Source organism: Globicephala melas, chromosome 12 (genome assembly GCF_963455315.2).
Source record: "Globicephala melas chromosome 12, mGloMel1.2, whole genome shotgun sequence".
In the NCBI taxonomy this organism is placed as follows: Eukaryota; Metazoa; Chordata; class Mammalia; order Artiodactyla; family Delphinidae; genus Globicephala; species Globicephala melas.
This window is the reverse complement of record NC_083325.1, coordinates 2,946,130-3,232,800: the sequence shown is the minus strand read 5'-3', so window position 1 is coordinate 3,232,800 and position 286,671 is coordinate 2,946,130. Positions and strand designations below refer to the sequence as shown.

The window sequence follows — 286,671 nt, the reverse complement described above, 5'->3', positions numbered from 1 at the left end:
ATTGTCTTTGCTGCGTGTTCTACAGACCGTTACCGAATGTTTGCGGGTCCGGCGCGGAGCAACTTCACACCCAACGAGAGGGTAACGTGTCTTCGTTGTTTACAAAAATGACAGCCCCTAATGGGCCCTATCAGCTTTAACACAAACTATTAAATCCCCTTCGTTAACCGTTGCTGTTTTCTGTTTCAGCATCTCGGCGGCCCGGGGAAGTAGGTGCAAACTCCGAGGACCCCTGAGTGCACATTGAGACGATTACAGATGCTGGTTATTAGATAAGCCTCGGAAGGATGTTTTCCTTGGGCTGCTCACAGGCATTTGGAAAGAGTCGCGCTCCAGGTCTGAGGGCCGATGTTTCTTCCTCTTAAACTACGAGCAGCTGTAGCACATGACCTACTTCTGTAGGGCCCTGTAATGATTTCCTTCCTTCGGAGGCTTCAGGAGTCCTCCTTCTGCCCTGTGAAAAAAGGGACAAATATTTTAATCCAAGCAAAATGCTGAAGCAGGTCTTGTTGGTTTCAGGGAAGAAACTCAATCCAGTCCCAGCACTGAGTGGAGGCCTCAAATTGGAACCATCTGGGCTGCAGAAGGGCTCTCCGAGACCTTTGGGGAAGGCGGGGACAGCCTTGCCTAGGGCTGCGGCCCATACACCTGCAGAGACCACCGGCGTCAGGGCAGGAGGCTGGACTCTGCCCGGAATCCGGCCTTTCACGCAGCACAGCGGCCATGCCACCAGCTCAGAACAGCAAGGAAGGCAGGGTGACAGCTTGTCCAGTAAACGGTCCTCATAATAACGGGAACGCCTCATTTTTCTTTTGGAACAGATTTGACACAAATCTGACAGAAACCCACATTTCCTAACTTTCTTTCTGGAGGTCAAGGGAGAGAGACTTCAGGAAACTGTAGGTTGGGACACATGGTATTCTTGGAGTTCTCCGTAAAGCTGGGGAGATAAAAGGTGTTGGAAAAGCCATGCACGTCTTTAATATTCTCTGCATTCTTCCTTTCTTTGTTTTTTTGTTTGTTGACAGTGTCGATTGGCTACTTTGACGCTCCAACGAAGTACAAGTTCTTTTCAAATGTGCTGTAATATCTAAACCAGAAGACTCAGGCCAGCTCCTGGGAGGTTTTTTTTTTCTTATTTTATTTATTGATTGATTTTTAAAAATTTTTATTGGAGTACAGTTGATTTACAATGTTGTGTTAGTTGCAGGCGTACAGCAAAGTGAGTCAGTTATACATATACATATATCCACTTGTTTTTAGATCCTGGGAGGTTATTTTAAATAAACTATTTTTGAAATTTTTGTATTGCACACTCTCCGTGGGTGTTTCCTGTGTCCACCCATTTTTAAACAAAAAGGACGAGGATCTTTGCTTAGTCAAAGACCAGAAATATTATCACTTACTTTGAAACCCAGCTCATAATATATTTTCCAGAAAGAAAATGGGACACAAAGATCGAAATGCGACACAAGTTGTTCATTTAATACATATATTTTCCAAATATTGGTTGATGAGGAATATGTCATTTTTAATCTGGGTTTTAAATTATTTACTGTGCTTAGAAGCATAGTGACTACGATGTGGCCATTACACGATCCTAAATAATACGACCAAACAGGACACCGTGGGGGTGGGAGCCCCCGAATCCACCACAGCACAGAGGTCAGAAGTCAGAGGGTGTTACAGTGAGAGCGGGTCAGTCATTGGAAAAGGGGGCGATTCAGGGAAAATATAGGAGAGCTTGCTGAAATTTTGAGTTCAGTTAAATTTGTGGAGGTGTACATCTATCTGGCTTTTTCTAAGTAACCTTTCCAAAGGAACCAATGATCACACTCTTTTGCATGTAATTGTAATTAAATGTATGGGTTTATTGTAGTTAAATGTATTGACTGATGGAAAGTATACAGTCAGGATGTAGACAATATACTTGTGGAAAACATTTTATATATTTAAAAGAATAAAGAAAGGTCAGCAAGAATCCTTTTTTGTTTAATCCCTAAAGGGAAATGAAACATTTCAAAATAATAATTGGCTAGCAAGGCTCACAGGACATTTTTCATTTTGACAAAGTTCTGAGACTATAAAGGATATGCACAGCGCAAGTTTCCCGGACACGTCGTGAGGGAGTTTGGCCGTGCAGGGTTCACGTCCTGGCATTCGCCCAGGCAGCCCTGACCCAAGGTTCCTGGGAGGGCTGCAGGAGTGTGTGTTGGGCTCACTGCTTTTAACCCTGTTCCAAATGTATAGGCATGAACATTGAGATTTTTAACCAAATCTTTATTCCGTTTCCTCCCAAGGATGCTTCATACTCCTGCCTATGCACCCAGCTGCACCTAGAGACAGACCTGCTCCCCTGACCCTGCAGCCTGCACTGCTGTCCGCCCGGCCACGGAGCCAAGCTCAGTGGAGCCGAGCATACTTCCTATGAGGCTTCCTGCGGAAAGCCAGTCGTCTGAGACTGGGAAAGGCCCCGTGGAAAGAAATGGGGAGCCCGGCATGAGGGCAGCTGGCCCTTTCAGGCGATTACATTGATCCTTTGATATGAGCTTGGGTTTCTCTGGGAAACACTGCCACCGTCTCATTCCTGTAGCTCCGCGAGGACGCCCATGCCGGCACCGGGGCCAAGCAGGCCAGCCGCGCAGACGAGTTGTGAGTTTCTGAAAAGTATCAATGCCTAGACTCAGGAAATTGAGAAATTCTGCAGGTGTCTTTATTATTATTTTTAAATACAGGGTGTGAGACCATCAACTTACCCCTAAATTAAAGCAATGATTATAACAATCACGTGGCAACAAAGTTAGTGTTTTGATGGTTTTTGTTTGAAAAGCACATTCTCTACAAATAGGAACTAATATAAACACATCTTATATATGTAGATGTATGTATAGCAGAACGTATATCTATACACACACACACACACACGCATCTCGAGAAAAAGCCCACCCTGTTCTCAGGAAAGGTGAACAGTTGGGAGTGGGCGATTTCAGATTGATTTCCAAACTGGGAAAGTGCTTCTGATTTAAAAAGAAAGAAAATTGTTTTGGCCAAAATGCTCAGAAGGTGGTGAGGACTGACCCCTCCCCAGCCCTTGGCTGCCAGATCTTAACCGCCTGAAAACTTACAGAAATGCTTGATTAAAACTAGAACAAAAATCGCCAGTCGCCCTCAGCAAACCACAGCATAAGGGTGGGGAAGAGCTGTGCCAGGTTGCAGTAGAGTTAGTTGGCGTCCGCTGAAAGCACTGCTCCCTTCCTGTTTAATAATTAATTCAACTCTAAAGCCCCAAGGATCTGGACTCAGCACCGGCTTCACAAAGCAGCACAGAAACAAAACGCTTCCAGAACTGGAGGGGGGGGACAGAGGAAGAAAGAATCTAGCATTTCAAGAAATCACCGCATGGGGCCGGTGAGCAGGGGTGGGCGGTGGGTGTCTGTGGGTGGAGAAATTCAAAATAAAATAAATACACACAAAAGCAAGGTTATTCACGGCCACTGGCACCAGTGCTGGGAGGGCACAGTGAGCCAGAAGTCATCCACTCGGGACGCAGGCTGGGTGCCCGTGGGCCGGTGGGGACCCAGGGACCGATGGGCTCCATCTCTGGAGAAGGGGAGACCCAGTCTCTCTTCATTAGTCAGAGCGCCACGCTGGAAAGGGCATCAAAGGTAGGCCTGTGCCCCCTCGGCCTCTACCCGGCCCCCAGCCCCACGATTCTCTACCAGGGGATGGTCAGGGAGGAAACACACACACACACACACACACACACACACACACACACACACACACACACACACACAGCTGAAGGAAGAGAGGAAGGCCCTAGTGAGTGTAGCTGGTCGGTGCATTGAAAACAACACGGAAGCCCAAGCAAGTTACTAGGCTTCAATATTCAGTTGCAGAAATGAACCCCCAACACAGCGGCAAACTGCAGAACACATCCAGCCGCGCACCCGAACCTTGCGCTGTGCTGTGTGATTTTTATAAATCGTTTGCTTTCTCTAAGCCGGTGAATCCAGCACAGAGAGAAATACACCAGGGATGCTTAGAAGAGGCAGAGGCCACTCACAGCTCACCAAATCTCTTATCACACCCAGGAGTGAGGAAGAATGTGTCCAGAAAGACTGCACCTCAGCCTCAGGCTCCAGTGTCCAGTGTCACACGGACTGCGCCTTTGCACGTGGGACATCTCCAGCATCCCAAAGCATCACGGAGAGCGGGGATGCCGCAGCAGCGAACAGAGTAATTAAATGAAGTGAAGGCCCGGATGGCCGAGGAAAAGAGGAGAGCTATTTAAGCACCAAATTGTGTTTACTTTTCACTTATTATTATTATACAGAAGTCATGGCACAGAGCACTCACACGTATCCGCTGAGACCCTAGTAGGATGTTTTGAAAAAGACATTCACGTAATTAAATGGTTGAGTTGAACAAACACTGGCCTGAATATTTTTCCTCATCCTTGAAAAGGGGGTAATACTCTACAATGATCAAAATGATGTGGATTCTCTTGCTATTTTACTTTCTACACAAATTAGTTATAAGATGTTTAAAGACACCTCCTTCACATCTCTTCCCTCCCACGTCAGACTGATGGCGCTGCCTTGAAAACACCTCGAGTGCCTTTTAAAAATAAGCCTGTCTTCCTCCAAACTCTGCCAAGTCAAGTCTGAAACCAGCTTCCCGTTACTAAACAATTTCAAAAGCAGAAGGTCAATGTGTTCTCTATTTTTGAGTCAGTGAACGTCTAGCTGCCGGTTTTTTATTTTTTTAATTCCAAGTTCAGAGTTAAACTAATGTCCCTGTTTTCTTCTGAAGCTCATAGTGCTTTGGGTCCGTGAGGAACCCGACCCCACGCCAGTTACCTATTCTTTCTGTGCCTCAGTTTCCCAACCTGTGAATTGGAGACAGTCTTCGTTCTCAGCTCCCCAGGCTGGGGTAAGATTTGCGGCGTGATGCACCTGGGGCGCTCAGCACAGCTCCCCTCAAATTCAGGAGCCGTGGAGCACAGCCCTTCCCCAGGTGCCCGTGACCCCTCCCTCAGCTACCCTCTCGGGGGTGATTATTGAACCCACTTGGTGTGTGCTGAGTCCCTGGGTGCCCCTGTCGATTTACAAAATAGGTGCGTTATAAAGGCTTGTACACTGAATTTCTGTAAAACTAATCTATTTCCAGAACCAAGGGAGCTTCCTATTTAAAGGAGCCTCCACGGTGAATCCCTTCTTAGGCAGCAAATTCCTCCATGGTGAGAGCAATTACTTATCAGCTTATCTTTCTTTTCTTTTTAAAAATAAATCCGGATATTTGCACGAGGCACTGACCACGAGACAAGCCAGCCTCTGGACTGGTCCAGCCACTCGCTGTGCAAACCCAGGCAAGTTACAGGCCCAGCTTCCACGCAGCTGAAGGAGGGGCTCACGGCCCTTCCGGGGGCACTAAGAATCTGCCGTGTAGACGGAGCCCAAGGGCCCAGCGGGGAAGCTTGTGTCTGGGGAGGTGGAGGCCTTAACAGCACCCAGAGTCCACGCTGTAACAGAGCCATGAATTCAATTAAAGGGACCCGAGGGCTTATGGGGCCCATCGGGCTCCACAACGCTCTGATTCCACGTGAATCCTGGATTCGCCAGCATCTGAGTCTGCGCCCCAGGGTCCGACCCCACTCACTAAACGTCACCTGTGCCCCGTCACTCCTGTCAGCCTGGCCTTTCAGTGCAATTCACGGGAACTGGTGGGGTTAGGTAATTTGGAAGGTACCACCTGTGGATGTGAGTGTGCCCTAAAAGGGGACGAAGGTGACTCTGTGATTAAAAGAATGGGCATCCAGCTTGACTCTGGGTAACCCACGCACTCCCTGGGGCAGGTGTATCCTATTCAAAACTCCCCACACAAGGTTAAAATGGTCTGTGGGAAATTCGTGGATCAAAGACAGGACTATGAAGAAAACACCACAACCTCCCTACTCCCAAGCCCCCTTTCTGGGACCCTTCCTCCCCATGCTTTGCAAGCTGGAGCTCCTTTTGTAGAGGTGGTGTGTGGGCCCCGGAGCCCCACGGGGCAGGACTCCTCACCTCAGTGTTCTCATCTGAAAAGTGGGGATGACAGCCTCCGACGGCTGCCGTGGTGATTACACGATTGACGCGTGTAATCCCTTTGGTAAACCACCCAGCACTCACCAAGTTCTCAGCTGGTGTGGGCCATTGTGATTCCGGTAGCAGCTGCGTTTAACTGAAGACACTGTGATCAGAATCACACAACTAATGTTGCCAAGCTGAGATATTTTAGCCCCTGTACTGGTTTGCTACAGCTGCCATGACAAATGACCACAGACTAGGGTGGATTAAACCACAGAAATGCATGTCCTCACAGATCTGGAGGCTGGGAGTCCGAGACCAGGTGTAGGCAGAGCTGTTTCTCCTGTCTTCTCCCTGTGTCTTCACGGGGTCTTCTCCCTGTGCCTGTCTACGTCCTAACTTCTCCTTGTAAGCACACCAGCCCTATTGGACTAGGGCCCACCTAGTGACCTCATCCTAACCTAATTACGTCCCAAAAGACCCCGTCTCCAAACACAGTCACAGTCTGCAGCCCTGGGAGTTAGAAATTGAACGTATGAATTTGGGAGCAGGGCGGGCAGGGGGACACACTCCGCCCATAGCAGCCTCCGTGCCAATAAAAGCATTGCCTGCATTAAGTTTTCACAAATCACAGCAGTTCGGATCTGTACACACGGGTGCACAAGTGAAAGACTGGGAGACACACTCCATCCAGACTCCTGATGGACCAACCCTAGGATGAAGTGGTGTGGGTTTTCTGACCGCTTCTCCGAAAAGAACAGACCCCCTAAGACTGTAGGCGGTTACAATCAAACAACGGTGAGGATGACGCCCGTGAAACCAGCGAGGATGATACACTTGTTGACTCAACTCAGTGAAGCTTTATAACATAAACCAATAGGAATCTTCTTGAACCAGGGTCCTTCCCGCCAGGAAGGAAGCTGAGGAGGTGCCTTGGTCTCCTGCTGGCTTGACTCCTCCCATCCCATCACCTGTATGTCTTCCGTAGAGTCCCTCACTTTGCTTTCTCGTTTTCAGTGACCGATGGACCCTGGGTCTCCCGCTGTGTTCACCTCTCAGCTAACACCGTGTCCATAACTGCCCCTGGCACCAGAGCTGTGTCCCTCCTGCCTCAGTGCAAGAGAGGATCGGGTTCATTATTTAACTAATTTCCATGTTGAAATTTCTTCCCTTGGTAAGTTTAGATTCTATTCATGTTCCTTTTGAATTTTTTCTCTTCCGGGTTCTTTTGGACCTTTCTTTGGGGATTTGCTAAACATTCCAGTCCAAGGAAGGTATCTGAGCAACACAGAATTCCATTAGCTACTGGCCACCACATTGCTTGAGCAGGAAGCTTTCAAAGAAAATTAAAGTGAGGGGGGGAAAAAAAGATCTGGTATTGGTTATTAACTCCACCTCAGGGTGACTTCTCTTCAGGGACAATTAAATAGCAGCTCTGGGCTGTTAAGTTTACTGGTTTACTAGTAGGCGGCACGTCTTCTTCAAGGACAGGCGAGGTTCAGATTGGCTTTGATTTCACGTGATGAAGCCAAGGCTGCCTCTGCAGACCCAGATTTTATTTGAAATTGTAGGTGTGACCACACGTGTGTGCTCTGACCTTTCTTCTTTAAGAAACAAGTTTTGCATTACCAGGTAAATGCCCTTTCGGTGGAATTTTCATGGAACACTGGTGACATCCTGTGGTCACTTGGGTTTAAGGCAGCCAGTCTTTCTCAGCAACTATCTTGGGGAATAAAGAAGAAAATGCCCCACATACATCCTAGCGTGTTCTGCAAAACCAAAAAGAAAAAGAAAGAACTACACGCTGAACTCATAGTCATTTTTACAACACGGACATCTCCTTTTTTGAGCAACGCAATTTTTTGGTGAATGCGGACAAAAGCAAGTTTCTGGTAAGCAGTATTTGGGGTAAGAATAGATATCACACGGACACAAAATACAGCTTCATCCAAACAGAGGATGAGTGCCATGATGTCAGGTGTCGCCCCGCCACCGTACCTGGTTCCCACCATCTGCTACTTAAGTTCTCTCTGTGCCTTGGCCCCAAATCCAGAACTTGCAGGAGACAGCCTTCTGCAAAAGAGCGCACAGCGTGGCTTAAAGGGAAAACAGTGGGCATTTTGGCATTTTTACACCGGTGACAATGAATTGAAGCCATTTAGTTGTAAATGTGATATTACACTTGACGGTTTCCCCTGGCCAAGCACTGAGAGGCCCGTATTGAAGAGAGGCAGAGAAGTGGGTCTGGGGGAGCAGAGCCAGTCACCAGAGTAGCTGACCAAAGGGGCTCGTAAAAACATTTGTCAGTTGTTCAGAATCACAACTCAGCCCAACGCTCATGGTGCCAGGAGCAGCCCGCTCGGTGGAAGCCGTGCAGAGCAGGCAATGGAGTTTATGTTGTTCTGTTTATTAAAAACGGATGGGAGCACATGACAGAAAAATCAAACTTCTGGTCACGGCTCATTAATCCCTGTTGTATCTGTCAGGGGTGTGTGTGCGGCTCCAACAAGCCTCTGGAAGGGGTTCACAGCTGAGCTTTGATTTTCTCTCTCATTTGGAATGGGAAGGGGTGCCAATCACCTTGAAGGGGAGAGAACAAGAGGCTATTTTTAACCCACCCACTTTGGTGGACATTAAGTATAAGCGAGTGGGTTTAAGATGGAAAGGATTATGGTGGAGAGTGTCATTGACAGTATTTCGCACAGAGGGGCAGAAAGGTAAAAATGAATGTGGCATAAAGTCTACTGTTATGGCTCTTTTATGAAACTCATGGCTCTTGGAGATAGATCCTCGGATGAACTCTGCAGACTCCTGACATCTGCATATAGGGGAAGGGACCGGTGGCATTCCAGTCTTCCCGTCGAAAACAATGACCATGTTTAAGAAAATGTATGTTCAAAGCCTTGCCTCTGTGCCCAATGCAGCCTTACTGGTGAGAAGGACCACGGGACCAGGAGAAACACTGTTTTTCCTGCTGGTTTGGGGCTTGGGGTCTGAAATCACACTTCTGATTCTCCCAGATTCCTTGTGTGTACGAGGCATAAAGACAATAATTTAGCTCCTGCCCCACAGGATGTCAGAAGGGTTAAATGAGATAATGCGTGTCAATCACTTAAGCACAGCACCTGGCCCATAGGAAGCCCTCAGTAAAAGTTATTCTCAAAGTTGTTGCTAGTAAACTGTAATTCGAAAAGACACATGCACGCTTATGTTCATAACAGCACTATTCACAATAGCTAACACATGGAAGCAACCTACATGTCCCTCAACAGATGAATGGACAAAGAAGGTGTGGTACATATATACACAATGGAATACTACTCAGCCATAAAAAGAAATGAAATAATGCCATTTGAAGCAACATGGATGCAACTAGAGATTATCATACTAAGTGAAGTAAGTCAGACAGAGAAAAGTAAAGATCACATGGTATCACTTACATGTGGAATCTAAAATACGACAAAAATGAACTTATAACAAAACTGAAATAGACCCTCAGACATAGAAAATAAATTTATGGTTACCAAAGGGGAACCAAAGGGGAAGGGGGGGGGATAAATTAGGAGTTTGGGATTAACATATACACACTACTACGTACATAAATAGATAACCAACAAGGACCTACTGCATAGCACAGGGAACTATAGTCAATATCTTATCATAACCTATAGTGGAAAAGAATCTGAGGAAGAATAAATACATATGCATATGTATAACAGAATCACTGTGCTGTACACCTGAAACTAACACAACATTGTAAGTCAACTAGATTTCAATTTAAAAAAATTGTTACTAGTGACGTCATCCTCATCTTTACGGACAGCACTGTTCACTCCAAGCTGTGCTCTCTCCACGCTGCATTCTCCAGCGACAGGTCATGGGCATGTGAGGTGAAGTAAGGGAGAGAAGGTGGAGAGACTTATTCCACCGGTTGGGGCAATTCTTCAACTAATCATTTTGAGCTCCATTCTGGGCTGGGTGCTGTGAATGATACAGAGAAGTTTTAAGTGTAGTGTCTGTGTTCAATAAGCTTAAACCTACTTCATGTTCCTGGACACAGGAAGTGTTCTGTGAAGGCAGCCTTAGGTCAACAGCTTTAAAGCAAAGTAGGTGAACCCTGGAGCGAGGCCGGTGCTGAGCAGGGTGAGGACTCAGGAGGGAGCAGGGGTCACACCTTGCACCTGCTGCGTGTGGAGTTCACCCCCTGGAGACTGGGATTAGCAGGAATCATGCCTCCGAGGGTCTCCGGGGGGGACCAGAGCCTCCTTGTGCATATCTGGTTCTTTTTAAATTTGGTGTGTGGACTTCCCTGGTGGCGCCGTGGTTAAGAATCCGCCTGCCAATGCAGGGGACATGGGTTTGAGCCCTGGTTCAGGAAGATGCCACATGCCGCGGAGCAACTAAGCCTGTGCACCACAACTACTGAAGCCCGCAAGCCTAGAGCCCGCGGGCCACAACTACTGAAGCCTGCGAGCCTAGAGCCCGTGCTCTGCCACAAGAGAAGCCACCGCCATGAGAAGCCCGTGCACTGCAATGAAGAGTAGCCTCTGCTCCCCACAACTAGAGAAAGCCTACATGGGGCAATGAAGACCCAACGCAGCCAAAAATAAATAAATAAAATAAATAAATTACTAAAAAAAAAATTAGCGTTTTTTTTTTTTTTTTTTTGTCTGCACTACGCGGCTTGCGGGATCCTATTTTCCCGACCAGGGATCAAACCCGGCCCCTGCAGTGAGAGCCTGGAGCCCTAACCACTGGACCGCCAGGGAATTCCCTGGTTTTTGTTTAGAAGCAAACACAGTGGGTCCCTTTCTTTGCCTAATGTTCTCTGCCTGGGGAGAATTGAAACCAAATCATGTGAGCAGAATAGGATGAGGGACTCTATCGGCCTCCACTACTGTGGTCCTTTCTTCATCCACCACCTAAACTCCCAGTAAATCCTCTAAGAATAGTTGCTGACCACCCACAAGGGTGAGGATAAGCTGTGACGGTAGATCTGCAGGAGATACCTTGACGGCACAGCTCCATCAGGAAACCTGCATTTCAGGCAGAAGGGAGCTTCGTGCGCACAAAAGCATAAGATGTAAGACAGTAAATGTCGGTAACCCAGCAGAACAGGGCAGAGCTCAGGGCAGGGAGGAAGCCCTTCTCTTGAAAGCCATCAGGAAAGCTTTCTGAATTAAGAGATTTTGTTTTAACTGGGCCTTCAAAGGCCATTAGGGTCTGGACAAGTGTTATTGATAGAGGACCCTCCAAATAGAGAGACCAGGGCCCTGGGGCCAAGACATCATGGTGTTCATACAGGAAGGAACCCGAGGAAACCTACACAGCATCCCCTGGAAATCTCCGCTTGCTAAGGACAAACAAAAATATTCCAAGGAATGCTTTCCATGGGAAACTTTATCCTGCTAATCTTGTTGGAAGCAGTCCATTCCACCAAAAGAGGTGAAATCAAGATTTGGGAGTCTAATTAGCCCTGTGGTTCTTATTTATGTTAGAGCTCAAACCTGCTTACGGCTCCCAAACCCTGCTCGGCCTGAGCACAGGCATCTAAGGACCGCGGGCTGCAGGGTCACAAAGGAGCATCCCGCTCTGAGCCGTATTTTCAAGTGTTTATTAGCATTTCTTATTTGCCCACAGCCCGATTTCTTTTAGGCTTGACATCATTTGCATGATTGAGTTAATCCAAGTGTGAAATGCAGTAGGAACCCGATTCAATGGGTGGCCGGAAAGGCGGCATTATTAGGACATAAAAGAGATGGGGCAGGCACTGCCCCGGCAACTCCAGGTGCAAACGGGTTACATGAGGACACCCTGATCCGGGGCTGGGAACGTTCCCCCACCGCCCCCCGAAGAGTAAGCTGCGTGCGCCCCGCATCCGAGCGCGGTTTTCAAGGTGCTTCCACCCTAAATGTTTCAGGCAAGGCGCTGGATTTGAGCTGGGCAAACACTCTCCCTGCGGCATCCAAATCTCTAGCACTCCTTGTAAAAGGGATATTTTCAGCACTTTATTTTATAACCTTTTATTTTAAAATATTATTTTAATTAATTAATTTATTTTTGGCTGCGTTGGGTCTTTGTTGCTGCGCGCGGGATTTCTCTATTTGCGGCGAGCGGGGGCTACTCTTCTTTGCGGTGTGCGGGCTTCTCATTGCGGTGGCTTCTCTTGTTGCGGAGCATGCTCTAGGTGCGCGGGCTTCAGTAGTTGCGGCACGCGGGCTCAGTAGTTGTGGCTTGCGGGCTCTAGATCGCAGGCTCAGTAGTTGCAGCGCACGGGCTTAGTTGCTCCGCGACATGTGGGATCTTCCCGGACCAGAGAGCGAACCCGTGTCCCCTGCACTGGCAGGCGGATTCTTAACCACTGCGCCACCAGGAAGTCCCTAAGATGTTTTTAAACCTACAGAAAGGGCATCCAGAGAACCCTCACCTACCCTTCACCTGCCTGCCCCTAAAGCTGCTGACTCACGGTACTGTGGCACGAAACTAAGAAAGTAAAACCGGTCCAGTCCTGTTGACTAAATACAGCTGTCTCGGTTCTTTCACTAAGGTCACTTTACTCATTTTGAAAGCGATATGTCTCCCCTACTCATTTTGCGAGTTATTTTTCATCAACAGAGAAAGTCATTCTTGATTCCGTTTTGCAGCCTGATGGCCCTGCCTGACCTCCGAGGTGCAAAGCCCACTCCCCACAAGCCGAGCAGAGCCTCCGCGTCCCACGTGTACCCTGCGTCCTTCCCAGGATCTCTCAGGAGGACAGGTTTTCTGCTCAGCCACGCCTGGAGCACCGAGAGGGCCCGAAAGCCAGCTCCAAGCAGCAGCGGCTAAGCCACCCCTGGTGATCAATCAATTGTGGCGTGCCCGATGCCCTGAGATCTTCAGACCCCCAGGAAAGACCTGGAGGAGGGGCACTCAGGGGGGATCGTACCAAGCAGAGGCCTTTTTCTTTTTTATTGCAAACTCCTGTGATCGTGATAAATAACCCCTGGTGTGCTCTTAGTCGTTTCTGCAAATAATTTCACTGCTTTGTGATTTTTAAGTAAAAATTATTTTATATCACTGTTTTGAAAACCGTATCTTATGGTTCATATTTTACAATCTTTAATGATTACCTATAAAACATCACATCTTCATCTTACCAAGATATAGATGACATAGGATATTTCATTCACTTTAAATTAACAATTTTAGAATTGATTGGTGAATTAATTTTAAAAGGGTATATTTTCTCATCCTTGGAGACTGAATGGATATTAAAATGCAGGTTGAAATTTAACCACACATTACTGTGTCATTTATATTAAAAATTCATTTCATGGCCCGATATTTAGAAATCTTGCATATTGCTCTTAAAAAATTAATTGACTTGGGGCTTCCCTGGTGGCGCAGTGGTTGAGAGTCCGCCTGCCGATGCAGGGGACACGGGTTCGTGCCCCGGTCCGGGAGGATCCCACATGCCGCGGAGCGGCTGGGCCCGTGAGCCACGGCCGCTGAGCCTGCGCGTCCGGAGCCTGTGCTCCGCAACGGGAGAGGCCACAACAGTGAGAGGCCCGCGTACCGCAAAAAAAAAAAAAAAAATTAATTGACTTGTTTTTATAATCTTTGCTTTTTTTTTTCCTCAATGACAAATAAGGGAGAACATTTCACACTAATATTTGTAAAAACTTTGCAAATAACTCGTTGACTGTAGAAATAGTTTTATGTGTTTAATTCCTGGTGAAGTAAAAGCTAAATTTCATATGTTTTTAACATTAAATATTGAAGTACTAGTAACACAGTCAGGTGCAATAGGAAGTATCTGCAGATCAGTGCAGATACTACTGAGAGGAATTTGCAGACTCATTGCCATTTTGTGCTTCTTATTAATAATTATTTTGCAATATCAATGTCCCCGATACTCCTCTTTCTAGACGAATGGCCAAATACAAGTTTTCTCTACACAGTATGTAACTACGAATAAAAGTGATTTAAACCTGCTCAGTGGTGCAAACCTTCCTGGAGGGGGACGTGGCCAGGTGGGTGACAATCTGTTGTCATTTGCACGCCTGTGCCATCCAGGTTATCCCCAGGCACGCTCCCTAGACGCCCACCCGAGGGCTCATGAACTGTTTAGACAGAAAAGTATTTTTAAAGTTATTTTCTCTATTGACTCCACTGAACAACATGAAGCCCTGGGACACACATATATCTCAAACCTCAGGGTGCAGATGAGCCCATGAACGGACACTCCAGGCTTTGGACATTTGATGTCTGGGAAGGGCGGAGGGTGGAAGGAAAAAGGAACAGGTTGGACGTTTGCTCTCTTGTTGTTGATGAGCTCCCTTCAATTTCATCACCCCCACCCCTTCTCTCCTGTGGTTTCTGTATCTGAAGACCCTTGTCTTCCAAACTCACAAGGGTTTCCTACCAAAACTTCCTGACAGATGGCTCTGCATGGGGAGAGATGGCCGGGTGGGGAGAAGAAGAGAGCAGAGAGAAAGTTATGTACTCAAGAAAAAAACTTGAAGTCTCCAGTCTAGAGGGAAGAAAAGGTACTTAATCTGGCAGTAAAGGCTTGAATATGTGTGTGACACTGGACACAGAACCTTAATGAAAGTATCCATTGTCATAAGCATAAAGGTTGTAGAGTCTGGCATTTTATAAAACTTTATTATATTGGAGTACAGTTGTTAACAATGTTGTGTTAGTTTCAGGTGTACAGCAAAGTGATTCAGTTCTACACATACATGTATCTATTCTTTTTCAAATTCTTTTCCCATTTAGGTTGCCCCAGAATATTGAGAGAGTTCCCTGTGCTCTACAGTAGGTCCCTGCTGGTTATCCACTTTAAATATAGAAGGCATTTTGATTTTGCCTGTATTTTGTTTCTCTTTCCACAGGATGCAAGCTGGTCCTTGAATTTCCAGGTCTTGCTGTGATCAGATTGTTAAACCTACCTGGCACATTAGCATGTGATACAACTTTGAGCAAAAGATACAACTTCTCTTATGTGATAGGAGTTAACCTTCTGCGTCTGGTGAGGGGAAATGAACGGGAAAATACCTGTTTCAGGATGAACAGTAAAAGGACGTTTTTATATTCTCCCGTCTGATCGTCATTGGAGATGTGACTTGGGCAAGCTCAGATCTGACGGTCCATTTCTACCTGGCAATTGAGTCGAGATTGAGTTCTGGATAGGAAGAGACATCATGGACCTATTTCAGGAGAGTGATGGAGCCTGAACTTCCCAGCACCACCCTGGACCCTGCGGTGCCCCCCTCACTCGAGGGCTATAGATTTTAAGAGGGCTCAGCCCTTGCCTGTTGCCTCACTCCTGTGTTCCCAGGGGTAAGTACTTCACTGGAACATAGGAGAGGCTCAATAGCTATTTATTTAACAAATGAATGAATCTATGGAAAAAGGGAGGGGGAAAATGATGAAATCTACACAACAATCAAGTAATTCCTACAAAGAAAGTACTATTAGATGGACTGCACCTTTTTCAGGCCAGCCAATTCATAAATTCAGACCTGCAGATGCTATTAAGAAAAAAAAAACATTTGCAATGCCTCTGCCCTGCTGACAGGGGATGGAAGAATATTTGTAGGAGAACATTTCTTTTTTCTAAGTATAAGTTTTTACCATGGAAATAGTCAAATATATACAAAAGTAGAAAAAGAAATGTGATGAGCCCCCCTGTACCCGTCACCCAGCGTCAGTGATTATCTACACAAGGCCAAAAATCTGTACCCCACTCACTCATCAGCCCTCAACCCGCACCAGAGTATTTGAAAGCAAATGCTGGACATTACATAATTTTGTCCATAAGTATTTCAAAGTATGTCCCTAAAAGATAATAACAATAAATGCATGCAGCGAAGTTAACAAAAATTCCTTTACACTATCAAATTCCCAAGCGCCATTAAAATTCTCCACACGGTCTCATAATTTTTATTAAAACTTACTTTGTTTCGATCAGGATGGAAACAGGTCCAATTGGCAACTAGCTGATATGTCTCTTTAGTGTTTTTGAATCTATGAGTCCCCCACTCTTTTTTTCCCTTGCCCGCTTCCCAGAGGACTGCCTTTGCAGGCACAGACCTCAACCCTATGGGTGCCTTTCTGTCACGAGGTCCTGGGCCTTGAGAAGAGCAGGTAGTGTTTTTGACCCCAAGTCTTTATGGTAAAAACACACATGGGATCGGCCTGTGAAAATCCTGCAGAGGTGACAGAATCCGGTGTGGTCTGGGCTGGGAAATTTCCATTCGTCCCTCCAGAGCCTCAGCCTTCAACTTGCCCGGTGATCAGGGAGGCTGACCTCTGACTCCCGTGGGCTCAGCCAGTAGAGGACCACGGCTGGACGGCAGAGGGAGGACAGAGGGTGAAGGAACATCTTCCTGGCTAAGCCAGTGTCTCCCGCAAATGACCACAACTCCCATCAGATAGCTCACTCCATTCAGCCACTCACACTCATACTTTCCACGAGCCCATCTGCCCCATCACACACACACACACACACACACACACACACAGCAGTGGCTCCCCCTTCACTTGCAGGTGTGAAAAGCAGCAGCTGCTGTAGCCACCATCCCTCATTGCTTTTCCTAAACCACACCTACATCTTTGTAAAGAATCACTTTATGAAGCTCTGCTCACTTTCCCAGCCCTAAATCTGCCATCAGACAGGATCTGACTGGCACGTGGACTAAACTCACCACTGTCATTGTCTCCTCCTCTGTACAGTCTCCAATATCGGCGACCTCACCCTTGGTCCCGAGGTCTCTCTCATCCTCGGCCACGTGCTCTCTTCTGTGAGCACCGTGCTCTCACATGGTTGCGTCTCTGTGCTATCATCTCCAGAACTGTCCTCCGTGCTCCAGGCTCACGTATCCAACCGCGGACTTGACATTTCCGTTCGGAGGTTGGTAGGCATTTTAAGATGATCTCACCTGAACTGGCTCTTGTGAAGGACCCCCCCAGTTCTGAAGAAATCTGAACGTCTTCCTCAGCCCTCTCTCGCCCTCCCTCACCCCACACATCTCTCAGTCGGTCCTGTTGGTCCTGCTGCCAGAATGCGCCTCCCAGACATCCGCTCCAGTCCATCCCCATTGCCACCTTCGTGTCTAAGCTGCCTTCCTATCTATCCTCTCAAGACCCCGCGGTAGTCTGATGGTTCTGTACTCCATGTGGCATCCAGGCAGATGTTCCTAAAGCATAATTATTTTACTCCCCAGTTTAAACCCCTTTAGTGTACAACCACTATGGAGAACAGTATGGAAGTTCCTTAAAATACTAAAAAGAGAACTACCATGTGATCCAGCAATTCCACTCCTGGGCATATATCTGGAGAAAACTCTACTTAGAAAAGATACATGCACCCCAATGTTCATAGCAGCACTATTTACAATAGCCAAGACATGGAAGCACCCTAAATGTCCATCGGCAGAGGAATGGATAAAGAAGATGTGGTGTATATATATATATATATATATATATATATATATATATATACACATATATATATATATGCACAATGAAATATTACTCAGCCATAAAAAAGAATGAAACAACGCCATTTGCAGCAACACGGATGGACCTAGAGATTATCACACTAAGTGAAGTAAGTCAGACAGAGGACAAATACCATATGATATCACTCATATGTGGAATCTAATTTTTAAAAAATGACACAAATGAACTTATTAGCAAAACAGAAACAGACTTACAGATATCAAAAACAAACTTATGGTCACCAAAGGAGAAACGTGGGGGGAGGGATAAGTCAGGAGCTTGGGATGAACATACACACACTACTATGTATAAGATAGATAACTAACAAGGACCTATTATATAGCACAGGAAATATTCTGTGATAACCGCTATGCGAAAAGAATCTGAAAAAGAATGAATCTATGTATGTGTATAACTGAATCACTGTGCTGTACACCTGAAACTAATACAACATTGTAAGTCAACTCTAGTCCAATAAAATTAAAAAAAAAACAAAACCCTTTAGTGATTTCCCATGACACTTAAAATGAAACCCCACATTCTCCAGCCTGGCTCACAAGGGCTGCAGGGTGTGGCCCTGGAAACCACGGGGTTCCTGCAGCTTGCGGGCCTGCAGGCTGCGTCTCCCCCATCTCACGAGGTCCCTCCTCAGGAGGGTTTTCCTCGACCACCTTGCCTAAAACACTGCCCCATCCACTTAGCTCCCTGAGAGCTCTGTTGGGTTTCCTCTGCAGAACTCACCACAACGCAAGCAGTGTGTGGGTTTTAACTAAAACCCTCATCAAGTGCCCCTCACTGCTAGGCAAGTTCTCCAGGCATGGGAAGCCTGGCTGTCTTTGCTCCATCCCCTTCCTGAGCCTGGCACGCAGTGGGCTGCACATAAATACCTGTTCGTAAGAGAATGAATGAATGAACGGTTTTCTCCCTTGACTCTCCCTGGGTCCTCATCGCTGGACCCTTGCCTCCCTGCAGGAGCCATCTCCTGGAACACCACCCTGTACCAGGTCCCGCCTGGACGGATTGAGGTGGGATGCCCCCTCCAGGTTATAAATGTGAGGCTGGCATCACAACATCCAGGCTTCAAAACTCCCTGCTGAGTCCCCTTTGCTGCCAGTTTAGGAAAGACCCAGTGCCATGGGATGTGTCCCGGGTTGTGTCTTGCTTTGTTTACTCTAAATCAAAGTTTCCCCCTCCTTCTACTCCCCATATCCCTTCCCTCCCCCTTGTCCGTGATGGTTGAGGACCAGGACTGACCTTCTGCCTTGGTTTGCACCTCCTACGTGTGAGGTCAAAGTACTCAATTTTTTATTTTTTACTGAAGTATAGTTGATTTACAATGTGTGTCAGGTGTACAGCAAAGTGATTCAGTTATGTGTGTGTGTGTGTGTGTGTGTGTGTGTGTGTGTGTGTATACATTTTTTTTTTTTTTTTTTAGTAATTTTCTTTTGGCCTCACCGTGTGGCATGTGGAGCTTCCCTGACCAGGGATCGAACCCTCACCCCTGGCAGGGAAAGTGTGGAGTCTTAACCGCTGGACTGCCAGGGAATTCCTATATATTCGTTTTCATATTCTTTTCCACTACAGGTTATTACAAAACATTGAGTAGAGTTCCCTGTGCTCTACAGTAGGTCCTTGTTGTTTATCTATTTTATATATACTAGTGTGTTACCCCCAAATCTGTACTTCTGATGAGGGATGAAGAGTGAGGTAGAAGCTGGTGGTAAGGTCATACCAGGGGGTGGGCCTTTCTGACTCTTGCCATCACCCTGGCCCAGCTCAGTAGAAAAGGGAGGCAAAAATAAAGACGAAACATGAGCAGGTGGGACAAGATAATGAATATTAATATAATTATTTGCTCACCTAGCAAGACTTAAGCCTTCTGCTAGCTCCATTTCTACTTCCAAATTTTTTCAGACTTATTTTTAATTTTCAAGACGATCATAATGAATTGGAAAGAGGGAGAGATCTGGGAAATATGTAATTAAATACAGTATTTAATCCAACCGTTAGCTGATATTCTCCTTTCTAAATTTATGTTGGTTACAATCCATGTACTGTACGTGTCTACAGTGTAATTTACAGTGGTTCAGCCCTTACTGGATATATGTTATACGCTGGGTCATAAGCCTATCAGCCATGAGGGTTCCATGAGACACCCTGTCTCTGCTGAAGGAAGTTCAGAAGGCAGGCATACAAGTAAACAATTAATTACAAGGGTGTGATGCCTGCCATGGTAGGAGTGTGTGCAAAGGGGAGCAGCGAGTGTATTTTGCACCTGAGAGAACAGAAGTAACATGTGGCCAGCTACCAGACTATAGCAGCTTATAAACGTGGCCCCTGAATCCTTGGAGATGCCTCCTATCAAGAGAGGAGACCTGTGTCCCCAACCCTGGAGCCTGGGCTCTGGGACAGCTTGGCCAATAGAATACGGCAGAAGTGACCCTGTGCCCGCTTCCAAGCCTTCAGGAACGGGCAGGTTCACTTCTGGTCTCTTAGGTGGCTTGCTCTCGCATGCTGACTCCATGTTTGGAGGAAGCCCAAGGCAGCCCACCTGGAGAGCAGGTGATGCAGCCCTCAGACGTCACAGAGAGAGAGATGCTGCACAGCATGGCTGCTCCAGCTTCACGGGTTTCTCCTCTTCTCCCCGGGTCCCTCGTGCATGGCAGTCAGTAGGCAGCAGGGGCTGGAGACCCCTGAAGGCCTGACGGGATCACGGGGTGGTCTCTTTTCCTCTCCTTATGGCCTCAGGGCCCTGCCATGCGGCTACCTCTGCCATCCGCACAGGACGGTGGCGTCGGGTAGCTGGACTTCTCACGTGGCAGCTGTCTTCTGCCGGAGTGGGTGTCCCAAGGGAACAAGACCAAAGTTGCAAAGACTCTCATGTGTGAGGCTTGAAAGGCTTGCTGTCAGCTCAGGGTCAGCGACACAAGGCCACGGCTGCCAGAGATGCAACTGGTGGTGGAGACACCTCTGAAGATTAGACAGAAGCTTAACTACTATCTTACAGACAGTGGGAGCCATTGAAGGCTTTAAGCAGGAGAGGGAGTTGATCTGAGTTTTCTTTAAAACACTGGTTCAGGGACTCTGTGGACCAGAGCAGGAGGGAATGACCTGTTTCCAGGTGACAGCAAGGATGCACGGGAGGCGTGGAGACCTCTGAAATGCCCAGAGAAGGTGCCATGGTCCCAAAGCACAGAGTCTCAGCCCACATGAAGAGGGCGGTCAGGGCTGCCTGGAGGGGGAAGCTCGGGCTGATTAAATTCTCTGCCGCGCTGCCCTGTAGCCTTCTCACGTCTCAGGGGAAGCAGAGAAATGCGTAAGTGTCCCAAGCCAGGTGGGACGTGAAACTCGCTCTGTAAGATGTGACACGAAGGTCTTGGTTCTGTCCGTTACAGGACCGTGTGCACGTGTGACTGGGGAAGGGTGCTCAGCTACACCCTGCACGCCGAGGACCACCGGGGATCCTCTCACACGGCGAGTCGGCATCCCTCCTCAGCCCCGCCCGCTGGCCTTGTCTTGAGGAGGGGTCAGCCCAGTGAGGGCTTAGGGGAAGGGAGTGGATGCTGGCCGGAGACCGCCACTTATGGGGTGCAAGCCCTGGCCCACCTCTTTACAAATGTGATCTCGTTTGATTCTCAAAACCGCCATCCGGGTCAGGAGTCACCTTTGTGTGCTTTGAGATGAGGAATCTGGGACACGCCTGGCCCATGATCACCCAGCATATAAACAGCAGAGCCAGAAACAGAAATCATGGCTTTCTGACGCCACCTCCTTGCTGCGGGTCAGGTGTTTTTTTTTTTGTTGTTGCTGTTGTTGTTTTAACCCACATCTCTTTATTTAGACTAATCGCTTATTTAAGAAGTTGTCACTGATTATATTTTATATTGAAGTCTAGTGGATTTACAATGTCGTGTTAGCTTCAGGTATGCAGCAAAGTGATTCAGTTATACGGATACACCTATCCATTCTTTCTCAGATTCTTTTCCTCAGGTGTTTTTTTTATAAGCTCCTCTTCTCACTCTGCTGTCAGAGTGTTTACAGATGAAGAAGGAGAAGACTTCACAGCTGAGCGGAGTCCCAGGGTGCAACTCTGGCTACAAGGAGCACAACAGCTTCTAAAAGCATCTTAGGGCTTTGAGCCACAGTCCCTCAGACCCAGGGCTTAAATTTCTTTTCTGTTAGCAGCTCCCTTTAGGAAAAGAAATCTCTTTATTCTCCTATGTAAGAATTCTCAGCAGCGTCCAGCTGGAAAAATTGGCAAATGCTACTTGTATAGCTTCTATTTCTATCACGCTCCCAATGCTTCTATTGCATGGACTTTGGCAGCCTGTTCAGTGTAAAGCAAAGTCGGACAGAACCAGAGGGCCCCCGCGGGTGAGTGCACCTCCAACTCATGGGACCGTGGTGCTTACATCCCAGCTACCCCGAGTCTGATCAACACAGCCTGGAACTCAGAAAGAGGCTGAGATCTGGAAGCCCTACAGAGGTCAGTCCCTCGCAGTGGCCACACCGCCAGGACACCGAAACCACATCGGCTATTTAACGGAGATAATTCGACCCTTACCTAGATACTGAGCAACTGAAAAGGCAAAAAGGGACACTAAGATATCATGAAGGGAACAACTGCAGGACTGGAGGTTGAGATGATGTAAATGTGGGAGCTTAAAGAAGAGACTCCGCTGAGCTGGAACCCAGCTGCATCTCTGATGGGGTGAGATAAAGCAGGTTCTGTGAGCGCTGGACAAACCACATTCAACTGCCACTACTTGGATGAACCCTAGCTACCTGAATGAAGAGGCAGGCCGGGCTGGGGAGGGGAGCCATCCCCCTTCTGCCTCCACAGCACCCCCTGCTGGCAGCGTCTATCAGGGAAGCAGCCGGCAAAGCTCAATTCTGCTTTGCAGAGTCCTAGCCCTGGGATCATAAAACAACACACATACAAGTAGGTTGAGAGACAATAGCTTAGTCATTGGCACATATACAGAGACTTTAAAGTTGACACCAGAAACCCTCCCAAAATTTCAAAATCATAGCACTAAAAGACACTCCTTTGGGAAAATGTTTTGAATTTAACCACTTACTTTTTATATGAAGCCATTCCCTTCGTACCGGAAGAAAAGAAGTGTTACGTTATTATTGGAAACCCTGCATTCAAGTAATGCAAATCTGTCTTCAAGTTCATTTAACAAAGTGACATTTAAATTACTAAGAAGAATGGAATAAACTCTATGTTATTTGCACTCTCCCAGTACACGGGGATGAAATCGTCCTGGGATCAGCAACTGATTAGGCTGATTATATACCTCATACGTGTACGATGTGGTTTTCAACCGGCCACAATCAAAATACAATTGACTTCTGTTAGTGTAATAACGTAGGTGCTATAAAAGGCATCTCCTGGTAAGTGTTTTTCATTGACATTTCTCCTACTATTAGAGGGTATTTTCACAGCCCTGCTCTGTCTTCTCCCTGCCTTGAACTCCAAGTTCTTACTGTGGAATTTGGGTCAATACTGTATGGGAACCCTGGTGGAAGGAGGGGCCAAACTGTGGACACTGGGAAACCACACACACACCCGCTAGCCTGCAAAATGGTCTGAAAGGTGGGTGGTTCCTGGAAAGGTGATGGGTAAAAAGGTGTAATAAGCCCAGAAGCAGCTGAAGCAGTGCCCAGTGGAAAGGATCCACCATCCAAAGGCATTCTCTGTGTGCGTCTGTTCCAGAAGGAATGTGGGCGAGAGGGCAGTGATCCCCATGGGCAATGGCTCAGCACAAAGGAAGGAAACTCTGTACTCACTGGCCACCCAGATGATGGACCAGGGCCTGGCGTCTCTCCTCTACTCAGCATGTGGGTGGTTGGCCTATTGCATCCTCCAGATCCTGTTAAAGGAGTAGTGACTTTATCCAGAAAGCCAGCAGACTGAGAAGCTGGTGGACTCACGCCCCAAAGAACCATCTTGCTGAGTCAGCATTCAGGCTCCTTTTATACTAAAAGGGGCGGGACTAAAGCCAAGCACTTCCTGGTTCCCGGCAGCCTCCGGAGGGGAGGTGTTAATTTCTCCCTCCTGCTGTCATTCACAGGTGGGCCTGCTCAGGAGGTTTCCTGGGAGCTAAACACAGGTAATTTAGCTGAATGCTCATTACCTTAATCTCTCGGAGGCAGGGATCGGAGAGATGGGCCATTGTGTAGAATTTAAGCTTATGGGCAACATCCCTTTAGTGATTAACTCATAAGAGAGTAAAAAAGTTCTTCCCTATTGCAATCCCAGAGCAGAGGTGCTGCAGGAAGTTAAATCAAGGTGGGGGCAGACGTGCAGGAGCACGTGTGTAGCCCTAAGCCGTCACCCTGTCTCCTGAGCTCCACCCCCGTCCTTTTAGCATCATCTCCACCTGTCACCCTGTCCTATTCTTGTCCCTTCCAAGCATTCTCCTTAGAGAGCAGAGGAAGCTTTTAGAAACTCAAGCTGGATCATGCCCCTCCCTTCTTAAAAAGCTTTTGGAAGTTTCCATTTCACGTAGACTGAAATCATAGAATTTTAGCAGAACTTACAAGCCCCATGTGACCTCATCCCCACACAACCTGAGGACCCTACCTGGCATCCTCCCTGCCCCCTTGCTGTGCTCCAGCAGCTCACCTGATGCTCTTCCCCACACCCATCTCTCTGAAGAGTTCCTTCTTCCATGACTTGCACAAGGTGGTCTTACTCATCCTTCAGGCCTGAGCTCAGACGTCACTTCCTCAGGAAAGCTTCCTTTGTTTTACTCTTTTCCCCAATTCAGAGAAGCTCCCCGTGTTCATTTCCTTCCTGATTCTAATCAAAACTCACAACCCAAGTGCATGTATTTAGTCAATGTCCTGCTCCCCACTACAAGGTAAGTCCTAGGAAGGTAAGGTTCTTATCTTGGTGCCTAACGTAGAGCCTGGCACGCAGTAGGTGCTGAATTAGTGTCCGCTGGTTGAATTAGTGGGGCCATAACACCCACTGACAAAGCTGTCCTCAAAGGTGTGTCATCCCCTGACATGGAGAAGGCCAAATTCATCCCTTTGGACCCAACTCGTTGGTACCTTTTCAATCCACCTTCCCTCTCAGGCACTTTCCCTCTCCTCACTGGCTGCTGGTTGCTGACACTAGAGTCATCCTAACTGATTCTCTGCCTCAGGTGAGCTTTGCTCCCACGTGGACCCCAGACGAAGCACCAGACCTGCTTTTCCACCTCCCAAATTTTATTACGGGGGTCTCTGCCCAATCATCAGCTCACGCTTCAGGCCTCTACCCTTTAACACCACCTGGAAAACCCCTCAACTGAGTGTTTGCCCTTAGCCAGGGTTCCTCGAACACTAGTTTCTGTAAATAAAGGGGAAATGGGTCTGTTTTTTTAAAGTTCTTTTCCTTGTTCGATCTCCAGAGCAACCTCTTGGAGTCATGAAAAATTTTCCTTCCCATCACACGTGTGGTCCATGGGCAGTGCCTGAACCCAGGCAGCCAGACACTGGTCAGAGGACCAGAATTTTACCCCTGAATTGGGGTCTATGTTCACTTATTCAAAAAGCCAGCACGATTCTGGGACACCAAACAGACCTGGCCGTTGCCACGTGCACCATGCGTTCCAGTGGGTGATGGAATAAAGGGAGGGTTTCCTTTCTGATTTTCAGCAAGAAATTCTGATTTTCAGCAAGAAATTGATCTCATTGTGAGACTCCGCTAAAATATGCCACAATATTTTAAAATTAAGGGCTGTGGGCCTTACATAGACGCAATGGAAAATATTTTACACTAGATGAGGAAGGATTACATTTACACACACACACATAACAAAAAAATACTGCATAGGGCTTCCCTGGTGGCGCAGTGGTTAAGAATCCGCCTACCAATGCAGGGGACGCGGGTTCGAGCCCTGGTCCGGGAAGATCCCACGTGCCGCGGAGCAACTAAGCCCGGTGAGCCACAACTACTGAGCCCACATGCTGCAACTACTGAGCCCGCGCACCTAGAGCCCGTGGTCTGCAACAAGAGAAGCATCGCAATGAGAAGCCCACACACCGCAACGAAGAGTAGCCCCTGCTCGCCGCAACTAGAGAAAGCCTGCGCGCAGCAATGAAGACCCAACATAGCCCCCAAAAAACAAAAAAAAATACCGCATATACCCAAGAGAGCCTTCTTTACCTTAACAACGACAATTTCTCCGATTCTCTGGGTGGCAAGATGACTATACGTCCGAAAAAAAGAGTTCAAGGAGTACAAGTTTAAGGTTTTATAGATTAATAGCCTAGGAAGGGCTCACACTTCACTATTAACTAGTATTAAGCTAATAACAGTCCCCCCAACGAGAATCAAATGTGCTTTTCTCTTCTGACCACAGTCAGACTCTAAGTCTTAAACGGAGCACAGTCCCATGCTCACGGTGATGGGAGGAAGGTCCCCTGTGAGAAATCTGCTGTGATCCCCATCCTGCAGGCAGCAAAGACGGCAGCGGAATTTGTCAACCCTAGAAACAGGGAAAGACGGCAGCGGAATTCGTCAACCCTAGAAACAGGGAAAAGACGGCAGCGGAATTCGTCAACCCTAGAAACAGGGAAAGATTACACCACCGTTAAACCACCAGGAAATGGAAATGTTTGGCGGGGCCGCATCAGAAAGGCTGGGGCTCTTCACTCTGGCCAGTGGTAGGCAGTTGGGCTTTCTTTTCTAGGAAATATACTCCACGTGGGGCATCACACTTGGAACTTCCGTAAGCACCTCAGTTTCAAAGCTATTTGCTCTCGTTGCGCTCTGGTGAACTCCATGCAAGAAACAGGAGCAAAGAGGAGGGCCTTCCCAGGTCATCTGGTTCTACACTGCGTTGAAGGCAGAGTCCATGGCTTCTCACCTTTGAGCAAATGCCTTGGCCACATCCATGCACCTGCGTCCCCAGTTCTGTGCATCTGGCGGGGAGAAAGGCGGTGTTTCAGAGCTGAGCCCAGGATAGGCCTGAGCGGTACAGAGGCTGGCTAATTCCCCATTCTGCAATTGAAAAGAATTTTTAAAGGATGTTTTATAAGGAGGAGTCTTGATTTAAAGAGGGACTTCTGAAGTTATCAATTGTTTACTGTCGAAATGAGATCAGTGCTACTTCTCCGCCTATGTAAACTGGAATAATACCCCTATCCCGGCCTAAGCGCAGGAGAATGCAGCATTTTAGAACAAACTGATGGGAAAAGGGTTTTTGCAGCAAAAACCCCACAAGGCTCACTGATCAGGACAGAACACATACTGATCAATCAGATGAGATAGAGGAAAATTTTTATCGACATCAGTTTTTCTTATTACTCGGTAAATGAGAAGGAGAAAAGGAGAGAAAGAGAGAGAGAAAAAAGGAACGGGGAGGTAGAAACAGCCTGCTGCTGTCAGTGCAAAGCAGGCCTTGGGCTTCCCTGGTGGCGCAGTGGTTGAGAGTCCGCCTGCCGATGCAGGGGACGCGGGTTCGTGCCCCGGTCCGGGAAGATCCCACATGCCGCGGAGCGGCTGGGCCCGTGAGCCATGGCCGCTGAGCCTGCGCGTCCGGAGCCTGTGCTCCGCAACGGGAGTGGCCGCAACGGTGAGAGGCCCGCGTACCGCAAAAAAAACAAACAAACAGACCTCCACGGTTCAGAATCCTCTTGTTCATTCCCTTTACTGATGAGTTAAATTTCCTCCCCATTTCTAAAATATGTCAGAATATTGAGACCCAGAAGTTTTGCTCTGATGTTGTTTAGTCATCATTTAAAACTGGCCCTTTAAAAAACAAAAAACAACGGCCCTTAAGGGTGGAGCCAGACACCCAGTGAGCCCAGGGGACCACGATAAACTAGCCACCATGTCCACCACTGATCCTTGGGCCAAGTCAAAGTGAAAGCAAAACAAGATTTCCTTTGTCGTTTTTTTAAATTTTGTTGAAGTATAGTTGACTTACAATGTTGTGTTAATTTCCGCTGTATGTCAAAGTGACTCAGGTATACATATGTATATCCTCCTCAGATTCTTTTCCATTACAGTTTATTCAAAAGCCATTTAGGTTTGTTTCCTCTGGGAAGGACATAGTTTCCAGGCAAATGAGCAGAAGGACCCAGAACCAAGTCCTACGACAGGTTGTGTGACAAGTGCTGAGGTAGAAGGCAACGCGATGGGCAGGAGGGTTTCCAGAACTAGTCACGCTGCCTATAAAAGGGTTATAACCCCAAATAAGCAGCGGCCAATATGTAGCCTGAATGAAGTCAAGTCTTCTGGCCCAGTAGGGTCACCCTGTCCTTTAATAAGTGAAGAAAACGACTATCACCCCCATCTCATATACGGTGAGACACCCAGGGCTCTCTCCTAAGTGCTAGCATTCTGGAGCAAGGAAGGATATAATTCCCCACTTCTCCTTCTCACTTGTTGTGGAGCCACGAGAGTGCATATCTCGTGGCCCCACAACGCCCTCGGGACCTCTTCCCTCAGAGATGCAGTCCCCTCCTCCTTTACTCTCCAAAACTGCTCTGTGTAATATTCTCTACTGAAGGTTTGGGGATGCCGAAAGTGGGTGTTGCTTGCAGGATAGAACAGGAAACAAGAACAGGACAGTGGTCCTGCCCTCAAGGAGGGAAGGCGAGATACACACCTACGTGAAGATAACTAACAATATAGGCGAATGCACTGAACCCATACATCTGTGCTAATAACGAATACAGAGACACTGCATTTGTACCTTCAAAGACAGTGATTGAGTGTCTGTGATCTGTCAGCAATGCGGGATTTGAAGCTACACAGTGACAGAGCATTGACAGTATAATCATGCTTTCTATTAACAATCACAAGGTGCTTTTAAAACATTTGAGTTGGAATTTGTACCTTTGTAAAATAAAATCTAGGTTCATTTCTCTTGAAGGGTTTGAAGAGGTGGTTTTTCAAGAACACCCATGAGTGAACCTTAAGTCCACTGGGTTTCCTTTCTTGAAATATTTAATTGCTGATGAGAAAAAACCCCAATGGAATAATATTAATCGGGGCGACTAGAACTGTAAATATGTCCCATGGCCAGCCACCTGGACCATCTGTGCAGTGAGTAATGGCAACAGAATGGGACGGAGTCAAGACATCTAATTTGGAATTGTTGCCAGAATCTTGGCTCTCTGTGCACCAGTGCCAAACAGAAATACGGAGACAGAGTTATGGAGGAGAAAGGAAGAATGGCTTTATTTCTTTGCCAGGCAAAGAGGGAACACAGTAGGCTAGCGCCTCAAGAACTGCGGCCCCCTCCCTGGGGAATAGGGAGAAGTTATATAGTCAAGACTCATGGTCAGAGGTACGTGATAAGGATCACGGCTGTAACAGTCTCACATTCTTCTTTCTTCTGCAAAGTTTCCGAAGGGTGGGGCTGCTGACAAGACTGGGGTGTGTGCAGGGTCTCAGGTGGTCCATCTCCTAATCTTGATGGGCTTCTCTGGTCCCTGTCATCTTGTCTCAGGTGGTTTCCTGGTTGCTCCTCCCTTGACTAGCAGCTGTTCGAATCTGCCCTTTGGAACTCAGGGAAGGTCATGGAGGCTGGAGTCTTGCCTTCAAGAAACGGGGGGCAAAGAGGCCTCCATGCCCGGGAGCCCCACAGGGCCCTGCTCAGCATCAGAATCTCCTTTCTGTCAACTACCAGCTATGTGACCTTGGGCAAATCCCAATCTTGTAGATTCTTGTGTAAAACATGGAAATGGAAATACCACTGTGGTCTCGGGTGGCCTCAGCCTACGGCGGCTTGAAGCAGGATTTTTTTTTTTTTTGCGGTACGCGGGCCTCTCACTGTTGTGGCCTCTCCCATTGCGGAGCACAGGCTCCGGACGCGCAGGCTCAGCGGCCATGGCTCACGGGCCCAGCCGCTCCGCGGCATGTGGGATCTTCCCGGACCGGGGCACGAACCCGTGTCCCCTGCATCGGCAGGCAGACTCTCAACCACTGCGCCACCAGGGAAGCCCCGAAGCAGGATTTTGATTCCAGCCAGAGACTGAGGTCAGGCCGGGGCAGTGAGAGCACAGAATCCTAGCTACTAGACCCGTGGTCAGCGAGAAGGCCCTGACACTTTGGCTTTGCAGAAAAGAATTCCCACAAAGACAGAAAGTAGTGAAACAAGTAAAGTGTTTATTAGGAGGAAAAAGAGTACAGTACGTGTGAATAGACTCACAGAGTCGTGCTCAGAAGAGAGTCCATGCCTTCGTGGTAATTTGAATCACTTACATGGGGCATTTTTTCCGGGTTTCCTTTGGCCAGTCATCTTGCTTTGCCTGGTTCTGAGTCCATATTTGGTTTATCTCAGGCTCCTCCCCTGTGTGTACGTGCATCCTTCAGCCAGGATGGATTCCAGCGAAGAGGCCTATGGGTAGGTTGGCGTCACCTACTATGAGGTGGTACCCTCTCCTTTTTGACCTCCGAGGAGCTTTCCTGCGCATGTGTAGTTGGGAAGGTCTCCTTGACCTCGAGAAGGAGACATATGTGGTCTTCTATCTCTTATCTGCGCAGGGCTCAGCTTCTTCTCCTTCCTGCTATTTTGGAGTGTCTGTCCACAGGGGATGAACTTCAGCTGCTCAGCCTGGAGCCACCTATCTCCTGCCTCAATTGCATTAGAAAAACATCCAGCGCATGTGCAAATTTCATAGTTAAAAATGCTGACATATAATTCAGACCAGTAGAGTCATTAAAACCCTTGATCCTCTCAAGCACAGATTAACATATTAGAAAGTGCTTTGTAAACTTTCAGGTCCATCAGACTAGCAAGGAGTTCTTCTAAAGTAAAAAGAATACCTAACTTAGTAACAATGTAGTACCTTGCATTTGTATAACAAAGTTTTTAGAGTGTGCAAGTACAGAGGTGGATCTGGCCTTCAAGGCGGACAAGGGTTGTACCTGGTGGAGCAATTCCCTGGGGAAATCTTTAATCACCGAGTTCACACAATTAGTCCTAAACACTACCTCTCTGCTCACATATTGAATACATAATAGCACTTTACACGAACTTGTAAATTTCTTCCTCACATTTTAAAGTATTTTTACCTTTCCCAACATTTGTTTATAAAACATGACAACACTGTTATAAAAGGGAAGCAATTTCTCTCCTTCCTGTTTTGCAGCCTGAAAACAGAAACATGATGGGAGTTTGTTGAAACTTCGGAGACAATTACTGACAAAGACAGAAGGGGAAAAAAACAAAGCAAACAAACAAAAATTCCTTTTCACCAGAACACATTGCCTGCAACCCTCATGGCATCGTTGAAATTCCATTCTGAGCTCAAGTTAACATAAAAATTAAGAACTCCCCACTATGCAGAGCTTTGAAAAATGAAGACACATTTCTTTCTACATTTTAAAACTTCTTCAATGCAAGGAATTGTAAAAAATGTTTCAGTTCATTCTTCATTTGGTGAGCAGTGGAGAAGAATGACAAATCCATACCATCAAGCCATAGACTCAAAAATCCGACTTCTTGCCTTTCAAGCTCCACAGACACACTGGATGTGCCTTGTTAATTACCCTTCAACACCTAGGTGAGCAAGGCCTTCACACAAATAACCAGCTTTCTTTCTGATGAAAATAATATTTACTTTACATTTTAAGCTGTAGTGTAATATTTACAGCAATAATCATTGTAGAGATTCTGACTTAAATTTTTTTAACATTGGAAACGTTTTCAAGGGCCCAGTTACATACTTATCCCTTGTCTGCATGAGGAAGAGCTGTCACTCTAGTCAATGGAAATGTAGCCTTCCATTCACGGATCCATCCATTCATATATTCATGGAGGGTCTTAGTTCTAGGCACTAAGGATACAGCAGTGGGGAGAAAGTCATGTACAATTACAAGTCTCCTGCTCTACATGAGACAGGCCATGAACAAAACAGATGAGTACAGAATTGATAAGAAGGGGATAAGTCTTTGGAGAAGAAAGAAGTGGAGAAGGAGGATAAAGTTGGGGGCTGCAATTGAAACAATGTGGTCGAGGGAAGTCTCAGTGAGAAGGGACATCTGCAAATGTTTTGAGGAGGGAAGGGGGCCACAGAAAGAGGGAGGAGAAAGGGGGAAGGCCCTACGTGGGAGCGTATTTGCAATATTGGAGAAAAAGCAAAAAAGAGTGAATGTGGCTGGAGCAGAGTGAACAGGGGGACCTAGCAGGAGGTGAGGTGAGAGGGAGGTAAGTGAACTGGGGGGTGGGGAAGGGGGACAGATCCTGCAGGGCCTGTGCAGATCACTGTAGACTTTCCTTTTACTCTGAGCGAGATGGGAGCCATCAGTGGTTTTGGGTAGAATGACGCAAGCCAGCTGGAACTTCAAGGCAGCAAGAGTGGAAACAATCCAGGTGAGATAAGAGAGTGGCTTGAACCAGGCTGGGAGGTGGTGAGAAGTGGGTACATCCCAGGTGTATGTGTAAGGTAGACTCAGTGGGATTTCCTGATGGGTTGGATATGGGGTGTGAGACGAGAAGGTAAGGATGACTCCGTTTTTCTGTCTGAGCTCTGGAAAGGCAGGGAAGAGGGGAACTGGAGCAGCGCTGGGGGAGGGGCAGGGATCACAGTTCGAGCTGGTGAAACTGTACGTTAAGTATTGGGGAAGATGTGGAGAAATTGGAACCTTGTACACTGTTGGTAGGAGTGTAAAATGCTGCAGCTGCCATGGAAAATAGTATGGGGGGGTTCTCAAAAAGTTAAAAAGAAAATTTTCATATAATCCAGCAATCCCATTTCTGGGTATTTATCCCCCAAATATGGAAATCAGGATCTCAAAGAGATTGTTAGCACTCCCCTGTTCATTGCAGCACTATTCCTAAAAATCAATATTTAGGCTGTGTAGATACAACCTAAATATTGCCTGATGGATGAATAGATAAAGAAAATGTGACCTCTACACACAGTGGAATGCTATCAGCCTTGAAATGAAGGGACTCCTGCTACAGGTGACAATGCAGGTGAACGTTGAGGACATTATGCTAAATGAAATAAGCCAGTTACAAAAAGACAAGTGCTGCATGATTCCACTTATATGAAGTGTTTAAAATAATACTATTGTAAAGTATCATTTTTAAATTCTTAAAAACGGCATTTTAAAACTAATTTAAGATCACCTTTTAAGTCATAACATTTTAAAAAGTGGTCATAGTTTATCATATACTACTGTGTGGGCTGGTCAAGGTAAATATTATCAACTAGAGTTTATCATTTTAAGAACAAGAGTACAAGTGTCCTCCCTGGAAGGCAGTGCTTTGCCCACGACACAGCACAGGGAGCAGACCAGCTGTGCCTCAGAGCTCAGTCCCCCTGGAATCCACTTCGTGCCCAATTGATGTAAACACTGCTGGTTAAGCTGTTATCAGGAATAGTAATAAAATGTGCCTGAAAGAATATGGGAACCAGGTCGATGTATAAACTAAACGTTTTATATAATAAAAGAACATTTCAACATGCATAACTAAAAGATGAACCACAGACATAAATACAGACATGTCCTGACTATGCAAAGTACAATGATAATTTTGACTACTTATAACATACCTACAATCTGCTCAGAAATTTACATACCATGCTGCTCATTATCGCTAACCACCTGCATAGCTGGGGCTATTGCCCTGATTATGCAGACCTTGAAACTGAGGTTCAAGGAGGTTTGTAACTAACTAGCTAGAAAGTGGTCGTGGTGGATTACTGCATCTGACAGCAAAGCACGTGTTTTTTCCCTTTGCACCTTGATACTTTACAAAGAAGAAAAACAAAGAAAGAAAGAAAAGACAAAAAGAAAGAAAGGGGGAAAAAGAAAAGAAAAAAAAGAATAAGTGACTTTCTATTCACTACTCACAAAAATCTTCCCGGGAAAATAAGAATTGCTCACCTAAAGAATATTGTGCTGCTTAAAGGAAAATGGATAAAGGTGGTTCAGCATCTGCAGTGTTGAAAGCATTCTGTTCATTCTGGAGAGTATGAGACAGCCCAAAAGAAGTCGGAGAAACAGTGGTCGACAAGAGGTATGTTCAAACACTTTATGAACTCAGCAAGTAACAGTGTAGCTATTTGAACAGTTCTCTTCAAAAATCACTACCAAGTGTTACTATATAGTAGCCGAAAGAGTAAAGCTTGGCCTTGCTGTATTTTTTTTTTAACAATTTGCACAATTCTGTCATCTACCCAGAGAAGTTAGCGTAGGCAATATTCAGTCAGCAGGGTACCAAAATCTAGGCGGAAAGGGTCAAGTTTCCATCATGACATTATACCACATTATATGGCTCTTTCAGCCATAATGTCAGTGATTATATATTGGCTACATGCCTAAATGCTGGTTTGCATCTATAATGTAAGCACATATCATACTAAATAGTGTCTTTGTGCCAAAGCCAAGAGGTATTCAGTACTTGATGCTTTTCCCTTCCTGAGACACAAAGAGCCTGATTCTGTTCTCCAGTCCACAGGTGTAACATTGGAAAATGCCTTGAAAATGCCACCCGTGTATTTGCCTGGGAAAATAACTGATTTTTTGAGCTATAAAAATATACTGGCTTTTCCATATGAGTGGGTGGATGGAAATGTATCTTTTCCAGCTGATATGTTTATGTTCTTGAAACCTTGAAAACATTTCAAAATAAACAGCCCTAAATACTTAGGCTAATAGGCTGAAATGTTTGTCATACTGATTGTTTTGCATTGAACCTTCACTGGTACACATGAAGGTTAGATTAATCCATTTCAGTACATTTTTCAAAATGTCACTCGCTGTGGATGCAAGGCCAGGGAAAACTCAAATATATTCTTAAACGCAAGCGCAATGATTTCGTGGCAACGAATTTCAAAAATTTCAAAAAACATGGATGGGAGATGGTAATCATGCTACACACGCCCCCTCTACCCGCTTGGAGCGTCACACAACTGTGAAGCATTACAGCACCTGGCATTCACTATGTGTAGTTGAACTTGGACTTAAACTTTATCACAAAAAAATGTCCTTGGTAACAGCTTGGGTTTACAGAAAGCTTATTTCACTTCTCCGGAGCTCAAATGAAACAGTTTTAGAACACTGTACTTATGAAAGGAAACAGAAGGCCTATTTATTATTTGATACTGTGAACCGAAAAGAAAAGATATAAGCGGCATTTAATCGCCCATCTTTCTTTTCTCACTCTCCTCCACCAAAGCAGCAGTGTCATTATCTTGGCATTCTTGGTTGTAAGTGGTCAAAGAGGTGATGTCGATGACCTCTCATATGGACTGGTTTGGCTGTGACTGATCCTCTGTCTTCTGTTACGTGGCTTGTTCTCTTAGGAAATTGACAGAAAGGCATTTACATCCTAAAGCACTGTGGTAACTTACTAACTGTAGCCACATGTTATTTGTAACTCCACTCACCAAGAGGTGGAGCCTACTTCTCCTCCTCTTAAATTTGGGATGCTTGTGACTTGCTTTGCAGAATAGAAGGCAGTGGAAACGCGTTGTGTGTGTTCCGAGCCCAGTGTCAAGGTGCCTTACTGCTTGTTCTCCTGCCGCTAGGAACAATTTTGCCACCATGTGGACAAGCCCAGGCTGGCTTGCTGGACGATGAAACACCACATGGAGAGAGGCCCAGCTGTCTCAGCCTTCCCAGCCGAGGCCCCAGACATGTGAACGAGCCTTGCCAAGAAAAGCCAGACTGGGAACGGCCCAGAGGGTCCTCCAATGAGCTCTGCCCAAATTGCCTAAGTTTGGGGTAGCTTAGTACCTGGCAGTAGATAACTGTTACAAGCACCATCAGAAAAAGCAGGGATGCCCCAGCCCAGCTCTCTTACGGTGATTCCCTCTCCTCAGTCATCCTTTCCATTGGAGGGAGACTGTTTGTAACAGGTTCGTATCTGCCACAGGTGATTATACCGGCAACTGCTTTGTCTCCCTTAAGGAGACAAGATTAATTGTGATAATCCAAAGGTTTCTCTAGATAAGGTGTGCTGGCCAACAAAAGATTAACTCTAGTCTGTTCTACAGATTAAACCAAAAGGGAAGCATTCTCCTGGGTTGAAAGAACTACAGATTAAGGGTCCCCAGTAATAAGAATCTCCAAAGAATCAACAGAAATACCTCACAAAATAAAGACTAAGTGTTAAAACTTCCAGGACTAGAGAGCACAAGGCTCTCCTAGGAAAGGACCAGGAAGACTTTGCTCCCCCCCTCCCGCCAAACACTGACTCACCACACTCTGCTTCCTGCTCTGTCCGATTTCGGATGCAATGGGGAGCAGAGCTCAGAGGAGAGGAAAGGCTGGCGCTCCATTTCCTTAGCTTCCGTGCAGAAGACTCCGGTTTTCAATTAACTCAGATTTTAAAAGGTGGCTATTGTAGCGAGGATGTGGCATATTTGAGGAATCTGGTCCTCAGCCTGAAGGTGTTCCTCTGCTTTCAGGCAGAGCTCCTGAGTTAGAGCGTGAGGCAGTGGCTGGGGGCGGTTTAGGTATTGCATCCAAATGGGATGAACTGGTGTGCTACCCACTTTGGCTCAACGTTTGCTTTTGGTGTCCTAAAACTGCAATTTAAAAAGAATCAAAGAATCACCTGACTCTCAGAGACGGTGAATTCTTTCTGAGCTTACTCATCTTGAAAATATTCCTAGGAGCTATAGGTTTTCCGACATCACATCAGTCCTATATGTCAGAGAACCAGGCAGTAAGAGGAAGAAGACATTATAGGATGACACCCAATACGTTCTATTCGCAGGACTGGTGGTGGCCTGGGCTTCACTCAACATCAGTGCTACTTACCTTTAGAAAGAGATACAAATAAATCACAGATTTAAATGTGAAAAGTAAAACCATAAAACTTTGAGAAAAAAGATGACATAGGACAAAAATCTTCAAATTTTTATACTTGACACCAAAACTGTGATCTGCGAAAGGCAAATTTAATATATTAGACCTCAACAAAATTAGAAACATTTGCTCTAAGGACCCCATTAAGAAGATAAAAAGACAAGCTATGTAATAGGAGTAAAGATTTGAAAACCACGTAGCCAACTTTACCTGGAATATATAAATAAGTCTCAAAATTCATCATGAAAAAATATCCTATTTGAAAATAGGTGAAACACATGAACGTTTGACAGAGATGACAAATAAACACACGGAATACTGTTCAAATCTGTCAGTCATCAGGGAAATGCAAATTAAAATCACAGTGAAATACTATTACACACCTATCAGAAGGGCTAAAATAGACAATAGTGTTAATGCCAAATGCTGGTGAGGATACAGAGAGACTGAATCACTCATATATGGCTGGTGAGGATGTGAGACGGTCCAGGTGCTCTGGAAAACAATTTGGTAGTTTCCCATAAAACTACACCTGCAACTACCATACAACCAGTAATCACACTCCTGAGAAATGAAAACTCATATCCACACAAAAATATGTACACAGATGTTCATAGCATAATAGCTGAAAACTGGAAACAACCCAGATGACCATCCGTGGTGAGAGAGAAACTTCCGTCCACAGAGTACTACGCAGCAGTCACAAGGAACAAACAGATCAAAAGAATCTCCAGGGAATTGTGCTGAGTAAAAAAAAAAAAAACAAACTCAAAATGTTACATATGGCATCATTCCTTTTATATAATACTGCCACTGTGGACTTTAATAAGCCTTTGTATCCCAAGTAGAGTCCAGATTTTACTATCCAGCCAGCATCCCTTTTATCTACCCCTCCTTCTCAAATCTTTACTTCCCTCCTCCTGGATTGCAGCCACCCAGTATCAGTTGACCTGAAGACTGCGGTCAACCACATGGGTAGTCAATCAGCCACGCCTTGTGATGAAGACCTAATAAAGACTCTGGACACTGAAGCTCTGTCGATACCTCTGGTTGGCAAAGCTGTGCACATACTGTTTCTCATGGATGCTGGAAACCAGTGCCCCCTGACCCATGGGGAGAAGACAACAGAAGCTCTGCGTTTGGTACTTTTCCCGGACTCTGCCCTACATGCTGCTTTTTCCCTTGGTTGACTTTAATCTGTAGTAAATTAACTGTGAGTATAAGCTTTGGGTGAGGTCTGTGAATCTTTTCAGTGAATTATCAAACCTGAGGATGGTTTCGGAAACTCCCACACTTGCAGCTGGTATCAAAAGTAAGGGCAATCTTGTGTGGAGGCCTAAACTTTTTTGTGTTCAATGCCACTTATATTTCTTTTAGACCCGTTCAAAAGGAATTTGTCCAAATTTCTTCAGAAGAGGGCACACAAAATAATAAGAGGGTTACAGTTAGAAACTGGGGTGAGGTCTGAGGGGAGATCTCTAACTTCCCTAGCCCCCTAACTTCAGAAATAGCATCATCACTTGCCATGCAATCACCCTGTTCAATGCAAAGTGTAACCAGTACCTAACCCAGAGGCCAAAGAGAGCTCTTAGATTAAATTGATAAGTCTTTAGCCAGACTGATCAGGACAAAAAGACAGAAGACAAATGTAAATAAATAAACAATACCAAGGATGATTTCTTTCTCTACTAAAGAAATTACATTTGTAGTTAAAAACTCCAGGCCCAGATGACTTAAATTTTGGCAAAAATTTCCAAACATTTAGGGACAAAATAACACCAATTTAAAATGACTTCTTCCAGAAACTACAGAGGAAGGAATACTTATCAACTCATTCTGTGAGGCCGGGATTACCCTGATACCAAAGCCAGACAAAGACATCACAAGAAAATTACAGATCAATATCCTTCATGATCATAGAGTCACAACTTCTTCACAATTTTTTAGAAAATCGAATACAATTTCCTATCTATCTCTTGACCAACTGGCCTTTATCCCAGGAAAACAAGAATGGTTGAAAAGTCAAAAGTCAATGTAATTTACTGTACTATCCAACGAGAATGGAAAGTTATATGAACATTTCCATATAGGCAGTAAAAGGATTTGAAAGAATCCAACACCCATTCCTGATAAACTCTCTGCAAACTAGAGGTAGAAGGGAACTCCTTCAACCTGATACAACACATCTGTGAATAGCCTACAGCTAACATTGTGAACGATGAAATGCTTCCCCCCAATATCAGAAACTGTGCAAGAATGTCCACTATCAACTCGTCTATTCAGTATCATACGTGAGGTTCTAATCAATGAAGTAACTCAAGAAAAAGAAATGAAAGACATTCAGATTTCCAAGGGGGGGGAAAAAGATTTTAAAGCCTGTGCACTTAGAGAACTCAAAGAATACCTAAATTAAGGAGAAAATATATTTTGTTCATAGATCAAAATAGTTAATATTATTAAGATATAAATGAAAACTTCAAATTGATCTATAGAATCAATGAAATGGTCAACATTTCTACTGGTTGTAGAAATTGAAAAAGTTCATTTAAAAAAAAAAAGAAAGAAAAAGTTCATTTTAAAATTTATATGGAATTGCATGGGCCCTAGAATGTGATAATGTGATAAAGATGATGGACTTAAACTGTTTTAGCTTTATGATAATTAAGCCACAGTAATCAAAATAGTGTGGTATTGATGTTAGACAAACAGATCAATGGAATAGATTCTAGGAACAGACGTACACATACATGGTAAATTTATTTTCAGCACAAGTGTCAAGGTAATTCATCAGGGAAAGGATAATCTTTTCTCCAAACAGTGCTAGAACAACTGGATAGTGATATGCAAAAAATAACCTCAAGCTTTACTTCACACCACATGAAAATGACTTTAAATGGATCGTATATGTACATAAAAGCACAAAACCCAAAAACACCCAGAGCAAAGAATAAGAGAAAACTTCGTGACCTTGGATTCAACAAAGAGTCCTTAAACGTGACACTGAAAGCATGAACTATAAAAAGAAAAATCAAAACAATTGGACCTCATCCAAGTTTAAAACTTTTGCTCTTCAAAAGACAATGTTAAGAAAATGAAAAGGCAAGCCACAGGCTAGAAGAAATTATTTGCAAATTATTCTTGTATGTATAAAGAACTTGTATGTATGTATAAAGACCTGTAAGTATAAAGAACTCTTACAACTCAGGCATAAGAAGATAAACCAATTATTTAAACAGGCAAGAGATTGAACAGATACTTAGGCAAAGAAGATATACAGATGGCAAATAAGCACATAAAAAGATGCTCAACATCATTAGTTACTGGGGAATTGCAAATTAAAACCATGAGGCACCCCTACATACCCACTAGAACGGCTAAAACTAAAAGGATGGACCATACCAAGTGTTGGCAAAGTTCCACAGCAAATCTCACGCACTGCTGGTAAAGGTATAAAATGTCACCACTACTTTGGAAAACAGTTTGACTGTTTCTTAAACAGTTAAACATACATCTACCATACAACCAGCATTCCACTCTTAGGTGTTTATCTAATGAGGGGAAATGAAAGCACATGTCTGCCCAAGAACTTGCACATGTGTTCATAGCAGCTTTATTCCTAATAACCAAAAACTGGAAACAACCCAAGTGCCCATTAACTAGAGAATGGATAAATCAATTATGATTAACCTACACCAAGAAATGTTACTCAGAAATAAAAACAAATGAACTATTGATATAAAAGTGTATGGATGAATTTTTAGATAATTGTCTGGATTAAAGCAACCAGGACCTTGCCTTGGAAAAAAAGGGTACATACAACATAATTCCATCTATACAAAATTCTAGAAAATTCAAACTCATCCATCAGGACAGAAAACAGCTCCGTGGTTGCCTGGGGCCAGGACTAGATGGAGGGATGACAAAAGAGCACAAGGAAACTTTTGGTCATTATAAAACTGTTCATTATTGTGATAGTGGTGATGGTTTCACAGATGGACATATGTGTTAAATTTTATCAAATGCACGCTTTAAATATATGCAGTTTATGTATATCAATTATACCTCAACAAAACTGTAGAAAAAGAGAATTATTAGTCACTATCCTTGGGTAAAAAATTAAAATAAATACATGCATCACGCATGAAAATTTTGAAAAGATTATACCACATTGTGGTGGGTGATGAAGGTGGCTGATTTTGCCTGTGAAAACTCTCCCTTGAGAACGGACTCAGCGAGAGGTACACTCCCAGTCCAGAAGACAGCTGAAGCCAGAGGCCAGTCAGTGTGGTAGAGAAGGTCAAAGAGCAGAGGTAGGGTCAAGGAGGAGAATGCAGACCTCTTCGTGGAATGAGGGGCGAGGTCAGGGAAGAAGCAACATTCGAAATGAACCCTGGAAGACTGAAGTAGATCAGGAACGAATACCTGATAGACTGACCATATGAACAAACGCACAGGTGTGGACGTGCTTTCAAGAAAGGGTTTAAAAGCAGTATCTGTCCTCTAGGTAGCATAAGCTTTGCTCTAGGGATATTTAGATCTGTAGTCATATTACTAATCAAATATTTATTTTTGATTTATTTTTTAACATGAGCCTATGTGTCCTCATTCTTTGTAGGTTGCTGGTCCTTTTATAGGCACTGCTATGTATATGTTGCAAACATTGTAGTATGTTCCTATAGCTATAAGAACATAGTCCCTGGGGAAGTTCTTTCTAAATCCAGGTCCTTTCAAAATAGTTAAGTAAGACTAGTGTTCCCTTTGGCTGTGAAGGTACCCTTGTAGCTTCCTTTAAGTACTCAAAGCATTTTAATATAAAGTTCATTTTTTCAATTATATAAGAGTTGCTTGTCCAAATAAAATATTTGCAATATACAGGAAGAAGGAAAAATCTCTCACAGGCAGGCCGCACTAAACGTCCACTGTTGCTATTTTGGTGTTTACTTCAAGGACTTTAATGCACTCCTTAACACAGTGGTGACTACAATACACATCCATGTTGTTTCTTGCAAAGAATATTTGTATGTCCATAAGGGTAATTAATTAGGTGACTGGGTTTATCTCCACTTTAAATCTAGGAATTACATCCGCCCCAGTACAACGGACTAATCAGTGCATTATATTGTTAAGAGACGATTCTCACATGGATGTTTGCTGGCTAAAGGACAAAAATTAAAGCAGTATTAGTTACAAATAGCGTTCAATATTCACTTATTCAATAGTAACTATGTAAAATCAGCTAATGGAGAGTTAAGCATTAGCAAGACCTGTTCTGAACTTGACAAGAATCAGCAGCTTCCTGATAGTCAACTTTGGGCTGAAGAGGTTTTTCAAAGGAAATGTGCACATTTGACGAATGCTAATTACATGGTTCCAGATCTTCTTTAGCCAATCTACTGGCAGCTGTTACCCAAGTTATTTCATAAACATCGGAAGCAGCTGTCAACATTCTGAGGGGGAAGCTCTTCAATCAATGAATTGACAGAAATGCAATACTTAGATTTTTCTGAGCAGAAGGCAAGAGAACATAATATACATCTATTTAGTGATGTAGCCAGCAATGAAAGGGAAGGATTGATACTGCCATTGTGTTTTCAAGTGTTATAGAACATTTTCATGTTCGTGGGTGTGGAAAAGACATTATGAGATCACACAATTTGGGGGAGACCCGCAAAGTCAAATGTGATGTTTGAATGTCCTAAGGACACAAAGCAGTGCAATCTTACTTCCCATCAATAAGAATGCTTCTAGTGGTATAAAGCAACACAGTAAATCATATTTTAATTAAAATTTTAGTACTTGTTGATGTTATTTGTTTATTGTCTCAATAAAACATTTTTAACAGATGACATCTGGACATTTTGCTTAATTTCTCTCTCTTTTTTTTTTTCCCTATAAAATTCTTTAGTAAATCTCATTGTCAAAAAAGGCATCAGAGTGACAGCTCTGGAAAATGAAGCCTTTTTTTCAGCCTCAGAGTCCGTGTGTTCAGAAAGGAGCTGCTTTCATGCTGCTCTGGCCTCAATTCCAGGCTAGAAAAACGACTGCTTAAGAGAAGTTTCGGGTCACTTTTGGCCTTGATCTAGCATTTGCTTCTTTGTCAAGTTTGCAGCCTTAAGAGCAAAAATGAGTGTCTGTTATAGCAGTGCTTTCTGGAGCCTCATGTGTCTGAAATTGGATTGAATCCACTTTGTCTTTCCATTCTCAAGTGGTCCAAAAATGATTCTTGAACCACCATGACTTACTTAAAAGTAACCCAGTATTTTCTTTCCAAGAATGGAAGAAAAACCCTGTCTGCTTGCATGGGCATGTCATAATTTGTCCCATGCCAGTAGCCAAAGGATCTAATCAGGGTGTGTCAGTTTGCACAAGTCTGCCTGGTTAAGTCATCCTGGCAGAATACATATACCCACCCATCTCTGCAAATTTGATACTGATGATCAAATATATGAAACTGTTTTGCTGTTGGTGCTGTCCCTTAATAGATGGAAATATCACTCATGGCATGATATCTCTGGGTAGTTTTTATGTATTTATTTATTTTGGGCTGTGTTGGGTCTTCGTTTCTGTGCGAGGGCTTTCTCTAGTTGTGGCGAGCGGGGGCCACTCTTCATCGCGGTGCGCGGGCCTCTCACGATCGCAGCCTCTCTTGTTGCGGAGCACAGGCTCCAGACGTGCAGGCTCAGTAGTTGTGGCTCACGGGCCCAGTTGCTCCGCAGCATGTGGGATCCTCCCAGACCAGGGCTCAAACCCATGTCCCCTACATTGGCAGGCAGATTCTCAACCACTGTGCCACCAGGGAAGCCCCTCTGGGTAGTTTTTAAAAACACACAGAATAATCTTTTAACTTTCAAATGAAGATTAAAAGTAGAAAGTCCTCTTTGGTGACTCTGTGCCTTCTTCAAGCATTGCTGAATAAGTTTATTTGTTTTCTTCCAATTAATGTTTCACTGTGTTATTTTCTCTTTCATTTCTTATCTCACATTCTTGTACCGATAGTTACTCTATGGGGCCACCAAGGAGCTGTGACCTCATTGGGTTCCTAGAAGCAGATCCTGAGACAAGAATGTATGTGCAAATGATTTTTTCAGGAAGTGCTCCCAGGGGGAACAAACCAGGGATGAGGTAGGGGTGGGGAGAAAGACAGAAGGGGCAAAAGGAAGCAAGAGTGTGATCTCAGGCTAAGTTTGCTGGAGAGAAGAACCAGCCTGACCTGGCAGGAGAACTGGACTGTAAGTTTTACTTCAGTTTATCCCAAATGGAGGCAAGAGAGCTGGGCTCTCATTGGCCCCACCAGTTAGCCGTTGGTTAAGTCTCCCCTGAGGAGAAGTGAACTCCCAGGCTTTTCCTGCCTTCTGTACTTGTGGCCACAGTGGCTTCCCCAGACCTGGGGCAGACCTCCAAAGAAAGGCACAGATGTGAAGAGGTGGAAGCAAAAGCATACAGAAGCCAGGGGATGGGGGCAGAAAAATAAAAGAGATCCAGTGAATCTGGCCAAGCCCCAACAGGTACAATACAGGTAGGAATGTTAGACAATATGCGGGGGATTGTAAAGTGAGGGTAAATGTTCATTCCGAGATCATGAGCTGGTCTTTGAAGAATATTAAAGTGTCTCAGCAGTCTTTTTTTTTTTTTTTTTGGTTGCTGTACGCAGGCCTCTCACCGTTGTGGCCTCTCCCGTTGCGGAGCACAGTCTCCGGACGCGCAGGCTCAATGGCCATGGCTCACGGGACCAGCCGCTCCGCGGCTTGTGGGATCTTCCCGGACCGGGGCACAAACCCGCGTCCCCTGCCTCGGCAGGCGGACTCCCCACCACTGCGCCACCAGGGAAGCCCTCAGCAGTCATATTTTGAGTAGCACGTTCATTGCCATGAGAGGACGAAGCCATAGAGCAGAGATTCCCATGCTCGTGAGAATCACCCGGGGGGCGTTTACAAATCTCAAAGTCCAGGTCACACCCCAGACCATTCAATCAGACTCTCTGGGCCTGGGACTAGACACCAGAGCTTTTTCCACATCCAGCCAACGTTAAGAGCCTTTGGGATAGAGCGTGATCTCCGTGCTGACGACACTTGCAAAAGAATGTAGTTGCCTTTTTCTTTCTTCTTTTTTTTTTCTTTTGGCTTGTGTGGTACAGCAGGCAGGATCTTAGTTCCCCAGCCAGGGATCAAACCCGCACCCCCTGCAGTGGAAGCGTGGACTCTCAACCACTGGAGTGCCAGGGAAGTCCCTGTAGTTGCCTTTCTTAAAGTGGTTTTTGTTTGTAATCTGTAAAACAAAACATTCTGTACCTCAATACGACAACATGTTACTGGGAAAATGCCTTGCTTTTGGCAAAAACGTCAGCCTTTTCCCCCATTAATATACTATTTGGTATTTATTTAAACATTTTTAAACAGGTGCAAGCTATTAACAGTTTTGCAGAAATCGACAGGGAAATTTCTATTGTTTTAAAAATACAAAACAGGACTTCCCTGGTGGCACAGTGCTTGAGAATCCCCACAGATACACCAGAAATACATCTACACGTGGACCAACTCCTACAGAACACCTACTGATCGCTGGCAGAAGACCTCAGACCTCCCAAAACGCAAGAAACTCCCCACGTACCTGGGTAGGGCAAAAGAAAAAAGAATAAACAGAGACAAAGAATAGGGATGGGACCTGCACCAGTGGGAGGCAGCTGTGAAGGAGGAAAGGTTTCCACACACTAGAAGCCCCTTCTCGGGCAGAGACGGCAGGTGGCGGAGGGGGGAGCTTCGGAGCCGCGGAGGAGAGCACAGGCACAGGGTGCGAGGGCAAAGCGGAGAGATTCCCGCACAGAGGATCGGTGCCGACTGGCACTCACCAGCCCGAGAGGCTTGTCTGCTCACCCATCAGGCCAGGTCGGGCTTCAGTCGGAGCACAGGGAGAGGACTAGGGCTGGAGGCGTGAACACAGCCTGAAGGGGGCTAGTGCGCCACAGCTAGCCGGGAGGGAGTCTGGGGAAAAGTCTAGACCTGTCGGAGAGGTAAGAGACCATTGTTTTGGGGTGCGCGAGGAGAGGGGATTCAGAGCACCGCCTAAGCGAGCTCCAGAGATGGGTGCGAGCTGCGGCTATCAGCGCGGACCCCAGAGACAGGCGTGGACCGCTAACACTGCCACCAAGAATCCTGTGTGTGAGTGCAGGTCACTACCCACACCCCTCCAGGAGCCTGTGCGGCCCGCCACTGCCAGGGTCCCATGATCCAGGGCCAACTTCCCTGGGAGAACACACGGCGCACCTCAGGCTGTTGCAATGTCACCATGGCCTCTGCCGCCGCAGGCTTGCCCGGTATTCCAATTATAACTACTCTACCCCTCCCTCCCCACTGCCTGAGTGAGCAAGAGCCCCCTAATCAGCTGCTGCTTTAACCCCCTCCTGTCTGGGTGGGAACAGATGCCTGAGGGCGGCCTACATGCAGAGAAGTGGCCAAAACCAAAGCTGAACCCCAGGAGCTGTGAGAACAAAGAAGAGAAAGGGAAATTTCTCCATACCGCCTCAGGAGCAGCGGATTAAATCCCCACAATCAACTGATGTACCCTGCATCTGTGGAATACCTGAATAGACAATGAATTGAGGTGGTGGACTTGGGGAGCAACTGGAGACTTGGGGTTTACTTTCTGGGTCTGATTGGTGTTGGTTTTATGTTTATCTTAGTTTAGTTTTTAGTGCTTCTTATCACTGGTGGATTTGTTTGTTGGTTTGGTTGCTCTCTTCTTTTTTAATTTTTAAAATGTTATTATTTTTATTTTTTAATTTTTTTCATTTTTTCTCTTTTTGTGTGTATGTGTATGTTTCTTTGTGTGATTTTGTCTGTGTAGGTTTTCTTTTACCATTTGACCTAGGATTCTGTCTGTTCTTTTTTTTTTTTCTTCCTTTTCTTCTGAGCCGTGTGGCTGACAGGGCCTTGGTGCTCTCACCGGGTGTCAAGCCTGAGCCTCCGAGGTGGGAGAGCCGAGTCCAGGACATTGGACCACCAGAGACCTCCCAGGCCCACGTAATATCAATCGGTGAGAGCTCTCCCAGAGATCTCCATCTCAACACTAAGACCCAGCTCCACCCAACGGCCAGCAAGCCCCAGTGCTGGACACCCCATGCCAATCAACTAGCAAGACAGGAACACAACCCCACCCATCAGCAGAGAGGCGGCCTAAAGTCATACTAAGTTCACAGACTCCCCAAAACACACCACCAGACGTGGCTCTGCCCACCAGACGGACAAGATCCAGCCCCACCCACCAGAGGACAGGCACCAGTCCCCTTGACCAGGAAGCCTACACAAGCCACTGAACCAACCTCAACCACTGGGGGCAGACACCAAAAACAATGGGAACTACGAACCTGCAGCCTGCGGAAAGGAGACCCCCAAACACAGTAAGTTAAACAAAATGAGAAGACAGAGAAATACACAGTAGATGAAGGAGCGAGGTAAAAACCCACCAGACCAAACAAATGAAGAGGAAATAGGCAGTCTGCCTGAAAAAGAATTCAGAGTAATGATAGTAAAGGTGATCCAAAATCTCGGAAATAGAATGGAGAAAATACAAGAAAAGTTTAACAAGGAACTAGAAGAACTAAAGAGCAAACAAACAATGATGAACAACACAATAAATGAAATTAAAAATACTCTAGAAGGAATCAATAGCAGAATAACTGAGGCAGGAGAACAGATAAGTGACCTGGAAGATAAAATAGTAGAAATAACTGCTGCAGAGCAGAAAAAAGAAAAAAGAATGAAAAGAATTGAGGACAGTCTCAGAGACCTCTGGGACAACATTAAATGCACCAACATTCGAATTATAGGGGTCCCAGAAGAAGAAGAGAAAAAGAAAGGGTCTGAGAAAATATTTGAAGAGATTATAGTTGAAAACTTCCCTAACATGGGAAAGGAAATAGTCACCCAAGTACAGGAAGCACAGAGAGTCCCATACAGGATAAACCCAAGGAGAAACACACCAAGACACATATTAATCAAACTATCAAAATTTAAATACAAAGAAGAAACATTAAAAGCAGCAAGGGAAAAGCAACAAATAATATACAAAGGAAATCAAATGAAAACATTATCAAATATAATATCTACATGATAGCAAACAAAAACCAGAGAATAGTCAATATGTGGATCTAGATACCTGAAGAATAATGGAGACAGGAGAAAGTGACAACTTACATTTCACATCATCAGTCATTCAACCAACAAGAATTTATTGATTGCCTAGTATTGTACCAGGCACAGTGGAGCTGGGGTACCATGTGAACAAAACAGACATGGACTCTGTCCTCAAGGGTTTTGAAAAAGACTTGAAATTCATCTCATCCAGGTATCTGTAGATGCTTAAGCCGCCTTTGCAACATCTCCACTGAGTGGTTGTGTCGAAAACCATGGATTAACTGCCAATTTCCTTCCTCAACAGACATTTATGTTCCAGGTTCTAGGTACTGGGGACTGTTTGGAAAACTGTTAGGAATAGAGCAGCAAGCAAAACTGTGAAACAAATTACATCCCTCCTGTACTGCTCCAGTTGGAGATGTAAAGACTCCTTGCATCTAGCGTTCCAGATATGATTTAGCTTCTGCCAATCTGACGCCCCCATGTGAGGCTTCGATTGGTAACTGGATTAAGTGCTCTAGATGGGCTCTAGACGGGCAGGGCGTGAGGCGTCCACTTGGCGGGTGCCCGGCATTGCATCAGCATCATCAGGGTAGTTCCAGGGGAGGCGGCGCTTCCATGATTTTGTAAGTTAGTGAACACCAGGTAATAAATCCCTGCCACAGCGGAGCACAGACTGATACAATGTTAATAACCCAGTGCCTGTGCCCGTGGTTTAGCAGGAATCCCTCTCCACTGCTGTTCCCAGTGGGATTCTACAATATTGATTGTGCAAGTACAAAAAACAGAAGATGAAAACCCAAATCCTATTTCTTCCCTTCTGCTTTCTCTTTCCAACAATAGATCAGATGTATAACATATAAAATCTGGAAGTCACGCAGACTTGTACTGTCAATTTTATCTTCCCTGTTGTAAACTTCACGAGTGGTTGAATTATTAAATTGAAGTCTTGAATTCTGACTGCATAAAGAGACACATTGCTGTGATTAGATACGAAGTCATAAAGAACATGAATATTTGACATGTGTGTACCCTGAGGTCAGTAACCTATATCTAAAGAGTGTCGGGCACATAAATAAAACAAGAAATCGGATTTACCGTATAAGCAGAGCTATTTCTAAGCTTCAAGGTTATTAAGAATGGAACTCTAATAGCTTCATTTGAAAATTGACATGCTTATTTCAGGTATCTACATTTCCCAGGATAAAATGTTCTTTTGAGTCTAAAGTTAAAATAACAACATGCAGGTGTTTACAATCTAATCACAGCAAACTTTCTTCATCAAGAGATGTGATGGTTTAGTCATTCACTAGGCTGTGATCTGCTCAGTGAAATTGGACACAATTGCAGATTTCAGATATGATACTTATTTCCGAAAACACTTGGAAAATGGGCCAGGAATGTTTCTTCAGTGGAAATAAGAAAGGTGGCATGCAAATGCTTGAGAGTCATTTAGGGATATTGAAGAATAATTTTTAATCACCTGATCTGATAAATTGAGAAAGAAAATTCCACTTTGTCGGATTTATAAAAAGGGGTAGTTTGCTTTCAGAGAGAGTTTAGAAGTTGTTCTGCATAATGGTAAAGAAATGAGTTTGATGGTTTCCTTAATTTGACTTGCAGCTCCATAAAACATTTAGGAAATAAAACCGTCTTGATCCATTTGACAGGCAGTAATGTTTTCTTTCTCAGACTCCCAAATTACTTTGCGATTCTTTCATGACTATATCACAGTCTCTTTAGAATGATCAAATTGGTGTAAATATCTTTTTCTCCCTGTACGTTTATAAGCTCCTGAAAGACAGGTATCATCTTAATACCCAGATAGTTCTATCACAGAGCCTTGCAAAGTATGTATCAATAAATAATGGGTGTTAAAGATAAAATAGTCTTTGTGTAGATTAATTTCATACATTAATTCCTAAAGTACCGAGACTCCACTTTCCAGCTGGATGGCAGAGTCAGCAGAGATGCTGGGCAGGTTTATCCAATGTCTCCAAATAGTAAAGTATTCAATGTCCAGAAAGGTTGGCCCTTCTGGAAAAATCCTTTGGATCCTAGAGCCTGAACATTCCTAGCTATCTTTGAGTAGACAAAACCTGAATAGTTTGGGGGTTCATGTTTATATGGGGAAGCATTTATCAGGGCGTGTGTGTAGCGTTCACAGTGCACTCTGTAGAAGGCAGGGTTGTAACGCGAACATGGGAACAGCCCGAAGCAGGCCGCCAAGAGTGGTGGGGACATAAAGGAGGGTGTGTATCAACCTAAGGCATCCGCATTTAAATTTCACACACACGCACACATCACTGTGCAGGCCAAAGAAAACCTGTCTGAAGGGCAGCCAGTTTTTGACCGGCGAAGAGCAACCTAGCAGCTGTAGCCTTGTGTCCTTACGTAGATGGTGGGGTGGGTGAGGGGACCATAAGAGCAGCAGACGGAGTTAAGTGGGTTGGTGCTAAAGCAGGCGGACAAGTGGACTGGGTTCCGGAAGAGAATGGTACCAGGAAGCAGGTACAATGGAGAAAGGTGAGACTGAGGTTCTCAAGACACCCTTGGTAAAGACACCAGTCCTGCCCAGGACGGGGCGTGATACAGAGAAGCACGTGCTCCAGTGCACGTTGTCCGGCTCCCTCCCTTCCTGGTTGTGGGGCCGGATCAAGGCATCGAACACGTCCAAACGGCACCTTCCTTATGTCTCACAAGAGGGTAGCAACAGCGTCTCCCTCATAGGGGTGTTATGATTCAATGAGAAAAAACTTAGAACAGAGCTCAACTCATGCCATGTTATATAATTCTCTTTACACTTTGTAATGTCTTACATGTGCGTGTGTGTGTTCATGTGTACATGCGTGTATAATTTATACAATTCTTTTTATATTTCTTAGAACCGTACCCCGCGGTCCGCCTAAATCGATACTTTCTCTGACACAGCCTCTAGAGATTCGTTGTTAGCTTTACTTCTGCAAAGGAGTGAGATCACACTTCGGTACGTTTTTGAATGAGAACACTCTCATTTTTCAGGTCTGGGTCACAATCTGCTACTTATTTACATTTTCAGACTGCATCCACCTCTGAGGAGAAATGCACTTTTTAAGTTGCCTCCCTGCTGTGTAAAGTGGTACTTCTTCTATCGGTCCTAAAATAGTCTCTTTTATGCCTCAAGACGTTCACTTTAGTTCTAGTTTTCTGGAATTTGATTATTAAGCCTGTTTATTTTAACCATGCCCTTAGTGATTTTATTGATTCCAATTTCATTTCATTCTGCAAGTCCTAGACCCTTGACTATATCCAGGCTAAAATCTTGTTCATTTAGTTCCTTGTTTCTAGGTCTGCTATACCTTCACTCAGCACCCATCAAAGGAGTCCTGGATTGAGCCCAAATTCATGCCTCGGACATGGGTGAAAGAGACACCCATAATGTCACAGAACATTTTCTACACACTATTATTTCAAGCAGGGAAACCACTTATAATTCTACCATCCTATCCGGATAACTACCTTTACTGTCTAAATTCACTTTAAAAATGACTTAATCTATGCAAAGTAATTGCAAACACGGTCAAGGAGACACTGGCCCAAACATATTGCCGCGTGAACTTGTGTGCTTTTGAAGTCATTTTCAATGCACAGCAAATCGTGCGATTAATCCACATTTATGTTCCATGTAAATTTGTTTTATTTTTGATAATGAAGCCTAGAGGAATGATTCTTGAAGTATCATAACAGCATTGACTGACAGCTCCCTAAGTGCCGTCTCTCTTATAGCAGACATAAATGACAGCTCGTAGGTAAAGAGCATATGCAAATGGATGGGGTTCACACTGAACACAGTGGGGTAAAAAGCCAAAGAAGATACATGTTCTATTTCTTATTTATTAAAATTCAATCAATATGATAAAAATATATGAACTTTGGGAGAATAGATTTACTTGTGGGCTGAGACAGATTCAGTTCTTAAACTGTTAGAGAAGCTTGATATATAGTAATTATGTACTAAAACTACCTCATATAAGTATTTTTAAACGCCAGTGAAATTTACATTACTCATTTTCCTACCCCATGTATACTGTTTGTTTAGCTGGGAGTGGTCTATATAACTAGAGCCTTTTTATGTTGTAGATTTAAATTATCAGGTTATCTTTTGTGGGCAACCACCTGTGTAGATTAAGTTAAAAATCTGGCCACATTAGAAACAAGAATCCTGCAATGCCACTTCTAGGTATACACCCCAAAGGATTAAAAGCAGTGACCTGAACAGATAGTGTACACTCATGTTCATAGCACCATTATTCACAAGCCCAAAGGTGAAAGCAACTCAAGTGTCCCTTGACAGATGGATAAACAAAATGTGGTCTATGCATACAATGGGATATTACATCGCTTTAAAAAAGAAGGAAATTCTGATGCATGCTACAACATGGATGAACCTTAAAAACATGCTAAGTAAAATAAGCCAGTCATAAAAGGGAAAATGTATGATTCCACTTAGATGAGGTAAATATAATAGCCTAATTCACGGAGACAGAAAGTAGAATTGCGGTTACCAGGGGCCGGGGGAGAGGGAAGATAGGAATTGTCTCATAGGTTCAGAGTTTCAGCTGGAGAAGATGAAGAAGTTCTGGAGGGCTCCCCTGGTGGCGCAGTGGTTGGGAGTCCGCCTGCGGATGCAGGGGACACAGGTTCGTGCCCAGGTCCGGGAAGATCCCACATGCTGCGGAGCAGCTGGGCCCGTGAACCATGGCCGCTGGGCCTGCGCGTCCGGAGCCTGTGCTCCGCAACGGGAGAGGCCACAACAGTGAGAGGCCCGTGTAACGCAAAAAAATAAATAAATAAATAAAAAGGAAGCTACTGGATTTTTTAAAGACCTTTAGAAATCAAAATAATTTATTCACGTAATTTTTTTAACTGAAGCATAGTAAACTAAAGTCAAAGTAATAAATCTTCCGTGGTAATGGTTTAAGGGCAAGCGATGCTGGCTTTCTTCACATCCCGTCCTTCACTCAGAGGAAAGGCAGATCACCTGTTCTGGAACAAGCCGGTGCAGCTCTGCGGGCGGGAGACTGTAGAGTCTCACAATCTGCAGGCAGGAGGTCCGAGATCAAGGTCAGCAGGGTTAGTTTCTTCCCTGTGAGGGAGAATCTGTTCCAGATCCTCCTTCCTTGTCTCTGGTGGCCTCGGGGGTTCCATGGCTTGTAGACAGCCATCCTCTCCTTGTATCTTTATGTTGTATTTCCCCTGTACATGTCTGTTTCTGTGTCTAAATTTACTTTTTTTTAGTAAGTAGTGCTGAAGTTCCTGCTCTGGGGGCTGCACTGCTGAGGATCACTGGTCTAATACACCCTTGTTACGCTGATTAGAAATGCAGGTTTTCCATAAGCGAAATGACCACCAAGGGTCAAGAGTGAGTCCGTGGCAGGGCTCAGAGGGGAACTCTGATTTCTTGATCCACATTTTATGCACTTTCCCTGAAGCATACGGTTTTTGGTCATCTTTTTTTTTTTTTTTTTCTTGTGCTGTACAGTAGGACCTTGTTGTTATCCATTCTGTATATAATCGTTCGCATCTGTTAACCCCAAACTCCCACTCCATCCTGCCCCCACCCACATTTGGCAACCACAAGTCTGTTCTCTATGTCTGTGAATCCGTTTCTGTTTGGTGGATAAGTTCATCTCCGTTATACTTTAGATTCCACGTGTAAGTGATATCATGTGGTATTTGTCCTTCTCCTTCTGACTTACTTCACTGAGTAGGATCATCTCTAATTCCATCCATGTTGCTGCAAATGGCATTATTTCGTTCTTTGGTCATCTTTGATTCAAAATTCTCTGAAGATCTCCATCGTCTGTGGACCTATCAAGCCTTCGTGTTTTTTCTAGACTGAAGTTTTCCATATTGATCGACAAAGCTCTGCAGTTCCAGGGACGCTTTCTAGGAATCCTTTAAAAATGTGTGTAGGTTTTTTTGTGTTGTTACAAAAGAATTTGATTCTATGAACATTTTTATACATGTATCCTGATATACTGTGCAAGAATTTCTGCAGGGTATATATACCTAGGAATGTAATCAATAGATTGTACGGTGTGCTCATCTTAACTTTAGATCATTGATTCATGGATTTCAGGAAAACTATATCAGTTTACACCCTCACCACCAGCATCTAACATTTCCTGCATTCTCACAACTCGGCAACACTGGGTGTTGTTTGTCCAACATTTCGACTTTCCTGATATTTACCTTAGAAGCTGCTCTAGCACCGAATCCTCACATTCACATGACTCCACCATGTCGGACTGTTGGTATTTTATGATCCTGATGTGGGACCGAGGATGCCTGTTGCCTCTGACATAACAGGTGCTCAGTAAACGAGAGAAAAATTAAATGAATCTAAGATGTAGCTGTTTGGTAAAAATGACATTTTTTTCATATTTTAAATGTTTATCAGTACATTCCTGATTCCAATCTTTCCTTCTGTCTCCAAATTATGCAGCCAGTGTCAACCTACAGTTACATGTTTCTTCCCAAACTCAAAGGCTACACAGGAAGTTCAAAGCAGCAGTCCAAGGGTTGCCCCTAGAGGTGGGAGATGTATTACATTTGCGTTACTGTAATCTAGTAAAAGATCATAACATGAATCTTAGAGAAAAAAACTTCCACAATTCCTAATCTTAATTTCAGTACTTAATGTATTTTTCATATGCTCCAACATGTCATTTAAAAAAAAATGATATAAATTCTGCTTCTACATACTTATTTGATTGTCTTGGTGAAATTTCCACAATTAAGTTAAAAAACTTATTTTTTACAATGTGTAGGAACTGCTGTTTAAAGACATCTATTTTAATAAGTTATAAAGTCTTGGTTCCCGAATACTAGCTCATGGGTCTCTGCCAACTTTGTTCGTTTGTTTATTTGTTTTGCGGTACTCGGGCCTCTCACTGCTGTGGCCTCTCCCGTTGCGGAGCACAGGCTCCGGACGCGCAGACTCAGCGGCCATGGCTCACGGGCCCAGCCGCTCCGCGGCATGTGGGATCTTCCCAGACCGGGGCACGAACCCGTGTCCCCTGCATCGGCAGGCGGACTCTCAACCATTGCGCCACCAGGGAAGCCCCTCTGCCAACTTCTGATGAAAGTCTCGCTAGCCTAAAAGGTAACACCAAAAAGAACGAGTGAGAGCTTTGCGTACACATAAATGCACTCCATTTGAAGGACCACACTTCATTCCAAGATTATGTCACTTTTACCTTCTTAATGTTAACATGTTCTGTGTTTTACGAAATAGTGATGATAGTAGATGACATTTATTTGCTTGACAACTTGGCCTCAGATTTTCCATATGCATGTGTGTATTTGCGTATTAATTTTACTGATCCTTCTAATCTAATTGTTTGGAAACCCTTTAAGAGCGGCTTACTACATCGTGTAATATGTATTTCGTAGAAAGCGCCCTTGGAGTTACTGTCTGGAGCAAACAGTAAAAAAGCCCCAGAAGGCAAGCCATGCTCATCTATATTTATACCCATTTATTTAGTTCTGATTGAGTTTCCAGGGAGGTTTAGTACTAACAGTAAGGGGGTGACAAGCAAAGACAAGTGTCTGTCCTCGCAGGGTTAAGGGTTAGCCTGCGCTTCATACACTTAGGAAACAACCAGTTTCCGGAGGAGGGTGGAGACACTGGACCCCGATACACGTGGGAAGGGAGGAGGAGGTAAAACCCATGCCAGGAAGGGGTCTGCTGGGAGCAGAGGCACGGAGCTCGGTCCTACTGAGCGGAGCGAGGAGCTGGGTGATGATGGAGCGTGAAGACAGGGCTAAGCAGGGGAGCCAGCGCTAGGGCAGGCTGGACGTGGGGCGGAAGGGCTGGCGAGACAGCCACGTGGCAGTCGTTCCAAGGAGACTCGGGTAGCGACCGACTACAAGACGCGCAGAAGATGCGCGAGGCCAGGATGCAGACCCACTACCTTTCGCACGGTCAACACCTGCCCCGGACCGGGGTCGGACACGCCCCTCGGGCTCCCGCACCCAATCAGCGACGAGCCGCCTCTGGCCGCGGGACACGCCCCCTGCTCCAGCGCCTCTTCCCGGCAGCCTCGAGAACCCGGAGCCCATCAGCGCCTGCGCAGTCCGCAAGCCCCGCCTTTTCGTCCTACTGCCGGCGCCTCCCGCAGCCAACATGGCGGCTCTACGTGTGACCTGCGGCGCAGCTGCTTCATACGGGCTCTTTCTTGGGGGTAGGGTTAGCTTTGCTCGCGGACAGGGCCTCTGGAAAGCCGCGGCTGCTAAGCTGCAGAGAAGTCCCGGATGCCAGGTAAGGCCTGAGAGAGGTGGGAGTGCTGGTCCCTGGAGCACGCGGATGTGGAGCCGGCTCCGTCGCGGTCCTCTGGCGTCTCCACGCCCTCAGACGGGGCCCTGGGGTCTTAGGTGCTCAGCAGCGGTCTGAGGTAGAGAGAGGAGTGGGATTGCCTTCTGGTTCCCACCCTGGACGTTGTTGCTGGTTTTCTCAGGGTACAGTGAGGGGGAAGTTACCTGAGACGGAACTAGAGCGACTCCTGCCTTGACCCGCCGCCCGGGTGGGTGATGGGTCCCGCCCTGCCCACGAGCCCCGCGGTCCAGAGGGCGGAGGTGGATGAGAACTGGACCCCTGCAGGGACCCGAAGACTGAATGCAGAAAGTCGCACAGTGGAGAGGAGAGAGAGTGACAGTTTTAAAGTGTCTTGCATCTGTGCAGTTTTGGTTTTCTTGATTTTCACGGTACTTTGTCTCTGATAGATGGAGATCACAACTTCTAAATTAAATTTAATCCTGAGGGCAGTGGGAAGCCGGGATTCTAGCTTCACAGCTGATTGGATGATGATGCGATTTACTGACATGGGATCTGAGTAGGAGGAACGAGATTTGAGAGGGAAGGAAACAAGCTTAGTTTTGGATATAATTGTGTTTATTAAATAGTTATATTTGGGATGTCCCAGTGTAGGTTTCCAGTAAACCCATAGATAAACAAGTTAAAGAAGAAAGCTGATTTACAAGTCCTCTGTTACCTTGTAGATGGTAATTGAGGTCTTGGAAATGAATTAGATCATCTAGGGGAGGTTGTAGTGAATGAGGAATAAGCAGAGGGATCGGACCCTGAAGGACAAACAGCAGAGGAAGAAGAGCCACCCAAGAGGTTGAGAATGACCTGCCAAAGAAGTAGGGGAAAACCCAGGCAGTGTGGAGGCATAGAAAACAGGAGAGTGTTCCAAGGAGGGAGAGTGCCTGATAGTACCAGACACTGTAAAGAAGTCAAGTACTGTGATCAAAAACTGTTGAAAAAGGAGTGCCACCTTTTTTAAAAATCTTCTTTCTTTTATGTTTTAACTCAGATCAACCAATCCATCCACTTATCCATCAAACATTTGTTTTTACTATTTTTTAGCTGGAAAATAGGTTGGAAGTTTTTATTTTTCTCATGCATCTCTTTTGAGTGTATCCTTTCTGTAGACGCATAATTTCCTATAAAAGGGACTGTAGCATACAGAATGTCCTTATTGTTGACACAAAGTGGGGGAGGTGACAGAGAGTTGTTAACTTCTGCTCCATCCCTGGAACTCCCAAACCTTTGAACGTCTGTATCCTTCTGTGTCTTTCTCGATGTTCTTTTAATCATAGACATGCATTCATATGCATACTTTCAAAAGAGGGATCTTGTTCTACTTTTTGCTTCTTTAACTTAACACATATAGCAGAAATCTGCTGCATAATATTCTGTGGTATGAATGTATCAAAGTTAATTTAACAGTTGATGGGCATTTGCTTTGTTTCCTTTTTCTTCCCACTAATAAAGTGTTCAGTAAACATCCTGGTGTAATTCTTACTACATCAAATATCTTGTATCTGATGCTTTTATTTCTGTAGGAGAGAGTCCCAGTTGTGAGGTGATTGCTGCAAATGTCAGTAGACATTTAATAGATGTTTCCACATAGTTCTCCAGAAAGGCTGTAGCAATTCACAGCCCATGGTTGACGTAAAAGCATGCCCTTCTTTCCACGTGCATTAGGTATTATTATTTTTTTCAGTAAGGTGGGTGAAAAATGATTTTCCTTTGTTGCTTTAATTTCACCTCCCTGACCACTCCTGAAATAAATAAAGCTTTTCTTTTTTCCCACCCCTATGGCAGGTGTTTACTGAGCAGCTCACTTGAGCCAGGCACTGCGAAGTAAACAAATCATTGAAGTCAACCAATCCCTAGATGGTGTCCACCCTTAGCACTCTCAAGGGATGGTCCTGAGATGCTGAATCCCCAAGTTCCTGAATACCTCCACAGCACACGTGTTAGCACATGCAGTACAGCTTAGATACAACTGAAAGACTTAACTGACCCCATCAGACCCTTAATGGTTCCTTCTATATGGCTAAAGACATTTATAAAGCTTTTTTCCTGGCCCAGAGCTTATCTGTCTTAAATATTAGCATTTCTTCACTTCCGTCTCCAATATTAATCATTATATTTCTTTTAGGGGCCATGTTTCATAAAACAACAAAGTTTTTAATCACTTTATGAGTTGCTGAAACACTACACCTGTTTTTGTTTAGTTTGGGTCATAACCCATTAGTTATGAAATCTCATAAGAGGTTAAAGAAGGGAGTGGAGAGAATAGAATAATTATAATAATCAAAGTCCATCTTATACAGGGTATTTTTGCCTTTTGTTTATGTATATATATGTGTGTCCTGGGGGTGATATAATCAGTAGCTATTACTGTGGGTCACAGTCAAAAATGTTTGACACTGATGCAAAAGGAAAAAGAAACAAGTTCTGTTAAGCTGTGGCTCCTGGCTACTCAGTTGGGAAGCTCTCCAGGTTTTCTCCTGCATACCAGAATTGTGGCATACACGTTTCATGTTAATGGCTCAGTACAAGTGCAGATATCTGAGTGTCCCAAATTTGGGGTGGAGGAGGGAATATTACTTGGGAATGGCCAGATTTTTCTGGTTTTAAACCCATGAATATCAAGGATCTACACACAGTGTACTGTGAGATTTACAAAGTAAATACAGAAAAGCACAGAAGTGCAGTGCCTAATACAAATGAGTTGTGATGGGTAGAGTGGTGGGCAGCTTCTCAGAGGAGGTGTTGGGAGAGTCAGTTAGGAGTTATGTGAGAAAAGAGAGGTATTCTGTTCTAGGAACATGTAATAGGTCCACAAGGGACAGAGATGTACAGAGTCAGTGGATTCTGGCAACAACAAATAATTGGTTATAGCAATTATAATTGGTATAATAATTGGTGAGAGAGCGGTGGGACAGGATTAGAAAGTGTATGGCTATGTGAAGATACTTGAAATTTTTTTTTTTAAACTGTCACAAATGAAAGTAGTTTCGGCTTTATTATAAGCAGTTTGACAGTCATGGTGTGATACAAAGGTTACCCATGAATTCTTTTTTTTTAATTCTTTTTAAGGGAGTGGCGTTTTACTCTTCATTCGTTGTGTGTCAAATATCACAGCAGCCGACATTGACCAGTCGGTATCAAATGTGGATGTTTGTAGCAGACACGGAGGTAGCATATCACTCACAGTTACTTTTTTTATTATTATTTGTAATGTGTTGAAATGCTAGTAGTTTCAACTTTGTAAGCAGAAGCTTTTAAAAGCAAGCTTTCTAGCAGGGAACAGTTGTCTTAACAAGCCTTTACCTTGTCTCCAGACTCCTGCCAGTTGAGTACCATAATAAAAAGAGAGTTATTTGAATGTCTCGTTTTATTTAGAGACAGTGGCCTGTAAGATCATTGTTTAATTTAAAATCTTTTCTTTCCATTTGTATTTTCTCCTAGATATTAAGGTTAAGACACACCACAGTTGTAACAACAAGGAAAAATGTTGCAGTCTTAAGACGTGAAACTTACACAGTGGATTTTATTAAAAAGCAGATTGAAGAATTCAACATAGGAAAGAGACACTTAGCCAACATGATGGGAGAAGATCCAGAAACTTTTACCCAAGAGGATATTGATGTAAGTACAGTTACTCTGTTGGAAAAGTAACTGTTGTAGAGTTTTAAATACCGAAAGCTGTCAGACTGTCAGAATAAGGAAAAATGCCACTCTGCTATTTTGCAAGTTGGAACTGTGGTTTCAGAGAGTTGCTACTCTGTATTTGAAGTATTATAAAGTATAGTGAGGTTTAGATTTTAACCAGAAATGGATACTTTTCCTTGATTCCAGGTCACAGGAGCCACAATGAATGTTTATACACAACTTAGAAACATTTATTCTGTTATGTAGTCTTAAACTCAGCTTTCTTACAAAATGATAAAAGTAAGTTTATAGGAAAAATCCCATAAGTAAACCCAAGCCCAGAGTTTTTATCAACCTAACTATATATTTGAATTTTCAAAGTGAGGGCATGTTCTGAGTGATTTGAGAGTAGGGCTAAAATTCTGTTCCCGTTCCACCTAGTGCTAGTACTCTTACTTTGTTCTTCTTTTTCAAGGTCATTTTGTCTGTTCTCTGCCCTTTGAATTTCCATATGAATTTTAGAATGAGCTAATCAGTTTCTTCAGCGAGCCAGCTAGGATTTTGATAGGGATTATGTTGAATCTCTAGATAAATTTTGGGAGTATTGCCATCTTAAGTCTTCTGATCTGTGATCATGGGATGTCCTTCTGTTTATTTAGATCTTCTTTAATTTCTTATTGTGATGTTTTCCAGTTTTCAGAGTTTGTTTGGCATTTCTTTTAAGTTTATTTCTGAGCATTAATTGCTTTTTGAAGTTATTCTATTGTAAATAGAATTGTTTTGTAGTTTTTTGGTGGATTTCTTAGGATTTTCTACATATAAAATGTTGCCACTGACAAATAGAAATAGTTTTAGTTCTTTCTTTCCAATCTGAATGCCTTTTATTTCCTTTTCTTGCCTAATTGCCCTGGCTAGGACCTCCAGCAAAGCTGAATAGAAATAGTGAGTGGACATTCTCACCTTGTTCCTGATCTTAGGGAAAAGCCTTCGTCTTTCACCATCGGGAATGATGTTAGCTATGGGTTTTTATAGATGCTCTTTATCAGGTACTGGAGATTCCTTTCCATACCTAGTTTGCTGAGCATTATTATCATAAAGGGGTTTTGGATATTGTCAACTTTTTTTTTTTTTTTTTTTTGCTTTTACTGAGATGATATCTTTTATTGGTGTGGTATATCACATTACTTGATTTTTTTTTTTCATTTTCTTTATCTACTTTATCTTTTTTTTCTTTATTTATTTACTAAATTAAAATAGGGATGATGATCTCCACGTTGTTCTTAGGACTAAGGAGACAAATACAAACCCCCAAAAAGTTTATGACATAACAAATCACAAAGTCAATCATAAAGGACAAACTTGTTTTACCTGTAATTTGTTCTGGGAATCATGGAAGCAAATGAAGATTTTTTTTTTTTTTAACATTATTCAATGAAACATTACTTCTTAACAGCCAACCCCCCCCTTTTTTTTTTTTTTTTTTTGCGGTGTGCGGGCCTCTCACCGTTGTGGCCTCTCCCGTTGCGGAGCACAGGCTCCGGACGCGCAGGCTCAGCGGCCATGGCTCATGGGTCTAGCTGCTCCGCGGCATGTGTGATCTTCCCGGACCGGGGCACGAACCCGTGTCCCCTGCATCAGCAGGCGGACTCCCAACCACTGTGCCACCAGGGAAGCCCCAGCCAACCCTTTTAAACAAAGTGTTAGATGTCAGTTAAGACTCACAAGAATCAGAGATTTTAACTATATTTTAAAGGATATGGGTTATTTATTTATTATTTTTTGCATCAATTGACTTAGATGTTAAACCAACCTTGTGTTCCTGGAATAAATCCCACTTTGTCAGGGTGGGTCATCTTTCTTATATGTTTCTGGAATTAGTTTGCTAGTGTTTTGCTGAGGATTTTTGCATCTAATTAATACTTATCTGTATTTTTCTTTTCTTGTAATGTCTGTGATTTTGATATCAGGGTAATACTGGTCTCACAGAATGAGTTGGGAAATTCTCTTTTATTTTTGGAATTGTTCGTGAAGAATTGGTATTAATTCTTCTTTAAATGTTTGGTTGAATTCATCAGTGAAGGCCTCTGGGCCTGGGATTTGTGTGTGTATTTCTGTTTTTGATTTTTGATAATTACTGTCTGCTTTTAACAATGGTCCTCCCCTCTCTCCTTGTGGTCTGTGTGTCCCTGAGTAACTGTTCTCAGGAAGAGGATCCCACTACCTAACTGACTTGACCACTAAGGCATTTTGGAGCATCTCTTCACTACCTTTTTAGGTGTACATGGAATATATTTAGCTCAGTGAGAGAAACAGAATCATTCAGCAGTTTTGTAAATCTATCTGAAGGGATGAGCATTTTCACAACATAAGTATTACGTATGAATTATGTTGTTTAGAGTGGTGTGAGTTCATTGTTTGGCTGTTTAATCAGAATGCTAGTTTGAGATGTTAAATCCTCATGAAAACAGTTTTAATTTTTACAGAGTAGACATGACCTATAATTTAATTCAATTACCTAGTTAAAAGTCTAGGCTTGCTGTATAATTTTCACATAGGTAAATTAAGTGCCATTGTATTCAGATTAAACCATTCGTTATTATATGAATTTTAGAAACTGGTTTTTCCTTGCTACTAACCAATTGCTAAAATAATGATTGCTGCAGTCATCTGTGAAATGCATTTAGGCAAAAATATTGAAGATCTAAAACAGTTTTTTTCATATATTAAAATACTTAAAAATTTTTTTCTCTAAGGGGTTTAAAACAGACAGACATTGGTGTCTTCATCTAAAGGATCCTTTTTGTATTATTTAGAGAAATCTAAAAGATTCTGTCATTCAGTCAGGTAGAAACAATATTTTTAGTTCTGCTTCTTAAAATATTGAGTTGTTTCCAGAGAAGGTATGTTTAACATCACACAGTAAATGTGAGGGGTGGCAGCTTTTCTTTAAAACTCTGTGTGTGTGTGTGTGTGTGTGTGTGTGTGTAGTGAAAGTAAGTTGATGTTATTTTGTGTCATTGTGCTAATAGAACATAATAAAAATCTTCCTTAGATTTAGACAATAAAGTAATGAAATCATGAATTGTTATGAAAAAAGTCCAATCACTTCTTTAAAACATGTAAAATGTTTTAAAATGAAGCTGGATTTCTTGTGAGGAATGTAGATGCAGAACATGTAGAACTTTGTGGTTAAATTAACATTCTTTTAAAAGATAAATTTGTTGTAGTTGAAGTGACGTTGTAGAAAGGTGCAGAACCTGGCATTAGGAGAGTCCTCGCAGCATCACTAACTCGCATTGTAACGTCTGACAGATCACAGCACGGTCACTAGGTTTCCTCATCTCTAAAATAATAATACCTGCGCGCCTACCTCAGGATATAACTAAGGAGCGTGAGATTAATGCGTTATGTTATTGTTCTTATGGCAGATTTTATTGTAATAAATAAAATCTACCATGACTTGAATCAGTCACTAGTTTTCTGATTGCCTTGGTCATACAAGTCTTCCATGAGACAGAATGTTGGGGAGGAGAATCTGCAGTCCTCTTGGGAACATTGATTTATCAGGAGCCACTTCAGCCAGAGTTTGTATCGTACTGCAGGGTGGTGTGTGGTCTCACCTCGCTCATGTCTGAAAGCCCTGTGGAAGTGGGATCCCTTTTCCTTGACGTGGGCCACTTGGTTCTGCTGTGCTCGACTTTCCTACAAATGATTGATGTGCTTCACTCAGTCTCACGTTTTATGTCAATTACCTCTTCTGGCATTTTATTAAATTAAGAGGACCTTCTTTGACATCTGAGTAGACGTAAAAGCAAAAGAGGACGATGACAGCCACTGTTTCCAAAGCACTGAAAATATATGGGAATTTATCATTTTATAGTTCCTGTTTTCATTTATTTATTTGAAACTATTATTTTTGTAACAGGTTTGGCTGTGTATATAACCCGAAAGAGAGACAGTGTAGCTAAGTCCTCTTTAACATTTCCATACTGACAGAATGCTTGGTTATTTCTAAAGACAAAAATAAATAATTTGATATCCAAAATCAGGAAAATATTTTAAGCTTCCAGATAATCTTCAGAAGAACATTATGGTTGCTATTACGTATTTAGATATCGTGAATGCTTTTTATAATGTTGACTTTTACTATATAAATTAAAACTAGGTATTGTAATTTGTCTCTTAATAATATGATCAGGAAATTAGATAGTCTACAAAAGGGAATTTCCTAGATGAGAGAAACTTATTTTTAATTGTTATTTGAAAAGAAAAATACCACCACTTACTGAAAACCTCGTATGTATGTGCAAGATGCTGTCTGGGAGCCTGATATACATTCGCACGTTTAATCTTCATAAAAACCTACAGAGTAGGTATTTATTGTTGAGGAAGTCAAAGCTGTACACGGCGTTTCTGTATCCAAAGTCTGTTTTTTCCACACTTTCAAAGATTAAATTTTTTGGTAGCATTTTCTAAAATAAATTGCAGTCTCCCCAGCCTTACTTAGTAGAATATAGAGAGTATAATTTAACCTCAGGATGTTCCTGTTGAGAGTGGTTGTTAAACTGCGGAGCCCCGTAGTGTGTTTGTCGCCGTACTGAGTGGCCTGGCTCTGCCGTCTCCTTCCCTATCAAGGTGTCTGTCTTTGCCTCTTGCCGCTCCCTTTGCCTGCTGGCCTTCTGGCATAGCTAAGGTTGTTAGGCGTGTGGATTAAAACTAGGAGCCACTGGACTCAGCATGAGGAAATCATGAGTTTATAGTAGTAGCTACTTCAGCTCTTCATAGGCCTTTTCCATTGATTTCTAGGTTTACAACTTTATTCCAGAAGGTTGAGCTTGAATAGAAATATGGCCTCTGGCCTCACTGAGTGAAGCGTATACAACTTATGTGTGAAAATTACACCTGGGTAATCTTTTATGCTAGTGCACCCTTAATTTAATAAGCCTTTAAACAAGAGTACTGTTGTGGATTAGTGAAAGAAAAAGAAATATGACAGGTAAACTTTACGGATAAAAATAATTCTGCTTGTCACTGCGGATATTTAAAGGTACATTATTTAGAAGGTTTTTTTATTAAAGCTACAGCGTTGTGTATCTGCTAGAAATTTTGTTTTGCAAAATGTTTAATGCTCATTGATGGCATTAAATTTATATGAAAAATATCCTTTTTAGTTGGTGAAATAGCAAATTAACTAAAAAGAAATTAGGTATAGATTTTCTCCATTTCAAAATAGTTTAATTTTTGCCTAATTTCTTAAGTTACATTGAAAAGAAAGGAACCCCCTGCTGCTCTTTCTCTGTGAATCACTGGTGCTGCTGGTAACCCCCAGAAGATCTGATCCGAGGACAAACAGGTCCCTCTGACAAGCAGTGTAGTGTATGTGTGTTTGGTGTCTTGCTGAAAGTACTCAGATGCATGCTAAATATTTTGAAAATAGATCTTAATGCCGTGTTTCTCAACTCCTGTGCCATAAATCTTTCCCAGGTGATTTCCAGATGTTGATCAGTGTGTGAAAAGGACTCTTGTCTGAGACAGTGTATGTTACTCCATGGAGGAGTCTGTCCCATGAACATTGAGCTGAACGGAGTTTGTAATTCAGTGTAAAGCAGTTATAGTTTGGTCAAAAGAAGAGTCTGTGTGTATGGGAACTGTAAGAAATAGCCCCATAGTGTGTAACAGAGGTGGGCAGAAATGTTTTCCTCAAATCTTGACCAAAGGCTCAAGACTGGCCAGTGGTCAGGGCCTTGGAATTCCATAGGCGTTGTCACACACCGCTGTGCTGGAGTAGACGATCTGTGTAGTGTTGCTCACCCTTTTCATCCTCTCACGTGTACCATCAAAATTCTTTTTCTCAGAATCATGCTGTAAACACAGAAAGGTTGAGGACCACTGATATTTGCATTTTCCTTTTTGAATTAAGCTTATAAATTTTAAGTTGGAGACATTTCGGTTATATTAAATATTATGGATATAGAATTGCACTTGCATTTACTAATGTCTTTATTTGGGAATTAAAAGTTAAGTTCTGCATTACTCTAGAATTTCAGGAGAAAAGCCAGCAAATTGATATATAATACTGCTGAAGTCTACCAATTACTTTTTTTTTTTTTTTTTGCGGTACGCGGGCCTCTCACCGTTGTGGCCTGTCCTGTTGCAGAGCACAGGCTCCGGATGTGCAGGCTCAGCAGCCATGGCTCACGGGCCCAGCCGCTCTGCGGCATGTGGGATCCTCCCGGACCAGGGCACGAACCCGCGTCCACTGCATCAGCAGGCGGACTCTCAACCACTGCGCCACCAGGGAAGCCCTACCAATAGCTTTTTAATTGGTATTATAGACCTCCTTCCGAAACCTGAATGTTTTGTTCTCCAGAGTGTGAATATGCTGTGTGAAGTTTCTCTAATTGATTTGCTGTGCCCATTCCATTTGATGTATCATTTTTCACAATATTTCATAATTTGTGCTCACTTCTAATGAACAGAGTCGTTAGGACAGGCATGTCTAAGTACAACTGACAGCTAACATTAGGTGCCAGATGCAGTTTATAAAGCTGTGTAGAACTGTAGAGAACAGTTTAAATAAATTAGCACCTGTACATTAGTCTCACTTGCTGGTAATTTATAAGCGAATCAGTAGAGATGACATTTAGGTAAGTCATTGATCAAGTTAACAGCTGCAGACCCACTGCCCAGCTGGGATACCTAATTAATAGAGATTGCATTCCTGACCCAGTGCTTCCTTCTCCTGGATTGAGTTTGCAATCCTTTTATACTTTGACATAAGCCTAAGAATATAGTTAAATACTTTGCCTTCATTTTAGGGAACACTTGAATTACCAGTATTCTGGTGAAAATCCAAAGATGTAAACAACATGTTTACAAATGAGAATTACTTTATTCGGTGACTTACTTGGATTAATTTTTTTCTTTAGTTTACATTCTTTTTTTTTAATCAGTACTTTTTTTGTTTTGGATTCAGGTAAACCATGCCATAGTCTAATAAATTTCTGTCTGGGAGCAGACAGATCTAGTGTAACAGTTACAAATTTTTTTCTTTTGGGGAATGTATATGTGGTAATTTTATTATCCCATTTAGAAGATTACAAGGTGAGATAATGTATGTGAAACTCTTGGTTCGATATCTGGCACATGGTAAGCACTCAGTTACTATTAGTCATAACGTGAACTTGTTTTTATAACAATTGTTAATTAACCTTTGTGTGTATTTTCAGAGAGCGATTGCTTACCTTTTTCCCAGTGGTTTGTTTGAGAAGCGAGCCCGGCCAGTAATGAAGGTAGTTATCTTCATTAATATTTTCACAAATTTCACTTAGGTTTATATCTTACAGCAATAACCTAATGCATTTTTAATTTATTTTACAGCATCCTGAAGAGATTTTTCCTAAACAAAGAGGTAAGTTTGTTCAAGTATAAAACAGTTCTTTCTTTCCTACAGTGCTGTGTTATATATCAGCAGCCACTCAGGTGTTATGGAGATGCCCTCCTATGTCATGGTAGTCGTGAAATAAGTCAGGAGTACTTTATAACTAATAATGAATGGAGTTTACAAACTGTTTCTTTTTAATTAAATAATATTAAAATTAGATCAGGTTAGAGTTTATGCCTATACTAATGTCAGTTTATTTGCATTCTAATATGCCTTTTTGAAGAAGAGCTGGGTACCGATCTGCTGGAGACAAATTCAACTTTTTTTAATATGAAAATTTAAAAATTTTCTTCAATTTGTAAGCATATTTTCACTGAATATAGATTCCCTCCCCTCTTTTTTGACTTTTATTACTTTATTGATGTGACTCTGTTGTCTCTTGCCTTGCATTGTTCCTGATGAGCAGTTAGCCAACATTCTTAGCTGGCCCCCTGTTTTCTCTGGTTTCTTTTAAGATTTTTCTCTTTACCTTTTAAATGTGTAAACTAAAATCTTGAAAACGTAGGACAAGCTTTAAGGTCACCAGAAAATAACATATTTACTATTTTCTAATTTACATTAGAAGCTTCTTGGATAAGTTTTCGGGGGGGCATTGTCAGTTACTTTAAAAAGTATTAAAGCCAGAAATCATTTCTTTAAAACACCCAAATATAAATTTATATTCATCAGTCTTTTGCTATAGCCCTAGAGGGTTTTTCTTTGAGGATGTATCTGTTCCTCCTCATTTCTTTTGCGTGCCTCTGCCCTTGAGATACATCATCAGAGGTTTTTAGTTTTGATTTCCTTACAGTGGAGTGAAGAACTTAAACTTCCTAAGGAATCTGAGTGCAGAATATTTTTATATTTCTACCAATTTTCCCCTGACTACACAGAAGTTGAACAGACTTTTTTTTTTAGTAACTTGCCTTTGAATCTTTCTAAAGCATTCAACTTCGTTTTGATAGAAGCATCAACTGTCTTTTCTGTTTCCACCCATGTTTCATCTGTTATGAAATACTTGATTCATGTAATTACAGAAATAAGTACAATTCTAATAAACAGGTTTTGGGAATAAACACAGTTGACTCTTAGTAGGTGTGTAACTCAACAGCGAAAATGTGTGGATACATTGGAGGGTCACTTGCTGGCCACAGATGCTCAGTTTACAGGCAGCATTAGGGTGTTGCAGAGCTGATAAATAGAGATTGGTGAGAGAGCAGATATTTTTATTAAAAATGTATTTGTTTTGCATTGGTTTTTGCTGAGTCACCTTTGTTCAAAGCTAGGCTTCTGTCATTTTTCTCTTCTTCTCTTTACATGATAATTTTTATTTTGAATCTTGTTATAAGTATTTTGAATCTTTTAATAAATATTCTGTCTTTTGTATTTTCTGAATTCTTAGATGTGGTTGATAATAAACTGTGACATCAATTCAATTAATAGCTTCTGGGAAGATAATAGATGAAGGCTATATTAAAAGTACACATCAAATTTAAAGATGCAGTTCAGTTTTCTAGAAATAAAACTATGCACAAGGCCCAGTAACTTACACTTAGTGACTTTTCTGTAAATGTTTGTAATGATAGTGATTTTTTTCCCCTTATTTTAGTGGGGAAAAAAATTACTTTTTTTCCCCCCATTTTTCAACCTCTCAGTCTCCTCACTTATGTCTCTTCCTCTCTTTGTTCTGTATATCTCTGCTAGTTGCATCTGTTCTTGTATATCTGCCCCTCTGAGACTGGTTCTTTCTTTCAGATCATACCAGCTTCTGAATATTAGAAAGTTGTTACTACTATCAGCTGGAATGTAAAAACTGAAATGTCCGTGTGTCCCTGCAAAATGCCTGTGTGTTATTTTGGAAATATGTCAGTGTTGATAGGATTTTCTTACAATTCAGTGAAGTATATTTAACTGTGTTTAAACAGTATGCCTTTAGAATCAGCAGAGTACTTTTTGCCATCTACCTACCAATTTTGCTGTACTTTGTAAATAGGACAAATTGATTTTTTATGTTAAAAAAATCAGTGAACTTTAGATTTGAATAGATTATGGCACTTGTAATGTGCTGCCACTTCCCATATTAAAAGATGGAAGCTTCCAGATTGAGTTAACATAAAAAAGCTGCTCTACTTTTTAAAGTAAGTGATAAAAATATTGGGAAAAACAAAGATATGTACCCGGTTGATGACAGAAGCAAGGAGTAGCACCTAATGCCAGACAGAATGGAATTCAGGGAGGTTCGGGAATGGTTCAGTGAGACAAGAATGTTAATCTATATCGATAAAACCTAATATCCATTAAGTGGATTTGACGACCATGAACCTTTTTGCACCAAGCATTTAGCGTTGAAATGTTTAAAGCAAAAGCTGTTAACTAAGGCTGTAAAGAATTTGAATAACACAGCATGATTTTATAGTTACAGATACAAGTACAAAGAATACATTTTCTATGCGGATGCCAATGGAATATTAATAGAATATGATGTAATAGGTTGTAGAGAAAACCTAACAAATTATAGAAATTTTGTAGATTAGATATTCTGAATTAAAATTGTAGAACCATAAAACTTTTGGGTTAAAGAGAAATCAAAATTGAGATTTTAGACTATTTAGAAGTATATGACAGTTCATATTAAGCCCTATGGGATACGGACAGTGTTTTATGCAGAGGCAAACATATATTTATTAGTTATTAAGAAAGACTAGAAATAAATGAACTGTTCAGTATTCAGTTCAAGAAGGCAGAAAAGGGCTTCCCTGGTGGCGCAGTGGTTGAGAGTCCACCTGCCGATGCAGGGGATGTGGGTTCGTGCCCCGGTCCGGGAAGATCCCACATGCCGCAGAGCGGCTGGGCCTGTGAGCCATGGCCGCTGAGCCTGCGCGTCCGGAGCCTGTGCTCCGCAACGGGAGAGGCCACAACAGTGAGAGGCCTGCGTACCGAAAAAAAAAAAAAAAAAAAAGGCAGAAAAAGAATGAAATGGCTGAAAGAAGTAAAGATTTTTAAAAGAAGGGGTAGGACAATAAAACCAACTAACTCTTTGAAAAAGCCAGTGGAATTGATCAAATTCTAGCAAGTCTGGTTAATGGAAAAAGAGAGAAAACATAAGAGGACAACGTTAATAATTTTACATAATAATATTCAGAGGATATTTAAAAGTGTACGATTGTTATGGGTAACTTGATTCTTACTAATCTGAAAAATATCCTAAATGATATAGTAACTAGTATTTATTAAAACTTAGAGCAGGCCAGGCACAGTTCTCAGTGCTTTGCATGCATTAACTCATAATCTTCCCAGCAGTTTTCATAAGTCTATAATATTGTTTTCCCCATTTTTCAGATGTGTTGGGTAAACTTACCCAGGGCACATAGCTGGGAAGTGGCCGAGGCAGCGGACGTAGGTGGGCCCAGGCAGTTGTGGATCCAGAGTGTAGCTCAAACCCCACTCACACAGTTTAAAGAAAAACAGCGTTCCCAAAATTGTCTTAATTAGGAAATGCTAGTTAGACTAAAAGCTGGAGAAGTCAAAGGTAATCAAAGACCTAACCAAAGAGGCACACAGCCCAGAAAGTTTTGTTGGTGAGGTCTGTCATACCTTGAAAAAGTTTCTAACTTTTATGTTATGTGAACTGCTGCAGAGCAGAAAAAGGATAACATAAACTTCTAAGCTCACCTTAAAGAAACCTACACTGTATTCTTACTAAATTAAATGATAGCAAACGAAATACAGCATTATAGAGAATAGGATCTCTCCCCCCCACACCCCAGGAATACAAGGGTGGTTTAACATTAGGAATTTATTAATGTAGTCTTCTGTGTTAACTGAGTCAGGGAAAAAATATTTCCAAAGATGAATAAAAAGTTATTTAACAAAATTCAGCATTTATTTTTTGGTTAAAAACTCTTAAACTAGAAATAGAAAGAAATTTTCTTAGTTTGAGAAAGAGTATCATGAGAAACAGAAACACATCAGATTAAAAAACATATCATTGGATTCCTTTACATTAAGTTCAGGAATAAGACAAGTATGCCTACACTTGCCTCTGGTACTCATTTTTATTTTAAAAGTCTTAACCAGTATGATTAAAAAAGGCAAGAAATTAGGAATAAATCACTTAATATGCACAGGTGTTATGAGTGCCCACTTAGAAAATACAAAACTAAAAACTATATAAGCATTACAGTAGAATATCATTATTTGGATATCTGAATACAGGAAACATTCAAACTGAATTGTTCTGAAATTAGTTAAAATGATACTCTTTTATAAAAACATGCCAGAGTATAGGTGAAGCTGAAATGCTAGTCATGGAGAGATCCTGTGAGCCTCCTGCCAGCTGATGACAGCATGGTGGCCAAATCCACACAAAGAAATCAGTGTGGCATGGAGTGTACTGATGACCTCAGTAACGTGATGGTCTCCTCGGTTACAAACAAATTGTGATCTTTCTCTGCCTTTATGTATTTTGGTGGACAAGAACTATTTTAAAAACATTGAATTTCAACTATACAAATATATACCTACATACACGCATACATACTTGTGGTTTTTTAACATTTTCTTCTGTGCACTTCTTGCTCGTCTTTGTTTTAGTTTTAAGTCTACAATTAGCTTATTAAATGCTGTCCATAACTCCTTCTGCTAAGGTCTCCCTGGTCATCTCTTGGTTGAATGGAGTTCATTTTCTAGTAGATTCTTCAAAAAGGGCTCATAGATACAAATTCCCTGAGTTCTTATGTTTTTAAAATTGTTCTTTTATAACCTTGATACTTGAAGGACAGCTTGGCTAGAAGGGGAAAATCTTTGGTTCATACTTTCTTTTCTTGAGTTTCTTGAAAATGCTGCTCCATCATTGCCTTGCCTTGTCTGTAGTTTTTGAGAAGTTTCGTGCTAGTCTGGTTATCTTTCCCCCTGGTGATCCTGAGGATTCTTAATCTAAACCTATCTAGTAGCTTTATGAAAATATGGCATCAAGTTGATTGTTGAGGGTTAGATTACAGTGGTGACAGTGAGCTCTTTAAATAGGTAGGTTCAAGTCTTTACTTCCAGAAATAGTTTTTTTTAAGTTATGAATATTAGTTCTGTTCCACTGTTTGTTTTTGTTCCTTGGGACTCCAATTATATAAATGTTATTCCTTCCTTGATTGTCTTCCAAGTCAATCACCATCTCTCTGACTCTTAACTTCTTTATGTCATTTTCATTTTTTTGGTTGTTTCCCTACTTTATTTTTAAATGTCCTTTATTATGTTTTTAGGCTGTTCTTTTTTTGGTTACTTATAAGTTAGTCTACATTTCTGATTCTTCCAACTTTTTCTCTTTCTCCCCTGAATTTAATCAAGTTGTTTCATTTCTTTGAGCTTTTGTCCATTTGTTCTTAGTTTTGAACTTTTGATTCAGAGTGTTCTCCAAAAACTCCAAATGGTTGTTTGAGGATATTTAATTCAGTTTGGAGTGTTGTATTTCAGTTTCCTTCTGTTCTGCCATTGGTTTTGGTGAGGATGAATTTTCATCAGCGGTACATTTGGATTATTCTCATTTTCTGTTTTAAATTTGTGGCAACCTTAAAGAAAAATTGGTGGAAACATGCTTCTGCATTTCTGTGGACAGAAATCTCCTATTTCTTAATCCACTTAATGGAATATTAAAAAATAGATTGTATCCAGAAGATGACAGAGTTGGGTCACGACTTAAAAGTACGTTATGATTTTGGAATTAAGAGATTGAAACTCTAGAATGGAATCAGATAAAGTGGCCAGTTGAAAGATAATCATACAACTATCAATATTTTTAAGTAACAAATATTATGCCCTTAAGTCACAAAGAGGACAAAAATCAATAAATTTTCTATTTCAAAATGTGAAACTCCTCCCTGAAGAAAAAAGACAGTAAATTTAAAAAACAAGCAACATACTGGAGAAAATTTGAAACACAATAGAGGTCTAATGTCTGGAATAAATTATTGTTAAAATTAACAAGGAAAACAGCCTCATAGAAAAATGGGCAAAAGGGAAAGAAGGTAATTCATAAATGAAGAAAATAAAAGTAGCCAGTAAACATTGGAAAATATCAGATCAGAAATAATGTCTGTCAATTAAGGATAAGAGATCATAATCACTCATCAGACTGGAAATTGCGAATAGCCTGTGTCAGCAAAAAATTAGAAACAATTTAAACGTTCATCAGTAGTGTAGCTAGATGAACTGTTGGAGAATCATACTATGGAATAGTATGATACTTACACAAGTAGACAATGTGAATAGGCCTGTACCTATTAAAGAAACTGAATCAGTAATTAATAACCTAGAAGGCTTGGGTTTCACCATAGCTTTTTAGATAAAACACCAAAGTCATGATCCATGAAAGAAAGAGTTGAAAGGCTGGATTTCATTAAAATTAAAATTTTCTGCTCTGTGAAAGATGTGGTCAAGAAAATGAAAAGACAAGCCACAGGATGGTAGAAAAATACTTGGAAAAGACATATCTGATAAAGGACTGTTATCCAAAATACACAAAGAACTCTTAGAAGTCAACAATAAGAAAACAAGCACCCGATTTAAAAATGAGCCAAAGACTTTAACAGACACATCACCAGAGAACATACGCAGATGAAAAATAAGCCTTTGAAAAGATGCTCCATGGAAATAGAAATTAAAGCAACAATGAGATACCACTACACACCCATTAGAATGGCCAGAATCCAGAACCCTGGCAACAACTAGTGCCGGTGGGTGTGGAGCAGCAGGAGCCCCTGTTCCTTACCGATAGGGGCTCGGGGGGTGGCACCGCTGCTCTGGGGCTGGCTGGCTGGTTTCTTACAAAACGAAACCTACTCTTTCCGAATGATCCCGCAGTTTGGTATTTGCTTCTTGGCATTTACCCAGGTAAGTTGAAAACTTACGTCCACGCAGAAACCTGCACGCAGTTGTTTATAGCAGCTTTATTCAGAATTGCCAAAAGGAAAGTAACCAAGATGTCCTTCAGTTGGTGAATGGATAATTAAGCTGTGGTCCATCCGGATAATGGAGTATTGTTGAGCACTAAAAAGAAGGGTGCTGTCACACCCTGAAAAGGCACAGAGGAAACTTAAATGCATATTACTAAGTGAAGGAAGCCAACCTGAAAAGGCTACACACTGCATGATCCCAATTCTGTGACATTCTGGAAAAGGCAGAACTATGGAACTGGTGAAAAGGTCAGTGCTTGCCAGGGGTTGTGGGGGAGGGAGGAAGGAATAGGCAGAGCTCAGGCTTTTTAGAGCAGTGGATAAATGTTATTATACATCTCTGCAAGCACATACAGTGCCCACAGGAGTGAGCCCTAATGTAAACTATGGACTTTGGGTGATTATGATGTGTCAGTGCAGGTTCGTCTGGTGGGGATGTTGATAATGGGGGTGGTAGAGGTATGCGGGAAATCTCTGCACCTTCCTCTCAGTTTTGCTGTGAACCTAAAACTGCTCTAAAAATAAAGTCTTTTTTTTTTTAAAAAGTGTGTTGTGTAATTAAAGTTGATTTTACAGATAACTGAGGGGACAGTATCAAGAGCAACAGAAACTAAAATGCAAATGAAGCTCCAAAAGCATGTAAGGGATTTATATAGAAAATTGTAAAACTTAAAAGATCATAAGTGTTAATCTGGATAGCTGGAAAAAAGATTTCACTTTCATGTAAGGAAAGATAATATTGCAGAGTTGCTACTTTAAAAATTATTAATAAATTTAATATAATTTCAAAGTCCTGATAGGACTTTTGGAAAAAACTTTAAAAGTTTATTTTGAAAGAGTAAATGTACAAGAAGCAGCGAGAAATTTGTAAAAGAAATAAGAGTAATGAAAGAAGTTACCCTACCAAGTATCAAAATGCAGCAAAAACTGATTTTAATTAAATGGTGGTAGTGGTGCAAACAGACAGACCAGTGGACCAGATTATTCACTATCAGCATATGTTTGTTTTTGCCATATTTTGTGAATTCTAAGGCACAATTTTTCAGATTTTAACACCTTTACCAAACAGGATTCATTTTACAATTGATGTAAACTATATTGCATACCATTTGCTTTTTTTCTTTCTGTCTTTGTATAAGATACGTGATGGAGTATCTTAAAATCCGTGACATCTTAGATTGAATGAAATTATATATACACACACGTATACACAGACACACACACACACACGTAAATGCATATTATAAAATCATGTACACACATATTCACACACATGGAATGAGACCCAACTCCAAAATCCCTCCAAGCTTTTCAGTAGAGTCTTATCTGCAACCATGATATTTGTCTTTCTTGATCACTCTCTGACTACTTTCACAATATACTGAAAATTGCATAGTAGAGTTATAAATACTGGAAAATATACAAGATTTCATGAAGTCTTTGAAAGTGGTGTTGGGAGAATCGTTTAATTCATCAGTAAGCCATTGGCGAATAAGAACGTGTTTTTATTTTTCAAGCCAAGCACTGTATCTAGACATTTTTCACCATTTGTTATGAAATTCGGTCTTCATTTTAAATGTATGCACTTTAAAGTGTTCTGTGTGTAATCCAGTTACCCCAGAAGAGGAGGATACCCTACATATTGTACAGGTAATGTTTTAAAAGAAAAAAGGGTATTATTCAAAAAACTGTAATGGAGTAATGACTCTCTTTGTTGGACAGAATAATGCGTGTTTGGATTTCTGCCTCACAGACATTAACTTCAGATTGATTAAATTTCTGATCATGAAAACATACAAAAATTCCAGAAGCAAATATGGGAAAATAGTTTTTAGAAAGCCCAAAGTCTTAAAGCAGGTTTTCTCAATGGGGGTGATATTGCCCCCAAGGGGGTGTAAATTGGTTCACAGGAGGTGAAAAAATCTTAGCTATTACAATGTTTGTGGCCCTCCAGAGGGCCACAGTATATACATCAGTGGATATGCAGTGTATCTGCGGTAGTAAGATTTCATGGGGAGGCAGGCAATTAGGGAGAAAAGTGTCTGAAAAGGTGCCTTAGTAGGAATGATAATGAAAAAACAGTTGAGAAGCACTGCCATAGAGGAAAAGTGGCAGAGTCTACTGTACACATACACTTTAAACGTCTTTGAGTATGAAAGACACCACAAACAAAATTTAAAGGCAAGTGACAGACTGGGAGAAAAGAGTTTACAACTCATGTAATAGAGGAGTGTAGCCTTCGTGTTTGGAGTTCTCACACATTGTTGACAGAGAAACAGCTCAGTACAGATACAGGAAGAGGACGTGGAGTTGGTGTTTGCTTTATTAGATGTGAACGACCATCTGTTTTTCAAAAGGAATTACACAAAACATCTTCGTGGGGCCCCTTCTGTTTTAAACGTTTCAAACTCTCGGAGGTGTCTCACCACAGAGTTGAAACATAACTGGGCACGGAAAAATCCATTTTGTTTTTTTCTTTCTTATAGTATTCCGGTCTCTAATTTCCTAACTATATTACATAATTGACTTTATCAGTTTTGCTTTTTAAGAATATGGGAGTGCGTTGTATTTACAGCCAAACATAAATTTTTTTGTTCTAGCAAGATGACTTCGGTATTTTGTGTGTTTATTTAAAACATTACAGAAATTCTCATGGTGAAATATTTAGGAATGTTTTATCAAATATAAACGTTGCTTTGTATTAATGGGTATGAAATATTAAATATCCTAAATATTTACATGCTAAACCTGCCAAACTAAATTCTATATATTAATGCTATTTTGTTATTTTAAAAGTTAATCAGAATTAAAAATGTGTCTTATTGCAGAATTATGAATTGCAATTAAATACAAGCTATTTGATCTCTGTATATTTTTATTTTTGTTTATTTGTTTTCATTTGGTTTTTATTAGCAATCCAGTGGGGAGAAGATGGCCGCCCATTTCATTTTCTCTTTTATACTGGCAAACAGTCATATTATTCATTAATGCATGTAAGTATATTACATTTATGGTAAGTAATATGAACTGTAAGCTAAGTAACTAATGATAGCAGAGATTTCCCTCAGCTTCAGAATTTACCTAGTGTGTTTCATAATGGACAAAAAATAAGACTTCCAGAGACAAGACAGTATGTTGAAAGGCTTTATATTTTATTAATTCATTTTTGCTAAAGGTAAGCATTAGAGAATTTATGTCAGAATGGTTTGTCCTTAAAATGCTTTTACTTCCAAACTGAGGTCATATTGGGAAATAGATGCTCAGCTCAGTATCAATGCGTGGGTGTGCGTCAAGGCGGGCCCTGAATCAGGAAAGGGGCTGTCGGGGCGATGGGGCGCTCACCTTGGGGGAGAGGCAAGTCCTTCTCTCTACCCTTTAGTTACTCCTATACGATTTTTGCTTTTCATAGGTCAGTGTAGTGTATGAGTCTAGAATTTGGGCTCAAAAGGCCTAGGAAGTGATTTTATTACTTGTTGCCTTCCAGCTGCGTTTGTGTGTACTGGGAACAGGTTTTATTTTCTTTCAGAGCCGTAAGTTGGTTGATGGTGTGTGCGCACTGGGGAGTTCCCTACAGTTACCATGACAAGAGGCTGGATGCTGATGCCCAGTTTTAAACAACAGAACCCACTTTATTTTTAGAACACGGTGTCGTTTTATTTTATTCATATATGAGTTCTACAAGTTACAGACATTGTCCCTGGGCCTTCCCATCCCCAGTCAGCTCTCGGGTGGCTTGGCTCGCGTGCACACGTGTACTCTGTCGAGCTGGCTGGTGTGTATTTGTGCTCCGCAAACCCAAAGGACAAAATCCCCACTTGTCAGGTACATTTATTTCTTGGGGAAAAAAAGAAAACCTTCTTTTCACTTTTTGTTGACCTTGGGCAAATGAGCTTCTTGCCCTGGCAGAAATGAAATGAATGATGGATGCGGAGAGTGTCTTTGCTGAGTAATGGAGCTGGGCTTCTGCTCTCCGCCCAGGCTCTGCGTACAGCCGGAGGCTGCCCAGGGACCCCTGCTGCTCATTTAAATAGGTATGTCAAATCTGCCTCACGACGCCGCTGGTTTGATCTGTGGTAATATTTGTGAAGGTTCCATATGGACTCGAGCCCCCTGCAGTGCTGAGAAATAATGTACAACGCTTCATGGTGCAGGCGCAAATTTCCCCTGAAAAGGGATGCAGCGCTGCGTTTTAGCTGTCGGAGGGGATGATGGAGCTGGCACGCTAGGCCTGTCAACTTGTTACACGGATGGGTTGCACGCAGCGAAGCTGTGGAAAATCTGTGCCTTTTAACTTTTCTACTTAATCACGGTTGTAGCATTGCCTTTAGACTGTATGCTACATTAATTCTCTTCCTGCCTTCTGCCTTTCATCCCAAGTTTCACGGAAAAAAGGAAAGCATGCGGGTCTTGTAGAGGAGCCTTATCAAACAGCTGTCATCTGACAAGCCATTTGCATTTGTTTTGGCTGAAACTGAGCAACCCAAGGGCAAGATATTTTGTTGCATTCCATCATAACGAAGAAATTACACATTGTATGAGAGGCCTAACTTTATTTATGAGTTTTAAAAGGGATTGCTCAAGAAATTGGTCAGTTTCTCAGTGGATAAAATACTACCCCACTCTCGACTAGAATGTCAAATTACATCCAGTTTATAAAGTCTTCCTTTTGCGTCATATAGTTGCTTTGCATATAGGAGAGTTCTTTGGGCTTCTGTGTGTTAGTTAAATTCAGTAATTTAGGTCTGTCCATTTGTTGCGTAGTTTGACCCCCAAACACTGTGGGTTTGGTATTTGTTTTATTGTTCATCAGAACAGTTTATACATGTAAATTACAGATATTTTGGTTTAACTTGAGCGTGTTAATTCAGGTAATTAATAAATCCTTGTATTTTCAAAAATGCATCTTTCGGAACTTTAAAGTAATTACATGTATGGAAAAAGGATAAATGTTTTCCTAACTATATACCAATCACTTGAGCCTCACGTACGGCAGATGTTATTACTCACAGCTGTGGTCATTGCCTGGCTGATGCGGGTCAGCGTCATGCTAGGTGCTGTTTGTTACTCTGAAATAGCATGTGACTAAAGAGTCACTGTTCAGCTCACAAGGGTGGTTTCGCAGTGAATCAGGGATCGCATATAAAATAAGACGGTAAAACCTGAAACTGCTGCACATGTTGGCTCCCTCCTTTGTCTGCCCTCTCGGTGCGCGGAGGGGTCCGTTCCATTCTGTGGGAGGGTGATCCCCCCGCCGCCATCCCACTGTAGCAAGGGAGCCAGCCCCGCAAAGACTGTGGCAGGTGGGCGGGAAGTGAATCATTATTGCTACCGTTTCGTTTTGTTGATGCAGTTTCTTCCCATGTGACAGGGTGAAAGACACTAAGGCAAACTCTGTTTTCCATGTCCTGGACCGGCTGTGACTGTGTGAGCTGTGGCCGTCACGGCCATGTTTTTTGTCAGAAAAGCACAGCTCTAAGCATCTTTGCAGTTCTGCCCGGAGGTCTTTGTGATGTCCCTTAACCTTTTTTATCTTCGGTAATAACATCAAAGCTGCTTTTAGTATTTGCTCACTGCTTGCATGTTAAAGTTGTATATTACATTAGAGCAGCGAATAAAAGATGGGCCTGATGCAGCTTCCAGTTAAGGGTAATGTGTGATGCTTAAGTGAACACTGTTTCCAGTTAACCCGTAGTTAGTCCATGCAGTTGTTTTTATGGGGAAGTAGGAGGATTTTGAGGGAAGAGGCGGGTGAGAAGAAAGAAGCGGCTCATTGTTCCCGCCCAGAAGTGAAGCTGTTGGGAAAGCACAAGGTGAAGGGAAACTTGCTGATCCATGGGGGCTGGGGTCACAGACTTTGTGAGTGTGTTACCTTCTAAGGGCTCATCATCAGGTTGGCTGGAATTCCCACCTTCCTGTGGCCACAACCATACACCTGTCTTCAGGTTCCTGGGAAGGTCCATAAAAACCATTTATTTTACAAAATAGCGAATAGGGTGTACATACGTAATGAATGAAGTATGAAACAGTACTAATAAGTAAATTCTTAAACAGTGAGAGGTAGTTTAAGAAGATATAAGGGCTGTACGGAGTTTCTCAAAGGATCGTTGAGGACTGAGGGGGCTCCAGGCTGGATGGCCCTGCTCATCCATCTTTTTTACCCCAAATGGATGACTTTCCATCTCCTTAATGGCCACATAACCAGTGGAACCTGTGTACTTCTCAGACGTGAGTTAGAGTTTCAGCGTAGCGTTTTGGGAGCAGAAAGAAGAAGGAGAGAGTAAAAGGAGTTTCCAGAAACAACTGAACCGAAATGTAAAGGAGAGGGAAGACTTTTTAGAGGATGTGTGCGTCTGAAGTGGAGCAGGTGCTGCACCAGAGAATAGCTGAGCAGCGTGTCCGGGGGTGGGGGAGGAAGCCTGCCTGCGCAGCTAAGGATAGGGCGATGGCTGTGCCCTTGGGTCCCAGCTGCCCCAGGCACCCCTGCCCGCCACAGCTGGAGCTGCCCAGTCGACCGGGTGGGGCGGGCAGGCAAAGGGGCTGCATTCATGAACGGGGCGGTCACAACCTGGGCAGTTGTGCAGGTCCTTTAATCCTAAGACAAATGTTAATTCCTGTTCACTCCTATCAACACCTAGGTTTCTGAATATCTTGAAACTCACTAAAAGTGAGTTGAAAATTATTTTAAACTCATTGTGGGAGGTGATTATTTGACTCTGAAGTGGGAATCCTTTTGTAAAATATGATTCATTAAGACAGGGCATGGCTGTAATATAGCCTTTCCCAAAGTGCTTTCTGAGGAACCCTGGTTATGAAAGCGTCAAGAAAGGGTCTCTGAAATTAAGCTCGTTTGGGAATGCTGCATATTATATACAGCACTAGGAAACTAATAAGGAGACACTTAGCGTGATAAAAACTCCCTGACGCCCTTCAGTAGAGAAACACTGCTGCTCAAATATGTTGGATCACGGAACTGTTTCTACCCAAAACATCTTTTAACATCCCGTGAAACCAGAGCTTGGGAAAAGGTGTATAAAACATTGGAAACACTGTGAGTTGTCAGAAACATTAAGCATCTATTGACATTTTACGTCAGCTCACCTACCCCAACGTTTAAGATAAGGCTCTGCATGTCTAAAAACTATACTGGGAATTTAGCATCTTACAGAAACCTCATTTATATTTTAGGACTAGTTTTACAGTAAACATTGGAGTATTTTCAGAGTGTTTCTATAAATTGAAGGAATTATATGGCCTTGGATGAAAGTTTTACCCCAAAAAGTATAAAATTAAGGCATAAGTAGATCATTATGCACTTAAACTACTCTGCTGAATTGGGGGAAAAGTTTAAAATATTAAAAAGTACGAAGTAATTCTAATCCTAATAATGTGTGTATAAACAGGATTCATTTGCCTGGCTTATTTAGAAATTCTCCAGTTTATTTTAAGCGACTTAAACCTTCTGTGTTCACACAGTAGCCCAGGGAGGGGTCTGAGGCCTCAGTATATGGAGGTTCCAGAGTCAACAAGCAGAAGTTCCGGAGGCTCAGTATCACAGTTCTGTGCATCCTCCTTGCCACCGGGGGGTGAATATTGAAAACTTTTGAAGCAGTGCTGTTGAAAAATGGAATTAAAGTAGTGACCCTTCTCACAGTGAGGTACCAAATAACTACTTTATGACTGTGTAAAGTGCTTCTTTCTAGAAAGCTACAGACCAGTGCTGACATGTGTCTGTGTGCTGTTTTAAGTTCTTTCTTGACAGCAGGAGTTAATTCAGTAACTAATTCAGCAACAAACTGCTGTTCTAGAAGTATCTTTAATATACATTTTCTCATATTGATATATGAATAATTACCATTGTGTATCTTGTATGTTCCAGGTGTAACAATTGGGAAAATTAATTTTTAAAAACTGATTCAACTTATTGCCTCTGTTGATTTTAATCAGATTACTTCTTTTATAATGGTAAAATTATTTTTATAATATATGGTAGAGCTTTCAGTAGTAAAAATATATGGTATCTGAGTCACAAGCACTTCTATGTAATTACTCCCAGGTGCGTACTTTCCCAGAGTACTTGTCTAACATGACCTATATGTGAGATTATTTCCTTTTTTAATGCCGGGTAGCATGACACGAAGTATACGCTGTATAGCATAATGTATTTACAAAGTGATAGCTAGGATCTACCGTAGAGGTATGTCACTTGGAGCGTCAGATAAATTGCATGATAAAAACCATGATAAATGTATTATATGCATATTTACTCCAGTTGGTTTTGTATATGCCAGTAGCCAAAACATTGAGAAGATTGTTATTTAGGAAATTTATTTTCTGTGATTTTTTTTTCCAACAAACACATATTTTAAGTCGCTTACTTTTCTGTATTGAACTAGTATCTAAGATGATAATTACTGTTAGTTATTATATATTTTGTATATCAAAATACAGTTGACTTTTTCTATACCACCCTCCTAAGAAATGTTGTTTGTTTACCCTTCCTAAAATTGGAATTTCAACATGGTTAATACAACCAAAACAGAATTTGGTAGACTAAAGATGACATTGCTCATGCTCTTGGAAGAGTTTAGTTGAAGCATTTCTTTTCTGTACCCTGAGCATCTGGTATTTCCAAATTAGGCACCTTCTAAATTCGATTCATACATTATGGAAATCTGATGACATGAGGGGTAGATAGACTTGCTTTGATTTTATGAAATATTAATCATAGCTGTGATGAATGATTCAGCATTTCACATCTGGGTTATTCCTGTCATATTTGAAAATTATACTGTTAAATACAGTATATAAACTTAGTGTAGGTGGGGTCATGCTAATTCTCTAGGGTCCCTTAAAAATTAAGTGGAAATTTAACAATATACCAGAAGCTAGCACTGATAATCTGTGATGTTGACAGTTCCTGGCATATTTTATACCCTCAAGGAGTTTTTGATGTAAATTAGCGCACCTCTCTTCAGGGAGTTGAAGCTATAGAATGTACTTTCCAGAGGACTGTTGTCTCTGACTAACCAAGATAGAACCTTTAGAATCTCAGGAGTGGTTTTATTATCTAGAAAAGAAAGAAAAATAGAAATGATGCACCAGTAAAACTTTTTCGACTCTTTGACTCCTGAACGCCATACCTCACCGCTGTGTCATTTCTTGACCACTACTGTAGGCCAGGCAGTATGCCAAGTACTTTACATATATTTTCCTATTTAAAGAAGTGTATGAGGGGGCTTAAAGAGCATGATATAACTTGATGAATTACAGCCATCAAAGCATGTGCCGTAAACGAATAGAACTTACCATGTTCTAAATTTGACGTGCACTCTTCATGGGTGGTTTTCTCATATTCCACATTTTTTCTGGTGATTTTACTTACACTATTTATACATTATTATGGAGCTAAATATAACACTGGAAGGTAGGAGCAGAGTGCAAGAAAGTTTTAAGAAAAATATGGACTTAAAAATTGCTCAGAATCACTGGAGAATGATGACACATTTAGCACCCCAAATTTTGACTTGAAACTTGACCTATGAAGCAGATCGGTTATTTTTGTTTTAGTTGCCTTGGTTATTCTAGAAAATTAAATAGACCCTTATAACCAGGTAGGGTGTCTTACTACCGTTGTTGGTATTCTCTTGAATTCATATTTTTAAGATAGATTTGAAAGATACATCTCTGACTCAGGACTCTCAGAATCTCAGGGCTCTGGAGCAGCCCAGCGTGGAGACGTGGAGACTGATGCCATCCTGCTCCCACAGACCCCCAGCTGGAGCAGGGCGCATGGTGCAGGTGCACAGCGAGATGCTGCTTGCACACGTCTGTCCCCTTCGTACAAGGCGGGGAGGATTCATTTTGTGGGGTTTTATTTTCCCTATATTTTACCTGTTCAGAGCACTTCAGAATTGCTTTCTAGAAATAGGTACATAGAGATTTTTCTGATACACTATTCAGTTGGGCTTACAACTCACTATCTTAGCCTTTAAATATGAATTTCAGGTACCCGAACTACAGTCAAATGCGGCTTACCAATTCTCGGGAGACAAATTGTATGGTTTTAAGTTGCATAGCAGGGACACGTTCTGTATGTGGATGGCTTCTATTCTTGCTTTCTTTAGAGTGGACAGTTTGTTTTGAATTGTCAGGTACATTTTTCTGCTGCTACAGGTGACGGATTTATACTTTGAGTATAGTTGTAGAGATAGTTAATCTGTACCCTAAAATTGAATTAAGCTCATTTGTCCCCAGAGTTCCAGTGTTTAGATCCAAACTTCAGGGTGCGTTACTTGGGGGCATCATTCAAACAGATTACTTGGCCCCCCCTTCCAACAGGTTCCTCTTGGGAAAGTCTGGGTTGGGGCCTGAGAATTTACATTTCTAACCTAGTGCTTGGCCTAGATGCTGCTGCTGTCTGCTTCTGCTGGGAACTTAGCTTTAGAATCACTCAACTATTGATAGTGATAGTTTCACTCTGTCGGAGATGCTCGGCCCAGTGTTACTGTTTCTAAGTGCTGCTGCTTTTCTTATTCTTTTCTAAGGTATCAATCCTACTACCCTTACTGAAAACAAACAAAACAAAACAAAACACACTCTTACGAGTCTCCCTACTACAGGAAATGAACTTACCCTTTTCTCACCAAGAAGTCCTGGCCCATGGAGCATAATCTCGGCTTTTCTCATCTATGTTTATGAAACTCAGAGGCTCAGTCTTTACATCCTTTTTCCTCCCTCCCTCCCTCCCTCCCTCCCTTCCTTCCTACATTCTTTTTCCCCTTGAGGGAAATGGATTCCTGAAAAGAGGTTGCAGAATGAAGATAATAAAATGCAAGCATTGGTAAATACAAAGGGAGTAACAGAGGGGCACGTGTATTCTTAGAGCAGACTCTACCAGCAACATTTGATATAATATGATGCTCTAATCAGCACCCACAAGAGGTCGTCCCCAAAACTGGAAATTATGAAGACTGTTTTAAATATGGATAGACATCTCTACGAGCAGCAAGTTGTGTCTTCTGAGGTTAGCTGATGGTATTGGACGGTGTCATGATTAAGCAAGAAAAAATGTTTATATCACCTCTAGCTCATCCTTTGAAAACATCTGTTCCTTAGGTATTAGTGTGGTAGGTTATGTGTACATTATAAATGAATACACATAGATTGGATTTGAGTCCTCAAGTTTGCTCAGTCAAAAAAATTGGGAGACAGTTGCATTATTCTGCTTATTGTAAACTCATTTCCTGGAAATCGTATTTCATTGATAACCTTTATTGCCAGATTAGTGCTTACAAAATGGTAAATTTTCTCCTACTTGCATTATGATTTAACAGGTGACATACATTCACAGACTTTGTTAGAAAGTAAACTAATAGAAATCAAATAATGAAAAATAAATATTAATAGAAAACTTTTTAAGATACAAACTACATGGTAAAGAGAAATCTTATATAAATGTTAAAATTTTTTACTGGTAACTGTAAGTTTAAATGCATATTGCTGTATAAATTATGATTTTTTTAAGGAAAAGTTTTGGTTCTCTGTGGAACTCTTAAGGAAAATAAATAGCTTGTATCTTTTTTTCGTTTTTACGAACCTCACTGAGTTGTAAACCTTCTATAGAGTTTTTTAAAAATCATTTGAAGTTAAGTGTGTTACTATGTATGATACTAAATTCTCATTGAAATTACTCCACCATTCTTTAGTTTGAATGAGAAATAGCGTTGTTAAAGAGCATTTTCAGTAATCCTTGCTGTGCAGCTGTGACTTGAGGAGGGCGCTTCTGAGATGAGGTGCTCATGGGAGACATAAAGGGAGGTAATGGTTCGCCGTAGCTCTTGGTTTAGTGTATGTGTGTGTTATTTGCCACAGGAAGCATACGGAAAGCTACTAGATGTAGAAAACCGTCAAGACCAGCTGCGAGCCAAAGGTCTGTTTTCAGAAAAAACTAAAGCCAAGTAAGTTCTTTTTTGCATTAAAATATATGAGAAAATTAACTAAAAACATACCACTTATCATTGGTGTATTTTAGGCATACCGAAAGCCTAAAAATGTGTTCATTATTTCAGCATTAATCATTAAAATTCCAAATAATAGGTGATTTTTTTTTTGTTTGGGAGGATGTAAGTATTAAGGTTATTATTTTTATATTACTTCATTCTAGATTTGTATGTTAAGTGGCACTTACTGTATTTGAATATTATTTCTTTAGAATTTTTGTGTATGTAACTGTGCATTTATATGCCCGTAGATATACGTGTGTGTGTGTGTGTGTGTGTGTGTGTGTGTATTTTGTATTTGAAGGTTTGTGCTTCCATTTAGCAAACAATGATAGATTAGATCCATCGACCTGACCAACCAGTTTTAAATTTGGGGCTGTTTATTCACATATTTCTTCCTATGCAAAAGACACAAGTTTTTGAATATACCTAGTTTTAGTTGTAAATACTACCCGTAGCCTTTTATTTGGATTTCATTACTACTTTAGTCCATGGACAGATTAACTCTGTGTCTGTAACATACCCTTTAAAGTAAATTATGAAAAGCAAGCACAGTTTTAATTTTTGAGAAATCTAGTGACTTGGATATCGTCAGATGGGTTCCCCAATACCATGTCTAACTCTGCGAATGGAACACTTGCTAGACTGGGCATCTTTTCTAACGTAGATTGAGGAGATGAAATAATGTGTCTCAAACATCATTTACTTGGATGAAATTTTACAGCTATGTAATACAAAATGTGTTTCCCAATCGAGAATCGCTACTACTTGTGGGATCTTTTGTGATATAACTCATTGTATGGTTAATTTAAAAGAGAACATAATGTGATATTTTAACAGAGACCCGATTGGCAGCAGATGGCTGATTAAGGAGGAACTGGAAGAAATGCTAGTGGAAAAACTGTCAGATCAAGACGTGAGTAATTAATCTTTTTAATTTAAGGGGACCTGTGCCGTAAGATTGTAGACATTTGCTGTATTTAGGATCCTAATAGTAATGTTCCTCAGAGGCAGGTGTTCATAAGACGGTTTTCCTTTTAAAACATGTGGAGCTGATTTCTGCCCTGGGAGGGTCAGGAAGGTGCCTGGTCCCCAGACCCTCCTCCACAAGTGCGCTTGCATCCTCTGCCCCTTGTTCAGGGGCGCATGGCAGGTGTCATTTTTCACCCCCTTCAGTAAAGTGGGTGCTAATTTTACAGGCTAATGATAAGTGTAAGGGGCTGTTACAGGTTAAGTAGAAGAGAAATGAAGCGCATGGTTACCTTCCTGACTTACCAAATGCAGTATCCACACGGCCAGTATGTTTCATCTAGGAATCGGCAAAACTGCCTGTATCAGGATCACCTGGAATGCTGGTTACAAAATGCAGTTCCCAAGGTTCAGACCTCACGCAGAATTTCCATGGGTGTCACCCAGGAATCCACAGTTTCAGCAGGCTCCCCCAGTGAATGTTAAAGCCTAGGAAGGTGGTGACCCCTGCTTTAGGTCTTAGTCTGATTCTTTTTTTGCTCAATGTTCTAATATATGCCAGTATTATCACAGGAAATTTGATGTTTTAAATGTGTTGGTGTTCTAAATTTAGATTATTTCTGGAAGATTGGAGTATAGAAAAATTTCACAAATTGTTCCAAGAAAGGTTTTTTCCTTCCATGGCAGTGGGTAACATTGTTAGTACCTTGCTGCCGTGTAGATTTCAAGTCATATGCTTAAATTGCTCTTTTCCTCATTTAACATATTGAAGAAATTAATGTTTTGGAAAAGTTGCAGTTTGCTTAACTAAGGTGTCGGGCATTTGGTGAGTTAAAGATCTGAAATTAATTTCTAATATCCTAACTGCCAAGTCAGTATCACTGCACGTGGATCCAACTGAAAAACCTCTCTTTTCTCCTTCATTGAATGAATCATTTCAGTGTTCCCTGTTTTCTGGCTGCTTTTATTTTTATAATACAGGTTTGTTTGTTTTCATTTTGAAAACATCCCAAGGGCTTTGTTATAGGTGTGCAGCTAAGAACACAAAACAACCAAAAATAGGTATCTTTGTACCTTGGGCAGCTGGCTGTTGGAAGAAATCCTGAAGCTGATGGCTGGTGTCAAGATGAGGAAGGCAGGGGTAGTCAGTGATGTCTTGAGCCATGATCCCAGTTCACAAGCAAGGCTGGGTCATACCTGTAGTTGCCTCCTTGTGTGTTCAAGGGTATTACAGCCGGTGCAGAGGAACTGAGAGCAGCTGAGGAAGGACAGGCCTGTGAATGAAGGTGATGGAGCTTTACCAGGCTGGGTACCGCAGGTGGCTAGCAGTTCACTCTTCCTCAGACAGTTGCCTTCTCCAGTATTGTAACATCACAGGAAGCAATAATTGAAGCGGCCCTTTTAATCTTACTTGTGAGATTTTTATACATTTCAAATTATTAATGGTAGATTTTCACTGTAAAGGCAGTGGTAACAAAGATGAGTATGATTTTTAGGGTTGGCAAAACATAAATAAGGTTATCAAAAACTGGGTTTCACACTCCATGCTAAGGATCTCAAGTATCAGTTGTTTCCTTCTGCATAAACACTTTAGAGTGATTACTCTGGCTTCTAATTTTAAGGGGTTAATACCAAGTTGTTTACTTTCTAATCACATGTTCAAGAACTATTAAAAAAAAATGCACTGAGTAGCAAGGGTAATTTATTTCAAGAGGTTGCCCTTTAAGTCAAGTATCTCTTGAATTTTTAAATAGCTTGATTGTTCGGTTTTAAAGGAAATCATAAACATTAAAGTAACACAGCTTGAACAGCTAAAGATACGTTTGCCAAATGTATTATGAAATGTAGTTTAAGAGGTACGTTTTCTCAAAATCAGACTCTTCCCATTTTACTGTACGAAACTTGCTGGAAATTATTTATGAAGCGCCTCTTGATACAGTTCTAATAAAAGAGTAGAAATTATACTTAAAGATCATCTTAAGTATTTTTTTGAAAGTGAATTTAAATTTCACCTTCATGTAATCCTGATACAGAGAAATGGATTTTTCTTTGAATGATAGAGCTCTTTGTTTCTCGAAAGAAAAGATTGAGCACTAAAGGTACACAGGGGAAGTGCTGCATCTGCACGCTGTTTTAAAAGCAGCATGAAGTTGCGGAAGTGTCATCCTGTCAAAATTCATCAGGAAAAGCAACATTGGAAAGATCAAGTATATAAAAATAGAAAAAATTTAGCAAATGCAATTACACTTGCATCTCCTAATGAATTTTTATTGTCTGCAGTACGCACAGTTCATTCGGCTGCTGGAAAGGTTATCGGCGTTGCCGTGTGACGCGGCTGAAGAAGAATTTGTGGGCAGGTTCCGCAGGAGTGTAACCATTCAATCGAAAAAACAGCTGATTGAGCCTTTGCAGTATGACGAGAAGGGCATGGCCTTCAGCACAGGCCAAGGTAACGCACCCATGGAGAGACCACCCCGTCCCGCTGAGGACTGGGAAATAGCCGGATGTTGGTTTGCTCTTGCCCTTTGGTGTTCATTTTGTTTGTTTATTTTTGCTGCTGCTCTGCTGGATTTCCAAATATTAAGGTTCTGTTGACGTTTTTAAAGACTGAACTTTATAATGTTGCAAGAAAAAATGTGGACACATACCTACACAGTCATATTAACACTTTGTATTTTCATATTTTCAACTGGTAGAAACAACAAAATATAGGTTTCTTATAAAGGTTTAGGTTTCTAAATAAAGGTTTCTTATATTAAATGAAAATTTTCGGTGAATCTGCACGTCAGATGCTAAAACTACAGAACGTTAAAACTTTAGGTCCTCGACTCACATCTTCCTTGTAGGAGTACAGAGACATTTGACATGATGTAACTTTAAAGAATTGAGTTATTAAATGATATATCTGCAACTTAAAAAAATTTTACATCATTTCATTTTCAGTTAATATTTTCAAAGAAGTGTGACCTTTCCTAAGGATTCCTTTTATTTCTACCAATTATACTTTATTATACTGTTCATATATTTTAAAAATTATACGATTAAGATATACTCTTATTAATTTAAAAAGAACACTATGTAAATTGATTTTTTAAATAATATAAATAAATATGAATTACTTTGTTGAAACTAAAATCATTGTAGTGTTTCTAAAATGGGATTAAGGAATAAAATCACCCCATAGTAAGCTTTATTACGTCAGTTATGGTGTAGTTTGCCTGTTCTATTTTTGTTTGACTTGTATTAATTATAGAACTTTCCTATATAGAGTGTTACACATTGTTATTCTGGGGGAAAAAATTTAACGTAGTTTTGCCTCTGTCAAAGCATTGGGCCTCAAGATGTTCACTAATAGATGTCTTGTATTTTTAAAGGTAACAGAAAGACTGCAAAGGCAAAAGTGACTGTTTATGACCATGGAAGTGGGAGGATAGAAGTAAATGGGGTCGACTACCTGCTCTACTTTCCGGTGACTCAGGACAGGTGAGGTCTTTGTTTTGGTTTTGTTTTTAAAGAAAATGTATTTTATAATATGTCACGATCAACTAAGGCTTATGATTTTCTGATTATATTTGTCTGCATGATGATTTCTTTTTACTAATAGAATATAACAAACTAGCTAGAGGGATGCGGTCACTATTTTTTATGTTGTTTTCCAGATCTTTAAAAAGCATCTCTAGAATTCCTCATTAATTGAGTCTTCCTCCCCTTTTCATCAGATCATACCGGAAGTTGAGTGTCTCGGGGTCTTGTGTTCTGAAATGCAGGCTATGCCACCTCTGCTTCCTGGGTTTGGGGATGGGCAGCCACAAAACAACGAAGACCAACCTTGTTTGGCACTTACCGTCGTAAATATTAGAAAAAGTTCGCTTTATCACTTTGGATGTTTTTCTATTCACAGAAAATTTTATATATATATTTTGAGCAAGCAAAGAAATCTGACATTTATATATTAAAATAAGAGCTCATCAGGCTTTGCTTAGTTCCCATGGCTACATATGGCCGTTTTATTCTTTGAAATTTGTATCCCGTGGAGGAACAGACATTAATTATAAGTAGGTGTTACAGCCCAACTCCACTAAATGTGCCCATCGGAGATACGTTCCTTAGTCACTGTATAAGGCCTCTTCTTGAGAGGGTTATGATTTTCCCAGTCGTTACTGTCATTATCCACAAGTCACAGCAGTTCTGCACGGTTAGTTCCTCTCTTCCTAATCTTCTCCTGGTTCCTGTAGTGGTGTTGAGGGTCAGAAGGGTTAAGGCTCTTATGATCCCAATGCTTAATGTCAGGAAAGAGGACCATGCCAGTGTAGTGTAAGCTTCTGGACGGAATAATTACTTCAGGAAATGTATGTTTATTTTATTTGTGTGTGTGTGTGTGTGTCAAGAAGTAGCCCGCTCTAACTCTGTTTAGTAGGAATTAAACTAATTCTGCCATCACCCTCTCAGGGAAGGCGATGGAGGAAGCTATTATTTGTCGTACCAAAAGCCAGAGAGACCCGTAACTTCAGCATTACGACTGCTGTAAGGAATGGCATTTGACCAATAACTGTCTGTTAATTTGTTTTCAGATATAACTCCTGATGATTTAATAGCAAGTCTCGATTTTGGCTTTATCTCACAATTAAGTTGCCCCCTTAGAACTTACTCTTCAGTCTGATTCAGTAGGCGTTTGCTAAGGGTTGTCTGTGTGCCCGGTCTTGTTCTTGGCATTGCGAAGATACAAGAGCTATGTGAGATACGGCTTCTGTTGTCAAGAAACTCCCTATCTGATTGGGAAGCCTGAGGCCAGTCTTGGCGGGATAGGCGCCCAAACCGCCTCACTGTCTTTCAGTAGTTGTCGGGATTTACGGCAGCCGTGCTACTCGGGGACTGGCCTTTCCTCCTGCACGAGTGGCTCACGAGCTTACAGATGAGCAGGGAGGTGACCACTGACCAGTAGTAGGGAGACGGCCGAGCCAGGAATGGGTGATCTTGATTCTAGGTCTGTTTCCAGCTGTGTGAACTCAGCCGAGATGTTTAAAGGTCACCTCCCTAAATGGTAGGAGGGAGTTGGACTTGATGATCTCTGAGGTGATTGCCTGAAGGTCAGTTTGAACTGCTTGCTTTTCTTTCCAGGGTCCTTTCTTTAGGCTGTTTTTACACAGACATAGCAAACAGGTCATTGGGAGTGTCGACTGTGTTCCTTCCTCGAGCTGTCAGAAATTCTGTGTTTATTCGTTCACTTAGCAGACATTTACCACGATGTGCCTGGCGCTGTGTGGGGTACGCAGAGCAATGCTTTCTGATTTGGAAAGGCCTTTGCCCTGTCACTCAGCCAGGGAAGCAACTCTTAGTTGATCACCTGTACAAAGGGAGTACATTCCTCACATGGCACTAACCGTGTGATAGAGGAGACAAGTTAGCATCTTAAGCAGTCACAGAAAAATAAGAGTATGTGATTTTATATATGTACCAGGTTATGGGCTGTACGATTGGTGCCGTCGGAGTGGCATTCAGAGAAGATTGAAAGGAGGAAATTTTTTGTTCAAAATAACTTTGATTATATAACAAAGAGCAAAATAAAATTGATTCTTTAGCTCAGGATTTCATCTGAGATCACTGAGAGGAGGGATTTGTGAAGTATTTTCATGCCGTGTAACTGTTTTTGCATGTACTAGTGTGAGTCCAGATTAATTAAAACCAATAGGTGTGTAATGGTTTTCAGCTGTACCCTTTGGGTGTTGCTGTCTCTCTTTATAGACTTAGCGTCGTGCTCAGTGTGCACCAGCTTCCTGACTGTGCAGACTTCTTCCTCAGGTCCTTTCTTGCCTTGACCACCCTGACTCAAGTGCTCTCATAGAGCCTGAATTTTTTCCCCAAATTTTAGTCTCAGTTTTTTAATCTATATAAGCATTTGTTAGGGAATCTTAAAGTTTTAGGAATTAAAACAGATAAATGTTTAAGCTCCCAAACGAGTAGGTGAGCAGGGCTTCTCTTAGTAACATCATCACTCACGTCACTCACCTGCGCAGTCGTGTCAGGCAGCGTGGGCCTGTGATGTGCCAAAGACAGTTCCTTAGGTTCCATACTGACCTCGGTGTCCTTGCTGGAGATGGCGGGGTTAGATTATCAGCCTCTAAATTTTCTTTAGCTCTTATAATATAGCTATTATTTATAACATCGTTGACTCTTGAACAATGTGGAGGTTGGGATTTTCCCAGCACAGTGGAAAATCTGAGTACAACCTTACCGATGGCTCTTTGTATCGAGTTTCCTCATCGAGGGGTCCGACCACTGTGGATGGTGTAGGTCTGTAGTATTTACTGTTGAAAAAAATCCACGTGTCAGCAGGCCTGCACAGCTCAAACCCATGTTGTTCAAAGGTCAGCTGTAGTACTACTTTTGTAGCATCCCTGTTTTTTATTTGGTTCCTTTGGAACATGTGTTCAAAGAAAACAATATTAGATTTAGGTCGTTTCATACCTGTTTTTATCGTAGGACTTGTTTCATTCCTGTTGGAACAGCATCCCTGTTGAAGCAGTATTGTTACAAATTCCAGTTAACTCTGCCCTTCCGAGCTCTTGTTGTGTCCGTCCACACCAGCCTGGGCTCTCCGCTAGTGTGCAGTCCAAGGGGTAACATCCGCCTCTCAGCGTCACTGTGTGACGCTAACCTTTACTTGGGGGGTCCAGAAAGCTGCAGTGTCAGACCAAACAAGCAAACGCGATATTCAATATTCATCAGCTTTTCTAAGTAAAATTCATAAGAGCTATGAAGGCAAAAGCAGTCCCTTGTTTGTGAGTGAGAAGAAGGTCCAGGGCAGTCTGCCTGCTCCAGCCTCTGGTTCTGGCCCTGCCCGGACCGCATGGGTGCTCACTGGCTGTGGAGGGAAGCGGGCTTGACTGGTCTGTGGGGTGTCACCTGGCAGGACCCTGCAGCCGAGGGAAGTGCAGGCAGAGTGCGTGTCTCAGTGGGAAAATGTCGAGTGTGGTTTCAGTGACTTTAAAACTCACGGCGTCAGGACAAGCACAAACCTCATACAGATACAGCATCGTACACTTTGCCTAGTGACCCCAGCGGCACTTGATAGTTGCTTGGGAAGACCTGTTAATATTGCATCTGATCATTGAATCCGGAGAGGTGGATTCAGTGGGTTAAAGGAGTTCTCCCAGCTTTGACTTCGTTATGAGGTTATGGTCAAGCCTCACAAAATTCTCGGGAGACGAGCAGGGTCAGCACACAGCTGGGGTGTGCTGTTGTGCCCGAGCAGAAGAGGCCTGACCCTGCTCTCACAGCATCTGAGTGGCGGAGACGCTAGCGTTTCTGCGTCTGGTGTGGGTCTCACACACGCCCAGAATGTGAGCAGCCTGTAACGTTGTGTATCTTCGCAGTGAACCTAACTCCACCTCTCGTGCTGTGCCTTAGAGAACAGCTGATGTTCCCTTTCCACTTCCTCGACCGGCTTGGAGAACACGACGTGACCTGCACGGTGTCGGGGGGCGGGCGGGCGGCGCAGGCGGGGGCCATCCGCTTGGCGACGGCGAGAGCCTTGTGCAGCTTTGTCACCGAGGACGAGGTCGAGTGGATGCGCCAAGGTGCGAGTTCGGGTCGGGGGGCGGGGGGACGGGGGACCCTCGAGTCTGCATCCGTCTCCGTTTCGTGTCGGGCACGTGAGCGGTGGCTTTTGTTTTATTACAGAAATTTGTAATCGTTATTCGATTTAATGATGGAACCCCTAAGGTGTCTCTCTCCAAAGTTATTGGAGATTCCTTTTCCACTGTGATACTAGTTCGCATCTCATCTCCCTTACTCTCTGTGTGGCCCTGTCGCCTAGCCGTGACTTCCGGAGTCTGCACAGGGGAGAAGGGTTCTACGGTCAGTATGTGCGTTAGGGCCCCGCGTCCGCATTCCACAGTCAGTCGGGGCAGCCCTAGCTGAGGGGTGTCTTCCCACCATTCGTGAAGGAGGAAAGCACTGCGGGCACTGCCGACCGGCTGTGTGGCCTCAGCAAGGCCCCCGGCGCCTCTGGGTCCGGGAGCCCCTCTGGGCAAGTGACGCGGGCCCTGCCCCTGCCCTCCCACTGCGCCGCTGGGGTTCTGATCCCACGCTGCAGATAGGGCCACCCGCAGCTTAGGCAAGTGAATTGTTTTAAACCTCTAAGAATCCATTTGCTTATAAACAGTTCACCATTTTGTAGGACTCATATCTAGTCATTAAAATCATTTGATAGGACCTCACTTAACAATCCTGCTAGTTTTGAGTTTCTGTGCATATTGAAAAGTAATAAAGCATCATTACTTATCACTTAAACTAGAATGTAGACAGGTCTTGTTTGCCTTCCACACAAAACGTTGTGTTATTCCACACCCCCTAAGTACAAGTAAATGCGAGAGCTGTGGGTACATGACAAGCGTAAAATGTGAATTTTGCCTATGCCGTGTGGCCATTGAAAGTACCTTAATTAAGGACAGAAGCCTCGCATACAGTGACGAGAAGCGCTAGTGCTGGAAAGGTGAAAAAGACAAACTCCGGTCTGTTTACGTATTTATAAACAGTTAAAGAGTTTTCTCGTCGCTGGTGTTCTTGTGGTCGTTACCAACACCCCACACGGGCCACCACTGGGCACTCCCATCGGGGCCGTACGCTGAGAGTGACTTGTTTATTGCTCAGAAGTTGTAATTACTCCTGATGGTGGGAGACCGGGAGCTTCCAGTCTAAACTGACTTTACTCTTCTGGAACCAACGCCTTGTGCTGAGAACACAACTCTAAAACCTTTTTTAGATTCTGAAACAAAGTACCAAGAAATATTATTATCACACAAATTAGAAAAATAAGTTTCTTTTCTCAGATATGTTTGATAAGTCATATGCTATGTGTCGGTATATTCACGGGCACTGTTACTGTGTGGTGTCCGTATACTTCCACACACTTCGCCACCCAGGAAGTTTTGCTTTTCTCCCTCTTAAAACTTTCACATCTGTAATAGTAAGTGTGCCGGGCAAGTTCCCTGGCAGTGAGTAGCGACTGGCACAGCAGAGCAGCTTTGTCTTAAGTTGAACAAGTTTAAAAACCAAAAGGGAGTCGTATCTCTCATAGGAGAAGAAAAGCAGACTCAAGCAATGTACCTGGTGTTTGTCTCGGAAGCTGGGAAGATAGCTTAGGAGAGTGAAAGCGGACTGCTGTCCTGAGTTGTACACGAGGCTGGGAACTGCTTGTGGGCCTGGGCGCTCTTCCTCTGACGGCAGGAGCTGCCGGTTCAGGCGCTTCTCCTGCCTTCCTGCGATTTCCATGGTTCATAAAGGCATCTCTTTTTATGCTGCAGCGGGACTGCTTACTGCCGATCCCCGTGTCAGAGAGCGGAAGAAGCCGGGCCAGGAGGGAGCCCGCAGGAAGTTCACCTGGAAGAAGCGCTGAGTGTCTGGGCGGGAAAGGAGGGGGCCTGTGCACCTGGCACGCGGCGGACGCGCAGGAGGCAGGCGCTGGCCGGGTGAAGCAGCACCGTCACACGTTGGAGTTGGGAGCTGATTTATGCTAAATGCAATGTCGTAAAGGTTACCTTCTCAAAATCATTATTTAAAACTGTTTAGCTTTGTTCTGCTGCTTTACTTTTAAAACTTTTTCAGAAGAGAGCTTTAGAAGCATAACTCAGAATCTTGGCACATTCGACCTGAAAGGAGCATTCAGCAAAATCCAATCAAGAGACCGCCTTTTGCGGACGGAAAGGCCCAGCCCCACACATCTGACCCAGCAGAGCCGCGCTGCTAACTTAATGACAGGACGGACTTGGACTCACTCGTTTTCCCAGAGAGCAGTTGTTACAACATATCTTCCAAAACTGAGGGCTGAGGGTCCTTGTTGAGAAGAGTGAAGCCCCTGGAGCGTCTTTGTCAGGAGTCCAGCTGAGCCTCTGCGGAGGACAACAGGCCAGTCCCCCCTCCAAGCCCCCGGCAACCACCATTCCACTCTCTGTTTCTGAGTGTGACTTTTTTTTTTTTTTTAAAGATTCTACGTATAAGTGATACCACGCCTGAGTTTGCCTTTCTCTTTCTGGCTTATTTCACTTAGCATAGTACCTTCCAAGCTGGGTACAGACTTGCGGTTACAGTATGAATTAGTTCTGAGGATCTGGCTTTAGCGTGTCTGTGAAACCTTGAAGTAGTTCCAGGGTTCTATACATGCGTCACTTTTTCTGGGCTACATAGTTCCATTGCTCTCACAAGATGCCCAGAGGGGTCCCTCCCTATGATACTGAGAACCACGGGCATGAGGAGGGTTTGGGGGGGGGTTTAAGGACAATAAGTCCGCCCTTTGTGTGCAGCCCTAGATCCAGCAGGCGAAGCAGACACCATGGTGAGATCTTGGGCCTGAGCTGGTGGGAGCAGGGGTCAAGGGTATTGGTCATAATCTTTGTCTGGCTAGGAGGAGGGTTACATGAGTGTCCACTTTACTGTACCTTTCGAATGTGATACGTGTGATTTTTATTATGAACCATTTTACGATAAAAGTGAATGAAAGACTACCGTGAGTTGGGGTGTAGGGATGTAGTTGGAAGCCCTCGAGAACAGTCTCCGGGGCTTATGTGTGACCTCGGGCAGCTGACCTCCTCACAGCTGGGTGGTCGCTTGTGAGGAGGGGAGCACAGCAGCCCCTGTCCCAGGGTTAGAGGGTTCAGTAAACTCCACAGGAGCCGCGGAGCCCAGAGCAGGTCCCCTATCAGTGTGGGTTGTGATTTTCCTCAAGAAACCCCTCCTTAACCACTGTCATTTGCTTAAACCCAAGTGCACAGGACCTCAGTTGGACAAGGGAAGGAGTGGGGGTCATGGTGTAAGCAGGCAGTTTCCTTGAAAATGAATGACAGTTCACTACCTTGACTCCTCAGAAGAAACAGAAACACGATGCTGTACGTGGGGTAGCTGCGTGCTGTAGACCGAGTGTTTCCATTATCTGTTAAGACGTCCAGGCTACACTCGATCCAGCAGCCCCACTGACACAGATGCTCAGCCCTCACACCACGGGAGGCGGCAGCCGCGAGGAGCTCTCAGTGTTTGTAAGGGAGGGCCAGCACCTCGTGTTTGCACGAGTGTTGATGTCAAGCGCCTCTACCAGGAAGCCTGTGACCCATTCCTCCAAATTAACAGTCAAGGGGCCATAAAAATCATCATCATCTCACGGAAATACTGCCACCTTCTTTGGTGACCAACTTTGTGAGCTACAGAAGACGTTCTTCTTATTGTAAGCCTTTGGTTAAGACACCAGGAACGCATTACTGAAAACTGAAAGTAATCTTTGAGCACTAAGCTATAAAAACTGCTGAGCTTCAACACTGAGCAAAATATTGTCAGAATTTTTTTCTGTCATTTCTCGGAAAATATAAATTACTATAGAGGTGCAAAATGTGGGGAAAAAACAATTCAAGTCATATCAGTGTATTCCTTCCTTCAGCACAGGACATTAGCTTTTTAAACTAAATAATAACATTTATAATATATATTTCAAAAAAGGAACCATAAGGTAGAATTAGGTATTTCATTAGAATCAGAAGGTATTTAAAGGCCATGATTTTTGGAGTGAAGGCCTGCTTTAACCATGTGTTTCCAGACGTCTTGGGGCCTTGCTGCCTGGAGGGAGGGCCCCTCCCAGGGTTAGCGGGTCCCTGGCCACAGTAAACCACGTGCCTGCCGCGTGCCTTTCAGGCAGTCACTTGCTGGCCTGTTGGCCTCCTCTACCTGATCCTGATAAAACCTGGGTTTTACGCAGGGCCTCAGCCTTTCAGGCACTGTTCCTGCAGTAGCAGAATACGGGGTCCTAGTCTTGCTGTGTTAGTGCTTTTTCTTACTTAATTTTTATTCATCAGACATTTATTTAACAAGTTATAAATACAAACCAGACAGGTTCCTTCTAGGAAATTTTCTTTAACGGATGGGAGGAGACCCCTTTAATAAAGTAGTAAATTCCTGTTACTTTTCATGAAATCACTGCTACTTTAGCTTTAACAAAAGTTAGGACCACTTTTGGATCTTCTATGAAAACTGTTCATGAGAACTCCAAATTTATTCCTTTTTCATTTTCCCAAGACTTGATGGTACTTCTCTTAAAAATGATTGAAACCTCCGCGGGGGAGCCAGCCTCACGGTGTGAGGTCCTTCTCTCCAAGTCGAGAATGCAAGGTTCACACAAACTCTCCTGATGGCATTCGAACCCTGTAGACTTCTCCGCCGAGGACACCGTCGTCCCTGTTCCCGCTCGGGGTCCCCCACTATTACACTGAATTTTGTATTGCCTTGAAGTGAGGGGAGGGTGGTAGAGGAGAGGCGTGTTTCACGGCGATTTGCAGATAAAGGAAAGGGAGCTGGACACTGCACATCGGTAGGTGGTTGTGTTTGGCTATGTGAGGACCTGTCGGTGGCAGGTGGCAAGAACCCCAGACCTGGGCTGTCTTTACACTGAAAAGGGGGACTTATTGGGAGCCTCTCAGGATTTCTGGCCTGGGCGGACATCCTGCAGGATGGGGGCCGTGTCCCAGGTCTCCCGGGCGCTCGGCTCCCAACCTGGCCTCTCACTTCTCGGGGTTCTTCCGACAGACTAGGGAGCTGGGGCCACTTCGGACCAAGGGCAGCTCCCACGGCAGCAGTGGTGGAGCGGGCGCAGGGGCAGTCCTAGCAGACAGCAGGTCCCGTCCCTGAAGGTGGGACTTGTGCCCCAGGGTCAGGCCTGGGTCGCTGCAGAGCTGTGCAGAGTGGTCGCCGCCGCAGCTGTCGGGGCCCCTCACCGCTAAGGAACGCTGGCCTCCACCCGCCTCCTCAGGCTCAGCCCTGCCTGCAGAGCCCCCCAGCCGCGCCGCCCCTCCGCTGCCTGGTGCCCGTGAGCGGCCCGGCCACTGTCCCCAGCACCCTTTCCTACCTGCCGTCTGTTCCTCCCCAGCCCGAGCTCGCGGGCGGTGCGGGTCTGTGCGTGTTTCTCCCCGCAACAGAGGCAGCGGGAGGATTCTGCTGTCTGTGCCCAGCGCCCCCTCACGCCAGGTTCGGGAGTCAGCATTCCCCCTGGGGGAAGGACGCCACTACCAACCCCTCGCTCAGACGTTCCGATAGCTTGGGAGGTGGGCTCTGCCTGCTCATCTGCCTTGCACGTCCGGATTCTTCCACCAGTCCCTGGCGTCTTTACTGCTGGCTCCTCTGGTTCCCCCAGGAAGGGGGTTACAAAAAGTAGTCAACAGAGTTTTTGTCCTCAAAGCTTAGAATTTGCGTCTCTAATTAGAAAAACAACAAACACAGGGAAAACAATTAGAAGGCAATTAGGTCCTGCTGAGAAGTGTTGACAGCAGTAATGACACGGAGCTGAGGACGGGACCTCACCTGGCAGGTCGGCCGGGAGCTTCTGCGAGGCCTGGGGTGACACGTGCTCTGGAGACCACCGCCCTCCACCCACACCGAGCCTCCGCCCTCTGGTCTGAAAGGTGGGGGCAGGATCCCTGCTTTCCAGGGCTCCGCGGACCACTCAGAACTGGGGTGAGACACCTGGCAGTTTCCGAGACAGCAGGTCCTGGTGACTCTCCGTTGCCAGCGTCGACCAAAAACGTCAAAACTGTCTCGAGGAGGACGTGGGCCCTGCCCGGTGGGCAGCATTCAGAGATTGCGCCCCAGTTACTCTTGGTAGCCGCCCCCCTGCACATCCCCCGGGGCCTTGTCTTCCTGAGGGAAGAAGTGACAGGAAGGCAGTACCAGCTGCGTGACGGTCTGAGCTGCGCCGTGGGCATCCCTGCATCCCTGAGACGGGCTGGCTTAGCCGGCCTGGCTGGAACTCCTGTGGACGTTCCCTCTTCCAAGGGCCCTCCTGGACCTGGCTTCTCTTCTCCCCAGCCGGCTGCCCACGGGTGGTGACAGGAGCGTCAGCCAGCTGCAGCCTGACACCCGGGTGCTGGAGGCTTTCTAGAAACATCTCTGCACACGAATACCGCTCAAGCTAGAGGGCCTCCCATACATCATCAGCGCTGGTTCTCTTTCAAGATGATGCGAATGTAAACTATGTAAAAATTCTCATCCATGTTGGAGCAATGGAATTAGGTGAAAACAAAGGCTCCTCACCCTGGAAAGGCAGCGTATACGAGAGTACCATCCTGTAATGCTGAGGGGTTCACGGAACCCCGGAAGTCCGTTCCTGGCCTGAGGGTCTCCACAGCGCCTCGTTGAGAATGCCCATTCAGTTCATGACAAGGATGGGACGAATTCAAAACTTTACGGTCATCTCAATTTTAGTTTCTGGGTTTCTTGTTCCTACCTTGAAATTACTTGTTTAAAGAGCATAGTGGGCTCGTTTTGGTCTTTATATATAGGCTTCCTAAACATAAGCTCCAGTATCATCGTGTGGGATGGGATGGGCGTTTCTGACTGCCTGTGCGGCATCGCCCTCTGAGGTCTCCCCTGCCAACCACCCTCCTGCCCTCCCTGCCCCTCCTCTCCCTGTCCACCCCCTGCATTGGGATCTGCGGGGTCCATAGGGCAAGGGGCCAGCCCGCCACCGTCATCTTGCCCTCATGTCCACATACTGCCTCAGAGACTCCCCGGCATGTTGGGAGAAATCACTTTGGATCTCAGAGGGTTTGCAGGGAGAATCTGGAGACCTACAATAAGCCACCCAAACTCCGAAGCGGATCTTTAAGTTACAAACTTAGCTGTCCCCACAGAGTGGAACCCACTCGTGGGTCACACAGATGAGAATTGAGATGTGCTGCTGGGCAGAGTGCATGACAGGGCGGTTCGAGAGGTGACAGACAGGAGTGGCTCGGAGGGAATGGATGGGTATTTCTAAAACATCTAGTGTGTGGCTGTTACTACTCATTTCATCGTAGTACCAGGTCTTTCAGAATATTCTTCAATGCTTTACTTAACTTCAGAGCTCAATAAATAGAGTAACAATAACTTGCTTGTGGTGTAGGAAATCTGTTTCCTTTCAATTAGAAAAATTAAAAAATGTGAACATTGAATAGTCTATACTTTTAGTCTAATCAGGCGAGTGAACCCTAGCCTTAATGTTAAGGCGCTGCGGGCCGCCAGAAAGGAATGCTGCCTGCCCGTACCCTGGTTTTAACCCAGTGAGGTAAGCCCTCGGGGTTGGACCTCTAACCCACGGAACTGTAAGGCAGTAAATTCGTGCTGTTTTCAGCCATTATGCTTGTGGTTGGTTACAGCAGCCATAGAAAAGTAATGCAGGGGACTTCCCTGGCGGCCCAGTGGTTAGGACTGCACTTCCAATGCAGGGGGCATGGATCCCTGGTTGGTTGGGGAACTAAGATCCCACGTGCCGCGTGGCACAGCCGAAAGAAAGAAAGTAATAATAGGTGTGAGCATAGGTTATTGTCGGAGATGAGGCTGGCGCAGGAACTCAGAGGTCCCCGAGCCAGTCAGGAGGCAGGGCTTCTGGAAGAGATCTGCGCACTGAATCCCCGATGGAGCTCAGGGGACAGCCTTCCCTTAGGACGTTTCTGTAGCCAGTGCCCGAGGGAAGGCTCGTTGGGGCAATTTTACACCGTCTAATGGCTCTGCCTGCGAAGACTTGCTTATTTGGGGAAACATATTCTGGGATGTGCGAATTCTAAACCAAAAAATGAAAGTTTATTTTCCCACACACGTTACTCTGTGCACCTCTCTCCTGGACCGCTGGACTGGGCGTGGCTGCCTGGAGCCGGCTGGGTTTCAGGATGTGCCCTGCCTGGGGCCTTGGTAGCACTTCCAGCCTAGCTCCCGGGCGCAAAGCGGGCTGACGCCTTCCAGAGCGAAGGCGCGGGGTCCCTCGCAGAGCCCTGCGCTCTTCCATTTACCCAACAGATGCTGATAGACGCAGCCCCACGGTGAGGGCTGAGGAGGTTTAGGGACCAGAAACAAAAGCTTGCATGCCGGCTGGGGAGACGATGAAGTGTTACGTGGCTGGCCTTGCGCGTGGTGGAGGGTGCCCTGGAGCAGGGAAGGGGGGTTGGGACTGGCACAGCGGGGGGGGGGGCAGCTGTTGCAGGGAGCCGTGAAGGCAGCAAGGAGTAAGCATCTTACACTTGGCACCGGAGGGCCCCGGTCGAGGGGCTGGCCTAATGCCAAACCCCGGGAGCTGGCAGGTGTGGGCGGAGCAGAGGGAGGAGGATAGTGAGAGGACAGGGCAGAGCCGGGCGGGGTGACGGGGAGGGCTGGAAGGCCATGGTTTCCCTGGCAGCAGACGGGAATCACTGCACGTTCTGAGCGGAGGCTGGCGCGCCCTGTGTGTGCATCCGACCATCCTCGTGTTCAGGGGGCCTCGGGTGGAGCAGGGAATTCAGGCAGGAGGCAGTGCACCGAGTCAGGTGACGTAGCTGATGGCTGGGACCAGAATGCAAGAAGCAGAGCTGGAGAGAGGGCTCAGACCCTGGGTTTTGAAAGCTTAAGTCCAAGATCAAGTCCCTCGTGATGTATGTGAAGTGTGTGTCATCCCATCCCGTTACTTTGTCAGGGTGACCCGTAACTACCAGGCCAGTGAATGGTGTAACCCCTATGGCGGTCAGCTGAAGCGTAGTAACCCAATCCCGTGTGGAGGGAACATTTTGAAGGTTAATAATGAGGTGAGAGACAAGTGAATAAGAAAGAAGGGGATGTTTCATCAGTGTTCTAGATCGTGGTTCTCAGACAGGCGTCAGAGTCGTCTGGAGGACTTAAGACACGTTCCGGGCCCGCCCCCGCCCCCCCCCCCCGAGTTTCGGCAGGAGGCCTAGAGCAGGCATTTCTAGCTGAGTTTGCATGTCCAGCTAGTTCCAGGCGATGCGGCTGCAGCCGGTCCAGGGATCACACACAGGGAAACCCTGCTCCAGGTGTGAAGTGTCCTCCGGAAGGGGCAGCAGAGGGGAGCTTAGGGCTCTTTCCGTCCAGCTGTCACCAGCCAGAGGCTTCCCCAGGGAGGCCACGTGCGCGTGCTGGACAGTGAGAGACCACGGGCCCCAGGGGTCAGGGGCCGGACTCAGGGTCCCATTGGTGTGCAACCTCTGACACACACACCCCTTAACAGAGGTCCACAGAGGTTACCCTAATTGCTGGGTGAAAGGATTCCGAGTTTTTATTCATGCTAACGTGATCAGATACGGACTAGCTCTCATTCCTGAATTGTGTTGAGACGTTGATTCATTTGAAGTGAAAAAAGCAAGTGGTAACTATTTCTCTTCTATCAAAGAATATTCATGTATTACATGCCTGTGTTTGACTTATAAAATGTATTTGTGTCTAGATATCTTTATGCCCGTATTTGACTTATAAAATCTGTTTGTGTCCAGATATCTTTATGCAGTGAAATTATTGATTATTTTTTACTTTCTTCTTTCATGTGTGGTTTGAACTTTTTAAAGCTCATTCATAACTTTTATAACAGAAAATAGTGAATTTCGCCTTGAAGTGTCCAGATTTCTAGCGACTAGTACCCTGGTTTAACCACCAGGTGGAGTAGTTTACAACCGAATAGGCTACTCGGTGCAGAAAAGGCGAAGGGGGTGAGATTCCCGCCCTCTTCCCTAATTTCATCCAGGTGATTCCTGTACGCTGTAATGCCCCTTGGAAACATCAGGCATACTAATTATATTTTTAAATCTGTCTATTGCAGATGAATCTCTAAATTCTGATTTATGTTTCACATGCTTACATTTGAATTTATAATGATCTTACTTATTAAGTTGATTCCCTTTTATTATATTAATTTCAGGTGCACAACATAATGATTTGGTATTTGTACACAGGCACACCTCCTTTTATTGTGCTTCCCAGATATTGCATTTTTATATATGTATACAAATTGAAGGTTTGTGGCAACGCTGCATGGAGCAAGGCTGTTGGTGCCCTTTTCCCAAAGCATTTCCTCTCTGTGTATTTCTGTCACATTTTAGTAATTGTCGCAATATTTCAAACTTTTTCATTATTACCATATTTGTTAGGGTGATCTGTGATTAGTGATCTTTGACGTTACTATATTGTAATTGTTTGGGGGGCCCACGAGTCACACCCATGTAAGATGGTGAATTTAATGGATAAATGTGTGTGTGTTCTGACTGTCCACCGACCAGCTGTTCCCCGTCTCTCTCCCTCTGCCCGGGCCTCCCTGCTCCCTGACACACAACAGTATTGAAATTCGGCCAATTAATACCCTACCGTGGCTTCTAGTGTTCAGGTGAGAGGAGGTTCACGCATCTCTCACTTTAAATCAAAAACTTGAAATGATGAAGTTTAATGAAGAAGGCATGTCGGAAGCCAAGGCAGGCTGAAAGCTAGGGTTCTTGTGCCAGACGGTTAGCCAAGTTGTGTATGCAGAGGAAAAGTCCTTGAAGGAAATTAAAAGTGCTGCCCCAGTGAACACGCACAGACATAAGAAAGCAAACAGTGCTATTGCTGACGTGGCGAAAGTTGTAGTGTCTGGATAGAAAATCCTAACAGTCACAACAGTCCCTTAAGCCAAAGCCTACTCCAGAGCAAGGCCCTAACTCTTTAACTCTGTGAAGGCTGGGAGAGGTGAAGAAGCTGCAGAAGAGAAGTTTGAAGTGAGCAGGTATTAGTTCATGAGGTTTGAGGAAGGAAGCCGCCTCCGTAACATAAAAGTACAAGGTGGGGACTTCCCTGGCGGCCCAGTGGTTACGACTCCACGCTTCCGGTTCAGGGGGCGCGGTTTGATTCCTGGTCGGGGAAATAAGATCCCACATGCCACGCAGCGAGGCCAAAAGATCTTAAAAAATAATAAAAAATAAAAAGTGCAAGGGGAAGCAGCAAGTGCTGATGTAGAAGCTGCAGCGAGTCATCCAGAAGATCCAGCTGAATAACTAATGAAGGTGGCTACAGTAAGCAACAGATGCTGAGTGCAGGTGAAACAGCCTTCTACTGGGAAAGGATGCCATCTAGGACTTGCATAGCTCAAGAAGAGAGCTCAGTTCCTGAATTCAGAGCCTCGAAGGACAGGCTGACTGTCTTGTTAGCGGCTAGTGCAGCTGGTGACCTTAAGTTGAAGCCAGTGCTCACTCACCATTCTGAACATCCTCGGGCCTTTAAGAATTATGCCTGTGCTCTGTAAGTGGAACATGACAACACATCTGTTTACAACATGCTTTACTGGATACTTTAAGCCTGCTGTTGAGAACTACTGCTCAGGAAAAAAAGGTTCCCTTCAAAATACTACTGCTCGCTGACAACGCACCTGGTCACCCCAGAGCTCTGATGGACGTGGAAAATGAGATTAATGTTGTTTTCATGGCTGCTAACACAGCATCCGTTCTGCAGCCCATGAATTACTCAGGGAGGAATTTTAACTTTCGAGTCTTACCATTTAAGAAGTACATTTATAAGCCTGTAGATGCCACAGACAGGGATTCCTCTGATGCATCTGGCCAAGTCAACTGAAAACCTTCTGGAAAGGATTCATCATTCCAGACGCCATTAAGAACGTTCCTGATTCATGGGAAGAGGTCAAAATATCAACATTAGCAGGAGTTTGGAAGAAGTTGATTCCAACCCTCATGGATGACTTTGAGGGGTTCGAGACCTCAGTGAAGAAAGTAACTGCACATGTGGTGGAAACAGCAAGAGAACTAGAATTAGAAGTGGAGCCTGCAGATGTGACTGAATTGCTGCCATCTCATGAGAAAACTAACGGATGAGGGGTTGCTTCGTACGGATGAACAGAGAAAGTGGTTTCCTGAGTTGGAATCTACTCCTGATGAAGATGCTGTGAAGATTGTTGAAGTGACAATAAAGGATTTAGAATATTCCATAAACTCAGTTGATGAGGCAGCAGCAGGGTTTGAGAGGATTGACTCCAATTTTGAAAGAAGTTCTACTGAGGGGAAGATGCTATCAAACAGCATTGAAGGCTGCAGAGAAATCGTTCAGGAAAGGAAGAGTCGTCAGTCGATGTGGCAGACTTACTGCTGCCACCCCCCAGACCAGTCAGCAGCCATCAGCACCGAGGCCAGACCCTCCAGCAGCAAAACGATCAGGCTCGCTGAAGGCTCAGGTGATGGTTAGCGATTTTTAGCAATACAGTATTTTCTAATTAAGGCATGTGCATTTATTAGACATAATGCTACACTTAGTAAAGTATAGCATAAACATAACTTCTGTATGCACTGGAAAACCAAAAATTTTGTGTGACTCGCTTTACTGCAATATTCGCTGCACTGCGGTGGTCTGGAACCGAACCCACAGTATCTCCGAGGTCTGCCTGTATATTGCAGAATGGTCACCATAGTAAGTCTGGTTCACATCTGTCACCATGCATAGTTACCAGGAAAATTATTCTTCTTGTGATGAGGATAACTTGAGTCCTCTTATGAAAGGTGGATTGCTGGAAAAGACCAGAAGCCGAGTCACAGGATTTGGCAGCAGTGTCTTGCAGGGAGGGAAGGAAGATTCCTGCAGACAGGAGGCCGGACACCCCTGCTTCCTCCTCCAGCCGCTGCCCCTGGGATAGACTGGCTCCCGTTTGACTGCGAGTTGCTATTTCAAAACATACATTTACATCAGTGTTTTGAGTATTAATAAACTCTCTAAATGCTAGTTTACAAAAAAAGGAAAAAAGTGGAGAGAATTTAACTCAAAATAGTGGAAGACCACTATTAAGAGACTGAGAAGCAAAACCAACGCGTTTGGGACGGGGCGTTCCATCCTGAGACTGAGGTGCCGGGGGTGGGAGTGGATGAGAGCGTGTGGGTGGCCCCCAGGGACCTGCCCGGTGGCGCAGGCACTGTGTGGGCCACGTGCTGGCTACGGGCTTGGCCAGGACGGCCCTCTCTCCCCTTCCCCGCCTTCCCCACCCTGGCAGGACATGCAGGCTGAGTTTAGCCAGCACGTTCCTGTCAACAGCATCCAGGTGCGCTGTGGCCTGCGGGGTGACCCAGGCTGCCACGGGACCAGGGGGACCACCCTGGTCGTAAACACTCACCCTCCACGCCGTGGAGTGCAAGGGTTCCAGTGGAATCGCTGTATCACGTGGAATTGCTGTATCACATAAACTCCATCTTCTTTTCTTTTTTTTTTTATAAATTTATTTATTTTTGGCTGCGTTGGGTCTTCATTGCTGTGCCCGGGCTCTCTCTAGTTGCAGTGCACGGGCTTCTGATTGCGGGGGCTTCTCTTGTTGTGGAGCATGGGCTCTAGGTGCGCAGGCTTCAGTAGTTGTGGCACGCGGGCTCCGTAATTGTGTCTCGCGGGCTCTAGAGCACAGGCTCAGTAGTTGTGGCTCACGGGCTTAGTTGCTCCGCGGCATGTGGGATCGTCCTGGACCAGGGATCAAACCCGTGTCCCCTCCATTGGCAGGCGGATTCTCAACCACTGCGCCACCGGGGACGTCCCAACTCCATCTTCGTAGACCTCCGTACCGTCAGAGGATGGAGGGGAAATACGCAGCTGTGTTCTCTTTTCCATAGGCTGATAACTAAGAAGATTCAAGGCTGCTTTTCTGTTGTTCTAACTAGCGCTGTAGCATTCAAAGTGAGTTTACCAAATGCAGAAAGAAAACAACCCACCCGTAATCTTACCATTATCCACAACCAACAGCTAGTAGCGTTTTTTAGGAATTCTGTTATGTATATTTTCACGTGAAAGCACATTTTACATCATGGTAATTAGAACATACATACCATTTCAAAACTGATTTCCATTTACTATCATATGACCACTTTGAGCTTCATAATCATCATTTTAATGACCTCAGAATATTCCATCCATCGAGCATATGTTTCCCAATTTACTTAACTGGTTTCCATACCGTTAGCCACGTGAGCTTTTAAAAAATAATACCGTAAATACTGTACGACCAGCATACTTGCTTTTTCTTTCATTTGTCCTTAGGGTCAATTCCCAGAACTAACTTTATCAAGTCAGTGGCACGAACTGACTTTATACTGGTAGCCAGTGACTCCGTAGAGCCTCTGCCGTTTCCGGGGCGCGTGTGCCAGCCCCACGGCCAAGATCAGCGCCGAGCATTCCCTTTTCAAGAGCTCCAGCTTTTCCAGGGTCTCTGCCCAGTGGATGCCCAGCCGTTCCTACTGCCCCTGTCTGTTCTCAGGTGGCCCCCTCTGCTGGGGGTGAGTCTTGTCTGGTCACCCCGTCCTCCGGCCTCCCAGGCCTGGGATGTCTGCACAGTTCCTTTCCTCGGTGGGGATGTGCCTGCTGTCCCCAGGGCCCCTCAGCAGCCCCTGCCCTCTCCCCCTCATCCCGGCACCTGTCCACACCTTTCCGTACCCCACATCCACTCCACTCCGCCAGGCTCAGCCCAGGGCGGTTCCACCACATTGACCGATCGGCTCTTGCCAAGGTCACCAGTAATGTTAACTGCAGAAGTCAGGGACATCTTTCAGGCCCCTTTCATTTGGTCTCTGTGAAGCACTGGACCCCATCCCTCTGGAAACTTTCTCACCGCCTTGGATCCCACATCCTCCTACCCTTCTGACGCTTCTCTGTAAGTGTCCTCTCTCTCCTCTTTGTTGACCCAGCTCCTAACCTTTGGCGTCCCCCGAATAGAACAGACGGCTCACGGGGCAACGCAATGGTGCCTCACCCCCTCTCTCTGTGCTGTCGTGTCGGTTCTAAAATTTACAAACCCAAGTGTGCCCTCTACCCGGCTTTGAGGCTCCCCAGTCCCTGGGTTTCAGTCTCTCCCTTTTATTCTAGACACACAACCCATGAACAAGCCCATCTGCTTCTAAGATTCTAACCCTCCCCACACTAACAAGTGCCCAGTCTGTGCCCCCAACGAGGTCTTCCCTTTGAGTGTGTCTCTAATATAACTGCCTCTATCTGAATGCCCCATAACATCTCAGATTCAGCAGGTACCGAAGAGAATTATTGTCCATTGTCCCCTGCCCTCCCTTCAGGTTTACGCGTGTTCTCTTAGTGATGACACCTCTCTCCAGTATGCAGTCAAGTTCAAAAGCTGTCCACCACTTCAGCCCCTTTCCCCTTCCTCACATCCATGGTCACTCACTCACGGGGAGCTTGTCCGTCGCACCCCGAGACTCTCAAATCTCTCCCCTCTCGACCATCCTTCTCTGCTCCCTGAGTTCACAGCCCTTGTCAGCTCCTGCCTGGATAATTCCAAACGCCCCGCAAAGGGCCGCCATCCTGCAGCCCTCCCCTCCCCGCACATCCCGAGTGGTGCTGGGTTCGGTGTGAGCAGGCAGGCTTCCCGGGTTCAGTTACAGACTCTGTCTCTTGCTATCTGCATAACTTTGGACAGAGTTTTCAACTTCTCTCCACTTGCCCACATGTACGGTGAGACAGAGCACCTTCCTCGCAGGAGCAGGTGTGAGGGTGGAATGAGGGTTACGTGAGTGAGTGCACGTCCAGTACTTGGGACGGTACCTGGCGCATAGAAAGCACCCATTAAATGTCACCGCTGTCATCATCATCGTCGTCTCTGCACCACCAGGGAGACCTTTCCAAAGGAAAACTCTGGTCCAACCAGTAACCTACTCAGAACGCTTCCGTTCAGACAGATTGAGAACACCCACATTCGTAGCAGCACTATTCTCAGTAGCTAGAAGGTGGTCACAGCCCAAGTGTCCGTCGACAGATGAATGGATAGGCAAAATGCCATCCATACCTGCAATGGAGTTTAGCCTCTAAAAGGAAGGAAATCTGACACATGACACACATATGTGCACCTGACAGATGTTATGCTCAGTGAAATAAGCCTGTCACAAAGAGACAAATGCTCTGAGGCCCTGGAGTCATCAAATCCATAGGGACCAAAGTAGGTGTGGGAGGCCAGGGACCGGGGGAGGGGGAGTGAGTGTTTAACGGACGGAGTTTCAGGTTGGGAAGATGAGAAAGTTCTGGAGACGGATGGTGGGGATGGTTGCATAGCAATGTGAATGTCCTCAATGCCACTGAGCTGTGCATGTAAAAATGAGCAGAAGGGTAGAATTGTATGTACCACAATCAAAATAAATCAGTAAAAGCCCTCAGTGTCTCCCCGTTGCCTGCAGAGTTGCAGCATCACAGTCGGTGCCACAAGCTCTTGAGGCTCCGTCTCAGCTCTTCTTCTCTGGCCTCATCTCCTGCCTCTCCCTGAGCCGCAGCTACGTAGCACTGCGGCCGTCTCTTGGGCCAGGAGCTTGGACCACACTCAGCCTCTGCCGGGTGCTCCAGTGTCTTGATTCATGCCCACTTCCTGACCTTCTGGTCTTGCCAGTGGACTTTCACTTGGACAAATCACAACATAGACTTGTTAAATATTAGAAATTACTCTAGTTGAACCCTCTCATTGACAGATGGGGAAACAGGTCCCCAGTGTACCTGAGAGCGCACAGGTTGGTGTTGCAGCCAACATAAGGTTTCCCGCCTCCCAGCTCTGCGTTCCTGACATTACACTTTGGCAATCACAGTGTTCATGAAAAAGCAAGTCCTAAGTTGGGATTGAGGCTAGATGCTGCCATGCGGAGGCCACAGACAGGCCCTAAGAACCAGGGAGCTCCCAGGTCAATGCGGATCCCATTTGCACCGTATGGCCACACAGGACAAACTTTTTCATTAGTTCATTCAGTCATTTGTATATCCATCTGTCCATCCATCCCTCCATCCATCCATCCAATCCTCCATCCGTCACTCCGTCCATTCCTCCATCCCTCCATCCATCCATCCATTCTTTATTAGTATTAAATTTTTTAATAAATTTATTTTATTTATCTTTGGATGTATTGGGTCTTTGTCACTGCATGCAGGCTTTCTCCAGTTGTGGCAAGTGGGGGCACTCTTCATTGCGGTGCGCGGGCTTCTCATTGCGGTGGCTTCTCTTGTTGCAGAGTACGGTCTCTAGGTGCACCGGCTGAGTAGTTGTGGCTCACGGGCTCAGTAGTTGTGGCACAAGGGCTTAGTTGCTCCGCGGCCTGTGGGACCTTCCCGGACCAGGGCTTGAGCCCGTGTCCCCTGCATTGGCAGGCAGATTCTTAACCACTGCGCCACCAGGGAAGCCCCATCCATCCATTCTTTTTGGGAGGTGGCCTAGCTAAGGGCCCAGGTCTGAACTGCTTAGTCTGAGTCCTGTCTCTGCCACCTATTTGTGTGATATGAACAGGTTCTTTGCCTCCCGGGGCCTCACGTTCCTTATCTGTAAAATGGGATAACCATACTACTTCATAAGGTGGTTATAAGGAGTAAATTAATTAACGTGTAAATGCTTACGAAGGTGCCTGGCACATGGTAAGTTACACGAGTCTTCGATTCAGCACTAAATTGAGGGAGGAGTGTCTCTAATTCTGGAAGAAGTAATGCACAGGCTGGCCTTTGGAGACCCTTCTGCCACCATCGTTGGCATCATGAGCAGTAATGATGGTGTGCAAGTGCGGGGCAGAGAGGCCCAGGCTTCACGGGGTGGAGGAGTGTGGGGTCCCGGGAGGCTTCAGCTCATCTTTGTGCTCATGTGTCCCTGAGCTTGAAATTAACTAAGACGAATGAATGTAAGATTTCAAACAATATTTTGATATTATGCAAATAAGATAACAAAGTTTGTTTAGAAACATTAGCATAAGTAAAATGTGGAGTTTATGAGCTTTTCTGATGAGAAAGGCAAGAAGTAAAGCTGAGTGGTGATTTCTGATGATTCATCTGTATGATAAGAGGCATTAGGATGGTGTCAAGGAGGAAGCGTGAGGATCTTGGCGCGCCTGGCAGAGCCTCTGCATTTAAACCGGAGGGATTTCTCTCTACTTCTGTGTCTCAAAAGTCATTTCAGGGGTTAGAAAGTCTTGGAATATTAATAATTTAAATTGAAAACTTCCCCTTTTAACATACAAGAACTCCTGATTATCCACTGATTTGCATCAACTACAAAACAGGAAAGAATTTCGTAAAAGGCATTTTAAGCTGCTCACTTTATTTTGTTAAGTAGCTGGCGGGGGTGAGGCAGTGTTTCCGCAAGCACTGATGAATATGGCTAAGTTTTCTCTAACTTAAGATATATTTACTCCAGTTTGAGATCAAATAAAACTGCTACGAGCATCTGTGTACATGTTTTCGTGTGAACCTAAGTCTTCATTTCTCTAGACAGAGGTCCAAGCCTCAGGTCGCGTGGTCGTTGCCTGTCTGGTTTTATAAGAAACTGCGGAACCGTTTGCTCGGGTGCTGAACCGTTTTACATCCCCTCCAGCCGTGTGTAAGTGGCCCAGCGTCTCTGCATCCTTGAGAGCATGTGGTGTTTCACCATTTTTTATTGTAGCCATTCTGACAGGTATGTAGTGTTATTTCAGTGTGGATTTAATTTGCGTTTCTCTGATAGCAAACGACAGTGACCCTCTTTCCATGTGCTTATCTGCCAACTGTGTACCTGCTTCCGTGAAGACGTGTCCTGTCTCCATTCATGTTTTTTGCCCACTTCCTAACTGGATTGTTTGCTTTCACTGTTGAGTGTTCAGAGTTCTTTGTACGTCCCACTTGCAAGCCCTTTATCAGATATGTGGTTTGTTAACATTTCCTCACACTTGGTATCTTGTGTTTTCATCCTGTTAAAAGGATATTTCACTAAGCAAAGGTTTTTCATTTAGAGGAGGTTGTTTTCCTTTTATGGACGCTGCTTTTAGTGTCGAGTCTAAGAACTCTTCTCTGAGCCCTAGATCCCAAAGACCTTCTTTTTCCCTAAATGTTTTATAATTTTACATTTTTTACATTTATGTGTTTTTAAGTCTGTGATTCATTTTGATATAATTTTCATTGAATAAGGTGTGGTGTTGGGTCGAGGGTGTTGGATGTTTTGCCTGGGGGTGTCCAGTTGCTCCAGCATCATTTGTTGAAAAGACTGTCTTCCTCCGCTGAATTGCTGTGGTACTTTTTCAAAAATAGTTTCATCTTTTGATAACAGATCCACAGCGGTATTTGTTTCTGAGGAGGAATGTAAGGTTAGATGAACCAAATGTTGTAATTTTCCTTCTGTTTTCTCCGTGTATCAACACAGAGTTTCCCACGAGATGCTGGGCTGGCAGTGGAGGGGGTTTATGTGCTAGGGGAGCCTGTGGTGTTAGAAATGCAGTAGGTCAGGTCTGTTCTATTACAATTTTAACAGACCTGGGGCTAACACTTCCAAATGCATGCGGAGCCCTTCCAGACAGTCACCCCAGGACCATTTCTCAAACCCTGGACCACTTCTGTGCACTTCCTGCCAGAGCCAGGACAAATGAAGAAAACCAATCTCACCATTGGCAAGGGAGAGGGGAATCTACACTGTGCAGAGATGTCAGGTGAAAGCCGAAGGGTGTCCTCTGGATTTGGCGCAAATGAGGTCATTGGTGACCTTAGTAAAGCGGGTGTGGTAGGGTGGTGGGAACAGAACCCACAGTGCAGTGGGGTGAGGATGTGGGTGGGGCCAGGCAGAGAGGACCAAAGTGGTGTAGATGAAGGAGGGCCTGGGCCCCGAAGGCTTGGTTTTGTTCTGAGATAAGGAGGCTGGAGTGTGTACAAATTCCAATGGAATGGGGGAGGAAGTGAAGATGGGGGAGGAAGTGAAGATGGGGGGAAGTGAAGATGGGGGAGGAAGTGAAGATGGGTGGAAGTGAAGATGGGGGAGGAAGTGAAGATGAGAAGTGAAGATGGGGAGGAAGTGAAGGTGGGGAGGAGGTGAAGGTAGGAGGAAGTGAAGATGGGGGGGAAGTGAAGATGGGGAGGAAGTGAAGGTGGGGAGGAGGTGAAGGTAGGAGGAAGTGAAGATGGGGAGGAAGTGAAGATGGGGGGAAGTGAAGATGGGGAAGTGAAGATGGGGGAAGTGAAGATGGGGAGGAAGTGAAGGTGGTGGGAAGTGAAAGTGGGGGAAGTGAAAGTGGAGGAGGAAGTGAAGGTGGGGGAGGAAGTGAAGATGGGGAGGAATTGCACATGGGGGAGAAGTGAAAGTGGAGGAGGAGATGAAGATGTTAGGGAAGGAGGCGAAAGTGGGTGAGAGAAGCCCTGTGAATGCCAGGGAAGTGAGGATAGGCGAGGAAATAACCCAGACAGGAGAAACTTCCCTTTTTCCATTGAAACAGCAGAGAACCAAGAGCACATTGGTGTAGATGCAGATCGCAGATGCATTTGATGGCGGAAAGCTGTGTGGACTAGTGGGTCTTTCCAGGATGGAAAATGTGTGGTTGCTTTAGGGGTGTGTATGTGTTTGTCAACGATTGAGGGGTGACACCGGTATTTGCTGCACAGAGGCCAGGATGCTGGGTGCCCTGCAGTGCTGGGACAGGGATTCACCTTTTCCGAAAATGACCCACCGGAAGCAGTGCTTACTGACACGGCCACTGCCTGCAGCCGTGAGCATGACCATACCCAGCCCTGATTTCTAAGTCCTGTTTTGTACTAAAAAGGAATCAGTGCTTGTTGGAGAAGTGACTGCTTTGACCAAGGCAGGGAATGTGCGAGGCGACCTTGGTGGCGTCGTGCAGTGTCTTATAAAGTTAACCATCCATTTACCATAAGGCCAAGCGGTACCAGCCTGAGTTATTACCCAAGAGAAATGAAAACTACGTCCACACAAAGACTTGTATGTGGGCAACTTTTGTATCAGCTTTGCTCTCACTGGCTCCATACTGGCAACAGCCTAAATGTCCACCAGCAGGTGAACAGATGTACAGGTTGTGGTCGAGCCCGCAGGGCAGGGCTGCCCAGAAGTAACAAAGGGTCACAGACGCTCCTGGCAACATGGGTAAACCTCAGACACATCATGCTGAGTGAAAGACTAACAGACATAAAAGAGCGCACGCTGTCTGACTCCATTGATATGAAACCGGAGAAAGCTGAGACTGATGGGGGCTGCTGCGGGGGAGAGCTGACTGAAGCGGCAGGGGAAACCTTTGCGGGATGATGGAGATCCTGCACGAGTGGCGGTGGTCACGCAGGTGTGCACCTGTGTGAAACTTCCCACCCTCCACAGTTACTGGGGGTGTATTTTATTTTCTGTAAATAATATTGCAATGAAATTGAGTTTTAAAGACTGAAGGTATGGTGGGAGGGGGTCCCCGAGAACCCAGAAGCCACGTTGATGGACTTCCTCTGGTCCCAGTCGGGACAATGTAAGCATCAAACAGAACAATGACTGTAAAATAAGGAAGACATAAAAAGCTAGGGGCCATAAGGAGAGAGAGGGGGGAGCTTGTCCGTATCTGGGGATCCTTAAGCAGGAAGTACACACATAAAGAAAAGCCAGTGAAGGACTATTGGCTAAGTCAGAGTGGGTGGGGAGCCAGCCCGGCGTGGGCTTTGGGTGCTGATAAAGTTCTCTTTCTTGGTCTCGGTGGCGATTACACCCAGTGTAATCTAGAACTGTCCCGTTCATCCGCACATGCCTGTACGGATGTATCTCACAATAAAAAGTGCCCCTCCCATGTTCAGAGAAGGATCAAAAATGCGAGTAGCCCATGTCGAAATGCTATTTCAATCCACTGATTCCATTTCGCTAATCAAAGCGCCTACTGTATTTGACCAGGGGAAATGCCTATGTAATTTAAAATAGAACTAATTCTTACATAAATGTTATCCAGAAAACCATTTTTGAAAATAACAGATAGGGCTTCTTAGATAAGCCAAGATGAGAAATACCAAATTGTCAGAAGGGAAACAGTTTTCTAATAATTTAATTTTTGTCTCCTCAATTTAGAAGGCTTCAAATATTCCTTGAGCTAGAAAATGTCTACTCCTTTCTAAAAATGGAAAGAGGAAAGGAATTGCAGAATCTCCTTCATTTGAATTAACATCCAGCTAACTCAGGGTGTTAAGTGGGTGGCATTCTCAGGCTTCCTTTGAAAATATTAATGTTATCAAACGAAGTTTGATTTTCATAAAAAGGAATTTGATTAGGACCTTGAGGAGAACTGATTACCGGCTCATGTTTTCTGAGGTTCGCGTCCAGGGCTCTGGGCTCACTGGCGGCTGCTGTTTTGGCCTTGGTTCTCCCTCAGGGATGTTCCGTGCTGCCCCATTATTACGTTGATGACAAAAGGCTGGATGATTGAAATGGAAAGTAACAGGCAGATTCCATCTCTCCCACATCCAGCTTGGGTGAAAACCTTTTCATCTTCAGAGGGGTTTTTTTCCCCTTCATTTTAACACATTTATTCCTCTTTGCCCAGAAAATTATTTTGGTCTCAGACAACTCTTACTTATTCATTCCCGTGGATGAAGGCAGAAGCCTGGATAATGCAAAATGATACAAATTCAGAAACTCTTTATATTTGACTTTCAAATGTGGGCTTGTACTTACATTTGATTATGCGTATATTTAATATTCTGAGGATTCAGTTCAGACAAGATAACCGAGTCGCAGGATAAGCATCTAACCGGAGAAGTGTGAGCCGCTCCCCCAGGTCCGACCACACTCCCGAGCTCACTGACAGCCGGGGGACAGGAAACAGGGCTCCAGACAGAAGACAGACAGGCCCTCTAAGCCCACCCTCTCCTCGCCCTCTTCCTGGAAGCGAGGGAAGCCAGCGCTTCCGGGCATCCTGGATGCTCCTCCCCCAGCGCCGCTCCCACCTTAGCGCACGTGCAGTACGTGCTGCTGAGATCTGCGGTGGGGGCTCGGCCGCTGAGATGCTTGCTTTGCACGTGTCCAGAGAATGCTCATCCAGTCTTTCCTTCCTGCCCCACCCACACGCGGGAGCAAATTCCACCCGAGGGGCGGGCATCCCAGGGGCCACCCTGGAGTCTCTCCTCCCTCCATTTTTTATATATATATATATATATATAATTATATATTTTTTATTGAAGTATAGTTGATTTACAGTGTTGTGCCAGTGTCTGCTGTGCAGCTGAGTGACTCAGTTATACCCATATAGACATTCTTTTTCATATTCTTTTCCGTTGTGGTTTACCACAGGATATTAAGTATAGTTCCCTGTGCTATACGGTAGGACCTTGTTGTTTATCCATTCTAAATGTAATAGTTTGCATCTACCAACCCCAAACTCCCACTCTATCCCTCTCCCACCCCTCCTCCCTCTTGGCAACCACAAGTCTGTTCTCTATGTCTGTGGGTCTGTTTCTGTTTTGTAGATAGGTTCATTTGTGCCATATTTTAGATTCCACATACGATATCATATGATATTTGTCTTTCTCTGTCTGACTTACTTCACTTAGTATGATCATCTCTAGTTGCATCCATGTTGCTGCAAATGGCATTATTTCGTTCTTCTTATGGCTGAGTAATATTCCATTGTATGTGTGTACCACATCTTCTTTATCCATTCCTCTGTCAGTGGACCTTTAGGTTGCTTCCATGTCCTGGCTATTGTGAATAGAGCTGCTGTGAACGCTGGGGTGCGTGTATCTTTTTGGATTATAGCTTTGTCCATGTGTATCCTCAGGAGTGGGATGGCTGGATCATACGGTGGTCCTAGTTTTCGTTTTCTGAGGGACCTCCGTACTGTTTTGCATCACAATTATTATGTTTATAAGCAGTCCGTCCACCAGAGTGGGCTCATGAGGTAGAACAGGCGCCCACAGGTGTGACAGGTGCACACAGTCCAGCTGTGAGGATGGCTCCGCGTGGGCCCTCCGTCTCCCGCACGCTACCTGGAGCCTAACCACGCTGGGACCCTCGTCCTGACGGTAACCCAGCATCTCCGTGCCAGAGACCACAGTCCTTCCCAGCCTCCTTCTGCCCCGCGCGCCTCCCCTTCTAGAAACTGCAAAGGTTTATTTGTGACAAAGGTTTGTGCTGGGCTTTTACTGCCAGGAGAGAACTGGAGAGTCGTGGCAGGCAGGTGACATCATCGGATGTGTATCAGAGACAAGTCAAGTTTCACAAACGAAAATTATTGGGGAGGGGGGTGGGGAAGGAAAGACAAGAAGGAAAAAGAAGGGAGAGAGAGACACAGGGAGAAGAAAAGAGAGAGAGGGGGAGGGAAAGGGGGCACGGGAGGCGTTTCTGGGAACTGACCCCTTCATCGTCTTCTCCCCCGACAGAGTGGCTGTGAGGCAGGGAAGGAACAGGGAGCACCTGCCCACGTTGCAGACGCCCTTCTAGCGGTTTCTCTCCTCTCAGGGCTCCCCCCTTACCCCTTCTCCTCCGAGAGGGGTCTGGGCACAGCAGAAGCTCAACCCGCCGTGGCAGGGAGGAGGGGCCTGGGTTCCCGCACGCCCCTCTGAGTCTCCACCAGCCCCTCACTCCTCTGGCCCCGGGCGGCCCAGGCTGCGGTCACCCGGCTGAGACCGGCCTCTCTGCCCTGCGCTCTGGGCGTCAGGTGGCAGCAGCCGCCCAAGTTCACAGCCTGGCTCGGCCTCCCCGTGAGGTCCTCACTCTGGAGACCTTCTCACCCGAGCCCAGGCTCTTCCAGGTCTCGGTCCTCTCAGCCCTCTCCTCCCCCGCGTGCCATGGACAGGACACAGGAGCCGCCCTTGCCATCAGAGTGCCCCTGATCACCAGGCTGTGTGCCCCAGGGACTCAGAAAGAGCCCTCCCACCCCGCGGGCTACAAGTTCATTTGGGGGTGTGGGTGGGATTAACCGGGGTCCCCACGCCTGAGCCTGCCCCTCCCCCTCTCCTGCAGGCCCCTCCCATCCAGGAGGGCTCCCCTGGGTCCCCCCAGCAGGGAATCTTACCTTCCAGCCTCATAGCCTGCTACTCTGTTCTAAGCCAACTCTGGGCTCGGGACTCAACTTGGCTCCTGGTGTGCAAGGAAATAATTTTGAAACATAAAATGAAATAAAAAATAACGTGGGCTTCCCTGGTGGTGCAGTGGTTGAGAATCCGCCTGCCAATGCAGGGGACACGGGTTCGTGCCCCGGTCCGGGAAGATCCCACATGCCGCAGTGCGGCTGGGCCCGTGAGCCATGGCCGCTGAGCCTGCACGTCCGGAGCCTGTGCTCCGCAGCGAGAGAGGCCACAACAGTGAGAGGACCGCATACCGCAAAAAAACAACCACCACCAAAAAAAACAAATAACGCTTTTCTTTCTCGCTCCAGCCAGGTTTATACGAATAAATTCCTTCCATGGACTTAAAAATATCTCATGTATCGTGCAGAGCTGAGCAGATGTCCCTTTTCTAGGTTTTTTTCAGCCTCCTTCCGAAGCTCTGAATGCCAGTGATTCAGTGGAAGGGGAGCCTGCATCACCTACAAGAAAGGAAAACCACATCAGCTAATATCACACAAACGCTGCGCCTGCAGGAAATGAATTAAACATGGATGAGACAGGAGACAGCGGGGCCACTTACGATGCTGTTGCAAAAACCCAGGGGCAGGGGACAATGGATTTAACTAAGGCGGTGGTGGTGGAAGGGGAGAGACACATTAAAGACGTATTAAGACATTAGTGTTGGGGCTTCCCTGCTGGCGCAGTGGTTAAGCATCCACCTGCCAATGCAGGGGGCACGGGTTCGATCCCTGGTCCAGGAAGATCCCACATGTCGCGGAGTAACTAAGCCCACAAACCACAACTACCGAGCCCACGAGCCACAACTACTAAAGCCCGTGCACCTAGAGCCCGTGCTCCACAAAAAGAGAAGCCACTGCAGTGAGAAGCCCGTGCACTGCAACGAAGAGTAGCCCCCGTTTGCCGCAACTAGAGAAAAGCCCACGCACAGCAACCAAGACCCAATGCAGCCAAAAAAAAAAAAAAGACATTAGTGTTAAGGTCCAGATGGTACGGCTTCACCTGTGGTCGTTTGCTCCAGGAGGATGTGGCCTTTACACTGAAAGTGAAAGGGCGTGTGCAGAGGCGTGGCCGGTGCATCGTCAGGGTAGTGGACCAAAGGGAAGACAGGGAAGACTCCATCAGGCTGAACCTGTGGACACTGGGCACCAGGGCGTAGTGTGCTGGCTTGGTGTCCAGGCTGCATCCTCCAGAAGCAGATGCTGCTGTGGAGCTCGGGGTACGAGCTGTTCATTAGAGATTTTTATGGGCTGAATTGTGTCCTCCCGAAATTCATAGGGTGAAGCTCTAACTCACCCTCAGAATGTAGCTGAATTTGGAGACAGGCGCTTTAAAGACGTGATTAAGTTCAAATGAGTTGGTGCGGGGGAAGGGGGGTGATGAATTGGGAGAGTGGGATTGACATATACACTGCTATGTATAGGATAGATAACTAGTGAGAACCTGCTGTAGAGCACAGGGAACTCTACTCAGTGCTCTGTGGTGACCTACAAGGGAAGGAAATCCAAAAAAGAGGGGATACGTGTATACATAGAGCTGATTCACTTTGCTGCACAGCAGAAACTAACACAGCATTGTAAAGCAACTGTACTCCAATAAAAATTAATTTTAAAAAAAAGTTAGGGCTTCCCTGGTGGCGCAGTGGTTGAGAGTCCGCCTGCCGATGCAGGGGAAGTGGGTTCCTGCCCCGGTCCGGGAAGATCCCACATACCGCGGAGCGGCTGGGCCCGTGAGCCATGGCCGCTGAGCCTGCGCGTCCGGAGCCTGTGCTCCGCAACGGGAGAGGCCACAACAGTGAGAGGCCCGCGTACCGCAAAAAAAAAAAAGTTAAAATGAGGCTATTAGGGTAGAACCTAATCCAATAGAACTCAGTGTCCTTGTAAGAAAAGGGGATGAGGACACAGAGGGAGAACACCACGAAGGCACAGGAGGAAGATGGGCATCAGTGAGCCGAGAAGAGATGCCACGGAAGAAACCCACCCTGCTGACACCTCGCGCTTGGACTTCAGCCTCCAGGACTGTGAGAGAATACGTTTCTGCTGTTTAAGCACCCCTGGTCCGTGGCTCCCAGTCCGTGGCACGTTGTCATGACAGCTCAAGCCGACTCCTGCAGAGATGAGCACCCATGACGGGAGGAGAAAGGACGGGCCAGAGAAAGAGGCTGAAACACGGTGTGAGCCGCACAGAGCCTCAGCTCCCCCGGACAGCAGCCCGGAGCCTGCCCTCAAGCTCTGCCTTGCTCCACGGAGCGGGGCTGCCCTGCCTCGTAGGGTGACCTCACCAGGTGGCTCTCACAGCCGATGTGGGCCCGTGAGCAGCTGGCTTACAGAGCTTGTCTGCGCCCCAGGCTCCCACCCCGGGCACAGGCGCTGCCGAGAAGCAGGCGGCTCATCTCCACGCCCGTCACAGGCTACCCCTTGCCCCGCTCGGCTGCGTGCTGCGTGTGTGTTCAGGTCCCAGTGGACCTCCATCCCTGAGGGGAACTTACGGGAAGGACGTCAGGGAGAAACCTCCCTGCTGCGTTTGGTCCCAGGGCCACAGCTGAGACCCACCACCATCTCCCTCCATCATGAGCTATCTGGGGGCAGGGTGTTCTGGCCGCTGTGACAAAAAACACCAAAGACTGAGTGGTTCAAACAACAAATACTTCTATCTCACAGTCTGGAGGCTGGAAGTCTGAGATCAAGATGCCAGCAGATCCACTGGCTTGTAGACAACTAGCTGCCTTCTCACTGTGTCCTCATGTGGTGGGGAGAGACAGACATAGGGACAGAGACAGAGAGACTGAAAGAGACAAAGACGCAGACAGGAAGCAAGTTCTCATGTCTCTTTTCATAAGGGCACTAATCCCATGGTGAGGGCTCCACCTTCATGACCTAATTACCTCCTGACTTGGAAAAATCCAGTTTTCCTTCTCAGTAGAGAAGAACCCCATCCTCCCTCCTGTGCTTTTCCCCTGCATGTCTCTCCTACTTTCACACCATCACACACACAACACTTCACTTCTGGTCACCCCACATTAGCCGACTTCTGTGTCTGTCCTCACACCTCCTTCTCTGACTCTGACCCTCTGGCCCCCCTTTTTTAAGGACCCTTGTGGTTACACAAGGCCCCCTGGATAATCCAGGATCGTCTCCCCATCTCAAGACCCTTGACTTAATCACATCTGCGAAGTCCCTTTTGCCATGGAACATGAACGTATTCACAATTCCAGGGATTAGAACCATAGATATCTTTATGGAGCCATTGTTCTGTCTGCTACACCCACTAAACAGACTTTTTGGTAATCATTTCTTTGGATAAAGCTATTTTAAAAGTTAATTGATCGGGCCTGTTGCTCACTCTCTAGTGACCTTCTAGTTAGGCCGAGGCATCTCTGGCCCACCTGCAGGGGCTGCTTTTGGCTCAGCCATCGGTCCTTGGCCCCTCCCACGTTGGTCCGGAAGGCAGGACGCCACGGCACAAGACACGTGTCACCCGCATGAACAAGGAGTGGCTCCTGACCCCGTGGTGTGCATGGACCTTTGTCTAACACCATGACCCTGAGACGTATATTATTATCCTCATTTTACAGATGAGGTCATTGAAGCCCAAAAAGCTGAAGCTCCTGGGTTCCAGTCGCTCAGGTGATGCATGCTGGAGCTGTGATTCAGCACCCTCGTCTGTGGGCCACCAAAGGCCACCCCTTTTTACTCCATCACATGACTCCCCGTGAAGAGAAGGTAATTCCCTCTGTCTGCAGATACAGTGGAATTAAGGTGTGTCACCTGTGCAAATACGCTCTCATTGTGCCGACACAGCAGCCCAAGAGTGGACAAAAATATTTTGCACTGTGAGCTAACTGTAGATGCCCCTGAAGGATCTGTGGCTCCAATTCACGTTTCTCTGAAATTTCCACTGGCTCATTATATTGCCTTTCGTGAGGTTCTGCAGAAGAAAAAAGCAAAACAAGATAGAAAACAACAAAACTTAGCAGGACAGTGCGTTGGGGGAATGACTATAGTAGCAGAACGCGTGCCAGGGTCATTGTCTATGACGGGCAGTGACCAGAAGCGGTCACCAGCTGGTCTGCAGCACCAGGCGGTGTAAAGTTTTACCTGCGAGGCACTTTCTGGAGTTTGATTTTCCATGTCCTGTGGTTATGAAGCGACAGCAGCTTTATGGCATTGTGACCGGGGTGAAGACTAAGAACTGTGTGCGTGTTGGTGTAGGACACCCGGGAAAGGGGTGCTGGCCAGGTCTCTTCTCCCTGGCATATCGCATCCTCTCACCAAATAGCGACCTCAAGTTATAAATCATCTGAGAACCAGCGAAGTGCTTAGCACACATAAAACGTGAGCAGAATAATAAAGTTAGTATCCCTGTTCTAAGACCAATTCAAAACTCCTTGCTGATACCCGCTACGTGCCAGCACGCTGCCAGGACCTGCGGGGCAGCACACAGCACGAGGTCTGGCGTCACCAGGTTGGACAGACCCCTGGCTCCGCCAGAAGCCAGCAGAGCCAGTCAGGATGGGGGCCAGTGGATGGGCGTCCTGAAGGGGGGCCACTTCCAGAAGGTGGAGCGTGAGTTAGATGAACAACGGAAAACACAGTGAAATATTTAGGGCAAGGAAACTATAAAAATGATTATTTAAGACGCTGCTTTTCAGATGGTAAATTTCAACGCATTTAGCAGGTCACAAAATCAGTTTAGTGGATTTTGTAAAATTAAAGAGAACAGAATACGGAATATCAGAGTGCATTGCACAGAGTAAGGGCAAGTATTGTTTCATGAACATCTTGATGTGGTTTTTTTAATATTGTTTCTAATATTCTCCAATTTTCTTTTTTTAAAAATAATTATTTATTCATTTACTTTTGGCTGCGTTGGGTTTTCGTTGCTGCGTGCGGCCCCTTCTAGTTGTGTCGAGTTGGGGCTACTCCTCATTGAGGGCTCAGTAGTTGTGGCTCACACGTTCCAGAGCGCAGGCTCAGTAGTTGTGGTGCACGGGCTTAGTTGCTCTGTGGCATGTAGGATCCTCCCAGACCAGGACTTGAACCCGTGTCCCCTGCATTGGCAGGTGGACTCGTAACCAGTGCGCCACCAGGGAAGCCCCTTAATGTGGTCTTTATAGCAGTGGATGCTTGTGTGTATTAGGTCACAATAGCAAATGTATTTTTTTACTGTGGGTCACAGTCCAAAAAAGATTGTAAAACTCTGATTTCAAGGAAGCCATTGTGAACTCATTATAAAACCATAGAGCCTACTGATCAAATCCATGCTAGGAATCCGCTTCCCTTGACACAGAGATCACCTGACGCTACGTCTGGGGCTCAGGAGCCTGTCTCCTGCTGGTGTCACAGGTACGTGTGCCTGGGGCGTGACAACATTATGCCCCAAGGCAGCGTTCACTGCGCTCTACGTGGTTCAGGGATGTTCTCTCTCCACAGCTCGCCTGTGAAGCAGGTACTATCGTTACCTTTATTTTACAGACGAAGACAGGGAGCACAGAGACAGTCACTCCCCAGGGCCACGCAGCCAGAGGGGCAGCGTCCAGCTCAGAAGCCCCCAAGCTTCTTGCTCAGCTCATACCACCGCCGTCCCTGCTAAGACTGTGAGCTCTTTGGAGGCAAAGTCTGCCTCAGGCATCTGGCAGATTGTTTGATATTCCTGTTATCTGCTGCTACACAGCAACTACCCAAACTCTGTGGCGTTAAACACCTTTTTATTATGTCCAAATTCTTTGTGTCAGGAATTCGGACAGAGCACAGAGGGGATGACTAATCTCTTCTCCATGACATCTGAGGTCTGGGATGGAAAACTGCAGGGAACTTGAAGGCTGGGCCCTGGAATCACAGGGAGGCATCTTCATTCATATGTCTGGTACATGGGCTGGGGGCACTCAAAGGCTGGGACCACTGACCTGGGCACCTCTCCGTAACCTCTCCGTGTGGCTTGGACCTCTCCCAGCCTGGTGGGCTTATCCCAAGAGGAGGCACTGGAGGGTGAGCGTTTGTTCGATGCAGATGGAAGCTACATGCCTCTGATGATCTAGTCCCAGGAGACCACAGATGGCCCCTCCCTCCCTTATCTGTTGGTGGAAGCAGCCCCAAGCCCATCCAGGTTCAACAGGAGGCCACGTTGACCACACCTCACCCCCTACGATCTCCTCAGTTTTCTTAGTTTCCAACTAGGCTGTGAGTTTCCTTGTTAGGACAGCCGATTTCCTTTGATGTGGGAGAGTTAGCTGCGGCTCACATGTCATGAGGCACAGAGCACTTGGTGGATCTGTAGTCTCTCACAGATACGTTTACTGCCTGCATTTAGTTGCTAGCATTAGGCTCATTTTCAAGTATTTTTGCCTCCATTTGAACTGAAGGTCTTTTATCTAAGCTTATCTTTGGTGTCAGTAAGTTTAGGTTTCTCAACAGCTGGACGCCCAGATAAGATACAGCTCTCCTTCTATTAAAGTCTTCTGTAAGTTGATTGTTAGGGCCTCGAAATCCATGCATCACCAAGAGCTGTCCTTTCACGTTCATAGGGTCTTCCTTTAGCTAAACCAAACCCTGTTTCTTTACCATGACTAAAGTTCGTTGTCATTGTAATAGTTCTTTCTTGGAGCTGGCCCAGAGTGTCAGATTGTCCCCAAAGAACAAGTAGATGCCAGTAACACTCTCTGTTATGCTTTCTCTTAACTTCAGGGCCCTTTGGTAAATTTATTCCCAAGAAGACCCATAAAGCCTGAGTATCCCTCAAATATTCTCCCTTCTGTTTGAAGACCTACAGTCGGGTCGTTCTCCCCTGAGTAGAAGTAGACGCTGTTTGTCATTTGTACATCTCACTCTACAAAAGCTTTAGCCTTGATTTTATTCACCTACATCATCCTTCATTGATACAAACAAATTCCATCAAACGGTTTTAAAAATCATATAATCCATATTGTGAGATAGGAAAGGAAAACAGAGAGTCGGGAGTGAGGGAAGGGAAGTGGGAGAGAAAGGGGAAGTACAGGGCAGAGAGAGAGGTGGGCGCTCGTCAGAAGGTCCCAGGAGCCCAGCGCCACGCGGGGGAAGTGACCGTGCTTCCCACTTCAGGGATGCGGTTACCGAGCAACCAGGAGGTGAAGAGGCAGAACCAGGGGGTCATAATCAGGGAGAGTCCCTTCCCCCTAGGTACCTAGCTTAGGGAGCGTTGTTGAGAGGTGGCAGAGACAGCCAGGGTGCAGGCTCTGACTCGGACTGCCTGGCTTTGAACCCTACGTGCCTTGCTAGCCTAGTGGCCTTGGACCACTTACTTGACGTCTCTGTGCACACCTCTTGCACCAATGCTGGGTGGACGATGGACAGATGTTTGAGGGATGCTGAGACTCTGCGTTAACGATCGCAGCTCTCTGCACATTTACAGCCTAGATGGGCCGACACATCACGCACAGCGACCCACAGCCCTAGTCACTAAAGCAGGCCGGTGGCCAGGAGCTCAGACTGGGGACACTGCCCACTGCCCGAGGCTGTCAGGGGCCACCTCGGAGAGGAGGTGAGGCTTCGAGGACCGTCTCGGTCCATTAACTGAGGCCAGTTTGGCTGGCGTGGGTGATAGAGAATGACTGCATCCTTTCAGCATCTCAAAGATCATTTCCTGGAGCCATGTCGGTACACGTGACCCGCACAGTTCTAAGAACTCCACGTTGGCCATCAGGCAAACATCCATACCGCCCTCCACTTCCCACCCCCGTCAAAGAGAGAAGGGCCGCTTTGTCTTTGTCATATGTATGTGTGTACGCTGCTTCTACTGCAGCAGAAAGCAGGCGTGGGCCCTTTCCCTCTGCTTCAAGTAAGGCTGCGAATCCTTTGGGGCCGTGGTCCTTCTGGGTTTAACCACTCAGGGGGTACGAGCAGCGAGAATGCTCTGAGCGTCTCCCCATGCTTCCGGTGCTAGGCACTGTCCATGCATAACAGCGCCCTGGCAGCCCGACTAGACAACCTCGAATGACAGCCCCATCTTTTCCCAATGAGGAAGCAGGCACAGAGGTGTCAAGTAAGTGGTCCAAGGCCAGTAGGCTAGCAAGACACGTAGGGTTCAAATCCAGGCAGTCTGAGTCACAGCCTGCCACCTCCCAGCAGTGCTCCCTAAGCCGGGGGCGAGGGGCATGCCTCGGCTGCACCATTCTCAGACACACTGTGAGAACTGGATCGAAACTCCTGGAATTTAAATCCAAATTCTATGTGTGCGCTATTCTGGAAGGATGGCCTTCAATCAAGATTCTCAAGGGGTTTGGGCACACTAAGGAGCGTCTGGGCCTTGGAGGGGGTCAGTGCTCACCAATTCCTGCTCCAGCAGCGACTGCGGGCCGGCAACTACCAGCTCACCTCCCCTCTACCACGAGCTTCAGTGGAAGTCAGGGCCCACCTAGGCTGAGCGGCACAGGTAAAGCACTAAACACAAAGCAGGCAACACAGACCAGGCTGTGAATAAATCATAGTCACAAGATATCAAGGAATTATTCTTAATTTTGTAACATGGGATCATGATATTGTGATCATGTGTTTGTTTGTTGGTTTTGTTTTTCTGCCGCGTGGCATGTGGGATCTTAGTTCCGCCACCAGGGATCCAGCCGGTGTGGAGTCTTAACCACTGGACCACCAGGGAAGTCCCCCATGTTTTTTTTGTTTTGTTTGTTTGTTTTTAAGTCCTTAGCGTCCAGGGATAGGAAAGTGCGGAGCAGATGAAAGGAAAAAAGAGAAAATGTTGACAGTCTTTCAGGCTGGAGCTGAGCACTTGTGGGTTCATGATACTATTATCTCTACTTTTGATTCTTTTAAATGCCATAATTAAAAAGTTTTAAAAATAAAAATAAATGAAACCTACTCTTCATAACAAGATGTAAATCTCGGAGCCAAACGGCAGTGTTATTCTCCCAGAGAGGGAGTGTGCAGTCCCCACCCTACAACCTTGCCGGTCTGCCAGGTGCCAGGCTTTGGGGAGGAAAACAGGGAAGGGGTGGGTCTGGCACCCGGGGCCTTCTTCCCGCAGCAGCCCCTCCTGGCCCCGCGTCTTGGCGCACTTGACCTCCCAGGCCTCGGCTTTGCTCTCCATTTAATGGTCTGATGTCCATCCTTGGGAGAGCTGCGCGCGGTGGAAGGAGGCGGGTGGGTGGGAGCGTCTCCAGGGTTGCCCAGGTGAGGCAGAGTCTGGCCTTTCCCGAAGCTTGCTGGGGACGCGGGGGTGGATGGAGAGGATTGTGACTAGGAAGGAGGAACACTCACTCCCTCCCTCTCTCTTTCTCTCTCTCTCTCTCCCTCCCTCCCTCCCTCTCCCTCCCTCTCTCCGTCTCCCTCCATCCTCTTCCTCTCACTCGCTCCCCGAGGACCCGGGAGGGCGGCGGGCGGGGGAGGAGGGCTGGGGTCTGGGCTGCTCCGGCGGGTGAACCGCGGCGCGCCGGCCCCTCCCACACGGTCCCCTCCCACACGGTCCCCTCCGCCCCATCCTCCTCCCGGTCCCCGGCAGCCGAAGCTCCGGGAGCAGCCGGCGGCGCAGCGGCCGCGCAGCCTTTGTCTCGGGGCCGCCGGGCGGCGGGCCCAGCGCAGGCGTAAGTGACTGGTGGCCGGGCCGGGGGGCTCGGCGGCGAGCGGGCCGGGGTCGCGGGCGCTCCCCGCGGGTGGGCGGGCCGGCCCGGTAGTCCGGGGCTCGGGCTGCGCGCGCCACGCGAGGCGGTGCCGGCGCGCGGGGGGCGCGGAGGGGCCGCAGCCGAGAGGGCGCCGAGCAGGGCGCGGGCCAGCCGAGCGGTGCCGCTTCGCTGGGCACAGCAGCCTTGCGCCCGTGGACGTGCGGCTTGGGTGCAAATCCTGTCGGCTGTGTTTCTCCGGGCAGAGGCCGCGCGGGGAGGCGGGAGGCAGAGAAGACAGGCGGTGATGAAGAAACGGGAGAGGACCGGGCCGGCGTCACCATCACGATCAGTCACCGCCGTCACCACCATCACCATATCCACCACCATCACCAGCGCTGACCGTCGCTCATACCCCCTCCCCTCCCCTGTGTAACGCCAACTTTATCAGATTATTTCCTTTTCATGGGTAATACTTTGAGAAAGCAACAGAGTACCTCAGATTAGTGATAAGCACATCTGCGGGGGGCAGGCTATCCGTTGTCTGTCCGTTAGCTACCTCCGTCTTCCCATCAGGAAAAGGGGCAGTCAGGCTGGGATGCTTTCAGTTTTTCTATTTCTGGTACTGGAACGGTTTGGTAAATTAAAAAAAAAAAAAAACCTCCCTCACTTGGTGATGATGATGATGATAAAGTAATATCCTCACTAAATTAGATAATCAGGAGTTTAAAATTTTTCTCTCCTTTAATATTTGAGTGTGAAAATACCAGCAGTAAATGGAGACATAAGGAAACTGAAACTGTCACTAAAACAATACCAAGAATAGGAGCAAAAGATTCCTTTGTAGAAAAATCACCCAAGTGGGCAGAGGGCAATGAGTCCCATCTGAAGTGTCGAAAGTGCCCCTTTAGTGGTTAGTGGCTCTCAGTCTCATTACTTTGGAGGCAGGTAGTATCCCTTGGGTGTTTTTCACCCTACCTGAAGAATGTTTTCATTGATGTTTCAACACTGGCTTTTACCTGGTCCAAGGGACCGTGGAGCAGCTGGAACAAACACACATCGCCAGAGCCATGGGGACTGTTAGGGAGCCCAGCGTGAGAAGCGCAGGGACCACCTCCTCATGAAAAGTAACTTCCAGAAAACAAGCGCCTAAGTCCCCTCCATTTTCTACTGCTTAGAGACAAACCTTGGATGTCCGTGTTTTGTGTTCTAGTCCAAGACAGACAACCAGACAATTCTACATTTCTTGAGATGCTTGGAAAATTCTCTTGGTCAAAAGTCAGGATAGCAGGGCTCCTTTTTAATAGGGCAGTAGTGGTTCACGCTGTGTCCTGTTCCTACGGTTCAAGAAGGAAATGATAATATCAAGCACACCGTGGACCCCACTGAGCAGCTGTTGTCATGACCGTAAAGATTTCTCGAACATTGAAATGTAACTATACTTCACTAACTCAATTTGGAAATGGGGTTTTTAAATAATCTGTGTGATTCTGTAGAGAATGACTTTGAAATAATTTCTTTCCTTGAAAATATTTCAGGGCCTCAACTTTGAGTAAAAGGCATAGTCACTGCAAAACAATCTCAATTCCAGAACAAAGACTTAAGGAATTACTTCACCATGTTTTTAGTTCTGGACCTTTGGGAAATAATTAGCTCCTTAAGGGACCTTTATGCCTTTGGTTGTTAGTAAATTCTATTGTTATATCCTGCATGAGTTGTTTAACATAGGAGTATTTCTGTCCCCATATGGGTTATGCTATAAGTTTAAAATAACTTACTTCTTTTTACTGATGTATGATTTACACACTTAAAACCCACAGCTCTTCAGTGTACACCTTGATGGATCTTTACCTACGTCCACACCCATGTAGCCTCCACCAGAGCAAGATACAGAAAACCTCCATGGTCCCAAGTGTCCCTTTGTGCCCCTTCCCAGATAGAACCGCTCCATTGGCTGTTCTCAACATAGAAAAATAATTTCATTTAAAATCATTTCTTTTAAATTTCCCCCCATTGAATCTGGTTGGCTATTCCTTTAGCAAATGCAGCTGGGTCCAGCCCTGGGCCCAGCACTGCATAGACGGGAGCCTTCCCCTGGAGATGCAGATACGGCAGATAACTAAGCAGAGGGAACACCGTGTGTGCAGATACAGAGGGTTATTGGAATGCAAGGGAGGCCGTATCCCCGTTTTGGGGATGTTCTGTTTCGTTTTTTTGCGGGGGAAAGGGAAGGCTTCTTGGAGGATGTGAATTTTTAAGTTGGGAACTGAAAAATGGGCAGGAGGTAGTCAGTAAAATGTAGTCGGAGGAAAAGGAAAGTCTATTCCAAGTGGGAGGAGTATCACGAGTGGTGGCTCAGAAAGAAGAGAGCGTGGAGTGTTCAAGGAGCAAGAATAAGTCAAGGCCAACTGGAGCGCAGGCTGGGGAACGAGGGGGTGAAGGACAGCCGGAGAAGCAGCGGGGGCCCATCAGGAGACTCTGAGGCCGCAGTGACGCCCTGCGCTGCAGGCAGGGGGCATCCCTGGTCCCAGGCAGGATGAGACCTGCTTTGTCAGCCGTCTGCCGTGCTGGGGCGATTACAGGAGGCACACGGGGGGCGGGGGCAGGCGCTGTGGCATCCGGGTGAGAGACTGAGGTGGCCTAGCCAGGCAGTGGCAATGGGAAGAAACAGATGGACTTGCAAGGGATTTAGAAGGTAAAGCCAACACAACTTGGCGTTTGACAGGCCAGGATTCCAGGAGGACCGTTAGCTTTCTTAGATCTTACAAAACTGGTGGATGATGGTACCATTGGAAATATTGGGTGGGGTGGGCGGAGAATCTAGTTTATATAATATCCTTTTTTTGATGTATGTCTTTCCGAATACATTTGATCTCGGTTGCCAGTTAGCTTGTGGAACAGTTAGGTAGAAATATCTACCAGGAAGTTGTAACAGATATTTACGGAGCACATTCCATGTGCCAGGCATGCTCTGGTCACCTGGGATGCAGCTGTGAACGCGACGTGGAACCATGGCCTTGTGAAGCTCACATGTAACAGGCCAGAGCTGCAGCCTCGGGGCTGCCGGCTGTAGGTGGTGACGAAGGCTTCAGAGTGAATGAATTTGCTCGGTAGGATTTCAGTGAAAGAGCAGAGGCCTAGGGTAAATCTCAAGGGATACCGGGAGACTAAAAAGGAGACAAGGAGGGATGGCAGAGAAAGCAAGAGAAGTGTACTGTTCGGGGGTCTAGGGAGTGGTCCCCAGTGCCACCCGCAGCTGAGAAGTTATGTAAGATGACTAGGGATGGTCTCTTCCCTTGCTTCTCAAAGTGGGGTCTCCAGACCAGCAGCAGCAGCCTAGGATTTAGAAATGCAAATTCTTGCGCTAACTCTGGACCTCCTGAATCTGAAACTGAATCTGAATCAGAAACTCTGAGTGGGACCCAGTACTCTGTGTGTTAACCAGCCTTCCAGGTGATACAGATGCTCCCCAGAGTTTGAGAACCACTGCTTTACTGCATTAATCGTAAGAAAGTCAGTCAGTGGTGCTTGGGAGACTTGGTGAAAGTGATTTCATTGGAGGTACAGCCTGTTTAGGGCAGACTTTAAAAATGTTTAACAGGAGTGTTAGTTTTGTTGTATTTTTTTTTTTATTTAGAAATTTCAAATGTTTTTTATTCTTTTGCACGTCTGAGTTTTTTCCTTTCATCTGTTAGTTGATAATGGATTCATATTTTGTTTCACTCTAGTTCAGTATGATTGTGGGCATTTTGTTTTCATCTACTTTGAAACACTTCCATTTATCTGTAAGGCCACCTACATCATTGATAATTGGTTCACTGCCCTCAACTCTGAAATGGAGGAATTAAAATGGCAAAACAGAGTGCAGTAGTGAAGATAAGTGAATCTCAACTATGAAGGGCAGCCTGAGAAAACACCTAGATGCTTAAATTAGCTCCTCCAAAAAGTTCCAAGACTCTGTTAAGGGAAGGTTTTCTAATTATTTGAACTCGTTATCATGTGAAGTAATTGGATGTGCGCCCTTTTCATCTAAAGGGGTCCAACAACATAACCCTAATGACTGTACTTCTCGTGCACTTACGAGGAAGAAGGCTCTTAGTAACTAGGTCTTTTCCTGGCTCTTTTGTTGTCAGACTCCCGAGTATTTTATTTCACTTGACAGGAAGAATTAGAGCACATTACTATGTTTTGCTGTCTTCAGGGAAAATCAATGGTCAATTTTCAAATGAGAAGACACCGGTGCAGATACAGGCACACCTCCAAGATGCCGTGGGTTCGGGTCCAGGCCATCGCAGTAAAGCGAGTCACAAATTTTTTTGGTTTTCCAGTGCATATAAAAATTACATTTACACTATCCTGTAGTCTATTCAGTGTGCATTAGCGTCGTGTCTAAAAAGACAATGTGGGTACCTTAATTTAAAAATACTTTATTGCTAAAAAATGCTAACCATCACCTGAGCCTGCAACGAGGCATAATCTTTCTGTTGGCGGGGCTGGGGGGGGGTCTTGCCTTGATTTGACAGCTGCTGACTGATCAGGGTGGTGGTGCCTGAAGGCTGGGGTGGCCGTGACAATTGCTTGAAATAAGACGACAATGTTCGTGGCACCCCGACCCAAAGCAATCACACAAGTAATGTCAAGGATTACCGATCACAGATAACCGTAACAAATATAATAGTAAAGGAAAAGCTTGAAATACTGCAAGAATGACCAAAATGGGACACAGAGACGTGAAGTGAGCCAATGCTGTTGGAAAAAATGGCTCAGATAGACTTGTTCAATGCAGAGCTGTCACAGACCTTCAGTTTGTGCCAAGCACAATGAAGGGAAGTGCAGTACCAGGAGGTGTGCCTGAATTACCTTTATTGCCATCACTTTTTCAAAATGAAAACTTTTTATAAGAATAAAAACTGGTGGGTAGTTCCGGTGCTCTGTAGAGTGACAAGCACAAAGAAGGTCCTCAAACGTTGCGTGGAAGGATGGATGGATGGATGGGTGGGTGGGTGCATGGCTGGATGGGTGCATGGATGGGGGAGGGGATACATGGTTGGATGGATCAATGGAGGGATGTGGAGACGTGTTTGGAAGGGCAGATAGAAGAATGGGTGGATGGATGAGTGGGTAGATGGGTAGCTGGATGGATAAATGGATGGGAAGGTAGAAGAGTGGATGGGTAAAAAGATGGCAGGAGAGAGTTGATCTGCCTAAAAAGAGAAAAGCAGTCTTTTAAAGAAAGATTGTTCCCCCTGTGGAGTGTACAGTGAAATGAGCTGAAGGTGTAGAGGTTTATTTCTAATGTGATCTTGCAAAATCCTCTAACATGTCTGAGCCCCTTGTGTGCAAGGGACTGTCAGCTGCCCCACCTGCTGTCAGTGTTGTGCTCAGAACCAGACTGTATATGACCATGAATGTGGTGTTAACGCTGTAACGTGTAAATTGTAAGTAATTCCTGTTACGTGTGGTCAGATAATGGATTTTAAATATGTTAGGACTGCGCTTTGCTCAGCCTTGGGGACACGCGGCCCACACAGGTTTCCGCAGGCTCCCTTTTATTCCTATCGGGATCAAGCAATAGAACGGTCTTCAGCTTAATACACTGGTTCACGGAGCATGCTACGCAACATAGAAGCACGTGGTACCAGCATGTCAAACCTGGGATTTATTGATTACAACAAGATGAAAACATACAGAACTTTGATGTAAGGGGAAACATAGACAAATTATAACAGCGGTGGTGTTCCGCTATATGTAGCAGAAATTGGGAAGGTGCCAGGTGCATGAACGGACGATTCGGGGGTGCCTGTAGTTTAACCTGAGAGTGGGGTGCATGTGATCATCTGAAGTTACCGGCTGCTGAGAACATGTCATGAGCCAAGGACCCTCCGGTGGCCATGGCGAGCTCTCCTCCTGCCCCTACGTTTGCGGGCGTGATCCTTTGAGTCAGGCCAGCTTGTCTCTTCACTGAGTCCGAGTCTTTTCTGTGCCCACCATTTGTTTAATGAGTGTTGCCAGGGCCGTGTCACAGGTCGGGAAGGAGGAGGAATATTCCGTGGTTCCTTGATGAGACCCCAGAGCCAAGACTCAGGCTCAGGTGTTCTGACCAGCCCAGGTCCCTCTGACCCAAGAGCGTGTCCTAACGTAGCTCCCAGCAAAGCCTGTGTCGTGTCTCAACGGCGTCAGCCTGCTGATCTCGTCTGCGTGTTTGTTCTTTTCAAGAATCATCAAATGGGTGGAAATGGGATCAGAACTGCCCAGCCCCCAGCAAAGGGCACAGAATGAACACGACGCCCAGAGGAAGGTGTGCTCCCCGCCTGAGCTGCGGGTCCCCGCGTAAGTGTGGACACCTCCTAGGCTCTCGCGTTCAAGCTCAGGTTGAATGCTTACCAAGCAGGCATGAGCCTCTGGCGGTACCCGTGGGGGACATCCGTGCCACAGGGGGCATCTAAGATGTAGAGACAGTGGGCTTTTCAGCAAAGCAAAGGACACTTGAGAGCTCTCAGGATGCAGGTTTTAGCCAGTCTCTGTAGAACCGGCCTTTGCGCCAACTCACAAGAAGAAAATAGCTGCATTCGTTCATGTAATCCATTTATTCCTACATTCTGCAAGCATCTATGGAATGCCTACCGCGCACTAAGCCTTAGGAATTAGGAAGGTTTTCTCTAATGATCTTTCTCTTTACATCCACTTAACCTTCTACAAAAAAAAAAAAAAATAACAGAGATGGAAATATGTCATAAAGAAAAAGGATTTTTGAAATTGTAGGAACACTGATGAGAACATCCTATTGGCTTTCATGTTCATTACTGGCCTCAGACGCTAAACTCTGCTACAGAACCTCTTGGAGCTCCAGGGGCTCCGATGAGAGCTTCTTTGCTGATGTCATCAAAGTCATCATGGAACGTGGTGCTCGGATTTTTGTCCGGATGGCGGCGCGTTGTTGTGTATTTTCTGAGGCAGAAGGCTTGGGTGTGGTGGTCAAGCCAGGTCACGACACTTTCTGTAGGAAGCTGTCTCAAGTCAGGGTGCAAGTGCCGGAACTTGGAAGCAGGCAGCCTGAGCTCTGAAATCGCCCTGTTCTCGAGTGGAAAGAGGGCAGGTTTTGCAGTCACGCGGGTCTGCATCTTGAGGCCTAACAAGGCCATGTACCGTGCTGGTGAGTCATTTTCCTTTCTGTGCCCCAGTCTCCTTATCTGTAAGACAGAGACATTTGTAAGGACATTGGAGGGTCAGCTGACGCTTAAACTGAAGGCTCCCCTAGCCCAAGCACCACGGGAAACCCGTCTCCTGCGTTATTTCATTTAATCCTTACAACATCCTCTGGAGTTATCAGCCCCATTTTACAGATGAGATAACCAAGGCAGTGCAGCACTGCCAGGGTCTGGAGCAGAGCCGTCCTGCAGTAACTTCAGCGCACATCTCGTCTTTCCTCCCTCTGGCTGTGTGCTAGCTGCCCTGGCTTCGCTTTCCTCCCCAGCCAATGGAGATGCCGGTCCCCACCCTACCGCTCCCGGGGCAGCTGACTCCTGGGGATGTTCACATAGAACTTCGGCTGAGGAAGTACTTTGTGGTGGGAAGGTGGGCCATGGGTGTCACGTCGGTGGAGCCACAGACAGCACGCACCTCCCAGGCTGGGCTGCGTGCCCACTGATGGCCGAGGTGCCCGCGGGAAGGGGTCTTCCCACGTCACACCACTGGTGTCAGCTGCTGTCTCCACACTCCTCATCCCATCTTGCAGTCTGACTGTGAGCGTCTCTGTCCAGCAAGACGTCTGGGCCCCGGATGCGTTTCGAGGCTGGGGGAGGGTTGAGTGGGAGCAAGAAAGAAATGGGGAGAAGTAGTGGCGTTGGCATCTCTCTGTGGATGTGATGGTGTGAACCGAACTTCCAAAGCGAGTATTTCCAGCTGCTCGGCTGCTTCCCGCCAAGTGGCCCGTGACCACCCGTGACGGCGGCTTTTGCCCAAGTGGCCCCTGTTCCCGTCACAGACAGAATCGGATTGTCCCGTCCACCCCATCCAAGCCGGGCTTAGCTCCCAGCGGTGGCAGGTGCGTGTTTTGTTGGGTGGTCACTGGACAGAGTGGAAGGAGGAAGCCCCCTGGCCCCAGCCCTCGGGTGGCTTTCCTGGGATTGCGGAGCAGAGGACAGAGGCCGCGGGCATTGGTGGGGAACCGGCTCCCTCTGGCCGCCAGGGGCATCTTTCCTACGACTTCCCAGCCTCTCCTTTTCTACAGGAAGGAGGAGAGTGGAGGGCGGTCATGTGGATGACTGGCTCTGATTGTGTCTACACACTAGGCAGAGATGGTGCACAGTTGTGTCAGTGTGAACCTGTTACCCGTCTGCCGGCTGGCCTCTGTCCCCTGGTTGCCCCATGATGACTCTTAGCTTGCTTCCTTAGGAAACCTGTGCCGTCATGACTAAAAGCATTGACTATCCAAGTCCCTTACATGCAGTGCAGGACTAAGAAATGTACCTATTCTTATGGGAAAGTATGTTTTTTATCTGATGCTCTCAATGTAATAACAGAAATAAAATCTAAGTGAAAATAAACAATCGGCCTCCTCGACTGTAAGTTGAACAAAATGTTAATGGGTGCACTTGCTCATTTTTCCTGTCTGCTATGTCAGAGGAACAAAATGGACAAAACAAAACACGTTTCACACCTTTACTGCTATTGCTGTTGACGTTCAGTGGGCATGACTTTCAGCCACAGACAATGGAAGAACGTTGTTTTCTACCTCTGCAGATTTCGTTAACAAAGACTACTCACCCTACAGAAAGCTTTCTAGAATATTCTGCCTTATGTGGTTTCCCAGAGACACGTGGGCAGAAAAGAATTTTTTATTTCTTTATTTTTGGCTGCGTTGGGTCTTCGTTGCTGCGCGCGGGCTTTCTCTAGTTGCGGCGAGCGGGGGCTACTCTTCGTTGTGGTGCGCGGGCTTCTCATTGCGGTGGCTTCTCTTGTTGCGGAGCACGGGCTCTAGGCATGCGGGCTGCAGCAGCTGTGGCACGTAGGCTCAGTAGTTGTGGTGCACGGGCTTAGTTGCTCCGCGGCACGTGGGATCTTCCCAGACCAGGGCTCGAACCCGTGTCCCCTGCACTGGCAGGCAGATTCTTAACCACTGTGCCACCAGGGAAGCCCCAGCAGAAAAGAATTGGAACAGGAGAGAGAGGCATGGGTTTTGGTTCTGACTCCACCTCTGTCTAAGCATCTGACATTTGCAGGTCATTCACCCCCGCCCTAACCTCCCGCCCCCCATCTTGAGTCTCCGTCTCTTCTTCTGTGGGATGGAAGGTACGCAATCACCAGGATTCTTCCCAACCCTGCAGTGCTGTGATTCTGTGGTTCTCTTCCTTCGTGTGCCTTTCCGCGTCCTTTTTCTCTTACATTCTGAACTCAACACGTGTTAACTGGATGTGCTGTTACCATAATTACCCGATCACTGAACACCCCACGATGGAGAATAAAGTCACTACTATTTATGCTAGACTGTTTCATTATTCTGGAGGGAGGGCGTGCGGGAGCCCCATGCGTGGAGCTCTAATTACAGTAATATAGTACATTAGATTATAGCTCTCTTTTGCCCTGTGTTATTGATGATCATAGCTCAGGAAGTCCAAGCCAAGGTTTTTATTTCCGTGCCCACATTCCCCATGTCCCACGCGTCCAGCCAGAGGCCAGCTCTCCGGAATGAGAAGAGGTGGACTGAGGTTGTGACTCTGTTTCGGGAGGAGCAGTGAATGGGATGGCGGGGCTGCATGGGTCCCGCACAGCACTCACCAGTGAGACACACCTTCCGGTGCCGGCCTGGGCGCCAGACCTCTGCATCTTTGGCTCAAGGCCCACTGGCTGAGCCCCTCACACTGGGAAGCCCCAGCCTGTGCCGAGGGGAAAACACAGAGGCGTCCTTCTAGAATGTATGCTTTCTTAAGTACATTTGCAGAAGAAATGTTAGCCAGATATTAAAACAAACTCAACCTTATAATAGAGTAGAATGCAAAACTTGCATAAATATTTAACGTGAAATAGAATGCTTAAAAGAAACGTCAAGCAAATAGAGGCTAACTTGGGCTGTCCCTGCAGATCCTCACTCATATTCTTCTACTGTCCAGGGCACTTCGGTGGAAAACACTGAAAATGGTAACTGCTAGCATTTATGCAGCGCCGTCAGATGTTCTGAGCATTTGAATGGGATTCTCTGCAGGTTCTATAATTATCCCCATTTTGCAGATGAGGAATCTGAGGTACAAAAAGAAGTTAGATAATTTGTCCAGAGTTTACAGAGCTCGTAAGTGGCAGAGCTAAGACTCAAATCCCAGCAACTTCTCCGTTCCGTCACTCCTCACGCTGCCAGCAGCCCCCTAAGAGAAAGCAGCCACACCCCAAAGGGTGGACTGTCCACATCACAGACAGAATAGGTGGATGTAATGCAGGGCGAGGGGCCTTGCCCTAGAGGGTCTCCACCACTGACTTCAAGACACGTGTGGTGAATGTATCTCTAAAGTGTTCTTCCTGGACCTTCAGAGGAGCCCAGGGCAGAGCAGAATCTTCTGAAACTGGCACATATTCTAGAAGTAAGCGTAGGCTTTTCTGCCACACCTCCTGCCTCCGGGTGAAGCCAGCTCTGGTCGTCCATCCGCTGATGGGCCTGCTGTCCTCCCTGGACTGCTGAGCCAAGAAGGCCTGGTTTTAGACAAGAGGAGACCCTGCAAGGAGCATATATTCTGCCTTGTCACTATGACATGGATTGAAAATACGCTCAAAGACAGATGTGAGCAAAAGGCTATGAGAAGCTGTCAGTCTGCCTTGGGTGATCAAGGAATGGTTCCTCGAGGCAGTGGGCAAGGAGGGGCATTCCAAGTGGAGGAAAAGCATGAGTGAAGAAGGCCCAGGACCAACTGCACAGCACGTGTCTGGACTCTGGAAGTGAGGCATTTTAGCTGCGGTATGAGATTGTACGTGAGAGCAGAGGAAGGGAAGGCTGTCAGCGGGAAGTGCAGCCATCGGATGGATGGCTTTGAACCCCAGGCTAAGGAGTTTGAGTTTTACGATGAAGCTAGGGATGAGCTGTCTGAAGTTAAGGAGGCACAGAAAGGAAGGATAGAGATTTGTGCCTCAAAATCAACCTGCCCACCATCTGCAGAACAGAGGAGACTGGAAGAAAGGGAGAGGCTGTCAGTTTGGAGACTAATTAGGGAGCCATTTAAATAATTCGAGCGAGGGATAAGGAGTGTGTGAGCAGGGGCAAGGCATGGAGTATGGAAAGGGGCATACTCCTAACTCAGGGGTCATTAAGGAGGGAGTATCTTCACATATTGTCCTGGTATTAGGAGTAAGAAGGAGCGAGACGTGACTCCTAAGACAGAAGAAAGGTGGTTCGAGTCAAAGAAATATGGGTTTCTGCTCCCAGAAAGATGGTGTAGAAGTGATTGTTCTTACCCTTCCTTCCAAGTAGAGCTCAAAATCCCTGGACGTTATGCATAAAATAAACATAAGAAGACTCTGAAAAGTGGAGAAAAGGAGGCAAATCCACCAGGGACCTTAGAACTTGAAGGATAACACAGCAGTGAGTTCCCTGTGTTTTGTTTCGCCTCTTACAACCTGGAGTCTCATAACACAATACCCAACTCATCTAGGCTTCAACCCGAAATCACGTATCATACAAAGAATCAGGAAAATCTCAACTCAATGAAAAAACTCAACCAACAGATGCCAACACCAAGATAATATATATGTTAGAATTACCAACAAGGATTTTACACGAGTCATCATAAAAATGCTCTGAGCAATTATCAACACACTTTACACAAATGAAAAAGTAGAAAATCTCAGTGATGAAATAAAACATATAAATAGGAATGAAATTGAAATTTTAGAACTGAAAAGTGCAATAAATAAAAAACCTCAGTGGATGAAGTTAACAGCAGAGTGGAGGAGAGAGAGGAAAGAAATCAGTGAACTTGAAGATAAATAGAAATTACCGAAAGTGACTAACAGAAAAAATAGACAAAAGGAGAAAGGAAGGGAGGGAGGGAGGGAGGGAGGGAGGTGACTTAGAGGCCTGTGAGACTATAAAAGATTTAGCATTCATGTCATTGGAGTTCTAGGAGGAGAGATACAAGGCAGGACTGAAAAAGTGCTCAAGGCAATAATGGTCGTTATTATTCAAACTAGAAACCAACAACAGAAAGATAAAAGGAAATCCAAACACCTTGAAACTAACACACTTCTAAATAATTCATGAGTCAAAGAGTAAATTTCAATGGAAATTTAAAAACACATTTAACTTAATCAAAATGAAAATACAACATATCAGAATTCGTGGGATGCAGCTAAGTCAATGCGGAGAGGGAAATTTACATCATTAAATGCTTACATTAGAAAAGCAGAGAAGTCTCATATCAATAATCTAAGCCTGCATCTCAGGAAACTAAAAACAAGAAGAGCAAAACAAACCCAAAGCAAGTAGAAGGAAGAAAATGATATTCAATCAGAAGTCTACGGATTTGAGGGGATTAAGAGGTACAAACTATTATGTATAAAATAAGTAAGCTACAAGGATATATTGTACAGCAACAGGGAATGTAGCCAATACTTTATCATAACTATAAATAGAGGATAACCTTTAAAAACTGTGAATCACTGTGTTGTACACCTGAAACTTATATGATATCGTACATCAACTATACCTCAAGAAAGACAGAAAGAAAAAAGAAAGAAAGAAAGAAGGAGGAAGAAATCTGTGAATTTAGAAAAAGAAAATCAATTAAACAATTAAACAAAAAACTGGCCCTTCGAAAAGGTAAAGAAATTGACAAATTTCTAGCAAGACTGACAAAGAAAGAAAGAGAGAAGATGCCTAATCTAATACCAGAAAGGAAGTGGCATATCACTATAGATTCTGCAGACGTCAAAAAAGTAATAAGAGGGCTTCCCTGGTGGCGCATGGTTGAGAGTCCGCCTGCCGATGCAGGGGACGTGGGTTCGTGCCCCGGTCCAGGAAGATCCCACATGCCGCGGAGCGGCTGGGCCCGTGAGCCATGGCCGCTGAGCCTGCGCGTCCAGAGCCTGTGCTCCGCAACGGGAGAGGCCACAACAGTGAGAGGCCCACGTACCGCAAAAAAAAAAAAAAAAAAGTAGTAAGAGAATAGTCCAAGCAACTCTATACACATAAATCTGACAACTTAGATGAAATGGACCAATTCCTTAAAAAGTACAAACTACCACAGCTAGCTACTCCAATATGACATGGATAATTGTAATAGCCCTATAACTATTAAGGAAATTAAATTCCTAATTTTTTAAAATTTATTAATTTATTTATTTTTGGCTGTGTTGGGTCTTTGTTGCTGTGCGCGGGCTTTTCTCTAGTTGTGGCGAGCAGGGGCTACTCTGCACTGCAGTGCGCAGGCTTCTCATTGCAGTGGCTTCTCTTCTTGCGGAGCACGGGCTTCAGCAGTTGTGGAACGTGGGCTCAGTAGTTGTGGCTCACGGGCTCTAGAGTGCAGGCTCAGTAGTTGTGGTGCATGGGCTTAGTTGCTCCGCGGCATGTGGGATCTTCCCGGACCAGGGCTCGAACCCGTGTCCCCTGCATTGGCAGGCAGATTCTTAACCACTGCCCCACCAGGGAAGCCCTAAATTCCTAATTTAAAATCTCCAGGCCAGATAGTTTCACTGGAAAATTATACCTAACATTTAAAGAAAAACATCAATTCTACCCAATGTCTTCTGGAAAATAGAAGATGAAGGAAAACTTCTCAGTCCTTTTTATGAAGTTATTATTACTCTGATATCAAAACCAGAAAACAACAGTACAAAAAAAAGGAAAACTGAACACTCTGAAAATAGGTGTATCTTCTTCAGAGAAATGTCTTTTCAAGTCCTTTGCACATGTTCGAATCAGGCTGGTTTTTTTTTTTTTTTTTGCATTACGTGGACCTCTCACTGTTGCGGCCTCTCCCATTGCAGAGCACAGGCTCCGGACGCGCAGGCTCAGCGGCCATGGCTCAGGGCATGTGGGATCCTCCCGAACCGGGGCACGAACCCATGTCCCCTGCATCAGCAGGCGGATGCTCAACCACTGCGCCACCAGGGAAGCCCCAGGCTGTTTGTTTTTATTGTTGAGCTGTAGGGGTTCTTCATCTATTCTGGGTATTAATTCCTTGTTGAGTGTATGCTTTGCAAACATTTTCCGTAGATGGCCTTTTCACTCTGTTGATAGTGTCCTTTGCTGCACAAAAGTTTTTAATTTTGATGAAATCCAATCTATTTTTTTCTGTTGATGTTTCCGCCAAATCTGGAGATGCCTTGGGGCATCATCACAACATGGAAACACAACATCCTTTGTCCTTGATGCCTACAATCCTCTGTGGTCCCCACCCGGCACCCTTCCCCACCCAGCAGAGCCTGCGGGGCGCAGTGTTGTATGAATTCTCTCCACCACTCTTGTCTCGCACCAGATGGATGGCAGGACGTTCGTATGCATCCTGGGGCTTTGCAAAGAACTACACAGCACAGAGTGGGGCTGAAAAAATGTTGGAGAAATAAATAAAGAGGTGACTGAATAAATGGCTCCTGGAAGGAAGAAATTGGCCTGTCAGCAGGCTGTAGAGCCTCAGACCTGACCGCTTGCAAAAGCTCTTTTCTTTCTTTCTTTCCTTATTGTCCTGGAAGGTTGCCTCTCAGTGGGACCTGGCTTTTATATAGTTGTTTGTAGTGTAACAATACTGTTCTGTGGCTCTAAGGCAGTGGTCTAATTTCCCTCCTTCTTTAATGAAAAGGACAAGTCTTCTGTGGGAAATCGGTGATTTACTGAGTGACCAAAGACTGTTTCTGTGCCTAATAGAAGCCAGTAGAGATAAGCTGCTTCCTGGAAGGAACAGGACCAGGTACCTCTGAATAGGAAATTGCTTTCATCGCCCCTGGTGTGTCCTTGCTAATGTGGAGTTGGGGTCATCCTGCTGTTCTCCCTCAAATGAACAGCCCTCCTCAGGACATCCAGTCCAAACACCTTTTTCAATGAGCTTCATGTGTGTAACTCTCCTGTGAGCTCCAGGGCTCTTAGAACACAGATTCAATCTAAAATCAAAACTGAGAGCGCTCATTCCATAATAAAAAAAAATCTGGCTGAAGCATGAGTCGTTGTTAATGATCCTTGCCTCATTTTTCATTCCTTTTAGGACCACTGCTGTCACTGTCAGATAAGGGGTAGCAGGCGCCAAAGCCTTAGGAAAAAAAATAATAGGAGAAAAAACATGAAATTAAGAGAACTCAATTAACTTTTCGTGCAAATTGGGAAAAAGCTGTCGTTATAAATTGTTATTTGATTTTAGCAGTGAAAGCCCCCCAAGTAAGTCTTCCTTGTTCATCTGGAGTAAGTTTGAAAAGTCATGATATTCCAGGAAGAGCAGGACATGGAACTCAGACAGACCTGGATTTGCATCTGCACAGTGACTCCCTTCTCTCTGTATGATCTTGTACACGTTATGTAACCAGTTTTAACTTCTATTTGTTCCTCTGTAAAAGAGGGATATAATGAAAAATGCCTCACAGAGCTGACATAAGATTAAACAGGGCTTCCCTGGTGGCGCAGTGGTTGAGAGTCCACCTGCCGATGCAGGGCACACGGGTTCGTGCCCCGGTCCGGGAAGATCCCACATCCCACGGAGCAGCTGGGCCCATGAGCCATGGCCGCTGAGCCTGCGCGTCCGGAGCCTGTGCTCCGCAACGGGAGAGGCCACAACAGTGAGAGGCCCGCATACCGCAAAAAGAAAAAAAAAAAAGATTAAACAAAACAGCATTTGTAAAGCATGTAGCATATGCTCAATAAATAATCCCTCCCCTCCCTCTGTATGTGGCATTTGTTGTGAGTATAGCCATTGGGGGGTGGAGTTACTTGCTAGGTGATTACTAATTTAAAAAGTGGTAGTCTAGTGGTAGACCAGATGACCAAGGCCATGAGGACCAAAAAATGATTTTTTTTTTAACTGAGTTGTCATCTCTTTTATCCACTCATTCTTTCATCAAACATTTGTTTCTGCCTTGAGAAAGGCGCCGATGGTGGTGAAGGATTAAAAACTGGGCTTGTCCTTGGAAGCTTGGCCTGATTTGCAGTTTGCTTTTTCTTCCATGACTTATTTCCAAATTGTCCCCAGATATTTAGGTTGGTTTGGGTGAGCTGCTGTGAGCACAGTGGTCGATGTCTGAGCCCCCCGCTTTACTGTGCGCTCCAAGGATGGGCTCCATGGGTGTTATTCACGGCTGCATCCTGGCGCCCAGAATGCCACCAAGGGAACCGTCAGCATCACCACTGACCTCTGACCTGCATCCAGTAAATCACATTTTTGGTCTCATGTAATTCAGTATAATTTCCACTTTCTCAGGTCCCAGCTCCGAGAAGAGGCTGAGCAGGATGTGGAATGCTTGGTAGCTTGGTGGTTTCTCTTTCATTCACTGGGGCAGGAAGTGAATGGTGTGCCTTCCTCTAGGTGCTATTTCCACCTTGGTGAAAGAGCAAAGAGAAATGGCAGTGTATTCGGGAAGAACTTTGCAGAGTTAAAGGGTTTATTAGGGGCTTCCCTGGTGGCGCAGTGGTTGAGTCCGCCTGCCGATGCAGGGGACGCGGGTTCATGCCCCCGTCCAGGAAGATCCCACATGCCGCGGAGCGGCTGGGCCCGTGAGCCATGGCCGCTGAGCCTGCGCGTCCGGAGCCTGTGCTCCGCAACGGGAGAGGCCACAGCAGTGAGAGGCCCGTGTACCGCAAAAAAAAGGGTTTATTAGAAACTGTAAACAGACAACACCGTGGAGCGCAAAAGCAAGTGAGGATAATTGGAATCCTGTTCACCAAAGAATTACAAGATTCTGCCTTATTTTTTTCTTACAAATGTCTCCATTCTTATTCCCTATGGAGAAATCTGTTTCCAGAGACAGTTATAGTTCAATCTCCTGGAGGGTGGAAGCCTCCCACCTTGCCACTCAGACGGTGACAGAACAGAATAGAGGTGCTGACCAGTCCAGGAGCTCCGGTTAAGGAGGGTGGACGGAGGCGCCAGAGGCTTCCAGGAAGAGGCAGTGTTTCCAGTCTTCACCTTGGAGAAGCAGATTCTCAGCAGAGGCGTTTTCATGGTCTGTCCTCACTTTTAAAGAAGTTCAGCAGGCAAGATTAGTGTCTCTCTTAAAAAAAAAAAATGTCCCTAGCATTAAAAAACAAACTTCAACGAAGTAAATTTCAAAGATCTTGTTGGCTTTATTCAAAGATTTATGAATCAAGAAGCATCTCGTTCAGCAGATAGAAAAGAGCTGTCAGGAGCTGGACCAAATGAAACACTCTTATAGGCCGAAGGCAACGGCAGCAAGAAGGTTATACTTGGCAAAAAAGCAGGTTGGTTATGGCAAGATCACTTTCCTGTAGGGGACGGACGGCAGGGGTCTACAGGCAGGTGACCAGTGCCGGTCAGGCGACTCTAGCGGAAACTGTCGTTAAGTTGAATCTCGGCTTGGTGACTTAGCATGAACGACTCCATTTGAGGCCTGTCGTCTTGCTGGAACCCCTCCCCCTCTTTGTAATGACCAGAGGTGACCACGTACAACCAGAAAGCCCTCCTCCACCTGGTGGTCCCACGTTTCTTCAGAGAAGTGACGGCATGCTGGCATCTCATCCGTGGTGGAAGAGACCGTTTCCTTGTCTCAGCAGTTTTCTCCTGCACTCATTCTGTTCCTGTATTAAACATCCCCTGCCGTGGACCTAGGCAGCCCTAGTCCTCTGGGGACAGATCCAGGGGTCATAACTGCCACCTCCCAGGAGTGCAGGCTCTAGAGGGGGAGACAGAAGGAAGCAAATGGGCTCAGCGCCGTTTGGAGGGGTTGTCCCTGAGGTGCGTTGGGACATCCTGGGGGGAGAGGATGGAGCCCCAAACCCTGTAGGGGGACGGGGTGGGGACGGGCCAGGGAGAGGCACACAGAGCCCAGCAGAGCCAGCGGGCAGGCTGCAGGACAGCAGGCAGGGAGACAGCACTTCCAGCAGGTCTGAGAGTGTTTGCAGGACTTCAGGACTGTGGAGGCACAGGCTTGGGGACAGCAGGGGCCTGGGCAGAGCTGGAGACCCAGAGGGGTAGGGCGGACAGGAGTTCAGAGGGCAGAGGTCAGGGGGTCTCTAGGATGCCTGACCATGAAGGCAATAGGGCTTAGCCAGGGCTCTCTGCACGCTTGTTCGTTGTTAGCTTGTTTGTTTTAAACTCTTGACTACGAAAATGTTAAAACGTGCACAAAAATAGAATAGTATCATTAACCTCCTCGCACCTGCTTATCCAGGTTCCATAATTGTCAATATGGAGCCAATCTTGTCTTGTTTCTATTTTCCACTACCCCTCCTGCACCCCCTGGATTATTATTTTTTTAATTTTTATTGAAGTATAGTGGATTTACAATGTTGTGTTAGTTTCAGGTGTACAGCAAAGTGAATCGGTTATACATATACATATACCTACTCTTTTTTTAGGTTCTTTTCCCGTATAGGTCATTACAGAGTACTGAGTAGAGTTCCTTGTGCCATACAGTAGGTCCTTATTAGTTCCCCTGGATTATTTTAAACCAAACCCCTCACATCATATCATGTTAGTTCAGCTTGTATCTCTAAGAGGAAAAGACTCATCTTAAACACACCATAATATCATTATTACAATTTAAAACTTAGCAATATCTCCAAATATCGTCTGATATTCAGGCAGTTCTCACATTTCCCCAGTCGGCTCGGAGACGTCTTTTAACAGTGGCGTTTGGGTCCAGGTGAGATGCACACTTTGCACTTGGTCGGTAAGTCCTGTAAGTGTTACTAAATCAGTAACTGTCGCTCCCGCCTTGCGCTGACCCTGGCACTTGTTGAAGAGAGGTGGCGATTTGCCCTGCGTTCGGGTGCTGGTTGTTGAGAGCTTTTGAGCCGAGGCAGGTCTCGGCGGCGGGGGGGGGGGGGGGGGACTTGGTGAGAACGGTGGCAGCCCAGGGGACGTGGACTGCGGAGGCACCCACCCGAGCCCGGGCAGGTGCACTCTGTCTGGGAAGGGAGGCTGGGCTAGGGCCGCGGCCGGAAAGAGGGGAAAGAGGGGCAGGTCTGAGAACTACTTAGACGTGCAATTGGAGGGGACGGTGAGGGAGAGGAAGGGTCAGCTAGTGGCTTCCAGGTTTCTGGTTTAAGCAGCTTGCTTGGGGTACAGGGTGTCATTAACCAGAGGGAGGGATTTGTTTGGTGGAGGGGAAGGGAAAATGCATTACTAGGATACAGATTTGATTATTTAAACAGACCGAAATGAAAAACACACATATGCATGCTGATGGGGTTCAGGACATGCTACCCTAAAATAAGGCACCTTGACATACTGAATATTTCAAGAGGAAGGAATTTGAGAAATGGCATTGTGAAAAGGACATTTATTTATTTGTTTATTAATTTGAAGTATAGTTGATTTATGATGTTATATTAGTTTCAGGTGCACAGCAGAGTGATTCAGTATTTTTACAGATTATACTCTAAAGTTATTACAGGATAATGGCTGTAATTCCCAGTGCCGTGCAGTAGGTCCTTGTTGCTTATCTATTGTATACATTATAGTTTGTATCTCTTCATCCCATACCCATAACTTGCTACCCTCCACTTCTTCCCTTGCCCCACTGGAAAATGCTAGCTTGTTTTCCTATATCTGTGAGTGAGTCTGTTTCTGTTTTGTTATATATATATTCATTTGTATTATTTTTTAAATTCCACATATAAGTTATCTCATACAATATTTGTCTTTCTCTGTCTGACTTATTTCACTAAGGATAATATTCTCTAGGCCCATCCGCATTACTGCAAATTTCATTCTTTTTCATGGCTGAGTAATATTCCACTGCATATAGGTACCGCATCTTCTTTACCCATTCATCTGTTGATGGGCACTTGGGTTGCTTCTATATCTTGACTATTGTAAGTAATGCTGCTATTAACATTGGGGTGCATGATTCTTTTCTAATTGGTTTTCATTTTTTCCCAGATATATGCTCAGGAGTAGAATTGCTGGATCCTATGGTAGTTCTATCTTTAGCTTTCTGAGAAACCTCCATACTGTTCTCCACAGTGGCTGCACCAATTTACATTCTCACCAACAGTGTGCGGGGATTTCCTTTTCTCCACATCCTCTCCAGCATTTGTTATTTGTGGTCTTCTTGATGATGGCCATTCTGACAGGTGTGAGGTGATAGCTCATTGTTTTGCTTCGCATTTCTCTAATAGTTAGTGGTGTCGACCGTCTTTTCACGCTCCTGTTGGCCATCTGGATGTCTTCTCTGGAGCATCTGTTCAGGCCCATTTTTCGACCGGGTTGGTTTTTTGATATTGAGTTGTATGAGTTGTTTGTATACTTTGGATGTTAACCCCTTGTGGGTCATATCACTTGCAAACATTCCTCCCGTTCAGTATGTTGTCTTTTTGTTTTGTCGATGGTTCCTTTGTTGTGCAAAAGCTTTTACGTTTAATTAGGTCCCATTTGTTTATTTTTGCTTTTATTTCCTTTGCCTTAGGAGACAGACCCAAAAATATATTGCTGTGATTTATGTCAAAGAGCTTTCTGCCTATGTTCTCTTCTCGGAGTTCTGGTTTTAGGTCTTCAGTAAAAAACACTTTCTAAACTTCCCTTGAAGCAGGTCATAAAACCCTCATGTGCGAGGTACCCTCTCTATATCCACAGGAAAAGGGCATCCTTATCTTGCAATAGAAAGGGACACAGATGAATCTGAAGGAAGAGAACTTGCAATGTTTCCTCAAGTTTACTATACTTAGCTCACACTCTCTGTCCTATTATATCTTTCCACAGCCTTCCACTCTTATCAGACCTAGCATAAAAACACTCGGATCTAACCATTTCTTTGGGCCCTCATTTCCTTGTTAAGGGTCCTGTGTCATGTGAAAGTTTATCAAGTAAATGTGTATGCCCTTCTCTTGTTCATCTGTTTCTCACAATAGGGGCCCCAGTCAAGAGCTTAGAAAGGTATTTCCCCCCCCTACTACAGACACACAAAATGACTTAAACAAAAGAGACACTTACTTATCTTCTACATAGATGCTGAAGTGTAAGCAGTTCAGAACGAACAGCGTGGCTCCAGGGTATTGGGACACAGGCTCTTTCTACCTTGTTCTGTCAGGTGGTCCGAGATGGCACGCCACCAAGACCACCGGCCCCAGTGAAGTGGAAGGAGAGCGTGCCTCTTCCCTCCCAGGTCATGGCCCGCAAGTTTCCCACATCCTTTTTGCTAAACATCTGTTTGGCTAGACCTTAGTCACGTGGCCATACCTCGCTGCAGGGAAAATGGGAAACATGGTCTTGTGTCCCGCTAACTCTCTGGGGTTCTGCTACCAGAGGAAGAACGGGAGGATGGGGAGGGTGACAGCAGAAGGTGTGGTTGGAGGCATGTTGAGCTCCAGGTGCCGTGGGTGAGTTTCAGGGGACGTACGTGCAACCCAGAAGAGAGGTCTCAGGACTTAGGATTCATGAGTTCCATTAGGAAGCCATAAGGTATCTGATCAAGGGAGGAACCAAACAGATGTAGGGGGACAAACGTTACATGTTATTTTGGGGGTCAGTTGGAGAGAGGCAAGGCAGAAACTGGATCATTCAGGAGTGTTATAATGACCTAGAAGACTGCAGACAGCCACAGGACTTAACAACTGATTACATAGGAGGGAAGAGGCAGGGGGAGGTGACAGTCTAAGTGCTGACAGTCTAAGTGCCTGAGAGAGTGACGATGTCATTTCTAGAAAAGACAGGAAGAGGGACAGAGCTCACTCAGGGTGCATGGATAAGGGGCTCGGTGGAGAGGGGCAAGAAGGGCTTGGTTTTAGATGTTTTAATACGAGATGCCATGGGTCACCCCGGTGGCGGTGGATGGAGTGGACGGTGGTGAAGGCCCAGGCTTGGTGTCAGAGCTCAGAGTTCAAATCCGGGTTCAGCCACTTCTAAGCCGTGTGGCCTTGACCAAGGGTATGACCCCTCTGCACACCACTGTCCCCAAGTAAAATAGGAACAGTAGGAGAACTCCTAAGAAGGATTACATACATTCCTGTCAAACACACCCATAGTAAGTGCTGGTACACGTTTGATTTTATCCTTACGAGAGACAACTGTAAGTTGTGTAACTGCAGTTGGAAATACAAGCCAGAAGCTCAGACAAGGGGCCGGAGGTCAAGACTGGGGAGTCTTTGCAGCACCGTAGGGATGTGTCAGCCGGGCAGGGGCGAGGCGGAGGCGTGCGGACCCTTGGGGAGCGGGCACGTGCAGGAGGGGCCCCGCGCCGCCGTGGTCCCCGCGCCGTGGGTGTTGCTTCCGCAGCTCTTTCCAGCAGTTGCCTGATGGTTCCATGAAGCCTCTTCCCCATTGGACTCCATGAGGCAAGCCCCGAGCTGCATCCCAGCTCCCAGCTCAGAGCCCAGCACACAGTCATTATGTGTTGTTTGAAGGAATCCGGTGGGGAAGGAAAACTTGTGGGGTGGGGGGATGGGGATTTGTGTTGCCGCAAAAGAGCACCTGATGGAGAAGAAAATGCTACGACGAGGCTGGGGCGGGGGCAGGTCAACCTTGACCTGGTGCCCTGTGGTTCGCGCAGCCGCCGTCTACCCAGGCTTATTAAACGTCAGAGCGGTTTTCCTGAGAACGGAGCCCTGAAAGGCCGCCAGCCAAGCAGATCTCATCACGTAAGCAAGTGAAAAGTAAACAGCTGGTGTGTGGAACGGCTGATCAGAAGCTGGGGCTCTCTCCAGGGTCTCCCGTCCCCTCCCCAGGGCACATCCCTGAGTCTCAGGCCACATCCAGTGACTCTGACCGCTGGTGTACTGCCGGGGGTTGCCAAAGGCTCTGTGCCCATCACATACGATTCTCAGGGCAGGGAAACGATCTTTCCTCTCCTCTGAGGTGGCTAGCCCGTGTCCTTCAATCACCCATCACTGTCAAGACACACGCAGACGCTCCGGGACTCTACGGTGTGACTGTGTAAGAGGCGCCGGTCCTATCCTAGAGAAGGCAGGAAGGGCCCTCGGGGACCGTCCCTGCAGCCTCACAGCCTCATTTAATGCTGAGAAACCGAGGCCTTGGAGAGAACCAGGGGATCAGAGCCTGAGCTCTACTGAGCACGTAGATGACCTGGCACTGAGTGGCTGCTCCCTGTGTGGCCGTCACTTAAGCCTCATACATGCTTTCTTGTAGGTTGTTGGAGGCATTAATATGTGTATCTTACTCAGGGAGGGCAACTCACTTGCCCAGAGCCCCAGGGAGCGGCAGAGACGTGACCCAAACCCTGAGTCCTTGCCTGCTGTGTGGCCAGGGGACGAGGTCACGTGGTGTTGACAACCCCGGGGAGCAGCAAAGGACTGCTTCCTGCTCCATGGTCGCCAAGGGTGGCTGGGGTCTCCTCTTTGTCACCTTCAGGCAGGGAAGGCTCCAGCGTCAAGGGCCAGGAGGGGCGAGGGAGTCAGGGGCGCACCTGCCCTTCAGCGTCAGCCAGAGGGCACCCCTCACGGTTACTGGCCGAGGGCCACTTGCCGCGCTCAACCTCAAGGGAGAGGAGAGGGCGACCCGACCGTGTGGCTGGAGACCCACGGGAGAGTCCTGGTGGCTGCCCCAATCACCACCAGCCACGCCCTTCCCATCGCCCCGCCCCCCGCCCCTCCCAACAAGCACTGAGATGCTCCGGGGGGGGGGGGCAGAGCCCTCACTGCCCTCCTGTGCCACATTTGCTGCTGTCCCAGACCGTCTCCCTCTGCCCGGCTGGGAAAAAAAAGCAAAACCTTTATTCTTTCTTATGGCAACTGCATAAATATAAATATGTTGGCAAATATTTGCAGACCCCAGAGCTGAAAGGTGATGTGCAAAGGGGATTAAATTACAGGCTGCAAGGTGTAATAAAACCGTATTTGGGTTTCCCCAGACTCGTGATATTGTTTCTTTTCTGCATGATATACTATGCTGGAAAGACATTCTTTTCTAGTCAGTTTCTTTTTATCTTTTTTTTTTTTTGCCTCCGAACTGCATACAAAACTTTTACATTAATTTGAAGTTCATCTAAGGAAGTAAAGGGACTTCCCAAATAGCATTTTATAAATCTCTGTGGCTGTGTGTGTTATTATGGAAACATTTTAAACATACACAAAAGTGGGGAGAACCATATTGTGGTTGTTTAAACACATATGTGCAAGTCATTTGACCTGCCTCTTGTCAAGAGGTGTCCTCTGGGTCCCTCTCGCCTGTACCTGAGTGAGCCCTGAGGCTGCTTCCACCAAAGAATGCGGTGGGAACAAAGCTGCGTGACTCTGAGGCTAGGTTAGAGAAGGCAGTTCTCTCAGGACGCACACCTCAGGAGCCCTGGGCCACCACATAAGGAACCCTAAGAGCCACTGCCAGGGAGAGAAATATACATCTTACACTGGTTGGGACCCTGTTAGATTAGACTGACAAAGACAGATTAACAAGAGAAAACCAAACAGAAGCTTACTATCGTGCATCTCACGTACACACGGGAGAGCTCAGTGCCGACGAGCTCAAGGGGTGGTTAGAACGTGGGCTTCGAGAGCATCTCGGCAAAGAACAATAATTTCACAGACAAGGGACGAGACGAAGGAGAAGGGTCTCCCTCGGCTGCGGTCCAGCGTCCGCGGGGATCCGGTCCTTCTGGAGGCTCGGAAGGAGCCCGTCTCCTTGCCTTTTCCAGCCTCTACCTTCTTTGGCTTGTGGCCTCTGCCTCCGTCTTTAAGATCAACGTTGGCCAGTTTTCTGCTGCCCATTCGGACGCTGGTTCTTCCCACCTGGGGCTCTGTGATCACAGTGGACCCGCGCAGACAGTCGGGATCCTCCCCACGTCCAGGTCAGCTGGCTGACAACCTCAAGCTCACCTGCACCCTCCACTCCCCTGTGCCACGTCGAGTATATTCGCATGTTCCAGGGATTTGTCCCGGCCTCTTGGCAGGGCCGTTATTCTGCTACTTATGGACCGTGTCACAGGGGCCTGCCTTTCGAATCCACTGAAGGTCCTGGAAGGGTTTCCAAGAAGAACAGCAACTCTGTACCTTACAGTTCTTGGAATTCCTTAGCTGTATGTCTTTGGTTCTTTACCTTGAAGTGTAAAAGTCATCCTGCTAGCCTATAGGTCCTAGGAATTTCCAAGAGAAAGTTCTGTTATTAACATTCAGTTACGCACTTATCCATTCATTTATTCAGTACTTTATTAATTCAACATGTATTTATTGAGCACCTCTTATAAGCCAGCTGTCTTGTAGGCCACGGAGACACAGCACAAACCACACAGACGATGCCGCCGTTTTCGTGAAATATACATTCTGGTGGTGAAGAAAGACAGTAGACAGGCAAAATATCAGTACCTTGAAATGATGTTGGAGACAGACAAGTGCGATACAGAAAGCAGAGGTGAGATCACGAGTGACCAGTGAGGTGGTCAGGGACGTCCCCTCTAAAGAAATGACATTTCAACAAAGACCTAAATGCTGGGGCCCCCATGGGAGGTTCCAGGGGTGAGAGCGGTCCAGACCAGGACACTGCAGGTGCAAAGGCCGCGAGGCAAAAGCCAGCTGGGCCTGTGGAAGAGCCAGGAAGGAGGCCAGCGCGGCTGCAGACGGTGAGCGGGGAGGAGGGTGGTGGACAGCAGGGTTGGGCAGCTTGACGGCTGGTCAGGAGAAGCTTCAAGGGCCGAGGCAAAGGGTGTGTCTGTTTGTCAGGGAAAGCTGTGGGAAGGGGTTTGCTCTATTTTTTTTTTTAATCTTTTGTGTATATATTTATTTATTTATTCGGCACATGGGATCTTAGTTCCCCGACCAGGGGTCGAACCCGTGGCCCCTGCATTGGAAGCGCAGAGTCTCAACCACTAGACCGTCAGGGAAGCCCCGGGTTTGCTCTATTCTCGATGGCAAGGTGTGAACAGAACTTAGTGATGGGTCTTGGGTGTAGAACAATCGCTTGGGTTGCTTGGAGGCTGGGGGGAGACAGGCTGACAGGGGTCCAGGAAGGAGATGACAGGAGAGAGGCAGTGAGGACAGACAGGAGATGCTTCTGGGCATGTGCAGAAGCAGAGTCGACAGACTGCTGGCGGATTGGACATGCTGAGGGGCTGGGGGGAGGTGACGGATGCCAGAGCATCTGGCCTGTGAACCGCTGCTGTGGAGGAGGCGAAATTCCCCCTCTGATCCCTCTTGAGTTCTCCTGGCGGGACCAGTAATAAAATCGACACAATGCAGATGAGCGGGAGAAAGAGAAACCTTTAATTCACGCACGCAGATCTAAATTCTCATAGAAATGGGCCCTGAGGAGGGCAGGCGGGAATTGACAGGACAAAGAAACTTAGGTTTGGGTGCTTAATTACCAAGGAATTTAAGCTCTGGGCTTGGGTTCTAAATTAGTAAAGCGGGAACGAGGTGTGTTTATCCAGGCTGCTCAGCCCTGAATCCCCATCTGTGGTGATAAGGACGCCTCTTCCTCCTGTACCTGTACCCTTCACATGGAGGATTTAGTTCCTGCTTTCGGGGGGACAGAGAGGAGGGTCACCGTGACCCTCTTGCGTCGGCCGTTTCTTCAGTAACTTTAATTCAGATTAATCAATACGCCGAGGAGGCACATTTTGGGGCAGCCCGCCCTGGGCCCCAACTAAACTGAGAGGCACGTCTAGGAGGACCGGGGTTTGCTGCTGCCGTTCTGCTTTGGGCCAGAGAAGGATTTGGAGCGCAGAGGCCAGCTTTGAACAAGTGTGAGACGTGTTCAGATACTCAAGTGCGACCGTCAGGGGGAAGTCAGGTGAGGAGTCTGGGCCGGACGGAGATACCATGTTCATGAAGATGGTGTTTAGAGCCGAGGTCTGGGTGTCTCCCCGAGGGAGGCTCTGGTGAGGGGATGAGATGTCCCCATCAGGAAATGCACCCTCTGGCAGGTCTCTGCCCCCTCCCATGGGCACTGCCGCATCCCACCTCCCCCCACCCCCAGGGTGAAGCGCTGAGGCACTTGCTTCAGGCACTGAGGTTAACGAGGTGCCGAGACACCTCCATAATCAACATAAATAAAATTTCCATGCATGTTTTAAAAATAAAAATTAATGCAAAAAACCCACGAAAAGCAAAATAGCAAAATGTTTAAATAAAGACTGGACTATTACCAGTGTGGAGCCATGTCAGAGCCCGAGGCAAGAGGAAAAGTAGTAATTCTCATCCTGCGTCTGTTTAGAAAGCGAGGCACCTCATTCCCCCACCATCACCCCATCCTCCACACCCTGCACCTCTTCTGGGGCCCCAGCGGCTCTCAACGCCCTGCACAGTGGAAACAATTGTTGCACTTTTTTTTAAAAAAATGCAGATGCCTGGGCCCAGCCCCAGGCCAGTGCAAATGGAATGCCAGAGGGTGAGGCCTGAGCATCTTACGATTTAAGCTCCCCGGGTGGTTCTCCTGTGCCCGGGGCTGGGAATCACTGTGACTGCCAGAGTCCGGAGGGTCCCTCGAAAGCCAGCCATCCTCTCTCTGCGGGTTCTTAGCAGAAAGAGGGGAAGAAAGTAATTGCATTTCTTTCTGCGCAGAAACTGGAGACAAGCCAGAGTACTAGGAATCGCTCTGTCAGTCCCAGATCTGCTGGTTCCTGGAGAGCCTCCTGCAGACGTGGTGCCCGCCAGCTCCCTCAGCTCCCCCCCACCAGCCTGGGCGGTCCTGAGTCTGCTCCGCAGCGGCCTCGCACTAGGCATCCCGGGCTCCGGGGCCCCCTTCTCCCCCACTGACGGGGACCTCCCCAGAAAGGTGCTTGTGAGAAACAAATTCAATGCCAGTGCCATTCAGTGCCGAGAGCAGGCTGAGGGCAGCTATACTTACCACTGCTATTCAACAACAGCGTTTATAACGGTGATATTGAGGATGAAGGTGTGCTTTCCTTCAGCCGAGTCAACGAATTCCACGGATTTGTTTGTTCACCTTTGGGAGGATTTACTGTGTGGTCCTCTGGGGTGCTGTGCTGGTTTAGTCAGTCAGTGAAGGTTTCTTATTCACGTACTTCCAGCCAGGTGCTTGGGGTGGGACGGCTTTACATAATTAATACTTACATGCGAACGGAGTTTTACACATCAGTGTCTTCTGTTCTCACCAGCCATAAGAGAACTCAGCCATCAGGGTGCTTCTGGAGAAGCAACCATTTGCTCTTGGAAATTACATCAGCTTCGTTTTTCTGTATCCGTAGTGAATTTCCCCCTCTTCTTCCAGCCTTTGCTGTTTGGTCCCAAATCATCTTCTTACTGGGGAAATCAGTCGGGGGTTTCTTTTTATAACCTTTCTCATTCTGGTTGATTTAGCTATTATTGCACCACTTTTATTTCTTCCTAAAGTATTCAGATTTAATTACATGTTTTTCTTCTGCCTCTGGTTCAAGTGTGCTAATTATGTGGTATTTAGTCTGTCTCAAGTTTATTATTAGACTTTTCATTGTCCCTGCATTTGCTAAATTGTAGAGAATTTGTATCTTTAGGGCTCTTTCCATTCATGGTGTCATTCCTTAACAAGGAAAGTTAAAAAGTGCGTAGATAAAAGTAGGCTGAACTCAGTGTTTCCACCTCTGGGCGTAGAATCCTACGTAGTGAATGAGGCTGGTAATTCTGTGGTCAGCCAGCTGCTAAGTATTACTTTAGGGAAGTTGACTCAGCACTAGCGCTTTTTCTTACAACAAATGGTTGAGAAACCAGGGGCATTGAGATGCTGAAGTGATGTCTCATCACTGGCTTTGGGCACCTGTGGTGTGGCTCTTGCTCTAGCATCTGGCTTTGAGGATGAGTATGAAGTGATCCGCATGGATGAACCATGGCCTGGCCCGGAACCTGTGACTCAGCTGTCCCATGGCCAGTTTCTGGTACAAGGAGGCAACTGGCCTACAGCACTGCAGGGCCCCTCCCTTCAGCATTAAGGAAACCCCACCTGCCCACCTCTCTTTGGCCGTTTCTCGGCTCATCCCCAGCTGTACCATAGAAGGTTAGCAGTGTGACTGCTATCGCTGCCGTTCTCACCTGGCTCATTTATTCATTTGTTCACACATTCAGTCAACAGACACCTGCTGAAGAGTGACTGTGTAAGGGCCCAGGAGAGAACTGTGTACAGAACAACCAATGTCCCTGCTCTCGTGGAGCTTCTATTACGTGGCAGGAAAAGTACTCTTGATAAAAACCAGTAAAAATACAATGTGCCAAGGAGAGTGGTAGATGGGAACGTGGCTCCCGGATCCCCCAAGCCTGCTCATGTTAGAGTTAAGCATCACACGTTGCTATGGACAGTGCAGCTCCTTGCCAGGAAATAGCGTCCATTCTGGCCTCTGGACACTGGGCGTGGCAGGTGACGCACCTGGGCTGTGGGTATCGGTGGGCAACGCAAGCAGAGGCTTCACGTGTGCTCATGGCTGTTGGCTTGCTTCCTGTACTTCTGCCATTGCCGCGAGAACATGCCCCGAGTAGTTTCTGGTCCCAGAATAATGGGACACCTGTGGCACCGACTTGACCCCAACCTGCAGCCTGGAGACCCGCCCAGCAGACCCAAGGTGGCAGCATCTCTGTTGAGCTGAGCCCACCGGGATCAACCAGTCCCGTAGCCTGTGGACCCGTGAGCGTGAGTGTAAAGGCTTGCTCCTGGACGTGACAGTCTGAGGGGTGATTTGTTACAGAGCATTGTCGCTGGAAGAGCTGCCTAATACAGGTGTCAGGTCGAACAGAAATTAAACAGAGAGAGGGATGGGGGTGCAGGGAAAGAGGAGTGACCTCCACTGCAGGCCGCGCCGCAGGCTTTCTGGATAGGCGACATCTGCGTGGGAGTGTGGGGCATTCCCACTTGTCAGGGGAGTCATGATGTGCCACACGCTGAGTGTCCCGTTCATTGTTCATACATTTTATGTGGCAGGTGCTGCTATGATCTTTTTTTTTTGGCCGCACCATGCGGCATGCGGGATCTTAGTTCCCGACCAGGGATCGATCCCGTGTTCCCTGCGTTGGGAGCTCGGAGTCTTAACCACTGGACCGCCAGGGAAGTCCCTCATTTTTAAGACAAGGAAACTGAGGCACAGAGCGGCTCTGTGACCTGCCCAGAGTCTCACACACAGCAAGTAGGAGGACGGGGATTCTATTCTGTTCCAACCCCAGCTGTACACGTGAGTGTCCTGGCACTGACCGCCTGGAGTCAGCAGAGGCCCCACAAGTCGAGGCCTGGCCCCCAACAAGACACTCTTGTTTCACAGGCCACTGGGACCCCTGACTGACCGGCTATAGTTCCAGAGTTTCCATGACCCCTCCCGCTTAATAATTTGCTAGTACAGCCCACAGAACTCAGGAAGGTGCTGCACTTATATTTACAGTTTATTATAAAGGACATAGGTCAGGAGAACCAGCCAGATAAAAGGAGCAGAGAGCTGAGCTCTGAGGCATGTGTTCACCAGCAGGAAACCGCGGGCTCCAGAGTGTTTATCAGGGTCTCACGGGGGGCACGATGGACTGAGTCATTGTCTATGTGATTGAACTCAGTCTCCAGCTCCCTTCCTCCCTGGAGGGGGGATGACCAAAACCCCCTACCTTCTCATCACACGGGCTGCCTTTCCAGTGACCAGCCTCATCCCCACCCATCTAGGGACCCACCTTGAGCTGCGTCCGTAGCATCACAAAGACACTCCTATCAGATCCTGAGGGCTTGTAAACTCTGTGCCGGGAGCAGGAGAATGAAAACCATCATAATTAAAACTTCCTGAACAGACTAAACAGCAGAATAGACTCAGCAAAAGGAAGACTTTGTAAACTGGAAGAAAAACCTGAAGACATCACCCAGGAGGCACAAACTGAGAGATGATGTTGTGGAAAATATGAGAGGTTAGGGGACGCAGAGAAGAACGTGGGAACGTCCCTCCAGGAGGAAGAAAGAGAGAGAAGGAGGGAAGAGCAAATGCAGTGACGTAATGGTGGAGAACTTCTAGAAACGATGGGAAAACTAGCTGCTTCTGCTTCAGGAGAAGCAGAAGTTTGAAATATTTCTGTAGTTTGATATTTCATAATATTTAACACTCTTTTTCAGATTCTTTTCCCATATAGGTTATTACAGAATATTGAGTAGCGTTCCCTGTGCTCTACAGTAGGTCCTTATTCGTTATCTATTTTATATATAGTAGTGTGTATATGTCAATCCCAACCTCCTAATTTATCGCTTCCCCCCATGTTCCCCCTTTGGTGACCCGAAGTTGGATTTCGAGATCTGTGAGTCTGTTTCTGGTTTGTAAATAAGTTCATTTCCACAGAACTTCCTGCCTCTTGCGTTGCCCATTCCCTTCACTACTGGATCATCCCCCTCCAGCAAAGCTGCTCTCTCTGTGGCCACTCAGTGACCTCCACTGAGAGGCACTCCTGACATATTCCACACCCAGTCGGATTGATTTTAACAATCCCTGCCCTGGTCTGTACACGTAATTAAATTCAGTAATAATCACTGTTTTCTTGGTTCAACGTCATGAACCTTTTCCCCTATGTTTTAGGAGTTTTATGGTTTCAGGACTTATGTTTAGCTGTTTGGGTCCTAGTTATTTTTGTTGTTTTTATTACATTACAGTTAGTATTATTATCGTTTCTACTAATGCTGTCTATAAAAGGTTCCTGCCATTGATGTGGAAAATTGAGAGCTTACTGTTATGCATTTTAATCATAAACACTGGCTGTGCTCACTTATATATAAATCTCTCTACCAACCTCTGTAGAAGGAATATGAAAGAAGTCAAAAGGTGTGATCTCTTCTCTCAAATAAGGTCTAGTCCTCAAGATAAAAGCCTAGTCTCGTGTGTTCGTGCTGCCCCCCGCTGCCTCGCAGGCTCTGTTCTTGCTGGGGTGCGGTCACGGATTCCCTTCGCAGTTGTTACTAAGGCTCAGCTTGTTTCCAGCCGGGCTTCCTCCTTTTGTGCGAAACCTAGAGGCGCAATTAAGAGGACATTTCCATGAGGCATTTGAGCGAAATGAAAGCGCTCTGAAGGAGACACGCAAATTACAAATGTTACGGGTGCTGGCTGGAGCCTCACCTTTCAGGGGCAGTTCGTAATGGCCGAGAAGGGCCATTGCTCGTGGCGCTCAGTCTTTGTTTCCACTGAGTCACTGCAAACGGAAAAACACTTTCGTCTCAGCTCAGAAATCCCAGTGCTGCAAAGCCAGCCTCAGCCTCTTCCCTCTGGTGACTTCTGGGGTCTGAAGAGACAGGAGACCACAGCAGTTTGATGACGTGGATTCTGCAGGTGGACATCCAGCCTGACTTTCCCTCCCCGCCGGAACCCCAGCTTTAGGCTCTCCTCTTCCCTGTAACCGTCCTGGGTTTGCTGTACAGGTTGGAGATGCCCCTTACGTCCTAGGCTAGAAATAACGCAGACCTACGCGAATCGGAACCAAGAGAGGAGCAGCCTTCGGGTCTGGATTCACGCAGTGGCAGAGGCTTCAGGAAGCAGCTCCCAGAGAGGGTGTCTGAGCCAAGGTGGAGCCCCCTTCCCCAGAAGCCACCGGCAAGGGCTTCAGAGGTGCACAAAACTTCCCGAAAGAGAGGGCCCGAGGAAGGAGACGGCTACTGGCGATGTGAGAGGCCACGTTCTCCAGGAAGCACGGCTGAGTGCCCAGGAGCCCTTGCTGGTTTCACAGGATGCTGCTGCGTGGCCCTTGGACGGAGCTGCTGTTTCAGCTGCCCGGGAACTAGCTGGCCTCCCGCAGGAGGCTGTACCCTCCTTGAAAGCGGGCGTCTCACTGTCCTAGCACAGCATCTGCCTCCGAGAAGACCCTCAGGACGAGCAGTCTGTCACACCCCGTCCTTTTACTCTGCTTCACTTCATATCATTATTTACCTGTTTACGGTCTTTTCCCCTCTGGATTGTAAGCGCTAGGAGGGCCCCCCCCCCAGTGCCTTAGAGGGGGCCTTGTAGTCAGGATTTGTTGCATGAACGGACAGATGATGGGTGGACGGATGGATGGGTGGGTGCAAACTGCTCAGCACCAGCTCGCCTCCCCCGAGCTTAGTGGGGACACAAGACACTTCTCTCAACCTCACGACTCAGGTGGGAGGCTAACTCCACCCACTCCCACCAACCAATCCTCCGGAAGGCCTGCGATGATCAGACCACTTCCCCGCTTGGCCCCTTTCCATCTTCCTGATTCATACCTGAGTTAGGGGGATGTTCACCCCCTGTACTAATCAGGGTTCTTTAGAGAAACAGAACCAACGGGATGTGTGTATGTATATCGAGAGAAAGAGAGAGACAGAGAGAGGCTGATTGATTGATTTTAAGGACTTGGCTCCTGTGACGGTGGGACTGGTATGTATGAGTCCTGCGTGGTCTGGCGGCTGGAGCCCCAGGGAAGAGCTCAAGTCTGAAGACCGTCTGAGGCAGAACTCCCTCCTCTTTGAGGACCTCCGGCTCTTCCTCTTAAGGCCCCCAGCTGATTGGATGAGGCCCACCCACGTGAGGGAAAGTCGTCCACTTTCCTCAAAGGCTACTGACTTAAATGTTAACCTCCGTAGTGGCTGCACCAGTTTACATTCCCACCAACCTGAAACTAACACACCGTAGTTAATCAACTGTACTTCAGTATAAAATAAAAAATTTAAAAAATAAATAATAGTAAAGTGTAAAAAACAATGACAACAACAAAACGAAACCAAATGTTAATCTCACCTAAAATATTCCTTCCCAGAGACACCTAGAACAATGTGAGCGCTGTGGCCTAGTCAGGGTGACACAAAATTCACCATCACACCCACCTCGATGAACCGAAAGAAAGGAAGACCCCCCCAAGTCCTCCCCCCAGGACAGTCTGCCCCACTCTCACCCCAAAGTGAAGGGGGCCCCTTGTTTTCCTTACTTCCACAAATGTCTTATAGAAACTCCCTGAAAATCTGATCTCCAGACTTTCTCTGAGGAATACAAACCCCGTTTCTTACAAAGCCCGTTGGCTGTTCTGTGCGTGTCTCATGCTAAACGTCTGACGATGCAAGGCCTCCCTCGTGTGGCTTCTATTAGTGTTTCTCCCCAACGCTTCAGTTACAGTGACTCTGAACAGGGTGAGGGGTACTGGATTCCCCAGGTCCAGCCGGCCCCCCTTCCTGCTTGCAGCTCGTCAGGAAGTGGGGAACGCCGGCCGGGGTGCTGCAGGAGCGTTCACATCCGATAGCAGGACTCGGAGGCTGACGGGGGATAAGAAGACAGTAGTCGCTCCCTCCTTTAGTCGGTTCCTCGCACTGACGTGGTCACAGAGGGAAACACTTTATTGCCGGGGGATGTTTTTGGACACAGAAGCTCACAGTATACGTAAAGGAAAAAGAAAACGAAACCGATGCGGAAAGTGCATCCTTCGCTCCGTGGTTTGAACAGGGCCTCTTACTCCCTGATCCTGGGCTCCCCCTGGTACCGCTGATGCTCTGGCCCCTGGTCAGGCCCCGGTTAGAGAGGCTGCCTGGTCCCAGCTCCCCACCCCACCCCAGGCCCCGCCCGGTGGGGTCTCCTGGGGGCTGGAGGACCCCCAGTTTTAGAGACCCCACTTCCCTCCCTCGTCACCCTGAGGGCGTCTTCCCAGCGGCCTCCTGGCCTCGGCTCCTGCATCCACAGCCTACCCGCAGAGCTGGCCTCAAAGTTCTGTCTGTGTTCATCCCTCCAACAAGCTTAGGTGCAGCTGCCGCTCTGTGTAGGCAAGTGAACGTGACTCGGGAAGATTCAGTGCCCCGAGCAGGGCGACCCAGGCAGGCAGGGTCGGGCAAGGCTCGGACCCCAAGCCCTGGGTCTCCCCACTGCCTCCTCTTCCTTTTGTCTGGCCTCGGGGTCCAGAGCCCTGAATGCCTCCTCCTCTGGCTCAGCATTATTTATTTCAGACAGGACTGAAGGGAATGGGTGTGAATTAATGAAGTCACGTGGCGCGAATAACTGACATTTACAATGTATTCTCCCTCCCCAGGTGGAAGCATTATAGGCTTGGTAAAGTCCCTGTGTCCGGCTTAAGCCTAAGGAATGACACCTTGTCGTTGCCCCAGATATTAAAGTTCTGAGTAAACTGCGGGTCTCATATCTATTGCATATGAAATTGTATATGAAATATAAACATAATTTTCATATAAAAATGTTACATGAAATATAAAATTCCCAAGCTGGAAGTCAAGGCTGAAATGCAGGACGTGATCTGGAGGAGGTTTTGTTAGATTTATTCTGGGTCCCAAAGAATCTTCCTTAACCCTCGGGCATCACCCCGTAGGGTGCTGTGCAACTGAACTTGCCTGTCCCCTGGGGCGTGGCAGTCCTGCTGCAGAGGTCAGGGAAACGTTACCTCCGAATTCCAGGCGACGATGCTGCCTTGTTTGTTTCCTTCTGTCCACGAGGTCTTGCACAGAAGAGGGATGCAAGCAACCCTTGACGCATAAGCCTTGAGTTAATGAATGGGCTCATTCAACTCATGGTCATTGAGTACCTGCTCTATGTTGGACACTCTGCTGTGTGCCAGGGACACAGAGGGGGAAAAGACAGATGTAATTCCTGCCCCAGTGGAGCCAAGAGCAGGAAAGCAGACACAAACCACTACACTGCACTACACTGTGATGTGGGCTACAGTGGGGAAGGGCAGGACGACAGGCAGACATGGGGCAGGTGACCTGTCCCTGCCTAGGGGTCAAGGAAGGCTTCCATGAGGGACAGACATTTCGGCTGAGATCTGAAGAGCAAGAACTAGACATAACAAGGCCAGGGCAGTGCAAGCAAAGCACTTCCGGGGAAGAGAACCGCATGTGCAAAGGGCCGGAAGTAGCAGGCAGCTGGGTATGTGAGATCCTGCCGGTGACTAGAGGAGGTTGCAGTGGGGGAGGAAGAGGGGCCTGGACAGTCGGGCCAGGGCCAGCTCACCAAAGGTCTTGTCCACTAGCGTTTTTCTTTTTATTTATTTATTTATTTATTTTTGGCTGCGTTGGGTCTTCGTTGCTGCATGCGGGATTTTCTCTAGTTGCGGCGAGCGGGGGCTACTTTTCGTTGCGGAGCATGGGCTCTCATTGCGGTGGCTTCTCTTGTTGCGGAGCATGGGCTTTAGAGCACAGGCTTCAGTAGTTGTGGCTCATGGGCTCAGTAGTTGTGGCTCACAGGCTCTAGGGCGCAGGCTCAGCAGTTGTGGCACACGGGCTTAGTTGCTCCACGACATGTGGGAACTTCCCGGACTAGGGCTCGAACCCGCGTCCCCTGCATTGGCAGGCAGATTCTTCACCACTGCGCCACCAAGGGAAGTCCCCACTAGCGTCTTCCAAACCAGTCTTCAACTACAACCCACAGTGAGAAATGCATGTAACATCATAGCTCAGGACTCACACATCAGTATGACACAACAGTCACCAGCAGTACTCCCCTTACCCTGCATGAAGAGCTCCATTTCCACCTTATTCTAGTTTTGTCAGTGCTGGCTGCGACCCCCAAGCTGATTTCACAGCCTTCACAGGATGAGCCTCCACACACCCTGTAAGTCCGCGCAGGGAGGCTGGACTTCGTCCCGAGGTCGGTGGGAAGCGGTTGATGGGCTTTAAGCCAAGAGCAACCTGGTCTGGTTCCCTTCGCAGGGAGATTCTCCAGTGGCAGCAGAGGGAGGGCCGTGGTGGGCAGGGGAGGGGTACCCTGGGGCCGGTAGGTGGCTGGCACCTGGTTGAGAGATGGCGGCACCCAAACTGGAGCAGTGGCAGTGTGGACAGAGAAAAGTGGGTTGAGTTCTGAGGTTCCTAAGACAGAGCGTAGATGATTGTTTGGCGGCACGGAATGAGGGGCAGGGAGGGGTCCAGGTTGACTCCAGGTTCTGCGTCGGTAACTGGAGGGCCGGAGGGCTGGTTGTTGGGATGCGGGGTGACTGGGGAGGACCCCGTCGGGGGTGAAGATGCTGAGTTCCGCTTCAGGTACGCTGGGTGTGAAACAGGCAAGAGCTGATCTTCCTGGACCTGGGAGTCAAGAAGGGGAGCCGGATTTGGCTTGCGGAACTGGGTCTGAGCAGTGTCTTGGGGGTGTTTGGAATCTTGGCAGAGAAGTGATCTCTTAGGGAGCGTGTGGGGAGACAGCAAGGACGGACCCTGGGGCGCCCACAGCTCCTGCTCGAGCACCGTCTGTCCCCAAGTAAGAATCAAGTCATCATCTTCCAGACACTGCAGACGTCTGGGTGACATTACCCGAGGAGCTTAACCCAGAGCAGGCCTGCGTGTTTGATGGATCGTTAACCATTATCCCGAGAAACCTGGACCGAGCCTCCCTTATGGCGAACGGACCTCTTCTCCCGGCTGTAACTGTGGGGAAAGCCCACGCGGGCACTGCCGACCTGCGGGCCCAGTTGCCCTGCGGCCTGGCTGTGCATTTCACATGTTTTCCAGCTTGGCTGTTTTTGAACTAAATGTGTTCCTCGTGCTGGGGAAGATGTGTTTGATGTTATTGAAATCCTGAACAATAAAAAGATGCTGGGAATTATTAGAAGTTGTAGCAGCTGGAATGGAAATATTCTGGCCCTGGGTTTAAATTAGTAAGTTGCCTTTCTGGATAAGGAGTCGTATTAAATTCCAGCCCTTTGATTTAGCAGAGGATTTGCCTGCCGTCTAGGAAATGGCCAGAAATAGTGGGTTCTGCCTGGACCCTCTCCCCACCTCCGTCTCACTGTCTGTTTCCCACTCTTGCCCATCACATCCATGAATCTTGAGTTCAAAACCGAAATGGTGTAAAATTGAGGCATACGTATAAAATGCTACTCGTTTAAAAAAGGTTTTATATTGGAGTAGAGTTGACTTACAATGGTGTGTTAGTTTCAGGCGTACGGCAAAGTGAATCAGTTGTATATACTCATTTTTAAAAATTGACCTTTTTATGAAAAAAATAAGGTATGTTAACTGTAGAAAGCTTAGAACATACAGGTGCGCAATGGAAGAAAAGTCAGAGCATTCATTCACTCGATGAACGTGCTGCTGGGGTAACGGAGGATGAGCGTGGGCGGGGTCCTGCACGTCAGTGACAGGGGCTGCGAGGAGGGTGCAGAACGTGCTGCTGGGGGTAACGGAGGATGAGCGTGGGCGGGGCCCTGCACGTCAGTGACAGGGGCTGCGAGGAGGGTGCAGGCCGAGCCCTCTGGGGGCTGGTTTTCACCAGTGAGCGGAAGGACACACTGAGACGGGCCTTTGAAGAAACACTTGCAGGAGGTGGGCAAGGAGGGGGAGAACATTCCAGACAGAGGACACCAAGCAGGCACAGCAGGGAAACCAGCGTAGGGGCGGAGGCGGGAGCAGGGGAGACTGGGGGTGTCACAGAGGGAGCTTAGGGCCAGGAAACCGCCACAGTGAACAAGTTCGGCTTTCATGCCCATTTCCCAGTGAGTTTGGAGTCAGTGGAGATGCACAAGAAGGACCTGCTCTGGCTCCCGTTTCCCCAGGAATCCTGGCTGCTGCGCTGGGGTGGGAGGGCCTGCAGGGGGAGGGGTGGAGGCAGGGAAGTTGCCAGAGAGACCAACGCAAACATGCACTTACTGCCCATGCTCGTTTTTTTTTTTTTTTTTTGCGGTACGCGGGCCTCTCACTGCTGTGGCCTCTCCCGTTGCGGAGCACAGGCTCCGGACGCGCAGGCTCAGCGGCCATGGCTCACGGGCCCAGCCGCTCCGCGGCATGTGGGATCTTCCCGGACCGGGGCACGAACCCATGTCCCCTGCATCGGCAGGTGGACTCTCAACCACTGCGCCACCAGGGAAGCCCCATGCTCGTTTTTTAACGCGTGCATTTATTAGCGAGGGTTCGAACTCTACAAACTACGCTCTAACCTGCATTTTCCCCTTGCTCTCTCGTGAACATCTTTCCGAGCTGCCGAGCGTTGGCCTGCAGGGTTACTTTTGCTGCGGGACACAATTCTGTTGTAGGACGTCATAGGCGAAGCAGAAGCCCGTGCCCAGTGATCACCGGGTCCCAGGCACGGTGCTGCTCCGCCAGAGCACGTGAGGGAGGGAATCCCATTTGCCCATTTTGCAGATGAGGAAACCGAGACCAAGAGGCTCACCCAGAGCGGAGTCAACATTTAACCCAGAGCTGCGATCACAGGCCCTGCGTCTCCTGACTGCCTTCCTGTCACCGAACTTACACTCAGTCTCCCTCTTAGAAACGGCACTGCCCTAAGCATTCGTGTGGCCAAATCTTTGTGACCATCAATAATTATTTCCCTAGAACCAATTCCTGGAGGTAGAATTTCTAGGTCAGTTCTTTTAATGTGACAATTAAACTCTAATGCGTTGCAAATGAAGCAAGTCTGAACAAGTCATTCCAGAGGCTCGGAGGGACCGTGGATAGTTTTTTTTTTTTTTTTAATTTTTATTTTTATTTTTTTTTGCGGTACGCGGGCCTCTCACTGTTGTGGCCTCTCCCGTTGCGGAGCACAGGCTCTGGACGCGCAGGCTCAGCGGCCATGGCTCACGGGCCCAGCCACTCTGCGGCATGTGGGATCTTCCCGGACCGGGACACGAACCCGTGTCCCCTGCATTGGCAGGCGGACTCTCAGCCACTGCGCCACCAGGGAAGCCCCCGTGGATAGTATTGAACACAATGCATGACAGTTAATCGGGAAGCAGTAATGATCTTGGGTCTGACGGGGCTTCTGGGAGCGTAGCTTCCTTGTGACCATGTTTCTCCGGAACAAGAACTCGACCGAACACTAGCGGCCATTTCTCCGTCCAGCCCCTCGCTCCCCTGTGCTCTGCAGGGCTGTCCACACCGGATCCACCTCCTGGAGAGCCAGGCAGGTGCTTCCCGAGTAGCTCTGCTGCATGATGCCTCTGAACTCGCCCTCTGCCCTGATAAAGGCCCGTCCCTCCGCTTGCCTTGTGACTTGCAAGATGCTGTTTAATCTTTGCTGCCACCCTGTGGAGTTAGTACAGAAGAAGCAGCAGCAGCGGAGGCTGAAGAATTGCCAACGGTCCTCAAGTTCCAAGGCTGAGAAGCAGAGGCAGGACGGTGGTTTGGATCTGGAGCTCCCTGACCAGCCCAGCCCCACGGCCCGCTGTGCTTCACGGGTCCATCGTGACTCTAGGTTGGGCAGGGGTTTGCTGGAGGTATAGGGGTGAAGGAGTTAAGCTTGCCCTGCTCCCTGCCCAACTGATGCTTGTTCCCTCGGAGCCACGAATATCCACATGGGCCCGGGCCCAAGGACTAAAATGATTCCAATGCTATTTCATCTTTATCACAAATTTCAATACCACTTCCCTCCTCTTGCCGGGGACCCAGGGGGGAAATGTCAGGGCGGGGCTGCCAGATTAACAGCCCTCCATACAACTGTCAAGTTCTTGGGCGGTATTAGGAACTCTTTTTTGGAAATTTAAAACGCTATTAAAAATCGGGAGTTCGCTGGTGGTCCAGTGGTTAGGACTCCATGCCTTTACAGCCAAGGGCACAGGTTCAATCCCTGGTCAGGGAACTGTGGTCCCGCAAGCCATGCAGTGCAGCCGAAAAACAAAAACAAAAACCAAACCACTATTAAAAATGCAACCAGTTGCCTGCAGACAGACACAAGGGGGCCATGGCAACGTTCTGAAGGTAGAGTGTGGTGACAGTTGCCCAACATTACAAATTGTACAAAATTCATTGAATTGTAGTCTTACAATGGGCAGGTTTTGTCATATGTAAATTGTGTTTCCATAAAGCTGTTAAAAACATTAAAATATCATCAGAAATCATTTTAATTGAATACATCAGCTGCGTCTGTTTTCTTTATTACAAATGAAAAAGTATATTTTTATCAGAGTCAGGGTTTTCTTTTTTCAGAATGGGGCATTAAAATGTTAGAAAAATTGCAAAGGTACCAAAAAACAGTTTAAAAATAGTTTTGAGAAAGCCAAGTTAAAGCAGAGGGATAGGCACCTGCAGATGTGATTTTGGAGAAGGGAAAAGGTTTTGCAAAGCAGCCAGGCTGCAAGGCTGAGGAGTCTGAGGGGCTGGCACCCGGGCTTTCTCGAATTTAAAGGAGCTGCAGCTGCGCTGGGAGCCCCAGACAGGCTGCTTGGGACGTCACGTGTCTACCTGGAGAAACTTGACCTTGGCAGGTCGTATTTTTTAGCATCTTGAAAAAGTGCTAAGTGTCTCAGATTTCATTAAAACATCGAACTATGTTTAAACAAGCACCGTAGGCTCTGCCTCTAGCAAACTCTTCATACGTGATTCCGGGACTTTAAAAACTCCACCTCAGACGCAACGCCTCTAAACTAGTTCAGAAAGGGGGAGAAGCTGCCTTTTAACAGAGACATGCACAAATGCAGTTTTCAGGGGTTCACTTGGAAACTGAGGTCCCCACGTGAACCATATGCTCCGGCCTCCTCTAAAGAAAGAGGACATAAGGATGCAGAAAACAGGGATTTGGTGAAGGTTGGGTGGGTTCTTTGGACTTTTCGGAAGGACTTGCATTACCAACTATTCTTTCTCATAACTAGAGCAAGTGTGGGCAGTCCGCGCATCCGAGTCGGCGTCTGAGTCTGTAGAAAGGAATTTGTCCACACGATGAAACCCACCTGCACCCTGAGCGGGTGCCACTGACCGGGCCCCCGGGACAGAGAAAGCATAGGGCCTGAGACGAGGCGAGAAGTGACCGGAGCCCCTCTGCCCACTGGTGTCACCTCAAGCAAATCACTTCATGTATTGACTGTTTCCTCATCCGTAAATGGGAGTATTAACGTATCATCGGGTGAGAAGGAAATAAAGAGCACATTCTGGGAACATTTTGAATATTTTAAAGTTTTATCCAGATACTAGGTGTTGTTACTGTTTCTTTGGTCAGAGCAAAAATTCAGTCTGTCTTAGCCCCCGTCTACTCATAGAATCCTGAAAGCTAGTTCCGTGGGATGGGCTGCGGGCATGTCAAGGCTTTAACCCTCTCAGGCCCCGAGCCTGGTCACTCCACGGGGCCATATGGATGTTTTCTGTACGTATCGTGGGGGTGGCACCGTGGATTCAACAGAGTGGACAGCGGCCGAATCCCGGTGCTACCCTGCGTCTCCCGCCAATGTAGCGTTGAATCCTACATTCTCGCCAGCCAGCAGAGTTTAACTTTGGGGGGACAAGGAGAACTCACCCACATCACTCCAGAAGCACCTGTGAGAGCTCAGCTGTGCAGGTCGTACGTGCCCGAGGGCGGCCGGGGTCCTGGGGCCTGTCCACGGCTGCCGTGCTCCCACCGCACTCTGGCCCTTGCTGGTCCTACAGAGCCTCTGAGCCACTTTCCTCCCTTCGTCTGTTTCTGTTGCTCTTGCCCCGAAATACTAACTTGTTGCAAATATAAAAGACTGCCATGAACTCTCACTTACATCTTATGGAAGTGGCACAGTCCAGGGTTAAACCGGTCCTCCTGGGTCCCAAGGCAGGTGTGTCTTTTTATGAATTTCTAGGTCAAGAACTTCTGTCTGTAAAACCGAGTCAGTGGCAGGGTTCCAGGGGGTAGGCTGTGTCAGTAGCGCCCACAACTGAGAACTTCAAATCCCCTGGGGCGCTGGTTCACACACAGCTTCCTGGGCCCCACTCCCAGGGTCCTGACTCAGTAGGTCTGGGTGGCCCTGATAATCTGCCTTTTTAACAAGTTCCTATGCGATGCTGATGCAGGTTCGGAGAACCACCGAGCTAGGACCGAGCCTAGCCGGCAGTAACGCGCACACAATACATTTCAGGTGTTGCTAAAAATAGTAAAGATGTGCTTCCTTAAAGGCTCCCCGATTCTGTTCTGTTTGAAACACTTCCCCCCAGGAGTCTTGCCTGACTTGAGAAATCAAACGATCTGGTCTCCCTCAGCTCACTTCTCTCAGACGCTGAGACACGTAGCCCAACACCTGTTTCGAAGCACAGCTACTGATGAATTACTTTGGGCAGCTCTTGCATGTTCTTTCATTGCCAATAAAGTTATAGAAATTGGAATATGCCATCTGTTTGAGAGTCTGTATCAAAAAGGCAGGTGACGTGGCTGCAGGTAAGGACAGAGTCAAGCTGTTTCCACAGCAAACCTCTCCATCTGCCCAGACCGGCTTCATTCCCTAGGTTGGGTGTTTGTGAACCAGTGTGTTTTTCCGTAGTAAGAAATAAAAGTCCAGTATCTCAGACGCCAATTGGTTACCTGAAGCACAACCACAACTTCAGAGAAAGAGCCCGCCAGGTTTCCACCAGAAGAGACGGCAGATTTACTGGAGATTGAATACGTATTTCTAAGTCTGTGAGGTAAGCTGTAGACGTGCCTGTGTGTAGTGCGCACTTGACTTTAGTATTTCTGGAAAACGGTTCCCTAAGAAGGGCTTGGTCTCCGGCCCAGTGCTTTGAGGGTTGGTTCTTCGACGCGGGCGGTGGTCCCGCCCCAGGGACACTCTCCAGGCACCCAGGGCACAGCCCCAGGAAGGCCAGCGCCCGCCTTCGCTCAGAGGACGCAGAGATGCACAGAGGAGCCTCAAGGAGACGGCAGGTGGGGTCTGAAGATGGGGGAACAGCTGCTGTTGCCATCATGTGAGGAGGGGCCGTCATTTCCCTGAACACCCAACAGTGACACGGGCTTTCTGGGCTGCACCGACCTCAAACGTGTGAACTACAAGTGCCACCTGCCGTATCAGTAAACAAAGGATGCTTCAGCCATCAAGCCATCACACTACAGCTGCCCCAGTGGTGAGCCCTGCGGGAACTCGGGATAGAAACAGGACTGCAGCCACCTGGAAGGTGCACCCTGGGAAGACTCAGGATGAGAAAGCACAGGACACTGGCCCCAGATGGCTGAGGTGCAGATCAAAGGAATGATTTCAGCGAGTCAAGACTCTTGCATCTTCCCATGCAGAGAAAAGCGCTCAATTCCTTCACTTGAGATGTCTGGTTTTCTTTACGTAATCCTCTGATGTTCCAACTACCTGGTCTGTGTTGCAGAAACTCTCATATATCCTGGCCCCACCCCCACCCCCATCCCCTGGCCTCTTCGGAGCCGTCCCTCGGAGCGATCTGAGATGCTGTGTCCCGCGCTTAAGTCCTCAGCTTCGTCCGCCAAATAAAACACAACTCTCAGCTTCTAGGTTGTGCCTTGTTTTTTCTCAGACAACACAGGTGATGACACACCCTGCTGCCTCCATGTGCACCTGCCTTGAGTCCATTCTGTTTTAGGGGCAACAAGGAAAGAGATAAGAGCCTCCACTGAGAACCCATGCTGGCGCTTAACCTCCCAGTTGCCAGGAAGTCTTCCCCTGGCTCAGCTCTGCCCTCTGCCCGGCCCTGCTGCCCTCCCAGCAACCCTCTGCCCAGTCCAGGGGCTTCTGCCCGCACACTGTGTTCCCTACCCTCTGGGTTCTAGCGAGCTCCATCTCAGGTTACAGCCTGGATGGTCTCTTCATGTCAGACTTTGAAAATGGAAAAGGAAGAAAAACATTTTAGACTTTGTCCCTTCCCATCAACTCAGAGCTGCATGTTACCAGCTAAGAGGAGATCTGTTACCTGAAACTACACGTTTGCAATACAGTCAGTGACATCCTATCAAGGACTGATCTCTGGCTGCAGGACCATCGTTACTAGGACGGTCAAATCCTTGGAGAAGCTCGGAGAGGTTCTAGAACCCCTAGCCCTCTGTGTACCCACTCCCCGCCGAACCTGTCCCCTAGGAACCTCTCCTGGGCTGGCGTTCCTCTCCTTGTCTATCAGGACACTCCTCTGCCTCTCAGCCTGCTCTCCGCTCTCCCAGAAAACCTAGCAGAATCTCCGGGTTTTACATTGGAAACAAAAGCCAGGACAGGGGCTTCCCGGGTGGCGCAGTGGTTGAGAATCCGCCTGCCATGCAGGGGACACAGGTTCAAGCCCTGGTCTGGGAAGATCCCACATGCCACAGAGCAACTAAGTCCGTGCGCCACAACTACTGAGCCTTCGCTCTAGAGCCTGTGAGCCACAGCTACTGAGACCATGAGCCACAACTACTGAGCCCGTGAGCCACAACTACTGAAGCCCGCATGCCACAACTACTGAAGCCTGCACACCTAGAGCCTGTGCTCCGCAAGAAGAGTAGCCCCTGCTCGCCACAACTAGAGAAAGCCCGTGCACAGCAACAAAGACCCAACACAGCCAAAAATAATAAATAAATTAAATAATTTTTTTTAAAAAGCCAAGACAGGAGGTGTTTGGTGACAAGGACGTGCAGAGCTGCTCCCACCTCAATGGAAGGAAATGGGAAAAACACATCTCAAAACCTTGGCCAAGGGCTTCCCTGGTGGTGCAGTGGTTGGGAGTCCGCCTGATGATGCAGGGGATGCAGGTTTGTGCCCTGGTCCGGGAAGATCCCACATGCCGTGGAGCGGCTGGGCCTGTGAGCCATGGCCACTGGGTCTGTGCGTCCGGAGCCTGTGCTCCACAACGGGAGAGGCCACAGTGAGAGGCCCGTGTACCTCAAAAAAAAAAAAAAAAAACCTTGGCCAAATGGGGCTCTGTTATACTAATTTTTCTATAGGTTTGCAATGTACCATCATAAAAAGTTTTAAAAGCTAGAAAAGAGAGAGACGGACAGACACACACACAGAGATAGAGAGGAGTAGGGGATGGGAGGGGAGGGAGAGAGAGAGAGAGAAGGAGGGAGGGGGAAGGAAGGAAGGAGGGAGGGAGGGAGGCAGGCAGGCAGGCAGGGCAGGTCCCAGAGCCTCGCAGCATCCTGCGGCTGCCCCTGGCCCAGGTAACCCCCCAGGGTACCAGCAGGTGGTCCCCTGCAGAGCTGTCATACTTACGGAGCAGGGAAAGACACCTTCCCTCACGCTGACGGTGGTCACCCTCCACCCTTCACCTACCGGAAGGTGTGCCCTCACCTAAGGGTTCTCTGCGCCTTCACCTACCGGAAGGTGTGCTCTCACCTAAGGGTTCTCTGCGCCTTCACCTACCGGAAGGTGTGCCCTCACCTAAGGGTTCTCTGTGCCGCATCTTACAGAGCAGGGAAAGACACCTTCCCTCACGCTGACGGGTGCTCACCGTCCACCCTTCACCTACCGGAAGGTGTGCTCTCACCTAAGGGTTCTCTGTGCCTTCACCTACCGGAAGGTGTGCCCTCACCTAAGGGTTCTCTGCGCCTTCACCTACCGGAAGGTGTGCCCTCACCTAAGGGTTCTCTGCGCCCTCACCTACCGGAAGGCGTGCCCTCACCTAAGGGTTCTCTGCGCCGCATCTTGGTTGGCTCGGTGGAGGCACTGTTTGTCTTTTCTCTGCTCGTCAGCATCACGGACAAGGAACTGCGCTCACTCCCGCTCTGATCCTACGGACGTCGGGCCCCTCTTTCGGAGCCTCAGCCCCGGGGACCGGCCTCGGGTCTTGGCTCTCTCTACCCGGCACTACTTCTGCGAAGGTGAGCTGCTCGTGGGTGCATCTGAGCGGCACACGCGGATGGTGGGCAGGGCCAGCTCTCCGCGCAGAGCAGCGGCAGCGCCACAGGAGTGGCTGAAGGAGCTTTAGGCGATGCCGTGGTCCGTTCAGTGTACAGACGGCAGTGTTTCCTCCCTGCGCACGGCCGAAAGCTCCCTCCATCCTTTGCGTAGACACAGTCCATTGAGCACACGGTCAGCTGACCTGTTAAACCTCAGTTCAAGATGCTTATTTATCTTCAACACCTGCACGACCGCCCAGCTCCAAGGTGGGATTGATGGCATGGGAGCTACAGTAAGTACCTTGAAATGGTTCCGTTCCCATCTCGCTTCTTCCTCGGCTTGTAATTCCCATCATGACCCCACCCCTCCGAGTGAAAATCGCCAGAGAGGCGGTAACGCTGGGTCAGACTGAAGAAGGTGCTGGAACATTCCCTGTTCGCCTGTTACCTCTCACTTTGATCTTTAGTGTGCCCAAGCGCTTGATAAGAAAAGTGCTGTTGATTTGGGTATTAGCAACAGGACTGGGACCAAAACGCTAAATTAAAATATCTGAGACAAGTTGCTGCCCAGAAGCCCAAACAATTTAAATCTGATTCAACCTCAAGACACACATTAAAAAAAGAATTCCTTGCACCATCTGTTCCTTTGGTTAAGCATGAAATCACCCCCTGTAATTATGTTGTAGGGAAGATCTGCTCTTACAGCGTAGAGAAGGGAGCAGGTGAAGGGTTCAGCCAGGACTGACAGACACATGGACACTCAGGGATGTGTCTTTTACTCAGTGACCCCTTATTCTGTGCTCCAAGAAGGACTTAATCCATGAGGGCTTTATGCATGCCTGTCATGGTTCTTGTTCTTTAATCCAAGAGACAGAAATCCATAAACTTGAAACAATGAGGGATGTGGATTAATGTATTAACGACTAGTTGATTCATTATTAACTAATGCCCTTCTTTGTATCAGGTCTTGCACATGTTTTTACAACCCTGAGGGTAGATGTGTAGTTATCTCCATTTCACAGATTGGAAAACTGAGGCACAGAAGTATTGTATCGTGCTAACACAAGCATCTGTCGTCTGCAGAGAGATACTTCTCACGTATAAAGTCACACACCAGATCTCTGATTATACAGCTCAGCCTCCACGAGTCTGGATGACTATTCCCACCACAGATACGGACTCGTTCCGGGTATGCTCGGAAGGCAGGGTCTACACCTGGAGCGCCAGGGGCTGTGGACCTGAGCTAACATCACCAAGACATTGCCACCCCCAGAGCCTTTAGACTAAGTGGTCTGAGGCTTCCTAGATTCCTACATCACCCCTGCCCTTCAACTTGAGATCTCTGTGATAAGGACAACTCTAGGGAAGTTGGAAAGAGATGCTTCTTGCCAGCACAGAGGAAGAAGTAGGCATGAGGAAGTGGAAAGCAGGAGGGCTTCCAAAAAAGAGAAGCATCAGCTGAGGTGTCTCTGGAAGCTTCTACAGGTCTGATGCTCACCTGGCTCACACAGTTTGTCTCTGGCAGAAGGTAAAGGAAAGAAGAAACCATTCCAGTCTCCGAATGCTTTCGTTCCTGGACCACCACCTGCGGCAGGAATCTCCACTTGGTCACGTGTGTTCTTTTGGCTCCTGGTGGGCACTGCCTGCACCAGCCCAAGCTGGTCACTGCCCACGTGATCCCCCCCCACCCATGGCTAGTGGGACTTTCCCGGGGGCCTGGTGCAGCCCGAAGCTGCTTGCCCAGCCTCCTGGTTCCATGGCCACTCTAGTCACCTACATTCTCTACTGCAACTTTTTTTTTTTTTTTTTTTTTTTGTGGTACGCGGGCCTCTCACTGTTGCGGTCTCTCCCGTTGCGGAGCACAGGCTCCGGACGCGCAGGCTCAGCGGCCACGGCTCACGGGCCCAGCCACTCCACGGCATGTGGGATCTTCCCAGACCAAGGCTCGAACCCACATCCCCTGCATCAGCAGGCGGATTCTCAACCACTGCGCCACCAGGGAAGCCCCTCAGTTTCTCTTTAAGACTGCTGGTCCTCCTCACGCTAGCGACCTTGAGTCCTCATCCTGCCCAGTTCCCAGGGCAGGGGGGCCACTGGGGGCAGTCTGCCCCGGTCTGGGAAGATCCCACATGCCGCGGAGCAGCTGGGCCTGTGAGCCATGGCCGCTGGGCCTGCGCGTCCGGAGCCTGTGCTCCGCAACAGGAGAGGCCACAGCAGTGAGAGGCCCGCGTACCACAAAAAAAAAAAAAAAGAGAAACTGAGGCCCTGACTCCAGAGGAACCAGAAAAAGTTCAGAAAAAAATGAAGAGAACTTAAAATACCACCTCTAGTAACCTGGAGAGTTTCGAGGGTACATCCCTCAACGAGTGAAGAGCTGCACAAAAGACACAGAAGATAGGAACACCCTGAGATTTAAAAACATGACTGCCAAAGTCAGAAATTAGATAGGACTAAACATAAAGTCAAAAAACCCCTCAGAGCATAGTGTAAAAAAGAGTCCAAAGCAGAGAAATTACACACACACACACACACACACACACAGAAACACAACATTGTAAATCAACTACATTTCAATGAAAATTTTTTAAATAAGAAGTTTTTTTAAAAAAATAAGGGAAAAGAAAAGAAAAATTAAGGCCCAATCAGTGAGGTCCAGCATCTACCTGTTAAGTATTCCCCACAAAGATCAAAAGGGAGAAAACTAGCAAAGACGTGAAACAAGAAACTTTCCCAGAGTTGAGGGGCACATGGCTGTGGATTCAAAAGGCCCACTGAGTACCCAGCACAACAAACAAGAAAAGACTAATATCTAGACACTGCCTTGTAAACGTTTTTCAGAAAGAAAATATCCAGCCTTCAAGAGGCCATAACTTGTCACCTGTGAAGGAACAGAATCAAATCCACTTCCAACCTAACCCCAGCAATGCTGAATGCCAGGAGTGACGTCTCCCAGTCTCTGCGAGGACATTCCTTCAGCCTCAAGTGGACAGCCTGCCAAGTCATTGGGCAGTGGGAAGCTATGGAATTTGTATGTTACAGACGAGGAGGTCACACCAGCAGAGGTTAAGCAGCCTTCCGGAGGCGCCCACTGATGGGAAAGTGGTGGATTTCACCTGCTCAAGCAAGCTGACTTTGGACTGAGCTACAGAACACCATCCTTGCCACACCCATGAAAGAAACAAGAAATAAAAGATAACAACATCCTTTTTTAAAAAAAATTTTTGGCTGTGTTGGATCTTCGTTGCGGTGCACGGGCGTCTCATTGCGGTGGCTTCTCTTTTTGCAGAGCATGGGCTCTAGGCGTGCGGGCTTCAGTAGACGTGGCTCACAGGCTCAGTAGCTATGGCTTGCGGGCTCTAGAACGCAGGCTTCAATAGATGTGGCACACAGGCTCAGTAGCTGTGGCTCCCAGGCTCTAGAGCGCAGGCTCAGTAGTTGTGGCGCACGGGCTTAGTTGCTCCGCGGCACATGGGATCTTCCTGGACCAGGGATCGAACCTGTATCGCCTGCATTGGCAGGCGGATTCTTAACCACTGTGCCACCAGGGAAGCCCCAATAGCACCCTTTAAAAGGGTTTATCTAGGGGGAGAGTGTCCTTTTCATCAGTGTTTCCAAAAGTAACATTCTAGCAGCACTAGTTATCCGAAGTGTTACCATTAGGGGAAGTTGGGGGAAGGGCACACGGGATCTTGCTGGGTTATTTCTCACAACATGTGACTCCACACGCAGAACAAAAGCGGCATCAACTACCATTTATTTACTCCACGAAATTTCTGTTGAGCAGCTTCTCCGCTGGGGACACAGCAAACAACACAGACAAGACCCTGCCCTCATGGCGCTGGCTTTCTACTGGGGGTTGCCTTGTCCGAAGCTTCACTGGATCAGGCTGTTTATAATCCAAGTTATAAAATACGTGCCGATTATGGAGATGTTGATTACAAAGCCTGGTCCCCCACAAGGCGGGTCTAATCGGGTTTCCCGGGTGATGTGACAAGGCTCGGCGTATTTGTGAAGACCAAGCCTTATCCCACGTGGGAAGTGAGTGAGTCACCGCCACTCTGGTGTTTAAAATACCTGTAAAAGGCAAAAACGGCTCTGTTCAACCCGTGCTTGGAAGGTCTAACCCCGTTCTCTTCCGTGCGTCTTTGCCCCAGGCCGCTGAGCGCGTCCGAGTAGAAAGCTGCGGACACAGTCGGTTGTCACGGAGATGAGGAGGCTGTGATTGATGAATCGCAAATCCCCGCCAGTTGCTCCCGAAGAGGGAGGCTCCTCCCAGCCTTTGCAGCGCCCTCCAGATCCAAGACAACCGGGAGGCAGATGCAGCCGGCAGACAGGAGGCTGCCGCCCCCGAGGCGCTGAGGCCCCTTCCTCTCCCTGCTGCCCCGGCTCCAGGATTTCCTCCACGATGGCCTGTAACCGCTCGTCCATCGAGACCTACGAATACCTGCTGCCCAGCGGGAGCCACGCGGCAGACCCCGGGCCCCCCGCGCCGCCGGCGCCCCTCAGGGTGTCCCTGGCGGTTCTCATGATGCTGACGGTCGTGGTGGGGCTGCTCGGCAACGCCGTGGTCTGCATCATCGTGTACCAGAGGCCGGCCATGCGCTCCGCCATCAACCTGCTGCTGGCCACGCTGGCCTTCTCGGACATCATGCTGTCCCTGTGCTGCGCGCCCTTCGCCGCCGCCACCCTCGTCACCGTCCGCTGGCGCTTCGGGGACTCCTTCTGCCGGCTCTCGGCCGCGCTCTACTGGTTCTTCGTCCTGGAGGGCGTGGCAATCCTGCTCATCATCAGCGTGGACCGCTTCCTCATCATCGTCCAGCGCCAGGACAGGCTGAACCCCCGCAGGGCCAAGGTGATCATCGCCGCGTCCTGGGCGCTGTCCTTCTGCGTCTCGGCCCCGTCGCTGGCCGCCTGGCCGCTGGTGGAGGTGCCGGCGCGGGCGCCGCAGTGCGTGCTGGGCTACACCGACCTGCCGGCCGGCCGCGCCTACGTGCTGGCGCTGCTGGGCGCCGCCTTCTTCGCGCCCTTCGCCGTGATGCTCGGCTCCTACCTGGGCATCCTGCACACGGTGCGCAAGAACGCCGTGCGCGTGCACAACCAGTCAGACAGCCTGGACTTGCGGCGGCTGCCCCGCGCCGGCCTGCGGCGGCTCCAGCGGCAGCAGCAGGTCAGCCTGGACCTGAGCTTCAAAACCAAGGCCTTCGCCACCATCCTGACCCTCTTCGTGGGCTTCTCGCTGTGCCGGCTGCCGCACTGCGTCTACAGCCTGCTGTCCGTGTTCAGCCGGAGGTTCTACTGCGGCCCCTCCTTCTACGCCACCAGCTCTTGCATCCTAGGGCTCAGCTACCTCAAGTCCGTCTTCAACCCCATCGTCTACTGCTGGCGAATCAAGAAGTTCCGCGAGGCCTGCCTGGAGCTGCTGCCCCAGACCTTCCAGACGCTCCCCAAAGTGCCTGAGCGGATCCGCAGGCGGATCCAGCCGAGCACCGTCTACGCGTGCACCGAAAACCAGTCCGCCGTGGAGGGGGTGGCGGTGACCCCCTGCCCCCCGCGCGGCTTCCTGGGACTCCCGTGCAGTCAGCACTTGGGGGGGCCTCTTAGCACAAAGGGCCTCATCTGTTACCGGGTGAGCTGCGGCTCCCAGGTTGGCACGATGAATTATTTTTGTTCTCCCTGCGGGTCTGATGGAAACTGGACGGCCGTCACGACAAAAGGGGAAACGGTGGGTGATGAAGGAGTCCCAACGTTAGGGAGGCGAGGGGAGCAGGGAGGGAGGTTGGCTGCGGGGCAGGAGGAAAGCTCTGTCTAAAGAGCTCTGTCAAGATCTGCCTCGCAGACAGCCGTGGTGCCGTGTTCTGACGCGAGAAACCCAGGTGGTTCACCACTGGGTCATCAGTCCGTGTGTTGGCGCCAGCGTTCTTCGGAGGCGTCTGCGTGTACGGCGTACGTTGTGCAAACGTGCCAGGTTCTTCACAGGCCTCAGATGTGCGTTTTGCACGAGGCCGACTCGTCCGTTCTATAAACCAAAATCACGCGGGAAGCAGAGGAGCCCCTGGGCTTTTCAGCTGCCCCCGTGTGACACGTGGGAGGCCTTGGTGGCTCGAAGCCCAGAGAATGTTCGGGGGCAGCTCAGCGGAAATGACAAGCCCACCCCAGCGCACATCCTCAAACCTCCTCCCTGGGCCGGCCCACCTGGACCCTCACCCTGAAGCCTGTCACCTCCCTGCCTGCCGTGACAGCCCCTGCCCCTTCCCTCTCTCTTGCCTCTGGTTCCCGGGACCCCTTTGTCCTCGTTCTGTCTGTCCCCGTGAGCTGGAACCACACTCCTTCTCCTGTGATCCATCTTTTCAGCAAGTACTTGCAGCGACTTGCTTTCAGCCCCAGAAGCGGTCGGGGGCTCTGTCTACATGTTCCTCTCGACGCGCTGAGGCTGCCGCTTCACCCCGTCCCAGGACCTGCGGCGGGGACGCAACGACCCACTCCCACTGACCTCTGTGTTCCTCTACCTCACTCAGGGCCGCAGGGGTCTGGCCGCTGCTGTCGGGGCCACCTCCCCGGGACCGTGGTCCCCCAGCCCAGGCAGGGTTGGGGTCCCAGGAGGGCAGCTGCCTAGAGGGGACCTGCTGCTTGTCCCGTACGCCCGGCCTCGACACCCAGGGCCCCCTTTACCTCTGGGAGCTTCTGATGGGGGAGGTGACTTTCCTGCGGTCAGGGCACATGGTCGAGTCCACGGAGCTCTCCTCACAGCTTCAGATCTGAAGAGACTGGGAAATTTAAGGAGAAATTTAGAAAATACGGTTCTAAGTCTCACTCCATCAGGAACTAGTCACATGACCTTGCTCGTTTCACCCCCACTTCTCTGGGCCTCAGTTTCCCCATCTGCAAGCGAGGAAGCAGGCCTAGAGGGTCTCCCACATCCCTGCCGGGGTCCGTGCCATGTGCGTGTTTTCCACTTGTAGTCACCAGATCCATCCACGCGGTGAGCATTTATTAAGTGCCTACAACATGCAAGGCACTGTAGGGGACGGTGAGAGTCACGCCCGTCTGGGCCCAAAGGCACATGTCTGATTTATCTCAGGATAACCGCAACTCAAACACAGACGCTCCCCTTTGTGTTTTTCTTCTCATTTCCTTTCCAAGGTTGTATGAAGAGACCAGCTCCCCATTCCCATGCTTTCCTGCTGTGACAGAAGCAAAAAAGAAAGATAACATAATTCACATTAACCTAAGTCCAGACGAGGGCTTTTCTGAAAATAATTGGCACTTGTTTTTTTGTTTTTGTTTTTTTTTTGCAGCACGCGGGCCTCTCACTGTTGCGGCCACTCCCGTTGCGGAGCACAGGCTCCGACGCGCAGGCTCAGCGGCCATGGCTCACGGGCCCAGCTGCTCCGCGGCATGTGGGATCTTCCCAGACTGGGGCACGAACCCGTGTCCCCTGCATCGGCAGGCGGACTCCCAACCACTGCGCCACCAGGGAAGCCCCAATAATTGGCACTTTTTCTCACCAACTTCACCCTCCTTTTACACCCAGGCCCAGACCCCCCCAGACCACTGTATACCTAGAGTGAGGGGGAGAGAGAGAGAAGAGAGAGAGGAGAGGGAGACAGACAAGAGAGGAGAGAGGAGAGACACAGAGATTCGTTGAAGACCGTCAATGGCATGTGATTGATTGAGGTGGGTCCCCTCACTTCTGTGTCCCGAGTGCCCGCCGCGAGGCAGAGTTGCACAGCCTCAGGGGTGTCCAAGAGCACAGCCAGACCACCACGGGGACGAGGCCTCTGGGCACCTCCCCTCCGGTGGGCATTTAAGAGAACGTTCTACAGGAGCCTCGTGTAAAAGAGAAATCACAAAACTGAACGAATGAAGGTACCAAAATTTACATCAATCAGTGTTACTTGATGTATGTTGGATAGTAATATATATGTTTCAAAGTAATAATTTTGTATATATTTTAAGTAAAGTATTATTGCTCTTTCGGTGTATAAGACTGTGTTTCTTGCCAAAATTAGCGCCAGAGCCACGACTAGTACACCAAGAATCTGGGGCCGGACACCTCCTAAGATACACCCACTTCGGGAAGTCTCGTCCAGAACCTGTAAGCCACTAGCCGAGCTGCAATGACTAAAGGGCATTACTGATGACAACGGGAGATTGGGCAATGGGAGGGTCACAGCAAGGCGCCCACATTTTTAAAAGCTCCCCACCCTGCTAGATAATTCCAGACAGTTAGCTTCACCTCTGACTTTCACTCTGCCGACTTCCTGATTCTCTCCAGCCTCGCTAGGCCTTCAAGGAACTTCTTAAAGTACTACAGAAATAGCAAGTCCTTGTCTCCTTCCCTGATGCCTGCAGGGCGACCACTGCTTCTCTGTATTATGTTTTCATCTTCTCTCTGGCCCTGGACTTCCCCCAAACCCTGGGTGCTGAATTGTTCCTGTGGGGTCCTGGGCAGTGACTGTGGTGGTGACGGCCCGCGGGAGAGCCTTGCCTCAGAAAACGAGACTCAGTAAGTCTCAGAAGTGTCATCCTAATTCTCACCACCCAGGAAAATCCACTACTTTGTCATCATGAACCTTGGCCCCCTGCTGTTGGTGTGAAATAAAGGCAAAGGTTCCCTAGGCCATTCTGACAACCAAGATGAAAAGCAAAATCTAGATCAATTCCTACTTGGCTACTCTGAGCCCTGGCGTAGTTTCCCCTGACATGGTTTACAGTACATGCTTTTTGGGGACTAAAAATCTGCCACGTTAAGTATTTCCGACGCTGCTATGTTCCCCTTGCTCACACAGTCGGCAGCCTTGCCTACAGCTAGTGATTCCGTGTCCAGCTTCCTGGCCTCCTAAACGAGGGAGACACTCCCAGCCAGAGGCCCCCGAGAGGAACACATGACATAATGATATGAGGATCTAGTCCCACGCCTGGGCCGGATATACCGGGGCAGTAATCGCTAGGGTCGTGTTGTCAACCTGCTTACGTCCCAGCTTTGTCCGCCTGGGGCAAGGGTAAAAATGTGTTTCAGAAACTGGCTGTCCTGTCCTTTCCTTGTCTTCATGTGCTTGTAAGATTTTAGCGTCGGCTGACAAGAACACAACAGCTACTGAAGCCAGGAGCATGGACTCGATGGCCTGAAATGACCACTTCATTCCGCTCAAAACGCTCCCAGGGCTGTGAGTCAGCCTCCCTGGGCTGCTGGGGGAAGGGGTGGGTGGGTGCGCCCCCCTACTCCCACCCCACTGTTCTCGGTGGTTCTAAGGTCCGCAGCTGGGTGGCGGAAGCGGGAATGCAGGGATGCAGGCGGGAAGGAGGCAGTGGGCCAGGGGAAATAGGCAGAGCTGCTGTACCCGACCCCCCAGCCCTAACTTTAAAAAATAACCCCGCCCACTCTCACGGAAGTCCAGCTGTGAGGTGGGCTCCCTACCCACCGGGTTGTTCGGGACTCAGGCTCCACCCATCTCAGTGTGCACTGTCCCTGGGGCATCGTCCTCATCTCTGTGGTCAGTGCAGGCCGCAGCCAGGTCTGTGTCCTGGCTCCTCGGGAGGCGAAAGTGTGCAGGCACATCCACGCTCCCCTGGTCTTTCCTGGTCTTCCCTGGTCCAGAGCCCAGTCACATGATCACGCCAGCTGCAAAGGAGGCTGGGGGATGAGTCACATGATCACGCCGGCTGCAAAGGAGGCTGGGAGACTGAGTCCCTAGTCAGGTGCCCACGTGTCCAGTCAAGGCTCTGTCAGCACAGGAGAGGAGGAGTTGGGGGACTCCCAGCAGTCTCTCCCGAGACTGCACGATTTTGAAAAATGAGCGATCTTAGCACACACAGACATTCTTAAGCCCTAAGCACAAATTTCATAACTGAGCCTCTTCTCAATGTAAAATAAACACAGTCAACCCAAGATGGTGCCTCTCTCTTTACCTCTAGCCCCCAGCACCTGGGGATGTGCGTCCAGACACAGAAATTGCATATGCGTTGATGACTGGGCTGAGAAGAGAGTCGCCACATTTAACATTTTAGGCACAAAAGGTGTTTGAAAATTTGCAGCCACAAAGAGATGACTTTTGCCAAGATAAAAAACGTATAATTTAAAACCACAATCAACAGCGATTGAGACCGAGTCTGCCAAGAATTTGATTATGTTAAAGGAAGGAGTATACTTTCAAAGCTTCGCCTATTGGAAGGTGCAGACCGTTTGCTGATGGCAAGGTGGACCTGCAGAGGGGGGGCCGGGGCCAGGCCATGGCGACTGAGCAGCTCAAGAAAACAGGGCTGGGGACCCTAGGGGTGGTCACATCTGGATTGCATAAGAATAAAAGGACGTTGGAACACAATAGCATGGTGTGCGCGCGTGCGTGCACATTTATCTGGGGCGGGCGGGCGAGGGCACTGTAGCGGACAGCCTTGGTTTACCTTCCGCCCTCTGCCCTTTCCTCCTGGAGGAGCCAGGGGCGAGGTGATCTAAGAATAGGAGAGGGAGGGAGGGGCTGCAGCACAGAGGGTTTTCCCTACTTAGTCTGATAGGAACAGAAAGAACTCACCTGTATGAGAAACACACAGGTGTCACCAGAACGTTACCTTCTGCAACCAGGAATCCGAGGGTGCTGATACGCCAGCTCAGCCTGGAGGTGTCCCGGTAAACGTCTGACCATCCCCAAGGCCGGGGTAATAAGGCCGGTCCCTTGCATGGATCTGCGTGTCCCAGCTCCCCAGCGCTCTCTCCTGCTGCCTCTGGCAGCTGCTGTCCCTTTGCCAACCATCCAGCCGGAAAAAACAGCCAAGCTCATTTCCAGAAGCACTTTTGAAAAGACAGGTTTGCTGTTCCTTATTAAGTGTCCTTTGGGGACTCATTTCTCATTTCCTCCCTCATTGAAATGCTGCTGCCGTCTCCCCTCCTTGCCGTGCTTTGCTGTGGTGTCACGAAGACTTCGGATGTTTTATTAAACCATGAAGGAAGGGTCGCTCACCTCACCATAAAAGACAAACAGGACTGAATAACTTTATAAATGCATACGGAAAAGTGCAAAGCGCAATTTGCTTTCAAAGCGTGAAGGGAGAAACACTGTGGCAAGCAGGAGGCTCTGTCTCCCCAGGGCTCCGATTGTCACGGGATTTGCCGGCCCTCTCAGGAAGCAGGCAGTCCAGGCTGCTAGGAACTGCTTTCCCTGGCGGGGAGCCCTGGGACCACCGAGAGGCATCCGCTCGGACGGTCTCCAAGGTGTGAGGTTCCACCAGGTTTTTGTCCCCAGAGTCTAAATCTCCCTTATGCCTTCGTGTGAACCTACAGATCCTCTTCACTCCCCGGCCCCCTGCTCCGTTTTCCTCGAACCTTTCCTTCTCAAATGACGCAATAAGCAGATATGGGTAGGTTCCTAACTAGACATGAGGTGATGCTATACCTTAAAGTTTAGATTTAGATTCTGTAAGAGAATGGAGTACTTTCCATCCTTAGGAATAAATGTTCCCTTGTCTTAGACAAGTTTTAAAAATCATATCTACTGATTACTTTTTATTATAGAGGTAATTTGCTCCTTGTAGAAGTGAAAACTTTGTTTTTACCCAAACGCATAAAGAAAATTAAAGATATTCTAGTTTTTTAAACTTACATATAAAAATGTGTCTTTCTTTTGCAAAATTTAGATCATACTATCCCACAACTTAGCTTAGTGTTCTGGTAGATTTTTTTTTTCATGTTTTGAAGTGATCTCTGCTGGCTGGAAGTCATCTGTTATGTGGCTGCACCAGCAGCTAAGTTACTTAAGTACTCCCTGTTTGGTTTTGTTTTTTTCTGTTTTCCACTATTAAAAAAAAAATCCTACAATGAGTATCCCTGACATAAATCTTCCTACCTAGCTGCTGATTATTTTCCTAAAATAAACTTATGAAAGTGGAATTGGTGGCTTTTGATGCCATAATAAAATTGGTTTTTTTGGAAAGGTCAGGACAATTTATTCTCTAACCAGCTGTGCTTGAGAGTTACCAAAAACTTGGGAAACTCTTAAGGTAGGTTGTGAAGCTCTTCTCAGCAGCCACCAGGGTCATCCGCCAACAGGCTGGGCCAAGGTTGGATCATGAATTGGGACATGAAGGAGCCCAGGAGAGAAAGCCCACAGCCTGTGACGGAGGAGACATTAATAATACAAGAGCTTGACAGTGCTGCAAAGGCTTCGGCCAATTAATATATATTCACTAATTATATAGAGAAAAGCATGAGAAACAACAATATTTTAATGTTTTCCTTTTTTTAACTTGAAGTATAGTTGATTTACAATATCATGTTAGTTTCAGGTGTACAGCACAGCGATTCAGTTATATTCAGACTATATATATGTTATACGTTCTTCTTCGGATTCCCTTCCCTTATAGGTTATTACAAAATATTGAGTATCGTTCCCTGTGCTATACAGTAGCTATACAGAGAAACAACTATTAAAGGCGTCTTACATCTCTCCAGAAACCAATTTGGGTTGAAAGTCTTATTCACGGCAAGTATAAGCCAACTTGAGTCACTCAGGCTCGAGAAACCCTTTGACCACAACACACGTCTGGCAGGCGGGGCCTGAGAAGGGTTTCCAGACCATCCTCTTTCCTGTTCCTCACCCTGTGCTACTCTGGGCAGCCTTTGCTATCTTGCTGTTAGAAGTACGTTAAACTTGTCACGTTCAATTCTCTGTCCTGGGAAGCAGAGTACAATGTGGCCACCCCAGTGGTTTAATCGAAAATCTGTATTAACCACATCTTTGATTTTCTGTATTCTGATGCTTTGACATCCGGGCCCTGGCTGACCCTGGAGAGGTTGCCGCTCCCAGGACTGGCTGGCTCCTGGAGACACTGAACAATTCGCCTGCGAGCGCCCCTCCAAATACAAAGCAGCCCAAGCAGCGCCCACACCCCACCGCCTCCTCTGTGAGAGCTCACACCCCGAGCTGCTATCCACCTGCTCCAATGCCCCAGGGCCAGGGCCAGACAGCCAGGGACAGCCCCTGGGCCCAGAGCCCATGGAAATCATTCCACCTCGCCAGCCCCAAGCCTGCCCAGCTGCCTCACCCCTTCCTTCCCTTGGAAACCACAATGAAGGCTCCTGCCCACATTCCCCGACCCGCCCTGTGCCTCCTGCCTGGCCCTGGTGCTTCCCCATGTGGCTGGTGTGCCCCCTCCCCTGTGAGGAGGGTCTCCGGGATCCGTGAGTATAAAAACTATCTTTTCAGTGGCAATTGTCTCCTGATCTCTTGGCCTTACTATACCTCCAATTTTTTATCCATGTACTATATTTTATTTTTAATTTTTTAAAAAAATTTTATTTATTTAATTTACCTTACTTTTGGCTGCATTGGATCTCCATTGCTGCACGCGGGCTTTCTCTAATGGCGAGCGGGGGCTACTCTTCGTTGCAGTGCGCGGGCTTCTCATTGCGGTGGCTTCTCTTGTTGCAGAGCACAGGCTCTAGGCGTGTGGGTTTCAGTAGTTGTGGCGCGCAGACTCAGTAGTTGTGGCTCGCGGGGTTCTAGAGCACAGGCTCAGTAGTTGTGGCGCATGGGCTTAGTTGCTCTGTGACATGTGGGATCTTCCTAGACCAGGGCTCGAACCCGTGTCCCCTGCATCGGCAGGCGGATTCTTAACCACTGTGCCACCAGAGAAGCCCTCCATGTACTATATTTTAATACAAGGGACTCTCCAAATAAACTGGCCACAACATTCTGTTTCTTTTTTGGGGGGCGGGACTCCTTTCCCGTATAAATAAAAACCATGTAAAGACCAAGATGAATGGACCCAATACCAGATGGACACGCTGGCTGAGGCTGCCCCTGGCGGGGGCACTGCTGGTCTCTCTACAGCACAGACACCCATGTTTCTCTTCCGCCCAGAACTGGGATGAAGCCTCAGCCTCCAGCCTCATCTGTCACTGTCCCCTGCCGCCTTCCCGGGCTGCAGAGTCATCAGATCCTCTTTCTCTCCATCCCCACGGGGCCATAAGCCCGCTCACCCCCTCACCCTGAGTGCAGTACTCTCCCTCCAACTCCGTGCATCTGGTCCACCGGCACTGCGTCCTCCGGCATTTGTCCCCCGGGGCTGTCATTACCTCCAGCAGGGCTGAGACCAGATGTGTCTCTCCCCAGTTTTTCTGCAGAACAGAGCACGATGTCTGGCACGGAGCATCTTCCACTATATACTTGTGGAATGAATGAATGAATATACGAATAAATGAATACATGGATTGAAAAAGGAAAACCGCCCCCTTAGCACCTTGCGTACAGCTCTTGGTGAGGTGAGCCTTTTAGCCCCTCAGCTCCTGGCCTGGTGGTTGTGCCCCTGGCACGGAGGCGGGTTGGGAATGGCTGAGCTTCTCTGTCAGCTGCTACAAAGCAGCGTATTTTCTAGTATTTGTACAAACACCAGATACCTGGAAATTACACCAAGCCCAAAAAGGAGGGTGGCACAGCCCTGCGCGTTTCCAACACGCGGTTGCATGCAATTACGGTCAGAGGAGCAGAGGGGATGCTTGGTTACGGGGGCTCACATGTGCCACGTGCCGGGATAGCCAGCTGCCCACCTGCAATTAGGGAACCCTTGCTGCAGGTGACCCGCCACACAGGTCTGAGTGCAGGTGTGGGAACACACCAGACTCCTCCCAGCAGCAAAGAAGCCGGACGGGAGGAAACAGGGGCTGGTCTAACTCCCTGCTTCCCTGATTAGCATGTTGGAAGAGGTGAACTGCAGTCCTCACCATCCCAGACCCCCCCCCCACGCCCATGCACACACACATATGCACGCACACACATCCACATGCTTGCACATACACGCAGGCGCGCACACACACACACACACATACACATGCACATACACACACGCACGCACACACTATGTGACCTACCTGAAGGCAGGAACCGAGCCATAATAGCAGGACCGACCACCTAAGCAGGGGCAGGACCAGGGCTCTGGGGACGGGCATATCTCCTTCCCTCCCTGAAAGATGTTAGAGGTTTGTGTAAAGAGAGGTTCAGAAACCACAGGGAACTCTGCTCAGTGCTCTGTGGTGACCTGAATGGGAAGGCAATCCAAAAGAGGGGATATATGTATACATAGAGCTGAGAAACTAACACAGCAGTGTAATGCAACTATACGCCAATAAAAATCAATTATAAAGAAAGAAGAGAAGAGAAAAGGGCAGCCGCAGACCAGCTCTGGAGCCAGGGGCTGCACAGAGGGGCCTTCTTGCTGATTGCAGCAACGCAATGAGATTCTTGCAGCTGTTGCCCCGGGCGCTCAGACGCGTCCGCGGGGCCGCTGCAGAGGAGTTCCTGTGCGTCCCCGAGACCCGAGGTCCCAGAGAGCAGCATTTGGTCCCAGGCTGGCCCATCCCGCTGCTTTGTCCTGAGACTAAGGCCTAACACCCAGAGGGCCCTCAGCCACCACCTCCAGGCTATGGGTGACACCACGGCCGAGGGGAGGTGGCCTGCCAGGGCACAGCAGAGGGTGCCAGAGCCCAGTGAGACCCTAGTGACAGCGTTTTACTTCCCAAGTCACACGTGGCCTGCGGGTTGTGTGTGTTGCTTTCTAATTCCTTCTTACCTCGTGTCTTGTTGCACTAATTTAGGACTCTGGATTGCAGGCTGCATTATAACTATTTGTTTCCCTTCCCCGGCTGCAAAAAGCTGCAGAGAGGGGCTTCCCTGGTGGCGCAGTGGTTGGGAGTCTGCCTGCCGACGCAGGGGACACGGGTTCGTGCCCCGGTCCGGGAAGATCCCACATGCCGCGGAGCGGCTGGGCCCATGAGCCATGGCCGCTGAGCCTGCGCGTCCGGAGCCTGTGCTCCGCAACGGGAGAGGCCACAACAGTGAGAGGCCCGCGCACCGCAAAAAATAAATAAAAATTTTTTTTTAAAAAGTGCATTGTTTAAAATGTAGTGAAGCAACACCAAAGGATTTGAGGAACGACCAATGCAAGTGCTTTTGCAGGAGGTGGAAGGCACCACCAGGGCAGATGACTAAGTTCTATGGCCCTTGGGCTATTAGGCGCCACGCGAGCGGAAACCATCACGTCACCGAGACAACATTTATTTAAAAAACAATTACAGGAGGGACAAAGAATCAAAAGAATTTTAATAAAATCAACAAGTTTACATTTGTACATCTTGTGTATTTGGGATCCAACCAGGGGCAAAGGGTAAAGTTGAAAGGACCAGGTTTCCGTAGGTGGGCGAGGGGGAAGCCCAGGTTACCCTGGCTGTGTGACAGGCAGTGACTCAAGGGTGGTACCCAGGGCCTTTGGAGCCCCACTGCAAGCACATCCGGGGCTCAGGCCCGGGCCTTCCGGCCCTGCGCGTGGGCTCAAGACTCCATAGCCCACGTGCCACTCCCACATGGATACCTGATAAGCGACAGCAGATAACCAGCTCGTGAAAATGAAGAGTCCTGCCCAGAGAATACTAGCGTCAGCTGAGTCCAGTTCATGCTATTTTAACTAGGATGGTGACATCGAACCGACCCAGGGGGACAAGGGCCAAGTGATGGCTCTAATTCCTCTAACCAATGGCACAATCACAAGACAGCAGGTCTTTAGAAAGAACCACGTACTTCTTTAAAAAATATGATTTGAGAAAACGGCCTTGTGGGAGTTAGAGAAAGGCAAGGTTTTTAACAATTCTGCACAGGGTCAGAGAATTCTGCTGCATTAGAGGATTCTAGAGTAGAGATAGAAACTGCTCAACTTCAGTTCCCATCATTCTAAAGGATAACAAACATTTCAAAATATTGATCAATGTTCAGAGCAGAGAGAGACCAGTGCCCCCAAGTGAGAAAGGAACAATCAGAAGGCTTTTCCAGGACTGTACCCATCTCGTGGAGAGAAACAGTGCTTTTAAAGGTGCAGTTTTCCGTGTCCTAGTCACTTGTTCTCTGAGGGATAACCCCAAACTCACGAGTCGTAATGGGAACGTCCCCAGTGACATGGCCGTTCCTTCACAGCCATCTGCAGGGTAAGACTCATGACTGGGCTTTCATTCACACCAGCTTACACAGCACACGGCTGAGCTGCAAGGATTTCTTCATCATTTATTCTTTAGAAATCGAGACACAGTAGGGAAGAGTGCACAGATGCCTTTGTTATCTGGACCCCCTGGAATCACAAGAGGAAAGAGAACAGTGACCGTGATCAGTACAGAAAGCGTCTTCACAGAAGGGAGGATGAGCTCTCCACCCCGTCTGTTAAGGGCTGGGCTGAAGGAGAGGGGCCAGATCCCGGGGTCCCCTCGTCACACGCACGAGCTGATGCACGTTTGCCAGGCGTCACGGCATCTTTCTTCTTAGTCCCCGATAGAGTCGATAATCACCAAGAAGAAATTCAGAAGAGGGCAGTGAAGTAACAACAGTGTCAGCTTCTCCGCGATGCTGGACAGAGACGCGGAATGGACGCGGGGTCTGTGATGCGGGGAGGTGTCTGTCCTGTGTGTCCAGGAAGCCGCAGGGCAGGCGTGTAAAGTGCTAGAGGTAAGGCAGCCCGCCTGGACTTCCTCTGGGGGCGGCGCTCCCTCAGGAGGGGTGACATCCCCATCGCGCAGGGCAGCCGTCACCCACGGCCCGCCCTGGCCAGCGTGGAGGTGACCACCAGCCTCCCCGGAAGACACGCTCAGCTTGTGCTCACGACCTTTCCCTTTTAATTTCCCGAGGAATCAGTGGGGCGGGGGGTGGTGCAAAGAAAAACGTCCCGAATGAACATGACGGAGGTGAATTTCCAAAAGAGAGAAGAATCACCACGAGGATATAACGCCAAATTAAAAGTTCTAATCGAACATGTTAATCATGGAGTTATAAACCGGCGGGCGATGCGCCGTGTGCTCCTGGCCCCACCGTCGGCTCCAGACCCGCGAGCAGCTCGTTCCGGCGCGTCACAGCTTCTCGGAGCCTTCACTTGCGAGGCAGACAGAAGCGGATGAATCTACCCCAAAGCGAGGGCCTGGGTACCCAGGCAGACCTTTTAGGGGCTGCAAGCCAGATGGGATACCTCCCTGAGGTCAGCTGTCCCTCAGGGCAAAGGCAGAGCCCGCAGGGTGGCCGGTGGCCAGGCGGTGAGGATGGAGAGCTCTGCGCCCTGGCCGCTCGCCCGCCAGGACGCGGTCCCCTCCGTGCCACCGGAGCAAACGTTTCCAGTGCAAATACGTGTCTACAGATCGGGGCTCGGGGTGCGGGGTCTGGTTTGTCCGGGTGGCACAGGAAGGCTCATTTCCTTTCAGAGCAGACATCTGTTTTGGGTGGCGATGTCCCTGGACGGGTGAATCTGGCCTGTCTCTATTTCGGGGATTATCCATTTCCATCCGATGCAGGGGGTCGGCCGCATCCCATTTCCCACGACTGAAGCCCCCCGGCACCAGATGGCGGCTGACGCGGCCGCCTACTCTGTGCACCTGGCCGGCTTGGTAAGGCGCCCTCGGCCCAGCCTCTTCAAGTCCGAGCCCCGGGGCTGGGGGAGCTGGGGTTCGTGTGCCTGCTGGCCGCACAGTGGGTATGGACGAGACCACCGTTGGGATACCTAACAAACACGGGCTCGCAAAAGGGGTTTCGGCACATCTGGCAAAGCTTTTTGTCCGAGAGCCGAACTGAGCTTCCTTTCAGCTTCATCTGCAAAAAGAAACAAAGACAGGGACGCCTGTGACATAAGTGACACCGGTCTTCAGAGCTGACATGCATCACCCCGGGGGTTGCTACCATCACTGGTGAGGACAGCGTTAAGATCAATTTCTCGAAACAGAGTATCAGCGGTGAAAATAAACAAAAACACCCTCCGGAACTGGAAAAGTCAAAAAAGCTACAGAACTGCCTTATTTCACAAAAGCAATTGCTGCATGTCTGGCGGAGAAATTTCTCACCAAGATCTTTCAGACATTCTCTGAGCTCTGATCTATTCAAGCAAGGCCTATTACAGAATCATGGGGCGTTAGAGCTGACAAGACCATGAAAGCTATCTAATTCCCTGCTCGCCTCGTTTGCAGACAAGAAACGTTAAGGCCCAAATAAGAGACTGGGTCAAACCCATGGGGTTGATCCGTGGCACATTCCCGACTGGCCCCAGGAAACGTCATTTCCTTTCTTTAAATGTTAACTAACAAAACTTTATTATTTCTTGTCTGATTAAACAGGACTTGAGCTCTGCAAGCTAAAAGCCTTTCTGCACAATTTGCGTGAATCAGCCCAGCAAGTCAGCCTAGTGGCAGGACAGAGTGACGGCTTAGTGAATTCACCCTACTCATTCGTTTCTTTAGTCATTCAGCAAACATTCAATGCCTTCAAGATGCCAGGTTGGCTCAGGAATACCGAGATAAGTAAAGGAAGTTCCTGCCCTCAGAGAACCCAAAGCCTAACAGGGAAGGGGACAGCTACAGACGCAGCACGTGAGTCGGCACACGGGGCACCCGTCTGCTTCAAGGGATGGGAAGGTTTCACAAAGGAAAGACTGAGGCGGGGTTTCGAGTAGGCGTTCACCAGGCGCAGAAGGAAGAGGTGAGCCGTCTCAGGCAGAGGAGACGGTGGGTTCTAAGGCCGTACGTACGAAACGGCAAGTCCATCGGGAGGGTCTGGGCACCCTGGGCCGGGCAGGGACAAGCCAGAGGAGGGAGGCTGAATTTTGCCGGCCTCGGCGTCTCCACTGGGGAGTCAATGAAGGCTTCCCAGCGGGAGGAACACGGCGGATTCCTGCTCTGGAAGGACAGGTTCCTGGCTGCGGGGCGTCTGGGCCTCACCAGAGAGAAGCCTCCTCTGGATAAGCTTGGGGATGTTATGGACTGAATGCCTGTATCTCTCACCAAACGTCGAGGCCCTGACCCCCAGTGGGATGGTGTTTGGAGGTGGGCCCCCAGGACAGCCTCAGGGCCCTTACGGAGGGGGAAGAGACCAGCGCTGGCTCCCGGCTCCGTGAGCTCAGTGAGAAGGGGGCCTCACTGGGCCCCGAATCTGTCGGCGCCTGGATCTTGGGCTCCCGGCCCCCCGACAGTGAGAACAGGATGCGTGTCGTCTGAGCCCCCGGCCTGTGGAATTTGTTATTATTAGTCACAGCAAGCCCAGGGGACAGAGATGGGGACCCGGAACGTGCAGCTCTGAATCGGCCTGCAGTCCACAGCCGGGATCCTGTGTCCTGTGTCACCTCCTGGGGCCCCTGCCCCCCTTCTGTGACGGGGACGCAATTGTGCCCGGAAGCGCTGTGTGGATGCAGTGACCCCGTGACGTGCAGCGTGGACCAGGGCCCGGAGCGCGGCTCTGCGGACCGTCAGTGTCTAAAAGGGGCGGGAAGCTGCCCCAACCATACACCTGCCGGCCCGGCTCCCGCCTGGGCTCACACACCTGTGTCTGTGTGAAGAAATCACGTGTGTTGAAGTTACAGAGAAGAAACGGACGAGGACTGTTTTTCCACGGGTAAAACCGACCTCAAATCACACGTCTCGCCCGAGAGGGCCAGGCTCTCACCTTGTCGTACTTGTAGATCAAGTTTTCGGACTTGGCCAGGCCCATAGCCACCTGAGTGGTCCTCCGGGCGTGGACGCTGTCCCTCACGGCCCCCGTCAGGAACGGGCAGAGCAGCTGCACCGACCATGTGCCCGGCAGCAGCTGCAGGACCTGGGCCGCGTCGAACTCGGTGGCACGGCGGTTCAGGAGGTCCACGGCGGCCACGGCCAGCTCGGGCGCAGAGGGGCCAGGGCCCAGGTAGATGGCCAGCAGCAGCTGGAAGAGCCGCCGGCGGTAGGGCGGGGCCCGGCCCTCGGAGCGCCACAGGCAGTAGCCCTCCGCTGCCGGGAAGTCGGCCAGCTCGTGGACCAGGATGCGCAGGGCCTCCTCGTGCTGCTCCAGCTTCCCGAGCAGGATGGCGCTCTCCATGGGGAGCCCGGCGCCCCGGATCCTGTCTGTGAGGTGGGACCTGCTGGTTAGAAACGGCAGGGCCCGCGCCAGGCGGTGCCAATCCAATGCCACAACTGCATGGGCCACGTGCTTAAGAACGGGCAGAGCAAGCCCGGCTGCTTGGACGCCCCTGAGCTCTGCCACCTGGGCTGCCTGGACGCCCCTGAGCTCTGCCACCCGGGCTGCCTGGACGCCCCTGAGCTCTGCCACCCGGGCTGCCTGGATGCCCCTGAACTCTGCCACCTGGGCTGCCTGGACGCCCCTGAACTCTGCCACCCGGGCTGCCTTGACACCCAGAGTTTAGGGGTGTCCACGTAGCCTCCCAGGAGGGCTGCCACGTGCCTTAGGACAAAGTACATGTGTCACACGAGCATCATTCAGGCCTGAGTCATGTGCTGCTGGCCACGAGCTCAGCGTCATCGAATCAACAACATACGTTAAACAAGGTGTCTTTAAGCAGAAACACACATAAAGAAGGTGCCATATTGATCGGCTGATGAAAATGATGTGACCAGAGGCTCTCAGGAGCCTGACCTGCATCCCTCCAGGTATGACGGCTCCGTGTCCGAGAACTCAGTGTGGAGACTCTACAGGACACGACTACCGCGAACAGTGAGAATGGGTGTAGTTAATGGTCAGAGAGTGGTGTTAAAAGCTGCTAAAGAGAAAGGTATTAACCCAGTAAGGACAACCCGGAAATTCCACGGTGCCCGATACCGCAAGAGACAAGTTCAGTCTGCCAGGTGCTGCTCTGAGGCTCGTACACAGCATGGACACTGTGGTTTCTGCCCTGGAGGAAATGAAAACCAGACGCCCTCCAGGACCCCCGCCTTCCTCCAAGCCTGGGGCAGCCGAGTGGGGTGCTGGGGGCAGTGCCACCCTCAAAGCCGTGATCAGAGCTGGAGCCTCAGAAGCAACTGACCTGAGGGCTTCCAAGCCGAACAAGCAAGTTCAAAGCAGCTTGTCTCAGCAGACATGCAGACCTCCCAATGCCCAGGGCAGCCTGCGTGTCATCAGCTAAGGGGCCCTATCCGTTTCCAGAGGGTGGAGGACGGACGAGGGGGCTCGCCTGCCCTCCAGGAGGCTGACTTCGTGCCACAGAGGCTCACAACCCACCCCCTGCCCCCGAACAGAGACCTCCATCCCTGCCCCCACCCCCACCCCCGCCGGTGACGTTTATGCAGAGAGATGCACTCACCCAGCAGAAAGTGGACTTGGTACAAATCGGATTGCTGGAGCAGGCGTCGTAGCTTCGCCTGCGTCTCGGTCACTTCTGCATCCTTGCCACTGGCGCTGGGCCTCTGCTGCAGCACCTCATCCAGGTAGAGGACGGCTAAGTGCGTGTGGTACCCCTCCTTCTACAAGACAGGAGGACAAGCAGACAGACAGCAGTTGCTAGGGGAGCCCAGAGAACGCCCCCTAACCAACCAGCCAGCAGGTGCCTGAGACCGGACGTGCAAGGTGAGCGGGGGCTACAGGACAACCACAGAACACGCGTACTGGGGCAAGAGTTTTCAGAAACCACAACACAGAGGAGCTGAATCTAAAATCTATGGGAAAATATCTCATTTTGAGAAGTAAGGGCCACGGGATTCAGGTATTCTCCAAAAAGGGGACAGCTTTCCTCATTTCCTTTAAGAATAACAACAAGGAAAAAAAACTCTAAAAAAAAAAGAATAACAAGGAAGGAAAAGAGAAGAAAATATAAGCGGAGGGGACAAGAGATGGAAGGTGAGAAAAAAAGCTACTTAGGCTGCGGGTCTCTTTCACGAACATCCGGCTCCCTCCCTGACCTCCCACGCATACAGACTGAGTGCCGGGAACACGAGACATTACGTTAGACCCATGGGCCAGGTTCAGGTCCCGGTGATGCCACCGCAGCCCACGCAGCCCAGCCTGCGCTCTGGGGCCTCACCTGCAGTCTCCTGTCCGTGACCAGATGTTCTAGGTACTTGACCAGGGCTTGCGGGTACTTCTTAAGGCAACTGATGATATCATCTGGGTTAAATCTACTCTGCTGTTCGTCCACAGGTCTCTTGGTGAAAACTTGAACTCCGACCTGAAAGAAGAATAGCAATTTATTTATCATGCTTTGCAAAGACCCCATCTTATCTTCATTCTGAGCACTGTACGCTTTGGGTAAAAGGACTGTCAAAAACATGATGATTTGCGGGACTTCCCTGGTCGTCCAGTGGTTAAGACTTCACCTTCCAATGCTGGGGTTGCAGGTTCGATCCCGGGTCGGGGAACTAAGATCCCATATGCCTCGCGACCAAAAAACCAAAACATAAAACAGAAGCAATATTGTAACAAATTCAATAAAGACTTTGAAAATGGTATACATTAAAAAAAAACAAACAAAAAAACATGACGATTCGGAAAAACAGTGCAGATGAAGCACTGACAGAGACAGGAAATGCCGCAGAGCTCCAGCTGGAATTCCGTCTAAAAGGGTCGGAAACTAAGGAACCAAACATTTATTGGTGGTAGGTTTTGACAATCCGTGAGGCAACAACTCTGTAACGTTTAGATCAGCCTTGCTGGATCATAAGTGAAAGAAGATACAAGCGGCTGAAGATTCCGTGAACTCGATTCTCCAAACGCCCATAGCCACCGTGTGCATTACCCACGTGGGGCCCAAGCCCACGCAACAGCAACAAAGACCCAACACAGCCAAACATAAATAAATAAAAATAAATAAATTTATTTTAAAAAATACTAAAAAGAACCCCTTTCATTTATTATTGCCAAGTAATACTGCATTTTGTGCATATACGTTTTATTTATCTATTCATCAAGTGATGGACACGGCTTTTTCCTTCTTTTGGCTGTCGTGAATAATACTGCCATAAATATTCATGGGCAAGTTTTTATGGGAATAAAGGTTTTCATTTCTCTTGGAAGCACACCTAGGAGTGAGATCGCTGGCTCACATGATGACTGTTTAACCATCTGTAGAACCGCCGACTGTCTTTCAAAATGACTGTACTGTTCTACCTTCCCACCAGCAATGAATGTGAGCTCTAATTCCTCTGCATCTTTGCCAACGTGTACTATTGTTGTCTTTTAAATTTTAGCCATCCTACTGGGTGTGAAATGGTTTTGATTTACATTTCCCTTAGGGATTAATAAAATGACTGATGAAAACAAACAACAAAAAAGGGCCCTTCTATGTCCCCAACCCACCCCCCCAAAGGGGGTTGGGGACATAGAAGCAAGGGCGACGGTTTGGCTGGTGCGCCTCAGGCCCGGCTCCACGCCCTGCAGGGCAACAGTCTGGTCTTTCTCCAGCCCGCAGAGAACAAGGGACCAGATGCCGTTAGGGATGGGGGTCAACACACGGGCGTTTAAGAAGATGCTAAGACCTGACCTGCGGTGCCTTCTGCTTTCCTACACAGTGGCCTGCCCCCGACACAGGTGTGCAGAAGCACCGAAATGCAGAAATTCCTCGAGAGCTGGGATTCGGACGGCTCAAGCCATGTATTAAAAGGGGGGGAGAAAAAAAGCAGAGAGAAGGGTTAAAGTGTAGCTTGTTTTCCCACCTAGAATCAACTTTTCTGTCCATTTTCACCAGTCCCCCTGCCGCCCCTGAACGAGTGCGTTTACGAAGCACAAACCTCCGGATTTTTCTGCAAGACCCAGTCAGCATACTGCCACACGAGGTCCGCGTCGAGGCTGTAGGTGAGGAACTCCACGATGTACTCGTACAGGTCTGAGCGCGTGGAGTCGTGAATATCCCCATTGACGATGCTCACCCACAGCTGGAGAGGAATAAAGTAGAAGGTAGGGGAGGTTACGTACCTCTTAGAATTCGCTCAGAAAGGGCTCGTGTTGTTTGTCTGGCCTTTCAATATTTCAAAGTGGCGGGAGAAACTTTAGAGGCTTAAATCCATTTTAATTTTTTCACACACATGAAAAAAAAAAGAGGGGACACGGTCCAGGAAATCAGGAACATAAAGCACCAGGTTCTTTCTCTTTCCTTTTCAATGAGATCACAGTAATACAAATAGTAAATAGAGTATATGAGGAGACTTGGATGCATTAAAAAACGTCTCTTCCTGAAATAAAATCATCACTGACAATGTTTGGACACAGAAGAAATTCACCTACACCCACCAGCCGGGCTGTTTCAGCCTTCTCCGTCACAGGAATTTCTGATTTTGAAGATCTTTTGGGATTGTGAGAGTCTGATGTGCTTTCAAATCCTCTGGTGACCCTGTGCCCTGGTGTTCCTACTGTCTTTTGCATGGGGGCTCAGGGTAGATTTTAATGATAAAGTCCTTTGCTATTTCATCCAGACACTTCCCTGCCGTGTAAACTGAATCTTTTTTTTTTTAATGCTCCACTGTGCATATGTACTATTGTTTTTATTTTTTTAATTTTTATTTATTTTATTTATTTTTTATTTATTTTTGGCTGCGTTGGGTCTTCGTTGCTGCGTGCAGGCTTCCTCTAGTTGTGGCGAGCGGGGGCTACTCTTCATTGCGGTGCGCAGGCTTCTCACTGCGGTGGCTTCTCTTGTTGCGGAGCACAGGCTCTAGGTGTGTGGGCTTCAGTAGTTGATGTTCGTAGGCTCTAGAGCGCAGGCTCAGTAGTTGTGGCGCACGGGCTTAGCTGCTCCGCGGCATGTGGGATCTTCCTGGACCACTGCGCCACCAGGGAAGCCCCTGTAAACTGAATCTTACTTTCAGAGCCTCAGAATGAAATGGCATCACAAGGTGTGGCAGAGATGGCGGCTGCCTGAGAGCCCCCCTGCTCATCGTCCGTGCCGTGGTCCTCACCCACCTGTCCACACTGACTCCTGAACCACACCATACCAGCAGGCGGCCCAGGAAACAGGCAGGCAGTGTAAACAGCTTTCGTTTTGTCACAGGCAGCCATAATTCTGGTAGCAGCACACCAATGTTTTTTATGTTACTAGTTTCTTCAGTGCTGAATTCCCCAAATCAAACAAACTATTCACACAGCCATTGAAATGTGTCATTAAAAAAATTCTGCCCTATATGGTGATTTATTCCATATGATTTCAATTTTGTAAACTCCTGTCTATGTAGCTTTGCTAATGTTATTAACATACTTATAACAAATTCTCAGAACATGGTGTTTTAAAAAAATTAAAATTTTAGCTTTGACACCCAAATCTGCTCTTAGCCATGGGGTGTATGTTGATGGGAACCTTTTTTTTTTTTTTTTTTTTTTACCTATTCCACAATCGTGTTACCATGGTAATTTCTCAAAGCAACCGGATACGCTTGGTGAGTTTGGTGAGCACAGCTGATGCTCTTGGCCGCTCACAAAAGATGCAAGACAAGAGACAAGATGAGAAATTTGGGCGCAAGAGCCCCTGCCAGGGCCCTGAGCACTGGCTCAGTCCCCAGCTCTCCTGCTGACCAGCGGTGCCACCCGGGCAAGTGACTAGCCTTGATCAGCTTTAGTTTTGTCACAGATGACCTGACAACCCAGCTCTCTGGCAAGACTTATTGCCATTAACAGTGGAAATTACAACCTGTTACTCACAGCCTTAATTTTTGATAAGGCAGTGGAGTCACAGGTCTTGTGGCTCAGTAAGAAATCCTATTTTTCTTACATTTTAAACAACTCAGTCTCGACAATATTCTTTAAAGAGATGGAAAGATGAGGCTTCCCTGGTGGCACAGTGACTGAGAGTCCACCTGCCGATGCAGGGGACATGGGTTCGTGCCCCGGTCCGGGAAGATCCCACATGCCGTGGAGCGGCTGGGCCCATGAGCCATGGCCACTGAGCCTGCGCGTCCGGAGCCTGTGCTCCGCAACGGGAGAGGCCACAACAGTGAGAGGCCCGCGTACCGCAAAAAAAAATAAAAATAAAAATTAAAAAAAAAAAAAAAAACTATCCACGGTCCCTCCGAGCCTCTCAATTTTAGAGGGCTTCCCTGGTGGCGCAGTGGTTGAGAATCTGCCTGACAATGCAGGGGACACAGGTTCGAGCCCTGGTCTGGGAAGATCCCACATGCCGCGGAGCAACTAAGCCCGTGTGCCACAACTACTGAGCCCACGTGCCACAACTACTGAGCCTGTGTTCTAGAGCCCGCAAGCCACAACTACTGAGCCCGCGAGCCACAACTACTGAAGCTCGCCTGCCTACAGCCCGTACTCCACAACAAGAGAAGCCACCGCAACGAGAAGCCTGTGCACCGCAACTAGAGAAAGCCTGCGCACAGCAATAAAGACCCAATGCAGCCATAAAGAAAGAAAGAAAAGAAAAGAAAAAAAAAGAAAATCCTTGGCCAACACTTCTCAAGGATTCACTTTCTAAAACAGTACTAGTTTTGTTTTGTAAAAAAGGTTGTAGATCAGGCAAGACGGGTCTCTATCAATTTGTGATTTTTATTCAAACAGGCTCAGTAGTTGTGGCACATGGGCTTAGTTGCTTAGCAACTTAGTTGCTAAGTTAAATGGTGGTGATTTTTAAACAGTGCTGAGATGCCTTTGAACTCACCTGAACGGCAGCAGCGTCTTGGTGGTTGTAATGATAGAGCAGCCCCAGTGCAAAGTACCTGAAAGACAACTCGGGGTAAGTGCACCTTCTCCTGACCACCCACTGCGGGCAGTACCCCCACAGCAACGCCCTTGGCCCTGGGCCCCCAGCCCCACATGTGCTATTCAACTCAGTTCAACAACAAATTTCAAGCACCAGAAAGATCCTTTCTGTTTATTTACTTATAGTCTGAAAATGTATTCCCTATCAATTTCCAGAAAGGACCGTATTCACATCTAAGATGAGCTGAAAAATAAAACTATAATGATACTATGGAAAATCACATTTGGAATTGCTTTACAATTTGCTTCAAATACTAGTGTGATTTGCCATCTCTTCAGTTAACCATTACTAACTTATCACGAGGTATTAAGACCGTTTGGAAGGGATGCTGTCTGAGCCATTCTGGGGTAAGGATTTTTAACGGCAATAAACGCCAACAGTATGCAGGCACTGCAGAGAACAGAAGGTCAGGGAGAGTCAGGCTGGGGGGACCCAGAGTTCCAGGCCCTGACTTTCAATCCAGGCTTCGTTACTTAGGGACTGTATGACCTTGAGCAAGTAGGTTACCTTCCTTGGCCCTTGCCTCCTCATTTATAAGCGGACAGGGTCGGTGACAACAGAGGCATCGCCCAGGCTCTGAGCTGTTGCCACCCTCCCACGCTCACAGGTGCGTCCTCTCCTGGCCCTCTTCCCCAGCAGGTGACCAGATCAAGCTGCCCCAGGGGGCCATCGGATTTCTTCCCTCAAAGAGCAACCTCTCAAGATATTGAACTATTCCCTAGAACCCTTCTCTTCTCCCGAAAGCTTTTAGAAAGTTACACTGACCCCGCCAGACCCTGCCATCCCAAGTCACTGCCATGAGCTGTCAGTGCATTTTCTGGTTCCTAAATAAATCACTCCATTCCACGGTGCCTTCGGGAAACTGAGGGAAACGGCTGAACGAGCCACTTCCCACGTGGAGGCCAGTCACCAGCCCATGACGTCCTGCATCTGAACAGGGTCTGGATCGTGAGCCTGGGTCTCCGTGGAATTTCACCAGCACCTCCGCCATGTCAAATGCATACCAAAAGTCACAGACAAAGAATCTTACAGGGAGCGCTCAACCCCCCCAGGCCTAGAAGGGTTAGACCACCGCCTGCCCCCAGGATGAAGAAGCTGCCCGATTTATCCACGTCATCACTGCAGACGGGCCCCCATCGTACCCGGTGGCCGGTCGGCAAGCGGGTGGGTGCCGACCAGCTCACGTCCGTAATGAAGGAGTTTGACCCCGTAACCTTTTATCCACAAGATCCGGAAGCCTCCCTTTCTATCTGTTTATCCAGATGCCCATCTGTCCGCTCAGTCTGGCCATCCGTGGCTGCAGCGCGCTATTGGTTTACCGACACGCGTGTGGCATCTCGCACAGCTGAGTCCCACCCAGATGGATGCTGAACAAGCACACCGTTGACTAACAAGGCCTATGACTGTACGATCTGTCAGGAAGGAGCTGGCACGAGAGTTGTGCCCTCTAAGACCCCTGCGGTGGACCTGCAGACCGTGATGAGGCTGATGGATCCCGAGGGTGCCGGGTGGTCCCCTGATGAATGCCTGGGCCTCAGAAGTCACGCTGGTGCCTCAGCTGCACGACAGCTTCCCGTGGGTGGGGGCGGGGAAGGGCCAGGCAGGGAGGCCCGGGTTCGGGGGGAGCGACCGGGGGCCAGAAACACTCACTTTTTGTGCTTCTCCAGCCAGGCGGCGCTGTCGGTGAGCAGACAGAAGTTCTCGGTGACCAGGAGGTCCAGCAGGCTGTCGTGGTCAGCCTCCGTGTACAGCTTGAGCAGGGCCGTGTCGATGTCCTCCTTGTAGCCGTTGGCCACCTCCGTGCTGCGGACTTCGTTCAGGTAGCTCATGAGGAAGCGCTTGCACTTGGCCACCTTCTCCTGGTCGCCCTGGGTCAGCTGGTTGAGGTCTGCAAACTCGTGCAGAGGAGGGTGGGACCGGGTGAACGAGGAGGACGTGGGCAGCAGGAAGGGGTACAGGGAGATCAGCTCCCGCACGTCGAGCTGGCCGCTTCTGCAATTACAGTGTCAAACTAAATGAAGCAAAAAGAGAAAGAGAGTGCACGTAGGCACACAAGACGACACTGGACGGGTGCACTGTCTGCACGCCGTCCACAGCTGCACGGGCTACAAAGCACCGCGAGCCGGGCACCGCCCACCCCCAGACCCCACGACAGAGCAGAGGGCTCGGCGGCCGCAGACATGACACCTCCAGTGCTGTGGTGGGACATAGGTCCCCGCAAACCCAGATGGGGGGAAACAGCAGGAGGCACAGCGGCTCTGATCAAAGGCAGATTCGGAGGAGGCCCCGTGTACATCTCCTCCCTTACAGCTCTGAGTCGTGCGGAATCTGTTCTACACGGACATTTGGAAAACTTCTTCTACAGGCGATGCCTTCGTGGGACATTGAAGGGCGATCGCAGCGGGTTTAAGTTCATCTTCTGAGTGAGCGTGAAGAGCCACTGCTTCCCAGGGCGCACCTGACCCCCAGCCCAGAGGAAAGGCTGCTGGAGGGGGGAGGGGCTGAGACAGGCCTGGGCTGGGGAGGGAGAGGGGTGGGATGGGTGCTGGTGAAGGGGGCGGCCCACGCGTGCAGGATCCATGTCACGCGGAAGGGACCTCAGCTTCCTAAGACGGTGGGCCAGGAGCGTGCCGTTTACAATGTCCTCAGAAGAACAGTTTTTCAAGTCTTCCCAGAAGCACCTGCTCTTTCTCTAAACTCAGAGCTTTTGGTAAAATCTCTGGAGGAAAGGGAAAGTGAGCCATCGCGTTTTCCTAGGAATCCTTCACACGGCATCAAACACGCTCTTTAGAATTGCCTCCTCGGGCTTCCCTGGTGGCGCAGCGGTTAAGAATCCGCCTGCCAACGCAGGGGACACGGGTTCGAGCCCTGGTCCGGGAAGATCCCACATGCCGCAGAGCAACTAAGCTTGTGTGCCACAACTAATGAGCCTGTGCTGTAGAGCCCGTGAGCCACAACTACTGAGCCCGTGCACTACAACTACTAAGCCTGCACTCTAGAACCTGCGAGCCACAACTACTGAGCCCATGTGCCACAACTACTGAAGCCCACACACCTAGAGCCCGTGCTCCGCGACAAGAGAAGCCACCTCAATAAGAAGCCCACTCGCCGCAACTAGAGAAAGCCCGCTCGCAGCAACTAAGACCCAATACAGCCAAAATCAATCAATCAATAAATAAATTTTAAAAAAAATTCCACGTTCCTTATTAAAAAAAAAAAAAGAATTGCCTTCTCCTCTCCTAGAGGACCACTCTGCGCCTTATTTGCCCTACCTTCAAGACACAGGACAGTGACCCTCGGGCTAAGGGGGGCAGGGGGCACAAGGGGTGTACACACGACGGCCTCGCTACTTCTCTCCGGAGCACAGCACCCGTGGCGGCCTTTCCCATCACAGCCACAGTGGAGGTCTGACCGCGGAGGGACACTTAGAAGGCTTGCTGCCGACACCACAGTGGAGGTCTGACCGCGGAGGGACACTTAGAAGGCTTGCTGCCGACACCGCAGATTACCTGAAGAGTTCTTTAGCCTCCAGGAACTGAAGCTGCGCAAACTGTATGAAGCCCGCCTGCTGCAGGATCCGCCGGTACATGACCTGCAGGGAGAGACAGGTTTCATCACTCTGACCTGCCCTGGAACCACGCCAGGAGGCGAAGCTAAGTTTCTGGTCATAATCCAGGCTAACTGTTAACGATTGCATGGAAACCTGAAGTTACAACGTAAGGAAAAAACAAGGCTTATACGAAATGATTTTCAACATATACACGTATACGTGTCAATCAACCCCTCATTCCTGAGACCAAGCTGTTCTCTAAGCATCGCTCTTTCTTCTTCGTGGATTTCCCATCCGTCCCGATCCGTATTCCTCCTCCCGCGCTCCCTGGCTTTCTTGATTTCTTCCACCTCTGGTGCTCAGACGGATGTGAACATCGCCGGCGTCCCTGGGAGCCCGGAAGCTGCCCATCCTTCATTCTTGTGGAACTGACTCTTCACACCAGCACTTCTGAGCATCCTTCCAGAGCACAAGGCCCCTCCCGTTTAACGACAAACAGATAAATACGCAGGTTTTCCTGCCGAAGCTTGGGAGACACTGTGTGTTCTGTCCCCTCCCCCCAGCGGTGATATGCAGCCACATCCACACCGCAGCCTGAGGATTCCTGCAATAAAGTGCCGTCGATCTGTGTCTAATACAGTCCTACCCAAATTTCCTGGACCACAGAGCCCTTTGTTCTGGTAACTTCCAGAAATAGCAACGCACTTAAGGAAGCTACCCTGTGGTGTCTGTAATTCCACCCCCTCCCTGTCACTGTCCAGCCGGTCAGCTTCAAGCTTTGTCCGCCTTTGTCTGAAAGGCCTTGTGGACCCGTCTCTGCTCTGTCCTCACTGGCTCCATCACCACAGCCCGGGCCCTCACCACCTCACAACTAAAGACTCTAACTGTGCTTAAGACCCTAGGACTTCAATTCCTCCCCTTTCCAATCCGTCCCGCTGTTTGATACGCCATAAATTCCTTGAAGGCATGTACATAATTCATCTTAGCATCCCCACACCCTGGCAGAGCACCTGTCGTTTAAGTAATCACCTACTGACCTGATCAGTTTTTATGAAACTCCACTTTGTCACTCGCTGAGCCCGTTTTACAGATAGGAACATCCTGTTCAGAGATGCTAAGTTTTTAGCCCAGAGTGACTAACGTGTAAGTGGTTGAGCCAGGGTTGAAAGCCGTACCTTTCTGCTTCTAGAGCCCAGTTCCTCCCTCTCACTGGCTCACCCAGGTACACAGCAGGCGGCTAACACTGTTACCCCTGAAGAAACGAGGGAGATGGAGACACCTAAAGGCTGTTGCTTCTGATCAGCTCTCAGAAGGGCTTGTTCTCCAAAGCACAGCAGCATCTCCTCCCGTCCCTTCAGAGCAATTCCTGCAGAGACGGCAGGAGAGGCAGCTGTTTTTTCATGACTCTCTTCCCCGACACCAGCTACGTCTGATGGGAAAACTGGCCTCTGTATGCCGCCAGCAATAAGTAGACAGGAGCGAGGCCAGGTTCTGTTGTGAGGGAATGCCAGTTCCGTCTCTGAAAGGAGAAGCAACAAAGGCCAACCGCTTAGCAAGAAGGATAAAAAGGCCCCGTCAGCTGCGGCAGAAGAATTCTCATTCACACTCTGGCTCGCTGGTGAGAAATCCACTGAATGACAATTTTTTCCTCGTGGCTGCAGGATTCAAATGTCACCCACTCTTCCCCTTCCTAAAGGGAAATAAAAACTACGTTTGCGGGGCTTCCCTGGTGGCTCAGTGGTTGAGAGTCCGCCTGTCGATGCAGGGGACACAAGTTCGTGCCCCGGTCCGGGAAGATCCCACATACCGCGGAGCGGCTGGGCCCATGAGCCATGGCCGCTGAGCCTGCACGTCCGGAGCCTGTGCTCCGCAACGGGAGAGGCCACAACAGTGAGAGGCCCGCGTACCGCAAAAACAAAACAAAACAAAACAAAAACGGCCCTGGTCACAGGTTAACACATGTAATTGTGGGAGCGCAGAGCAAGCATTCAGGGATGTGGTGGACTCAGAGAAAAGGGCATATCTGAGCAAGGTATCGAAACCTGTACTCGGTGGAGTTTAGAAGTTCACTCCACTGATAGAAAAGAGCACAAATAACAAGTAAAGAAAACAGGGCGTGCGGGGAGGTGGGTGAAAGCGCGGGGCGCTGACGGGGCAGCGAGGCTGGCCCGGCCTCACCCAGGGATGCGCGGAGGCCAGCCGTCCCTGCAGTGGGTCTCTGGACGGTGGCACTGGCTGTTCCTGACTTGTTCTCAGGATTAGAAGTGTTTTAGCATGGCTCCCGGAGTGCCTGCACAGTGCAGGGCTCAGGCGCGGGCGCAGCTCAGGCCGGGGTCACGGGGGGAAGGAGGCCCCCTGGTGCAGACTTGACTGCGGGCAGGGAGGCCCCCGCGGAAGGATTTCCAGCTGAGGGTTTGGTGGACGCGTCAGAAAGCACCTTCCGCGGGCCGTGGAGGACGGACTGCAGACACGCAGGAAAGGGGCTTGAAAACAATTCGGGCACAACGGGAGAAGGGTCCCCAGCAGCCACGTGGGCATGAGAACGAGAGCCAAGTTCAAGGTCACTGGGGGTGCACGTCTGGGGCACATACCACAGGGGGAAGGCGGGGAGCGTGCTAGGTGGACAAACCCCAACTGGGATGGCAGACGGCAGAGCCAGACGAGCGCTAACACCATCCACTATCCACTGCGCAGCTGCTCTCAGGAAAACGGGAGGAAAAAGCAAAAATCCAAGAACACGGGCAGCCTCCCTAAGAAAGTGGGACCCACTTGAGGTGTGCCCTTGGGTGTGTGAAAGGAGCGGGCCCCCGACACGTGCCCGTCCAGACACCCACGAGCTCCCGGGGCCCACCCTCGGGACGGAGAGGAGCTGAGAGCGGCAGAGCAGTGGCCAAGGCCGTCTCAGCACCCGCCTCCCCACGCGGACGCGCAAGGAAAACGCGGAAACAGGCGCTCCCAGCACAGAAACACGCCCTGAACCGACGGGTTTCTTCTTTGTGCTTTTGCTGCCCCCTGCTGAATGCTCATAGATCATCTCACTCAAAAATGAGGAATACGATGGGCAAGGGAAGGACTGAGAGTGTGGGCTTAGCAGATGCAAACTGTTCTCTGTAGGACGGAGAAACAACAAGGTCCTACTGTAGAGCACAGGGAACTACAGTCAACAGCCTGGGATAAACCATAATGGAAAAGAATATGAAAAAGAATATATATGTATAACTGAGTCACTGCTGTACGGTAGAGATGAACACAACACTGTAAATCAACTATACTTTAATAATTTTTTTTAAATGAGGAGTAAAGATGGAAAGTTTATCAGTATTTATCCTGTGACCATAAATGACACGTCCTGACCTCTTCCACCTTCTACCCTCTGCAGCATAAAGCCACTGAGGCCAGAAAGCACAGCTTCATTCCACAAACCACATCGTCCTGAAAATCTGGCCAACAGAAACAAGAAGGGGACCACTATGAATTCATTAGAACGTTTAATGATGGACTTAGATGTTCACACGAAGCGTGCACACACCAATACTACGCTTTATAATTCTCAAATACATAGAGTAACCCGAACTCACCTCGCAACTGACCAGGGAGCAAGTTTTAGGAAACCTGATTTCATCAGACATGAGAACAATTCGTGTTTGCTTCATCAATTGTATTGATCATACCAACGATATTAAAGTTAGCGTTTCTAAAATGCATTAAAAGTTTTCTCCTAAGGAAATGAATTAGATGGATTCCGGCAACATTAGATGGTTTATCTAATGTTCACAAAGCTTTTTCTGTAGATAACATAAACCTAAACGCTACAAATTCAACCCCATCCCAACAAATATAAATTCTGAATTGGGAGACAAATTAACCTGAGGTTCCCTCTTTTTGTCTGTAACAACTGTGCCCTGAGGCTCCTCTGGAAGAAGGACGCTGATTAGAAATACAACTTGGTGAATTAAGTGCGGGAATTATGTCAGAGGCTCAAATCCCGACTTCGCCTCTGCCGGCAGCGTGACTCCATACAGCTGTTGGTCCGGCTGCTCTGCAACCTGCTTCCTTATCTGTACAGCGTGGAGACGCAGAGAAACTTGAATGACGGACAGGAAGCGGTCTGCAGGGCCCGGGCACTTAGATCCTAACGTTTTCTAAGCCGGCGGCCTGGGGGCCCACTGATTACAAACCTGAAATTTTTCCTTTGGAATGTTCCTCCGGGCGCCTTTCGCTAGAACCAGAGCCTCCTCCACTCTCCGGCTTGCTAGAAGATCCTGTATTTGTTTTTCCAGAGGTAACGGAACCAAGACGTAAACTCCTTTACTCGTGGCGACGATCAGTCTTCCTGGGAAGAAATGGAACATGGTTGGAAAGGGTAAGAACACAGTGCTGGGAAGAAAACACACCCCCTCGCCCAAAGACAGCACGAGCGGATGTGTGACCAATGTCATCACTGTGCCCCAACCCCCAGTTCCCATGGCAACCAGAAACGAATGCTTCTCTTTCCTTCTTCCCACCATCAGAAAAGGGCGAACTCTTTTTTTTTTTTTTGTGGTACGTGGGCCTCTCACTGTTGTGGCCTCTCCCGTTGCAGAGCACAGGCTCCGGACGCGCAGGCTCAGCGGCCATGGCTCACGGGCCCAGCCGCTCCGCGGCATGTGGGATCTTCCCGGACCAGGGCACAAACCCGCGTCCCCTGCGTCGGCAGGCAGACTCTCAACCACTGCGCCACCAGGGAAGCCCAAGGGCAAACGCTTAACAGTACATTTCCGAAGTATGGGATATTAAAACGTTTGGCCTTTTTTTTATTCTGAAGTGCTGCTAAATTTAAAACCAGCTGAGTAGGTCCATAATGAGGCTATAGTGCTCAGTCCTGGAAAATAAGCAGTAAGAATTACGCTATCCCTCATATAAAACTTCTGAAAAATTCTTTTCTCTCCAGGGTAGTCAGTTTACAGGAAACTAAGATTACAACGCAACATTCTGAACCATAAGATAACGTTTCACACTCGCCCATCATCCAGAATCACCCGATCTCGGCGTTACCTTCTCCCTTCCCCACTGCCCCCTGGCACCGTGATGCCTGGCACGGTCCCCTGGGGAGTCGGACCTGCCACCCAAGGCAGCTCCACCTGCCAAGCTTCGAGAGCGACTTCTGCTCCCTCTGGAGACACGTTTTAAGCTAAACTATCACCTGTTCCCAGGAAGCAGTGGAACGACCTTGTCTGTCTGTCTGAAGGTCGTTCAGGGTCAGCAGAGCCTTTTCTTCTCCGTCTGCTCCTCCCTCCTTGGGAATCATCGTGTGCATCCCAGTCCCACCGCCTGGTCTCTCCCCGCCTGCATCTCCCCTTCCTGGCCTCCCTGCCCGGCTCTCTGTCTGCATCATCTGTCCTCCATGTCAAGCTGCATCACTGTCCTCGCACTCAGATGAGGTTCTGCCCCTGCCCTGCACTGGTGTCCCTCCTTCTGGGAAGCCTCCCCGTGTTCCCGCCGGGGGTGGGTTACGTTGCCAGCCTCTGCGTGCCCGCAACTGATCCCCTGTGCCCACCACCACCCCTCAGTGTGCACAGCACGGAACACTGTCATGAATAAGCTCTCCCGGCACGCGTGTCAGGGCCCCAGTCAAGCCCTGACACGCTTCACGTGGGACCTCGAGACTCAGCAGGTCTGTGTCCCCAGCACCTAACATAGGAAGGGCAACGTCTGGGGAGCCCCAGTCCGGACACGGCAAGGGCAATGCACAGATCTAGATAAGCTCCTGGTTTGAAAAGGATATCATCAAGGGCACTCTTAGGAAGCCGGGGAAATCTGACCACAGGCAGGGGCTGAGAGCACATTTCTGGGGTGTGAAAAGGGCTTTGTGGTCACGCGGGAAAACGCCTGCTGAAGGATTCCGGATTAAGCGCCATGGTCTCCTCCACTTACTTCCAAACTGCTCAGCAGCATGTGAACCGGTACGAAAAAATCTAGGTGAATGGGGGGCAGGGATTCAGTTTGTTTTTCTTTCAACTTTTCAGCACGTTGGAAGACGTTCATAATAAAATTTAGGAAAAGTAAAATAAATCCCTCCCTCCCTGGTGCCCTGGTCCGCTGCGGCCTCACCCAGGCCAGCCCTCCTCATACAGCAGGCACCACAGTCCCTGTGAATCGCTTGCGTGGCCCGGAGCCCAGAGTTCCTCCTTCGGCAGATTTGCGCCCGCCTTCCCCTCTGCCTGAAGGTTCTTTCACACCACATCCACTTGACAGGTTCCTACTCATCCTTAAAGGTTTGGCTCAAACACCGTCTCCTACAGGAAGCCCTCCCTGGTACTTCTAGGAAATACTTCCTCCTCTGCTCTCCCAATTGGCCTTATTTTGCTGCTATCAAGCTCTCAAACTGCTGTGGCCATTTGTTTCACTGTCTCCCTTTAACCTCGGTGCCCCTGAAGTGCAGAGACTGTATTACCATTGCCTGCGGATCTTCCATGCTCAGCAAGAGGCCAAGTTCCCAATGGACCCTTAAGAGCATTTAGTGAAGAAATACAAGCATAAAAGATTGACAGCTAAATGTTGTTAAGATTCCGTGGAAACTAGTACCTTCAAAATCCTGGAGGATGTGACCTTCCTTGAAGGGCAGGGTCTGCTTTTGCTGCTGGTCCAGCATGCTGTGAACGGTGATGAACTCGCTGTCGAGGGCAATGACGTATGGGAAGCAGACGGCTGCCCCAACCACGTTCTCTGACCAGTGCACGGGCGCGCGCTGAGATATCCCGGCCACCGTGGCAAACATGCCTGGGAAAACAGGAAGGGTCAGGAGGGCTTCAAGGAGCTGGGCTTTGCTTGTTTGTTTTCTGTAGATGTGTCTCAACTCAGAATACCTGCCCCTTCGTTACATTTCGAGATGGGAAAGATAATGTAACAGCGGCGTGTGCAAAGGACCCTCCATGACTATTCTCGTGAAGAGAGCCGCTTTCCCCAGGATGTCTACATCAGTATTTCCTTCCAATTAAACGTGACGTTAAAAACGTGTACATGTACCCACATGAAGGTGTGTACAGCCCATGTCCTCACACGTGGGGAAAAGTGACTTTCACACAATTTAAGAAGCTTCACAAGCTTGCTTCCACGTCCGGTCCTCCAGTGGGTTTGCATCTCTAAGTGCCAGCTCTTCCCTATACATTCACTCAGCACTGAACGCATTCATTCAGATACTTATTGAGCACCTACTGTGTGCCGGGCACTCTACAAGGCTTCCTATCCAGAACTGTCTCTGTTCAGAGTTCAAGTCTAATTCTGGATACACGTTCTCTCTGATGCAGGGATACAAGCAATCTTGCAACTGAGAACAGAGAGCTGTTAAGTGTTCGTCAATGATAACTTCCATAGTCAACCACGGTTCATCTATTTTGTACATAAAGCACTAAACGAAATTTCCAAATGAGCTGGATAGAGTCCATAGATACTGGGGTTTATGAAAATTCACATTCACCCAGTGAAGTCAATCCATTTTAAGTCAGTTTTCAAAGTGCTTGACATAAGACACCTTTAAAAGCATGGTATGTAAATCAACTATACTTCAATAAAAACAAAAAACAGCGTGCTATTGCCTGCAAATGATAAGGTATTCCTACAGCAGAAAAACGGTTTCTATTACACAACGGAGAAGTGGGGAGAGGGAGAGAGACAGAGAAATACAGACAGTACTTTAAAACAATGGAAAGTACCTCAAATATACGATAGGAGCAAACTTCCTAAGCCTATGAAATCACTGACCCTCCTAAATTTTCCATGGTTACAAAGAGTGAAATGTATTGCACTTAATCAAGTACAAACCTAGCTCTTTTCCTCCAAAGTAGGCTGTTCTTGAAAATGGGTATCAGGGGCTTCTCTGGTGGCACAGTGGTTAAGAATCCACCTGCCAATGCAGGGGGCACGGGTTCGAGCCCTGGTCCAGGAAGATCCCACATGCCACGAAGCAACTAAGCCCGTGCGCCACAACTACTGAGGCTGCACTCTAGAGCCTGTGAGCCACAACTACTGAGCCCACGTGCCACAACTACTGAGCCCGTGCACCACAACTACTGAATCCCACGCGCCTAGAGCCCGTGCTCTGCAACAAGAGAAGCCACCGCAATGAGAAGCCCGCCCACAATGAAGAGTAGCCCCCGCTCACCGCAACTAAAGAAAGCCCATGTGCAGCAACGAAAACCCAACACAGCCAAAAAAAGTAAAATAAGTAAATTTATAAAAAGAGAAAATGGGTATCAGGTGGGATCACACATGCGTGTCCACGCTGTGCTCTTGCCTGACACAATCTGGGGCACCTCCTGCAGGGGCCACTTGTACGTACAACACTTGTTTGGTTCTGCTTCACACTTAAAATATTGGCTCTCGTCACGTCAGTAGCACCAACCAAAACCCTGTCAAGATGACAGAGCAGTGAGCCTTAGAGAGAGAGTGAGAGTGTGTGTGTGTGTGTGTGTGTGTGTGAGAGAGAGAGAGAGAGAGAGAGAGTGCATCTCCTACTAAGGAAACACATTCCTTCCCCTTCAGTATTTCCTTTCCACCCTTAAAAGTCTCTTAAAATCATTCCGAAAAAGACTAACTCAAGGGAAAAACAAAGGATATGCATCAGTAATTCACAGAAAACAAAATGCAAATAGCTAACAAATTCCTGAAGAGATTCCCATATTCCTTAGTAACCAGGGGAACAGAAATTTAAAAAAAAAAAAAAGAAGTAAAAAACCAACTTACACCCATCAGATTGGCCAAAGGTTTCAGACTAACAGCACCAAGTGTTGGTTTGGTATGAGGAACACTTTTGGAGAATAATTCTTTATCAGAACTGAATAGACACTGACATGTTAATCTGCTGATTCTACTTTTAAATCGATGGCCAATCGACAAGCACAGTGGTCACTGGGGTGTTTTGAGGAACAGTGTAAAATCGAGAATAACGCCCCGACAGAGCATGTGGCTTCGGGTGAACCCACCACGAACAGAAGAGAGAGCTCAGGTATTAGATGAGAACAGACGAGAAGAGCTGTAAGTCCGCATGCGGGGCGTCAGCTTAAAGCGACAGCCGACCCGAGCCGCGCCCGGGAGCTCCCGGCGGTGAAGGGGTTCAGGGAGATGCACGGGTAACTACCTCCCCGATAAAAAGCAGACACAGGAGGATGACAGGAGGCCAGTGAGGCCCCCGCGGCAAGAAGCACGAGGGTCCCCGGGATGCAGGGAAGTGCGTATGTGGCCCCGGAAGAGAGCAAACCCTGCCTGGGATGTTGAGGGTCAGAAAGTCAAGTTCAAGTTCGGGGCAGAGCAGGAAACGCTGACCAGGAAAGTCAGGCTGAATTCGTTACAGGGTTACAGGGGCCTTAGGAAGGCTGGCCTGGCAGGAGCCTGGAAAGAGGGACAGACCCAAACTCGGGGGAGGCCAGGCAGCCGCCAGCCACCAGGAAGGAGCCCTGAGTCAGGCCAGCCGGGGGGTCTGACCGAGGAGGGGTAACTTCCGGGGCGAATCATGGAACTGGGCACCTGACTTAGAGGGAGCGAGAGTCAAGGCCACCGTGCGCCATCAGAATAAGGACCGACACGATCGGGCGGGTCTGAGACCAAGCCGGGGTCAGGATGCAGGGCTGGCAGGGCATGGACGTCTGGGAGGGGCGCCTGGAGCTCCAGTGCATCCTCAGGGGTGACGGCACCCTTCCTGCAGCAGGAGAGCCAGGGGACGCCAGGCCATGGGGAGAGGAGGTTCCTCTGAGGCTGGCGAGCGCTCCTCCTTACTTCTTTCCAGAGCAGACCAGGAGTCAAGGAGTTCGGTGGAAATGTGGAAAACCCCGGAAAGCTCAGCGCCAGCAGGTAAGAGGGGCCGACAGGGCGGTGGGTTCTGGGCCAGGGTTGGAGAGGGCACAAGAGTGAAGGCATGGACTTTGGCACGTCTGACACTGTACAGTCACAGAGAGGACGGAACTAAGGTCTGAGTTACCCCACGACTGCATCGCCGAAGTATTCAAAGAGCGTGAAACACATGGAGGGAGAGAAACTTGAGGCGCAAAGCTCGAGCTTGGCAGGAGGAAATGAGGTTCGCACCCTCTAGAATTTTCCGAGCATTTAGAACCAGCCAGCGAAAGAGCCCGAAGGGAGAGAAAAGCACACCGTCTGCACCCAGATGTCTGGCAAACGTAACCTGGTGACGGGACAAGCATACGGCAACCCCAAGGAGCCTGTGAATTTCAGATCAAACAACCGTGTTCTGGATAGCACAGCTCTCATGGGAGCACGGACACCAAAACGCTGTCCAGCCTCGCCCTGGAATTAAATCAGGGTCGCCGCACTTACCCGCTAAGGCCGGGCATCACCCGACCGGGGACTGTGCAGCACAGAGGCCCAGACATGAATGTTCTTGCAATGAAAAGGGCAGAAATCAGAGATCCAGAACAGAGGCTTCCACACAAAAAGGAAAGCACAGGATTTCACCGGAATAAAAGAGCAGATCAGTAACTGGCAACCAGGGGTCCAGGTCAGGTGGAGTTAAGGTGCCATGGGTCCACTCAGGAACAGGGGCACCGTTGTTGACACCCACCCACCGATTCTATGCTTGAAAGCAGGTGACACGCGCTATTGTTTCTGTATTGTCAAAGGCACACAAGTGCTGTCAACCTGCAAATGTACCACGTTTGTAAATGGTACACCTTCAAAAACCATTGTTTTCCACTGCGTTATTTTTCCATTTAGACGGTTTCCACCCTCTAAATATCAGGGGACCCCCTTATCTGAGCTGGGAGGGGGAAGGGGGGCCATGAGAGGTACGGAATAGCTGAATTATCTACATTGTTCAAGAAGCATTATCCAAGGATACAGTTTAAAGTCACAATAATCAATTGTATTATGAAATTTTCAACAAAGCGCTGCTTAAAATAGTGCAATTTAAACTAAAGCAGGGAGTTCCCTGGTGGCCTCGTGGTTAGGATTCTGGGCTTTCACTGCCGGGGCCCAGGTTCAATCCCTGGTCGGGGAACTGAGATCCTATAGGCTGCGCGGCCCCGCCCAAAAAACAAAACAAAAAAAAACACAAAAAAACTAAGGCAAAAAGTTAAGAGCAATTTCTCATGACAGGGCAGTGGGCACATGTGATCTTCAGGGGGGAAGGCAGTGGGCAAAATGAAAACATACAGCATTGATATGTCTGATGGTGCATATGCATTCATTACAGTAATTTGCTTGAACTTAATTTCTGAAGCCTTTTAACGATGGTGGTGATGACTGTGTTGTACACAGAGCCTGCATATAGTGATGTATTACAGAGCTTACGAGGGATCTCCAATTTGCTTATAATCACACCTATTACAAGCAGAACAACGATTAAGAAGGTTGGTTCATTTACCATGATGCCCAGGTAGTTGAGGCAGATTAAGTTTGAGGAAAAATGAGGCCTGAACATGATTGACTACCATTTCCCTTCAATCTGGACACTAAAACCAACACAAGGTACTGGAGTCAAATGTTTTCACAACAAAGCCTTTACATCCAAAGCAGGCTCCGGCTCATCAATAAGCAATCGGACTGACGGAACAAAACAGGAAACCCATCAGGCGAGGCCCAACGGCATGAGGAAACTGACTGTACCTGAGAGGCAGCCACCGCCACCAGCGAGGAAAGACAGACTCCTGAATCAGGTGTGGGGAGAGCAGACAACCACACAGACGAAGAGGAAATCGAATTCACTCTTCACTGTAAGAAATGAAACCATAAAAGTACCAGCAGAAAATCTGGGTGAATCTGTCTACAACCTGGGAGAGGGGGAAACATCCCTAATAATTATGACTCAGAAAAGAAGCAATAAAGTACAAAGGTTAATACATTTGATTATATAGAAACGTGTAAGAAACGCTTTTTCAGGGTAAAAACTGGAGGTATTTGAAACACGTCTCAGACAAGTTGGTATCTCAAATATATAACAAATGCTAAAGTAACCAGCTAGCGAGAAGGGATAATTATCAAAAGAAAGGCAAATGGCTCTTCAATTCTTGAAAAATGTTCCATCTTGCTTACAAAAGGAGAAATGTGATTAACACCACTGAGATACCATTCCTCATGTGCCAGACGGGCAAAACCACGAAAGTCTGACAATATATGGACGCTGCTGGCAAAGCTCAGGGGAAACAGGTGCCAGGGGAAGAAAAAACGGTACCTACCACCTTTGTCGGGGGTGGGTGGGGGGTGGGTGGTAGTGTCCCCCTCCAGATTCACATGCGTTTACATGTGGACTCAGCAACCCCATCTTTAGAAAGATTTCCCACAGATACACTGGAAAAATCCAAACAGATAAGCTCCTACTAATACCATGGACTGGAAAAAACCCAAATGCCCACCACCAGGGCCTGACTGAGGCACGGTGGTCCCTCCACACGGGAGAGACAGCCTGCAACTCTGAAGGAGGGAGATACACATATCTACATATTCATTTATAATTTTTATTTGAAAATGAAAGGACAAACACTAATAAAGGTTACCTCTGGGGGAAGGAGAGAGTAGGGGAATGTACCTTGCTGTGTGGATCTGACGTGGAAACTTGTACATATTTACAGAAGAAAACAATGAGAGAAAGCAATTTCTAGAAATGGAAAGTGAAACGAAGCACATCCGTCTAACTGTATATCCCGTTGTCGGCAGAGCCACACGGATGGGAACTACTCCCAGTGACTTTAAACGCAGAAATGTGACTGCAAGTTCCTAGTGGGTTACACGGCCCGTACCCTGAGGACAAAAGAACTACAATCAAACGTTTTCTGGTGATTACATGGCGGGCGCAGTGGTGTCGGTCCTGTCCTCCTGCTCTGTGTCCTGTGGGGCAGATCAAAGGAACAACCACGTCACGGTGGGACCTTACTAGGATTTGGGGGTGGGCGGGAGGAGACACAGGCACGCAGACAGACGGGGTCAGGGCCCAGTAGCCCCAAACTTGTTCCAGCGATATACTCTCATGATGGGTTTTATCTTTAAATAAGGCATACTTCCCAGCTCTGTCCACCCAAGAGACCTAGAAACAGCAGACCCCAAGCACCTCCAGCACCCAGACTGCCGTCTCTAAACATCAGGGGTCCTTGGAGAAATGGCGGAAACCAGATCTAGGGCAGGAAGCGTACAGAGGGACCCCGGACACCTTGTCACAGCAGAAGGCAAGGGAGATACCAACGTTCCCGGGGCGTGGGGAAGGGGCTTGCCGTCAACCTGAATAAACCACCCCCAAGGGCAGATGGACTGAAACGCCACATACATTTACATCCATGATTCATGGCGACACTTCACTTAGGGAAGAAGGGTCATCTTTCCGAAAACCTCCTTCTCCTGCCTTTCTTATACGGTGATCCTGGGGGCAAACCAAGTTAATGAGAAGCTTCTCTTGCAGAAGGTTCCAGTCGACAGGAAGGAGGAATGGACAGCAACAGAACGCTGCCCTTCGGCAGCCCCTTGGGACTTAAAGGATCCAGGCATAGCCACGGACATCACCAAGTTGTAAGAGGGCAGGAAGACAGGTTAAAGACTGTGGGTGTTAAGGGAGACTCACTCGTCTCAGCCCCTGCTTGTCCCAGACACACACACTATGAACCATCCACGACCATGACCACAGATGACATTGCCAGCTCTGATTCTTAGGAGGCAGCGCGGAGAATGAGGAAGGCTACACCAAACAGCTCAAGCCCTTTTAAGGAGCTAGCTGCTAGACGCTTTTTGGTGGGACGAAACTGCAGTCAGTAAGAGAAAACCGGGGACATACCCTTGGAGCCTCCACCTCTGAAATCATCTGTTAAGTGAGCTCCCTCAGCTCCTTTCAGAATGGAGAATAAAAACAATCCGCTAGGAAACCCACCCACAGGAGAAAATCTTATCGAGAAGTCTTACAGATTCTTCTTCGTGTACTTATCCCCTTAGTGGAATTCTCTCCCCAGAGCCATCGTCAGGCTCTACTCTAGCACAAAGGAAATGTGATTCTAAGAGCGGCCTATTTTTGTTCCATTAAACCCACACTCACAAAACCATCTAATGCAAACTGCGCAAGCACTGGGCGTGCAGTTCTGTTTGCACGAGCGTCTAGCTTTCAGAACCACAATCTGCCTCTCCGATCTCAGCGTGAATTCAAGGACGGAACGCGGGGAGACCGGGCAGAGGTCGGCCAGGTTAGCCGAGGTGCCTCACCCAATCCGCCGGGGCCTGCCAGGAGGAACTCCTGTCTCCCTATCCTCTTGACGATGGGCCGCTTCTCCTCGCTGCAGAAGGGAAACAGGTCCTGGGCGACGCCCGTGCTATAGTTGAGGATGATGTACTGGGTGGTCAGGGCCAGGCACAGGAAGTGGCCGTCCACCGCCACTGCCAGGGGCTGCTCCGGAGTGGACACCTCCCTGACGATCTGCACGCGGTCCTCGTACACCAGGAACACCTGGATGGTTCTGCGCTTGACGGAGATGATGCAGACCTCCACGCAGAAGGGGTCTCCGCTCACCGGGTTCTCATTCAAGGCGAAGGCCGTGGCCCCCTTGATACGGGCGCCCGAGGGCACGGGCTCCAGGCTCAGCATGTGGACCAGGGTGATGCAGCCGTCACAGAGCACCAGTAGCCGGTGGAGGGCCGACGCCGCCCGCAGCTCATTCACCGGCTTCTTGAAACCCAGGTGTCTGTGCAGCTGCTTGGTGGCCGTGAACGTGGCCGACCCGCCGGGCACGGTCTTCTCCTCCAGCAGGAAGTGGTACACGAAGCAGTCGCTGGTGCCCACGTACAGGTTCCGGCCGCAGCACTCCACACACTCCAGTGACACCCATTCCCTGTCGCCCATCAGCTGCTCCCGCTCGACGGCGGGGACCAGGGTGAACGCCTTGGTGCTCATCATGTCTGCGGCTGACCTGCGGGAGAGGAAAAGAAAGGTAAGTTAGAGGAACGAGGACCAAGCACAACCATTTCCGGTCACGATAAATATACGTGGATTCCCAGCTCTGATTTCAGGGAAAGGAAATCATTCGGCGCTATTGGAAAAAAGTGAAGGAGAGAAAAGATTTCCGGGCTTCCCTGGTGGCGCAGTGGTTGAGAGTCTGCCTGCCGATGCAGGGGACGCGGGTTCGTGCCCCGGTTCGGGAAGATCCCACATGCCGCGGAGCGGCTGGGCCCGTGAGCCGTGGCCGCTGAGCCTGCGCGTCCGGAGCCTGTGCTTCGCGACGGGAGAGGCCACAGCAGTGAGAGGCCCGCGTAGCGCAAAAAAAAAAAAATATTTCCCACTTGGTCTCCTCCCACCAGGCAAACAGAGACCCCGGCAGGAGAGCACACGCGCGCCTCTAACGAAGTGTCACCCTGCCCATTCTCAAGAGAGCTGAGACTTATAGGGCGTCTCCTTACACCGCTCCTGGAAACACACCTGTGGGCAGAAGACAAGCACACCTGTTCACACAGACAACGCAACAAAAACACTTCAGAAAAAGGCACAAGTGATCCTCACTGATGTTCCCCTGAGCCTCACCAGCCACCAGACTCGGTGTCTAAGTGAATGGCGGAGAGCAACCTACATTGTGTGGTTAATTCCTGCCCCTCAGATCTCGCAGGAGACACAGAGGCACGGATCACACCCCAAATGCCCTTGTATTTTTCCCACTGAGGTACGCACATTGCCCCAGCACCGTATTTGGCTCCCAGAGGAAACTCGTTCGCTGGAGCAGTAGACGTGCCTCGGGACTTCCCTGGCGGTCCAGTCGTTAAGACTCCGTGCTTCCACTGCAGGGGATGGGGGTTCGATCCCTGGTTGGGGAACTAAGACCCCACATACTGCACGGCGTGCCCAAAAAGAATAAAAGAAGAGATGTGCTGCAAGGCTCCAAGGCTTGCAGGTGGTGAGTTGAGGTACTCAGTGGATTTGTGAGGTTACTGACAGGTCAGTTAATGGATTACTTCCACCAGAGGACAGACTGCCCCACACTCTAACCCTGGGCTTTCTACTTCTTCCTCCAGAAAGGACACTGGTTTCACACTCCACAAAGTTAGAGGCAGCAGGAATGAGCAAGATGGCTTTTCCCTGATGTTTCCGCTGGCCAGAAAGCAGACTCACGCCCAGTAGTCCCTGACAGCCTCAAGCAGGAGAGGGGGATTATGCAACTCTAAAGAGAACTGCAGGGCCTGATGAAGTCAGAGGGCGGCTGGCTGGACTTCTTCTCACTTTCCGTATCCAAAAGCGTTGCCTCATAAGAGACCAAACCCCTAATTCTTTGATGCGTTCCAGCAAAGGCTGGAAGTGAAAGACCTGTACAATGAAAGCTACAAGATGTTGATGAAAGAAACTGAAGAGGACACAAATGGAAGGCTACCTATTGAATATGTTCATGGATTGGAAGAACTAACATTGTTAAAAGGTACGTACTACCCCAAACCATCGATAGATCCAATACAATTCCTATCAAAGTTCCAGTGGCATTTTTTACAGAAATAGAAAAAATAATCCTAAAATTTGTATGGAATCACAAAAGACCCAAATAGCCAAAGCAATCATGAAAAAGAAGAACACAACTGGAGGCATCAAACTTCCTGGTTTCAAGCTATACTACAAAGCTATAGTAATTTAAACAGTATGGTACCGGCATAAAAATAGACACAGAGATCAATAAAACAAAATAGAGAGCCCAGAAATAATCCTCCACTTATACAATCACCTAATATTTGACAAGGGAACCAAGAATACTCAATGGGGAAAGGACAGTTTCTTCAATAAATGATGCTGGAAAAACTGGATAACCACGTGCAGAAAAATGAAATTGGACCCCATCTCACATCACTCACAAAAATTAAATCAAAATGGATTAAAGATTTAAGCATAAGACCTGATACCGTAAAACTGAAACAAAACGTAGGGAAGAAGCTCCTTGACTTTGGACTGGCAATAATTTTTTGAATATGACACCAAAAGCACAAGCAACACAAGCAAAAGTCAACAAGTGGGGCTACATCAAACTAAAAATCTTCTGCACAGCAAAAGAAATAATCAACAAAATGAAAAGGCAACCTACAGAATGGGAGAAAATATTTGCAAACCATATATCAGATAAGGGATTAATACCCAAAATATATAAAGAATTCATACAAATCAATAATAATAACAACAAACAATCCAATAAAAAATGTGCAGAGGAACTAAATAGACATTTTTTTCAAAGAAGACATCCAAATGGCCAACAGGTACACTAAAAGGTGCTCAACAACACTAATCATCAGGGAAATGCAAATCAAAACCCCCATGAGACATCACCTCACATGTGTTAGAATGGCTATGATCAAGAAGACAACAAGTATTGATGAAGATGTGGAGATAAGACAACACTTGTATACTGTCGGTGGAAAACTGGTGTAGCCCCTATGGAAAACACTGTGGAGGCTCCGCAAAAAATTAACAATAGAAATGCCATGTGATCCAGCAATTCCATTTCTCGGTATATATCCAAAGGAAATGAAAAAAGAAGTTCAAAGAGATCTCTGCACTCCCATGTTTACTGCAGCACTATTCACAATACCCAAGATACGGAAACCACCTAAGTGTCTGTCAATGGATGAATGGATAAAGAAAATGTGAGATATATGGACACACATACACGCACACATACATACATATACGTCTATACAAAGGGAGTATTCTTTAGCCATGAGAAAAATGAAATACTGCCATTTACAACAGCATGCGTGGACCTTGAAGGCGTTATGCTAAGTGAGATACGGCAGAGAAAGACAAACACTGACTGATCTCACTTATATGTGGAGTCTAAAAAAGCTGAACTCCTGAAAACAGAGAGTAGAATGGTGGTTCCCAGGTGCTGGGGGCATGTTGGGGAGATTTTGTTTAAGGGTGCAAGTGTGTATCTAGTGCTAGATAAAGTCCTGGAGAGCCAATTCACAGCACAAAGGTCAACAATAGTGTATTATAAACTCCAAAGTTGCTAAAACAGAATTACATGGAGGTAAATGAAAGCTGACACTAAACATTCTGATACTTAAAAATGATTTATTCCGGGCTTCCCTGGTGGCGCAGTGGTTGAGAGTCTGCCTGCTGATGCAGGGGACAGGGGTTCGTGCCCCGGTCCAGGAGGATCCCACATGCCACGGAGCGGCTGGGCCTGTGAGCCATGGCCACTGAGCCTGCATGTCTGGAGCCTGTGCTCCGCAATGGGAGAGGCCACAACAGTGGGAGGCCCGCGTACCACAGAATAAATAAATAAATAAATAAATAAATAAATAAATAAATGATTTATTCCTTTAAGCAGCAGGAAAATTTCCTCCATGATCTAGTCACATGATAAATTTACTTGGATAAAATAATGAATCACAGAAAGATAAACTTTAGGCTGTACCTCCCTATATTAAGTCCACCTTACTGGGGTCTGAATTCAGAGAGGTTTTAACATGGTAATAAGATTCAAAATTTCTCTAAACTGTACAATTCATACTTTATCGTGTGATTGCAAACTGATCTGATATTTAAACTAACTTTTTCTTAGAACTGCACCTTAAAAGCATGGCTGTAATTTAAAAGATCAATATTTCAGTGTTCTCAAAATTGCAAAATATATACCTAGAGAAAAAAAGGGAAAAATATTAATACATTCATGGACAATAAAAACAGATAACATTACATATGCAACAAGCACCTGTATGTGTGCAAAAAATGTTACAAGACACTGTGCCCTTCCCAAGAGTCTCCCAATCTCATTAAGGACATAATAGAAAACTACACAAGTAACAGTATAAAGCAACATGTATGCTAAGGGCCAAAATTTAAATATTAGTGATTACTTTCCACCAAATTAAGAATATACACACCACCACTAGTGATAATCAGAATCTGAGTGTCTTTGAAAATGTTAATGTAAAAATACTAGTTTTCTTCTACAGATGTACACAGTATCTTGTAGTTACACCTGAAGCCACTGTCCAAAGAACCTGTTGCTTTGGCAACTTCCTAGGTCCCTTTAGGTTTCCTAGGAAACCTCAGTTCAATAAGTCCCTTCTTGCTGCTACACAGAGAGCTGGGCAGCAGATTTTGAGATTACCCATAAGCTTCAAAAATGTTTTTCTGTGTTCTTTACTTGAAGAACTGTTACAACAGCCTTCTAGAGGCCCTACTTCTCTTCGTAGCACTTGGCCGAGCCTGGGAGAGCTGATGCACTTACACAATGCAAGACCTCGGGCTATACTCTGATTTCATGGACACTGTCCCATAAAATAAGCACCAGGTCCAGATGGATCTCCTAACAGTTCTACCAGACCTTTGGCAATCGCATAATTCCAATTTTACACAATACATTTTCCTGAGAATAAAAAAGAAGGAGGAACGTATCCTACTTCATTTTATAAAGCCAGTGTAAAGTATAACTTTGATATCCAAACCAGATAAGGATATAGGAAAAAGGAAAATCATAGATCAGTCTTATAAATAAACATGCAAAAGTATTAAATGTTAGCACACTGAGTCAAGTAACACATATATATGTGTGTGTGTATATATATATGAACACAATATGAATAAGTTGGCATGCAGTATTGGTTTAAGGTAATAAAATCTGCCAAGTTTAACTGAGCACATTTAAAGATTAAAAGAGAAAACACATAAAAGAAGGAACAAGACCCTTATCATCTCTTGTGGGTTGAATTATATCTCCCCAAATATGTTACAAAGTCCTAACTCCCGGGCTTCCCTGGTGGCGCAGTGGTTGAGAGTCCGCCTGCCGATGCAGGGGACGTGGGTTTGTGCCCCAGTCTGGGAAGATCCCACATGCTGCGGAGCGGCTGGGCCCGTGAGCCATGGCCGCTGGGCCTGCGCGTCCGGAGCCTGTGCTCTGCAACGGGAGAGGCCACAACAGTGAGAGGCCCACGTACTGCAAAAAAAAAAAAAAAAAGTCCTAACTCCCATTACCGGTGAATAGGACCTTATATGGAAATAGGGTCCCTACAGATAATCAAGTTAAGATGAGGTCATTAGGGTGGACCCTAATCCAATATGAGTGGTATCCTTATAAAGAGGGGAAATTTGGACTCAAGACAGACATACGTAGAGGACGGACACGTGGAGACCCAGGGAGAAGATGGCTATCTACAAGCCAGGGAACACCCAAGGCTGTGAGGACCTCGGGGAGAGGCCTAGAATAGATTCTCCCTCACAGTCCTTAGGAGACATCACCTCCGCCACCACCCTGATCTCACACTTCTCTACTCCAGACTGCGGGACAACAAAAATTTATATTGCTTAAGCCACCCAGTTTAGGGTACTTTGTTACGGCAGCCCTAGCAAACTAATACACCATTGGTAGTCAGCATTGTAATGGAAGTCTTCGCCAGTTGAAAAAGAATAGTTACAAAGAATTGAAGACAAAGACATAAAACTATAATTGTTTACAGGTGATAGTACCGTTTGCGTGGAAACTCACAAATAATCTATTAGAATTAATAAAAGGTTAGAAATATCCTTTAATCAAAAAAATCAGTATACCAAAGTAATCTTCATTTCTACACACAAACAACAATTAGAAATTTTAATCTTGAATAAAGGACATTTACCGTAGTATAAAAAAATTAAGGTATGAAGAAATTGTCTAGCAAAGACGTGTAAGAACTTCAAGGAGAAAATCATAAAATCTTATTGCTAGATATTAAGGAAGACCTGATTTTTAATCTCAGCATACATTTCTGCAGAAATTGACAAGCTGGTTTTAAAATTTAAATGGTAATCCAAGTACCTAGAATAGTCAAAACAATCTTGAAAACGAAGAACAAAGTTGAAGGACCTACACTGATTTCAGCAATTGCTATAAAACCGGAGTAATTAAGATATCTGGATAGGAAAACAGATAAATGGAACAGGATAGAAAGTCCAAAATTAGACCCACACATATGTATTCAATTGGTTCTTGACAAAGGCACCAATGAAATTCAGTGGGGAAAGTAAAGTCATTTCCATCAATGGCACTGGAACATGTGGGTAACCTTAAATGGGGTTAAGAATTAACCTCAATTATCCCTACCTCATACCATGCACAGAAATTAATCTGAGATGCATCGAGTTATTTTAAAAGCAAAAGCTAAAACTATAAATCTTCTAGAAGAAAAGGCAGAAGAATATCTTTGGGGCCTCGGGGTATATAAAGATTTCTTAGGATACAAAAAGCACTAACCAGAAAAGAAAAAAAAGGTGATAAACTGGATTTTATAAACATTTAAAATGTGAATCCATTGAAAGACACCATTAGGGAAATGAATAGGCAAGCCCCAGGCTGGGAGGAAAATCTGTGATATACATATCAGGCAAAGGGCTCATTTTCCAGAATATATAAGGACTCCCACCAACCGATAATAAAAAGACAACTTTAGTTGTTAAATGGGAAAAAGATTCAAAAGTGAAGGTATGTGAATGACCAATAAGAACATGAAAAGATGTTCACCATTATTAGCCATCAGAGAAATCTATTTTAAGCCATGAGATACCATTTCACACCTATTAGAATGGTGACAATTAAAAAGACTGACATGGGCTTCCCTGGTGGCGCAGTGGTTGAGAGGCCGCCTGCAGATGCAGGGGGCGCGGGTTCGTGCCCCGGGAAGATCCCACATGCCGCGGAGCGGCTGGGCTCGTGAGTCATGGCAGCTGAGCCTGCGCGTCCGGAGCCTGTGCTCCGCAGTGGGAGAGGCCACAACAGTGAGAGGCCCGCGTACCGCACAAAAAACAAACAAACAAACAAAAAAGACTGACAACACTAAATGTTAATGAGGATAAAGGACAACTTGAAACCTCATACTTTGTTGGAAGGAGGATAAGATGGTACTGTTGCCTTGGAAATCTGGTGGTCTTTTACGAAGTTAAACATGCATATATCCTGTCACCCCGCAGTTCCGCTCTTAATGTTTCCATTTCTCCGGAGTACATGCCAACACCCACAATAAGACTTGTATCAGAATGTGCATAGCAGCCTTATTCATAATAGCCCCAAACAGGAACCAGCTCAGTTTTACCCATTTGTACCCATACGTGGAGTATTCATGAAGCAGAATACAACTCGGAAATAAAAAGGATAAACCACCGCTAAAGCCAACAGCCTGGGTGAATCTCAAAAACACTGAACGAAAGAAACCCTACACATGCGTGTGTCTGCATGTATATGATGTGCAAAAGCGGGCAACACTCATCTATAGTGACAGAAGTCAGAACACTGGTTACTGGAAAGAAAGGGGTGACACAAGGGAACTTTCTGGGGTGACACAAATATCCTACGTCTTGTTTGAGGCATTGGTTGCACAGGTGTATGGGTTTGTCAAAATTCACTGAACTGTGTGCTTAGTTTCAGCGTATTTTACTGTATGCAAATTCTGCTTCCATAAAAAGCAAACTTGCCCCTAAAAGACCCAGAGAAAAAAATGCAATTCCAATAAAATTGTAACAGGTATATATGTGTGTATCTGTGTGTGTGTGTGTATAACTCAACATGAAGACTATAAAATTCATATGCAGAGAAGGACCAAAAAAGGCAAGACACTTCTGAAAAAGGTAAGGTAAGGGGACTTGACTCAACAGATAAGATGAAATATAAAGTGATGGCTATTGGGATACTGTGGTGCTGGTACAGGACGAACCCAAGAGAACACACCCGAGGGCTCAGAAACAGACCGTGCATATACGGAACCCAGAAATATGGCAGAGGTGGCACTGCATATCACAGGGTGTATACAGAGCACTCATCTGCTCAGCAAACATTGCTGGGCAACTGGATATCCACACAGAAGAAAAAAGATAAACCAGAGTCCTACGTTATACCATACATCAGAATTATTCCAGATGGATGAAGAGTCTTAAGTTTGGAAGGCATAACTTTAAAACTTTGAGAAGAAAATAGGGGAAAAATATGTTAATGACCTTAAGGTAGGGAAGAACTTCTAGAATAAGATAAAAAAGCACAAACCCTAGGGAGAAAGATAAATTTATTCACGTTAAAATGTAAAACCTACGTTCTTCAAAAGATACCATCAAGAAAGTGAAAAGTTAAGATGAAGAAACATGAGGATGGGGGAGAAGACGCTGACCTCACACGTCTGACGAAAACACGCCCGGATGGTCCAGAGAACTCGCACAGGAAGAAAATAACACGAATCTCACAGAAGACCGGGCTATAGGTGATCCGGCGTCTCACAGAAGCGGAGACGTGAATGGCCAGCAGCCGTGGAGGAATGATCAACCTGTAGAACCATCTGGAATTGCAAATTGCAGCTACGAGGAGACTTCGCTGCGTATCCACCAAGCGGACCACACCTCTGAAGTCCTATGACGTTGGGGATTTGCAAGAACCTGGAGCAATGGAAGTGCTCACGTTGCGGGTAAAAGTCACAGCAGAAAGAATGAACGTGGAATAAAAGCAATGTTTGAGGTAGAAAGGTTATCTAGACGCAGAAAGACACTCGTAGACCCAAGGTTACAAGATTAAACAAGGAAAAAAATATATATATACATACAGACTCCCGATCTGAGCCAGAAATAAATATATCCTGCTAAAAGAATGCTATGACAAAGGGCTGTTTTTTAAGATGGGATCCTCGCCAATAATTACTTTTCTTGAACCAAAGGACACTATTACCTCCTGTCACAGAACGTTCACATAACATGAGAACAGCCTTAAGATGGGCATGGCATCCTGTGTGTCTGCAAAGAATCACACATTTGAGGATTACATCAACACTTTAAAATCAAACAAACTCTATAGAGCCCTACGCACTTTAGAGGTAAAAACCCATCAATGGGTATCACACCCCTATCACAGGAGGTGCTTCCCTATGGACCAGCTAAAGATTAATTCTTACCTACATTTTAAAAAGGACACTTTACCTAAAGGCAGATTTGCTATTGTCCCATTTTACATTTTTTTTTAATTTTCTGATAGTCCTTTATAAGTGAACAGAGATCAAACGGTCATTCTAACGTTTGGACCAGAGCCAGGCCTGATTCTAAACCAACACAGGAAGATGGGCAGGACCATGGACCTCACATCTCAAACATCACGTCATCACCCCCCTTAAAGCGCTTCGGAAAGTGTGCCACTGCCTAAAAGATAAACTCCAAACTGATCACAAGATGCGAAACCCTTAAAAATGTAAACTTGGCCAACCTTTCCTCTTCCTCATAAAGAGAAGTTACAGTCATTAACCTGTTCATATTATTCCACATCAGTCACTTGTTTTATTAGCTACATTCAGTTCTGAATCCTTGAATTCCTCAGGCACTTGAGCTGGAAAGCCATGTCTACGTCTGCAAGCACGTGAGGTGCTCTACAAACCCACCAGTTGTCAAAGGGGATCGGGGGCAAAAACCACTCCCTGGGCACCGTTTCAAGGGATGGAAACCATTCATTAGAAAATAGATTTCATTGGTGGTCCAGTGGTTAAGACTCCACGCTTCCACCGCAGGGGGCACGGGTTTGATCTCTGGTTGGGGAACTAAGATCCTACATGCCGCAGGGTGCGGCCAAGAAATTGAAAAAGAAAGAAAGAAAGACTCTGACTGGGGGTCAGAGTCTCGGAAGTGGGCCCAGGGAGCATGGCAGAGACCCTCTGAGAGCCTGCCACTGGTCAGAGGAGTGCAGGCGTTAGCTGTAAGAGAGCTTGCATTCCTTGAATCTGCCTGTCATTTACAGTATTTCTACAAATGCAACTATTAAAACATTTTTATTTTGCCATTTTAACAACAGACTTTCATAGAAAAAAGTTTCGTAAGAAGTTTCTCGATTAACCTGGGTAAACGCATTTGTAAAGACCTGAGATACCAATACTCTAGAAGGGGGAAATCTTTGGGAAAACTGAAAATAGCAGTTCTACTGAAATCAGGTCTGAAAATACCAAACCTACAAGGGAATTAAAGTTGTCACACATTCTCACGTTCCAGGAAAGGGCCAGGGGGGACATACACAGCCTCTCAAGTTTCACCAGCTGTTTTCAACCCCACGTCAACAGGTTATCACATTGGTCCCATAAGATCAGGAGAGACAGCTAAGGCCCAGAGGACGGAGCTGAGTGGAGGGGTCGGAAAGGAGGGCTCACAGCACCGCAGGTCACCTGGCCTCTCTCCCACGGAGGCTAAGAAGGAAGCTCGGGGCCAGTTTCTCGTGGACCCAGGGAGAAGACTGAGCAGACGCTGGACCAGGGTAGCCGGGGAAGTCTGGGATGGACTCAGGTGGACAGAGTGTATTCCTGGCAAGTCACTTAAAGTCTCTGAGCCTGTCCCCTTCTTGAATCTGGGTGGATGACACGCTCCCTCTGGGCTATTCTCTGGCTCCTGTGGAGGACAGGGTAGTGATAACAGTTTCCTAGGGAAGCCACGACCCCTGCGATGCTCCTCACGTGCCAGGCTCCGGATCAAGCGGGCTATTCCAGCTCACCGCGGTGGCCGACCAGGCCAGCACTCTCATCACTCCACTCCGCAGGGGGAGATGGAGCTCTCACAGGCTGAAGGACCACGGAGAGTGGGGCCCTAACCACTGCACCACGCTGCCCACCCCGGGCTCAAGGCCGCTCTGAGTCTGGATGAAGGATGGGCACCAGCTGATTGCGGCCCTGGGCCCCGGGTTTGGACAGATGCTTCGCTTCGAGAGGCGGGTGTCACTGTGGACACAGAGGCTACAAAGCCGCAGGTGAAAAAACTGGGACTTCAGCCCCGTTTCTGTTTCTGACTCCAAGGCCACGTTCTTCCTACTGCGTTGACCAAAGGGGGCGAGTGTGACTTCGGATCCCCGAAGAGAACTCAGACAACCCCAGACACAGGGGGCACCATGGTGTGAGGCCCTCCCCGGGGGACCCTCAGCAGTAGGTCCTCGCTTTCCATCCCGAGGCTAGAAGAGGGCCCCCAGGACCCGCCTCACCCTCCCTTCTAACGTTTCTCTGTGGCCAAACGCCTCGCCCCCTCCCCACGCCCCCTAAACAACCTGTGTCACAAATAAACGCTTCTTCCCAAATGGAGTGCAGTCAGCACCGCCTTGCTCAACCTCAGATACAGAGTGACACGCGGACACGTTTCTCCGCTAGCCCGGTAATCTTATCTAAACGGGACACACGTTTCTGTGGCGTCAATTGTTCTGAGGGACTGCAGCCCATGCTGCCCCTGTGCTTCTCTCAGCTCTCACAGCCGGCTGCTCAGTGACCCGGTCCTGAAATCCGCCAGGAACCGAAAACACATTTACCAACCTGCACCAAAGACAACTTTTCCCCCTTTTGAAAATCAGGACACCACTGGATGACCATTTAATGTTCTCTTTTGCACTCATGTGACAGAGATATTATAAGGCTAGTTACATCACAATAAACCTGTTTCAATGACCTGAAAGAGTATCTTAAAACAGAAGAAAAAAAGACAGCTAAGGCTGAACAACTAACTTGTCATCTTGATCGTTTCCCAGTACATACCTATATGTAACTATTCATAGTTGGGACCCTTTTCCTGGGCAATATTAATCAGAATTATTTAAATACGTATATATGTAAATATACACACACAAGTGTATGTACACATACATATATACACATACCACATATATGCATTTGCGTGTCTCTGTGTATATATATCATATGCGTCCTGGAACAGCAACATCAGCAGTTATAACTGAAGCAGGGATTTGGGAAGGGCGGGGCAGGGGAGGCGGAAAAGAGCAGAGGAGGAGTGTGGATCTCCAGGCATTTCCTTTGTGACGTCTTCCTCAATACTGGACCTTCAAACCATCATAAGAATCACTGAGGGCCTACTGGATGCTAGGCAATTGTCCTCTTCCACACGTTATTTTTCCTGAATCTTTAATTTACCCAACAGCAGCTACTTGACTATCAAAAGATCTTGATCTCAAATCATCCGCACGATTTCACAACACGCTCAATGACTACTCCTGCCCTTCTGCATGGGGCACTCCAGCTCATTCGGGGTAGCCCCAAATTAACTTGTTACTTCTACGTCCATTTTGTAGTACAGTATTGTTTAAGAAAGAAAAATGGGTCAGGTTTGCCACAGAGGAGATAAGTTATAAAGTACAGGCCAAATTGTCAGGCGGTATACAAACACCTGGCTACCACAAATGATTAACGTATTTCTAATGAGAACTGAGACCAAGATGAAGATGCTTAACTCGTTAAGTCAAATTTCCTCGAGTTTTCTTAAAGGATCACAAAATTTTAATATTAGCCTGAAGGAATAAACCATAATAACTACTTTTTTTTTATGAACAGAAATGCTAGCTGCAAATCAGGCCTGGAAATTTCACGTTTTTTAAACAGTGAGCTCTGTGCTTTTAAAACTTGTCAACTGGAGCTGCCTGAGGGAAGAACAGGCTCCTGACAAAAATCCCTGTCACTGGAGGGTTAGGCAGAGGCTGGAGCGTCCTGGGAGCCCGCAGTGGACGGCAACTTGCCTCCACCTGTAGGACCCAAGGACTGCTGTTCACCGTCTGAGTGGAAGAGAAAAGGCAGAGGACGTACCTGAAGGCGAGGGCTAGCACCACACCTGTCCCCCGTGTCTTTGTAAAATGTACACAGCAAACTGGAGTTCAGAGCCCCCGGGGAGTCTCACCCCAGAAGAGAGCCCTCACTGGGTTAACGGTTACTCAGAGCCAACACCACGGACTTCAGAGCTGAGACAGCTACCACCCCACGTCCTCGTTTCTATTTAGTAACAATAATTCATCGAGCACCTACTAAGTGCCAGGCTCTGTGCCCAATGCACATTTTCTTCCTGGAATGCATGTATCTTTCCTCATATTCCCCCTATTTTGATTGAAGAAAGTGAGGCTCAGAACGTCCAGTGAATGCCCTGGGCTCCCAGTTAGGAAGTGGCAGCGTCAGGGTTTGAACCTGCAGCTCCACGCCCACCACCGCCATGGAGCAGCACGGCCCCTTTTCACAAAGGAACGGGGCCTGCGAAGGCTAGCGGTAGATGGCCTCTAGGGCCACACGCCAAAGAGGCCGCTTCAGTGACCACTGAGGCTGTGTGGCTGTCAGAAATGGAAGGAAAAATAAAAGGAAGCAGCTGGCCAGATGTTCCTTCCTATCCGACCACAGGGCTGGAGTTTCCGGCTGACCAACAGAGAAGCGCGGCCAGAGGAGGGGTAGTGGGCTCGGGGGGCGCCTCCAGCCGTGAGCTCTGGGCCAGGGTCTGCCAGCTCACACCGCAGCGGACCCTCCTCACACATTCTCCCCGGGTCTTCACCTGCCACCACTGTCCCCGCGGCTGCCTGCCCTCCCCAAGCGCTTCCTCAAGGATGGAACCCTGATCCGACAGGTTGGGACCCCAGCACCCAGTACAGTCCGTGTGCATTAAGAGGCGCTGTGTGAACCCCCATTTCCAGCGGCCAGGTAGGGCCTGGGGGGTGATGGTCACCCAGCAGCCCGTGGCGGAAGCAATGGCAGGTGCGGGCAACTGCAGGCGGGAGCTTGTGTCTTGAAAGCCACCCCTTAAAACACAGGAGGCGAGAAGCGGAGAACTCAACTTCCTTCCACCCGTACATCCCAGGGGAGAACAGGGGCGAGATCTCCCCTCCTCCCATCGCACCCCTGCCCCGTCTCCCAGTACAGGCCAAACAGGCCCGAATGTGGCCCGGAATCTGCACCCTCAAATCCCACGAGCTCCAGGAAACGTCAAGCACAGCGACAAAACCATCGCACGCACGGGTGGAGGGGAGACGGGCGAGGGGCACGGGGTGTCGTCCCGCCGGGCTCCTCCCTCCAGAACAGCGAAAGCCCACCCAAAGCCGGACCAAGTCTCGGGTCTTCCCTGCCCCGAAAGCGCGCAGCCGCACAGCCGCCCCCTCCCGGCGCCGCGCGCCCGCCACCCGCGCACCTGCCTGCGCGCACCTGTCCGCGCACCTGCCCGCAGGCCGCCGCCCACCAGCCCCTGCCGACCCCAGCCCCACCCGCCCCGCGCTCCCTGCCCGCCCCGCGCTCACCGGCCCGTGCTCCGGCTGCTCCGGGCCCCGCGCCCCGGGCTGCGCGCTCCTGGGCCCCGGCCCCGGCCCCGGCTCCGGCTCCAGCCCGGCCCCGCCGCTTCCCGTCACGTGGACGGCCGAGGGCGGGAGCGCCAGGCCCCGTCCGGCCTGCTGCCCCGCGTCGCCTGCAGACCCCGCCCCGGCCCGGGCTACGGGGAGGGGAGCGCCCCTCCGGCCTCAGGTGCCGGGGGTCTGCAGGGTTCCCGGCGCGCCTGCCTCGGGGGTCCGGGGGTAGACGCGCCGATCCCCGCGGGCGCTCGAGCGGAGCCTACCGGGCGCAGGGCGGGGTCGGTAACGCGGCGAGGCTGCCGCTGTCGGGGCCGCGCTTTCTCCTCCCCCGCGGCCTGCCGGACTCGCTCGCCGTCCTGCTTCTAGCACCGCGACGGCGCTGGGCAGTGCACCTGCCGAAGGAATGAATGAATCCATCCACCCATCCATCACTCCTGGGAAGGGCTGGACGGCGCTGCCACCTGACGAAGTCGGGCTGTAGGAGTGGACGGCTGCTGGTGGCCCCCCTGGAACCGAAATGTAGTGCTGGGCATGAGCCGCCCGCCTCCGGCCCACCGCTAGCCGCGAGCCCCAAGGGCAGTGTATTCCAAGGTGTCCGTACTGAAGCAGGGAGTCCTGGGGCTAGTTTACCCACTCCTTAAGGAAAGCCCATCAATAGCTATTCCTTTGGGTCAAGCCACAGTGAAGACTCCTAGGTTACGAACAATCCATGCGCCTCTCTTCAATATATAGTCAAAATCCAGTTTCACGATGAAAAACTTAGAAAACTCCCTCCAGAGCTGTCAGTGCTCAATTATCAGCATAAATTATAAAAAGCCCAATTTTCTCAATGATTTTCCCTGACTTTAGAGGTCCCCTGTGACCTCAGCTTTCCTCCAGCCCCTGGGGATTACAGAATAAAACCGTCCTCCAGAACCAGGAGTCATACCAGATTCTACTCTGTGGTCCTCTGCTTCAAATGGAGAAAAACAAATGACACCCCCCCCAAAAAAGTTAAATGAAGGAAATAAAGAACCATCAGGAATTAATCTTCTATGGCCTTTTACGCCCTTCCCTTCTGAGTTCATGGCCACACATGTGCCCCAGCCCCAGACAGTGCTTCAGCCCTGACCCAATGGATCCAGTGTCACTGGCCCAGCCTCCAGGTGGGGAAGGGGTTTCCCAGAGTACACAGCTATGTGTGCTTCAAGGACAAGTGGCGATGAATGGGCTCCCAAGTCTAGTGCAGCCAGGGAGCTGGAGAACACCAGAGTAAATACAGCCGTCTCCTCATTTTGCCCAGGCCTGTGGAGAATATGTGACTGGTCATCAGCTCATCACTGGCCCAGCGGGAGCTTGAATCCACTCTGCGCTTTTTCATTTCAGCGCTCTACCATGGCCTGGCATGAGATTAGGTGCAGAGGTGACACCTACTGACTGCCAGCTGGACATTGGGCTAAGGGGCTCACTGCAGTGATCTCATCTAAGCCTCGCCATATCCTTATGAAGTAGGCACTGCTGATTTCTGCATTGTACACGCGAATTCACAGACGCAAAGAGAAGTGAAAGGCTTCTCCCAAACTCCATGGAAGAAAAGAGCAAGGATAAGAACCCAGAACTCAATAACACCATAAATTTTTTTATACATAAAATTAAGTTTTGTTGGTTGAATGGTTTATGGAATATTTGTGTTCTGCTTTAAACAATCTAGGAGTGCAAACGTGTTAACGAAAAAGGGGAGTAGAGGAGGTAATTCAGAAATAATTATTTCCTTTTTGAAAGGATTTGCCATAAGATTCTTAAAATGGCAAACTCCACATGTGCTCATTATTCCATCTAGAAACATTTGTTCTTCCTGAACTTTCTGAGAAGTCTATTTCACATATGTCCGGCAGCGGTATGTAAGTAACTATTCCATAAATGTGCAAAGATCTGCATCAGGCTAATTCAATATTTCTCATGTTGTTTTGATTGGTCATATTTATGAATTATCAAAGTCATATTTTCAAAGGAATTATTAACTTCATTTATTATATTTACTAAATATCCCTTGGGCTCATACTACACACGTTAGAGTATTTTATAGAGTTTGAAAAAAATGGTCTAATAGATTAAGCGTTGAATAGGTACAACCGAATACTTTAATAGTTGCTATCTACTCCCAAAACTTAACATCCTCACTTACACATAGCAGAACTGTGGCTCTAAACAGCTAAAAACACGGGTCCAAAACATGAACTGTTTTTTGTTCTATTCACTTTGAAGCATTTTATGGATGCTCAGATATAGTTGACAATACATCTGATAAAATATTCGTAAGTCTCTTAAATATTACACTGCCAACAAGAGGAATCAACACCCCAGGTTCTCAGTTTATATCGTGTTCACGATTCATTCATTCAGTAGACACTTACTGAGTACTTAAGTACAAGCGCTGTGCGCGCCAGGGACCGGGCGGAGATTCCAAGGACACATATGTACCCTGCCCCAGAGGAGCTCATAGCCCAGTGAGGTGATGATGCCAGACAGGGCAGTATTTGTTCGTTTCCCTCAGCTTTGTTCTTGTCGACTACAGGCACCAAATAAAAATGTTAATGAAAACCTCATGATCTTTGAGTGAAGGGAAAATTCTCATAATAAAACTTAAGCATTTATGGTTACTATATAAAACTCACAGATAATACTGTAGCAGGAATAAACTTCAGTCTACAAACTTAAATATGCAACAAATGGAATTTTTTCTGTAACTGAGCTTTATTTCTACTTTAAGCCCCCACTCGGCTGCAGTGACAATAATCTTATCAGCGGAGGCCGGCCCCCTTCCTCAGGACTGTGTCTGGTTAGGGAATTTGTGAAGTACCAGGGGTGAGGAGAAGCGGGAGAGGTCAGGTCCTCGCATCCCTGGTCCCCACACGGATTCTGACATGCTCTTGGGCCACTCTGGGGTTTGGTTTTCAGTCTTTGGGTTTTGGTGCTGACAGGCCTGGCCCTTCCAATCACGGTAAATGCCTGGCTTGAAGGTACCTGTAGCTTCCTTATTTCGATATGACAGGAGTCTCTGTGAGGTGGTCTTTCTGCCTGGACACGTTTGAAACATCACCTTAGAACTTGTTAGAAACGCAAATTCTCCCTGCCCTATTTCCTACATCAGAAACTCTGATTAAAACACAGCAGACCACATGTTCTCGTAGGCTCCACTCTTTAAGCCTCTGCCCAGGATGGAGCCGGGGCAGGCGTTACCAAAGACATAGTCTCTCCTTCCCTGGAGCAGGGAGGGGTGTTAGAACCGAATTCTACTCCCTCCTCTCTGACTCTTGATTTTTTCCTTCTGCCCAAGGGACGCTCTCTCTATCCTGAGATGTTTGTTTCAGAGGTACCATGAGTTATCTTAATGGCTTTAGTTTTAAGCAGGGAAGTGCTTTTAGCTTTAAACTGGAAAATATCGGCAGAGAAAAAGCGCACAGATCTCACCTGCCATAAAACATTTTTGCTGATGAAGAGCTTGAGGCTTCAGGTTAAGTCCTGAAAACCACAGGGAGAAAGAACACAGCAAGAACCGGTAACCCCATTTTCAGGCTCTTAAATTCTTTTCCCCCACCTACACCACCGTCCTGCCACCTCTCTCCCCTGATGACAGTCAACAGGCTACAACAAATGTCCGGGTAGATAGAGGTAACAGGCAAGGGACTTTCCCTGCTTTGGCTCCAACTTCACAACACTGTGAGGTGGCGTTATCATTCCCATTTCACAGCTGCGGAAGCTAAACAAAAGTGCGGCCGTGTCCCCGGCGCTTCTCAGACGTTATTTTCATGTTTGAGCAGTTTCATTCCGAGTATTATTTCAGGGAATAAATACTTGAGTGCCAACTATGTGCCAGGCGGTGGGGTTTCAGGTAATTAAACCCTCTGGCCTTACACCATATTGAAGGAAGATTAAGAAACAATAAAACGGTTAATAAAAGAAACCCGAGACGCTCCCCACGCCATACTTGGGATAACGTCTCACCCGCGCCGTCTTCCCGCGAGGCCATCCTGGGGCTCCCATTGGTCTCTGACCCTGACGTCACAGGAGGCGCGACCGGGCGCCAATGGTGGGCCGCTCCGTGAACTTCGCCTTTCCCTCTCTTCCTGCCAGATTGGAAACGCCAATCGTTTCCTCGGCAGAAAGACCTTTCACTTCTTTCGCCCCCGAGGGTATTCCCCGGCGAGACCCCATTCGGCGCCCCAGCCGACCCTGAGAGGCGGAACGGGACGAGCGGCGCAGCCAGAGTGACGGCACACCCGAGGCCGCCGCGCCGGACGGGACGTCACTTCCGGGACGCTTCCTCGCGGGGCCTTGTGGGTAGCCGGCCGGGGTCTCCTGGCGACGATGATGGCGGGGGATGTGGGCGGTCGCAGCTGCCCCGATTCGGAGCTGTTGCTGCACCCGGAGCTGCTGTCCCAGGAGTTCCTTCTTCTCACCTTGGAGCAGGTGCGGCGCGCCGGGGCGGGCGGGCCTGCTTGGGGGAGGCGCTGGGACTTGAGCTCGCCCCGGGGAGTCCTCGGCGGCGCCGGACACACCCGCCGCCGGCACGCCGGTACGCCTGCCGCCAGGTCGAGCTTCTCTCCGCCCCGCTCGGGCCGGCCGGGTCTCCTCACTACCCTGTCCGGGAGAGAGACGTCCTCAGAATATCAGGAACTCCCGGGAGTTAGGACTTACGTTTTTGGGTCCTGGTGACTCGGAAAGGGGAGTCCAGGCGACCCCCGCGGCCTGGATGTAAGCAAGAGCCTCCGAAGAGAGGGGCTGGGGTAGGTCGTAGAAGAACGGAAAAGACGGCTGGCGGTCCCCGACTGCCAGGGCTGGAGGGCATCGGAGAAATCGACTGTTCTCCACTCTCACTGCGTTCAAAGATGGGGAAACTGAGTCCCAGAGAAGTGGCATCACTTCTGTGAGGTCACACCGTTGGTAGATGGTGCAGACAGGCGAACTGGCTCTCAGTGCAGCGTTTGCTCTTTTTCAGCTGGTGTGGCCTCTGATAGCAGAAGAGAAATAAGACCAAAGAAGTGATGAGTTTTGTTCAAAGTGGTAGAGAATTACCGAAAGCTTTTGAAGGGGTTTAAGTAGCATGTTTTGTTGTTTTCCTTGTGTTTTGTTCCTCCCTCGGTACTGTTGCTCTGGTTTCCTCAAGCTCCCCTGCTAAGTAGATTATTTTAGGGATGTCAGTTACCTTTCTTACCTGTGGTTCTCAAACTTTTTAGGTAGGTCACAGTCACCCCGGAGCTTGTGAAAGCACAGACTGCTGGGCTTCATATTCCAGAGTTTCAGATTCAGTAGTTTGGGGTGTGGCCTGGAAGTTGCCATTTTTAACGAGTTCTTGCTGCTGGTCCAGAGACCACAGTTTGAGAATCACTGTCCTGGGGCAGTGCTTCCCTAACTAAGGTGTTTATGGATTCTGTAGGAATGTTGTCCAAGAGAAGCCCTAGCGTTTCCCCGTTCTTCTGAGTGAGTACAGGTGACACTTGATAATAAAGAATGGTCCAGTATGAGAGATAAAAGAAGTAAAATTTGTGCTTTAAAATTTTGAAGAACAAAAGGAAAGGGGATCAATTTATCAGAGGGCAGATTGGATTTGGTCTGTCAGTTCTAAGCACAAACGTTTCCACGCCTTTCTGAATTGTTGAGCCCACAATCTCCTTTCCATCCTTATTTTCCTTCCTAAATCCAACTCTATCCGTAACTGCTCCTATGTGTCTGCTGTATGTTTTCTGTTGAGAATGAATCGGAAAGTGAGGTGATGCAGAGAGGGATAGTTGGACGATGACTGGGAGCCATTGAAAGGACTGGTACAGACATGAGGGGCCGCTTGTTCTAGTGTGTGCTGTTATCAGGACCATCATCAGTAAGGGGAATGCAGCTTCCATCCGCAGAGCCATTGAAGTCTGGGTGGTGAACTTCAGTTTAAGAAGCACTATTAGGGAAACATGGGGAATAATATACAGGGTGAGACCTCCAGCCCGCTAATCTGATCATGATAGTAACACTCTAGATAACTTTTTGACAGGATGTAGTAATTGTTATCATTGTTTGTTTTCTTTTGTCTGGTCTCCCCAGAAAGTCCCTCATTTTCAGTTTTGTTCATAGATTAAGATGCTGCTACTGGAAATGGTCTTTATGCCTCCTGTGTGGGCTGAGCAGTGTGGACAGCTGTCCTTGTCGCACTGAGGACATATGACCGCTGTCTTTAAGATGAAGCTGAACCAAAACTTTGAAGAGCTTAGTGTCTCTGTAATACTGTTTCTTGCAGTATCATATAGAATGTTAGGCGTATGTCTAAACGTGAAAATGGTTTTATACTTGTAATTTAAGCAGTCGTGTTTTACCCTGTAAGGTGGGCAGTTGGTTAGTTATTAAAATGAGAGATGTTGTTTTGAAATTACTTTTGTTTCCTTTTTTACAGAAGAACATAATTGTTGAAAATGACATGAGAGTAAACAAAGACAGTCTGACCGATCTTTATGTTCAGCATGCAATACCACTGCCTCAGAGAGATTTGCCAAAGAATAGATGGGGGAAGGTGATGGAAAAGAAAAGAGACCAACATGAGATAAAAAATGAGACGAAAAGGTACTTTTCCGTCGTTCTGGTTACCGTCTTATCTTATATGACTAAACAATTTTGCTTTTCTTTTTTCCCCAGATAAACTTAGGTAAACAATATTGACTCAGCGACTGTTTATTGAGTACCAGGTACTGTGCTGTAGCCTGAATAAAACTGACAGAATTCCTTGCTCATATTTTAATTGGGAGAAACACAATAAAAAAGTTAAGTAAAATACAAGGTATGCTACATTGTGGTAAATGCTAAGGGAGAAGTGAAACAGGGAAAGGGATGACAATTTACCTAAAGTGGCCAGGAACAACTTCACTGAGAAGTGACATTTCAGTAGAGAGACCTGTAGAAAGTGGAGGGCAAGCCAGCGTCCCAGGCCGAACCTGAGAACCTGGTCAGGAGTGTGTCCACACGATGTGCCAGGAACAGCCCAGAGGCCATCAGGCTGGGCAGGGAGAATCAAGGGCAGAGCAGGGAAGGAGGTGCACAGGGGTGAGTGCAGGAGGTGGTCAGTCGTAAGAACCTTGGCTTTGCTCTGAGATGAGAGCCATCGGAGAATTTTGAGCAGAGTGATGACACCATCTGATGTACATTTTAAGAGGTTTACTTTGGCTGCTGTACTGAGAAATGATTTAAGGTTGGGGGAGGGGAATAGGGAAACCACTTAAGGGGTTGTGCTGTAATCCTAGCAGCAGATGGCAGTGACTTTGACTGAAGTAGTGGACTTGGTAAGAAGCGGTTGGGGTCTGGATGTGTTTTGGAGGCAGAGCCAATAAGATTTGTTGAATTGTCAGAAAAAAGTGGAGTCAGATAAGACTCTGAGGTCTTCGAATAAAATAGAAATGAAGAGATGGTCGTGTAGCTTCAGGTATACTATTTTAAAGTTTTAAATTCCAGAAAATTTTTCATAAAACCACAAGCAAATGAATTTCCTTTTATAAAGAAAGTTACATTTAACTAATCAGTGTAGCTGGTTAGTGAGGACCAAGTATCCTAAGATCCCTAAATGGGCTAATTATTTCTTTTCTTGTGTCTGTTTATCACAAGTGGGTGCTATTGATTAATTGCTGAATTTCTTTTCAGAGCCTTACTGTCACAGGCAGTGCACTAGAGAAAGTGGGGGAAGATGGAGTGAGAGGGCTGGGTGAGGAGAGCGCGGGCTCTGAGTTAGTGGCTTTAATCTCTAGGTACAAAGAAAAATTCATGACTGATAGGGAGATCGTTCCCCAAGTCTGAGAATAGTTGAAGAACGTAACGTGTGCTCATCTGCGTATAGTCTTTTGGAGAACAGATGTGTGTGCAGTGTCACTGTTGGTCAGGAGCACATTCAGTTCAGGGTGAGCATCACTTTAACTCCGTGGTTACAGGCCGTGTATTAGTGTTAACTGTTGTAAACCTGTGAATTATGCCGTGTATACCTTTAATTTATTTTTGCTGACTCTTGTTAAGAAAGTATTTTCTTCTTGACCTGCACATTCAGGCACATGGTCGTAAGCAAAGCTTTCAATACTATTATGTTTTACTTCCTATGGTAATCCCTCTTAATTCCTCTATATCATTTTGGAAAGGGTCTTTGACTGTTTGTAAACATCACAGTTTGACTCTCAAATCAGAGCATTAAAGCTGGAAGGATCTAAGAGACCATCAGGCCTTTTTGAATTGCTGATGCTTTTCCCAGAGGAGCTGAGCTCCAGAGGGGCTCCGGTGTCCCCCAGGGCACACCACGCAGGCCCAGCTCTCGCTGCAGCGCTTCTCCAGCTTCAGCGTGGTCCTGAGTCTTAGGCCGGCCTCTCCCCAGCCGGAGTGTCCTGCCCTCAGTCCTGCTGTCTGTTCCCCTCTGAGGTGGCAGTGGGTGGACATTGAGCTTGTTTTTCATCTTCTACCAAATGGTGTTCACTGGCGACCTAAGAATTGGTGAGTCTGGCCAGTCACCTAGGATCTGGGTAAAATGCAGATTCTGCATCGGTGCAGGTCACAGCCCAGGTGCTGCGTTTCTTTTGAGCTCTGAGATGGTGCTGAAGCTGCTGGCCCCTGAGCAGCAGAGCTGAAGTGCTCTTCCTGATGACTCAAGTTCTTTTACCATGTTTATTTTAAATAAACAGATCATTTGAGGTATAATTAATAATGAACAAATGAATGCTTTTATTATTCATCTTTATGATTAAGAGTGGAAGTTAGGTTTTCGGAAGCTAAATGTGAAGACCTGCCAAGTTATAAACTTAAAATTATACAAATGTTACAGTTAGTTTAGAAGATGCCGTGGCTTTAAAGACCTTTAATGAATGGAGTAGGATGTCCTGTCCCGTTGTTTGTAGACTGCCATTATGGTAGTTTAGTATAGTTTTATAATCTGTTTCCTTTCTAAATAATCATTGATACATAGGTAAGATAACCCTATCAATAGGATGGTGATTTTAAAAAATTAAAAAAAAAATTTTTTTGTTACTAGGAAATCCTGTTTTAAGTTTTGGGGTTAGTTGGTGGATTGATGCTTTAAAAATAACTATGTACACATGAAAGGTAACTTTAAATTTTTGTCAATAAATATTTTAAACTTAAAAGCACTGGAAAATTATCATTTCACTTAAACTAATCATAGAAAACTGCATTTCTTGTAGTCCTATTTCCAGTAGTCCTACTTAGAATAGATTAGTCTTATCAATAAATCTTTTTCGGTCATTGTTTTACCTTTGAGTCCCAGGGAACTGGTTTGCTGTCCAGAGGGTATTTTTCATGACACATCTCTCCGATTTCAGGAGTAGCACTGCAGACGGGTTTCGGAAAAGACCCCTCATCGTGTTTGACGGGAGTTCAACAAGTACAAGCATAAAAGTGAAGAAGACGGAGAACGGAGACAATGACCGACTCAAGTCCCGGCCTCAGGCCGGTGCTACCAGTAATGCCTTTCGAAAATTGTCAGATTCCTCTTCAGGTGTTTCACCCCTAATTTTGTCTTCCAATTTGCCTACGAACAATAGAATGGAACACAGTAATAATGACACTAAACAGAACCATGACTTAACGCATAGGAAAAGTCCTTCCGGCCCTGTGAAGTCGCCGCCTCTGTCGCCTGTAGGCAGTACTCCGGTGAAGTTAAAGCGCGCCGCTCCCAGGGAGGAGGCCGAGGCCGAGGCCGCGGTGAGTGTGGACAGGACGTGTAATCGTTCTCCAGCCCGGCAGTGATCCGGCTCACTTGTGCACCTCATTTCTCGTGTGTTTGAGTCCTGGACTCCATGATGATAAGCTAATGTTTCTTAAAGTGCACTCAGTTTATTTCTGCTTAAAATGTGTAAAGAGAATGTCTCTTAGGCCGTTTTCCTAGATTTTCCTCACTTAGATCCTTTAACTATCTTGGAACTAAAAGAGAGAAATAGTCCTTTGTTAGCAAGGCTTAGAACATTAACTCAGTTGCCCAGGGTCGCACATTTGTTAAGTAGCATTTTAGAGCTTGACCTTGAGTCTGTTTTGCACTTACCTTGAAATCACACCAGCATCTCTAGGAGTTACCCCTTGCCTCCTCCACCCCTCACACGTGCCTGTCTTTAGAAGGCTGGAGTCTCCTCTGTTGCGCTCTAGTAGACTTAGCATTTGGATGCCTGGATTTCGTACGGCAGATTGCTGTAGTTACCGTGGTTTATTTTGAGTTTAATTATGAGATTTTACATATCTATATATATTTGATCTTCCCATAGTCTTCTCAGAAAAGTGATTTCACTTTTAAACATCCAGCAGTTTTATAGCTTTTATTCCTTATTTTAGTTCATTCAGGCTGGTATAACAAAAAATACCATTGACTGGTGGCTCAAACAATAAACACTTATTTCCTACAGTTCTGGAGGCTGGAAGTCCAAAATCAAGGTGCTGGCAGATTCAGTGTCTGGTAGGGCCCACTTCCTGGTTCAGAGTCAGCTGCTTTTCACTGTGTCCTCACATGGCAGAAGGGGCAGGGGAGCTCCCTGGGGTCCCTTATGGGGGCACTAAACCCCTTCATGAGGCTCCACCCTCATGACATAAGCGCCTCCCAAAGGCCGCGCCTCCCAAAGGCCCCGCCTCCCAAAGGCCCCGCCTCCAGGTACCATCACATGGGGGATTAGGTTTCAGCACAATTCTGAGGGGACACAAACATTCCATCCATAGCATTCCTGTAAGTATACTTTGGCTTTATTATCATCTTCAAGTTGTGTGTCAAAGGGAGCAAAACTCTGAGTGGTTCAGACCTTCTAAAATAGCAGACCTGGGGCTTCCCTGGTGGCGCAGTGGTTAAGAATCCGCCTGCCAATGCAGGGGACATGGGTTCAAGCCCTGGTCCAGGAAGATCCCACATGCTGTGGAGCAACTAAGCCCGTGCACCACAACTACTGAGCCTGCGCTCTAGAGCCTGCGAGCATTAACTACTGAAGCCCATGTGCCTAGAGCCCGTGCTCCGCAACAAGAGAAGCCACCACAATGAGAAGCCTGTGCACTGCAACGAAGAGTAGCCCCCGCTTGCCGCATCTAGGGAAAGCCCGCGCACAGCAACAAAGACTCAACGCAGCCAAAAATTAAATTAATTAATTAATTTTAAAAAAAAACCTAAAATAGCAGACCCTGGAGAAAGAAAGCTGCTCTGTATCTGAACCGCCCAAAGTTCTCGTGTTAGTTCTTCACTGACTCCTTCCAGCAACCCTGTGAAGGAGGTGCAATAGCTTTTCCCCTTTCACAGATGAGGGCAAAGAAGCTTAAATAATCTAAATGACCTTGTCCAGGTTCCAGAGTCAGTAAGTGGCCAGCCTGCAGTTTGAATCCAGGTCTGTGTGGCCTCAGCGGACGCACTCCTGACGGCACCGTGGTGCCTCTGCCCTCACCCCGTCACTCCTGTGGGGTGAGCGGGACAAGCAGTCCAGACCGTGAATATTGGGATAAGAGTGAGCTTCGAGGAGTTTTTCCCCAGTCTCTTGGAAAGCATTTTTCTATCCAGAAAGCTTTTACTGTTTCAGAGGTGTGATTTTTTTCTCTTTTAAATCTTGTATTAAAGTCTTAGATTGTGAGGTTGGGAGGAGATGGGCTCGGCAGGGAGGAAGCAGGTTGGGAGCAGTCAGTGGTTCTCAACTCCGCATGTGCCTGAGGTCACCTCGAGGGGCTTCCAGAAAACCTGGCCAGAGCCGGAGCCTCGTCCCAGCCCCCTCCCGTGGCCGCTGACTGAGTCGGTTCTGCGATAGGGCCCAGGCCTGGGCATGTTGGTTAGTTGGTCAACTTTACCGTGGGTGAGTCTGCAGGGTAAACATCTGAGAACCACAGCTGGCAAAACGGGAGCCCGGGGCTTGCCTTATTTCCTCACCTTCCCCACCAGGTGGCAGCAGTGCCCCACCGTTTCTGCCTCAGTGGTCAAGCTTGGTGGTTTAAAATGTGCCTTTTGGGTATTCTCTGACATTTCTGCAAGTGTAAACTGACTTCTTCTCATGTCTTTTCAGAATAACCTGAAGCCCCCAGAAGCAAAGAGGAAGATACAGCATGTTACGTGGCCGTGAAGGAAAGTTTCCAAAAACGTAAATATAACTGTAACTGTAGTTTTTCAAACAAGTTCACATTTACTGACAGTATTTACAGAGATCCTGATTATTGTGGAATTTTCTTAAGAGGTTTAAATTAGGTTCAAAAAAATAAAGTCCTTTCCTTTCCTTTTTCCCTCCTTTTCCTTCCTTTGGGGGGAAGAAATCTTGCCTTTCATGCTCCAATTAGGAAACAATCTTTTTAAACAAATGATTTAGTATAAATCATTTATATTGGCCCTACTCAATTAGCTGCAAGTCTGGTATAAAGCATTTGATGAATTTTAGGAATTATTCGCATTAGTCTCTTTTGGTCTTTGGGGAAATTTGAGGTTTTTTAAACTCGGATATTTTAGAAGTTCACAATTTTCATTTCTTTTCCCAAGCAAAAGAAAATAACAATTCATTGCAATATTCTAGTGAATTCTGCCAGACTCCTCCTCAAGGTTCCCCGTGGAAAGCTGTCCAGATATACAGATAAAATGGCTGTTCTTTAAGTGCTCATGTTGCCTCTTTCCCTAAAAATCAGAAGGGGAACCAGTGCTTGCTATCGCTCCTTCCCTCTAATTGTGAATTGACTTCTTGTGAGTAGACCGGCCCAGCCCTTGGACGCTCCTGTCATGTGGCAGCCCTGCCCCTCTTCTCGCGGTGGCTCTGACCTCCCTCTCAGCTCCTGTATCACTCTCTCCTGGGAGCTTAATCTTTTCCAAATGAGGCCAACTTCAAACTCTTCAGGGGAAGTAATCACTTTAGAGGTGGTACCTGATGGCAGAAAGCTTACAGGATAGGAAGGGTGGGTAGAATTCTAGAACCTGAGAATCCAGGAAGCCTGGCAGTGAGGGGAACTCAGCGCGTGTGCAGTCTGCAGAAGGGGGTTTGCTGAGTCGGAGGTCACGAGAGAGCAGCGTGGGGGCAGGGCCCGGCACCCGCGGAGGCACTGCTGAGGTTTCGTTGGTGTTAAGTGGTGTCACTCCAGTTGTGTAGCAGAAGTCAGGTTCACGAGTTCTGGTGTCCACTTGCTGCTGTGTATTTCTAACCAAGGCCAAGGGTACTTTATACTCTTCCCTCGTACGACTGATCTCCGAATGGGGTTTGCCTTTCAACACTTTTTAGAGCAATCCATTCCTTTTTTGATATGTTAAAACAAGCATTTTAGTTCAGCTGTTGAATAGCCTTACAAAAAATTAATTCAGCCTTGCAGGTAAGTACTGTACTAAAACTTTAACCCTACAGTTTTTAGCCTTTCTGCCTTTATCCAGACTATAAATCCATACCGGTAAGACGAAAATGAAAGACACTGAGTGTGGCATAAGTTGTTAATGTTATGCTAAATTGTTAAATGTTTGGTTGTCTGCAGGGCTGATATTTGGAATATTGTTGAAGGACAGCCATAATCCTATACACAGCTGTGTGTTAAGGGAGCTTTTAAAAGTGCAGATTTCAGGGTAGAATGACAAAGTATATTCTACATTCTGTTGTCTCTTCTGCTTCCATCTGCATTTCTCTCTTAGTTAAGAGAGAGTTAGCCATTTGACAGTTTTAAGTCAGTGGAAACTTGTTTTTAGTTACTCAATAAAATTAATTTTTAATTTGTATATTTAACTTACAGAGTAGGTTGGTAATAACAGCTGAACTGTGTAACATTGTTGCTTCAAATTGAAGTTTATATTATGAACATTCAGAATCAGTGCTCATATAGCAGCATATTATTGAGCTATTTTGAGTTTGAAAAGTGGAGAAGCCTCAGCCCTGTGCCGTGTGTCACGTACACTGACATCCGAGCGCTAGGCCTCCTCGCGGTGCGCGGACACAGCTCCGTGGGCCACGGTAGGGATCCGAGGTGGTGCTCTGTGGGCTTTAGAGCTTCCACGGCCTTGGTGTGAACGGCGCACACCTGGACCCCCCCTCGCTCCCTAGCGTGGGCTCATCTGGTGGCTTGGAGCCCTTCCTGGGGTCAGCGAAGGGCAGTCGGTCGAGTCAGGTGGCTCCCAGGGAATAGGCATGTGTCCACTTCCTGCCCTTAGCAGCTGGTCCTGTTCTTTTCTTCCCCCCCCCCGCCCCCGCTTTGTTCTCTGTTTTCCTTTCTCTTACTCTCCCCTCCCCCACAGCTCACTTTCTCTGCTCCTTCTCCGTCACCCTGCAGACCCTGAGCTCCAGGCTTAGGTTTACAAGTTGTGTTGCTCGGCCCGCTTATCGCTGGGGCCGGGGCTAGGCGAGCGCCGTGCTTCTTGAGGACCGCAGACGCTGCTGCGGGGGTCTGCGAGTCTCAAGGCCCTGCGGCACCGGGCGCTGAATTGCCGCAGCGGCTCTGGAGGCGGGGTGGTTTACCAGGGTGGCTGCCAGGCACTCTGCAAGGCTGGCTCAACTACTGCTGGGAGGCTGTGGTATTTCTGCTAGTATTAAAATTCTTCATGATTGCAGTTATTGTTTGAAAGAGTGTTTTGGTTAACTTAAGTTTTGAGAGGTGATTCTAAAACTGATCTAGAGACTCATTTAATAGCAACAACCTGTTAAAAACTTACATTAAGTGAAACTGCCAGTGGATTAAATCATATGTATGTAAGAGCTTCCTTTGTTTACTACTGTGGGACCTCAGTAGTTCTGAGGCTCCAGAACGGTCACGGCGTTTGTAAGTGTTGTGCTCTTTCCATTAAATGCCTGTGCAGGTTTTGTAATTCGGTACAGAAAGGTTAACCTTGTAATGTACATTTTTGTATGTAAAAAGTCTTTTAAGGAGCCTTATCCTTATTTAAATAAAAGGAATAAAATTATTGAGTAGGTTTCTCATTCACAAAAAAATAAAATGGAAACACACTCTGTAGTGATTTGATCTCTTTCCATTTCACTAAACTATGTCAAAAAGTGTTGTTTATTCTTTATAGTACAGCCTTCTGTGCCCAGGTCAGTTGGGCTCAGCCCTGGTGCCAATAGTCCAGCCACGTCTTGGGCCTGCGGGAGGTGCTGGGTCGCCAGGGCAGCCTGCTGTACGGGAGGCCTCCTGCGCGGCTGACTCGCTGGCGGCCACTGCACTTCGTGGGATGGAGACACAGTCCCCCGGACCTGTCCTGTGGAAGCTTTCCTACCAGGGGGCACTGACCAGAGATTCGGTCGGGGGGTTATTTGTGTTGGGAGTGATCTTGAAAAGGTTAATGTTTTTTACTGGTATCTTACAGTTGGAGACTGAAGCTCTAAATTAACTAATTAACTTGGAAAAGCCTCAGGTAACTTTAATACCTTGAACTTAAAAGTAGATCTTTCATTTTTTGTCTGGACAGAAGAGACGAAAAAATCTCATTTCCATTTAGATCGTTTTTTACTAAAGTGCCCTTTGCTGGCTCACGTGCTCTGTGCTGTGGCGCTGAACTCGGTTGTCTTCCCTACTGAGGCAGGAGAGTTAAAGACGTGCGTTAGCAAGTTCCTGCTCAGTGAATGACAGGAAGAAAATCAGTCATGAAACAGTTGAGGGATGGGGGGAGGGCGAGGAGTGGTTAGGGAGGGCCTCCGAGAAGAGATGATGCTTCAGGGAAGGCGGTTTTGGAAAGCTTTCCGGAAGAGCTTCCTGTTGGCGGTGGGTTTTAAAGGGCTGCATGGTCTTTGTTGCTCCTCCTGTCGAAGGCGGAGTCCGTGTCCCCTGCTGGGTGTGGCCTGGCCTGGTAGTTTGTGTTGATCAAACTGGTGCTTCTCACTCCTGGAGCCCTGCAGCAGCCGTGGGAAAAGGCTGTGGGAGAAACGTGTCCCAGCCAGCAGCCAGCACTAACCCCCAGACCTGGGACCGCTTGTCACCCTTCCCCACTTGCTGCCAGGTGAGAGCAGCCCAGGCAGCTGACTCGGAGCCATGAGGGAGCAGAGTGAGGGGTGTACGAAGCCACCAGGTGTTGGGGTGCTTTGCTCCTGGCCCTGGATAACTCAGATGCCAGCCAGGGGCAGAGTGGAGCCCTGAGGCTGGACAGGATTTCACGGCAGAAAGGCTGGTGTGGCTAGGATCAGTGAGAGACTGGGGACGCTAGTATGAAATGACCCCAAAGCAGGGGGCCAGGAGCCAGGTTACACAGGACTTAAACGGGCCGTGTAAGGACTTCGGATTTGATTCTAAGAGCAATTGGAAGCTCTTTGTTAACTGTGTTCAGACTTAACCAAGCGTTCAGTTTAATCAGAAGACTGAAATAAGACTAGTTCAATAAGTATATATAATAGCCCTAAACATTTTTTTATCTAGTAAAATTATCTAAGTTTTTGTTTTTGTTTTAGCATATTTGAATTAAAATATTCATTTTAAAAATATGGCTAATAGAGCTTCCGTGGTGGCGCAGTGGTTGAGAGTCCGCCTGCCGATGCAGGGGACACGGGTTCGTGCCCCGGTCTGGGAAGATCCCAAATGCCGCGGAGCGGCTGGGCCCGTGAGCCATGGCCGCTGAGCCTGCGCGTCCGGAGCCTGTGCTCCACAATGGGAGAGGCCACAGCAGTGAGAGGCCTGCGTACTGCAAAAAAAAAAAAAAAACGACTTAAGTACAGAAGCTGTAAAAAGTGTAACACGTTTAAAATTTTTTTATTTTGATTGAGATATCATAAAATACTATGACTTTTAAAAGTCTTATACAGCTCAGTGAATCTACATATATATGTATTTATGAATATATGTATATAAAAAAACACTGTCCAGATCAAGATACAGAGCAAGGTTGGCAAACTTTCTGTAAAGGGTCAGATAGTAAAAATTTTAGGCCTTGTGGGCCATGCAGTACATAGATGAATGGCCATGGCTGTGTTCCAGTATAAATTTTTAAGAAAACAGGTGGTAGGATTTAGCCCGTGGGCCAACGATACACAGAACGTTTCTTCTAATTTGATAAAAGTCTTGTTTAATGTAAAGGATTATCAAAGAACTGTATTATTTTAGAGCCAGTCAGAAATATTGTGCATTGCAATGATTCCACTGATAGAGGGTAGGTGGGTAGGTGCGGGGTAGGCAGAGGCAAGTTTTGTGTGTGGTGGGACCAGAGGTGGGTGTGACAGCTCAAGCCTTGGTTCACTTTCCAGATGTTTCCTTTTATCTTTGGCTTTCAGCGTTTAGACTGTGATGTGTCTGGGTATGGGTCTCTCTGCATTTTTCCTACTTTGAGTTTGTCATGCTTTGTGGATGTGTTTTTATTTTATTTTTTTGGCTGTTCCCCAACCAGGGATCTTACAGCATGCCGGATCTTAGTTCCCCAACCAGGGATCAGACCTGTGCCCCCTGCAGTGGAAGTGCAGAGTCCCAACCACTGGACCACCAGGGAAGTTCTGGATGTGTATTTTTAGATGAATGTTTTTAATTGAACTGGGGGGAAGTTTCTGGCCATTAATTCTTAACTATTTTTTCTGTCCCTTTTCTCTCTTCTCCCTGGTGTTCCCATTATGCAAATGTTGGTTCATTTAGTGATGTCCACATTTCTCTGTTCATTTTCCTTTATTCTCTGTTTTTCAGTTTCATAATCTTTGTTGATCCATCTTGAAGTTCACTGATTTTTTATCTTCTCCCAACTCAAATCTATTGACCCCTGTAGTGAATTTCTTCATTCTGGCTAATATACTTTTCCACTACAGAATTTCCACTTGATTCTTTTTTTTTTTTTTTTTTTGCGGTACACGGGCCTCTCACTCTTGCGGCCTCTCCCGTTGCGGAACACAGGCTCTGGACGTGCAGGCTCAGCGGCCATGGCTCACGGGCCCAGCCGCTCCGCGGCATGTGGGATCTTCCCGGACCGGGGCGTGAACCCGTGTCCCCTGCATCGGCAGGCGGACTCTCAACCACTGTGCCACCAGGGAAGCCCTCCACTTGATTCTTTTCTATCATGTTTATTCCTTTTTGGTTATTCCCTGTCTGATGAGTGATTGTTCTCACGCACATTCCTTCAGTTCTGTAAATGTGGTTTCCTTTAGTTCTTCGAGCATGTTTTTTTCGTTTTTTTTTTTTTTTTTTTTTTGGTTTTTTTGGTTTTTTGTCTGCGATGGGTCTTCATTGCTGTGCAAGGGCTTTCTCCAGTTGCGGCGAGCAGGGGCTACTCTTCATTGCGGTGCGCAGGCTTCTCATTGTGGTGGCTTCTCTTGTTGTGGAGCACAGGCTCTAGGCATGCGGGCTTCCGTAGTTGTGGCACGAGGGCTCAGTAGTTGTGGCTCGTGGGCTCTAGAGCACAGGCTCAGTAGTTGTGGCACACAGGATTAGTTACTCTGCAGCATGTGGGATCTTCCTGGACCAGGGATCGAACCTGTGTCCCCTGCATCAGCAGGCGGATTCTTAACCACTGCGCCATCAGGGAAGTCCCTCTTTGAACGTGTTTATAACACACGTTCAGCAGTGTTTGGTTGGAGGATCTGTGTAAGCACCTTGAGCTAGTTAAGACCTCTGCTCTTTGCCGAGGAGCTCGTGTGGCTTGGAGAATGCTTTCAAGTCTGTTCACGTCCCACTCTGACTGCTCTTGAGTGGGTGGGTGCAGACCAGTCCATGCCCACAGTCTCCTGGCCTAAGTGGGAGCCCAGGACAGCTCTTCTCAGCTCTTTCCCCAGTTCTTTCAGTTAAACTTCAGACCTGCCTGCCGTTTGGCTTTTTGCTGTTTGTATCATGGAGCCACCAGCCCCCTCTTGACTGCTCGCCACCAAGGTCTCTGTTGTTTTTGACAGTCCCCTCCGGCAGATTTCTCCATTCTTGGTACGAAATAGTGCCCTCCTGCAGAGGTTCACAGAGCTGCCAGTTCACAGAGCCTGCCTCCCCCCTGGGGCTGGACAGTGTTGGCTTCTCCTAGAGTTAACACTCCTTCTCCCAGGTAGGTGCTGGGCAAGTGTCGGGGTGGGGGGACTGGTAGCCCCTGGTCTTCTCAGACTGCCCCTCTGGATATGGAACCTCCACCGCATGAGAGGTTGGGGCCCCGGAATTCTCAGCCTGTCACCCCTGGGGCAGAGCCCTCAACCATAGGAGCCCTTCCCTTCCGGGCAGCACCATCCTGGAGCAGGGCTTCTGTCACGTGACACTGGGGAGTGGGGGTAGGGTGGGATCAGCTGGGGCTCAAATGCCACAGACTTCACTGGTCTCGTTAACATGCAGTCGAGTTTCCTGAATAAATGTTTCTCCATGTGCTGTATGCTAGGAACATTTTCAGAGACTTTACGTTATTTAGTTTGTATACAGTTTCCCCAGCTAAAGGGTTGTTCCACTGGGCAGAGGGTCAGCTGAGCGCAGCTGACCTGGGCTGACGGTGGTGCACACCACCATCCAGAAGTTCCTCCTCAAAGAAGTCAGTTCTTTGAGGCTTGGCGGGGCTGTTTGGATTCTGGTGGTTCAGCCAGCAATTTGTAGGGATTTCACACACATAACTTGGGGCTCTCTTTTTCTAGAATTTTCCATCTCACTTTCCAGAGGCTGTTGGTCTCAAACTCTGGCCTCTGGTTCTTCAAGCTGGTGAGGCTGCAGGTTTTCTAACAGAGCTGTAGCTGCCCTGTGGGGCCTGCCCTGACCTAAGAGCCATAAGAATGGGAAACCTACCGGTTGTCCTCTTCTTCCAGGGCCCACGCCCCTCCAGAGTCCTCCTGCTGTGGGTCATGCTCCAGTGTTCTCAAATTTTTAAAAATATTCTGTCCAGAGTGGTTCTAACTTGTGGGAAGATTATTCCAATAGGAGCTACTTACTAGACGTGGAACTCTCCTAACCGTTAAGGTTGGGTAATTTAACGCTGGCTGTCTAGTGTGCCCGTGGCTATCGTGAGGGGCAGGTAAGACGCTCCATCACAAGATGTAGAAGGCTTTTACTGTTCTAAACACAGTTTGCTATTTTTATTTTCAAAAGCACATCTGCAAGAATGCTTTTACTTTTGTATCATAAAGTAGAAGAAGCTGGCAAAACAACTCACAAGGGGTGGTGGGCGGTATTCGTTTTAAGCAAAGCCTCCAGCTGACTGTCCATCCAGAGGCCTGTCTCAGCCATGATCAAGGCTTTCCCGCACTGACCAGTGCCCAGGTCAAGAAACTGACTTCACGCATGCTCTGCACAGACGGGACTTGATTTCTACCAGATTTTTCTGTTGCAGAGCTTATCATTTTATCATATTGCATTGTCTTAGAAAACTGAAGACAGAAAGTCACAACTGTTACTGTAAACAGAGAAGCGTGCAATGCCCTACCTCATAAATTGGCTCAGTGCTTCCCAACTGTAAACTGCTCTTTCCCAGACGAGTTTACAGACTACTGCCAGGCTAGGGGCTCTGAGTGTTAATCTTTTTTTTACTTTTATTTGCATTTATTTCTTATGGCATTTATTCCTGGGCCATACGCTTTTGTCACTTCAGTTTCTTCTGGGATACCTTTTTCTCCTGTGCAGCCGCCTCTTCTGCTTTAGGGACAATCTACCCTTTTTCAGTGAGGCTCGTCCCCTGTGGCAGGGAGAGCTCATGTATGGGTTGAGCCCACCGTGAGCTCTGGAAGTCCTGCGCCACATCTTGGGGGCTTTGTTCACCTGGACGTGCTCAGTGACCAGAGAATCTACATCCAAGCCCTTAGGTTCAGCATTCCTTTCTGCGTTTTTTAGCAAGTGCAGTAAGAATTCAGCACTGTTTTTGGGCCACCGTTTGGCCTGGGCACACCTACCAGCTCCACCATCGTAACGACGGAATGGCACGTGTTGCTTCTGTCAAATGACATCCTTCAGATATTTTGGTGGCTTTTTGGATGTGCCTACCTTAACGGCCTGGGCAGTTTCACGCGCGTTCTTAAAGTAAACACGAAGATTTGAACCTCTTGATTTGCACAATTTTATGGGGTTTTCTGGGTCAAGTGAGTAGCGAACCGTTTTTAGAGGTTTACCGGAAAAGAGTGTTATTCTGATGGCAGCAATCCTCTCTCTCTTTACTGTCTTTCTTTTCAGAAACACTCGCTTAAGTCTCCCAGGATGCCCTCAGTTGCCCGGGTGTTGATAACTACACGGGCGACCAAGATGTCATTTCCGGCCTCGAGGTGCCTGTGTGCCTCTGCACCCCTCCATTTACGGAGGAGAAGGCAGGCCACTGTCAGGTCCAGACCCATGATGATGGGAGGGCACCGAGCTCTGTCCAGAAAAGTGACCCCATGCTGCCTGCGAGGCCGTTAGCCCATGTGCGGGGCCTGTGTCACTGCATCAAAGGCAGAGCACTGAATTCCATGAGAAAGAAATTCCAACTGAGATTTTCTCTTAAATAAAAGGTGTGATGCCGTTTCAGTCGACACCCACCCAGCCCGCCAGAGTGATGAGTGGCACCCGCAGTAGAGTGTTATTCGTCCTCAGAACCTGAATGCTGCATCACCACTTCACACACTGCGCCTGGCAAAAGATTTTGCTCTGGGTAACTTTATTGTAAGCCATGTAATCTTGCTTCGGGCCCCGCACGACAGGAAGTTACACTGTTGTAAATACCAACTCTTCATTACCGTACGTAGCTTGGAAATGTTCAAGTTCGTGACACATTAATTGCACTTAAAAATTAAATATGCAGTGAAAGAAAAGCGTTTATAAAGGTATCACTCAAAAGGATTTTTACACTTTGATTGGCCTCGCCTGATTACAGAAACTCAAAACCCTCTTCCCGCCTCAGGCTTCCATGGCTTTTCTCCTTCTCTAACAGAATGAGCGCAAAGGGTAGATGAAGGGTTTAAACAGACGTGAGTAGCGCTGAGCAGCGCGGAGGCAAGTCCCCAGGTGGCTGGTGGAGCCAGGTGCAGCGTGAGCAGGGCTTGGGGGGGCTGCAGGGGGGTCGGGGAGGGGCTCAGATGTCCTTCCCGCAGTCAGGGCACAGGATGTCGTCCCTCTCCGTGAGGAAGCCTCGCCCCACCAGCGACAGCGAGCACTTCTTGCAGTTAAAGCAGTCGTTGTGCCACTGCCGCTCCTCAAAGGAGATGTACTTAGTGCCGCCCAGTCCTGTGGACGGAGGAAAAGGACACGGGTGAGGTTGGGGGGCGGGCGGGGGGAGTCCTGCGTGGACGCGTTCCAAGCCCGGCTGGTGCGGTGTGATCAGTGCTGGGCTCCACGTTTAAATCCCATCCTGTGCTCAGGTCGGGGAGCTCCTGAATCGCAGGAGAAAGAGAGACAGACGGGCTCCACAGCTACATGACGATCGCCGTCATTATAAGAAGCCTGCGGGGTGTGTGTGTTCCTCCCACCCGAGTGAAACGCGTAAGTTACAGAGCCGATTTCTCCCACCCCTTCCTTCCCTGGGTGCCTCAGGCCTGGTGCTCAAAAATTTGGCGATTAATGAATGAGGCGCCAAAGGGAGCACAGATGAGAAAGCTGTGAACCGTCTCTGGAACTGCCCAGAACGGCCTCACGAAAGAGATGCTACATGGGCGTCTTGTTTCGATAAAGGATGGCTTTCTCCACTGCCCACATGTCCTCACCCCACGGAGGTCTAGTGAGGCCGGTGGAACGTGAGAGCGGGTTAGGAGGACGTGTGGGCAGTGGAGAAAGCCATCCTTTATCGAAACAAGGGAAGCAGGAACTCATTTCAGTTGGGGTGTCTGACTCTGTCTGACATCTACTTATCAAATGTTTAAGGTACGTTGGCTACCTGTTACAATACAGGTGGTCTGTCCGGCCACCAAGGCCCCTGAAACAAAATGGAATCAAATACACGGGGTAATCCTTGGTGAAATTCGGATCATGACTTGCAATTACAAACTCTTTCCAGAAATAACGGCTCAATCAGCCAAGGTAAGAACAAGTAACAACACTGGCTAATAGTTGGAGGTCTCAGAGTAGCAGAAGTCTGTCATTCACCCAGCAGTTAGCTCCTTTTGTAATTTAACTGCCTGCTGTCTGGCATTAAATCCATTCACACGTGGGTGGCCTCAGGCTAATCCCCTGGGCTAGTGAGTGACAGGACTGGGGGTGAACCCAGGTCTCCAAGGCTAGTTCTTTTTTTTTTTTATGATCTGAAACCTACATAGGGACTTTCTTTTTCTAATTTAACTTCTTTTTTTTTTTTTACTGAAGTGTGGGATTAGCAGATGTAAACTATTATATATATGATGGATAAACAACAAGGTCCTACCCTAGAGCACAGGGAACTCTATTCAATATCCTGTGATAAACCATAATGGAAAAGGATATCAAAAAAGGAATCTCTATGTGTATAACTGAGGCCAGTTTTCTGATACCACACTCCCTCTGCTACTGATGGAGCTGCACCAGCAAAGCTTTTCACCTCTTTCCCTAAACATCTTAAACTGCCTTTACCCATCCTAGGCCCACAGTGACTATGAGAGATCATAGTGACCCGCGGATCACACGGCCCGGGCCCTGGCCCTGAGGTCACCCGCTGTGACCCGCGGATCACACGGCCCGGGCCCTGGCCCTGAGGCAGAACCAAACGAGTGATTCAGGCCAGAGAGTCTCAGGATTTTCTGCATATATGAATCATCTGAGAAGCTTTTAAAAATTCTAACAGCCAGGTCGTCCCCCAGAGTAATTAAATCATGACCAGGCAGCAGACATGTGTAAAGTTCCCCAGAGGTGTTTAAAGTGGGCGCATTTCCAGGGCTGGAGTCTCACCAGCCATCTGCTCTCCGCTCTGAATTTGGGGCAGATTCTGTAGTTCACCCGGATTTGGGCTCCACCAAGTGCCTGGGGGGTGGGAAGGGCCCACCCAGAGCGTGCCCCCCGCAGAGGCCGGGGAGCATCTGCACAGCCCAGCTGCTTCCCGGGGCCTGTGCGGGGATGTCAGAGACTCACAGCCTGCGGTTTGGAGAGAATCCAGCCGGTGGAGAAGAGGCCGTGGGGATCGGGGGTGGGGGTGGGGGGCAGGGAAGCGCGCCCAGCGTGCGGGGGAGGGGAGCGCGGCGGCCCAGAGTCTGCACACGTGAACAGACCCACAAGCCAAAGCCTGGCAGCTACACGAGGGGCAGGGGCGGTGCAGGCCGGGAACCGGACACTCACCGCTGATGGGGCTGGCGCAGCCGGCGCATTTCTTGGCGTACAGGTCGCAGAAGCAGCCCAGGCAGTAGGCGAACTCGTCGCGGGACGTGAAGCGCTGGCCGGACAGAGGCTTCTTGCAGGCGGTGCACACGAAGCACTCGCGGTGCCAGGGCTGCTCCCGGTACGTGACGCCCCCGCTGGTGATGGGCTGCGGGCAGAAGGGCGTCAGCTCCCGCAGGGGCCTGTGCCTGGTGCCCTTGTACCGGCCCTCGCCTCTGGAGGACGCGCGGTCCTCGCCCAGGACACGCCGCACCGGCGTCCGGGTCCCAGAGGTGCTGTCCTCCGGACTGCAAGGTCACCCCGCCGCCCCTTCCCCAAGCTGCCAGGCCCAGGCCCCCGCTGCAGACCCCGGATCCCCGTTCGTGACGTGGGTACCGGGGTGTCTGCTGGGACAGCACTGCCTCCTGGCCGGCAGGAGGGCGAAGCAGGGAGACCGCAGCTCAGGGGCCGGGGTCTGATGTCACGCAGCCCCTCCTCAACCCCACCTGCGGGCAGATCCCTGCAGCATCTCTCTACCACCAGGTGCACCTGCTCCAACAGCCTCCTCAGCTACTCGGGGGGAAGGAAGAGGCTTAACAGACACCGTGGGGCTGGCTTCCTGGGTGGAAAAAATGAGCCCAGAGCCTGCCTTCCCACCCTGTCTGTGGTCTTAGGACGCTTTTCTTTCTTTAACCTGACGCAGCCCTGGATAAGTGATGAGGGATCTGTCCCCACCCGAGGGACAGGCCTTTCCAGTTGCCTTTTCCCCTCCCCGTCCCCCCACTAGGTCTAGGGCCGTTTCTTGTTTATTCAAGGAGGCCGATGAACAAAGACACCTTAGGGATAGGTGGACGGTCTTTTGGAAAGGACAACAGGTGTGCAAGGGCCGGGGGAATACGAGGTACCTTTTTGCACTGAACGCACTGCAAGGCATACTGCCTTTCATAGCAGGGCACGCAGAAGTTCTGGCCGTCCTTCGGGATGAAGCTCTTGGTTCCGATGGGCTGCTGGCAGCGATGGCAGATGAAGCAGGTCTCGTGCCAGCTGCTACCCTTGTATTCCATCTTACGGGTGCCTGTCAGGGGTCGGGGAGAAAGGGCAATCGTGATGCTCACTAAAGGCCCCAGGCCAGACCACACGTGCCTTCTGCATGTTCTGAAGGACAGTCTGTCCACCCCAGAGCTCGGGGTACTGTCCCGTCCCAGGTCCGTGGGAGGGCGCCCGCTGGCTCCCCACAGCCCCAGAGGGTTGGGTGCAGACCGTGTGGTCCTTGTGCAGCATCGCCAGCAGAGGGCGGCAAAGCTCCTTCTCACGGGCTGCGGGTGAGGACGCGCCTCCGACAGAGTCCACCGCCTGGTGGAAGGGGTGTCATTTTCTGATTCAAAGGAGCAAGTGAGGAACCCGGTGAAGGCCTGGTGACAGCGTGACCCTGGCCCGGAGGCCGTAGTGCACCTGCTAGTTGGGGCTCAGCCTCCCTGGGTGGGGACGGAGCCGTGCACCGCGGTTGGTGACTTGCAGGTGTGGGCAGGGGGGCGAGCTTTGCACTGAGCGGGGGCCTCTTGTCCTCTATCTGATTTCGCTGCAGAAGCCACACTGACCGTCTGCACCGCTTTCACCTTGATTTGGTCGTAGCACTTTCTAAAATCAAACCAAGGAAGGAAGCTAGCGCTCAGGTCTAGGTTTGTTTTTTTGGTTTCTTTCTTTCTTTCTTGGTTTTTTAAAAAAAAGTATCTAGTGCTTGCATTTATTTATTTTTTTCTTCACACACCAGGCCTTTTCCAGACACCCTGCCTCTGGTGCTCCATCCGTTTCCTCTCCTGACTTCTCCATCTGTTAAAATCAGCTTGACCTTCGAGGCTGCTCAAAGGTGACGGCCCCAAGGCTCCCCTTCCTGGCTGCCCTTCTCTGGGCTTGTGCCTCTGTCACCGGAGGTACCAGCCAGGCTTCTCCACCGTTTCTACCTAAAACCCCCTACAGCAGAGACGGTGAGATGCACATCCCTGGGGAGGAGGAGGGCGTCGTCTTGAGATCAGCCTGCCAGAATCAAGAAAAATTCACCTTCTACTCTAAGCTAGACATACATTTGTCAAAGCGGCAGTTAATATCCTTCTTCCCAGGGCTTCCCTGGTGGCGCAGTGGTTAAGAATCCGCCTGCCAATGCAGGGGACACGGGTTCGAGCTCTGGTCAGGGAAGAGCCCACATGCTGTGGAGCAACTAAGCCCGTGTGCCACAACTACTGAGCCTGTGCTCTAGAGCCCACGAGCCACAACTACTGAGCCCGCGTGCCACAACTACTGAAGCCCGCGCACCTAGAGCCCGTGCTCCGCAACAAGAGAAGCCACCGCAACGAGAAGCCCGTGCACCCCAACGAAGAGTAGCCCCTGCTCGCCGCAGCTAGAGAAAGACCGCACGCAGCAATGCAGCCAAAAATAAATCAATAACTTAAAAAAAAAAAATCTTTCTTCCCAATCTGGAATTTCCAGGCTGTTACCCTGGGAAGCTGTGCCTTTCCCCAAACGCGTGGCCCACAGCTCGGGTCCAGGCAGCTGGGCATCTTCACCCGTCAGTCTCCCCACGGAGTCAGGAGTCTGACTCTAAATTATCCCTGTAGCCTTGATTCTCTTCACATGTCAGGGTGACCCCAGCCGCTGTGTGGGCTAGGAGGACTCAGCAGGGTACCTTGGTTTCTACAAATTGATATTCATTCTATTGAAGTTGAAAATTCAAAACCCTCAATTGAAGTTCATCCTGCACATCTTTATCCTGCATTCATGAATACAGAGAATTTAAAAAATTACTTTTAAGGTGCATTTCTTTGTGTTCAGTTCCATTCACCAATGTAGTGAACTGAGCTCCTTTAAAAGGACACTTGAATATTTAATGTATTTGACATGCCTTTTAAGAACCTCAACCAGCAAACCAAGCCTCAACTAGCAAACCGCACCTCAAGTTCTTCCTCTTTTTTTTTTTTTTTTAAAGTAACCCCTATTTTTCTTTTCTTTTACTTATTTATTTTTTTGGCTGCGTTGGGTCTTAGTTGCGGCACTCAGGATCTTTTGTTGGTGCGCTCGGGCTTCTCTCTAGCTGTGGCACACGGGCTCCAGGGCGCATGGGCTCTGTAGTCTGTGGCACTCGAGCTCTCTCGAGGCGCTCAGGCTCAGTAGTTGCAGCGCGCGGACTTAGTTGCCCCGGGGCATGTGGGATCTTAGTTCCTCAAACAGGGATCGAACCCTCATCTGCTGCATTGGAGGGCAGATTCTTTACCACCGGACCGCCAGGGAAGTCCCTTAAGTTCTTAATTGTTGCTGAAATGAATTAAACTTATAAATATGATGAATCCTAAAATATCTTAAGCATCAAAACCATTTACAAATTAAGAAAATTCCAGTGTAAGACCACAAACTAAATCACTTACCTGACTGCACACTTCCAGTCAGAAGCATAAGGTTAATTTACTCTTTAGACCCAGTTTCTTCTAAACTTCACCCACACGTTACCAGATTATCTAACACACTATTATTGCTCTGAGTTGGATTCTCTTTATATGTGTGCCCTTAATTCTGAACCTTCGCAGGACTAAAGGAAGTGTATCTACCAAAGAAGCTGTCCTGAGAACAGATACCTTCCAGGGCAGTTTGAGGGCTCCCTGCGCAACTGTATCGAGCTTCCTAAGAGCTAGGGGTCCCGGCCTGTGCCCCTGACTCCCACTCCCCCAGCCTGAGCCTGATTCGGGGGCCACATCCCCAAAGTCAGTCGATGGACAGAGTCGTCTCCTGGTTTTAGGTGGCTCTCTGGTAGAGATGCCAGATTAACGAGGTCCCGGGTGGGATCAGCTGAAATTCCGATTTGTCTGGGAGTCCTGTATTTTAGTTGCTGAATCTGCCAAGGCTATACCGTCCAGCCACCCCTCACTGGTCACACAGAGGACGTCACTGACCCTAAGGAGCCGATGAACCATCCCAGGTCCAAATCTTAGGCTCTTCTCGCCCGCACTGTGTGCGTGTCTAACAAGATTCGTTTTTTAAATTCTGTATTGAAAAATTCCATGAAGTATTTTTGTCCACTCTGTTCTTTAAAATGAAAGATTCCTCTCTCCCATAAAACAAAGAAACCAAAGTCCCCCCAAAGAGCAAGGGACACAGTCCCATCCTCCCCCACCAACAGACAGGCCACCCATCACTGGCCTTGGCACTGGACCCAGCTGCCGCCGAGCCTGCCGGGAACATAACCTGCATGAGGGCACAGCGCCCAGCTCCCGGCCCAGCACCCATGTGCGGCAGTAACCGACGGGGCAGGAATTCTGCGTGTGCGCAGAGGGCGCGGAGAGGGCGGGGGAAGCGCGCACACATGCACACTAACGCCCGCGCGCGCGCAAGCTCTGCGGGGGCGGGCGGGAGGCAAAGGGGGCAGAGGGGGCGGGGGAAGCGCGCACACGCACATTCACACGCACGCGCACACTCTCTCAGCGGCTTGGTGCCCACCTGGCATGATGCTCTTCTTGCACTCCTGGCAGCGGGACGAGTACTCCTGCGAGTAGCAGTCGGTGCATAGCAGCTGGTCCTCCTTGGCAGCGAACGGCTTGTCCACAAGGGACCCCCTGCACCGCGAGCAGTGGAAACAGGCCTCGTGCCAGTGTCGGTCCTTGTAGGACAAGTCCTGCAGGCCCAGAGCACACGAGACGTGAGACGTGAGAGGGGCCGGGGACGTGGGCTCTGCTGGACCCACAGCGAGGGGGGCAAGTGGGCAACGAGGGGCTGGAATGAGTTAGGTAGGATGCTTCTCTTGCTGTTCTTAGGGCCACTGTTTAGACAGGGGTGTGTGCGAGAGATGCGTCTGAAAAACGAGTGGCTTTCCCTTGGGGACTGTAAGAAAGAGAAACGGCACATGAAACTCATCAGCGCTTCTCCTGGACACACAGACCCCGGGGGTCCTCTGGCCGCGAGGACGCTGGGCAAACCCAACTGTGCTGGATGACGGCTGTGATCCCCGCGGGAGGGAGGCCGGGCTGCTGGGAAGCTCAGAGACAGAGCCTGAGGACGGGGCCCTGGGTCAACTTGGTGGAAAGCAGGTCGGGAGAGATCCAGTAGGTACCATCAGCTGAGCGTCGAAGACGTGAGCTGGGCAGAGAAAGGGCACAGGCCGGGAGGGCAAGACAGAGGGGCGCCGGGCGGAGCTGTGCCGCGGCTCCAGGTAGCCGCTGGGAGAGCTCCCGCCCGGCTAGACCAAGGAGGCCAAATGAATGAATGCAGTTCAGCACTGTCTTTGTTGAGGCTTTGAAAGTCGAACAAACCATTTAAAGTCCCATCCGCTGGGAATTCCCTGGTGGTCCAGTGGTTAAGACTCCGTGCTTCCCTGCAGGAGGCACGGGTTCGATTCCTGCTCGGGGAACTAATATCCCACATGATACAAGCGTCGTGGCCAAAACAATTTAAATAATTAAATAAATAATGCCCCGTCCACTAAGAACAATAATCAGCCTGATTTAAGAAGACTAGGAGTTTCTGATCATGGGATCACTGTTATGACACTGATTGTAGAATAAATGCATTTAACAGCTTTTTTGTATGGAAAACAGTATGGTAGTTCCTCAAAAAATTAAAAAGAGAATTACCATATGATCCAGCAGTTCTAATTCTGGGTATATGCCCCAAAGAACCAAAAGAAGGAATCTGCAGGGCTTCCCTGGTGGCGCAGTGGTTGAGAGTCCGCCTGCCGATGCAGGGGACATGGGTACGTGCCCTGGTCCGGGAAGATCCCACATGCCACGGAGCGGCTGGGCCCGTGAGCCATGGCCGCTGGGCCTGTGCGTCCGGAGCCTGTGCTCCTCAACGGGAGAGGCCACAACAGTGAGAGGCCCGCGTACCGCAAAAAAAAAAAAAAAAAAGAAGGACTCTGCAGACCCACATTCACAGCAGCCAAAGGGGGAAGTCACCCCAGCATCCGTCCACAGATGACAGATAAACATGGACTATTATTCAGCCTCACAAGGGAAACAAATTCTGACACACACTACAACATGGATGAACTCTGAGAACATGCTAAGTGAAATAAGTCAGTCAGAAAAAGACAAATACTGAATCATTCCACTTACATGAGGTCCCGGAGGAGGTAAGTTCAGAGACAGGAAGCAGCAAGGTGGGTACCCGGGGCTGGGGCAGTGCGGGTGTGAGTGGGGACAGAGCTTCAGTTTTACAAGATGAAACAGTCGCACAGCAGAGTGTAGGTACTTAGCACCACTGAACTGTGCGCTTCCAAACAGTTAAGATGGCACATTTTATGTTATGTGTATTTTACCACAGTTAAAAAATAAGTTTTGATTATCACGTGGCATGTGGAAAGCACCCTTCCAGAAGTTCAGCGGGTCCCCTCCGTGAGCCCCACCCCGCTGAGCTGCGAGCCGGGAGGGCGGGGCAGGGGACAGCGAGGCGGCGGCAAGTGAACCGGGAAGAAAGGAAGCCAAGTCCAAGGACATCTGCCTTTGGGGCCTGACCTTCAACACAGCCCAGGGGGACCCTCCACGGACAACATCGTGAGAGCGAAGCCGCCAGCTGTCACCAGTTGCCCTGGTTAGCGAGTCCCATAGGAGGACGGAGCCGCGCATGGTTAGGGGACTGGACGGTCAGGGGAAAGCTCATTTAAAACGATCTCGTGGGTCAAAAGCACTGCAGAAATCCACTTGCCTACAGTTAACATTTCCGGCATGAAAACACATTAGCTAGGTTGACAAGAGCTGATTTGTTGACAGACATCTGACACTAGAAAGTTCCCTAGAAATCTGGGTACCACTGCCCTGTCCTCACGAGACCATAAGCACCCAGGCAGGACTTCTAGACCTTCTGGAGGCCCAGCTCCTAGCCTCCACCCTCCCGAGGCTGCTGGTCACTTGGTCACTTGCTGTCCTGCGTCCCGCATCCCGTGTCCTGTATTCAAGGGAAGGACTGCTCACGCCCTGGCTTCTGCCTAGCCCTCCAGGCCGGTAACAGCAGCCACGTGGAATCATCCCCCCTTCCTGGTCCCACCCTCATCCCGCCCCAGCGAGCTAGTCTCTGTCCTTCCCAGATGCCAGCTCAGCTGAGTCACCAGCTGTCCCTTCCCTGGAGCATTGTGACCTCACACAGCTGCTCCCTTGTCTGCCCCTCTCAGATGTGCATGCACATGCGCGTGCGCACACACACACACACGTGTTTCTGCATTAACACTCCACAGCCCTGAAATGTTCGTTCAGGGGCATTTGATAATTCTCAAACCTTCTGATGAAGTGTTTTTCCCTTGAGATAAATACCAACCCACACTCCTGCTCTCAGAAGCCTCAGTGAGTCACAAACAGTCTCTGAACAAGCTAGCATCACTGTCGGGGGCGGGGCCGTGGGGAACTGGCACCGGTCCACCCCTGTTCCAGCTGCAGCCAGCGGTGACTGCCCTCCGGTCACCAACCTGCACACCTGCTGTGCCACCAGTGCCCTCGGGGACCCAGGAGCACAGTGTCGAAAATGCCTGATGCATTTCATCCCAGTGCTTAAAGTGGAGGGGTCCAGACGCAAACCCTGGCTCTGCCACGTGTGTACCTGCCGTGGGGCTGGGGGTGAGTCACCTGACCTCTCCCAGCATCAGATGCGCCTGGGGAAACAGGGATGATGGTGAAGCCCTGACAACGGTCCTGGCACACTGACACGGCTCAATTAATGTCAGTCTTAGATGCCAGCTCGTGGTGACAGCAGGTGCCCCGAAGCGTCACTTGCTGAGATCACATTTACTCGTGAAGACGGGGATGGAACGGACGCCCTCACCTAAGCTCCGAGCTCCTGGCTCAGTCACTGCTGTACAGTGCTTTTGGCCTCCACAGCCCTTCTGATTCTAAAATTCTTAGTCCCCTCTTACTTGATTTCAACCACACAATAACCCCACCCCATGGAATAAGGTTTATTCCCATCTGATAGGTGAGCAAGTTTAACGTAACAATGCTAAGACACCATGAACCCCGTTTCTTGCATCCCTCCTGCTGACCTGCAGCCCGGGAGCATCTCTGCAAGCAGGTCTCGGCGCGCTCGCCCAGACTCACCCTCTGCCCCAGTGTCCTCTCTCACTCCGTGCCCATGCCCTCAGAGCCGAGGGGGCGGGCCCCTCCGCCCCCTCGGCTGTGAGGCCCCGCGTGGGCACCAGCCACTCGGTGACGCCTGTGTGGCCATGAGCGATGGTGGCCCTGCAGGACCCTGTGCCCCTGGTGCCCCCCCCGCGGGCACCCCCGGAAAAGCCCACGTCATGCAGCTCGTTCAGGACCGCACATGGAAGCCCTCATCTGCTTCTGTGCTGTCGGGTTTCCCGTAAATCTCCTCTTGTGGGGTCCTGAAAAGGGAGTCTGAGTCAAGTTGATAATTCCTGAACTCACTTCTGCAGAGTCCATGCCCTGTGGGCGCGGAGGTGGGAAATGCCACTGGCTCTGGGGGCTCGGGGCTCGTGGGGATGGACCGGAAAATGGCACAGAAAGGCCAAGGCTCCAGGTTAGGTTGGGTTGATTTGACCTGGTGCCTGAACCGAAATGCACGGCTGCTCCGAACGCTCGTCTGTAAAACTGGGTTCCTAGCGGCTCTTTCCACCTCTGGTGTTCACGGCTCCAAACAGAGTTTTAGTTTTGGTTTTTAGTACCGAGCTAGTCTCGTCTCACTTAATTCTGTTACGTGTCGAGTACGCCACGTGGTCCCCAAAGATACCATTTAGATGCTGGAGGTTCAAGGCTAAGACATATGGACGCGCTGACTGACTTTCAAGAACTTGGAGATGTTCTAGAAATACCCTGGTTTTAAGGTTCTGTAGAGAGAGAGCACGAAGGGGAGAAACAAAAAAATGGAAGAAAAAAAATCTTTGCACGTCGCAGAAAAAAGACCATTGCTAATCTTATGCACGCATAATGTCATAAGCTGCAGTAAAATGTCTGATAAACAAGGTAAGATAAGGCCCAAACACTTCCTTTCAGAATTTATATTTTTCCATTTCAGAAATATTCCTAATATGGGAAGCGCTTGTGGCTTTGCTCCGAATGTGCCCTTGTTGAGACCTCAGCTGAGCCGCAGGGGGAGTCAGTGGCCTGGAGGTACCCCCTCGCCCACCAGTTAATGAGGGCAGCTCCGGGCAGGGGGGTCCCTCATCCTCCTTTACACCCTGTCTATCCCTCCCGGGCTGGGAGAAGCTCAGCTGCTGATTCCCAAACCAGCCAGTCCTCAAATCCACGGGATTTCACCTCATCAGTGGATCTGCCGTGTCGTTCGTGCCCAGCACTTTGAAAAGGTGTTCTGCACTTTGAGACTGTCAGGCTACCACGTCCCCAGCTGCACATTCTTTCAAATTCTTGAAGAACGACACTGTGCAGCCCTGTCCCAGGTGTGCCCTCAAGGGGACCTGTTTACTTATTTTTTTAATTTATTTTTCCTATTAATTTATTTTTAATTTTTGGCTGCATTGGGTCTTCGTTGCTGCACACAGGCTTTCTCTAGTTGCAGCGAGCGGGGGCTGCTCTTGGTTGCGATGTGCAGGCTTCTCACTGAGGTGGCTTCTCTTGTTGCAGAGCACAGGCTCTAGGCGTGTGGGCTTCAGTAGTTGTGGCACGCGGGCTCAGTAGTTGTGGCACGCGGGCTCAGTAGTTGTGGCACACGGGCTCAGTAGTTGTGGCTCGTGGGCTCTAGAGCGCAGGCTTAGTAGTTGTGGCTCACGGGCTTAGTTGCTCCGTGGCGTGTGGGATCTTCCCGGACCAGGGCTTGAACCCCTGTCCCCTGCATTGGCAGGCGAATTCTTAGCCACTGCACCGCCACTAGGGAAGCCCCTAATGCTGGTTTTAGAGCTGCAGAAGGTCCTTTGACTGTTACCACGTCTTCCTCTTTGCAGCCCCCTCCAGGCACGCGGGTGGGTGGGTTTGGAGGCCCATCTGACTTTATGGCACTGCTCGCAGAGACACGGAAAACCCAAAGTCTGAGCCAGGTACGTGGCCCAGAGTTCGCTAAAGGCACCAATGTGCTGATGGGAGGGACCAGCAGCCACCTCTGAGTACTGGCCCAGCTTATCTTTTCTTTGGTTTCTTGACTTTTTGAAGCCCGGGACTTAGGTAGCCCTATCCCCTGAAAAACATCTGTAATCAGGCAAAAATATCTATATATATTTTGCTGGTATCCACAGGTGTCCAGGAAAAATTTCTGGAAGAGCATAAGGTCAGAGGATCATAAATTTTTATTTGTATTACCTGTTGTCCACTATTCCACTGGCCATAAAAATGAATGATTTTTACCCTTGGAGATCACAGCATTTCCTCAGAGTTAACTGAACAGAAAGAAAGGACAGAAAGAGAGTCTGCGTAGAAATGATGCTGAAACACAGGTAAGCTACCTATGGAAGCACGTCATCCTGAAGTCCTGCCTACCTCATTTGAAAGTCAGTCAATACAACATCAGCCTAATCCCCAGTGGCTTGCAGTATTTTAAGTTACACACAAACGTCCTTCAGAGGGAGACCCAAGTGGGGCTTACGGCACCCCTGCTATTTTCAGACAAAAGAACGGCCACCAGACCCGCCAGCCTAGCTGCTCTGCCCAGTGGCCCACTGCCAAGCTGGGGCTTCTCTTCCCGAAGTGCAGAGGCACATTTTTCCTGCCATCACTTCCTCCACAAAGCCAACTGCATAATTACTTCTGAAAGCCAAGAAGACCGTTCCAAATATTCAGAAGCCCCAAATGGCAAGGTCTAACTGCAAGTTCACATCTTTTCCCTTCCCACATGCGCAGAATCACGTGGCGTAACTCCGCAGAGAGCGAACCGTTATCCGGGTTGAAAAGTTCAGCGTGACTGACGCCTGACTTTGCAGCAGTCTTGTTGATTTTGGCCCCATTTGGGGAATTCTTGTTTATCTGCTCCTAAAGCATGTGCTGAAGGATAACTAGTTTCAAGGGTCTGTCCACTAAATCATACTGAAGAAATGATCAGTGACTTCACTTTTGTTTTTACTTTAGCTCCCAGGCAAGGATGATGAGCCCTAAATCTCCAAAACGTCTCCTTTAAAGCAGAGTTGTTTGTCAGAATGATATCTGAACCTCTCACTTACTTATGTCTTTTCCAGGTAAAGCCTTTATAAAAGAATAATTGTTTTCTCTGCCTCTTAGTTCTTCCTCAAAGCGGACATTTTTATTGACGTTTCTCTAGTGAAAACTGATGAAGAGACAGGGCGAAGCTTCGAGAGGCAGGGGGAGGGAGCACGCTGCAGGGAAGCAGTCGGAAGAGAAGAGGGGGTGGAATTTTCCACACCATCAGCCGCTCCTTAGAGCGCTGAGCGCATGGCGGCTACACACCACGAGAACCCATAATGCAGGCTCCCTTGTTGTAGCTCCCTTTTTTTTTTTTTTTTTTTTGCGGTACGCGGGCCTCTCACTGTTGCGGCCCCTCCCGTTGCGGAGCACAGGGTCCAGACGCGCAGTCTCAGCGGCCATGGCTCACGGGCCCAGCCGCTCCACGGCATGTGGCGTCTTCCCGGACCGGGGCACGAACCCGCGTCCCCTGCCTCGGCAGGCGGACTCTCAACCACTGCGCCACCAGGGAAGCCCTGTAGCTCCCTTTTATAAACGTGCGGACGGGCACAGAGGGGTCAAGCCATGGGCCCACGATCACACAGCCAGTGAGACGCAGAGCCAGGATGGAACGGGGCAGCTCGGTGTCCGAGCGCTTGTGCTCGGCCTGGAGATGAACGCAGAGGGGCTCGGACACACATCACACAGAGCTGGAGGTCGGAGGGCAGGCGGCTTTCAGACAAGCAAGAGCAGCTACTTCTGCCCGTCGTCGCAGCCAAAGCTCTGGTTGTTTTAAGGCTTCCACGGGACAGGTGCCGAGTCCCGTTTCCCTTCCGCTCCACGTGCCACTCCTCTGTGGAGCCACGACACGTGGCTGCAGCCTGGGCTCAAGTGGGGGCATCCCACACCCTTTGTCTCTGCTCAGGGCAAAGGCTTCTTCCCCGTAAGATGGAAATTATCCCTCAACTGTCACTAAACACCTAGCGCCAGTCAGCCGGCTGCTTACTGACCGTCATGGGAAGGATGGATGCGACAGAAACAGGGCAGACGCGTGCTGGACCACTCCGGATCGCCCCCAGCAGAGCCAGCCCTAACTGCTCAGCTGGCAGCCACACATCCTCATCGTCCACACGAAGAAGAGAAGCTCCCCCGACGCCCCAGTGCAGGCAGGGCCTCTCAGCCCCTCCAGCCGGGGGTGGGCGCTGGCTCTCCCACACGCACGCTCACTGCGCCGATACTGATCGCGCGGACCTGCCCCACGAGTCAGCCCAGGAGGGAGAGCGCTGCCCTCGGGGGACCACGGGATTGGGCGGCAGGTGGCCGGTTAGCCAAGAATGCTGACCATGGGGCCATCACAAGTGGACCTGGGATGCTCGGCGCACACGTCCCGGAAAAGCCCCGACCAGGTGCGGCGGGACTGGGACCGGCAGAGACCGAGTCCGTGGGGAGGAGGCTGGGAAAGGCCAGTGGAGGGTCCGAGCCCAGCAGAGGGGCCTCCAGGGCGTCCAGGGCGATGACCAGGACGCGAGCACAACTGTGCTGAGAAGCACGTGGTTCCTGGGGAGTCCAGTGTGGGTGTCCCTTGGGAGGGCCGGGAGCACGGGGCTGGGGGATGCCCAGGGGCGGGTACCTTGCAGTCGCAGCCAATCAGCTTCCCGCACTCCTCGCACGTGCTGGCGAAGAGGGCCTCGAAGCAGGCCACGCAGTAGGGCCGCTCCTCCCGCAGGATGTACTTCCTGCCGAAGAGGGAGTCCTCGCAGTGGTGGCAGTCGAAGCGCTCGGTCATCCTGGCACCAGATTTGTGCCACCTACCAGGGAGGAGAGAAAGGACAGGTGCGGTGAGCGCGCCCGATATCCCGTGCACACGGCAGTGACCGTCCTGCTCCGTTAGGGTCACCGTTCCCATCACCTTTCCCATCGGTGGCTACATCCTCTGCGTGAGCAATCGACACTCACCCTTGAATCGGGTGTAATTTTCAATGATACTTTTAAAAACTTAGCTGGGGGCAGTTCTGTGTCCGAGTACATTCCACTTCTTTAAAAGTCCCAATTCTGGCTGACTGTGTCAGAAAACGTGATCCCAGTTTTGGACCCAAGAAAGAGCTGGCATCAGAGCCCTCATCCCCTGGAAGGAGTGCCTGCTTCCAACGTGGGACGCAGCCGCACATCTTCCCATTCTCCCCGCCCCAAATAGCACAGCAGGGATAGAAAACAATATGCTCGTCGCTATAAAAAGACTTTCCGTGAGCTCCCCTTTATGATTCATGAATCTGAGTAAGAAGAAACCACAGAAGCCAAGGGAGGGGGGTCAGAGCCGGTAAACCTGCGGCCAGGGGAGCATCACCTCGACCCGGCTTCACTGGGAAGCACGTCCGGCCCCTGCCCAAGAGGAGGCGCCCCGGGGGCCTCATTCCTCCCAGATGACAAGACTATCCTCTCTCAGCCCAGATATCCAGGGAGCAGGAGAAAGGGAAAGGCTGGCTTCCAAGGACGGGGATGATCACGGTGGGAAACACAGCGACGGCAGTCAACGGCCACTCCAGGCGACACCTCGAGCTGCATTTTTCCAGGATGAGTGTGGCGTGTGTGTGAGCAGAAGGGACAGGGTAGGGGCAGAGGAAGGCAGGAGGTTTCACCCTCCCCCGCTCCCCATGTGGTTCCTGCACAAACATGTCAGCACTACCCCAGAAAGAGCCAGTCTACCCTGGGAAGGCTAGGTGTGGAGAAACGCCTCCGAGCCATTAGAAACACGGTCCAACTGCTTTAGAAATATCTTCTCAAGTGGCAATATTTGATTTGCTACAAGTGAAAAAGCTTTATAAATTATTAAATAGGGAGACAAGTTGACTGTGTAACTCTGAGCGACGTTTCACAAACTCTGATTAAACTTGATTCCATTTTCTGTCATTTCCACCCACTTAGGAGTGAAATTCCAAAATCATACCCCAGGATGCAAATGAAATATTGCTGCCTGGTTTATGAGATAATAGCGAATTTGATAGTGTTTATTTATTTTGTATCCTTGTGTATATAAGATCCTGACAACTGTAAGCAAAGAAATGGACAACTTTCAAGCAACCATCCTTGGTTACTTCTGTGTTTATAGGACAGTTTTTTCCCAAAAGTATGAAGCATGCAGCTGGACACATGAATTGCTCTTCCTGGAGAAAACATTGTCTGGACATTCTTGCAATAACATCACAAGATGAGGCTCTTGAGCGTTTGAAGTTTTGCTCTGAAACACAACATGTAAATATCCTTTGTCCTAAGGCCACCATCAGGTTGCAGCGGCTATGCTGGCAGAAGATGCAATGCTTTCCTGTAATTCCTCAGTTACTGGCCTTGCAAGCGGCCAGCGTTTAGCTCATCTCAGTTAAGCGCCGTCCCTCTAACATATAGATTTTTCGAATAAAGGCTGCCATTTACCTGTGGAATCTTATTTGCCTATTCTGGTCACACAAACGTAAGAATAATGACTTGAGGATTTGAAATAAGAACAAGGAAAGGAGATAGGGCTATAGATCATAAAATTTTTTAATCTGGAAATAATTTGGGAGATTATCTATGACTACCTCATTTTATGGATGGAAAAACTGGAGGCCAGGAATATTAATGAAAACAGAAGATTCATGAGCATTCCCAAACAGCCGTCTCACTCAGAAAAAAGAAACTCCCGATCTAAATGGAAAGGTGGTTCCATGTGGGTTTGGACAAGCACAGGCCCTGCGGGGGAAAGGAGACGACAGACCATAGCCTGCACCAACCCCACTGAGCACCATTCCTGTGCTCTGGAGTCATCAAAGTGGGGAACTGTTTTTATCCCAGGTGAGGCCCTGGTGATGCCTACAGACCTGGGATACGCTTTCTACCCCCTCCAACTCTGCAGGACTCGGACAGAAATCATCTAACAGAGTAAACTGCGAGAACACACAGGGCTCTACGTCGGCTGGAGGGGACAGAGGTGACCCCGAGACAACGCCCCCATCACTGAAACCAACCCCCAGGAGGACCAGTGTGGCCGCAACGGGCCCGGAGGGTCCGACAGCCCCCGTTTCTGCAGAACTGTCTTGGACGCTGGTGGATCTCTCTCCCATCCTGTTCCTTATCTCCTCTGAGAAGTCACTCCAGTTTTATTGACTAGGACAGCACTTATGCTTAAACCAACAAGTTGGGGTGGAAAGTGAGACCATCACTAATGAGGGGCAGAGCAGAGGGACACAAATCTGACCGCATTTCCGGCAAGTTACAAGAAGCACAAACCCCTCAGCATCACAATCAGTAGCCCACGAGCTACTGAGGAGACCAAGAGCGTCCCTTCCACCGCAAAGTGTTTAAAACCAATTCTTCTTCAATCAACTGCTACCAAATAGAAAATTATTATACAAAATTGTGTATTTAAAGTTATACGATCCATCTTAAGCCTCTTTTTAATGGCAAAAACTTAGCTATAGCCTTGCATTAGACGCCTCCTACAACTCCATTTTTTAATCTTATAAAATGCCTGGTTGGGCTTCCCTGGTGGCGCAGTGGTTAGGAATCCGCCTGCCAATGCAGGGGACATGGGTTCGAGTCCTGGTCCGGGAAGATCCCACATGCCGTGGAGCAACTAAGCCTGTGCGCCACAGCTACTGAGCCTGCGCTCTAGAGCCCGCGAGCCACAACTACTGAACCCACGTGCCACAACTACCAAGCCTGTGCACTAGAGCCCATGCGCCACAACTACTGAGCCCGTGCGCCGCAACTACTGAAGCCCACACCCCTAGAGCCCATGTTCCACAAAAGAAGCCACCGCAATGAGAAGCCCGTGCACCGCAACAAAGAGTAGCCCCCACTCGCTGCAACTAGAGAAAGCCCGCATGCAGCAACAAAGACCGACCGCCGCCAAAAATAAATAAATAATTTAATTAATTTTAAAAAAACAAACAGACCACCTTGGGGTTTTTTTTGTTTTTGTTTTTGTTTTTTTTGCAGTACGCGGGCCTCTCCCGTTGTGGAGCACAGGCTCCGGACGCGCAGGCTCAGCGGCCATGGCTCACGGGGCCAGCCGCTCCACGGCATGTGGGATCTTCCCGGACCGGGGCACGAACCCACGTCCCCTGCATCAGCAGGCGGACTCTCAACCACTGCGCCACCAGGGAAGCCCATCTTGGTTTTTTTTTTTTTTTTTTTTTTTTTTTTTTGCGGTATGCGGGCTTCTCACTGTTGTGGCCTCTCCCGTTGCGGAGCACAGGCTCAGTGGCCAGGGCTCACGGGCCCAGCCGCTCCGCCGCACGTGGGATCTTCCCGGACCGGGGCACGAACCCGTGTCCCCTGCACCAGCAGGCGGACTCTAAACCACTGCGCCACCAGGGAAGCCCCCACTGCACCACCAGGGAAGCCCCCACTGCGCCACCAGGGAAGCCCCATCTTGGTTTTTTTTTAACCTAACTGTGCACAATCTGCTTACCCTCTCTCAACTGCCGTATCCCTCCCCGCGGGTTACCTGTCACTCCTGCCCATCACCTGGTGCACAGGTGCTGACAGTATGAAGCAGAAGCAAGCAAGGAGACATCTGGACCGCAGGTGTGACTGCTGACTTGTTATTCATGAACCAAACCCAAATCCCAGCGTCTGGGCGTTCTCACCCCTCCCCCGGGGTTACATCATCCTCTGATATCATCCCCCTTGGCTCTGAACAAGCACCCGGATCTTAGGGGGCAGGTTTACAGGTGTGGCCACAGGCTCAGCCACTGACCACAGTGCTGGGAGAGGAAAGTCCTGGGGTGAGGGGTGGGTGCAGAGCTTTAGTCTCCGATTCAAACCAATTCTCCACCTGCGCTGAGTCCGAGGCAAGGACACAGGTTCAGAGCGCAGCGGGCAGCGACGCGCAGGGCTGCCCCATGGAAAATAACGACTATCTGCGAGGCCCACAGGCTTATACGTGTGGGCTATTTTTATCTTCTCAGGTTTAAGAACTGTCAGTGTCTGGAGTTGCGGGCTGCTGCGGGGGGAGGGAAGGGGGGACGGAAGAGAGAAGAGAAACAAGAAGGGAGGAGGAGAGGAAGTGGAGAGGTGGGGAAAGGAGAGAAAGGAAGGAGGAGGGAGATGGGAGGAGGGCGTTCAGAGCCCAGGAAGCACGTGCATTTTTTTTTTTTACCGGAAACATTTCTTGGGAATCAAGGGAGGCGCAGAGTTTCAGGTGTTTCCTGAACAGGAGGCCCTTTGGGCCGCACGAGCGTTCCTGGAGCACCCTCTTCAATGCTCCCTTTTCTCAACCACGTACTTTAATCTGACCCCAAAGATGCCATTTGCCTCCTGCCCCTCGAAACCCACACGTCTTTCTCTATCCACGCTGCTCCAGGAGACTGCCCTAACATCCTCGATTCCTCCAGAGGAATCTGTGAACATTCCCAAAGCCTTTCCACAGGCAGGAAGCAGCCTCAGGAAGTCAGTGCCGAAGAAGCCACGCCCAGCTTTAAATGCCACCCGGGTCCCAGGTGGGAAACGCCGTGGCTTACCAGCATCCAGAGCTCTTTAGAGAGAATTAAGAAAATTGGTCTGTTGGATGCGGGCTCTTCGCTTTTTTGAAGAATGTACTGGAAAATGCAGTGTTTTCATGACACCACAGGACGCTGACTGCCTGTGCACCTCCCAGCCCCCAGCCGTACGCCCCGCAAAGGTGGACCCTAGGATCACTGCGGCCACACCAGGTGACAAACACGGGTCAGGCACTTCATGAACACCTGGGGAATGAATGAACGGACACGTGGATGGGCGGCGGGTGAACACAAATACCCCAGAGCACAAACACGTAGGCGACATCCAGAGTGGAAACGAGGGATGTTTTATGTGAACAACCACTTTGCATAGCAAACCCCAGATGTAATGGGGCTTGGCATCAGATGCTGGTACAATTTCTAATGCAACAGATCCTGAGCTGCATTCTTCCTCCTCTGCCTCTGGCCTCTTCCCCCTTCCAGATACACTGCTGCTTCCACAGAGGGTGGAACTGTTCTGACTGTGTTTTGATCCAAACCCACGTGAACATACAGCTGCACAGCCCCGGATGAGGCCTGGTCAGGCCAAGACACACAAGCCTCACCATGAGATGCTCCCAACATTTCTGTGCGGACCTGCCAGCTCCCCTGACCCAGGCTCCAGGTACCAGTGGGGCCCTGGGTGCCCTACACGGACGCAGCAGCCTTTAAATCAGAGATCCTCTGTCCAAAGGCAGGGGCTCTCACCCCAGAAGGGAAGCCAGAGAACACTCTGCACCAGTTTGTTTTTCTATGGACAGAAGGATCAACGCACGAACCAGCTTTGCTACCCCGACACTCTTTCCATTCGTCCAGCTGAACTGTTTCTCTTAAATAGGAATTCTGGTGAAAGGGAGAGGGACACCAGCTTAAGGGATGTCGCTATTTTTAAAAACATATTATAATATTTAAAATTCATCTGAAATCCATTTTGGGATTCTTCTAAGAATGACTGTGCCTACTGCTGTATATTTATGCCTTCATTTATGAGCCTTTTCTGACTATATAGACAGGGATCAGGGAGGTATTATAACTTGATATATAAACTGGTAACTTTCAAAAACGTCTAACAAGCTTGATTTGTCTATGCTCATGTTAAGAAATGCTTTGTGTGAGAGACAAGGCTTGAATAAGGTGAACTGCTGTCTTTGGAATTATCTTTTGGATACAGAAAATGGGAAATAACAAATGTCAGATTCTGACCTTAAGACCATAAACTAAGAATAGTGACACTTGTTTTGATGTCCTGCGGACTTTTTTTTTTTTTTTTTTTTTTTTTTTTTTTTGCGGTATGCGGGCCTCTCACTGCTGCGGCCTCTCCCATTGCGGAGCACAAGCTCCGGACGCGCAGGCCCAGCGTCCATGGCTCACGGGCCCAGCCGCTCCGCAGCACGTGGGATCTTCCCAGACCCGGGCACGAACCCGTGTCCCCTGCATCGGCAGGCAGACTCCCAACCACTGCGCCACCAGGGAAGCCCCTGTCCTGCGGACTTTTAAATCCAGCCAACAAGGATATATTAAGTAACCTCTCTTTTCTAGGTACCGTCTTAGGCCCTGGGAGACTGAGATAAAACACACAGTCTCCGAAAGAGGTTAGTTCTAGCTCCAAAGAGTTTAAATCACCTTTAAGATACTATCTGGATATTTAATCTCGAAACGTGTCAGTTCTGTCTACGCAGGACAAGCATCATTACGCGGGCTAGGACGGCGATCGGCCTCAGGTCCATAACTAGCACGTGGTGTGTGTGTGTGTGTGTGTGTGTGTGTGTGTGGTGTGGGTGTGGTGTGGGTGTACGGTGTGTGTGGTGTGTGTAGTGTGTGGTGTGTGTGGTGTGTGTGTGATGTGTGTGTGCTGTGTGCGTGTGTGGTGTGTGTGCTGTGTGTGTGTGCGGTGTGTTATGTGTGTGGTGTGTGGTGTGTGTGGTGTGTATGGTATGTGTGTGGTGAGGGTGTGGTGTGTGGGTGTGGATGTATAGTGTGTGTGGTGTGTGTCGGGGTGTATGGTGTGTGTGTGTGTTGTGTGTGTGTTGTGTTGTCTGTGTGTTGTGTGTGTGGTGTGTGTGATGTGGTGTGGTGTGTGTGTGTGGTGTGTGCGATGTGGTGTGTGTGTGGTGTGTGTTGTGTGTGTGTTGCGTGGTGTGTGTGTGGTGTGTGTGTTGTGTATGTGTGGTGTGTTGTGTGTGTTGTGTGTGGTATGTGTGGTGTGTGTGTGTGATGTGGTGTGTGTGCTGTGTGTGTGCTGTGTGTGTATGGTGTGGTGTGTGTGGTGTGGGTGTGTGTGTGTACAGTGTGTGTGGTGTGTGGTATGTGTGTGTGTTGTGTGTGTGTGCTGTGGTGTGTGTGTGTGGTGTGTGTGGGTGTGTTGTGTGGTGTGGGTGTGGGGGTGTATGGTGTGTGTGGTGTGTGTGTGTGGTGTGTATGGTGTGGGTGTGTGTGGGTGTGTGGTGTGTGTGGCTGGGGGGCGTGTACCCCACCCTCTCTCCCTCTGCTTCCCAGGAATGTGTGGTCCAGTTATCCATGTCTGTTTACACAGAACAAAAGGAAAACCCCTCACTGCCCTTCATGCGTCTCCTCCCGTCTCCAAAAGGCAGCTCTCGGTTTGATTTGCTCTCACCCTGGCCCTCCGTCTGCAATGATCCCAACTTCCAGGGGAGGCTGGCCCCTCACTGTCCTCGCAACCCTGCTCCCCGTGGTGCTTCTCTAGCACAACCATCAGGGCCCTGGCACAACAGGCGTGCACACCTCCTGCTGCTGGCTTCGCTTGCTGCCTAAGTTGGCTAATTCTTATTTGTTCCAAAAGTTGTACCACCAAACATAGACAGACCTATTTTCTTTTCTTCTTTTTTTTTTTTTTTTTTTTGCGGTACACGGGCCTCTCACTGCTGTGGCCTCTCCCGTTGCGGAGCACAGGCTCCGGATGCGCAGGCTCAGCGGCCATGGCTCACGGGCCCAGCTGCTCCGCGGCATGTGGGATCTTCCCGGACCGGGGCACGAACCCGTGTCCCCTGCATCGGCAGGCGGACTTTCAACCACTGCGCCACCAGGGAAGCCCCAGACCTATTTTCTTGAAACCTAAATGTTTACAGGCTTCAAGGATGCTCTTTTACACTGGTTTTATTTACCCATAAAAACAAGGCAGACGAACTTCCCTGGTGGCACAGTGGTTAAGAATCCACCTGCCAGTGCAGGGGACACGGGTTCGATCCCTGGTCTGGGAAGATCCCACATGTCGCGGAGCAACTAAGCCCGTGTGCCATAACTACTGAGCCTGCGCTCTAGAGCCTGCGAGCCACAACTACTGAAGCCCACACATGCTCCACAACAAGAGAAGCCACCGCAAAGAGAAGCTCGCGCACCGCAACGAAGAGCAGCCCCCGCTCTCAGCAACTAGAGAAAGCCCGCGCGCAGCAACGAAGACCCAATGCAGCCATAAATAAATAAATGTATTTTATAAAAAACCAAAAACAGAAACGGCAGCCACTTCTCCTGTGGGCACAGACACTTAGAAACACCTAAAGGAGATCTGTAAGTCACAGGCTAAATCAGGGCTGCCAACGTGTGGCTGACAAAGGCCAAGGACGAGTAGGGTGACGTGTGACGTCCAAACTCAGTGTGTGAGAATCACCCATGAGACGTGGACTAAAGATGGACAGACCAGAGGCTGCCCTGAACCTCTCATCAGAGACCCAAGAGGGTGGGCAAGCACATTTTACAGCGAAAGGAAAGTGAGGACCACCCGCAGGAAAGGGGGGATGGAACCTCAATAAAAACAAGACTGAGAGCTGGTGGGCAGAACTGGGAAGCAAAGTTACTGGGGAACGGTGGTAGTCAGGGTTCTCCAGACAAACAGAACCAAGGGGAAATATATATATATAATATGAAGAGGTTTATTATTGATATTAGGAATTGGCTTATATCATTATGGAGGCTGGAAGTCCCAAGCAGCTAAAGAGCTGGAGACCCAGCAGAGCTACTGGGTGGTTCTAGTCTGAGTCTGAAGGCCTGAGAAGCAGGGCACCAGAGGTTTAAGTTCTAGCTCAAAAGCCGTCAGGCTCAAGACCCAGGATGAGCTGATGCTTCAGTCTGAGACCAGAGCCTGGAGAGGATGGAGTCCCAGCTCCACAGCAGGGCAGGGGGAGTCCGCTCCAGCTCAGCCTTTTATGCTGTTCAGGTCTCCAGCTGATTGCATGAGGCCACCCACTTGGGAAGAGCACCCAGGCTGCAGATTAAAATGTTAACCACACGGAGAAACAACCTCACAGACACACCCAGAAATAACATCTGTGTCTCAGCGCCTGGTGGCAGTCAGGTCGACACAAAATTAACCACCAGAAGAGCTAACGCCGAAATCCACCAGTCAGGACAAGTCACAATGCCAGCCTGGACTCCGGAAGACTGGGCTCTCAGTCACTAGAGAAGGGCTTGTGCGTTCAGTTCGAGGTGGCCATCTTCAGGAAGGGACTGCTCAGTGTAAGTCCACGGGACCCATGTGGCTCTGATCAAACTGTCCTGAGAAAACCACCTAGGAAGTATCCAGTGTCTCTTTCTGCTCATGGGAGCTCACAGAACTGGGTATCTCCCGGCGCTGAGTCAGAGCAGCTTAGGTAAGTTACCTGCCTGCTCCAGCCCCCTGCTGATAAGGAGGCAGCCTGAGCCCCAGAGGCTGGGGAACCAGCCCAGGGCTGGACAGGAAGAAAACCCAGACCTCCTGGGCCCAGGATGATTTTTTTCAATATCCTGCTGGGTGGGCCCTTTTGTCTACAATTTAGAGTCTTTTCAGTCCTGGAAGTGGTTTAACAACAACCTTGGGTGAAAGTATGCAGACTAAGCATTCACTGAAGTGTTGGGGTGTATCCGCCATAGCTCAGTGGTTAGAACTCAGGCTCTCAAGTTAAGAGCTGCCTGGGGTCAGCTCTCAGGGTCCCCATTTCTAGGCTGGAAAACCTTGAGCAAAGTTACCTTGATCTCTCTGTGCTTCAGTGTATCTGTAAAGACGAGGGTAATATCCAATTTGTATACACTGCTTCTGATGTGCACGTCAACCATGCAAAGCAAGCCACCCTCTTATCCGTGTTTTCCAGCTGTTGAAACTGAGGCACCATGAGATTAGGTGACTTGGCCAAGACTGCACCGCTCGGGGCTGATGGACGGGAACGTAAGCGCAGGCAGCCTAGCTCCAGCCCAAGCACACGGGCTACCTGCCACACCTGCCTCGTGGCACGTTTGTACCTGAGCCTACCCCACTGTACCTGGCACTGCCCGGCCTGTGGTAAGCCAACACGGCCCTCTGAACATGTAGCTGTGCAGAAGCGCTGAGGCATGCCGGGCTAACAAACACTGAACCCCATTCTATACATTAACTGATAAGCCTTAAAAATTCAGGATGAAAGACACTGTGAAAAAATTCATATAGATGCACAATAAAACGTTCTTCACTGTTTGCTTTTATAGGAGTTTAACAGGCAGCCTAGGAATTCCTGTACTTCTCAGACTTGCCCCAAATGTTTTTTAGTCGAAATCACCTTCAGGATACCAAGGCCTCTCCCTCTAACGTATTATTACAAAACACACACAAGCAGGGGTTAGCGCCAAAGGGGTAGGAGGTATTTGGCACTGGTTCTGAGCACAGTTCTCCCGGCTATGAGCCCCAGCTGTGATTTAAGTGTCCTAGTGCAGCTCATTTAACCTGGTTAGACTAGTGGGAACGGAAACCCAAATGGGCATCCGAAAGTAAAGAGAACTCTCTTCATTTGTCAATAAAGCATTTAACACTCTCTTCCTGCAATTTTAGGTATGTTAAGGTATCACACAAGTACAGTTTAAGATTACTACTGTGTTCGTCTAAAACAAGCCCCTTTTTTTTTTAACCCTGGTGGTTCAGTAGTTCAATTTTGGGGCGGGGTCCCTCCCACCCAAGGTGCCCCCGGGGTGTCCCCGTGGCCCAGCTCTCCTGTCCCCATGTCCCCCCACTGCCCCGCACCCCCTCCCCAGATGCCCCCACCGCCCCCGGTTCCCCTGCCCCGGGGTCCCCCTCCGCCCAGGCTCCCCCGGCCCCAGGTCTTCCTCCGCCCCCGGCCCCCCTGTCCCCCGTCCCCCACTGCCGGCCCCCTGGCCCTAGCCCGGCTGGAGCGCACTCACCGCGCGGCTTCTCGCGGACGGCGGACGGCAGCGGAGGTCCGGGCGGCTGGGCCCGGGGAGAGGCGCGCCCCGCCCGGAGAACCCCGCGTGTCATTTGACCAAATAAGGAGACGCTCGCTGGGCGGCGCGGGCGGCGCTGCCGGGCGGGCGAGCGCCCCTGGGCTCCGGGGCGGCGCTGGGGACCCCGGCCCTTTGTTTGCCGCGGGCGTTTCCTCCGTCTTGCGGCGTCGCGGGCGCCGGCTCCGGGACTCCCGCCGGGTCCCGAGCGCGCGGCGGCCCGGCCGGGGAGGTGCGGGGGAGCGCGGCGGAGGTGCGGCCACTTACCGGGTCCGGAGGAGTGGGAGGCGCACCGAGGACGGGGGTTGCGGAGGGGGGCGTCTCTCCGCGGCCCCCGCGGCCCCTCTGCCACCAAGTGAGCCTGCCGATGGCAGGAAGAATGGGGAAGGCCGGGTCTTTGTCCCGCTGGGGAGGGGAGGGGAAGGACCAGTCGCCCACACTCCAGGCCGAGGGCTCCTCGGACGTTCTGTGGCCCCCTCCGGGCCAGGAAGACCTAGCAGAGGAGGAGAAAGCGCCTCCCACACCAGAGCCCAGGCCCCCGGGCCCGGCCTGGGGGGGTCAGAGGCGGAGAGCTCACGGCGGCCGGGATGGAAACGTCCTCCGCGTGCAGCCCGGGCGCAAGGTGGGCAGAAGGACCGCGGGCAGGCGTGTCGCGTTTAGCATCGGTGGGCCTCAGAGAAGGGAAGCTATCTGATTGCTTTCCCTTCTTTGATGCTCTGTGTCCCGTGATGTTTTAGCGGCTCCCCATATGGGCCTCCATCACGGAATCACAGAACCTGAGCGCCATCCTATTAGCTACCACCTACATCCTATTAGCTACCACCTACATCCTATTAGCTAACACCTACTATTAGCTACCACCTACCATCTAGCTCCACCGGGCATCTCATTGGATTCTCGCCCCTTAAAAGTTAAGGGTTAATAATACCCCCGTTTTATGGTGAAGCAATTTCAGCTCACAGACCTTTGCTCAAGGCCTGCTGAGCAGTAATTACGGCAGCTGCCGTCTGACCTGGAGTGTGTCAAGGCCAAGCCCTGGTATCTCACAGGAGAGGAGGTGCCCCTAGTCCCATCAGTGACTCCAGGGCCACTAGGGGCTGAGACTCGCCCCAGACCTGAGCCCCCAGAACTTTGCGTCGCCCGCTTCCTGCCTGAACCTTGCAGCTTCTCACCAAGAACGGAAGTGTGGGCTCCGGACCCGATTTCCCACTGACAGTCAAAGCAGGCCCTATCTTGAAATCCAGGGCAAACTGTAGAAAAGCCTTTCCCTCTGACAGTTACCTAGGTATGTTGTCTATTTAGTTGCAAATTACAAAATGATCTAGTTCTCAAATGATGAGCCTAAACTTTCAGTTTGTAAAAACAAGTTGAAAAAAATAATGAAAGCTTAATTTCTGCATTTATCTTCTTTTCGCTCTCTTTTGGCTTACTTGATTTTATTTTACTTTTTCTTTTAGCTTTCTGAGTTGAATGTTTAATTCATTTATTTTAATTTTTTAATCGATAGTTATTTGGTTCTATAAATTTTCTTCTAATAACTACTTTAGTTATGTCACACAGACTCCTATATGTTGTGTTTTCTTATTATTTTAAGAAATTCTACAGTTTAATTTTGTATATTTCCTTTGACCTAAAGGATAGCGGAACATATTAAATGACCCTATGGGGATGTAATCAGCAAAATCGAGACTCTGGAAGCAAATTCACTCTGTTTCTACAGTAATATCACTCAGGGGGGAAAAAAAAAAAGAAAGAAAGGAGAGAGATGGAGGAGGAAACCAATAGATTAAAAAAAGACTTAACCGACTGCAATGAATGGATGGATCTTACTTAGATTCTGAATCAAAGAACAAACTATTGGAAAAATAAGTTTTCATGAGACAATCTTGGGAAATGTAACACTAACAAATGGTGACATTAATAAATAATATTAATTTATTTTAGGTATGATAATGAAATTATACACACACACACACACATATTTTTAAAGCCCTTACTTTTCAGAAATAATACCAAAATGTTTGCCAATGAAAAAATATAATGTCTGGGGCTTCCCTGGAGGCGCAGTGGTTGAGAGTCCGCCTGCCGATGCAGGGGACACGGGTTCGTGCCCCGGTCTGGGAAGATCCCACGTGCCACGGAGCGGCTGGGCCCGTGAGCCATGGCCGCTGAGCCTGCGCGTCCGGAGCCTGTGCTCCGCAACGGGAGAGGCCACAACAGTGAGAGGCCCGCGTACAGCAAAAAAAACAAAAAACATTATGTCTGGGGTTGTTTCAAAATAATTTGGGCTGAAGGGTATATATATATGAAATAGCATCAGCCATAGATTAATGGTAATCGTTGAAAGGTGGTAGAAGTTCATGATACTGGTCTCTCTCTTTACTGAATGCTTGAAATATTCAGTAATGAAAAGAATTTTAACTACAAATGCACATATCATTTGCCCTTAACCCAGCATTTCCCCTTAAAGGAAATTAACTTACAGGTAGACTTGCTCATGCGTAAATTCACATACATACAAGAGTAGTCATCGTAGAATTGTTTGTAATAGAAAAATATTGGACCATGTTATATGTTCATTAACTGGGCCTAATTAAATATCACATGGTACATTTTAGAATTATCTCTATATGCAGCTGTTAAAAAGAACAGCTGTTAAAAAGAACGAGATAAGTATATTTATTAATTTGGCAACAGTAACCAACCATTTGTGTTAATAAGGAAGGGAAGAGGGAAGACAATATATACATATAATAGTGGTTGCCACTGGGGAGTTCTGGGTGGCTGGGGGTCAGGAGTACAAGGAAGACTGATTTTTACTGTAAATCCTTTGTCTTTTTTGAAATTTTGAGCTATACGTACGTATTGTCCCTTCAAAAATAAAAGTATTTTAAAAGTTAAAGCAACACATGCTCCTTCTTTAAGAAAAACAGGAAACAAATTTGTGAAACTGAGTTTTTAGAAAGTCAAAATTGGTTTGCGAGAAAACAAACAGAGGAAGGCGGAATGCGTTCTGAGCTTAACGACATAGGTACTTTTCTGAACAATTTTAACCAAAGGACAAACTACTAAAAAAATAGTTCACTAGACATTCTGGGAAAATATATTGTGTAAAGTTCTATCTTGTACATCATTGTACAGTTGTCTCTTTGTATCCGAGGTGTATTGGTTCCAGGACCCCTGAGGATACCAAAATCCAAGGATGTTCAAGTCCCTTACATACAATGGAGTGGTATTTGCATATTACCTCCTGTATACTTTAAATCATCTCTAGATTACTTATAATACATAAACTATGTAAACAGTTGTAAATGCTATGTAACTAACTGCAAGTCTGGCGAGTTCAAGTTTCGCTTTGGGGAACTTTCTGGAAATGTTTTTTCTTTTTTAATATTTTCCATCTGAGGTTGTTTGAATTTTCAGATGCAGAACCCACTGATATAGAAGGCCAACTGTATTCTCAGGACCTAACTATAGGGCATGGCACATAGTATATGCTTATTAAATACAGGATTTGAATGAATGGTTGGGTCACAGAAGAATTGTTTAAT

General features: G+C 47.9%; 5 protein-coding genes across 8 annotated transcripts; 3 read left to right on the top strand and 2 right to left on the bottom strand.

Annotated features, from left to right (window-relative positions):
• Positions 1–55,602: 55,602 nt before the first annotated feature.
• MRPS9 (mitochondrial ribosomal protein S9) lies at positions 55,603–97,292 on the top strand. The gene is made up of 11 exons (XM_030845050.2): positions 55,603–55,770; positions 59,275–59,454; positions 66,687–66,749; positions 66,838–66,868; positions 76,738–76,817; positions 85,696–85,781; positions 86,664–86,739; positions 89,073–89,241; positions 90,167–90,275; positions 94,200–94,369; positions 96,098–97,292. The coding sequence occupies exons 1-11, from the start codon at positions 55,636–55,638 to the stop codon at positions 96,187–96,189; spliced, it is 1,191 nt and encodes a 396-aa protein (XP_030700910.1). The 5' UTR covers positions 55,603–55,635; the 3' UTR covers positions 96,190–97,292.
• On the top strand, positions 90,164–182,626 carry GPR45 (G protein-coupled receptor 45). 2 transcript variants are annotated; one of them, XM_060309125.1, is made up of 2 exons: positions 90,164–90,275; positions 179,493–182,626. In XM_060309125.1, the coding sequence occupies exon 2, from the start codon at positions 179,564–179,566 to the stop codon at positions 181,145–181,147; it is 1,584 nt and encodes a 527-aa protein (XP_060165108.1). In that variant the 5' UTR covers positions 90,164–90,275; positions 179,493–179,563; the 3' UTR covers positions 181,148–182,626. The 2 variants fall into 2 exon arrangements, with proteins under 2 accessions (XP_060165108.1, XP_060165109.1); XM_060309126.1 differs by lacking the exon at positions 90,164–90,275 and adding an exon at positions 128,882–128,937.
• A 10,229-nt stretch (positions 182,627–192,855) lies between these two features.
• Positions 192,856–239,592, bottom strand: TGFBRAP1 (transforming growth factor beta receptor associated protein 1). Of its 2 annotated transcripts, none has more exons than XM_030845019.3 (12): positions 239,311–239,592; positions 220,502–221,202; positions 212,903–213,097; positions 210,517–210,671; positions 206,298–206,380; positions 204,439–204,780; positions 202,687–202,744; positions 199,826–199,969; positions 198,124–198,267; positions 197,407–197,566; positions 195,780–196,213; positions 192,856–193,940 (listed from the first exon to the last, which is right to left on the bottom strand). In XM_030845019.3, exons 2-12 carry the CDS (start codon positions 221,187–221,189, stop codon positions 193,764–193,766), a joined length of 2,580 nt encoding a protein of 859 aa, XP_030700879.1. In that variant the 5' UTR covers positions 221,190–221,202; positions 239,311–239,592; the 3' UTR covers positions 192,856–193,763. The 2 variants fall into 2 exon arrangements, with proteins under 2 accessions (XP_030700879.1, XP_030700880.1); XM_030845020.2 differs by lacking the exon at positions 239,311–239,592 and adding an exon at positions 235,279–235,385.
• Positions 239,593–239,618: 26 nt separating this feature from the next.
• C12H2orf49 (chromosome 12 C2orf49 homolog) lies at positions 239,619–250,311 on the top strand. The gene is made up of 4 exons (XM_030845028.3): positions 239,619–239,775; positions 241,742–241,908; positions 244,650–245,031; positions 247,344–250,311. The coding sequence occupies exons 1-4, from the start codon at positions 239,674–239,676 to the stop codon at positions 247,398–247,400; spliced, it is 708 nt and encodes a 235-aa protein (XP_030700888.1). The 5' UTR covers positions 239,619–239,673; the 3' UTR covers positions 247,401–250,311.
• Positions 250,312–257,049: 6,738 nt separating this feature from the next.
• FHL2 (four and a half LIM domains 2) lies at positions 257,050–283,513 on the bottom strand. 2 transcript variants are annotated; one of them, XM_030845024.3, is made up of 6 exons: positions 283,388–283,513; positions 272,041–272,218; positions 263,851–264,025; positions 260,274–260,443; positions 259,351–259,537; positions 257,050–257,337 (listed from the first exon to the last, which is right to left on the bottom strand). In XM_030845024.3, exons 2-6 carry the CDS (start codon positions 272,194–272,196, stop codon positions 257,186–257,188), a joined length of 840 nt encoding a protein of 279 aa, XP_030700884.1. In that variant the 5' UTR covers positions 272,197–272,218; positions 283,388–283,513; the 3' UTR covers positions 257,050–257,185. The 2 variants fall into 2 exon arrangements, with proteins under 2 accessions (XP_030700884.1, XP_030700885.1); XM_030845025.3 differs by lacking the exon at positions 283,388–283,513 and adding an exon at positions 283,064–283,269.
• Between the last annotated feature and the right edge of the window lie 3,158 nt (positions 283,514–286,671).

Excerpts from the sequence above, each read along its gene's own strand:
- MRPS9 (XM_030845050.2), top strand. The coding sequence starts at position 55,636 with ATGGCGGCTCTACGTGTGACCTGCGGCGCAGCTGCTTCATACGGGCTC. Across the intron at positions 85,782-86,663 it reads TCAGAAAAAACTAAAGCCAA|AGACCCGATTGGCAGCAGAT; the intron begins GTAAGTTCTTTT and ends ATATTTTAACAG. Across the intron at positions 86,740-89,072 it reads AAAAACTGTCAGATCAAGAC|TACGCACAGTTCATTCGGCT; the intron begins GTGAGTAATTAA and ends TATTGTCTGCAG.
- GPR45 (XM_060309125.1), top strand. The coding sequence starts at position 179,564 with ATGAATCGCAAATCCCCGCCAGTTGCTCCCGAAGAGGGAGGCTCCTCC.
- TGFBRAP1 (XM_030845019.3), bottom strand. The coding sequence starts at position 221,189 with ATGATGAGCACCAAGGCGTTCACCCTGGTCCCCGCCGTCGAGCGGGAG. Across the intron at positions 202,745-204,438 it reads TGGCTGGAGAAGCACAAAAA|GTACTTTGCACTGGGGCTGC; the intron begins GTGAGTGTTTCT and ends GTTGTCTTTCAG. Across the intron at positions 199,970-202,686 it reads AAGACGCTGCTGCCGTTCAG|CTGTGGGTGAGCATCGTCAA; the intron begins GTGAGTTCAAAG and ends ATTCCTCTCCAG.
- C12H2orf49 (XM_030845028.3), top strand. The coding sequence starts at position 239,674 with ATGATGGCGGGGGATGTGGGCGGTCGCAGCTGCCCCGATTCGGAGCTG. Across the intron at positions 241,909-244,649 it reads ATAAAAAATGAGACGAAAAG|GAGTAGCACTGCAGACGGGT; the intron begins GTACTTTTCCGT and ends CTCCGATTTCAG. Across the intron at positions 245,032-247,343 it reads AGGCCGAGGCCGAGGCCGCG|AATAACCTGAAGCCCCCAGA; the intron begins GTGAGTGTGGAC and ends ATGTCTTTTCAG.
- FHL2 (XM_030845024.3), bottom strand. The coding sequence starts at position 272,196 with ATGACCGAGCGCTTCGACTGCCACCACTGCGAGGACTCCCTCTTCGGC. Across the intron at positions 264,026-272,040 it reads TGATTGGCTGCGACTGCAAG|GACTTGTCCTACAAGGACCG; the intron begins GTACCCGCCCCT and ends CTGGGCCTGCAG. Across the intron at positions 259,538-260,273 it reads AGTGCGTTCAGTGCAAAAAG|CCCATCACCAGCGGGGGCGT; the intron begins GTACCTCGTATT and ends TTCTGCCCGCAG.